Genomic DNA, 288358 nt, shown 5'->3' with positions numbered 1-288358 from the left:
GATGAGCCCACAATATGAACAATGTCTTAATGCAAGGCATAAGGATTTTCTTTATAACATTCAAGTTCATTTACAGTGCAGTTTGAATCACCAATGAGGTGTAAAGTATTCAGAATTTAGTCTTAGTATATTACTAGGGGTTTGTGAATATGTTGGGTGATAATTTATCAGCCAAAAATCACTACATCAATAATGCAGCTTGCAAAACAATGTCTGCAAATATCATTTATTTGAGAAATGGTTTGGCATTTGGATTAATACTACGCTCTGATATACAATGTGCTGATCATTTTCCTCACAAAAAATAAACAACAAAAAATGACAAGAGTGAGAAAACAGCACTTAAGAAAGCATATTGTTGTGGGTGAATTTACACAAGCTCTGCAATTTAGCATTAAAATCATGTAATGTATAGTTATAAAAGCCTTTCTACAATAGATTGTAGATTACAATAGACGCATTAATATGTTCTATTACTTAGATTGCAAAAAATTTTGTTTTACAGGGAATGCTAATGGAAAAACCTATTTTTGATTAAATAAAAAAATAAACAATCTGCCTATATGTTAAATAAACATAAAAGCGTGTTCTTTGACAACTTTTTAAAAATTACAACCTCTTCCCAAAATGTAACAATATCTTACAGTATCACAGTACATTGTAGAATCGTGAAACAAATAATATCACAAACTTCTTGTTAATGCTCAGCCTTGTAAAAGGCATCCGGGTCAATAAAGAAATCCTTGTTTTACTAAGGCCCCATTTACACTGTCAGGTCTTGATGTCCAATTCCGATTTGTTGCCTATATCTGAATTTTTTTGCCTTTCCGTTTACACATTGTTTTAACTGTGACCCATATCCAATTCATGAGTTTACACTTGCTATACAATTTATGATGTCGCACATGCATAAAGGCGGGTTCTAGCATCTGTGCCACTAGCCACGATGGAAGAAATTGTCTTGCTTTTAGCTCTGCGAAATATGCGAAGTGTAGTACAAGCAGTGAACGGTTCAGTCCAGATTTACCCCCACAGTTTGTGTAAGGGTATAGCCCTGATGTGTGTGTGTAATTGAAGATGTAGCCTTTGCCTGTGTGTGCACTGGTGTTAGAGAGAATAAAGTTGTTCTATGCGTAGCCCACAGTGCGTGTATTAATAGCGACAAAAAGCATAAGTTACAACACAAAGTTCGCCCAACTATAAAATGATTTTGAGGCGGAGGAGTAAAAGGGCCGCATCTTGCATCTATGGTTTATACATGGTGTCCTCTTCCATTCAGAGGAATTTGTGGGTACGAGAGAGATCTCAGGTCTGGTGGGAGCAAATTGTGGCGACTGACTTCTTTCTCGCACTTCTTTTGCACACAAACTTTATAACCACATTGTGTGCAACTCATAGTTGCAGAAAGGCTTGAATTAACTCCACAACAAATATTTTAAATAACAGTTGGGAAAGTTCTTACAGTAGTAAGGGAGATCTGCTTCATTCTTGTCTGTCACTGTGCAGTTTATCTATGTGAAGGCTACACACATCAGAGCAACAGATCTCTATGACATGTGGGAACAGTGGGTGGGGAGAACCAGCTCATTTGCAATAAATGCAAAGGCAACAAAAACAGCTACAATGTCTTAATAGCTCAAATTTCCCAGATTCAGAAAGGAATATTAAATAATCTGCTGGGTGTTTTAAGCTGAAACTTTACGGACACATTCTGGAGACACAAAAGGCTTATTTTAAATCTCGAAAAAGGGGTCAAATAGCTGCCCTTTAAACTCAATTATTTAACGTTCATTAAATTACACAAATGTAATTTTTTTATCATGAAATTAATTTAAAAAATTATATTTCATAAACATGATAAGCAGTATTTTTATAATAAAACCGTCCTCAAATGATCTCAGCAATGGCTGTATGATGGACTTGGGCACAGATGTCTGTGTGCAGAGATATGACTCATCATCAGTGAGGATCAGGATGAACTTTTCATCTGCTCAACTACATGTTTGACTAACAGGTGGCCTCAAATCTGTGCTATTTCACCTGCTTGATCCACCGTCAAAAAAACATGCATGCAATTATTCTACTGGGCATATTTTATAATACATAAATTAAAAGACATCTGATTTAAGAAAAAACATAATATTTATTCTTTCATTCATTCATTCATTCATTCATTTTCTTGTCGGCTTAGACCCTTTATTAATCCGGGGTCGCCACAGCGGAATGAACCGCCAACTTATCCAGCATGTTTTTACGCAGCGGATGCCCTTCCAGCCGCAACTTATCTCTGGGAAAGAAAACATAACACAAGCTTTCTAAAATTAAAGATATACTGAAATAATAGAACATCTGAAAGTACTACATATGGCTAAACATTAAGCAACGTGTGACTCATCTAAAGTGTGTTCAGAGATGCTAGATCTTGAAGATTTAATGCAAAAAACATTTATAAACAGTTTTTTTTTCTCAGCCACAGAGTACATCTTCTGTTTAGACCCATACAAACCCATTAGGAAGAAACGATTCTCAGTGGCTTGACTGTTTAACCAGCTTTTTGTGCAAGAGGCTGAGGTTGGCAGAAGGTTTAAGTGTTTCTTGCACACACTGAATCAACATCTTGCAGAGTTGTTTTGTAACACATTCACAGACTGATCTCTGCACTCTGAACAAGATGATTAATTGGCCGATGGACTCTAACAGATGTTTTTGTCTATTAGAAATATATAATGAGTGGGAAAAAAGCAAAGGTTTTGGGGGGTACTGATAACAATGGGGCACATTTTGTGGTTGAATTGAAGCTTTATTACTCCTAAAAATGTTAAACTAAACCATCATGAAAACAGCTAAAATCTCTCGAATCAGTTAAGAAATATTATTTAACTCAAGCTATTCAATTTAATGTTTATTCAATGCTATTAAAGGGAAAAAAAAGTACAGACTAGGTGTGGATTTCAATGGCAGCAGGAACATTAAGGAAAATGCTAACAATGCTAGAGATCTTTGCTTTAGAACCAGTATTTCCCAATAACACATTTGACTATGTTTACATAAATCACCTGCACCTCTAGAAGCAAAAATGTTAGCTCTAGCTATTTGAGCAGCATCGGTTATAGTTCACATGAGATTTGGCTATGACCTGACATCACTAAAAAAAACAACAAATGAAGAATAATGAAGCATACACTTGCATTATATATAATATGGCCAGCCCACCTAATTACAATATAGCTTTGAATGTTAATATTAAAATTAATTTGAATGAGATCACATAAAGATAAAAAAAAACATATTTAAAATAAAACTGAATAAATTAACTTGACAGTATTTTAATGGAACAGAGCAGACACACAATGTCACAAAGCATTTAAATTAGGTTATATTTAGGCCGCCAGCAACTAAGGAGAACCTTTTTTTTGGCAACCAGTAACGATGTTGAAATTGTTTATTTTAGGTTGTGTTGAAAAATGACCAAAATCCAAAGTCGAGCCAACATCTTAAACCAACATTGTTAAATACCGACATCAATTCTTCAGGTATGGCAACCAAAATCCAACGTCTGATAGACGTCATATAGTGATAACGTCGATAAAATGTCAAGCTGTAACATCATTTGAAGTTTTTAGATTGCGTTGGAAAGTAACTGGTGGCATGGAGGCCCAGTGGTTAGCACTCTCGCCTCACAGCAAGAAGGTCACTGGTTCATGTCTTGGCAGGCCAATTGGAATTTCTGTGTGGAGTTTGCATGTTCTCCCCATGATTGTGCGGGCTTTGGTTTTTGTCCAAATGTCCAAAGACATGAGCTATAGGTGAATTGAATAAACTAAATTGGCCGTGGTGTATCAGTGTGTGTATGAGAATGTAAGAGTGTATGGGCGTTTCCCAGTACCGGGGTGCAGCTGCAAGGGCATGCTCTGTATAAAACATATACCAGAATAAGTGGCGGTTCATTCCACTGTAGCGACCACTGGTAAATAAGGGACTAAGCTGAAAAGAAAATGAATATCTGTCCGACTTTGGACACTGACGTCGGAACCTGACATTGGGTTCTGCCATAAACCTGATTTTCATTTCCAAACAAAATGCAATGTCCAACGTCAATCTGATGTTATGCTGACATCCTGTGCCTGCTAGGAAGTTTTGTTGGAATAATAATACATGCCGAAATAAATAATGTTGCAATTTGTAAATATGAATATATTTGTTACAATAATGCAGCACAGAATATCAAATAAATTGAAAATAAATATAAAATATAAATAAAAACAATACTTAAATAATAAGTAACTAAAAAAACAAGTTATACAGAAACAAAAACAATACAAAAAAAATGTGGTCTAATTTTCATTATAAGTGATTTTTCTTTTTATACATACTTTCCTGTAATATATTTTTGCAGATCTGATTATCCCTAAAAACCAGTGTGGGAAAAGAAAAAAAAGTGATAAATATCCATCACTATTTCTTATGACTTACCAAAAGCCTGCATCTATTAGTAGTCAAATTAACCAAAGGGATACTTCTATTAAAAACCTTCATTTGAAAACCAGATTTCATAGCCACAAATAACTCATATTGCTCAAAATAAACAGAAGCACTAGGCATAACTCAGTTACAGATGATAAAGAGGTTCTTTAAGGACACTCTGATAAGTGTTGAATAAAACTAACTGTGTTAAAGGAAGCTTCAGGGCGAAGGTAAACAAACAGGGGGCTGCTGGCTATGGAGTGTCTTTCTGCGCATGACCAGGATGGTGTGTCAATACAGGTGTGAGTGAGCGAGGGAGATCACAGAGAGAAACATAAAATGAGGCTTTTTGCTGCTTTGCCAGTGCTCATCGTTTCAGCAATGCAATAGCTGTAATAATAATCCCTCCTAATTTTAGTTAACAGCTGCAAAACGGTAAATATGCACTGCAAATGTCAAACGACTGCAGAAATGGCAGGTTCCAGGCCGCTACGCTGTAAACACATTGAGGATCAAGAATACCTTGTCATTATGAGCTCCACAAAGCGTAGGATGAGAGTTCATCTCCCTCCACTCTTTCTGATTAGCTATTCCAGTCATCATAATGATGCGTTTCAAGTGCTGGAAAGTCATTTTTTATGCATCTACTGGGATACAAGAAGACACTGTGCAATGATAGATTAAAGACCAGGCTTTGACTGCCAAAGACCTCAAGCTGACAATAACCGATTATACCAATAACAATAATTAGATCATCCTACAAAAAAACAACAAAAGGTCCAAAGTAAAATAATGCTAATGATAGTGCATTAAGAGAAACAACCTAAACTATGATGCATTAGTAAATGCAGAAATAACAAACTACCAATCAACAATACTTCTTCAAAAAATGTTTTACCTATGAATTAAATGTAAAAAATGTAACATTTCAATTCAAATAGGCATGGATGCGCTGGGCATCAATACTTTACAACTATATCTATATTCTTTACAAATAATACAGATATAAACTCTCACATTTAAATAGCTTCTATTTCAAAATATAAAATAATTTCTGATTTATTAATTTCTCAGGCAGGTAAATGGACATATTAATTTAGTTTCTTATGTCAATAGCTTTAAATGTGCAACTTCTGGGGCAAACAAATGAGTGACCAGATGAAAATAAACAAATTCAAATAGATTTTCAATGCAGACATCAAACATTTTGGATAGACTTGCAAGTATTTTGCCACATTGTTTATGGCAGTAATTTTAGCGTGCTCTCTGCCTAAAAGGGGACCTATGATGCAAAAATCCTAAGTGGTTTAATAAGTGTGGCAACTTTTATAAGTGGTTTAAACACAGTTGTGTGGCAACAGTCTGTTAATTTAAGCAGCTTCTGAATTTTTAATTCAATCAATCACTTTGATTGACATTCTCCCTTATATGTCATCAATGTCCAGCCCATTAGCAACAGCCTCTCCCTCATTTGCATAGGACGCAAGTCTTGTTTTTGAATCTGCCACTATGCTGATACAAAAGCATTTGTAGCTCCGGCCTCTTTAGAATGAGGGCTAGGAGCACAATCTTATTTTAATTTAAAGCCAAATACTAAAACAAAAATGGCAACTTCTGGGGCAAACAAATGAGTGACAGGATGGATATGAACAGATTCAAATATATTTTCAATGCAGACATCAAACATTTTAGCTACACTTGTGAGCATTTTGTCACATTGTTTATGGTAGTATTAATGATAGTGTGTTCTAGGCCTTATTGGCAAATGCTGCTTTTCTCTACTAAAGAAACAAATTCAACCTTGCCATTAAAAAAAATCAGTTTTCACCAAAATAGAGAAACCGTTTCAGCACTTTTTGTGTAAGCAAGTATTTACAAAAATGTCTCTGTCACTGTTTTTAAACTATATTTTATTTACCAGTCACTCAAGTGGAAATTTTACATCAGTCACATCCATAATGGAAAAGTGTCACATCCATAACAAAGTTTTTTCCTTTTAAATGCAAAAATGTCAAATAAAATAAAATCAATCACATTTGCTCTACAGAGAGCCAACTCTTATCCTTTTGATTGGCTTTTTTTTTCTTTTGGGTTGTGCAGTTTAATTTACAGAATTTCTACAAAATATGTTGTACACAGTAAACTTGACTTTTTTTGATCACATCCATAACACATGTTTTTTTTACTCATTTAAAATATCAAAATGTTTACAGATTGATATTTTTCTGCTCCCATAACTCTGTGGTTAGTAGTTTTGGAAAATATAAACAGATGTTTCAACATAACGTTTATTGTTATCAATCACAAAACTTCTAGTCAGGATATCCTAAGCCCAGGCTCACTGCAAATACTTGCCTCAGCCAATAGATTTGTGCAAAATGTTAAATCCTTTGCTCTAGAAGCGTTTCGTTGCACATTTCAGTAAACAAGTCCATTGTCTACTTTTTTGGGAATCAGAATTATGTTACTGAAGTTACTTTTTGGTGGGAGTTTCATACAAACATCCTTCTTAAGCATGTCTATGAGAAGGTGAGGCTTGTCATACAAATCATCTAGTGAAACACTGACCTAAATACAAACAACAGTGTAAATTAAATTGTAACAAAACAAAAAAAATCAGTTTTTGAAACAAATGAAGACGGCAGAAGTCAGTAATTCATTTGGCCTGACATGTCACAAATTATTTTAAATGTTTTTCAAAATAGAATATATTGTGTTCACAGGGGGGAACTCTTAGTTTTTTACCCAAACATTTAAAAATAATATATTTTAGAGCAATAATCACAATATCGCGAAACCGTGATATTTTTATACAATGTTATCATACAGCCAGAGTCTTATGCAGGCCCATGCCTAATATACATATCTCTATTAACAGGAGTTTTCTCGGTGGTCAGTTTGCAAATACTTTTTTTAAATGATGAAAATTATCATTTTACATCACTTTTCTACATCAATGGATACAGTAAGTGACCGCATGGACATTGCCGACAAAGAGCATGTGTTTGTCTGCATGGAAATGTATTATCTTCCCTCCCTGTTAAATCTGATCTAATCCATCTCCTGAAACACACCCCCTCTTCTGCTTTCACTTCCCATTCAAACGAAGGGAGTGATTCGTTTGTGAATGAGTCTTCATTATGAATGACTCCTTCACTTATAATACAATAATACAAGTTTCTAGCACTGCAGCATCTTGTTGTCAAATTTCATGTACATTGTTTGCTGATTTTATTCAACCAAACTAGCATAAGCCTAGTATCAAGTGAGATTTGGTCCTACTTTGCCTTATGGTCAGTGCAGTAAAAGACCGTATTATCATCTATGCTTGTTTAGAACAAGATGAAGCATAGATGATTCCCAAAGTACAAAATCGTAAAACTTAAATCTTACTAAATGTTCTGCCTTTGTGCTTTGTTTTCTTTGTTTGTCCGTTACTACACCCGTACACATCGCTGAAGTCCAGCATCTTTAAATTGGCTAACCGCACTATTTGTCATGGGAGCATTGTACAAATGTGGTGGCGCTATTGATGCATAATCAGGGTCTGTATAGGATATCTAATGTATACATCTATGCATGTCAAGTACAACAACTGTACACAGTTAGCTACTGACCAACTGATCAAATCAAAGACACTGTGAAGTTTTTGTGGTATTTGTTTGGTGTTGTGGAAATAACTACCTTTATTAAAAGATAATGGGTTTCTATAAATATCAGTGAAAAGGAACAAAATTCGGTGCCATAACGCTGCCCTGTGGTGTTCATTTCTACCTGGAAACTGCAGTCAAATGAATGTTAAAGTATACTTAACAAAAATGCAGAGTAAAGTTGTTGATGAAAGTCAAATCTAAAATGTATACTCATATAATTTCTCATTACAGACATTACATTAACATGCAAAAAGAAGGACTCTTAAACCAAAAGCTATAATTTGAACAAACACTGTAAACGATTTCTTGTTAAATTAACAGTAAGTTACTGGCAACAATTATCCAGTAGCTGCTGTATTTCATAAAACAGTAGCATTACTGTAATACTAATTACATTAGTATTACATTTACTGTAAAATGTAATACATCATTTTACTGTTGTTGATTTTTACTGTAACACTAATTACAGTAGTGGTGCACATACTGCAAAACTGAAAACAGTATTTTATTGTACATTTTTACCATGAAGAACTACGGTATTTTAATGTTACTTTCATTATTACTGTATAGTATTTTACAGTTATTAAATGTTATTTTATTTTATTTAATAGTGCTACTTTATAATGGGTAAAAATGTTCAAAAATTGCACAAGTGTTATTTTAACTGTTCAAGACATACAAGAAAAATAAAGAAACTGAAACTTTAACTTCACAATAAAGGTTTATTGTGTAAACCATGCTAAAACAGTAGCAATAATTCAATATAACAGAGCAACAGAACACTAATAAACAATTGATCATTAAAACCAGTCAACAATTAATGCATCAAAAATTATTACAATTTTAAAAAAGGTGAGAATACTGCTACAGGACAGGAAATGATGAAGGCCAAATGATGTTGTGGAAAGGGACAGTGAAAAAGGGCAGCAACATGATGATGATCCTGCAAAAATGACAAGCAAAATCAATCACTGAAGTAAAAACTAATCATCCCTCAAACCATTTAATTCATTCAGAAACGAAACACTGCACTGCTGTTTAAATATATATATATATATATAGTTTGAGATATATATATATATATATATATATATATATATATATATATATATATATATATATATATCAGTTATATAAAACAGTTTTTTAATTGTTTTTGTTGATGAAATACAGTTTGTTGTCAATTCACAATTACACTAACGTTAATGGGGAAAAGATCAGCGGGCATTGTTCTTGAAGATCGCTAGTCAAGTGTCCACACAGGTGTGTAAAAAATAAAGTCTCATCTTAACTTAATGTCTGACTCTGTATAGCTTGAATATCTGATTCCATGATCACACTACTAGTGCTTCCACGGATTCAAGAGGGGTGAACACAGTTCATTCTCACTTTAAGAGGCTACATATTTAAAATTAAATAAATAAAATAATCTAAGTTAACGTGACTAATGTTAATTAAATACTTTAAGGCTTTTAACACGTATAAATCCACTTCTAACTTACAGACAAGATTGCGTTAGAGAACATGAAAGCTGTGGGTGATTTTTTTAAATATAATGCTAATGATAAGTTACTGATATATGGTTTGCATAAAACAAAGTAATCACTAAGCATTCATTTTTGGCAAAATCTGCAGAGAGGCTCAGCGACACGAGGAAATGTGTTAAAGTTGAGTAGAGAACTAAAGAGCAGTCTAGCCTACTTCATGAAATGTTTGTGGTAATATTCTGCTGTCAATTCATATTACTGTATTTCAATATGCAGCAGTGATGGCATGTCAGCGAGACAAATAAACATTTTATCGAGGCATTTCATACAATTTATTTATTTATTTATTTATATTTTATACGAACACCTCTCCAGTGACATTTCCTCAAACTAAATCATCATAACGTTACTGTGCACAGCATCAGTAAAACGTTTAGAATAATTTAAATACTTAATTTTTTAAAACAGTCACTGCTGATTACAAACTAACATTAAAGCTAAGCTTACAGAAATCCTGTATGCATGACAATATAAAGATGTATTACTCACTGATGTCGAAGCACTTCCAGATCATCAGAGATGTAGACAGGACAGAATATGTGCTATCAAATGAGCTCTTGTGCAGCCTTTGTTGGACATCCAGGTAGTATGTTCACCCACACTGTAAGAAACAAAAACAAAAACAATTTATTAAAATGTGAGGGATAGTAAACATGTTTGGTCTACAGAGAGAAGAAAATGTTTACTTTAAGCATTGATCCTAATGAATCTATTTCTCAACTACATTTAACCTTGTCACGGAAACAGCATTTTTGAGCTTTTAGACCAGGGGTGCTCAACCTTGTTTGCTTTAAATTAGAATTAAAACAATAAATCTCTATGTCAAATAAAATACTTCAGATCTAAATAAAGCAGGTGTTTTTACCTAAAGGTTCCTTCCCTCCAGTTAGTTTGGCTGCAAATCCCTCCACATCTGTGCTTTATTCGGTTCTTGTCTTAAGAGTAACTGGTGTCGCATTCCAGGTCCATCACAATCTGGGCTAGAAGGACAATATGACAAAAGACAAGACACATATAAATAAAAGTCTCAGAATAAAATATTTAAAGGAATAGTTTACTATTTTGCCACTATTTACTCCACATGTTTTAAACTAGTTTGAATTTCTGTTAAACACTAAAGCAGATATTTTTAAGAATGTTAGTAAGCAGTAACTATTGACATCCATATTTAAACCAAATTTCTTTAAAAAATATGAGTTTGTGTTCAACGGAACAAAATAAATATATAACTATTTTGAAACAAGTGGAGAATGCCAAAGATGCTATTATTTTCATTTTTGGGTGAACTGTCCCTTCAATTCAAGTGTCAAGCAATAGTCATAAAAACTGATGTGTCGCTTGAGGAAAACTTAATCAAGTACCTTCTTTGAACAAGCAGAATCATTATGCCATTGTATTCAGTGATTCTCTTTTACATTTTCCCACTATGAAACGATAGCTTCAACATGCAATCCATGTTAAGACAAAAATGAATAGCATAAAATAACATATTGAACTAAACTTACAATTTCCAGGCTATTTGAAAAAAACAAACAAACACATATGCCCAGTAAAATTGCTAATAAACACAAAGACAACAGTTATAGAAAAAAATGTTTGTCTAATATTTACTCAGCACTTGGTGGGCAAATAGCATAGCCGTGGATGTTTTAACACCAGATTTTTTTATCTTAGGAACTGCTGGAAGAAGAAAAAGAGGTTGTACATGAAACTCCTCACAACAAATCTGTGAACAACTTGACATTTAAAAATCTAATCAAAATGAGGAAGACATCAACATTACCTTGAATAATTAAGTGAGGAGTGATTGGTAGCATCAGTTTTTCAACATCAATTACTGTAGCTGAAAAACAGATAAATATAATAAGAGTAAAATAAGACTTAACATTAATTAATCTAAATCTATGGTACAACCATACCAATCTGTATGGGGTTAAAATACATTTGTACACAAATCATTCCCTGACCCCATCAATTTCTCTTAGAATAGGATGGATATTTATATATATATATATATATATATATATATATATATATATATATATGGGTCAGTGACAAAACAGGTTTGGCAAGATGGGAAATTTAAAAATCTTTTATAAAGTTGATTTAAAAGCATCCGTCAGATATTTTAAAATGTACAGATTGTATTAATGTTGATTTTATGTAATTAAAAATAACATTTACACCATTTTTTACAAACATTAAGACTGAATGCACCTGAAAATGTCAAATGGTGTAACTGCCAAAAATTGTGAAATATTAAATAATTTACTCCTCCTAGATGATATGCAAGTGTACACACTGAAATAAATACTTCATTTTAAAATACCACAATAACATTTATTTTATTCGCATTATCTCTAAATGTACATTTTAATGAGTTTTTGCAATATTCGGCCGGACACATGCTAAAAACACATCTGATTTCTAAATAATCTTTGACAAATTATGTAAAAAATGTTAAAAACTATTTTATTACACTAAACTGGTTGTTTTAATTTTAATTTCACATTATTTCCATGTACATAATTATATTTTTATGTAAAATACTGGTTACACCAATTGACACAAACCAGTTACACCACCCGACAGTGTTGCTTCTACAGCCAAAGATTTTGAAATTGACAATTAAAATCAATTCAAATTAAGAATGATAGTCAACAATTTCAGCTGAAGTGATTTTAATTTGTTTTAAATGTTAACCAAAATGTTTGGCAACCAGAAATTATCATGGCGCATGAACGGTGTATCCATGTCTCATATTGTAATGACAGTTGAGAAACTATATCTGAGGGGGTGGGATTGTCATTGAAAAATGTGTTTAGAACAATGAAACCAAGTTGCTAAAATTTAACACACCAAGTAATAACATCCTTTACATTAAATGTGTGGCCCTCATCAATAGAATATTAACAAACTAAAGAAACATGTTTAACATTTAACACCTTTACCATCACTGTTTCTTTTCAGTTGGCTAAAGTAAAATAAAAATAAGTAGATGATATTAGAAAAAAATCCACTATTTTACTTCTAAGCTATTTAGAAAGAATTTGCCAAACACTGTACGTAAATCACTAGTACGTAAGAACTGCTGCTTTCTCGTTGTTGCCTTGGTGCTGGGATTAAAGGCCAATTTTTGCAAGCATACACGACTGACTGACAACAAATCATTTCTTGAGTGTATCCACAACTTATCCACAACCTATTTATTTTATACAGTTGAAGTCAGAATTATGACCCCCCTGTTATTTTTTCCCCAATTTCGGTTTAACAGAGAGAAGATTTTTTCAACACATTTTCAACACATTTTTTCAACACATCATAGTTTTAATAACTCATTTCTAATCACTGATTTATCTTCTCTTTGCCATGATGACAGCACATAATATTAGACTAGATAATCTTCAAGACACTTCTATACAGCTTAAAGTGACATTTAAAGGCTTAACTAGGTTAATTAGGGTAACTAGGCAGGGTAGGGTAATTAGATAAGTTATTGTATAATCATTGTTTGTTCTGTAGACTATCAGGGGAAAAAGCTTAAAAGGGCCAATAATTTTTACCTTAAAATGTTTTTTAAAATATGCTTTTATTCTAGCCAAAATAAAACAAATAAGACTTTCGACAGAAGAAAAAATATTATCAGACATGCTGTAAAAAAACAAAACAAAACTGATTTCAACTGTAAATAAATTCAATGAATGTTCAATGAAAATTCATTTGTTTAGCAACTTCTGACTTGTTCTTCACAACTTTTCATCATTAAAGTTCCTCCGAGTCACCTCCAGTTGTTAATAATAATAGTACAACAGCGAGCGCATCAAGTATGAAAAGCTCCAAAACTTAAGGCTGTGTGCACTCAGTCTATAGAGGCTTGTCAACCTTGTTTCATTTCCCATGTTATTTTTTCTTTTATTTAAAAAAGAAATTCCCAAGTGCTCTTTGACAGAGAGAATATTATTGTCAACACACTTCTAAACAAAATAGTTTAAATGACTAAAATCTAATAACTGATTTCTTACGTAGTTTTTGCCATAATGACAGCACATAATATTTGACTAGATAATTTGTAAGACATTATTCAGCCTAAAGTGACATTTAAAAATTTATTAGGTTAATTAGGCAAGTAAGATTTATTGGCCAAGTCATTGGGTAACTGTGGTTTGTTCTGTATTTAAGAAGGCTAACAATATTGACCTTAAAAACTGTTTAAACATTTTAAAAACTGCTTTTATTCCATCCAAACTAAAAGAAATAAGACTTTCTCAAGAAGAAAAAAAAATACATACAACATTTCAAAGGAGGGTGATACAGTGGCTAATGTGGTTAGCACAGTTGTCTCACAGCAAGAAGGTTGCTGGTTTGAGTCCCAGATGGACCAGGATGGCTTACTGTGTGGAGTTGACATGGGTTTCCTCTGGGAGCTCCAGTTTACCCCACAGTCCAAAGACTTGCGGTATAGGTGAATTAGAAAAACTAAATTGACTGTAGTGTATGAATGTGTGTGTGAATGAGAGAGTGTGTACATTATATTGTGTGAATATAAACATGGATTAACATAAAAAAAACATTCATGTTGTGCAGTAAAATAACTTTATCCTAGGTTTACAGAGCTTTAATAGTAAGGTTGTGGATTAAGCACCTATTTCTCAAACAAAAAATAAATAAATAATCTACACTATGAACACAAATAGTTCCAAATAGTAGTTTAATTTATGTCACATTATTGATCAGCATCATGAACTAATGATATTTGACTAAATTGACCCCCAACAGAAAGACTCCTGCAATATGAGTCAAATGGTGTAACCAGTTACACCCCTTGACATTTCAACTTAAAATGAAATTTGACAGGCATTATCATTAACATCTATGTAAGCACATGGGCTTGGTGGGAATATTTCAAATTTAACTTTTAAATATAATACTTATTTTTATAATATTGAACAATTATCAGTGCATTTTTGGGGTCTTACCATTTGACATGCATATCTAAGAATAGCTGACCATACCTTAAAAAGGTCAAAGTATCTCACATTTTAAAAAAAGTTACTAACCTTTGCATGCAGCAATTAGTCTTATCAAGAGTTCTTCTATGTGATCCAATTTCCTGTCTAACTGTCTTGTGCACAATATTAACAAAATGGCTCAATAAATGGTGGTTACACCATATAGACATTTCAGAAATTTGTGGTGACAGACAAAATTCCCCAAATGAATTATAATATTTAAAACAATTGTGCTATATTTACCTTTATTTACTATTAAATATGTCTACTGTAAAATTATGCCAGACTAGCCGATACAATGTTTCATTGAGGCTTTCACATTTTTTAAACAAGGTAAACTATTTGGTACCAATTTTTTTTGGTTACACCACATTGACATTCTTGCAATAATCCCCTAAAAATAATCTTAAAATGGATTAAAACCAAAAAAATTTGACTTGGTCCTCAAAATAGAGAATGTATTCAAGTAATTTGCTTATTTATTTTGAAACTGTAACCTACTTGAATTTATTTAAAAGACATGGACACAAAAAAATGAGCGTCACGTCATTGACCCATATATATATATATATATATATATATATATATATATATATATATATAGTGATAATGACTTTGGCTTATATCTGTGTACTCAGAACGTACACTCACCTCAGGTACACCTGAACACCAAAAATTAAATGTACAATTAATGACACACTATACATCAAGCTCATTAACATTATTGAGAAATAGACAATTAATATGTATTTTGTTAATATTAACTTTAGCTTAAAATAATTCAACTGCATTTAATTTTCAGCTCCATTTAATAAAACAGTTAAGACTCATTTCATTATGAGTTTAGTTTAAATAACTAACTTACAGTTGAAAAATTTTACCATAATGATAGCTTAGTCATAATGACTATGTGAAGACCAGAGCTTACCTTAACGGTAAACGTTTAACTTTTCATGGTGACTTCGCCTTCATCTCAGTGTTGTGCTGAAATAGAGAATTCATTAATGCAGTTACAATAAGTTAAAGTTATGTTTTTTCAGGTAACTTAGCGTATGGTCAAAAACTCACTCAAGATAAACTCACTGTATCTAATACCTCGCAAACACTACAATGACCGCCTGGCGTCTGTTATTTCTTGTTTAAAATACCATTCGTAAACGGACAGCGTGACATAACATAAGAACCTAACGTTACAACTAATGTCACTTGGTTAATTCTTTTAAATTACACACTCAATACACAGAAATATATACAAAACAATCCTTCAACGGACAGAATTTGACTTTAAAACACTTACCGAGGATGAATTCGCTGGATGAAAGACGTCAGGTGAATTTCAAATTAGGAGAGCCGTTGCCTGCAGGTCGAGTCGTGTCCGTTCGGTTCTATGAATCGGCTCCTTAGTGAACAGTAAAGATTTGAATCCGCCTAAAACCGATTCCTTTTTGTATATGATTCATTACTATTTCGTAATACTGCTTGGCCACACGCATTTATACACTAATTATACACTAATTGCATATTGCTGAATGTGCTTGTGAACACGTGATCAAATAATTCCCGAGCAAACGGTTCAATACGAATCAGAGTCGCTCGAGTGCTGAACCGAATCAGTGCAAACGTGATATTGATTACAATATAGTAACATTGTTTTTTATTCACTTTACCAGCGAAATTATTGCATTTATCTGACGTTGACAATAAGAATAAAATTCGTTTGAAGTGTTTTGAGAATTAATATTTTTTTTCTCCCAGAATTCATTTCACATCAACAAGCAAATGGTAATGGCGGATGAGAAAGCCCAGCTAATATTATAAATATTGCGTTTAATATGTCACGAAATGAAATTTTAACAGTGTTTCATGCGAGAATGTAGTTCTTACAAACTCAAATCTGTGGTTTATTTATAGATATCATGTGTAAATTTTAAGCGTGCTTTGCCGATAGCGGAGATTCCTCCAGGGTGTCCATCATCACTCATGTATCCGGCGAAACGAGGTTATAATCGGCTAGACATGTAAGACTTGCCCCGGTCTTAGATGGCTCTATAATGAATGTGTTATGAAATTTAGTTTTAACCGTTTTTCATGCGGGAATGTAATTGTTTTTAACTCAAGTCTGTGGTTTATTTATAGAGATGGTGTGTATTTTAAAATATTGTTTTGAAAATGCGGAGATGTGACCTCCATGGTGACGGGTGCCCAATCCTCATGAATCCGTCTAAAGCAGGCTGGTCATTCTGACATTTAAGCTGACTTTGGTTTCATGAATCAATTACTTTTGTTCCAGTTTACGTTTTGGTTAAGCACAAAGTTATGTTGATTAAAAATGATTTAATATTTTCATGTTAACCTTATAAAATTAAGGTGTAGTACACCCAAAAATGGAAAACCAGGGGACAGTTTTATGCACTGAACAGTCTGAAGAAACTGGTTAGTTTATTTTTCTTCACAAAATACTTTGTCAAAAAATAAAATAAACATAATAATAATAATATAAAGTGTGTGTAGAGTTTTTCATGGTCATTTGCAGTACTGTATTTAGATGCACAGTAACTGATTTTTTCCCCAAATTCATTGTAAAATCTGCAGTAGCATACTGTTAACCATGTTCACAGTATGGAAATGTTGAGAATACATTATCATGCTGTGAAAACATCAATATATACAGTAACACACTGTGCACAGCTTATACAGTAAACAACTGTTGAGAAATGCAGTATAATACCGTGAAAACAACAGAAATCGTTTACAGTGAAGCTATTTAAAAAAACAGTACATCTAGTATAAAACAGCCACATGAACAGCTGCAACACAGGACTGATAAATACATCAGTGACTTCAATCACAAAACAGAGAACCATGAATCAAATCAAAATCAATAGAAGGCAAGCGTGTATGCTCCAATCATTTACAAATTCACACCCAAATTCATACAAAACCTCATCCCTAGAGCAAATGCTTTATACCCTTGCACATGCAAATTCACACAGAGTGAGCTCTGCTTGCTTAACTCTAAAGGATTATTGAAACCTATTAATCAGATGAAATGAATGAAAGGCAAAGACCAAACAATGCTTTTCAGGCTGTCATAAGAGAGAGTGTTGCCCTTAAAGAGCCCATATTATGGGTTTTTGAAAATTCCCCTCCATGTAGTGTGTAACACAGCTCTAAGTGAAGCGAAGTATCCAGCTAAGGCTTAAATCTGTAAGAATACAGTGTTTAAAACGGTTGATTCATCTATAAAAGAGTCGACTCATAGTGCTTCAAACGAGTCGCCTTGATACCGACTCATTAGGTGTTTCGCCATGACGTACGAACGAAACCAAGTTATTCACGTGCACGCGCAAACCCGGGAGATTTCAAACCTGAGGCCCCGCCCTCTGACGCAGAAACCCAGACACACACCCACAAACACACGCACACCCACAAACACACGCACACAAACATGCCGGTCGATTGAAGTCACACTGCAGATGGATATATTGAGTCTCTACCCAAAGATGAAACCTCAGCATTATAACCAAGCAGTTGGAAACTTCTGGAAGCTACATGCTACAAAGAATACTTCATCTGAGTTTGTTAAAGGAAGGATCAGTAAAGAGTAACTGATGGACGTCAGGATGGGTTTCTTCCATTTCTCAAGTGTAAGTACGTGCGGTTAAAGTTGTTGCCTCGTTTACTCTTGCTTGCAAATGTATTTAGTTGTGATTTGTTACTTGTAACCGCGTGTACTGTATCAGGTTAACTGGATATTTGATCTTATCGCGTGCAAAGTCACGTTAAAAACGCGACGCGTGCTGTTTGTTTATGGAGCTCCGTGCTAGAGTTCTGCTCCCGCGATTTATTCGGAAATTTATTCCCGCGCCGCAGAAATCTGGCGCGGGGACAGCTGCGGGAATAAATTTCCGAATAAATCGCGGGAGCGGTCGGTAACGGGTTTAATTTGGGACGGGAGCGGGCTGTCTAGCAATATCACGGATATTGCTATGCGAATTAGAAAGAGAGAGTCTGCGTGGTGCTTGTGTGTGTGTTAGTGCGCACGCGCGCGTATGAGAGAGAGAGAGAGAGAGAGAGAGAGAGAGAGAGAGAGAGAGAGAGAGAGAGAGAGAGAGAGAGAGAGAGAGAGAGAGAGAGAGAGAGAGAGAGAGAGAGAGAGCGAACGAACGAACGACAGCTTGGCTGTCTGGACTGTATACTGGGTGATTTTTGGTTGTGTTCTCCGCTCTAGCGGGACCGGGCGCGGCGGGCAGAAAACGGAGCGGGTTCTCAGGCTAAAACCTGGCGGGTGCGGGCGGAAGCGGGAGCGTTGTCATCCGGAGGTGTGTGTGTGTTTTTGTGTGTGTGTGGTATGGCGAGTACACGACTGTCTCCTTCGTTCGGTTATCCGTGGCACTATCCACTCGCCATAGTGTGGCAGCTAAAATCCACGTCTATACTATCGAGCGTGTATGAACTGTGATTACTTTTTAAATTGCTGATTAGCTATTGGCCATTTCCCTCTCTGACTGAAGGCAGTCGACCAATCGCGACAGACTGTCATCGGTCCAATCAGCGCAGATTAGCTCCGCGCTAAGGAGGGGTTTGGGAACAAATGAATCACTGGACGATTCATACAGGAGTCGCTGGGATAATTAGGTAAAAATAAATGCAGATTATAAGACCATGAAAGTGTTTTTTGACCTTGCATGCATATTAGACTGTTGTTGGAGACCCTTACAACCAGGATATGACCCTATTTCATGTATAATATGGGCTCTTTAAATCAATAGCACAAATAAAAAGATGTAGTGAGCCTAACGAACATCTTTTTTTACATATCCAAAAGAAGCAAATCTATATATTAAAAAAAAAAAAACAGCCATCGTGGCATACTGCAGACTGAACAAGTGAGATGGACAGTTTTTTTCACATTGAAAGTGTTAACTGACGTGGAAGACACATGTAGTACATCTGAACATGTCTGTATTGACTGCATCTTTTAATATAAGATGTAATAAATTAAATAAGAAAAACGTGCTAAATCTATGGCAGTAACAACATCTTTAAATGATTACCTCTATAAGACATACTATTCATTATTGTACCAACATTATTTAGCTTTGTAAGGAAATAAATACAGTGATAAACGCTGGTATTAAGCCTGACAGGTGCTTGATGGAGTAACGTTAAAAGATAAACAGATGTAACGTTAGCATATTCAGAACAGATATGTAAAAAACTAATAAATAATGTATAATATTCGTCACCATAGACTAGAATCGCCGCTTTTCTAAGCTGCCTATGATTTTACGACCACACAGCCATTTTACAAACAATTAAACACAATTTAATACGCTTTTGGTCGCTCTCTTTCGCGTATATGGTTGACTACAATGTTTGTTTAACTTACACAACAGATTTTGTAGACATCTGTGAAACATGAGTCACATTTTAAAGGGCGGTACAGCCTTATGTTCACTTGGCTTTATTTGTTTTACTCTCACTTACCTCCTTCTTCACGTTTCGCAGGAGTCTCTGACGGGTTTCGGCTTCTGGGAAAGAAATAACATACAGAAAATAAGAATTTATTAAACTGGGATAAATCAATAAGTTAAACGTGCGTATATTATGGTAAAACAAAAGCCGTGTTTTGCCTCACCTGCTGTTGTGTTTGCCATGATTGTTATTGTGCGGCTCGCTCTCTCCACTCCACAGACGACCAGCACTCGACTAGATGAAGCCTCAGCGGCTCTCTCTCTGACAGGCAGCAGGCGCCACTGAGAGATCACGTGACCCGCCGTAGTGACGAACTACAGTAGTAGTATCATGTAGTTATAATATTCCTCGAGTGAGTTTGCCGTAAGAAAATGATCTTTTATTTTATATATATATATATATATATATATATATATATATATATATATATATATATATATATATATATTTATATATTTATATATATAAATAATGTGTGTGTATACATATTTTTTCTTTCTCCTGTATTTTATTACTGTTTTAGTTTAGGTACTATCTTTGTTGTTGTATTTTAAAAAAAAAAAAAAAAAAAAGAAATGCCGTTAGGGCAGCCGCAAGTGTTTTGGTTTCTCGTAGGTAAAACCTAAGCTATAACGTTAGATATTTTCAGTTATTCTCATTTACACCTATTTATTGATTTATTTACATTCAAGCTCTCATATTATTCATTTATTCATTTTCTTGTCGGCTTAGTCCCTTTATTAATCCGGGGTCGCCACGGTGGAATGAACCACCAACTTATCCAGCACATTTTTACGCAGCGGATACCCTTCCAGCCGCAATTTCTGGGAAACATTCACACACACTACGGACAATTTAGCTTACCCAATTCACCTGTACTGCATGTCTTTGGACTGTGGGGGAAACCGGAGCACCCGAAGGAAACATGCAAACTCCACACAGAAACGCCAACTGAGCCGAGGATCGAACCAGCGACTCAGCGACCTTCTTGCTGTGAGGCGACAGCACTACCTACTGCTCCACTGCGTCGCCGCTCTCATATTAAAGAGCATAATTTATTGCTCAAGCCCAGTCCTGTATGTGGAACAAGCTGTCATTAAATGAATTCTGCTTTACGCCAGTAACATATCGACTATATTTGTCTAGGCTAGGGAAACAGACCTACCGATATACATTTTCTCTTCATTCATTAATTAATTCATTCATTTTCCTTTGGCTTAGTTCCTTAATTCATCAGGGGTTGCCACAGCAGAATGAACTTATCCAGCATAGGTTTTACACAGCGGATGCCCTTTCAGCTGCAACCCAGTACTGGGAAGCATCCATACACACTCATACAATACAGGCAATTTATTTTATTCAATTCACCTATACCGGATGTGTTTGGACTGTGGTGGGGGAAACCAGAGCACCTGGAGGAAGCCCATCCAAACGCAGGGAGAACAACATGCTAACTCCACACAGAAATGCCAACTGGCCCAAAGCCGCGATTCAAACCAGCAACCTTCTTGCTGTGAGGGGACAGTGTCACTGTGTCGCCCCACATTTTCTCTCATAATACAAAATTCTTTATAGGCTTTGTTGAAAATACATGGATAGTTTTGAATTTAACCTTTCTGCCTGCTTAACAGGATCTCATGAAGTGTTAATTTACGTTAACCAAACAAATATTGATCATGGAAAATGTTAAACAGCCTTGACGAATAGGTCACATGACTAGCTGATTGCACCCTATGGTGCACCTCCTGCTGTCAGGTTTTTGTTGTTGTTTTTTAAGCTACAGAATCTAATTTAAGCAATTAATATGGAAGGGTATTTGAGACGAAATTTGTTTTCTACAGCACAATTTAAATCAGAAAAAATAAATGAATTGTTTGCAATTTAAAGTTCACATGAAATCATTCATTCATTTTACTTAGGCTTAGTCTCTACAGAGGTCACCACAGCGAAATGAACCAACAGCTTTTCCAGCATGTTTTTTTTATGCAGCGGATGCCTTTCCAGCTGCAACCCAGTACTGGGAAACACCCATACACACTCTCATTCTCACACACACACATACACTATGCCCAATTTAATTTATTCAATTCACCTATAATGCATAACTTTGGACTGTGGGGGAAACTGGACCAGAAGAAACCCATGCCAACATAGAGAGAACACGCAAACTCCACACAGAAATGCTAACTGACCCAGCCTGGACTCAAATCAGCAACCTTCTTGCTGTGAGGCGACAGTGCTAACCACTGAGCCACCGTGTAAAATTAGCTTTTTTTTTTTTTTTGCAAGTGCAGATAGAATCTTGAGGTGAACAATTAATCCATACAAACTAATCAACTGAAAAAAACTGTATGTTTTAGGTAATCTTTAATCAAAATCTAGTTATCTGATACCACTCCGGAATGGCAGTGCTTCTCTGATGATGTCAGTCTGACGGCTTGGTCTTAATATCCTAAGCCACACCGCCACATTAGTTTGCCGTTGAAAGATTAGAAGAGGAGCACAAAAATAAACCTCATCTCTAAGATCCCATCTCAATTTTTTTTGGATCCCATCCCTACTCAAAATTCCATTTCAGATGGAAATATGTCAACATTTTCCAATAAAAGACTTCAGCAACTCATTCATTCATTCACTTTTGGCTTAGTCCCTTATATTATCAGGGATCACCACAGCAGAATGAACTGCCAACTTATCCAGCATATGTTTTACACATTGGATGCCCGACCAGCTGAACCTAGTACTGGAAAACACCCACAAACTCATTCACACACCTGCACTACAGCCAATTTATTTTATTTAATTCACCTATGCATGTCTTTGGAATGTGGGGAAAAAGGAGCACCCAGAGGAAACCCACATCAACACAGGAAGAACATGCAAACTCCACACAGAAATGCTAACTAACTCAGCTGAGACTCGAACCAGCAATGTTTTTGCTGTGAGGTGACAGTGCTAACCACTGAGCCACCGTGTAGCCCTCTGCAGCAACTCACTGATTTTAAATCCTGATTGAAAGCACATCTTGCTCCTCAGTGTTCGTTCATAAGACAGTCAATTTACCCCTTTTGCTGGACAATGTTCTCACTTTGAAATAGTCTAGCTGCAGGAACAGGTCAAAGAAAAATTTGTAACAATCTTACAGCACCAAACCCTTAGCAGCTACACATGTTGCTAAGCAACACAGTCGGGCCCCATTAACAGACCTAATTGAGTAAAGTCTGGGGAAACTCTGTGATCTTTTCACCACATCTCTTGGGAAAATGCCACCAAATTGTTGAGGTAAGAGTTACATTTCATCTAGACAACTAAGTCATGGTGCAATGTAAAAATAAGAAAGAAGGAAAAAATGATGATTTAAAATATTATGAACTGAGGTAAAAAGTTAAAGCAAAGCTTACATTAAAGATTGCGATTCTCAAATTCATTCTCTGTTAATACTACATTGGTTACCAAATGCTCCATGTTTTATTAAGTAATAAAAAACAGAACCATATTTAGAGTTGAAAATACAGAATATGGGATCATGGTGGGGCAGTGGGTAGCACGATCGCCTCACAGCAATAAGATGTGAAGTTTGCACATTCTCCCTGTGTTCGCGTGGGTGCTCTTCCTCCGGGTGCTCCGGTTTCCCCCACAGTCCAAAAATCTGCCGTATAAGTAAATTAAATAAGCTACATTGGCCGTAGTGTATGTGTGAGAATGTAAGAGTCTATTGGCGTTTCCCTTGGGTTGTGGCTGGAAGGGCATCTGCTGTGTAAAACATGTGCTTGATAATTTGGTGGTTCATTCCGCTGTGGCGACCCCTGATTACCATAAAGAGACTAAGCGGAAAAGAAAATGATTGAACGAATACAGAATATTCAATATTGTAAGTGTTTATGGTAATTTTGATCAGAGTTTTGGCAGCAAAAATCATGCTGAATGACTCTTCTTACTGAAAATGGTTAGTTAGAAGAAGGCACTGAATCAGAAATGAGCACGCAGAATCTGAATATGTATATTCTGGGCCTTGCCTTGGTAACAGCCTTGCCTGTTGTAGAAAAAAGCAGCCACTTGATACCAACAGGCTTGCTATTGGTCATCATTGAAAGACTGAGTCATACGTAATTAATTAATTCAAGGCTCTAGTGTGTGACCGCACTTATGCTGATTGTGTGGGCTGTTTGAGGGAAACCCCAACACAAACTTTGCTCCATTGCATAACATGGACTGAACTGGAAACCGTTTTAAGATGAATATGCATACATGTTTTCTGTGATGATCAGTGGTTGAAAGAGTACTGAAAAATCAAGTAAAAGTAGCATTACTTGACCAGAAATGTAGTAGTAGTAGTAGTAAAAGTATCTGTTGTAAATATTACTCAACATATGAGTAAAAAGTAGAGCTTTTAAAAGTGCTCAAGAGTATTGAGTATTACACTTTGAAAAGTACATGTGGTTACATGCAGTTTGTGCAGGGATGTGTCAACGTAACATTCTGTAGTGCATCTTCTTTTATTCCTATATTCATTTGTTCCTTCCTTCCTTTATTTGTTCCTTTCTTCATTCCTCCCTTCATTAGTTCACTCATTTATTCATTCGTTCTTTCAGATTTTTGTTATTTCCTTCATTAGGACTTTTGTTCATTCATTCGATTGTTCCTTCCTTACAGTAGTTTGTTCAGTCCTTCAACGAATCCTTCCTTCATTTATTTGGTCCTTCCTTCATTCCTCCCTTCATTCGTTTGCTCATTCATTTATTCTTTCATTCAAATTTTGTTCCTTCCTTCATTAGGTCCTTTGTTCATTCATTTATTCGTTCATTCTTTCAATCCTTCCTTAGCTAGTTCAGTCCTTCCTTGAATCCTTTTTTTTATTTGATCCTTCCTTCCATTCTTCATTTGTTCCATTTAGAAAATGTTTGAGGCTGTTTAGTGATTTCAGTCATCATACAGTCATCATCCTTCATTTTCTCATCAGTGACATGCAGTCTATTAAAAGTCTCTGGGTCATTGCGTGTAAAAATTTTGGACATCTTCTTGGACACTTTTAATGCTTCCAAAAGGTTTGCAGGGGGAATTAAATGTATGAATGTATTTAAATTACATCAAATTTGTTAATAAAATGTATACGTTTTCAGTGTTTTGAAGGTTATTAAGTGACTATTTTAAAGGTTACTATAGGTCAAACTATACAAATTTTGTGTCATTTTTTTAGGTTACAATCAGATAAAAACACCTATTTTACAAGAAACATGTTTTGTGAACACATAAGATGTCTATCGGTGCTCTAGAACTGCCAGTTTCAGACTGTTGAATGATATTTTTTCTAGCATTGACTGGCGCATTATGCATTCACAATCAGGCAAAGAATTCTGACCCAGATTTGGCATAAAGCTGGCACAGCAGGCATTCATCCGGCACTGGCATACAGTATGTGGGCCAAACATGGCCAGGGTTTGGCACACACTACTTGGTCCAGATGTTAAAATTAGTATCTGGCCCAAATGATAAAAATTGTGGGCCATGTCTGTTTGGCCTATCTTCACCCAAATTTAAAATACATTTAAATAATTTTAGAATAAAGAAAAAAATTCTACCAACCAGGTCATTACGAAAAAAAAAGCACGCCCATAGCACACATACAGCGCAATGGGTTTATCATTTACATTGCAAACTTGACACAACAACAAATCTGGCCCAGTTCTATTATCAGTTATTAATTTGGCTGATACTTGGCCCAGATATGGTCCATGTTTGGCCCTTGTCTTGAAGCCAGACTTGGTCCAGTCATGTAGCGTAATTCACTGCGACATGTGGGCCAAGCTAAAGTTGATTGTGTGGGCCAGAAAATTTTCCCTATGTGGGATGGTATAAACCATTATAGGGGGATCAAATGTATACTTATATTTTACATTTTTAATTATTAATATTTAAGATATAGATCAGAGATCCCCCCCCCCCCCCCCCCCCCCCCCATTGATCTTGTTTTGATGTCCTTCAGGTGGGATCAAGCATTAATTAGGCGGGTCAATCCCCCCCAAACCCTAGGAATTGTGTTGGTTCAACTCAAATTAAATAAGTAACTGTAACAGGCAGCAAAAGTCATTTTTTGAACGGAGAAGAACTGCTCATAAAAATATTACACTTTTTGGAAATTTGGGGAGTTTGTTTCCCTAGTTTGTTTCTCTGATATGTTTTGCAGTTTAAAATTTAGAAAAGATTTGGATAGACAGCAGGAAACAACACATCAAAGTGACTGATCAATGGCAATGCAGCTGGTAAATAAAATAATGTTAGAATTTTCTAAAGTTCTTTTTTTCCTGTTTTGTTTTGTGACAATCTTTAACTAGACATACTACACATATCAAAGAAAATCACCCCCCAAGGTTTAACATATAGAGCCAATATTCTAAATAACACTGAGCATCTGGCAATGAAAAAAATAGCAAGTCAATTAAGCTGCACAGCTGTTCACAGCAAGAGAGATGAAACCTGGAAATCACACAGAAGTACATAAACACTGCAGACTGGAGGTTTATGACTACATCAATCGTATTTATCTAAAGAACACATGTAATGCAGTATCGACTAAAATTTTTAGGGGGAGTATTTATAGATTTATTAGCACAGACAGTTAAATTTTTTGTTTCACAAATAACTTTTGCAACACATGGCAATGTCCACTAGATGGAGACCTTAAAACACCAATAGAAAAACAGGCGTAATAGAGAATGTGTATGCCTCTCTCCCTCTATCTCTCTCTCTCTGTCTAATATACATATATAAATTACAGATTTTTTTATACGGCATAGTAATTTCAAAATGTAGTTATTTTAGAATAAGGATAAAGTACAGTCCCTTATATGGTGAAAATACAGTATATCAAATAACATAAAATTCGCAGTGCTCCTCGTGAAAACACAATACTAACACTTTGCAGAAAGAGCAGGGGGGATCACGCTGCTGTCTGTCCACAGGCTGATCCGTCAGAAAGGTTGCTGGACACAGTGATGATGATCGGACAGGTGAGGGCAGACCTAAAGGAGAAAACTGTCATGCAGATTGAGCTGGTGAGAAGAGATACAGGGGATTTAGGTGGACAGGAGGCCAAACCAATCAAAACCACGCAAATCCATGGTGCGCATGACTTGTGGAGCGGAAGAGCGAAATCACCAGGCCAAAAGTTTTATCTAACATACAATAAGAAAACTCCCATTCACTCACTATATCCTTTGACTTATAATCCCTGATTAATCAGCGATCGCCACAACAAAGTGAACCGCCAATTACTATCGCATATGTCTTATGTGGCGAATGTCCTCTCCAGCAGCAAAATGACAAACTGTAAAACTCAATATATTTTTCTTAAAAGGCTGCAGCCTATGTCGAATTCAGAAATGCTTGTCATTAGTGAAACTGGCGGCCTTAAAATTAGATCCAGTCAGCAATTCTTTACAATGGCAGGCCGTTTTAACATTTAATCCATAAAATGTATTAGTATTCAGTCTATAGTATTCAGGCTAATGGCCTTGATGGGTATCAACAGGCCAAGCATTCTGCAGCAAAGGTGGTTGCAGAAGTAAAAACTCGGAGTGGGAAGAGTTCGGAGAGACCTTGGAGGAAGACTACGGGTCGCATCCAAAGAGATTCTGGCAAATCGTCCGGTGCCCTTAGGAAGGGAAAGCAGTTCCACACTGATACTGTTTACAGCGAAAGTGGGGAGCTAATGACCTCGACTGGGGATGTTGTCGGACAGTGGAAGGAATACTTTGAGGATCTCCTCAACCCCACTGACATGTCTTTCATTGAGGTAGCAGAGACTGGCGATGCAGGGGTGGACTCACCCATCACCCAAGCTGAGGTCACAGAGGTAGCTTGCAAGCTCTGCAGTGGCAAAGCTACAGGGGTAGATACACCCTGTGTATCTCAGGTCTCTGGATGTTGTGGGGCTGCCTTGGCTGACACGTCTCTACAATATTGCATGAAGGTTGATGACAGTGTCTCTAAACTGGGCAAGTGGGATGGTGGTTCCCATTTTTAAGAAAGGGGACAGAAAGGTGTGCTCCAACTATCGGGGGATCACACTCCTTAGCCTCTATGGGAAAGTCTATGACAGGAGGAGGATCCGGCTGATGGTGGAATCTAGGATCCAGAAATAACAATGAGGTTTTCGTCCATGCTGTGGTGCACTGGACCAGCTCTATACCCTCGCTAGCGTGCTCGAGGGTTCATGGGAGAACCAGTCTACATTTGTAAAGGCATTCGAACTTGTCCCTCATGGCATTCTGTGGAGGATGCTCTAGGAGTATGGGGTCAGAAGCGCTTTGTTAAGGGCTGTCTGTTTCCTGTATAAACTGAGTAAGAGTTTGGTTCACATTGCAGGCAATAAGTAAGACATGTTTCCAGTGCATGTTGGATTTTGGCAGGGCTGCCCTTTGTCACCAATTCTGTTGAATTGCTGTATGAATTTCTGTGCACAGCCCTGGGGCAGAGGGGGTCCGGGTACGGGGATGGACCAGTTATAGGCAGATGATGTTGCTCTGCTGGCTTCATCAGACATGGACCTTCAGCATGCACTGGGGTAGTTTGCTGCCAAGTGGGACGCGATTTGGATGAGAATCAGCACCTCTAAGTCCGAGGCCATGGTGCTCCACTGGAAAAAGGTGGTTTGCCATCTCCAGATTTGAGGAAATTCCTTACCCCAGGTGGAGGAGTTCAAGTATCTTGGGGTTTTGTTCACAAGTGAGGGAAGGACGGAACATGAGATTGACAGGCAGATTGGTGCAGTGGCAGCAGTAATGCAGTCGATGTGCCAGTCCGTTGTGATAAAGAAGGAGCTGAGCCGAAAGGCAAAGCTTCAATTCATTGGTCAATCTACGTTCCTAAGTTCACCTATGGTCATGAGTTTGGGTCATGACTGAACGGACAAGATCTCGGATACAAGTGGCCAGGATGAGTTTCCTTCGCAGGGTGGCAGGGCGCACCCTTATGGATAGGGTGAGGTGCTCTGATGCCTGGGAGGAGCTCGGAGTAGAGCAGCTGCTCCTCCACATCGAGAGAAGTCAGCTGAGGTGGCTTGGGCATCTGTTTTGGATGCCTCCTGGACACCTACCTTGGAAGGTGTTCCAGGCATATCCCACCAGGAGAAGGCCTCGAGGAAGACCCAGCACACGCTGGAGGGACTTTGTCTCTCGGCTGGCCTGGGAACACCTCTGGATCCCCCCCAGAGGAGCTGAAGGAAATGTCTGGGGAGAGGAAAGCTGAGACTCAAACCAGTGACTTTCTTGCTGTGAGGCAACAGTGCTAACCACTGAGCAACAGTGTCGCCGAGATCAAAATTAGAAAACAATATTTAAATCTTCATCATTTTTAAAGGAATTTAGTGTCTCTCATAAATAATATTTTGATCTACACTACTAAACTTCATTCATTTTACGGGGTTCAATGATCTAAAAAAAGTAAGCATCAAATCAAAGTTCTAATATACTGTAAGCTGTTATGTCACATTATAGAGTGCTGTTTATTTTCTGAAGATGCTGGGTCACATTATGTCAGAGTTTGAGTTTCAGACAAACTGTGATGGTAATGTTATGAATATCATGCTAATGAATTTCATTAGTTTCATTAGTAAAATATAGGACGATTCTCATCATGCCAGTAAATAATAGAGCATAAAACATGAACTAATATATAAAACAGTGCAGCATAAAGCAACAGCTGGTATTGTTTGGATTTCAGCCATGTCTTCACACAATAGAGCAAATGTCAGTCTGGCGTTCAGCAGCGCCTTGTGTGATCTGAGTGGACATTCACTGATGAGCAACAAGGCATGTTGGGGAAGACCCTGTCAGCCTGATGTTCTTTTAACCGCACACATAAAGTCTCTTTGACAGCAGCAACTCACCTCAGCTTGATCGCAGGAGGTTTACTGTGCTCCGGGACTCCACTGCCCTTTTAACCTGATACAGCATTCTTAATCATCTGAACAGTTTTTAGGTCTGCTTGCTGGAAGTTTTGAGTGTTATCCTGTTTTTTTCCTGGGATATCATGAAAAAAACTCCTGCCTCTTATTTATTTTTTTTACCTAATTGTAAAACATAAATATTCTGTATTGGCACCAACGGTTTTACACTCTCAAAAAAATGAACCAAAACCTGATTTTTTTAAAGTAACAACACAATATATAATAACAAAAGGCAGTTAGAGTTTCCACCTTTAAATTGCTGGGTATGCAAATATCCTCTGATCTATCATGGGCCCACATTAAGTACATGATTTCAAAGGTGCATCACACAATATACTTTCTTTGTGAAGCCAAAAATCCAGTCTTCCTTGTGATGTTCTAATGCATGTGTACTTGACCTTTATACGGCCAGTTCTTGAGTATGCCAGTCCAGCCTTGGGTGGACTACCCAAAAGTCTCTCTGAGAAGTTAGAGAAGATCCAATAGTGATGCTGTAAGATAATAGATATTCCGACATCAACTTTTCCAACACTGAATGAAAGGTGTGAGGAAACCGCCAAACATACTCTCACTAAAATACTCAATGACAGTTTATCACCACTGCATTGTTTCCTGCCTAAGGCTCCAGTGTCATCCTACCTTCTTTGGTGACTCAACACATTTGCTATAACCAGGAGTAAAACTAAACATCATGAACTCTCCTTTATTCCTTGTGCTCTAAAATTGTTGCATAGATAACTTTAATTTATAGTGTTTGATGCTTTAATGACTGTTTTTACTTTGTTTGTTTATCATGTTATTTAGTAGTATTTTTATTAATCAAGTATTGATTCAAGTGTGTGTTTGACGCATTTCAGGGAAGTGTGCTGCACTGTAAAACCCAACAGTCAACTTTATCAAATGAAATAAAGTGTAGTTAACTCAAAATTGACTGAAAGTTAATTACTGTATACTCATTTGAAAAGAGTTTTGAACTTAGTGTTGAAGGTAATGAGTTAATTAAATACCTCATTACTTCAACCTAATGGAGTTAGTTCACAATACTCATATAAATTAGTTTAACTCAAATGGTTAGTAGCAATCGGATTCCTCAAATTGTTTGAGTTGCCTTAACTTATTGGGTTTTACAGTACTCAGTTGGTTTGAATTCTCTTCATTTCTCGGGTTTCACTGTGCTCAAATTGCTTCGTTTACTCAAATGGATTATGTTCACAGTACTCATTAGGATTAGTTTTTGAACTTAAATGGTTTGCTGCAATCGGTTTCCTCAAATAGTTAAAGTTACCTTAACTTTTGGGTTTTAGAGTGTGCAATATCCTGTCCTGTCAATTGTTTTACATAAACTAAACTAATAAAAATTTTGATTCCCAAAGAACCTTTTATCCAACAGTTTTTAAAGAAATCATGTATTATTAGAGTGAAGAACATTTTAATTTAAAGATCCTTTTTCCACTTTCATGAATGTAATAGGTTCTTTATGGAACCATTAATGCAATAACAAACATTCTTGCTGCCTAAATTTTTAAGTTGAATCACATAAACTTTTCTAGTCATTTCAAACTACATCAAGGGCCCTTAGAATCGTCCTAACCTCCCAAAACCCTGCCAGGCCTGTCCCCAACGCCACCTGTACAGTAAAAAAGTTGAATCAACTTACATCACAGTGACTAAAAATATTAAGTTCAACAAAACCATTTAGTTGAAACCTGATTAACATATTAAATTAAAGCAACATCAAAATATTTGTTGTCTTGACTTTTTGTCATTGCATTTTTTACAGTGTGATATAACTAACAGCTGGGTGTTCAACTGTTACTCAAATCTTTTGAAAATGAGCAAAAAAAATAACAAGTCACAACTAGGAATTGTGCATTTCAATGTGTTGCAAAGTCCCTTTGCATTGTATGAAATAATTTGTATGAAAATGTGAGATATTTAAAAGGAGGCGTGGCACCCAACCCTGCCCCTAAACCCAACCATCATTGGGTGATGAGTAAATCGTGCTAAATTGTACAAATTAGATCTTATGAATTCATACTAATTAGCCACTAAATCAAAAAGTTACGAATTGCCATGAGATTGCGTTGAATATTCGCTACATCACAGCTATTCTGTAAATGTGTTTTCATCTCGCTTTATTCACATTAACCCTTTTTGCCCAAAGTCAAAACCACTTCAAGCGAGTGTAAAAACGTTAAGTGAATGAAAGTTATTTTACTTAAAATTGGGTGTATGCACTTGTTTCTCAAGCTATATTTCAAAATGTGCATTAACACAGGATGATGGAAGCACTATTATATATGTAAATATTCACATTTTTGCCAAGATGAAATTCAATATCAGGGACCATTTCAAATATTTTATATCACTGTTTAAATGTTCTACACAAAACAATCCATACATTAAACAGGAATTCATAAGTAAGTGCTTGTATATTGACTGTGAATAAATCAGAAAACCTGGCAGGCCGTTCCAAAGTTTCTGGTTTTATTTTAGGTCTCAGGGATGTAATTTGCAGTGTAAAAGCTTATATGTGCAGAGCCAAAATAACTTCTTCCTATTACATTTGCCTGGTGTAATGTAGTTAGCTGCCTTTTAGCCCACACTTTTTATCCAAAGCTTCTTCAAGTGTGTAATCCATTACTCAAGCAGAATGCAGCTTTCAGATATTGTTTCTTTTTGAACACAACCCAAAAAGGACTCAAAGGATTTATCCACTCAAGTTTACACACAACTAGGCCAAAAGACATGCGCAAACTAATTGGGTGAAAAACTTTGAAAGTATAGGTTAAGTGGTTTGTAATTAGGAGGAGTGACATCAGTACCGGTCAGTGACAGGTAGCACTTGTAAATAGGAGCGAAAGGCTAAAAATAAAGTCATTGTCGGATTTTGTTACAGGACTGCAGACAAATGGGGTCTTCTTCCAATGACAAGTTCAAGTTACAGTTAAATAACTTCTAAGGTGGGAGAAGATATTTATTTGTTAAAGAGCACAGGAAGTGGTTTTAAGCCAGCTTCTGTTAGAATTAGTCTGTAGGACTGTAAAGCTGTGAGTTTGGTTTTATTTTTGCTGTCTTCTGAAACTTTCATTATTTTAAATAATACTAACGTTCTCTCAGGCCACTTTACATTTTGACATGGTGTCAGTGAAAAAGGAAATTTAGTCTGCGGTATGGTACAAGCAAGCAATGCCAAATATTCAGTGATTATGGTTGCAGCAGTAAAGGCCATGAAACATGCTTTGTGTCAAATCAAATTGCTGTGATCCTATTTTAAAATCATTCGAATGTTATTTGAAGCAAAAGTAGAGTTCAACTTAAAGGAGTTCACCTATCACTTGTCACAAACCTGTTTTAGTTTCTTTCTTCAGTTCAACACACACAAAAAATATATATTTTCAAAGAATGTAAAATAATGTATTCATTTTCCTTCGGCTTAGTTTCTTTATTCATCAGGGGTAACCACAGCGGAATGAACCGCCAACTTATCCAGCATATGTTTTAGACAGCGGATGACCTTCTAGCTGCAACCCAGCACTGGGAAACACTTATACACTCTTACATGCACACACAAACACAACAGACAATTTATTTAGTTAGAAAGTCCAAAAATATAAAACTTAACTTTTACCATACACCACATTGCTTTTAATGCCAACCGCAGAAGTCTTTGGCTAAGGGAGCTGAATGGAGTGAGGACCTAAACTAAAAATGCTTGACTTTGCAGTTCTCATTTCATATCAGGTAAGTTCACGTTTTGCTAAATCATACACATTACTCATTTTTGATTGCAGCAATTATTTCAGCAAGAATAGTTAATAATGGTTAATTAAACTGCGGACACTGAATGCTAAGAATGAAATGTAAAAGTGTAAGTTCACATACCCTGCCGTACAGGTGCAGTTCGCTGTCAGAATGCAGTTGTTTTGCTTGTTGATGATTACCCAGGCCTTGTATAGCTCCATCTTCTTTCTTTGCCAATGTCTAGGCAGAACCTCGGTTTTTAGCACTACATAGTTTTGAATCTGGTAATCATGGAACATTATTTTTTGCATATGACCACACAGAACAAAATTGTTGACATCCAAGGACTAGTAGGCCTTTAACTTCTCTCTTATAAAATCACTTGGAGTCTCATTAAGATATACTTGTATATTTCAGGCTAAATGCTTGGCCATTTTGGCTTATCCAATATCTATTGCACTGTTAAAAAAATTAGTTAAATTTACGGAAAATCCCAAACCAGAACAATACAAAACACTCTACTGAAATATTAGCTCCCAAAAACAAAATAAAGGAAAAGAAAGAGATTGTATGAACTTTAAGCTACTTAATATATTCATACTGCAATGCATGCTGGGATTTTTGTACTTTGCTGGCACCCAGCATGCATTGCAACATGAATGAATTAAGCAGCTTTTTTTTTGCAACCGTGGTTGAGGTTCATATCCTGATTCTTGATGTATGTGTGTCATAATGTGCAGCTGGAGCTTTCAAGGTTTTGTGCATGAAACTAATGGAATTATAATTTCTTTTAATTCCTTGATAATTGTTTGTTGAACCTTCATGGGAAGCTGTAACATATCCCAAACAATATCAAATAAAACTATTTTCTATGGCCTAACTTATAAAATACTAGAAATCATTTATGTTACGATGAAGTACATACTGTATAGTTTGTCATTGCCTTTCTTGTTATAACTGGTGAGTTTCAGAAACACAGTTATAACAGCCAGAGAAACATTAAGACAGAAGAGTACAGGTTCAAGAGCCCAAATAAAGCAGCCTCTGAACTCCATGATGGTGTGGTCAAATGAAATATTTTTAATAAAATTATAAACCTCTGTTAATTATCTAATATTCTTTCAGATATGAGAGAATTGAAGTCAAACTGTAATCATTGAAGCTGCTGTTATTTAATGGAGTTGTTTAATCTTCTTTTAATTCAGTTGGTTTGGTGTGAGGCTGTGTCGGTAGTTTTATTTCTTGATTTTTCCTTTAGTGATTGTGCTTGTTAACAGCAGATGTTCATCAGTGTCTGAATTCAGCCATTTGTGGACATTCACTCTGTCTAGTGGACTAAACTAATTGACTAATTTAGGGACTAGTGAATGAGGTAGTGTGGTGAGATTTTAGACACTAATTAGTTTCTCGAAAGGTAAGATCTGTTACAGCTATTTTCCGTATTTTGTACAGGAATCAGCTGCTAATCATTTAACAGGTTTTCACTGTAGACTGTACAGGCTTTTACTGTTAAAAATCACAGACATTTATTTACAGTGTGGGAGGGTGATATCGCAAATGAACCTGTCAGATGAACGCCACTCACTTTAACACTAATTTTGCCAAATAACTGTGCTTATCACCGGATGACAAGCTGTTATAATACGCTGAAAGCATTTTGTAAATAATATATATAATATGTAATCAATATAACTTATTTCTTAGACACTACCAAACTCTGTACCGCATCGGATGTCATTCCCTCACTGTAAATGCTAGTGCTCTCGTTTTTTTTCTGCAACCTCGCTACGCACGTATCCTGGATGTTTACAAACATGGTAATCCATCTATAATATTCATATTTAAGTTTATTTAATGATTTATTTTTAAGTTATTAAAAATATAATATGCTATAAGGTTAACTTATTTGGTTTTACATATATAAGTACAGTACATAAAACAATTAAGTTTTCCACAAAAACTAAAGAATTTTGTTGATTTAGCTTATTTTAAATAAGTAGTTTGAACAAGCAGCAAAAATCCCTTTTGAGAGCACACTCCTCAGAACTCAATGCATTCTGGTTAGAAAGTTTGTCTGACTTTGATCTGCACTTCACAATCCTTTGCTACCATAACAGCAATATGAGACCAGACAGATGAGATGACAAGCAAGCTTTGCAGTAGACTTCTACCCTTCTAAGTCTGACTGTTTTGTGTACTCGTGGACTTAACAGACATGTGTACACAGACATTCAAGCGTAATACTTGGGATGCACTGTAAAAAGTGATTAGCTGACTTTACTTTAAAAAGTGAGTAAAGCTGTTACCTTAAAGCTGCTGTAAGTTATTGACTCGTCCAAAGCATAAAAATACCATAGTATATATGCAGATATTTAAGAAACATGCTAAGTGAACATTCTTGTTTATCTGAAAAACAATGCTGAAGTCAAATATTCTGCTTTGCAACCTCCGGTGGAGAGTAGCAGACTCCAAAATAAGACGCAGATTTAGGGCACTATCATACACCCGGCGCAATGTGACGCATGGCGCAGCGCAATAGTCTTTTGCTACTTTCAGCTCGGTGCAAGGGTCATTTTGAGGTGTTGCGCCATACTGTTTAAATGGCAAATGCATTTGTGCTTGTATGTGCACTTATAGGCGTTCTGGTCAAAAAAAGCAGGCGTGTTTTGGCGCGTTGCTATTTTGAGAAACTGTAAATAGTCTGTTCTTTAGACCAGAACAAAGCCGGTCTATTGTCTGGCGCAAAGTTTGCCTTGCTTACACACTACACACAAGATGTAGAGCAATACGCAAATATCTTTACACATGAAAAATATAATATATTAAGGATATATTTATATTTTTTGTTTTTTATATATATGATAAGGATATATATAGGATATAAATATAAATGATTCAAATATAACAAAACATATAAATTTCTAGCCTACATGAATTTAAAAACCACTGCCTTACTTTCTTTATCTCGGTAGGCTTTTTCAGTTCATTCAATTTGCTTTTGTATAATGTTATTATTATTAGCAGTATTATTTATTATATGCATATTTATATTTGTTTTATTAAAAACAAGCTTAGATTTGTCCATCTGTCAGGTTTTAGACCATATGGGGCATGGCAGGTGTATTTGGAAATAACTCAGTATTTTGAACACACTTCGTTATTATTGTTCATTTATTCGTTTGCTGAAAATTAGAACTGAATTTAGAAATGGTTTTGAAACAAATATTTGTGCGCTTAACAAACAAAATTAATTATTTATAGGCTAATTGATGTCTGTGTGAAAAGGTTTCCCCATCCACGAGAGCAAAAGCGAAAGTGAACTTACTTTACGTCATGTTAATAGCAAATGCGCTTATGGCGCGACGCAGCTGGCTCTTAAAGGGAATGGGAGATGAGACTCTGATTGGTTTATACTCAAAACACACCTAAAACTCATTAAGAAAATAAACTCAACCCTTTTAGAACATGCGCCACGACGTTAAGCGGATTTTCCCGTCCTTAAATTAGCAAAAATGCGTTCTGACACGCCCTGAAAGCATTCGCGCCCTGCGTTTTTTGTGGCCCGCGCCGACCGCTGTACTCTGACAGAATCAGCGGAGCGGGGAGCGAGAGATCTGCAGAGTGGATGCAGGCGTACTGAAGAGCGGTGATATCGCGCGCGTACTGATCAGCTGTGTTGTCGCGCGCGTACTCAAGAGCGGTGGTGTCGCGCGCCTACTGAAGGGCGGGACCGAAGGTGTGTCGCATCGCGGGGGCACTTTTGATCATTTTGGAAGGGCACTTCCTATCCAAGACTAAAAAGGGCATGTGCACTGCACAGGTTGAGCCCTATGTGTGCACGTGCCTGGCGCGCCTACTGAAGGGCGGGACCGAGGGTGTGTCGCGTCGCCGGGGCACTTTTGATCATTTTGGAAGGGCACTTTCTATGCAAGACTAAAAAGGGCATGTGCTCTGCACAGGTTGAGCCCTATGTGTGCACGTGCCTGCCCTGCATCTTATATATATTATCAGCCTGATCTCACGAGAAAACATAAGTATTTTACGTTTTGCCAGTTTAGTGGCTAATTCGTACGAATTCGTACGAGTTCAGTCGTACAAAATGGTACGATTTTTAAAAGGAGGCATGGCACCTGACCCCACCCCTAACCCCAACCGTCATTGGGGGATAAGCAAATCGTACTAAATTGTACGAATTAGATCGTACGAATTCATAGGAATTAGCCACTAAGTGATAAAGTTACGAATTGCCATGAGATTGTGTTGATATAATAGGTAGATACAGACTGGTACAGACTGATGTGACTGGAGTGGGGTGGGGGTGTTTTATTTATACATATATACGCCTTTTTTTTAGGTGAGGGAATGGAAGTTTTGAGTGAGTTCCCCCACTTTTTTCCCTAGGACTTCAATAAGTCAAAGTACAGGTCTAGACTTAATGATGATCATCTTCAAGCCATACTGAGGGTCTCAACTGCTTCTGCTCTAAAGCCAAATGTGGTTCAGATTTGTGAGAAGAAGCGCTGTCAAGTCTCTGGCAGCAAGAAGTAGGCAAAAGATGCCATGTTCAGAAGAACTGTTCATAATCTTCACTCAATGTTCTATTAATGTTCAGGACACTTCATGTTCAGAAGAAATAATTAAAACTGTTAATAATGACATGAGGACTTTTTTTTGTGAAATCCCTTATGCGGCCCAGCCTCACCCAGACTTTGCCTTTGAACCAGGAATAGGCAGATCAACCAATGGGAGTCAAACTTGAAAATGATCAATTAAATATACTATGTGCATTTTTAAGTTAAGTCAACTTAAAAGTTCCAAATTTCAACAAGTTCACTCACTTTAAGTAAAGTCAACTTGTCCCTTTTACTGCAGCAGATTTACTTGCTTTAAAAAAAAAGTAAAGTAACCAATCACTTTTTACAGTGTTAGGCTCCTTGTAAACCCTAAAATAGCCACTGACTAGCTTAACTGACCAATCAGAGTTGAGTGCTGCTTGTGTACATTTCATAAACCCAATAATGCATATAAAATGTAGGTTTCATTGATTTTCTGCAGTACAAATTCACTCATTCATTTTCCTTCAGCTTAGACCCTTATTTATCAGGGGTCACCACAGCGGAATGAACTGCAAAACTATTCCAGCATATGTTTTATGCAGCAGATGCCCTTCCAGCCACAACCAAGTATTGGGAAACAAGGTTGGACTAGCCATAGGGAGCACAGGAACATTTCCTGGTGGCCTGATGGTCTTCTGACCTGCCACCGTGATTCTGGCCTGCCGTCTATGCCTCCCCACCCACCCCCGCTCTTCACTTTGGCCTGACCTTCAATAACTTTTCCCAGTTGAAAATGCTGTCCCAGTCTGCATGCAAACTCCACACAGAAAACTCCACACAGAAATGCCGACTGACCCAGCCGGTACTCGAACCAGCAGCCTTCTTGCTGTGAGTTGACAGTGCTAACCACTGAGCACCATGACACCCAGTTACAATTTATTCATTCATTTTTTGAGTTCATTCATTTTTTGCTTAGTCCCTTTATACATCGGGAGTCGACACAGTGGAATGAACCACCAACTTATCTAGCATATTTTTTTCCCAGCAGATGCCCTTCCAGCTGCAACCAATAATTGGGAAACATCATACACTCTTTCACACTCATACACAATTCACCTATACCGCATGTCTTTGGACTTGTGGGGGAAACCGGAGCACCCGGAGGAAACCGCACGTGAACACAGTGAGAACATGCAAACTCCACACAGAATCGCCAACTGACCTAACCGAGGCTTGAACCAGCGACCATCTTGCTGTGAGATGACAGCGCTACCCACTGCGTCGCCCAGTTACAATTTGTGAATCTGCAATTAGCTGCAGTATGGTTATCAGAACAAATAGCAATAAATGTGCATATAGTATGCAGTCACACCTGTCTTATAGATTAAGCTGTTAATGGACTTATTTTTTCCTTCACTTGGGCTTGATCCAGACCTCACAGAGGCTTCCATTTGGTGAGTCTAACTTTATTTGCTGCACTCTCTGGCCACTGCCCTACACGATTACTGGAGTCTCTATATCTGGTTAGGACTTTTTCGATTAGCCAGTGCTAAAAGCGGTGGATTTGATTTCAAACTCTTTTTATTAGGTTTACCTAACGAGGACAGTTAGACCACAGAGCAGATACACTCCCCTGGATCTCCAGCAAATAATATTACATCTGCCTGCTCAGGAAGCCAGGGAAACTCAAAATGTTATTCACACGGCTCTGCTGTCAAAATAACATGGCTCCGAAGCCTCACAATCCATTCTTCATCCAATATGGCTTAATGCAAGGTGTAGAAGACAGGTCAAGACAACAAACAACTGGAGTAAACAAAGATATATCTCTCGCAGCTGTCTGTTTTTAACACACACACAAAAATATAAAGTATAGAGTTCAGATTTGGGCATCACGGTGGCGCAGTGGGTAAATTTAATTTACTTGATACTTAACACACCTGATTCAGATCATCAGTTTATTAACAGTGAGATCCATGAACTAATCCTTGTGGGGAAAATAAGAGAAACATACAAAATGTGCAGGGTGTGGATGGCACGAGGACCAGAATTTTGAATCCCTGATCTAAATAACAATGGCTGTCACATCTACATTTGTTCAGTTTTAATGTCTTTTATTTTTTAAGTAAAACTCATGCTTCCTGTACCGTGGTATTTTGCTATCTGATCTGATCTGATGTAATCTTGTTACTATATGTTTCCTTTGGTTCAAGTCATGTTGGAAGGATAATTGAAAAGCAAAGGAAAGATTGTTGAAAATGTTGTTAAATGCACAAACACATGGCACTGAGGTGCTTACAACGACCCGAGTTTAATTCCCTGCTCGAGGTCCTTTGCCGATCCTTTCACTCTCTCTGCTCTCAATGCTTTCCTGTCTGTAATCCCTACTTTCCTATCCTAATAAAGGTGAAAAGCCCCTAAAAATGTATTATAAAAAAGGAAACTCCGGGTTTTGTTTAAGCTTTGAGTTTTTTAGTTAAGCTTTGATTACAGACGTTAAAGTTTCTTCATGGAACCACTAAAGTTTATTTTTAAATAGAGAATGTGTAAATTATATGTAGAATAGACCTATATTTCTTTATCTTGGGCTGCACGGTGGTTCAGTGGGTAGCACAATCGCCTCACAGCAAGAAGGTCGCTGGTTTGAGCCTTAGCTTGGTTAGTTGGAGTTTCAGTGTGGAGTTTGCAAGTTCTCCCCGTGTTCGATTGGGTTTCCTCCAGGTGCTTCGGTTTACCCCACAGTCCAAAGACAGGTGAATTGCGTTGGCTAAATTGTCTGTAGTGTATGTGTGTAAATGTAAGAGTGTATGGGTGTTGCAGCTGGAAGGGCATCTGCTGCATAAAACATATGCTGGATAAGTTGCCAATTCATTTCGTAGTGGCGACCCAAGATTAACAAAGGAACTAAGCCGAAAAGAAAATGAATGAATTAATTATTTTATCTCTACACTGTAAAAAAATATATGATCAATTAGTCCTGACATCATATGTTTGTAGGTCATTGTAACTTATTAAACTAAGTTAATCATTCTAACTTAATTTTATATGTTTCGCAAGCTGTTTTAATTCAGTTTAACATAATACAAATTGGCAATGCGGTGGTGCAGTAGGTATTGCTGTCGCCTCACAGCAAGAATATCGCTGGTTCGAGCCTCGGCTGGGTCAGTTGGCGTGTCTGTGTGGAGTTTGCATGTTCTCCCCATGTTTGCGTCAGTTTCCTCCACAGTCCAAAGACATGCGGTACAGGTGAATTGGGTAGGCTAAATTGTCCATGGTAATTGAGTGTGTATGGGTGTTTCCCAGGGATGGGTTGTGACTGGAAGGGTATCCGCTGCGTAAAACATGTGCTGGATAAGTTGGTGGTTCATTATGCTCTTGCGACCCCGGATTGATATGGGGACTAAGCTGAAAAGAAAAGTAATGAATAAATGAATAAAATAAGTTCAATGGACTCATAAGGTTAATTTGATTCAGCTTAAAAAATTAAGTGTACATGTTTATCTTTTTAACAAGAATTAAAAACAGAAGTTGACTCAACAAAAAAATTAACAGATTTTTTTTAATGGACTTAACTTTTAACCCAAGTACTTAACGATTTAACTTGAGTCAACTTAAAAAGCTCTGTAGCAAGTTGTCTGATGCTTTAATATAAGAAGAAGATATTAACAAGTAAAATAACATTAACTAATCTTAAATTATCTGTTCTTAAATCTGTCGAAAAGTGGTTTTAACATTTTATCTCGCACCCGCTTTAGACACGTTTAAAACAACAATGAAAACATACATGACTGACATTTTCCAAATTCGAAAACATTGTCAAAAAATAACTTTCAAAACATAAATGGTATTTCCTAAACAACCAATATGTGTACAAAAAGTACACACTGGCCATACAATTCTTTCCTATTCTTCTTAATATTGTCATTATTACACAGACAAATCGAGATATATTCATGAAGGACTCTCTGGCGCGCGCGCTCTCCACTTGAGTGGGCTGTCAGGAGTGAGTGATGGTGTCGCGCGCATCTCATTCGGTCACAGTTCTCGCGCTCAGGTGCGGAACTCTTGCTCAATCCTGAAGCTTTTACTCCCACCAGCAGGGAAATCAACACAGCAGCATGTCGCGGTACCCCGCACTGCCTCTTTTGCCCGCACGCCGAGTGTAACCCCGCCAAAAACATTCTTACTACTTTTGACATTTCAACAAACTCACAAAAGCCATTTCTTGAGCAGTTTTTGAGCAGTTTGCCAAGTCACCGGACCACCGAAGATGCCCCACCAGGAGCAGGTGATCGCTCACGGGAACCTCTGTGCCCCGGGTCCTCCAAACAACGCTGGGTACAACAGCAACCCGGTGCCAGTCATCATTCAGACAGAGTCCCGCGATAAATGGAGCAAAAAAATGGATTTTCTTTTATCGGTCATTGGATTTGCGGTAGACCTCGGAAATGTTTGGAGATTTCCATATATCTGTTATCAAAACGGCGGCGGTAAGACTTTTACTTCATGAACCATTTTAAAAGTTCCATCTAGATTATCTTCTATGTAATTGTCATATTATGTAAATAAATGTTAACATAAATGATCATGTATTTAAATGTGAGGAGTTTAGATGCAAAAACCTCAAAGCGCCGTCTGAAATTTCAACCGAAAATAAAAAATGTTCTTAGCCTTTTGTTTATGTTGATTTATTTTACTTTAAATATCTTTGAAATCTTCAAAATGACTAAACAAGGTAAAGAATTTAAATGTGCAAAGGAAGATGTTTTGTTAGGTACACTGAAAAAAATAATTTCTTCAAAATTGTTGCAAACAATTTATATGGGTTGAACTTCAACAAATTAAATGTAGTAATGTTCAACTTAATGTGTTTGTTTAAATTCAGCCCAATAAATTGTTTACAACCACTTAACTTAAAAAAATGTATAATCCAAAGAATCACCTTTGAATTTTTTTTCAGTGTAGATAAGTTGTCCAAGGTGCTGATTATTCATTTTAAGCGTTTTTTAGAATTAATTTAGGTTCTTTTATTAACATTTTATTATTATTTCATTTTATTAACATTTAAGCATCTAAACAAGACTTTAAATTACTTATGCTACATTTTAAAACACAATTAAAGTCATGCCAATGCCACAAGCTCAACTGAAATCAATAAATAAATAAAATTAGAAAGTTGTTTAATCGAGACTAAAACATATTTAAACCAAGTTGAAATAACAGAACTTTCTTTTTTTGTGCGTATGTGAAGTTCAATTGATCAAAGATTTTGTTTCCATTTATTATGATGTTTAAGTTTATATTTACAGTGTGTAATTTAAGATTGAATAAAGTATTCAGTGTGGTATTTGTCTTTTTAAATCAGCCTCATTATATGTAACAAACCTAAAATAAAATGTTACTTTAATATAGGGGCTTTATCAACACTCTTTCGCAGGAGTTTTTTTTTTAATCCAGTCACAATCTGATTCATTGTTTAAATGATGTTTTTTTAATTGGTGCATTCATAATATATAAAATAATGCTTATTATTGGTTATTATAATATTTAAACGTATGCACCTGCAAATAAAATGTCAGCTGCAGTCATTAATCATGCTTGAGGATATTCATGCTTTAAACAGGGCAGATACTGAGATCAACAGGTGTCAGACTATACATCTATAATCTCACCCTATTCTTTTAAACATAGCTTTCCTGTTAGTTTCTGAAATTAATGATATGAAATGGAACTTATTAAAGCATAATAGCAAATATGGTTCTATAAAGATGACACATCTCCGTTTGTTAAAGGAAAACATGATGACTATCCTGCATTTTTACCAAGATTTATATTTATTAAACATATATATTATCAGGCATATTTAGAACAAGCATTATGTTAACAATTATGTTAAATATCTCAGTGCAGCCCTAAAACAAAAAATAACTATCATTTTAAATCTGTATACTTCTATATCCTTAATTCAAATGACTGTTCACTTAATTAGGTTATGTATTTTAATTGGTATAGTAGGTCAGACAATTCCAGAGCAGTATATATGTTTAGGTGAAGGAATGAAAATTAAGTTTTATGGGGGACAACTTAATTGTTTTATGTTCAATCCACTTAAATTTGTAATGTTGTCCCAAAACAAATCGATTGTGTGGAACTCAGCACTTTTTACAGTCTACAAATTAGTCACAACAACATATTTTTAAATGTTAATTTAACTTGAGCTAGCTGAGTTTGACTTTTTAGGTCAGTTTAATGTAAGTTAAAAAGACTTTAAAGTTTAAGTTGATAAAACTTAATTCAAGGGAATCACTAACTTTGACAATGTATGCAATAAATAAAGTGTTTCTGCATTACAGTCTTACAAACATTCCCTTTTCATTATGTTTAAAGTCTGGATACATGTAAAAATGAAAAGAGACCAAGACTAAAATATCATCGCTGACATCATATCTGCAGCCCTAAAACACCATAAAATTATCATTTTAATTCTGTATACTTCTATATCCTTAATTCAAATAACTGATCACGTAATTATTTTATGTATTTTAATTAGTATACAGTAGGTCAGACAATTCCAGCGGTATATCTGTTTAGCTGAATGAACATTGAACATTTTTTCACCAATAATTTAATAATTTGTAAAGTTATTTGAAACATTAGATGCTATTTCTGTAATTTGAGGTCGCAAGTATAATAATGCCTGTTGTAAACCTATTATAATTGCTTTCTGCAGGTGCATTTCTTATTCCTTATGTCCTGATGGCTGTATTTGGTGGAGTGCCACTTTTTTACATGGAGTTAGCTTTGGGACAGTTCCATAGAACGGGTGCCATATCCATATGGAAACATATCTGCCCTATTTTTAAAGGTAGGATACAGTAATTGCATCTAATACACTCAAAAAAATTATGTTTGCTACTTGTTCAACCTACTTATTTAACATGAGCTGAATCAACACAGTTTTTGAGTTTTTGATTGTTGATTGTTTTATGTTCAACCCACTTAAATTTGTAAAAACTTATAAGTTAGCCAAATTTCTTCATGTTGTCCCAACACAAATCGATTGTGTGGAACCCAGCATTTCTCACTGTATATAATTATATGATCAAATAAGTCACAACAACATATTTTTTAATGTTAATTTAACTTAAATGTTAATTTAAGTGTAAGTTTCACTTTATAGGTCAGTTTAATGTTAGTTAACATGACTTATAAGGTTAAGTTAATGAAATTGAATTAAAGGCAATAACAAATATTTATTTAATGTGTAATGTATGCAATACATAAAGTGTCTCTGCATTAAAACTCTATAAATCAATCACAATAGATAGTTTCAGCATTGATATCACAATGTGATCATTCGCAATAGCCACATCGCAGGATTTACAATGTTGAGTCTGTATTATAATTGGTCATTTGCATGTACCTTTGAGGCCTGTGATTGTATAATGAGGCACAAGAAATTGTACCGTAAGAAACTTTAAAAATGAATCATTGCATTGAATTATTTATATTTTTATTATTCAATTACTGTATCTGAACACTGTTAGACACAGACAACGATAAAAGACTTTGTTTCAATAATAACATTGACTTTATTGTATTTATTAATGCTTGTAGATTGATTTTTAGATTTTGTGCAGATGCACTTTCCTACAGAATCATCCAAATTAGTCTAAAATTGTAAATTCTTTTATCTGGTGAAATTGTATTCACTCTTCAAGGCTGCAAAACTCTATAAATAATCACTTTTCATTATGTTTAAAGTCTGGATGCATGTCAAAATCAAAGAAAAGAGAACAAGACTAACATACCATCGCTGACATCATTTCCCCGTCCCTACAGGTATTGGTTTCGCCATCTGCATCATTGCACTGTACGTGTCCTTCTACTATAACACCATCATCGCCTGGGCTCTGTTCTACTTCTACTCCTCCTTCAGCAGCACTTTGCCCTGGACCAGCTGTGATAATGACTGGAACACCGAAAACTGCACCAACTACTTTGGCAAAGACAACGTGACCTGGACCAACTATTCACGTTCACCCGCCGAGGAGTTTTACACGTAAGTGCATGTAAGTGGCTGCACTGAATGGGGGCAAATATGGCAGATAAAGAAAGATGGAGGCAGGAAAAGAAAGAAATATGAGGTAAAGATTTGGTAATAAGAAATGACAAAGGGTAGAACAAAATTATATTAATACTGTAATGTGTTACAAATACGGATCTAAGGAAAGGTGAGTCAGCTCTGTAGTTTAGTTAAAGTAAAACATAATCACTGTCCTGCATTTTATGAAGATATATAGTAGTTTATATAATAACAATATACTGTATATAATCAGGCATATTTAGAACAAGACTTATTTAATGACATAATCTTACCAGACTTTATAAGGATCTCAGTGCAGCCCTTAAACACCAACTAAATACCATTTTTAATTCTGTATACTTGTATATCCTTCATTCAAACCACTGATCACTTAATTATTTTGTGTGTTTTAATAATATACAGTAGGTCAGACAATTCCAGAGCAGTATATCTGTTTAGCTGAATTTCACCAATAATTTAATATTTTATAAAGTAGAGCTGCATAATATATCGATTCAGCATCGATATCACAATGTGATCATTCACAATAGCCAGATTGCAGGATTTGCAATGTTGAGTCTGTATTATAATTGGTCATTTGCATGTGCATTTGAGGCCTGTATAATTATTTTAAAAGCATTCAGGCACAAGAAATTGTACCATGAGTAACTTTAAAATTGAATTATTTGTATTTTTTATTATTTAATTACTGTATCTGATTACTTTTAGACAGATAATGATAAAAGACTGTTTATTTCAATTTTAACATTGTCATTATGTAAATTCTTTCAAAATAAAGATATTCAAGTCATCTGGTGAAATTGTATTCATGATATGGCAATATATATATATATATATATATATATATATATATATATATATATATATATATATATATATATATATATATATATATATATATATATATATAAATATATATATATAGCAGAATAACAAAATATCGCAATGTTAGACTTTTTCCAATATCATGCACCCCTATTATAAAGTTATTTGAAACAATAACATAGATGCTATTTCTGTGATTTAAGGTTGCAATTATAATCTTATCAGATAAATGTAAATAAATCATAAAACTAAATCACTAATTAAACATTTCTATTTAGAAAAGAAGAACTGATTTTATATATTTTGGTATTGTGTAGTGTTAAAAAGTATTTTCACACTCTTTTATCTTGCAGTAGAAGTAAACTTTTCAATTCAATACTCTGTAAAACCCAACAGTCAAGTTTATTAAATGCAACAAGATTAGTTAACTAGTTTAGTTAAAGTAGTTAAGTTCAAAGAGTTTTGAACTCAGTGTTGAAGGTAAAAATGAGTTAATTAAATACCTCAGTACTTCAAGTTCACAGTACTCCTATAGATTAGTTTAACTCAAATGGTTTTTTGCAATCGGTTTCCTCGGTTTCAGTTTGAGTTGCCTCAACTTATTGGGTTTTAAAGTACTCAGTTGGTTTGAGTTCTCTTCATTTATCTGGTTTTACTGTGCTCAGATTGCCTCGTTTACTTAACTTTTTGTGTTTTACAGTGTATGCTTTATATATTTAAAGTAACTGTAAATTATGGACACCAAAATGAAAGATCTTGCACACACAAGCATGCACACACACACACGTATTTGTGATGCCACAAGTGATGTGATATTTCATCAGATAACTGCCCAAAACTTGTGAAATGTTTCTATATGCACCTCAAAACAGGAGGAATGTCCTGGCCGTGCATGAATCCTCTGGGCTTGGTAATGTGGGCTACATTCGCTGGCAGCTCATGCTCTGTCTCTTCCTCATCTTCACCATTGTCTACTTCAGCCTGTGGAAAGGAGTCAAGACTTCAGGAAAGGTCCAAAAATACTAAAGGAAACATGTTTCATTGCATTGTGAAAAAAGTCATTTAAGTGAACATTAAATAGTGCAAACCGATTGCCTTAGTTTCAAGTTTACTTCATTCAGCTGTGTAATCTTTTGGCCTTAATTTAGAATAAATTAAGGCTTGTTTACTAATATATTAAAACAAATTCTGTAAAATGTTTTTGTAAAACTGAAAAAAACTTAATTGTGCAGTTTGTTTGTAAAAAATGTAACAATAACTCAAATCATTATGATTCAATATTGGTTAGCAATAGCTTATGCTTATGTAACTATCGAGGACACTTTTTTATCACTTAGAGGATTATAATTCTGGATCATGAAGTACTATCATCTTATTGTTTTTTCAACCCATCCTCAACTTAACCATATGCTCTATTCTTCACCACAATGGTAACCCTACAATTTTCAACATGGAAACCTTTACAAATCGCAACATAGATCAACAATTGAGACTAATAAATGGTTTCCTGTGCAAAAACATGCATAATAACATTTAATTTCAACATATATCTTCCTTATATAGTCTAATGCAATGCATGCTGGGAAGATGCCAAAACAGTTTAATGCAATGAAATGTTTAGTTCATGTGACTCATTTTTATTAAGTATAATGAACTTTTATTAATATTTTAGCGATTAACTGTCTAGTATAACATGCCCCACAGGGACCTTGATGTCAAAGCAACATTAATAAACATGTCAAAAATGTAATGTTAATTGACCACCTTGATGTCAAAATGACGTCAAATTGACATCTAAACATTGGCATCGATGACTACAGATACAAGGACTGTCCTGTGATTGATTTTTGACAGGTTTTTGATGCCAATGTTTGATGTCAATTTGATGTTGTTTTGACATCTAGGTAATTTACATGCATTGTAGGTATACAAAATACAGTGTAAATTTAGAATGGAAACTTTCAGTGCTTTCCTTTCATTGTAATATACCATTGTTATTTTGGTGGTCAAAAGAGCATCAATGTGTGGATGTCAAAATGACGTCAAGGTTTTGACATCAAATCAATTACCATTTCTGACATGTTTAATGTCGTCAGTCACTACGTTAACATGGACATCAGTAATCTAAATATTTACCTCAATCTGAATAAGACAATAATATGATTAAGGTGTCCACATTAGTTGCTTTTCGGATGTTCCTTCCATGATTCCGTTTTACCGTTTTATTTTTGGCCGTTTCATTCTTTACTTTACTTTAACTGCAGTTCAGGACTTTCACTTTCATTCAGGAACAAGTCATGCATGCTCCCTGTCATAAACGAGAAGAGTGTTGTTTCTGGACAACAAAGAGTGCTGGAAGAGTTTTGTTTTAATGGAATTTGATACCGCACACTGAATGGGAAAAAACTCAGCATTTTGTGATGCTGGTTTCTGTGGTCCTTCACTGACTCGGTAGCTGCAGAGAATAATCTCAAACAGCTGTGTTTGTATGGACTTTCCAGTCACAAATTGCGGCGAAAATCCTACAAGGCGGTAATAGTTTGACTGCGGTGTTTACATCTCTGTACTACACATCAATAATGTTAGTTTGATTATGACTTCAGTCAGATTAAGGTAATCAAAAATTGATGTTTACATGGTAGACTCTTAATCAAAGTATTGTCTTAATCGTATTAAATTATTGGTCCATTTAAACATAGCCAATTTCAATTTGATGTCATTTTGACATCAAGGTCATTTACATGAATTGTAGGGATACAAAATCCAGTGTAAATTTGGAATTGAAGCTTTCAATACATATATAATACTTTTTGTGTTGTTATTTTGCTGGTCAAAAGAGCATCAATGTGTGGATGTTAAAAGAACAATAAGGTTTGACATCAAATCGATGAGCATTTCTGACATGTTTATTGCCGATAATGCAAGTTTGATATCGTTTTGACCGCTGAGTATGTCTAATCCTCATGTCTTTAGGTAGTATGGGTTACTGCCACCCTGCCATATGTTGTGCTGCTGATTTTGATGATCAGAGGTGCCACTTTGCCCGGAGCTTGGAAAGGAGTGGTTTTCTACCTCAATCCCAAATGGGAGAAACTGAAGGAGACCAGCGTAAGTGCTTTTCTCTCAACGCCTCTTTTCCCTTTGCGTCCAGCATTGATTTAGTTAAATTAGGTTATGCTGTTTCTTCACTCATCTTAATACCCTTTTAAATGTGCCGCTATAATGTTTTGATGGCACCATGCATGTATGTCCGATGGTGTTTTATTTCATGCCGTAATAAAAAGGACCCGAGGCGTTTAGACATGAAACGCATGCATCACCTGCAGCTGAACTGACTCGTATAGACTTTATAAAGGGCATATTTTTTCATAAACGCTTAGATAACTCGATCAAACAAATGAATATTTAAGTATATAAATGGTCAGTGGAGGCAATATGAAAACCGTGCGTCCGTATCTCTAGCTGTACAAGCTCAATACAGTTTGCTAGGTGATGCAGTGTTGAAGAGAACTGTGATGAGAAGCAAAAATAAAGCACTAGGAGCTAATGAGATGCGTAATTGGCTTAGAATTTATTTCCATCATGAAAGGCTCTCATACTCATTGACACACACACACGGTTCTCTTCACACTAATCTTCAGATGTGAGCAAGCACCTACTATTGCCTGTATTCTGTCTCTGCTGTCACTATTCCTTATGCATTTAAAACTGAAATTGAAATGAATTTTCAACACGTTATGTGTAAGATAACGTCTTTGTGATTTTGTATGAATTTTGTATCACATTTGTAGAGTACAGTGCATCTGGAAAGTATTCATAGGGCTTCACTTTTTTCACATTTTTTATGTTACAGCCTTATTCCAAAATGGATTAAATTAATTTATTTCCTCAAAATTCTACACACAATACCCCATAATGACAATGTGAAAAATATTTTTTAAAATTGTTGCAAATTTATTAAAAATAAAAAACCTGAAAAATCACATTTACATAAGTATTCACAGTCTTTGCCGTGAAACTCTAAATTGAGCTCAGGTACATTCTGTTTCCACTGATCATTCTTGAGATGTTTCAGCAGCTTAATTGGAGTTCACTTGTGGTAAATTCACTTGATTGGACATGATTTGAAAAGGCATACACCTGTCTACATAAGGTCCCAGGGTTGACAGTACATGTCAACATGACAGGATTGTCTCGAGGCACAAGGCTGGGGAAGGTTACAGAAAATTTTCTGAAACCCTGCTCTGAAAGTTCCAATGAGCACAGCGGCCTCCATCATCCATAAGTGAAAGATGTTTGGAACCACCAGGACTCTTCCAGGAGCTGGCCGGCCATCTAAGTTGAGTGATCGTGGAAGAAGGGCCTTAGTCCGGGAGGTGATCAATAACTCGATGGTCACTCTGTCTGAGCTCCAGCGTTCTTCTGTGGAGAGAGGAGAACCTTACAGAAGAACAATCGTCTGTGCAGCAATCCACCAGTCAGGTTTGTATGGTAGAGTGGCCAGACGGAAGCCACTCCCCGACTGGAATTTGGCAAAAGCCACCTGAAGAACTCTCAGACCATAAGAAACAAAATTCTCTGGTCTGATGAGACTAAAATTGAACTCTTTGGAGTGAATGCCAGGCATTACGTTAGAAGAAAACCAGGCACCGCTCATCACCAGGCTAATACCATCCCTACAGAGAAGCATGGTGGTGGCAGCATCATGCTGTTGGGATGTTTTTCAGCAGCAGGAACTGGAAGACAGGTCAGGATAGAGGAAAGATGAATGCAGCAATGTATAGAGACATTCTGAATGAAAATCAGCTTCAGATTGCTTTTGACCTCTGACTGGGGCAACTGTTCATCTTTAGGCAGGACAATGACTCAAAGCACACTGCCAAAATCTCAATGGAGTGGCTTCAACTCTGTGAATGTCCTTGAGTGGCCCAGCCAGAGCCCAGAGCTAAATCCTATTGAACGTCTCTGGAGAGATCTGAAAATGGCTGTACAACGTCTCTTCCCATCCAACCTGATTGAGCTTGAGAGGTATTGCAAAGAGGAATGGGCAAAAATCCCAAAGACAGGTGTGCCAAGCTTGTGGCATCATATTCAAAAAGATTTGAGGCTGTAATTGCTGCCAAAGGTGCATCAACAAAGTATTGAGCAAATGCTGTGAATACTTACTGTGTGCACATGTGATTTTTCAGGTTTTTTTATTTTGAATACATTTGCAACAATTTCAAATAATCTTTTTTCACATTGTCATTATGGGGTATTGTGTGTAGAATTTTGAGGAAATAAATTAATTTAATCCATTTTAAAATAAGGCTGTAACATAAAAAGTGTGGAAAAAGTGAAGCGCTATGAATACTTTCCGGATGCACTGTATAAACTGTTTTGCAGGTATGGGTAGATGCAGCTGCGCAGATCTTCTTTTCTCTTGGTCCTGGTTTTGGGGTCCTGCTTGCCCTGTCCAGCTACAATCCCTTCACTAATAACTGTTACAGGTACACAATGAGCACTTTCATTATGTTGATCCATTCCACAGGTGTCAAACCCAGTTTCTGGAGGGCTGCAGCTCTGCACAGTTTAGTTCCAACCCTAATTAAACACACCTGATCAAACTAATTGACTGCTTTAGGCTTGTTTGATACCTACAGATAGATGTGTTAAAGCAGGGCTGGAACGAAACTCTGTAGAGCTGTGTTCAGGAACAAAGTTTGAAAACCTCTGATCTATTGGTATTTTCAACAACACCATTTGCAGTGACTTCTTTGAGGTTGTTTATATTAATATATTGTTAGTTAGTTAGTTCACTTTTTTTGTCCCCGTAAAAAAATTTCCTTTGCAGAATACACTCACAGAGACTTCTGACATTTCACATTTGGCATATATATAATTAAATCATTTAAAAACATGGTATCCCACTCTAAATAAATATCTAGTTCACTAGCCATCAACTGCTACTGAGGGATGAGGAATTTAAAAACTTAATTGCTTGAGGTATAAATGATCAAGATCCTGGCCTCAATTAAGCCATAGCATTACTAAATTTCAACCAAAATTCGACCAAATGAACCAGAACTGGCCCTATTCTGGGCCACAGTTTGCTTTTATTTTGGCCCAGATCCGGCCCACATATGTTTTAAGATAACTGGGCCACATTTGTCATATTTTCTCTGGGTCACTTTAGATTGACAGCCACATTAGCTAGAGCTTATTGTGCCGAATATTTGCCAAAAGTGGGACACATTTGTCGTAACATAACTGGGCCACATTTGTCGTATCACATCTGGGCCACTTTAGGCTCACAGCTAAATTAGCCAGAGCTTACTGTACCAAATATTTGCCAAAAGTGGCCTATATATGTTTTATAATAACTGGCCCACATTTGCACCTATATGTGAGCCACTTTGGGTTTAGACCTAGATTTCCTTAAATTTCCCACATTTGTCCTTTGTCATTTGAGCCAAATATACCATTTTCCAAATGGGCCACATTAGGTTCACATTCATATTATATTTTCCCATAAGTGCCAAATATTTGCCTTAAACGGCCCATATATGAATCGGAATCTTTGGCCCCCTTTTGCCATTGTACAGGTGGGCCACTACAGGCTCATGTTCATCTTGTCTGGGCTGAAAGAAGACCACCAGTGCTGCATATCTGCCTAAAATGGCCTACATTTGTATGCTATCTGAGTCCTTTCGAAATTAGTTTGTGAAACTTCACTAATCAAACTAACTAAAAAAAAAACAACAACGGTTAACTAAAGTAAAAGTTAAACTAAAAAGTTAAACATTATATAACTACAAAAAATTGTTGAAAGCTCAAGTTGAAAACTATTAAAATGAGTTCAAGTAACATAAAAACATTTGTTGTTATGACTTATTGTCACATCATTTTTAGAGTGCATCTTTAATGGCCTGAGGGTGAATAAAAATAACAGTAAATTGACATTTTTGGCTGAACTATCCTTTTAAAATTACAAATGCCTCAAATATCAATTTTGAACAATGTAATGCTTCCTTTGCTGAATGAAAGTACTACAATCTTTCTGATAAACTGAACAACAACAGTTCAAACTGAGGTGCATCACTAACAAAACAGGCCTGCCAATTCATGCCAATGTAATTCCCACTTATTCTCAATTCAGATTCTATCTATAGCACGGCCATTTATTCACATTCAGCTCTGTGTCTGCTAACCGAGAAGAAAAGGCATCAAAACGAACCGTACTCTGATGTATCATGTGATGAACCCAAAACAAATGCGCTGACCCTTGGATAAATGATATTAAAACAAGATTAGAACTGAGAATTGTGGCCAGTAGGAAGAGATGAATGAACAGGATATTTGAGTGAGGAGAAATTGAATTGCACTACTGTGAGACCGCAAGAAGGCATGGTGGTAATCTAAAGAGAAACAAACATATGTCAAATCCTCGTTGTTAAATATGGTGTTCCAGATATTACCTGCTATAATACATATGAAAAACAGTATGTAAACCAAGTAGTGCTTTTTATTGAAATTTTGAAGCAATTATTAGACTCTTTACTATCTTATGAGACCACAGGAAAGGATTTATCAATGTTAGTGAAGCGATGCAACTAATGCAGGTGGGTCATGAGATAATGACCTCATAGAACGTCCTAAATCCATTCATACTACTCGCATTCAAAGTTTATACACTGCAAAAAAAGTTGACTCAACTAAAAATTGTAAGGCAGCTTGCTGCAGAGCTTTTTTTTTTTTGACTCAACTTAAATTGACTCAACTAAAGTACTTGGGTTAAAGGTTTTGAGTCAACAAAAAAACTGCAGCAAGTTGACTTAGAATTTTAAGTTGAGTCAACTTTTTTATAACGTAGATTAAACCATAATTTTCTAATAGTAAGCTCCAACTCAAATGTAATACTCATTGAGTAATCTTTTGCTCAACAACCCAGCAGGCACAGGACGTCAACATTCAACCTAAAGTTAACCAAATATCAACGTCTAATGATGTTACAGCTTGACGTTGTGTGAACGTTACCACTATGACATCTATCAGACATTGGATTTTGGTTGATATACCTGTGAAACAAACATTAGTATTTGACGTCAATATGATGTTGGTTTAGGATGTTGGATTGGTCACTTCCCAACACAACCAAATATCCATCATTTGATGTCATTATTGGGCAAAAATAATATAGAATTTTGGTCCCTTGATGTCAGTTACTACCTAAATCTAACCTGATATTAACATCTATTGAAATTGTGTGCCTGCTGGCAAGCAATCAATCAGACAATCCACACAACTGCATAGTAACTCCCTGACTACCAATCAGGGTGATTTGTAAATTATAATCAAGTATGTTTTAAAATTCAGGTCTTACATGGCTTTTTATTTGTGCTTTGGTACAGAGATGCTATCGTGACCAGTCTGGTGAACTGCTTGACAAGTTTTGTGTCAGGATTTGTAATTTTTACCGTTCTGGGATATATGGCCGAACAGAGAAATGTCAACGTTGAAGATGTGGCCAGGGATAAAGGTGAGTTTTCCTGTTTGCTTTTAATAACAGTTAATTTACGGTGGGATATATTTTAAGTGCGCTGGATTCTCATAACTAAATATATGTATTGACTGATGCCTTTTTTGAGAAAATCTGACACCAAAAATAAAGCAACTCACCTTTTTACATTTTACTTCTTTTGACCTTCTTCACCTCGTCTAGGACCAAGTCTGCTCTTTATCACATACCCAGAAGCCATTGCAAACATGGTTGGGTCAACATTTTTTGCCATCATCTTCTTTGTGATGATGATCACTCTTGGACTGGACAGCACTGTATGTATACACCTATATTTGTAATGCACACAAACAAACATATTTCTTAATGTTATTAGTAGAAATTAAAATAAATCTAATTTGAAAAAAATTAGAAATTAATATTTAAGACCATCTTTGCCATACATAAGATTAAAAAAACAACTCAATTTTTACATTGACTTCACTGCTGACGTAAACCAAACCTAACTTTAGTGTCTGAAATTATCAGCTATACTGTATGTCCTTTTTTCTAAATAAAAGATATTGTTACAATTAGAATGTCGTTCAGTATAACAACAGTTTATATAATCTTGCCATGCAATTTTTGAGCAAATAATTTCTTATGGCAATAAAAGACTCACATCACAGTTCAGCTTCAAAAATACTCATTACTTGTCATTTTATTTTGATGTTTTAAATTTTATTTAATATAATTTATTTAATTAGGCTTTACCTATCTGTCATCAAGGCTTTTTTTTAACTGATTTTAAATATAATAAAATTTCTTACATTTATACTTTTATTTTATACACAATATATTAGACTTTTTTTAAACAGATATGCATTTAAAAAATACTGCTTTTTTTGCTTGTTTAAACTACGTATTTAAAATGAGCTGAAACAACACAATTCTTGAGATTTTATTAGGACAGCTTCATTTTTTAATGTTCAATCCACATAATTATGTTAAAAGTGTTAACTTAATCAATTTGTGTTGGGGCAACATGAATGAATTATGTGGAACCCTGCATTTTTACAGTGTGGTCAGACAAATAATTTAGTTTCATTCATTAATTCTCCTTGGGCTTAGTCCCTTATAAATCAGGGGCTGCCACAGCGGAACGAACCGCTAACTATTCCGACATACGTTTTTACGTAGCGGATGCCCTTCCAGCCACAACCCAGTACTGGCAAACACCCATACACTTTCACATTCACACATACAATACAACCTATAGTGCATGTCTTTGGACTGTGGGGGAAACTGGAGCACCCAGAGGAAACCCATGCCAACACGGGGAGAACATTTAAACTCCACACAAAAACGCCAACTGACTCAGCAGGGACTCGAACCAGGGACTCGAACCTCTGACTTCTTGCTGTGAGACAACAGTTCTAACCACTAAGCCACCGTGTTACCTGTTTAGTTTTATTTTTACTAAAATATAGGTGTTACTGAAAGATGATGGAACATTATTTCACACATACTTTGACATTTAATTTCACAAACCTTATTTAAAACAGTAATTAGACCTTTACCTGCATTTAAATGTTCTTTTTATGCATATAAAATCACTTTTGTAATTTTTTTTGATTAAATCAACTTGATGTTATTCTCTTTTTTTGTAACTGTATGTGCTTTCAGTTTGGTGGGTTGGAAGCTATAATCACAGCTGTAATGGACGAGTATCCAGATGTCCTTTCTCATCGGAGAGAGCTGTTTGTTCTGGGACTCGTAGTTGTTTGCTTTCTGGGCTCTCTTAGCACCCTTACTAAAGTGAGTCTCAGTGAATTTCTGGATCTCTGTTTGTTTACATTTGATGAGGTTTAAAATGATGGCATAAAAGAAATATTTTTAGCATATCAAAACAAAATGTAAATAAAAAAGTATACAGCATTAAAATAGTTGACCTATCTTTCAACATAATGTGCTAAAATTAATATTGATAAAACTGCTTGTGCACTTTTTCTGTAATTCTTCAGGGTGGTGCATATGTGGTAAAGTTACTTGAAGAATTTGGAGTTGGCTCTTCTATTATAGCTATAGTGTTTCTGGAAGCAACAGCAGTCTCCTGGTTTTATGGTAAGATTTTTTTCACTTAACTATATATACATATATATATATATATATATATATATATATATATATATATATATATATATATATATATATATATATACACACACACACACACACACACACACACACACACACACACACATAAACACATATATATATATATATATATATATATATATATATATATATATATATATATATATATATATATATATATATATATATATATATATATATATATATATATTCAAATGCCTTAAATTTAGATTTTGTTGTTAATTTCTTATTCAACGAGCACCAGCACATAAATTACCCCAGCACTTTTTATTTAATTTTGGATTAAAATGTTATTGGAACAACAAACTCATTCATTTTCTTTCCTGCAGGTATTAACAGATTCAGCAACGACATCAAGTCGATGTTGGGCTACACTCCAGGACTCTTCTGGAAAGTGTGTTGGGTTGCCATCAGTCCAGCTTTTCTTGCTGTGAGTTTAAACTGATGCACACTCAAGACCATGTGCAAAGTTTGTGAAATGTTAAAGTCATCTTTCATCCTCACAGCCCTATCCAAGCTCCCACAACTTCCTTTCCACCCTTATTACCTTTATAATCTCATTCCCTCACCTGTCCACACGGTCACAATTCACAATCTGCAAATGTCAAAGCGCATGCACTCCTATAGCCTCATATTCCTCTGATAACTCCACATACATTACAGCTAATCTCAACAGGCCCTCGCTGGCACACACGGCTGACATTTCCACAATCATTTTTTCATAATTTTCCTGTTTTATTATTTTTTTCATTCTTTAAACATATGATAAACGGCTGCCTGTCGCATCTCCAGAGACGGTGTTGGAGATATTATTTGAAATGCTGGAGAGAAGACATTTGTCATTGTTGCTTTAAGACACAAAGGCCATCGCTCGACAATTTCATGGTCTCCACAGAGAGCATAGGGATGTCTGAGGTCTAGAGGATAATATAAACCTTTGAATATAAATTAATCCGATCAGAGCCTTGCTCTAAGGACATCCACAAATATATCAATCCAACCAAACTCACCGAGTCGACATGAAATGGAAGTTGCGACAGTCTTTTCTTCACATTTGTGAATTGCTGCATATCTGAGTAAAATGGTTTCTTGAATGAGAACAATTGTAGAGTAGGACTTCATTTTATCCAAAGGCAATTGGTCTTGAGACAAGAAAACCTGAAATAACTGACATTAACTCACAGCAATTTGTAACTTTTCATATGAATTTGTACGATCTCATCTGTACATCTTAGTATGATTAGCTTGTCCCCAATGACGGTAAGGAAATAGAACAAATTCTTAGGAGTTAGCCACTTATCTGACAATATGTAAAATAGTTACATTTCCTCATGAGATCAGGCTGGAAATAACATTCACTATGGTTCCAACCAAAACTGTAAATTAACTTGTATTTTTTTTAAAGCATTTTATTGCCTAAATAATTAACGACTAAAGCACTATTTCCATTCCAATTTCTGAAGAATCTACAGTAACTTACAATAAATCAATTACAGAAAAAATACTATATTTACATTCACAGTTGCGGTATATGTATTTACAGAATACCTTTACTGCAAAATATTCTATAGCTTTCACAATGAAACTTTAAAATACTAAAGAAACATACTGCATAACTGTCCTAAAGTAAAATAGAGTTAGAAAAATAATAGAATAGAAAAATGATGGATGGAAACTTCAAAAGGTTAATTGAGTGATCTGATAAAGATACTACGGCAGAAACAAGAACTACACAATATATCATTTCAGCATCGATTCCGCAACATGCGCATCCGCAATAGTCACATTGCAAAGGCATGCAATGTTGAGTTATTAAATTATTATACCCAGCATGCTCACAACTTCATAAGACGTTAATATTAGGTTAGAATTAGGTTGTGATGTCGGGTGACGGTGTTGGAAAGTGACCAAAATGCAACGTCAAGCCAAAATCTTAAGCCAACATCATATTGAAGTCAAATACTGACATTTATTCAACCAAAATCCAACATCTGATAGATGTCATAGTGGTTACGTCTACACAACGTCAAGCTGTAACATTAGATGTGGATATTTTTTTTTATGTTGAGTTGGATAGTAAGCAAAATTGTCTTTTTCAAAATCGTGTTTTTTTACTTAGACTTTTTGTCTTGTTTCTAGTCCAAATATCTAGTTTTCAAAGCAATAACAAGACTATTCCACTTACCAAATAAGAGATACATTTGCTTGTTTTAAGGAAAAACTCGTTTTTTTTTCTGACAGTAAAAACAAAAGTCTTTTTTTACTTGCTCTAAGATTTGTTTTTATATTTGGACCGAGACAAAACAAAGTAAGATTTGAAAACTTTTAAACAAATCATCAGATGTCATTGTATTTACAACATACCATGAAGGAGCATTAGTCATTTCCACTAGATAACATGATCTGATTTGTAAAGTCACATGTTTTTTATTTATTTGTTGCTGCCAAACTAGGACTTTTGTAGATTTGATAAATGTTTCCAGATTATTCGCATGTCTTCTCAAAAAAATATCTGCTTCAATTGAACAAATATCTTTTTCCATAGCCATATTAAGTAATATTATAATATACACAGTATTTACCTGTAATATAAACTGTATTTTACTGTTATGTGGGTTGTTACTGTATTTTAAAGTTGCATTGTGAAAGGTACTGTATATATTATGGTACATATACTGTAAATACATATAAAGCAAGATAAATGGTGTCATAAATCCAAATGTATTTGCTGTAATTGATTTACAGTAAGTTACTGTATATTCTACAAGAGATTGTTAACAGTGTACTGTACACTGTCAAAAATAACCGTTAATTAACAGTTTACCTATTTTGTAATTCACAAGTGTTTTCCATTTATTTATGATTGCGAATTGCATTATGGATGTTGATCTATGCGCTGTCGACTTTTAATGTAGAAAATTTAACTCAACAGTTTAATAAAGAAACTTGCAGTAGTTTGAAATAATATAATGTATAGGCAATTATACAGTGAAAAAAGCCTGTAAAATAACAGAACATGTACTGGCTGGTTTTTACAAGGTTGTACCGTGATACACAACACCAATCCAGACAATATATCACTTTAAACTATTAAAGCTGATAATAAAACTTACATTTTCTAACTTTTCAAAACTAAAAGTTGTTGGAAGAAACATCAAAGTCCCATAATGCAATTCAAAACCATAAATAAATGGGAAAAAATAATAAAAAAAACATGAATCACTAAATTTGGAAACCTGCTAATTTACGAATATTTTTGACAGTGCATACAAAGTGGATGGAAACTTCACTAGTGTGTAACTCATTTTCATATTGCTACTTTTAGTCATTAAATTATTTCTCCCCTTATTATTTTCTCCAGTACATAATTATCAGCTCACTGTTGAACCCTCAAACCCTGACGCTATTCGACTACGAGTTCCCCGACTGGAGTATCACGGTCGGCTACATCATCGGAGCTTCCTCCTTCATATGGATCCCAATTTACATGGTTTACAAGCTTGTTTGGACTCCAGGCTCTCTTAAACAGGTGAGAGATGCATGTAAGGGATTAGTTTAATAAATCAACACTTACTTAACAATTCCTACTTAGAAAAACATCCGAATAGATCTCAAAGATAGCTTGCTTTCAATGTGATTTCAGCGGCTTGCTGTGTGTCTGCGACCTGAGAGAACACTGCCAGACATCCACACCGACGGCATAAGTTTAAGTCCAGTACCTTAAACTACAAACACAAAAAATAAAAGGCCATATTTTGAGTTCCACAGGAAACTAAACATTTATTATAAGGATAAACTTTTGCATAGTTTCAGGGATTTGTTCAGCTGAAATTAAAATTATCTATTTGGAATTGATATATGGTTAGATTTAATTTGAAATACAATGTTTTATGTATGTAAATGATGGTCCCTAATTTAACATACTGTGCAATTTACAAATGGTAAATATTTTTTTCATTAATTTAAATGGGGTATCTCATCTAAACATGAACATTTTAAACGCAATCTCATGGCAGTTTGTAACTATTTGATTTAGTGTCTTATTCGTATGATCTCATTCGTATGATCTCATTCGTACATTTTAATACAATTTGATCATTCTCCAATGAGGGGTAGGGTTAGGGGTGGGCTTTTAGAGCAAGCATTCTTTTAAAAATTTAACATTTTCGTATGAACAAAAATGTATGAAATAATATGAATTAGCCACTTTTTTGACAATTTGTAAAATATTTACATTTACAGATCGGGCTAAAATTTGCTGTTTATTTACTCAGGCCAACTTAGAAATCCATGATTTATTTTTCATTATAATATAATCAAAGTTTTTTTTTTTCTTTTGAGGAGAATCCGTAGTCCTTGATGATTCTTAAAAGGCAAGTCAATAGCCATGTTTCCATCCAAAAATGCAAATTAATGTAAATCGCAAAACTGGATTATCGTATAAGAGACGTGTGAATAAAGCAGCATTTCCAACAAGTCAAAGCGAACAAAATCGTCACTTGCAATATTAACAGTAAAAACTGAATTTGCTGCGGTAGGAGAAGCTGCGTGTATCTTTTCTTCATTTAATAAATGACCTGCGCCTCAGAAGGCAATCCTGACATGCAGTGTCCTACGCGCGGTGGCGTTTGAAGGCGTGAGACGCAGAGCACAGAGTTTTTGATTACAAAGGTTATTAATAATATAATAACACTAATACTGAAACGGTTGAGATGTTTAAGAATGACCAAAATAAGATTTCAGATGGTTTACAATGCTCAAACTGCTGGTTTGTCCATTCACACATTTTTCATCATCACATAATCTCTTGTAACAAAATCCAATTTAATGCAACTTTAATGCACATACTGGAATTTGTTCGGTAAAAGTGTTTCCATTAAGTTTATGCGCATCTTTTCTTACCGAATAAAAAGTTTATCCTACTGATAAAAAAACAAAAAATGATGCATCTTGGTGTTTCCATCAACCAATTTTTTTATGCACAAATCCAACATGCGCATAAAAATAAGTGATTGGTAACATAGCTATTGACACTTTGACAAAAGTGATACATTTGTCGAGGCTGTGGATTAAAAAAAAATTTTGTAAATGTTGTTTCTCCCACAGATCGATGATTTTGCTTCATAAAACCTGTATAACCTAAAGTCACAAGTTTTCATTTTAGTTTAGCTTGTTTATGTTTTTTTTACTTTAACAGTGCCAGTATCTGTTGACTTAAAAGAATTAAGACACCCTTAACTACTTTTTATAAGAATTGAACACGTTTGTGTGTTGAGTTGACACAACGTTAGCACCTGTTAGCTTTAATTGTGGGGAAAACTGGATAATTTGGAGATTTTGTTAGCTAATTTCATCTTCCAGGTTTAAAATATTTCTTGGAGGTCAAAATCATAGATGTAGCGCAAATCTGCTAGTGGAGTGATGATGCGTCAGTTTCTCATTATTATTCATAGCGGAGTGTTCTTATCCTATGAGAAGACCCTGCTTCTTAATTATTCATGAGAGCAAGTGCTTTCCAAAAGCAAGACAGACTTAAAAAGCTGTGAGACCCAATGATTGGGTAAGACCGCATTTGCATGTCACGGGTCGTATGTGTTTGTTTCCATGTTCCATGAAGTTTGTTGCATGTTTTCCCCGCAATTTTGGGGACTGAATCTGAATCGGCCAAAAAAGAGACCTGTACGAGAATTGAAGAATGGTGGACTTTGTCTTTTATCAGTTGAGTTTGTTAACATTCAGACACATCACCTATATCCGTGCTGCTGTGTTCGCCTATGTTTAAAATCCCCTGGATTACCGGCAGTGGTATTGGTTGAAGTAGACAGGGCAAGACACCTGATGCACTGCTATCCACTTTGTCAACATTCAGACCTGTGGATTGAGGAGGACAGAAGTCCTCCTCATTTATAGTGTTTATATAAACACGATTATCTTTATAATATAACAAATTGTGGTTATGTGTATATGAAAGTACAAATAACAAATGTAGCAGGGTTTTAAAATTACTTACTGCTAATTTCTTTGCATTTTAACTTTAGAAACAAAAATAAAATTATGCGTCTCTTCACGGTTTGTGTATCATTTTGTGAGCCAACTGACAAAAGTTGTTCACTCCCCTCTTTTTTTCCTGCTCTGCCGGCCACACTCAATGTCCTCCCTCTGCTCGCAGCGCTCCACGCCAATCTTTGAACAATTTTTGAAACAATTCTGAGGTAGACTTGAACTGAAAGAGTTCTAAGTTAACGTGCTCTTTAATGGTCTAATAATGAAAAATATTCAAATACATCTCAGATAGCCTGAGGGTCAATAAATAAACAGCACATTTTAATTTTGGGGTGAACCGTTACTTTAAGTTACAAGTGTTTTTTTTTTTTTGCATTGTTAGTCAAATATACCCTCCAGGTCACATTTTTTAAAATACATGCAAGTGAGAATACCTCATTGTGAGAAATTCAGTCAATGAGAAAATGAGAAGCGAGAACTTTATACACATTTCTCACTCATTTTTCAAAATATATTACTGTTGTCAAGATTAAATTATTATGGTGTTTTCTGCCTTAACTCTGCCTAAATATCGTAGCTTCTTTATGTCAAAACTTTGTAAAAAACCTGTATTGATATCGTGCCTCACCAAGAAAATAAAAAAAGACAAAAGTAAGGGGTTCTTCTGTTCCTCTTTAGGAACTAACACTACATGACTGTTTTAAAATTTTCATTCTCGAACAAAACTTGAACCCAGCACCTAGCTGTGTAATGTTTATTTTCTTCCCACATTTTTGGCCAAATTAAGAACTGAGGATGTTATTGAACTCTGGATGTGACCAAATAATACATTGCTATGAATGTCCATTTATGGATAAATGTGGTTCATATACTATGTCTGCACTGTAGGTTTGTGGCAGAGAGTTTTGCTTGTATGTATATATGTTTGAAAAATCAATAAAGCTCTTCTGAATATTCCTATTATCCGTTTATCTATACATCTACATGTTTGTCCATCCATCTGTCTCTATAGACAGATAGATAGATATATCCATCCTTCTGTCTATCTATCCATCCATCCATCTTATCTACAGATCATCCGGAAAGTATTCATGGCGCTTCACTTTTTCCACATTTTTTGTTACAGCCTTATTCCAAAATGGAATAAATTAATTTATTTCCTCAAAATTCTACACACAATACCCCATAATGACAATGTGAAAAAAGATTATTTGAAATTGTTGCAGATTTATTAATAATAAAAAACCTTAAAAATAACATGTACATACAGTAAGTATTCACAGCCTTTGCTCAATACTATGTTGATGCACCTTTCGCAGCAATTACAGCCACAAGTCTTATGGAATATGATGCCGCAAGCTTGGCACACCTGTCTTAGGGATTTTTGCTCATTCCTCTTTGCAGTACCACTCAAGCTCAATCAGGTTGGATGGGAAGCGACGGTGTATTAATCTATTCAGATTTCTCCAGAGATGTTCAATAGGATTTAGCTCTGGGCGCTGACTGGGCCACTCAAGGACATTCGCTGAGTCGTTGTGAAGCCACTCCCTTGATGTTTTGGCGGTGTGCTTTGATTCATTGTCCTGCTGAAAGATGAACCGTCGCCCCAGTCTGGATCTGGTCAAGAGCAGTCTGAAGCAGGTTTCCATTCAGGATGTCTCTGTACATCAAGTGGTGCTCGCTGCAGAGCCATTTGAGGAGAGCTGAGCTCCAGCGAGGGGGAGCTTAAGCTTGAGCTCCACCTTTTTTGCACTTCTTCTACGAGTGATGTCACTGGGGGTAGGGTTAGGGGTGGGGTTGGTGTACGCATTAAAACAGCTTACAGGAGGAGCGACAGCTCATGCTCCCCCTCGCTGGAGCTCAGCTCTCCTCAAATGACTCTGCAGCGAGCACCCTCTCCTGTACATTGCTGCATTCATCTTTCCCTCTATCCTGACCTGTCTTCCAGTTCCTGCTGCTGAAAAACATCCCCACAGCATGATGCTGCCACCACCATGCTTCACTGTAGGGATGGTATTAGCCTGGTGATGAGCGGTGCCTGGTTTTCTCCTAATGTGATGCCTGGCATTCACTCCATAGAGTTCAATTTTAGTCTCATCAGACCAGAGAATTTTGTTTCTTATGGATTGAGACTCCTTCAGATGCCTTTTGGCAAATTCCAGGCGGGCTGATATGTGCCTTCTGGCCACTCTACCATACAGGCCTGATTGTTGGATTGCTGCAGATGGTTGTCCTTCTGTAAGGTTCTCCTCTCTCCACAGAGAAATGCTGGAGCTCAGACAGAGTGACCATCGAGTTATTGATCACCTCCCGGACTAAGGCCCTTCTTCCCCGATCACTCAGCTTGGATGGCCGGCCAGCTCTAAGAAGAGACCTGGTGGGTCCAAACATCGTCCACTTACAGATGATGGAGGCCGCTGTGCTCATTGAAACTTTCACAAAAGCAGAAATTTTTCTGTAACCTTTCCCAGCCTTGTGCCTCAAGACAATCCTGTCTCGAAGGTCTACAGACACTTCCTTTGTCTTCATGCTTGGTTTGTGCTTTGACATGCACTGTCAACACTGGGACCTTATGTAGACAGGTGTATGCCTTTTCAAATCATGTCCAATCAACTAAATTTACCACAGGTGAACTCCAATTAAGCTGCTGAAACATCTCAAGAATGAACAGTGGAAACAGGAATAGAGCTTCATGGCAAAGGCTGTGAATACTTATGTACATGTGATTTTACAGGTTTTTTTAAATCTGTTTTTAATTTGCAACAGTTTTAAAAAATCTTTTGTCACATTGTCATTATGGGGTATTGTGTGTAAAATTTTGTGGAAATAAATTAATTTATTCCATTTTGGAATAAGGCTGTAACATAAAAAAAATGTGGAAAAAGTCAAGCACTACGAATACTTTCCGGATGCACTGTATTTAATCAATCAATCCCTCCATCCGTCCATTGAATATGGACTGGTGTGTGATTCGCACCGTCACTCTCTTCGTGTGAACAGCCTTGCACAGTTGCTCTTTAATTAACATGTTGATTTGCATTAAGCTGCAGTATCCAGCATCTGTAGACACACAAGGGCCAAGAGAACAGCATTGTGTCAGGCATTTAAATGAGATGTTTTATTAAAGACCAGATCTTCAATCGCCACCAATCACAGCTCTGGGAAACGGCGCTCAGTTGTGCCAGTTTCAGGTATAGGGTGAGAGAATAGAGAAAAGATAATGCTATTCCTCATTCAGCCACTTTTAGCAGAGGCCGCAGAATGGATCAAAGGCTTCAGTGCAGGCGACTGGAGGAGAGGTGGACCACAGATTCAACTACAGAGGAGCCTAACAAAAGGCCTGCAGGCTCTGTCCTCTTCTGTTAATTACCAAAATGAAAGACCAAGAGTTGCGTGGAAAAGGCTGTAGCGAGTGACAGACTGCATGTGACCTGCAACAACAGGATTTCGTATAAGGTGAAGTTGAGGCCATGAGGACATTTAAACAAAGGTTTAGCAAACTAAAGTTCACTAACAGGTGATTAAAATACTAATAATGGATTCATTCATTCATTTTCTTTTCGGCTTAGTGCCTCTATTAATTTGGGGTCGCCACAGCGGAATGAACCATCAACTTATCCAGCACATGTTTTATGCAGCGGATGCCCTTCCAGCTGCAACCCATCTCTGGGAAACATCCATACACACTCATTGATTCACACACAAACACTATGGACAATTTAGCCTACCCAAGTCACCTTGGCCGCATGTCTTTGGACAGTGGGGGAAACCGGAGCACCCGGAGGAAACCCACGTGAACGCTGGGAGAACATGCAAACTCCACACAGAAACGCCAACCCAGCAGAGGCTCAAACCAGTGACCTTCTTGCTGTGAGGCGACAGCACTAAAACCGTCACTGCGTCGCGCACAATGGATTCATTTATTAGACATAAATTTTAAAAAAATAATATAGCTCAAATTATTACTGTTATGAAATTGTGACCTGTTGTTGTAGGTTAAATATGCGGTCACCTGAAAAATATCAGGGTATATTTAATATAAATAATTGAGCATTCCCTTTGGCTTTATTAATGGTCTTTGTTGTTGTTGTTGTTATTATTATTAATAATTTAAAGCAATAGTTGACCCAAAATTAAAATTGCTGTCATCATGTACTAACTCTCCACTTGTTCCAATCCTGTTTGGGTTTCTATCTGTCAAACAAACATGTAGATATACTGAAAAATGTTGGAGGGAAAAGCAGCCACTGACTTGATGTTACAATTATGGATATCAATGACTGTTTTCCCTATAACATCAAAATATCTTGTTTTTAGTTTTGATGGAAGAAATAAATTCAAAAACATTTAAAACCACTTTAGTGTGAGTAAATAGTGAGCAACAAATTATTTGGAGCGAACTATCACTTTATCAAACATACAAATTTATAATGAATCACTATACTTTGGCTTAGTCCCTGATTTATCCAGGACTCAAACCAGCGACCTCTTTGCTTTAAGGCAACACAGTTTTATATATACACACACACACTTTTTACTTTTTAACAAACAGTTTATTTTGAAATTATGCTAGGGCCTCATATCTGAAATTGCTTAGGGCCCCCAAATTACTAAATCCGCCCTTGTGCATAATTGATAAGGATAGCAGAGGCCCTGCACAGGGATGTGATGCCGGTTAACTGACGGCGTTAGGACCTCACAGAGCCGTATATACGTGTGGACGGACTCAAGACTGATTGTATTGCATCCTACTCGCCGTTTCGCCACAATGTCAGCAGCACGCCTGATCTCCCTCACCGCTTTCTGCATAACGCTTTTCCAGTCTGGGAGTGCTCAGCTGGGAGAGTCTAAAGTGAACGCCAGACCTTATGAAATTCTGCTGAGGCAAAATCTGGGTAAGGAATTTAATGTCGCACCCGACAATAAACCTGTCAAGGCCTGTCACATCTACAAAAGGAGAACCTGCCATGATAACGCTACATGCTGTAGGCTACATGCTAATTTTAGACTCTCAGTTAAAAAAATATATCGTAATAATACTACGTTTCATTTGAAAATAGTCAGTATTTGATTTGTTTATTTTATCTCCCGCAGTTCTTCTTCTAAGTGTTCTGTCTACACTGTTGTTGTTCATGATTGGTATGGCAGTATGTGTCTACAAACCTCTCCGACGCAGGTGACTGACTGGCCCAATGTGGATTCAAGACGCCTGGAGTTGAACATTACTATGGCGAAGGCCTGATTCTGAATATTAATGAGCCAAGCTTTCGCTATTGGACACAAACAGCGCAACGTCAACACGAACTACTAAATATTATGGATGCAGGGTTACTATTGGAAGGTTACGAATCAACGTCAGCTCGACCAAATGAATATTCAAAATACAATTAGAAACGGAGTCCTCAAATCATAAAATCCAATCAAACGAGAGTAGAACTTTAACTGTAAAGTTAAACATTATAATTTAAGTTTTTAAACTGAATCACTATTTTAAACATGTTTAGGATTGTTTGATTATTTGCAGCCATAGATGTTTACATTAGATGTCGCCTACTATTTATGTTGTATTGAAGGAATGTGTTAATAGAGCTGCTATTTTAGTACAGGGTAGAGCTCCTTTGAAACGAATGTGGGACCAAGGTGCAGTAGAGGACTGGTCATGATTTATGGTGGACAGTATGCACATTGTGCAGGCACTGTTATGTTAGGCAGCCTTATAGATTACTTCAAAAACAGCCATTACTTCACTTAGCCGACAATAATACAAGTTTCTAGCACCACAGTGTCTTGTTCTCATATTTTATTTACATTGTATGCTGATTTTATTCAACAAAACTATCATACGCCTAGGATTTAGCTGGTTTTTCAGTGCAGTAAGTGTCATCAATAACACTACACAAAAGTTTTTAACATACAAAATAATAAAAAATGAAATCTTTCCAATTTAATTTTATGTTTTGTTTGCTTGTTACTACACCTGTACACAGTGCAAAAGTCCAGCATCTTCAGATTGGCTTTAGTCTTGACTGGTGCGGTTGAATGACTTTTGTCCTGGGAGCACTGTACCAATATGGCGACGGTATTGACGCATGCTCAGAGTCCCTATGAGATATCTAGTGTATATATCTGCTGCTAAGCTATTAAATTGTTTACAGTGTGATTTTTTTTATGTATGATTTGATACTATTTATATATTTTTATGTGATTATATTGTATTTATTTTATTAAGTTTATCTGAATGGTTTTGACATGTCTAAACTAATAAATGAAAATCGAAACCTCAATCTGTACGAATCGAATGTGCAGTGAAATCGGTTTTTCATTCAGTCATTCATTTTCCTTCAGCTTAGTTCCTTTATAAGGGGTCGCCTCAGTGGAATGAATCGCCAACTTATCCAGCAAATGTTTTACACAGCGGATGTCCTTCCAGCTGCAACCCAATACTGGGAAACACTCATACACTTTCATACACACACATATGGCCAGTTTAGTTTATTCATTTCACCTATACCCCATCTCTTTGCTTGAGGGAGAAATCTGGAGGGAACACAGGGGGAACATTCAAACTACACACAGAAATGCCAACTGACCCAGCTGGGACTCGAACCAGCGACCTCCTTGCTGAGGTACCGTGTTGCCAAAATGTTTTTTTATTCAATTTTAACAATCGTGTTTTGTTAGATGAACTCTTAACATCATCATATTTCTACTTGCCATTTCTGTGGCCATCCTAATGTGAATATCTTGTATAGTATCTGATTACATAAACCAAATGTAATAAATCATTTTAGCACTGTTTAGAGCAGGGGTCACCAATCTCAGTCTTGGAGGGCCGGTGTCCCTGCAGGGTTTAGTTCCAACTTGCCTCAACACACCTGCTTGGATGATTCAAGTATACCTAGTAAGACCTTGGTTAGCTTGTTCAGGTGTGTTTGATTAGGGTTGGAGCTAAAATCTGCAGGACACCAACCCTCCAGGAACAAGTTTGGTGACCACAGATTTAGACATTCACACTACATATCAGTACTATTTCACTTTCTTATTTCCCTGTCCTCTTCTCAATCTCACAAGTCCCTGTGTGCATTTATAGTTCTCATAGGTAGATATAGTTCTAATCCAGTCACAGGTAATAAGACCTGCATCTGCTCAGGTAAAAAAAAAAAAAAAGTTATTAGGTCTACCATTATTATTATTCCCCTGCTCCTGCATTTTTTTTGCAGGTGAACAAAAAAAGTACCTGCTGAGCTGAAGTCAATGAAATGGTTAACAGAAAGTTGCTTCGACTAATTGGCGGATGTAGCACAAGACACTTGAGCTGATTAAGTCAAGCAACTCAAATAAGTGAAGGAAACAATTTCCTGCACAAATAATTAAAGGCTTTTAAAACAACACTACATTCAGGATCTTTCTGTTTTTATGTCAGGTGACTCGAGATCTTTCTGATACACATTCTGTCATCATGTTAACTGACATAAAGGCATGCTATTAAAGCTGATCAGCTGCTGGGAGACATTTTTAGCTGATAATGTACAGAAAATTACATGTGGTTACAAGCCAAAACAGTCAGCCAGTTTGTATATAAAACCAATGTCACGTTTCAAATTTAGCAGTTTATCAAAAAAAAAAACTCGCTTTGAACAAACAGTACATGTAGAGATGATTATTAAATAATTAAAACTGTAGTTAGTGTTGGAAAATAGGAATCATTTTTTTATTATTTTTGTCTCTTTTTCTTTTAATCTAACGATTATTTGTATTGGTCATGTAAGGGTCATATATTAACTGAACTTCTAATGTTGTGTGTGAGTGCTGTGCATACTAATTAGCATTTTTGCAGAAGTAGATAGATGCGGGTCCAAAATTAAATTCAGCTCTGCAGAAACTTCCTGTCTGAAGAGAGGTGTTAAAACTGAACACAGAACACAGAAAGATGTATGCTTTGTTGTTGTGCACAGAATTCATAGAAAAAGAGGAAGTATGTTGAAGGTGCGGCCAATGGAGGACTGAACAATGACTGACAAATGACGTTACACCAAAACTCCACCTGTTAATATCAGTTGTGTATATATGCTGGAGTCAGGAAATGTATGTTAGTTGCGAACCTCCTGAATGTAATTCTTGTATTGCATTGGGGTAACGTAACAGAGCTCTGTCATGGAATTATTCATTTGTATCCAATAAATTGTTACGATTTTTGGCATTGAAGAAAACCCTCTCCAGACCTTTTCTTATTGAACACGCATGGAAATGGCTAGATATTCCAACATTAGAAAACACATTAATTGATGTAATGTAATCAGGCTACTTTATTTATATTATCACACTGATTTGAAAAGGATATTAAAGCAGACCCCATTCTGGACGTCTTTAAAATGAATAAAACGGAGAGAAGCAGAGTTTGTCAATATATTAAAATAAAATAAGAATTAATTTATTCTATTCCGTAAACTTTATATTATTTTTTTCAAATGGGAGTTTATAAAGAAACTTCACGAGGTTTGTAAAAATATGAAAGAATTAATTTATGTTTTGTGGTAAAAAAAAAAAAAAGTCAAATCTTATTTTTAAACAAAAACTGTTAAACTTAACATAAAAATTTTACACGTCGATGCTGCTTGGTATCTTTAATGGACTAATACCACAATTGCACATAAATGCATGGCTTTTTGAACGTAAATGCAACAAGCAAATTTTTAATCGGCCAATCACATGAGAGCAACTCAATGCATTTAGGCATGTAGACATGGTCAAGACGATGTGTTGCAGAACAAACCAAGCATCAGAATGGAGAAGAAAGGTGATTTAAGTGACTTTAAATGTGGCATGGTTGTTGGTGTCAGACAAGCTGCTCGGAGTATTGCAGAAACTGCTGATCTACTGGGATTTTCATGCACAACCATCTCTAGGGTTTACAGAGAATGGTCCAAAAAAGAGAAAATATCCAGTGAGCGGCAGTTCTGTGGGTGCAAATGCCTTGTTGATGGCAGAGATCAGAGGAGAATGGCCAGACTGGTTCCAGCTGAAAGAAAGGCAACAGTAACTCAAATAACAACTCGTTACAACTGAGGTATGCAGAAGAGCATCTCTGAACGCACAACACATCCAACCTTGAGGCAGATGGGCTACATCAGCAGAAGACCACACCAGATGCCACTCCTGTCAGCTAAAGAAAAGGAAACTGAGGCTTTAAAATTTGCACAGGCTTACCAAAATTGGACAATAGAAGATTGGAAAAACTTTGTCTGGTCTGTTGAGTCTTAATTTCTGCTGCAACATTCAGATGGTAGGGTCAGAATTTAGTGTCAACAACAAAGCATGGATCTATCCTGCCTTGTATCAACGGTTTAGGCTTGTGCTGTTGTAATGGTGTGGGGGATATTTTCTTGACACACTTTGAGTCCATTTGTACCAAATGAGCATCATGTCAACGCCACAGCCTACCTGAGAATTGTTGCTGACCATGTCCATCCCTTTATGAGCACAGTGTACCCATCTTCTGATGGCTACTTTCGGCAGCATAACATGCCATATCATAAAGCGCAAATCATCTCAGACTGGTTTCTTGAACATGACAATGAGTTCCCTGTACTCAAATGGCCTCCACAGTCAGCAGATCTCAATCCAGTAGAGCACCTTTAGCATGTGGTGGAAAGGGAGATTCGCATCATAGATGTGCAGCCGACAAATCCTGTAGTGTGACGCTATTGAGTCAATATGGACCAAAATCTCGGATGAATATTTCCAGTACGCTATTGAATCTATGCTACGAAGGATTAAGGCAGTTCTGAAGGCAAAAGTGGGTCCAACCCGGTACTAGTCATGTACCTAAATAAAGTGGCCGGTGAAGTGTAGAGAACTTTCATGCACTGTGTCTAATTTAAATAATAAAAGAGGTAAATGCAGAAATATCCAAAAAGTTCTGTTTTAATGTTTGATGCAATTTGACACTCCATGAATGTTTTCTTCAATTCCACTTGTAAGGATCTAACTTCATTCCTGAAGACTGCAATTCGCCTCAAACCACAGCTAACATTCCTCTGCCAACACACGGCTCTTCAGATGCCCAGACAACCGTTCACTAAATTTGTTCTCAATGGGGGAATAAAAGCATGTTTATAGGAATAAACAACCTTCTTTGTTACATACTGTATGTGCCTGTGAAATAAACATGCTTACATTTCCTCTAACCCGAAAGTAAGAATGATAATGCTCTCCTTTTAGAATATTATAACAATAAAGTCTATACTGTATGTGTGACTGTGGGAAAGAAAAACAAAACCACACAATACTGTAATAAATGAATAGTTTTTGGAAACCGTTATTATATAAAAAGCGCTCAGAAATAAATCGGTAAGCATCCAAACAGTGCCATCTGTCGGCTTACTTGGTAACAATAATCTCAATAGCTAGACCGTTTTGAGGGACGTAAACAATAACAACGGTCCTAAAGTATTTCCTGTTTTACATTTTTAATTTCCATAGCTTCCGAGAACCCAAGAAGGGTACATATTGATAAAAAAAAAAATTATTATCGCTGCTTTAATGTTAAGTCATGATTGAATTGCCTCTTATGAAATAGTTTGACAGCAATCTGGAAATGTTTACAGGCCGATGACAGCGCCACATTTCCAGTAAGCTATTTATTTTCATGGCATTTACAGTGTAAATCTTTCTTGATGTTGAAACAACATTACACTAATTGGAAATGCATTAATCAATGCTAACAAACTTAAGTCTGGCTTTGAATGAAGTAATAATTGCTGTAATGTAGCTTTTACTGTTAAAATCAGTGCCTTTCAGCAAATTAATTCACAATGTAGAAATATGTGTGAAAAGACTTTCTGGGTCATAGACTATGTTGTCATACATTAGTTATGATAACTTGTATAACTTGTATATGTATATCTTCATCTATAAAAGTGAAATCAGAAAAAAATGCATGTAATAAATTATTAAGTAACTATAATAACGACTGTAATTACACTTGACAATAAATAATAACTTGACCTCTAGTTGAACATTTGGAAAAGTGGCAGAAGGTAGATCTTCCGATTAATCATCTGTTGAACTGCATCCCACAAATACCAATAATATCTGGGTGCAGCCTTTATGATGCACGCTGAGATTGCATTACTCAGCAATCCAATGTCAGAGACAATGCGAGTGACGTCACTGTGACGGGTGGTGTTAGGCGAGCACATTAAAAAGCACTGGATGCAGCTCAGATTGCACTGCACCAGGTCTGCATCCAGACCTCTCTCACAAATACTGCAGAAGACCTATTGGAGCCCACATAGACCCAATATTCTGGAATAAGTCAAGTTTGATGAAGGAAACATCATGGTTTGTATTCGGTATAAAGGCATGCAAGAGATCTGCAGAGTGGATGGCAACATCAACAGACTGAGGTATCAAGACATTTGTGATGACCATTACATTACAACCCATAGGAGAGGGCAAATTCTTCAGCAGGATAGTGCTCCTTATACTTCAGCCTCCACATTAAAATTCCTGAAAGCAAAGAAGGTCAATATGCTCCAGGAATGGCCAGATCAGTCACCAGACACGAACATTATTGAGCATGTTTGAGGTAAGATGAAGGAGGCGCTGAAGATGAATCCAGAGGATCTTGATGAACTCTGGACATCCTGCATGAACGCTTTGATCCCAGATGACTTTATTAATAAGTTATTTGAGTCATTGCAGAGATGTATCTTTTTCCACTGCAGTATGACTTATTCTATATATTATTTGTGTTAAGTCACAATTTTTTTGTCTCAGCAAAGTCAGACCTTACTGTCCTAATTAAATAATTAAAAATCAAGGCATGATCACATTTTACTTTGGTAAAATAAGCGTAATCTAAAGGCCTTTGCCTTTCATATAAGCCACTCCTGATGCCAAACGATCAACTAGAAGTCAAGTTATTATCTGGTGTTCCTAAAACTTTATCAGGTAGTGTGCGTCTGAAAAACCCAAACTCAGGTTTGAAAATAGTCACTAAATGAACCATCACAAATGTTAAAACTGAAGTAACATGGAAAAGCTATTGATAAGTTTCAAAAAGTTGAAGGAGAATTTTAAACAACTGATCAGATTATGCTGTTTTTATAATTTATTTGACTTCATATTTGACTGTGTTATAGTTAACAAAGCGCCATAACGTCAATAAAGTGCTTTTATTTAAGTAAAAACCTTTTTTGTGTGTGTGTGTGTGTTTGTCAAACATACATCACAGTTTTACAAATGCCTTTAGGATTTCTTCAACATGCTCAAAAAAACAGGATACTTGATCTTACAGCATGACAATTAACCAGGAATCAAACCGACGCTAAACCCTGATCAGGTACACAAACCAATAAACATTTTGGCAATTAATTAGAGTTAAGACTTACACCCAAATACCAAAAGTTAAATCATGTTTAAATAATGAAACTGAATTCTGTATCCCGGATTAATGATGTGCGAATAACCATAACCAGAATTTATTTGTATATTTTTTTCAATTTGTTATTTAAACACAGCATAAAAAACCCTAAAATCTATGTCCTGTTAATAAATCAATGCAAGATTGTGGCTCTAACCATTCTCAGATCCTTGTTTACTACTGGAAGAGCAAAATACGTTTTCTGTCTATTAATGGCATACAATGAGGATAACGTTAAAAAACAAAATCGGTTCAAGCGCACACTGGTTCGTCATACAAAAAGTAGTGAGAGAGATACTGCAAGCTGGAAGTCAATACTCCTTTAAAAACACTTACAGAACAAAAAGCTGAACATTCAAGACATCAAGAAAAATAAAAAAAATGAATCAACATATTTTGACTAAATAAATAGCGCTGTCAGCTACAGGAGGAAGGAACAGCGAGATTCCCGAACAGAGCCGGGCAGGTTCTTCCACATTTATCACATCAGAACCTCAGTCAGCAAGCAATGCCGTCCAACCGCACACATTATCTAAAAAAAAAAACACTTTAAAGACATAGTTCACCCAAATTTACTCGCCCTCAAGTCGTAAAAAAAAAGTTTCTTAAACTTGTAGAATGCTAAAGAAGATACTTTAAAAAAAAGCTTAAACATTATTACTCTACTGTTTGTGAAAATACAAATACTATGGAATTTAATGGTTACACAGGTTTCCAACATTTTTCAACATCTCCTCTTTTGTGTTCAGACCTGTTTGAGTTTCTTTTTCCTGATGAACACAAAAGATATTTTATAAAAAAAGGTTTGAAACCGGTAACCACTGACTTCCATAGTAGAAAATACAAATACTATGAAAGTCAATGGTTACAGGTTTTTAACATTTTTAAAATGATCTTCTTTTGTGTTCAGACCTGTTTGAGTTTCTACACTGTAAGAAAATGTAGGGGTCTACTCAAAATAGAACAAAACAATCAAGTTGTTTCAACTCATTTTAAATAAATACCTTGAAAAAGCAGTAAAATCCTTTTTTTTTTTTTCTTTTTAGTTCAACTCTGTTAAACACAAAAGCAGATAATTAAAAAAATGCTGAAAACTGGTAACCACTGAATTCCATAGCATTTTTTTTATTCTATGGATTTTTTTTTTATTCTTGTAACCCAGTAACCATTTACTTCCATATTATTTGTAATTCTCACTTTGGAAGTTAATAGTTACAGGAAAATTTTGTTTTCAGACTAAATTTCTTTTTTCTGTGGAACACAAAAGAATATGTTTTGAAAAAGGTTTGATACCAGTAACCATCGACTTACATAGTAGGAAAAACAAATACTATAGAAGTCAATGGTTACAGGTTTCCAACATATTTCAAAATATCTTCTTTTATGTTCAAAACTGTTTGAGTTTCTACACTGTAAAACAAAATCCAGGGTTCTACTCAATTTATTCATGTTGTGCCAACACAAATTAATTAAGGTAACTTAAATGTAAATGGCTTAAAGATAAAACAATTAAGTTTCCCTCAAAAATACAAATTGTGTTGTTTCAGCTCATTTTAAATAGGTAGTTTGAACAAGCACATAAGAACACAAGAGCAGATTATTTTGAAAAAATGTAACTGTTTACCTCAATAATACCTGTTTTTCCTTTTCTGGAAGTCAATAGTTACAGGTTTTTAACATTTTTCAAAATATCTTCTTTTGTGTTCAAACCTGTTTGAGTTTGTAATTCTGTTGAACACAAAGGAAGATATTTTGAAAAAGGTTTGAAACCGGTAACCATTGACATCTATGGTTTTTCTTTTTTTACTATGGATTTTAATGGTTACAGGTTTTTAACATTTTTTTGAAAATATCTTCTTTTGCATTAAAACCCGTTTGAGTTCCTAATTTTGTTGAACACAAAAGGAGACTATTTTGAAAAATGTTGGAAACCGGTAACCATTTACTTGCATAGAATTAGCTTTTCTGACCATCAAAGTCAATAGTTACAAGTTTATAACATTTCTCAAAATATCTCTTTTTGTGTTCAGCATGAAAAAGAAAACTCATTAAAAGTATGAAAGCCCTCGCGAGAGAGTAAATGAGGAGGAAATTTACATTTCTGGTAGAACTATCCCTTTAACATCCACTTCTCAATCAAAAAACGGCTGGTTTTCTTGTCACACATTCCCCTCGTCCTTTAGTGTAGCATGAGGTTTGGTTGGTGCCAGAAAAGTGACCCAGTACTGCCATATTCATGCTTTGCATTACAACATACTCTTGGCGATCTAAGCAGTTTTATCGTATCGTTTTACATATCAGACAGACTAAAAGCTTGAGGCGTATTCTGTTACATCGAACAGCCCGTTTCAGGAATATTCCGGTCTGAATGAGTGCCTCTCACTCTGGTGAGGCACGGCGGTGGGATTTATTGCCAGAAAGTTGACGAAAGCACACGGGCTGAGGATGGTGCCGTCCTAACTGCTATGTGAAAAAACATTCATTTCTCTCACTTTCCTTGGCTGTGTATAAAATGGTTTCAAAGGAAGCGACAACTGGTGATCAGTTGAACCCTGAGATATAATATTAATATAAACCTAAAGCAAACGTTAATGCAAAAAATCCACCATCTTTTCAGTTATATCAAATGAAAAACTTTCTAGTCAGCAACTCGCAGGACTGTCAAGAACATCACAACCTTTCATTTACATAAAAAAAGCTGCACTGGATTTCATATCAAATGCAGAATCGCCTTAGGAAAAGCAAGATGGAAAGGATGAGTGATCTCATTTTGGATAAGAAGGTAGAACCTTTCAGTTCTGAACCGATTATTTAAATATGTGTAGTTTATGTCAGTGGCAAACAGAGAACTGCATGAATTTTAGGAAGGGTATAATTTAAAAAAAAGATTTAATGCTTATGGCAATAACAAGAACTCCCTTTGTCTTTCCTTCCCTCGTCTTACTTTGTCACTTTTCTGTTAAGGAGAGTTGTAAAATCCTCTCTAATTCCTCTTCTTCTTCTTTCCTCCTCTTTTCCTCCTCCTCTTGCGCGCGGGCCGAGAGCTCCATGGCCAATCGCAGGTCAGTGTCTGGGCTGGAGGCGGAGCCAGAGCTGGAGGGCGTGGTGTCACTGAGGTCTACCAGAACGCCCTCAGAACCAGACCTGTGGTGATGAGATCATTGAGAAAACTTGAAATTTTGAAAGATCACCCTGTATGCATCACCTAAAAGAAATAATTGGCTAAAGTGACAGTGGGCTAGTTAAATGACCAAAAAAAAGACAGCGTTCCAGCACGGAAAACACATTTTCAGAGCAGAATATCTGACTTCAGCATTGTTTTTCAGATAAACAAGAATGTTCACGTAGCATGTTTCTTAAATATCTGCAAACATATTATGGTATTTTTATGCTTTAGAAGAGTTAAAAACTTACATACAACAGCTTTGAGAATAAAAGCATTCGTTGAAAGAGTTTACTTGCATTATTATGATGCCATTATATTGTCATTCTGGCATTACAAAATAAGTGGCTTAAAAGAACAATAACAGCATTTAATCGCAATGGATTTAGGTGCAATACATTGATCAACAAAAATTAGACATCGTGACAGGCCTAGCCCTAGGATCACAGACAAGACACATTATTATGAAAATGTAAAAACCTTACCCATCACTCAAGCGGTTTGTCATGGATTGTGTCGCCTGTCCATCAGAATCACTCCAAGTGTCCTAAATCACACATTAACAAAGTGTGCCAGATTTCATATTAGAGACAAACAACAATAAATGTTTAAGACACGCTCGCAGGAAGTTTCCTTTCTGACCTGAGAGTTGAGCACACTGGAGTCCAGCAGACTCTGGTGAATGGCGTACTGGAGCAGCTCTTCATCATGATTGACTGGGTTGTACTGGCGTGGGTTTGCGTGTCGATAGCCTCCTCGATGGTGATAGTGTGCAGGAGCCAAAAACACAGATGGACTAACCTGGAATAATGGAGCAGGTCCTGCAGGAGCTGGTAAACCAATCAAAACATTTAGAGGTGAATATAGCAAACAAACAAACAAAAAAAAAAACTAATAGTAATCACCAGAATTCCATTTTTACCTAAATATTATTTTATTACACATAACTAGGCCCACACGGAATCTGCACGTGCAGAAATCCACAGATGTTAACAGATTTTTTGCCCATCGTTGAGTCTATTTATTTACTTGTGTAAATGTGTGTAAATTTATATTTATTCAGTTTTTTACATTTATTTCAATAATATTATTGACTAATATGAAAGTGTTCCTTTGATTTATTTACAATACAGTGTGTAAAGTAATATTTTCTGTCTTTTAGCATATATATTATATGAGAGACTTGCTTTGTTTACCTAATAAGTGGATCTATGGATTTGCATTGTAACCATAAAAAAATTATTATTTTTTGTTTAATTTATTAAGGTTTTAGTTATGATACTCCCAAAATAATTCTGCATAAATTCGCAGATTTTCAAAAACATTCTCAGCAAAAATAGCAAAACATGTCCGCAAATTCTGTCTGGCCCTACACGTAACTTAATTTGTAAACCAATTTGTTTGGTTTTCTTTGCACACATGGATTTACTTGGTTTTTACCAGCATCTGGTGAAAATTTCAAGTCAAAAACACCTTTAGAAGTGCTTGAGAAAAATGGTGACATGTACATATATACATGTTTATTTATTTATTTATTATGTATACATGTTTACTTTATATATATATATATATATATATATATATATATATATATATATATATATATATATATATATATATATATATATATTTTTTTTTTTTTTATATTTATTATTTTTTTTAATCATAGTCCTATAAACAGAGTGTATACGCATATTCCTTTGAAAAAAAAAATCCTAAAAAAAAAAACCCCAAAAAAACCTTTTAGGCTTGTTTGGTATATGTAAGTGTTGCTGAGGATGTATATATATATATATATATGTATATGTATGTATGTATGTATGTATGTATGTATGTATATATATTCACTTATACCACATGTCTTTGGACTGTGGGGGAAACCGAAGCACCTGTAGGAAATCCACGTGAACATGGAAAAAACATGTAAACTCCACACAGAAATGCCAACTGATGAAGCCGTGAGCCTCCGTGCTGCCTACTATAGAATGTAGTAATTTTAGGGTGCTTTCACACCTACACTTTTGTTTCGGAACGTATCTCGTTTGCCCAGTTAGCGTGGTTTGTTTGGCATATGTGAACAGGGCAATCGCGCTCTGTTCCGCGCCAAAGTAATCGCTCCGAGATCGCTTGAATGAGGTGGTCTTGGTTCGATTGAAACGAACCCTGGAGCGGTTCGATTGCAGTGAGAAAGTGATCCGATCCGAGCGCGGTTGTATCACAGTGTTTTTTGGATATGTAATAGGCTTACGGCTATATGAAGAGAGAATTATGAGTAGGGCCGGAAGTGTCGCGAGTCTCCGGATGCCCGCAAACGAGTGATGATCTCCCGGTAATCTTGTGTCTCCCTCCCAGTACTCAAATAGGCATCGCCGCGCACCCTTCTCACCCCTCCCCACCGTGTCTCTCCTCAGACACGTCGCGCGCGCACCCTGTCAATCACCACCAAACCACCACCTCTCCTGACAGCTGAGTGGGACGCTGCAAAATAAACCCTGACACTCTGACCAATGTGAGGAGAGTTTACTTGCACGTGACTTGTTTTAGCTCTTTTGGTCCGTTTAGAAACTTTGCAGTGTGAAAGCGAACCGCTCCAAGAGCAAAGAGCAACAATGTAACAATTGTAATCTCTGTTTCGGAACAACTGAATCGATTCACTGGTGTGAAAGCACCCTAAAAGAAAGATCTGTAAGGGATGATTTTTATGCTGGGCACTGTCTGTATTGTGACTGAAACCTACAAACCGTGCTACAAAACAAACACTTAAAAGTACATTTTGGATTTCTTCTTTCTATTAAATTGAAAAAAAAAATGAAAAGGAAAAGCCTAAAATCTCAAACTTACGGTTCATCCAAAACAAACTTGTATGAACTGAAAAATGTAAGAACATTTTCCTGGATCAAACCAAATGACTCAATTATAGTAATGAATGTGTGGGGAGTTTTGTGATTGGTATACACATAACAGGTCTTGTCTACATTTTTATTTTGGACATCACATGCAAACCTGCTGCCTGGTTGTCGCACGTCTCTTCAGTAGGTGTGGGTGTAGAAGCCGGTGTTTTGGTGTCCAGCGGCTCATCAGTACTGCACTTGTTGACACTTCCAAAAGTGATGCGGGCATTCAAAACATGGAACAGAGGGATTTCTGAAGGGAAAAACAACAACAAAACAAATGCAGGATTGAATGGTGAAAGCAGTCTTGGGAAACTAACAGTTTAGTTATTTAATACTAAACCCTCCACCATACACAATTAGCAGACATTTGGGTGAACTTTAATAATGGATTAAATTCCAGTTTGGTGCTGGTTAAAGTTAATATTCAAGCCAACATATAGACTTAATACAAATGCAAATTTTAATCAGACTTCCTAAAATAATTAACAGGGCTGTTTGTTACTGTTTTGCATTCTTTCCCTCACCGATCTTCACCGGGAAGCCAGGGGGAAACCTGAGGTTGATGAAGTCCTTGAGTCGGGCGAAGTGAGTGCTGGTGCGAGCCATCAGGTCAATAATAGGAGTGACCTGCTCTACCAGAGAGAGAGGATGTTCCTCACTCATCCACAGCGTGCCTTTAAACCTGACAGAAGACAAAATGCAAAACTATATCAAGCTTTGAAAGAAATGTACATTTTTACTGAGACAGGATGCATTCATTTGATAAACAGTAACAGTTTTGGTTATGTGCAAGCTGACCTTATCAAGAATGTTACTCAGTTTAAAAAAAATGAAATAAAGATACACATACGGAGTCCAAAAGCATTCATTGTGTAATGGCGACTACTGAAAGACAGATAAAATGACCCTGTAATTGAAGTTATTAAAAAAAATGCTATTTTACTAGATATGACTGCTGTTTTCAGTTTTTGCAGATCATCACCATGAGTATCATAGCAGTTTGGTAATATGGAGTGAGTGACGTTTTCAATTTGATACTTTTTTTCTTTATTTTGATTTGATTTCTTTGACTATGAAAATAGTTCCAAGCAAAATCAGAGCAGAAATTTCAACACTACATTGTCAGTTATTATTCTTGATTAAATCTGTATTTGAATACATCATCTGAGATGATGATTCATTGGTCCATTTATAAATTAAATTGTGTCCAAAATCACAGTCTTGAGTCTTGAGTCGGTATCAACTAATTTTGACCAAGTAGTTAAGTCACAACCACAGAAAAAGAACTCTCCATACTATGAATGCAACATTTTGACTATTTTTGAAATTTATGGCATAATTAGTATTTTTCACACTATATAAAGCTGAAGACAAAATTATTACCACACCTAATAAAGAAGTGAAATGTTTAATCTTTTTCTAATATTTACCAAGTGATGTTTAACAGAGCAAAGACTTTTTTCCACATTATTTTAATATAATATTTTTCTTCCACAAGTCCCATTACATTATGTTTTGCTGAAATTAAAAAAAAGTATTTAAGTTAACACAAAATTCAAACGGTTAAGGTTAAAGTTATTGAACACCTAAAGCTTTGTTTTTCAGTTGGCTACAAAATAAACCACTGTTTTTCAATGGCTTGCCTAATTGACCTAACTTGCCTGGTTAACCTAGTTAAGCCTTTAAATTGCACTTAAGGCTGAATACAATCTTAGTAACAATAACTAGTAAAGGATTATGTTTTGTCATCGAAAATAAGTTAAATATAAAAACTATTGTTTAAAGTGTGCTGAAAAAAATATCTCTCTTTTAAACAGTGCTTCGGAAATATTTGAAGCTGTTTTGACTTTTGAGTGAATCGTTTGAAAGGATGATTTGATTAATTACTCATTAAGACAACTACTTGCTGCCACCTACTGGTTGTTTTAATTTTATGTTTTATTTATTCATAATACGACTAACGCCCAATCCCAATTCTATTTTTGTACCCCTACCCCTTCAAAATTTACCCCTAAGAAATGGGACAGCACTACACCACCTGCACACATCATCATATGTCGTCGCAATCTCTTGCTTTTAACGTTAGTTGCATTATTTTTTTGTATTTATCTTGAAGATATCACTGAAGGCATATATTATGTTATCATAACGATATAATGTGGCAATAAGATCGTAACTATACTGCGCATTTACACAGTGGCCATATTCAACTATGTAAACACACCAAAAGCAACATTAACATTATAGCAGACACTGTAAAAAGCCCATTCCCAGCCACTAGACTTTTCTGACAGGGTATTCGAGTGTCAGAATGTTGTGGGACTGCAGTATAGGAGTTATTATTAGAAATTACAGATAGAAAAAAAAAAAAACACGTTTTTTTTTTTTTTTTTAAGCTTGACGGCAAAACACGAACGTGGTTATGAATGTATTAAAACATATGCTTGTTTGTTGTAAAAATCTGTAATAATGACAAAAAATACTAATTTGTGGATCTCCTGACTTCCGAGTTCAGCTATGCTGCCGTTGTGGCAGGTGTCTTCAGGAAAAAAATTTTTACCCCTTAGTTTCAAGTGTGGTTCTGAAAATTCTCCGTACGAAGGGTTATCTACCCCTTCTCCTTAGCCCTACGCCTTTAAGCTAAAGAAAATTGGGACACCCCTACCCCTTTATAGGAACACGCAAATCAAGGGGTAGGGGTAAGAGAAAGGGCTAAGGGGTAGACTTAAGCCGTCTTTCCACTGCACACGAAATTTGGACACGACTGTTGGAATACGCCCCCTTGTGGCAGCCGCACAGTATTTTCAGTGTTGTCGTGCACCACGGGGGAGAAGCTGATTCTCACGGTGTCCGAAATAAAGAACTGCAAAGGAAATAGCCTTTATTCTCTGAGCGTTTACATAATTTAATGGATGAATGAATACTAGAAACTCATAGACCGCTAAAATATTGGAGGGAATGTGGAGACAACATTAAAATATATTTTTTTATTACTTTCTTACTTACATTTATGAACAGAAATGTTTTTCTTTAATATAGACTTTTTATAATTCAAAGAATAACCAAATAAACTACTATTTCTAATCTCGCGCGCACGGACCTGCTTGGACAACACTGGAATACATAATATCCGGTCGGCAGGTCGCATGTGGTCTAGTCGCAGGAGTTCAAATATTTCAACGGATCCGCAGCTAAATTCGGATCCGAATTTTCCGCATACGGAGATGATCGGAACTCAACGCAGCTCCCGGAAATGAATGACTTCCAGTCTGTCGCTTGTCGTGTGCAGTGGAAAGGCGGCTTTAGGATTGGCCCTAAACCACCCAAGGTAGCGCCACAAAACACACTAGACCAAATACTGTATAATTATAGTTTGGGTCAACATTGCACAAGGTGATGAGACTAAGTGAATGGCTAGTCTTACTTCTGTGTTCTGATGGTGAGCTCAATGGGCCGGCCGATGTCTCTGCCCTGCAGGTCGAAGTTGGGGTTGAAATACTCCTCTGGAGTAATAGCTGTGGGGTTTGTGGCAGTGGCAAACTCCATAGTCATGTCCTACAATCAATCCAGAATACTTTAAACTTGCAAAAAACACATTGCTTCCAAAAAGCAGCAGATATAGAAGCACAAACTGTATAAAAGTGAAATGGTTTGATATTTTATTAGCAATTAATAGAAATTGTAAGTGTGCCTAAGTGTCCAAAAAACAAAAAAATAGTTTGTTTTACCCCTTGAGCACCGATCTGTTGTTCTACCGTGCCCAGTAAAGACTCCAGAACATTCCTTTCACCTGTGGAGATGAAAAGCACCAGTGATTAATATTAATCAGTTAACATAACAGGAAACTGCAGGGAACTGCCTATTGACCCTTTACCAACAACAGGGTGCCAGAGTCCAATCTGGAAACATACCATGTTTCTACTGCTGGAATAGCTGATACAGGCCAAAAAAATCTGGTTTAAAAACTGGATCCCTACAACCTAAAAACTAATAACAAAGCCGAGGGGAAAAAGTAACGTCTGTAATAAATAAAGTTATCAAAACAATAACTTAATCTGGCAAGACTGAAACAAAGCAGAGCTGAATCATATAATAATAGACTGCACCTAGACACGATTTACACTAGAAACACAGGTGCGTTGATAAACACTGAGGGTCCTATCATACACCCGGTGCAATGTGGCGCAAGGCGAGACACAATTGTTGTTTGCTAGTATCAGCTTGGCGCAAGAGTTGTTTTGATGTTTTGCGCAGCGCTGTTTAAATAGCAAATGCATTTGTGCTCATATGTGCGCCCATAGGCGTTCTGGTCTAAAAAGGGAGGCGTGTTGATATGTATTGCTGGCACGTTGCTATTTTGAGAAACTGTAATGGACGTTTCAATAGACCAGAACAAAGTCAGTCTATTGTCCAGCGCAGAGCTCGTTAGTTGTGTGCCTCGCTCACACATTGCTAAATACACACAAGATGTAGAGCAATACGCAAATATCTTTACATATGAAAAACATTTAAACTATTAGGGATATATATAGGATATAATAAGAATAGATATAGGATATAAATATAAAGGATTAAAATATTACAAAACATATTATTTTCTAGCCTACATAAATATGAAAAATCACTGCCTTCATGCCTTCTTCATCTTGGGAGGCTTTTTCAGTTCATTCATAACAATTTGCTTTTTTAAATAATGTTATTATTATTAGCAGTATTATTTATTATATCCATATTTATATTTGTTTTATTAAAAACAAGCTTAGATTTGTCCACCTGTCAGGTTTTAGACCATATGGGGCACAGCATGTGTTTTAGGATATAACTCAGTTTTTTGAGCACACTTCGTTAATATTGTACATTTATTCGTTTGCTGAAAATTAGAACTGAATTTAGAAATAGTTTTGAAACAAATATTTGCGCTTAAAAAACTAAATTAATTATTTATAGGCTAATTGATCTCTGTGTGTACAAAGTTTCCCTATCCACGAGAGCAAACGTGAAAGTTAATAATTTATCTCTCATTCTTGCGCTGCAGATGTTCTGTTTTACTGTTTTCTTGCTAGTGAAATGCTCAGTTTTTCCACTTACACTTACTTTATGTCATGTAAATAGCAAATGCACTCTTGGCACGATACAACTGACTCTTAAAGGAAATGGGAGATGAGACTCTGACTGGTTTATTCTCAAAACACACCTAAAACTCATTAATAAAATAAACTCAACCCTTTTAGATCATGCGCTGCGGTGCAAAGCGAATTTTTCCGTCCTTATTAGCAAAAGTGAATTCAGACAAGCCCTGAATGCGTTTGCGCCCTGCGCTTTGCACTTTGCGCATAGATCGTCAAAATAGAGCCCTGAGTTGGCAGATATACTCCTTGTCATTCTCCATTTTATTCTTAACGTGTGTGAAATGATTGTTATGACTTCAGCTCATCTAACACAGCTTCAAATGGCCTCAGCTTCATTTCGGTGAAAAAAAGGCATATGCGATATTTATAGAGTAAATCTTAAAGTGGGTTAATTACTTTTTATCCTGGCCTTCTCCTCGTCTGTGAGGTGCTCCGTCCTGGTGCGAATCACAACGTTCACATTGTTCACTGAAAAAACCTGCCAAAAGCAGCAGCATCATCATCATCACCCATAGGACAAAGACTGCCTTATTCTCAAACTCACAGCTATAAAAAGAAAGCCTAGTGTTTCTGAGGATTCACTTTTCCGCTTTCTGTAGCACAATCCCTCCTTTAATTGATATTTTATTCATGTTTTAAAGCCGTATCAGCAGCATTGGTTATATTCATGTCAAAACCTATACAATCTATTGCATGCAATCATATTGGCTTCTTAATAAACATTCATTATACAAAAGACATACAAATAACAACTGAAAAGAGTCATATACAATTTCTTTAGTTTTATTAATGATAAATATTCTAAAAAGTCTACTTTTTAAACATTTTCCCTAAAATGTTTTCTGAATAAAAACATTCTCTAATTTCATTTAAATATACACAGTCAATTAAAATGTTTTATCATCAAAATATTCTTACACAGTCACAGTTTTTCTTCCCCTTTCAATAAATATGAGTGTGTAAGTCTTGAGTGGCTGATTCTACATCCCATATGTACAACCTGATCATGTCTATTTTCAAAATGGTAATTATTTCTTTCATTTCCTTTAATTGATATAATTGTACAATTATATTATAGCTCATAATCAGCTGTTCGACTGCTTACCTTGGCTTCATATCCATTTACCACTTCTGTTCTGTCTGACCTCCAACCCCAGATTCCAGATTTGGCCCTGAGGATAGAACGAGTAAAGGTTTTAATAGCATTTCTGCGATAAACATCAGCAAAAAAAACAGCATTAACAGTTCATTTCTGTGAATCAATTCAATGAATCTATTCAGTATGAGAGACTGCCAGTGTTCACATGACATTTTTTGACACACTATTATTCACAGTTTTGGAGTTTGTTTGTTTTTTAATGTCATGGCAGTTTCTATGGCTATTTTCATGGAGAGAAATCTCTAATTCTAATAATAATAATAATAATAATAATAATAATAATATGAGTGTTTTATATTTATAAAAAATGTTTAAAAACACAATGGTGGGCTGTCTCCAAATATTTAAAAAATGTGTGTCATTCTGGAATAAAAGATTTTGGGGTAAGATTTTGTTAAAAATAAAAACAAAATTAATACTTTTTTACAAGCATTTATTGATCATAAGTTAAATACGTTTATACTTTATAATGTTATAGGTTGTTTTCAATCACGTGGGTCTAGTAAAGCGTGAAATTCAGATGGAGGGTAGGAAATGACAAAAAAATAAATAAATGAATGGGAGACATAGAGGAAAATCTGTATTTATGTACAGGAGATTTAAATAGAAAATAACCACATTTAGGCATACATTTCTATATCATGAAGAGGGCAGAGTTTTCTACTGAACTGAAATATATAAGCCTGTCATCAAGGCTGTAGATACTGTATAAGCTATCCGTTACATGAAAAAATACTTAAGTAAATACAACAGGGTTTGGAAGCGTACTACAGATAATAACTTGACTTAAACTGTCGTAGTAATTATATTGTTGTTGTGGTACAACACAACTGTAAACAAATTTTTCAGTAGGCTTCAGTTTTCTACACTATAATTATACACCAACACGATGCACCACAGTTTACACTAACGATACAGTATTTATTACAGTTTATCAGTTTACTATGCTACAGAATTCTGTAGCATTCATTGTAGCAAACAAGTTTATTATAAATTACTATAGTTTTTTTCCCATGCAGATATCTTACAGACGTCAAATCATAACAGATGAAAGCATACAAAAGCGTAGACGCATAGTCTACATTACTTTTTTATTTTTGTAAGGTGGAAAATGTGCCCCACAATAATAACCGTTTAGTTTTGTTGTAAGGGTTGCATTTCTTTTTTGTTTGGTCGATGATCTTACTATCAACAAGCATTCACCATTGCTGCGCATCTCAATTTGCACATTACGATTGTTTATTCTGCCGAAACGCCAGTAAAGACATGGACTAATGCAAATCAAGATGGAGATTTCATTGCAGTGATTACAGGGCAGGGTAAGTTATTTATATTCACCTGTATTTGGTATGAGTGTGGTGGTGTTTGTATCTGATTTGTATAGAACACATGAACATATTTATACACTTATCTAGGCCTGTACATAATCTTTATTGGTGCTGTTAAACAAATTTGTACGTTAAAAAAAGTTTGTACACATGCATGTACTGAATAAATGTTTATGACATGCCGTCTTTTCTTCTGTTTTTCAGCCAGTCTCTTAAACTTTCTCATCTATATAAGCAAAAACTTTTGGAAATCTATAAAAGCTATTTAATATTTCTTATTTTGGCTTATTTAAACAATTATAAACAACAAAAAACATAATTCCTTTGTAGAAGAATCACTTCCTGCACTCCATCTAAATTTCGCATGTCATCAATAACATCATGTAAAAAACAACCTATTATAAACATTTTTTTAACTAAATTCGAATAATTTACAAAATCATCATCGGATGAGCATAGACACTGCTCTGTAAACTCTGTACTCTGTCTTCCCAACCTTAAAGCTTTAGAATGGTAGTGCATTTTCCATGTCTAAAACTTACATAAAGGACCATACCTCTCAAAAGCAATGTCCTTTGTGTCCAGATATGTGTTGACAATGGATGTCGTCAGCCTCTTTGCAACTTCCTGTTCGGCAGGCTGCATAGAGTCCAGTGTGACGTCCTCCATCTCACGGGACAGATCAAAGCGCTCTGTATCCACCACCTCATCCTCGTGATTCACTTCCATTAGCTCAGTGCAGTTGTCTGTAAACAAATTTCACATGATACTGATCAATCACAAATAAACAGCAGGCATTTCACTCATGCTTGAATAAAGTGCACTAGTAAACATACAAATGTGAACTTGCTCTAGACTTCAGGAGTTAAAGTGTGTGTTTATTGGCATACCAGCTTCATTAGATATTGCATAGCAGATACACATTAAAATCTTAACTACATCATACTACAAACAGAAGGAACCAACTTTATATAACAATGTTCAAGAAGAACTTCAACATGTGGAATTTCAACAAATATAAAAGGATTTTAAAAGTAATGATAAAGCTATTAAAAAACAAAAAAAACAAAAACAAATACAATTTTATAAAATCTTCAATTGGCAATCTACTAAAAGCTTAAAGGTTTGTCCAGATGTCTCATTACATAAAAAACAGCGGTGCAAAAAGAAAGTGTTTAACACGGGTCATGGGTCAGTCTATACAACAATTTTTATTAAAACTTTTTAAGTCTCAATTTTAAAGGGTTTTTAAGAGTTCACACTTAGATACTGCCTGATGCTATTAGCAGATTTGGTATGCTGTCCCGTGGAGGGAACCCTGAGCTTGAAGAAAATTAAGCCCAAGCCTATCGTCTGGTCAATAGGCATATAAGGGGGTTTAAGATCAGGTAGGTCTCAAGAGCTCTTCTTGGTAAAAGGAGAAAAAGGAGGAGATGGGGTGGAAGGGAGGATTCTTCCTAAATAAATATAAGGCAGTAGAGTGAAATCAGTCTATTTATTGTAAGCTTGAATCAATCTGATGGGATTATTGTTGATTACGGATGAGAGACCAACTGTGATCAATCATATCATGTGCTGCTCTTGAAATTACTATGTAAAACTTCACAGTCAAAATTATTAGCCCTCCTGTGATTTTTTTTATTTTTATTTTTTTTTAATATTTCCAAAATTATTTTTAACAGAGCAGGACATTTTTCACAAAATTTCCTATATTTTTTTCCTCTGGAGAAAGTCTTATTTTTTTATTTGTTAAATTTGTTAAAAGCTTATTTGCTTATTTGTTAAAAGCAGTTTTTATATATTTTTAAACCATTTTAATGTCAATAATATTAGCCCTTTTAGGGGCCGATAACACCAAACACGCTTTTTGTGTTGAGAGGTGCCCTATGCACCCTGCGCCTTGCTTTTTTTACCGCCTACTGTGGCTTGCATTTTTGCCGTTGCGCGCTGTGCACTTGCAGTTGAAAAAAGTCAACTCTGAGCAGAAAAAGTGCGCTATGTCAGTTTCATTCTCCAATCAAATGAAAGCAGAGGTGGGGTTGAGGTGCCCTCAGTGTTTGTGTTGTCAAGACAACTACAGAGACTTTTAAAGATGGAGGAGAGACATGTGATTGCTGTTTTGAGTTATCCGGAGGTATATGATTCACAAATCTTGAATATCACAATATTATTAAATTTTAAAATTATATTAATATCAACAGCAACACTCTCGCAAAATACCCAGCTGATTCAGTCGTTGCCTAGTGACATAAAAACCATACTGTGCTTCTTTTTTTATTGTCAACAAAAAAAGCAGTGTGGTGCGCCTTACATTTTTGAAACGCAAAAGCGCATTTTGTGTAATCGGACACTTAAGCAATATTTTTTTTCAAATGTCTACAGAACAAACTATCATTATACAATCATTTGCCTAATTACTCTAACCTGCCTAGTTAACCTAATTAACCCAGTTAAGCCGTTAAATGTCACTTTAAGCTGAATAGAAGTATCTTGAAAAATATCTAGTAAAATATTATTTGCTGTCATCTAGCAAAGAAAAAATAAATCAGTTATTAGAAATGAGCTATTAAAACTATTATGTTTAGAAATGTGTTGGAAAAAAAATCTGCTCTCCGTTAAACTGAAATTGGGGAAATTTACAGGAAGGCTAATAATTCTGAATTCAACTGTAAATATTTCAATAAATATAATTAATTTAAAAATTCACATTTTTATTGTGCATTGAATACTTCAATTTTTTATAATTAAAAAATTTTATAATAACAACATAATCTTTTTTTTGCCTGCAAATGACCTCTTTATTTATTATTTCGACCCTGTTCTAGCTTTTCATTAAAACCTTACAATCAAGTGAACGTTTAAAATACAGATAAGCAGAATGGTTAAGTTAACTTGGCTAGAGAAACAGAAAGAGTAACTAACCCTCTCCTCTAAAGATATAGCTTCTTCTTCCTCTGATCCAGGTCATGTTTTCAAAGCCCAGCAGGGTAGTGTCTACCCTCAGACAGGCCCCACTCTTCCAGATTCGGCACACGTCGCTGGGACACACGCGGGACACGAGAGGAACTGAAAAAAATTTGCCAAAAAGATGAGAATTGGTCTATAAACTATGAAAACATTATGTAAAATAAAAGTAAGAAAATGTTGCACGTACTCCAGCTAGTAAACTCCCACTTCATCTCCATGTAGAAATCTGGAGACTAAGACAAGACACAAAAAAAGGTTCATCATTATCATACTTCAGGCCCTTTCACATGACTCACATCTGGGCTTCAGAGCACCTCTCGACACCAGGGTCATGCGCCATTCTGACTTCAATAAAATAAATAAGTTATAAATATTATTAAAGAAGGGAAATGTATGAGCTTGTCAGGATGTAATAAAGCATACAGAGTAAACAGTGAAAAATGAAAGCAAAAGTGAAAGGTAAAATGTTTGAGCTAAGAAAAGAAAATGCCATGTAATGTCAAACTGATTGTTAAAAAGGTCAGGCTTTTTTGAATATTAAAATATGACAAATTTATGCAAAAGATGGTGTGCAGCAATGGAGCAAACACAGTGACAGTAAAAGCACACTGTATCAAAACACTTACTGTACACCTCCATTAAAACATTAAGAATCTGTGTGTTTTTGTTTGTAGCAAAATAAACCATTTTATTGAACAAGCATAAAATAAGTATAAATTCATTGAACTTTCTATTAGACTGTGAAAGATATTGAAGATTGAAAAGCTACAGACGCCTACTAGCAATTTGCTAAGACTGGCTTTTCTTTGGGAGAAACAGCAATACTTCATTACCTGTGACTCATTTGTGTTCTGACCACATGTGCTTGGTTGCACACTATATCATTAAGATTTAGTCTTTTAAAAACACTGCTGTAATACATTGAGCCACTAAACAATGTTCTTATGCTATTTTTCTACAGGAGGAAAATGTGAATTACTTCCAAACACTTAATATATAGTTTGTGTTTGTAAATGCAGGACTATTTATGAAATCCAGGCATAACACTGCATTACAAGGCTTCAGATGTCTGTTTTAGAGCCTACAGCTAATCATTCTGTCAGATTCTGGAGTGCTTTACAGGTCTAAAGAAAAATATAAATGATCTTAAATAAAACAAATACATTTATAGATATAAGTTTATAATATTACTCACCTGGGAAATTGAGGCCACGTGAATGATTTGAGAGCACAATTAAGTACACAGCATGCCATATTATCTAATAATTTTAGGAAATAATTCCAAAAGGCTGCTGACTGCGTGAAGCCACATAAAACAAAACAAAAATACGATGTATATGCCGAGTTCAGTGGCTAATCAGCCAGAATGAGCTGAGGTGAAGTTAGGGCGACCAGTGAGACCTAGCTGTCACTCAAGTGGCCACACCCTTAATTATGCAGACTTAATATAACATAATATAAACTAAACGGATGAGTTATAAAAACAATTTGCCCCCTCAAAGTTGTCATGAAGGGTTTTATTAGCTATATAAACCAAAATTGTTCTTTGTACCAGGTTGTAAACACCTTATTTTTTTTATGGAGCCAGGACTAGCGGAATTTCGATGAATTGCAGTTTCAGTTACTTCTGTATTTACTTCACGAGAAAGAGCGGGAGGTTGCTACTTGGTTAGCACATGAGATATTTTTTGAAAAATATTAACAAATCTGCCAGACTTACCTCGCGGATCTTGCACAGTAACTCTGGAACGCCACCAAGCGCAGTGGAGGCTTTAAGATAATCTCGCCTCTGGAGCACCAACTGCACCATCTCTGGATCTCCTGTGCTGACCGCTTCCTGCAACACTGGACAGACGACAGAAGGAGACACACACAATTCTGCTTTAACTGGACTGTTATCTTCATGAAAGGAAAAGCAATATATCATTAAACATGCTACCGCTAGTATATAGTGCACTATAAATCACACAGTACTAAAAAGACATTGCTAAATAACCACTAAGTGTCTTTGAGGAGGTAATTATGAGAGTACATACAACGCTGTAATACCGGACCAGAGATATTAAACACTTTTATTGGCTTGGAAAACCACTGATGACACAGGCTGAGGAAGTGGTGGTCATGTTTCTAATGGGATGAGTCTTGTGTGGTCAAATGCGATTTATGGGTGCTACGGTGATATTGCACAACTCGTAAACTTTAATTTCTCACCAGTCCAGTTTTTGCCATTTTCTTTGGCAACATCTGCACCGTGTCTCAGCAGCACTCTGACTGACTCCAAGTGTCCTAGTGAGACGGCCAGATGCAGAGGGGTCCGGCCCCTAGGATCCACCTCTTCTATGTTACTCTGAAAGGATATATGGATCATATGTTAGTGAGGAGAAATTTAAAAGCTGAACAATTTAGCCTGGTTTGAAAATGAACCCATACAACCAGCTTAAACATGCCATAGCAAGTCCATAGCAGTCTAGGCACCGGAGGCTGAAGAATGCTAGACGTCCAATTACTCCCCCTTATGATACTCCAATCCTCTGAGACCTTCGTTTATCCTCAGAACACAAATTGAGGTATTTTAGATGAAATCCAGGAGCTCTCTAATCCCCCATAGACAAAAAATGTCACATGACATTCCACAGTCCATAAAAAAAACTAAAACAGTCAAAACATTATATGTGACTTTAATGGTTTTACTATAATCATATAACACTCCATAAAAATGGTAAGACTTTATTTTGATGGTCCCTACTGCACATTTTGTTGACAAAAACTTGCATTGCAACTACATGCCAATTAATCCTCATTTGAGTATTAGTTGACTGCCTGCCTAATATCTGCTGATACTGCTCCTTTAACTGACTATAAGAAACTTTGCAAGTACATGTCAACTTACCCTAACCCTAAACCCACCCTAACAGTCTACTTATATTCTAATGAGAATTAGTTTGCATGTAGATGCAGTGTAACTTAAATTCAACAACATGTGTTAAAGGGACCATTACAAGCGATACCAAATTTTTTATTCGCCTACATCTTCCCTCCTGCATCAGGGTGTACATTTACTACAGGCAGCACAACATATTAGCATTAGCGTCATATTGCTCATAGTAAACATGAACCCTGACCTGATAGGGAAGACATTGGAGAACAAAGGTGTTTTTACAGTTTTTGTTGATGCCCAAATGCTTTTTTGAGGACTTTTGAATGATTACAGTTGAACCATTGAAGTCGCATGGAATATTTGGACAATGTTTTTGGTTCATTTTCTGAACATCTATGGTAGGGCTGTGCAATTTGGGGAAATATTTCTAATTGCTAATTTTTTGACAGACACTGCGATTTGATTTATGGTGATTTTTAATTTAATTCAAGCATCAGCTCAATAATTTGATAATCTTCAAATTCAGTTGTTTTTCATTAATATTAATTAGTCTATTAATGCTTCTGAAGCAGTAGACGTCATAATGTCACTTGTTACTTGTTAACTAGTTGCATTTAGATTTTGATTATTCACACAGTTCTAATCTCAGGACAATTGCTATCTATGGAGGATGAGGGAGCTCTCTGATTTGATCTAAAACATTTGTGGTCTGAAGATGAACGAAGGTCTCGGGGGATTGGAAAGACATCAGAGAGGGTATTTAATTAGTAGTTAATTACATAATTTTTGTTTTTGGACTTGTTGCGCCGAACAGAGTTCTTTTTCTCCCAAACTTTTAGCTGAGATCTGAAAGTCACTTAACCTCCAGAAATATATAGATGGACACCATCTGATGAGAAGAAAATTTGAGCTGGGTGATGGCAAGATCATCTCAGTTAGATCTGCAACATTAAGACATTGGTTTTGGATCTACAGTGAACTGCCTCAAGCTGAATAGCTCTGCTGATATGAGGATGAGCTCACCAGCTCTCCAGTGCAATGCAATACTGCAGGGCTGTGGTTAACAAGTGGATGGCAAGATGATGAGACATGTGCAATAAGATCCAATAATGCAGCAAATCTAATTTCATTAGATTATTAAATTCATGATGCATAGAGCATAAATCACGTTATGACATTGACTGGACGCAGAAATCTCACAGCAGTCAAAGGGTTCTACCTCCAGCTGCACAGAGCCTACTACACACATCGGCATTTACAGACACTTCACACACAACATACCGTCTGTATCTCTGTTTCCAGCTTTCTGTAATCATTCTCCCACACCAGGACATGCAGTGGAAACCTGAGGCTGAAATCCTCGACACTGGCAGCGGAGGCGGATAACATTCTGCTGCCGCCGCGATCAAACTCTCCGTGTTTCCCCCTCCAAAATCAAGAGCCAGCCTACGAGCTAGCCACTGTCATGAACCATCAAAGCTCTTCATGCGTTTAGTCAAACACTGCTAAAGATACAGCGAGCTTGACTGTAAAACAGGTGGATTTGAGTACAGGAGACGCCGAAAACGCAACCAACTTCTTTCAAAATAAACTTTTGAAAAACAAGGAAGTGGCAGGTTGAAACTATTTCGGGTGGGGGTGTATCGAGTCATTTGACAAATCTTTTCTACAAACTTTTTTGCATTTCGTGACATTTACGAATAACGCACTAAACATAAAATCATTTGTAAGAGCCTAATTAGCTATATGTGATAAATCGGGAAAAAAATGGAAGGAATAAATATTTTTTTCGTAATGAAATGGACAAGACCAGACTGAACCATTACACATGAAGGAGGGGCGGTCGTTCTATAAATATGCCTACGTTCTGTTTAGTCTAAGAGTACTTTAATTAAAAAATTGTGTGTTTTTAACTGTGTGTAAAATAAAACATTTTGTAATCAGTAAATAATCGTAATAATTCATGCTATAGGCGTTGTCGGAAATGCGACGCCGCCTCTGTGTTTTAAACGATCTTTAGCTCATCAGTAGCCGCTCTACTGCGCATGCGCAGTTATGGACGACATATGTTATGAAGATCGCGTCCTACATGTTTTAACGCTGTCTAGCTAATTTGCGTTTATACGGATTTTCCAAACATAAAGAATAATTAAGTTTTCAGAATGAGATATCTAAGCGCCGCACACAGCCAGTGAATATATGTATAAATGGATAAAGCGTCTCACTCGTTGCAATGACGCGTCTGTCCACTGTGTGTCAGGCAGCGCCAGAAAGCTGATTTATCGCCACCATAAACTATAATGTGTGGTCTAGGAGGGCAGATGGCAGTCTACCGCTATCTGATGGGTTGCTGGCAAGTATTTCCGTAGTGTAGTTTTTAACGCATCATGACCGAGGCTCCTCTGCTTGACTCGTCTGTCCTCATTTACAGCTAGAACAGCCCGATATACATAATTTCACATATCGTTGCAGCAGCCAGTGCAGATGCGTTTCTTTCCTCCGTTCGTGCGTCCTCTTCGGGCATGAGATCCACGTTTAGTGATACAACACTTCTAAACGGATCCAGTCATTATGTCAAATCGGTGCATGCTTTAAATATATCCCTGGACGATTCTGGCTCGATAATACATGGTCATACCCACGCTAACGGAGACAAGGATGTCGAAACGGCTGCGAAATAGTGAAGTTTGTGCGGACTGCAGCACTTCAGGTGAGTAGAGATTTTTATTCAAATACAGAACTTGTACGGAAACACCAGCCGATGTTTCTGAATTTATTGACTACATTGAGCTATTAAAATGTGTGGTTGAGGTTTTACAGCAATGCTGTGGGTGCGTTTAAAGCAGACTGAGGGTATGAATGGGTCGTAAATGTATGTTTTGGAGCATGATGTGCTGTGTCCCAAAAGCTAGTGACCTGCCTACCTAGTCATCATTTTGGACATCATAATTGGGTGCTCAAACATGCTGCCTGCTGCCAAGTGTGTTTGTTTTGAGGTTATAGACAGAGTGTTGACAGTTGTGATGCTTTCATTTTATTTCCTGTTAGAGGTGAATACACTTTATTGCTCCTAGAAGTGAATTCCATGAGAAATGTTATACATCTTCTAAGTTTTCTTGATGTTGTGGACATGTTTTGTTACTAGCAAGTGACCATAATCATCATCTCATGCAGTACCCAAAATTTAATGACTATGAAGCATTACATCAGATGTTTGACCTCCACAGACTGCACAGAAGATGAAAAATATTGCTGCTGTTGTAGAAAATTGTAGCAAACAATTTCACAGGCCTTCATTTTAATTATATAAAATATACTGTTTATCTGTGTGTTCTGTGAAACACAGACAGTTACAAGATATGCAAGTTCTGTTTAACACAAAACAAGATATTTTGAAGAATGTTGAAAACTACTAACCATGGACCTCTACTATTTTCCATTTTTCTTCAAAATATCTTTGTTTTTGTTCAACAGAAGAAAGAAACACAACAGATTTTGAGTAAATGAAAGGGAACTAAACAATGACTTAAGTTTTTGTGTGAACTGTCCCTGTGCTGGGTGATTAATTAAAAAGTAATCGACATCCAGAACCTAAAATCGATCACATTTTTCCAGGTCAATTTTTTCAAATGGCTTTCCCTACCGTGTGTGGAGTCACATGAGGGCTGAATTACACTTATTACATTATGATTAGGGCTGTGCGATTAATTGTAATCAAATCGCGATTTTATTTTAATTTTTAAGGCTAATATGTGTATTAGTATATACACACAAATGTATGTATTATATAATTTCCCTGCCCCCAGAGCAAATGCGTGATTGCCGTCTTTGTGTGACAGTCTTAATAGCCAATTGAGTGAGCACACTTTCGTTCTGTCCAATCAGAATTGTGCAACCGAACTGTGCGGAACGCCCGCAATAAAAAAAACACGTAGGCTGCGTTCGAAACCACCTACTACTCAGTAGGTACTGCATTTGAATTTAAACGAACTCAGTGGCCGTTAGAAAAATAAGTTCTATACAGTTTGAATGTAAGAAGTATGAATGGAATTCAGACGTACTACATTTGCCATTTTGTCATGGTCATGTGACCTACCTGCGTCAGTTGCGTTGCTTCACTCCCATTCATGACTTCTCTTGCGGGGGCATCACGGGTTAGCGCAGCGCAGGTCTCGAACGCTGCTATAGCCTAAAACGCGGCTCTCTGTGCCGCTCACCGTTGTCACCACTACCAAACCGACCAATCACAAAGCTTGCGCTAGGCATCTTTGTGACAAATGAGTACTTTTTTTGAGCGGTGCGCAGGTATGCGATGGCTGCGCTGGACTGTACACATGCAATTGGCACAAGTATAATATCATAATAATATAATAAGTATGAATCCTAATTAGGGCTGTGTGATTTGGGGAAAATATCTAATAGCAGTTTTTTTTAACATAATTTGCGATTTTGATTTGATTTGCGATTTTAATTTTGTAGTCAAGCTTCAGCTCAATATTCTATATCGTAGCTTCTTACTGTTAAAATGCAGTAAGTGTTAGTCAAAAAAGCAACTGAAAAGATATAAATTTCAAATTTGTTTTTAAACATTCAGAAATTAAACACTACTTTTTCTCTTTCAGTTGTTCAGCGTTGATGTTCAGTATTTAATCGTAGATCGTGTGTATTTACTTCAGTTATTTTACAATCAAGTAATCCTCAAAATCTCACACTTGTGATATGTAAGCTTGTACAAAACTTGTCAGTGAGCTGTGACGGCAAAAACATAATATAAATAAATTAAATAATAGTTCATTAATCGTTATCGAGTTAAAACGCTCAATTTATCGAGATTTGGATTTTAGGCCAAACCGCGCGTCCTATCCTGTAGTTTGTTTATGTTTGCTGGTTGAGTTTTCTCCTCATTCTTAATATTGATTCTTCTTGATTTGTTGCGCATCAGTCACCAGCTGGCCTGGCCTGCCCTCAGCATGTCAGTATCATTGGCAGTTGTTGTTAGGGTGAATATTTTTAGTCATTCAGCAGTGGGTTTTATTTTAGCCACTGCAGCACTTGATGGGGAGGAGAGTAGCGCTTGGCTTGGACAGAATGGAGAAGGGGGGAGAATGAGGGTAATTGGGGAGCGATGCTTACGCCAGGTGCTTGATTCTGGCCCTTGGCCTCTTTGCAGCTGTTGTGTGACACTTCCTGTGTTTGAAGGGAAGTGACTTTTGCTTCTAGGCTGCTCTCTGCTTATCAGTGGATCGGTTTTTAATTTAGATAGCTCATGTTTCTGTCTGAGTGATGCAGTTGTGGAGCTATATATCCCTCACACGGGCTGGGAAACACAAGTTGATCGCTAACTTAATAAGTGGTGTCTGCATTGAGCTTAATGGGGAGAGAGATGCATTCAGGATGTTTCCTCATTTAACATCCGTTCACACTTGTAATCCTAAACCTCAGATTTAACTCTGCAGTTTAACAAAATAACTGTTATGAATATATTAAATATGTTGGAACAATAATTACAATATAATATTGTCTGGGCTGGTCATAAATTATAATGCAAAAACCTGGTAATCAGCTGCAGTATGTGTTACTTTATGTTATAGGTTTACTTATAGTATTCTTATATTTATTTATTAATAATTTGTCTTTTAATAGTATTTTATATTGCTGGATAAAAAGTCACCATTAATTTCAGATAATAATGCACCATTATTATCATTATTTATCATTTTCCTTTAGCTTACTCCCTGATTTATAAGTGGTAATGAGGTATTATAATTAATATTAAAAAATAAATCATTTGAAATATTTTGTGTTACTTTAATTATGGTAAACTGGTGCTATTTGTTTTCAATAAAATAAAGAAAGTCATGAAATGTCATGGTGTAACTTAGAGTCTTTTTCACTGTGGTCCACGGACCCACATGGAGCTGCACGAGAGTGCTTATTGAGGAGAAATGAGAATATAATGTAAAAATAAGTTAAACAATGAATAAATAATTTATTTAATAAATCAAAGACACAATTGGCTGCTTGAATGATGATGACCGACATCACATACACACAGCCAGATCTCAGCATGGTTATAACTCTAAAAGCGTTCTGAAAGCGTGGTCTGTCAGCAGATATTCCATATATCTGCAAGGTTGAGCTGATTGATATGGCTTTTAAACCCTCTCATGTCTATGTACGTAAGTGCTTGGTATAGATAATTTATAGTGGAATTGATGCAATGATCATTGTAGCCAGTCATAGGCATTTCTCTTGAGCATGTGAACATAATGGCCAATCACTGCTTGAAAAGAATTAGTAATGGTTATACTGGTTATTCTGGTACAGTATCTCATATTTTAAAAATTTCAGGATTGATTGAAACATGGGCGAGCTATGCCAACCTGTCCCTGAAACCCCAGCATCAGCTTTGTCAAAAGAGAAATCCACGCAGCATGTTTTATTGTTATTGTTTCGTCTGTGTCTGTTTGTTTTTATTATTAAATTTTGGCTAACTTCATTCTGGCTGAAGCAGCCTGTTTGAGGTAGAATCAACCTGTTACAGTTTGAAAGTAAAGAATATTAATATGGGCTGTGAGTTTCATGCTTTAATAAATATCTATTCTTTCACATTTCCTGAATGCTAAATACATTTTAAATGTGATCATTAATTTATCTGTTCTGTTTTAATTTATATGTAATTTTATCGTTTTTAAGGAAGAGGTTTGACAGGCCTTTTTGATTGACGCAATCATGTGAATACATATTGGATTAAAATAAATGCATGTATGCATAAAATGAGTGAATTAACATGTAAGTGGATGAATACAGTGCTATTCTCTGGTAAGGATGATCATATTTGCAGGTCTGTGGCGAATAAAATATTGAAAACCCTTGTGTAAACAATGAATATATAATGAATTACTCTAGTTTTTAAGTCTTTTTAAAAAAGCGCCACGTATGAAACCACTATTGAATTTGCATAGCCTATATATTTTTACAATCAACAACAGCTCGAAAATTAGACTTTGCTCAAATTGCTGGTCATCTAGGGTAATTAACTTTTTTCATTATTTCCTCTTTTTGTGGTCATACGGCAAGTTGCACAAAACACTGTTTTTTTTAAAGTGTATTTAATAAAAAAAATTTCCAAACAAAATCTACTATTAATAATAATAGATTTTAGGCTTTGGCGGTAATAAGGTACTATAGTATACTGCAGTATACTATAAAAATAGCTTTAAAAAGCTAAAATAGCTTTAATATCAGTTTTAATATTGCTATACCGTTATAAAAACAATGCACTTATATAGGAAACTATTGAATATTAAATAGAATTTATTTATGAGAAGGGAGAGGTGGTAAATATGGATGCAAATTGTGCAACAAAAAGGTGAAATACCTCAAACCTAAAGCCTGTTTCACACCGCAAACGTGTTTTTTCTGCGTCCATGTTAACAGATTAGAGCGTACATACTGCACACGGAAGCATCTCGTCAGTGCGAGGCGTGAGCGTTTCTGAAGCAGCAGTGCCGTGATAGTTTCGGCGCTATTTTTGCCACGCTGCTCGTGCTCAATTAAAGTGACAATGACCAAAGACACATAGAATGACAGTAAAAAGTAGTAATTTTACCCAATAAATGTATCGATATTCAATAATATCCACTGATTTTTATACATTTAATCAAATGAACTGAAACGATTAAAACGGCAACAAATATTTTTTTGGTCCTGAACTACAAAACCAAATTTAAAACAATTTTAGTATTAGTTTTGCTTAAGTTGCACACTACTTTGGTCATGTATAAATGTCATTATAAATATAACTATATTATAACTATAGGCCTACATCATCCTGACAATCAAAAACAAAATGACATGTTATCACCGGCGATTGTCTTCTGACTGAGTGCACCTGAAAAGACATGAATGGCACTCCTTTTAGAGCTTGAGAAGAATACAGTTCTTTATGATCTATATATTTTGTAAAATAAAAAGTTGCAGGCTAAGGAAACGGCATATAGGAGGAAGTTGCTGCGGGCCTGGGTGTAGATGAAAAGTTAAAAAAAAGAGTTTTTATAGATAGCTAGACAGAATAGACAGATAGATTGATTTACGCAGCAGCTACCGATGAGCAGTCGGTGTGAAAAGGCAAACGTCTGCTCGCTGCTTCTGCTGTCCATATGCGCTGTGAAGCAGCTGTAAGGTTGCGTACATGATGAAACTACCATCCACTTACTGCTGTGAGGATGGACCTGAGTTCAGTGCAACAATTTCAACGCCTCCTGATTCAGGACCAACGAACGACATCTAGGTCCTCCGCTAATACACAGCCGATGATAATGGGGGCCTTCGTGAAAATAAAGTACTAAAGGGACAGTGTCTGTTGGAAAACCTGTACTAATGCAATGACAAAATACGTGGTGAAGGAAATTGTATCCTTTGCACACAGTGGAAAAAAATCCTTTAAGGACACTGTACAATTGAATTTTATAATTTGTGTGTGTGTGTTTGTCTCTGCGCGAAAACTGTTCTGGATATTTATGTTAATTTAATTCTGTCTGACTGTTGTATTTGCACTTTTTTATAAACTGCCTTTTATTACTAATGAAGTTGTTAATATTGTTGTGCATGTTATTTTGTTATGGTTGAAGTATTAGTGTTTGGTATTTTCTGAATGGCTTAGGCACATACCAAGTTTGGTGACGCTGTCTGAGCCTTCCGTCATTTTTTTTATTATCCACTGTAATACTGTATACCGAGGTAAAATAGGGCTGAGGTTTGACCGTATCAACATTTGCCTTATAGATTTGAAACATTCCTTAATGCAGTGCTGATACATTTTATGGCCTTGTGTAAATTGTATTTACCCATATATGGCTACTAGTACAATACATTTGATGCATCATGTTTAATTCCAAATAGTGTAGTCAGTGTAGTAAATAAATTTTCAGTCAGCACTCTCTTTTCTTGGGGAATTCTAACACATTCTAGTGCTGACTCGCATCGTTGTTTCTGAAGGAAGTGACATCACAAGTTGGCCGAAATCTACTCTTGGGGAAAAGTTGAGGGGGAAGGGGTGCGATGCTGAAAATAATGAGCACGTCTCTGGCTGCTCAGACACATTAGTCATCGGTCCAGTGTGGTTGGCCATGCTTTCACTGATTTGGCATCACGACTCTATTAAAAAACTGCCTTGGTATGGGGTGGACTAGTGCCAGTAGCAAGTGTTGATGTTTGAGCAGTGACTAAGTCTGGGTCGCTGAGTTTAGTGTAGTGGGAGATCTCTGAGTGATCGAGGTCTCAGCTGCCGGGTCGTGACCTAGAAGTGGTTTGCAGGTTGTGATAGTTAATTGTATTATGATAGTGTGATCATTTAAACTATATGTTGGATAGGACGTTCAATATTTACACATTTTACCTGCAGAAAGCAAGCTTATGGAGCACCGTTCACTACACAGAGCCATAAGTCACTGAAAATCTATGCAAAAAATACAGACAATTTAATCTGCGTGACTCAAAAAATGGAAATTATCATTCTGTGATTGACAGCTGTTTGGGTCACTTCTCAGTTAACTCTGTGTTGGTTCTAGGGTTGTGCCGATAGACGATAGTATCGTGTATCAAAGATAGACAAAGATATCACCAGGAGCCGAGACCTATGATGATTTTAAAGATGATATTTAGCTCGTTTCACATTAATGTAGACATATTACATGTTTTAATTGCATTATTGAATAAAATGAACAGTATTATTATTTTTAATCATCATAATTAATAAAAAATTTACTACAAATATTATGACAGCTTCAGCTGTTTAGATTAACATCACTTGACCTACACTTTAAGATAAAATTGAATTGTTTCGATTGCTTTTGCTTTGTTGCATAAAAATAATAGACTGAATAACAAATCTGGATTTAATTAACAAACAAGTTCAATAAATCGATTTTTCCCCAAAAAAAAAAAACATTGCGGTCGTTAGTAATTTGAGACTCCTTTATAACAGCACTCTTGCAAGATTCTCTCTTACTTTCACAAAACAAGTTATTTATCTTTTATATCTGTTATTATTAGCCTATTTAAGTTTTAAGGTGGCCTATATACTTAAAAAACACGAAATATACATAGCCTACTTGTTTTATTTGTGTTTAATTCGATGGGATGATAAACACGGACATGCACATTATTCAGAAAATAACCTATTTCTTTTATTAAAAAAATGTTAGGCTTGTATTTATTTATATAGGCTATTAAAATATTTCATTTATTTATTTAAACTAGCCTACATTAAACTAAATTGCAGCCTGTATTTTACCATCCGTTTTGGCATTAAATGATTATTGAACAATTTTATTAATAACTTATCAAAAAACATTTTACTGAGCTCAGTGAAAAGTTTTAGGTCAAATAGGCTATTTAATATTAGAGCAATAGGCTATTGCCGACTCGCCGCAGCCATGTCTAAAATGAAACTCTCATCAGAAAACAATAAACACATATGCCAAGCGCAACATTGTGTTAGATTTTAGCAAATACAAATGTGACACTGTTGATGATCACTTTTGTGATGATAAGACCTGAAGCTGCGCCGCGCTCAACTGAACAAAAACATGGAAAACTTAACCTTCATGTGCGGGCGGCGAGTCCTCCATCCGCCTCTCCTCTGAAAGGACCTTAATGCATCCGTAATCCATAATGCATTTTTTTTCATGCATAGATAAATATAATTTAATTTGCTTTCATCCATGTGTATTATATCCATTTTGCGGCACTCCCGCAGGCCGAGGATAACGGCATGAACTCGAAGTCACCATTAAATCCTGTCCCGTGCCGCACTGTTGCATCGAGTATTGTTTGAAATAATTTTGGTCTCAGCGCCTATTTAGTTGTAAGAGCGCAGTGATTTGCATTAGTTTTAATTATTATCTGATATCAAACGTAATGCAAATGCAGTAGGTTAAATAAATAAGTTTTAAAAAATAAGCCAAAAGGTTATTAAATATGTTTAGATATAGTTAAATATATTAATGAAATATTATATATAAACATAACACTGCGGCGGCCCATGCGATAGTATCGTGTATCGGCGATCTCACAGCGGGACGATATGGTGATCTGAAAATTTTGGATATCGCCCAACACTAGCTACATCTGAAAGTAAATAAAAATACCACATTTAATAACAAGGTTTACTTCAATCTCACCTCATAACATCAGTCAAATGTCTTAAATAATTCGTTCTTTGAGATGATTCCATAGTCATGTTTGCATGTTTTATTAGTAGGGCTGTGCGATTAATCGAAATCGAATCGCAACCGCAATTTGAAACGTTGCGATTAGTTAATTACAAGAGGCTGCAATATAAAATATATATTTACATATAAAAATAACAAAAAACATCTGCTGTAAAGTGCTTCAAAATCAGTCTGCTACGGTTCAGAAAATTAAACATGATAGACTTTCTGCAATTGGTGTTGTGAGGCATTGCAGACATGGTATCGGTTGTCATGAACTATGCCATTACACGAGAAGAAACAATTGAATATTGTGTCACAAAATCAATTTACGACACTCTACGTCAAGAAAATCATGATGAAATCTTGTGGTCGTGCCAGGGCTTTATAACTAGCCAATTGAATGAGTACACATTCGTTTTGCCCAATCAGAATTGCGCTACTGAACTATGCCCACAATAAAATAAAAAAAAGTCTTATCGCAAATTCTGTCAAAAATATCGCAATTAGATATTTTCCCTAAATCACACAGCCCTAATTATTAGTTACATTAAAGCAATACAAGCATTTAAACCTCCTTTTTGATTTACTTTTTTGGTTTAGTGGTGTATTTGCTGTTTCAACACCAGCTCATTTGGGAAAATGTGCAAAGTCGTGATGGCTTTTCCCTAAAGTTTGATTGGCTTCTCTTATGGACATGCAGGAGAAGGACGGTTTAGAGTCACACTGCTGTAGACAACCCTCTTGAATAATCTATAATAAGGTAGTGAAACTAAAAAGCTTCGCAGTGTTTCCCAGTCACCTGCTCATACCCTGGAAGTAAAGCTCAGCTGCTCGGCATTTGTTGTGGTTTGAGGCATGTGTATGTCAGAGGAAGTCAGAGCGTTTACAGCCGTACATGAAAGGATGATATTTGACACCTGCTATGACCTTATAAGGAAAAACTAAGAGCCACAGATTGTTGTCATCATGTATTGCATCACATTTAAATGCTAAATATTAGACAATAGAGGAGCACCTGCGCTACTAGCAATGGTTTTCAAATTGATTTAACATCAAGTTAATCTTAATGCACAATACTGAACGATGTCAATTTGTGCACATTAGGGATGCTCAAAATAACCGTTAATCGAAAGGGTTTGTTTGTAACCGATTATTGGTATCAGTTAAATGATTTTAAAAAATCATTTTATATATTTGTAAAAGTTTGACTGCATAAGGGGCCGATCACAGCGAATGAGCTTTTTGTGTTGAGAGACGCATCTTTTGGATGGTTAACTAACAGCTGCATTTTACGATCTGCTTATGTTTTTGCTGTGCGCTCGCAGTTGAAATAAAAGTCTACCCTGAGCGGAACAAGCACATTACGTCAGTCACGTTTTTTTATTCTTGAATCAAATAAAAGCAGAGGCGGGGGTGACAGCAGTGTTTGTGTTGTCAAGACGACTGCAGAGAACTATAGTGGTCACTGTTTCAAGTTATACAGAGCTGTATTACTTTACCAATCTTGACTATCACAATATTATTAAATATTCTTCTTTTTTTTTTGTCAACAAAAAGGCAGTGAGGTGGGATGTAAAAGCACGTTTTGGAACGTAAAAGGGCGTTCGGTGTGATCAGCCCTTAAATGTGCAACACATATTTATTAACTCGCGGGACAGTAACACGTGCAAACACACATGCCTACGGATGTATTTTGCCAAAGAAGCAAAATGTTTGACACAGACAAGTTGATGTTCTGTTGTTAATTTGTTCTCATATTAACATAAATCAGTATTTTAAAATGCAATATTTAATGTGTTAGACACAAAATGGACACGTTAATTTTTTTTTTTTATCAAATATTAATTTATTTATCTGACCAGTTAACCATTAAAATTCGGTTAACGAGCGGCGGTTGACTGTTAGCTAAATTAACCGAAATGAGCATCCCTAGTACAAATTAAATTTATTAAAATTAGTTTAATATAACACATTTCAGAACACATTCACTGTTAAAGTTACAGTGCAATCAGGATACATTTTTTGTATCAGTATGCTAGTCGTAAGGATATCGATAAGCTAGTTTACTCTAAAACGGTGACACAGTTCACATTTAGAAGATATAAACATTGAAAGCTTGCAGTTTGTCACTTCGGCTTAAATGTTTTTTTGGACGTCACCTCATACTTCAGTTTCTCATTAAACCTTCTGACCAATCAAATGCTCTCTAGTATCTGACACGTCCCCTTTAAGACGCTTCTCATTTGCCTTTCATATGATGCGCTTGATCTCAACCACTCTCAATGGCAGAGCTGAGACAAAAACAAAAAGGTACTGGATGTTTTTTTTTTAAAGGGAGGAGCTACTCTGTCCTGCCTGCTCTGTCTTTGTTCCAGTAGAAATTATGTCACACATCGAACAAAAACATCTCAAAGCACTTCATGTCAACTTCAATTTGTACACGAAGGATTGACAGGTGTGGTTTGATTAACAAACTCTTTTGTGATTGCTGTTAGTGTGGTTCAAAAGAGTAAGTGTGAATGCTGCCATCTAAACATTGGTGTTCACCAAACAAGCCAACCGAAACTGCTAAAGAGGTCTTGTTCCTCCTCCAAACACACTCTGGTGTGGCACAACTGAAATATGAATGCAACATGGATGAAAGACATCTAAATTTAAAAACGGCACAATATGACAATATTACAGCCATTGAAAGCATTTTATACATCATTGTAGCATTTTTGCCCGTTACAGTTCTGTACAAGTGTTGGCAATGTGTCTCATTGTAGCAGATCTTTGTTTGTTTGTGACAGAGGAAGTTCTGATGCTGTTTTGACTCCCAATGTATAAGCTCTACATGAAGTCTGAACTGATAAATACAATTTTTATGTCCTGTATTATAAATGTCTGTCTTTAAAATGGCAGTGTGAGCACTTGATACTAATCAAAACCCACTTTATATTAATCCAGACCAAAAAAACAAAGAATTTCAGTTCATTTTCAGTACATATTTCATTCATTAGCCTTTAAAAAGTATTGCGTTTCTCTATCTATTCTCATGTATCAGCCAAAATACTCCATTAGTGTTATTGTGTATTGATTAGTGATCAACATTTTGCTGAGACATGCTGTTGTGTTGTTAAATTACTGACTATTGATCTTTTTTCTTTTCCTTTTTTGTGTCCTTTCTAGATCCTCGCTGGGCGTCTGTGAACAGAGGAGTGTTGATATGTGATGAGTGCTGTAGTGTTCACCGCAGTCTGGGTCGCCACAATTCACAAGTGCGCCATCTGTCAAACACATCCTGGCCGCCCACCCAACTACAGGTGAGACACCCTAAGGTTACTTTTATTAGATTTGCACAATATTAAAAAAGGACAGTGTGATATTCACTTTTTTTGCTTTATACTTCTATGTGAAAAAATAGAGTAATGTTCAGGTAACATGGAAGAATTAGGCATTCTAAATAAGTGGTATGGCGATGTTGGGTAAATTGGCAAACAAATTGACATTTTTGAGTTGAAGTTAAAATAATTTAAAGTGAATTGTAGATTATACATGATGATTATGATTATTATAATTATTATTGTTGTTATTATTATCATTATTATTATTATTGTTTAATTTTATTACTATTAAAATATTAATTACCTCTTGTTAAAAATGCTGTTGTGCTATTACATCATTCATTTTTATGACATTTTTGAGGCAAAAATCTGGATCTTAAAGGGGTGTTCCACAAGTGCTCTGAGATTAAAAATGTTTTAGGTTACGTGCAGTCATCATTCACATGCAACTCGCGCAGCGAAGGCGTGTGGTTAGAGGCGCTGTAATGTTAAAGCAGAGAGAGCTAAAATGGCGTCCAAATGCTGCTAGTTGCGGCACATTTATTAACAAAACACTGATGATCCATTTCTCCAAACAACTCTTCTTCTTTCACTTGTTTTAATTACAGTTAGCAACAGAACACTGTAACAGGTGAAAGGAGTCCTCAAAGCTATATTATGCATATTAATGAAGTTGCACCTCATTGATTCAATTATTGTCCTTCACAGTAATCCAAAGAAACTCTTATAAAGAGTGAGTGTAATCTATCATCCTCACCTGCTCCATCCAATTTAAATGATCGCCATGCTGCACTGGAAGTTGACATGCGGAAAACGTGGAAGAGATCGTGCATAGAGTCCGCTTACGCAAGGATCTCATCGCTGTGACAGCTTCCGAAGAAGGAATTTGCTCGAAATAATGCAAAAACAACCATTTTTTACTTGTCTTTTTTTATATATGTGTCCTAATAGTGTTTTTATAAGTGTGGGTTTGGGCGTTTCGTGATCCTTTAACAAAATATATGTGTGTGTATGTATGTATATATATATATATATATATATATATATATATATATATATATATATATATATATATATATATATATTTTACTGTCTATTTGTCAACTACCTATATTACAAGAACTAACAATTCGTTTACAAATCTGCTTCTCAATCAGTAACATAAATCTATTTTAGTAACCATCAAGGGAATTACAGTTTTGGAAATGGATGAAGATAAAAGCCTCTCTTTAACGGTAAAGCAATAATTCCAACCTGAACAGAATTCACATTCATCGTTTTAATCTTTATAGTTGGCCATTTCTATTTATAAAGTCAGTTCTTTTGATTTAATAAACTTATTATTAGCCAAAAAACACCCATGCAAAGAGATTCTAGATTCTATTTTAATTTGAAAATGGAAAAAAAGACAAATTTATGTGCTTTTTAAAGAGGTATTTTTCTTAATCCATCAATGGGGCCTTTTGAATGGTTATAAGACTGTGATTTATTGGAGTGTGACCTCACTGGAGGGCTTTCCAACAGAGAGTGTGAGTCACTAAGCATATTTAAAGGAGCATGTTGTCATGATGAATTTCTGTCTTGTGATGTATGCCCTCAATTTCTTTCTCATTCACAGATGGTTCAGACATTATACAACAATGGCGCTAATGCAATATGGGAGCACACTCTGCTGGACCCGTCATCCATCATGAGCAGCAAACGCAAGCCTAATCATCAGGATAAACTCCAGTGAGTATTACAACGTGACCGAATGATGCATGTCTGTTATATACTACTGTTTAAAAGTTTGCAGTCTGTAACCTACATATTTTTGAAAGAAATTACTTTATTTTTATAACATAATTTTTTTAAATTACACTAAAAATAAGTTTTCTGTTTATTCAAACTACTTCTGTAAAATGAGATGAAACAACACAATTCTTGAGGGTTTTTTGGGATAACTTAAATGTTGTATGTTTAATCCACTTTACTTTGTCAAATCTAATCAGCTAACTTAATTCCTTCATGTTGTTCCAACACCAATCAATTGTGTGGAACCCAGCATTTTTTACAGTGTAGGGGCTGGGTGATAAAATGGTAAAAATATTATTGTGATATGCTTTATAATTATTGTAAATGTTGTAATTTAGCTATAAATTAAATGTGCCGTTGTATTTATACTTGATGTATTCAGGCTAGTGTAATTTGTGTGGGTTCATCAATGATTGCTATGATCAAAATATATGAAGATATGTGTATGATATAGGTATGTAGTCTTAAAAGCTCCTTGATATAACCAATCAACCATCTAATATAAATGCCACAACATTATTACGGATGCAGGAGCGCTGTTATTTACATTAGAGTACAAATGAAAATCACTGCACATAAATTTGTGCATCATCTGCTGTTTACTCACCACTGTCATTTTTGTTGCATCTTTATTTTGTTATTGAGCGGAAAATATGCAGGACATCTATCTAACTGTGTCAGGGTTCTGCCACTTTGGTCTTGTAAATTCTTGTTTTGGTGGCAGAGCTCTGACACTACTCCATGTCTGGTCCTGTTTCTGTCTCTGTGTGCGCGCGCGCGCCGTCGTGGGTGTACGCAGAGTGTGCGCGCTGCCACTTGATGTGGCCGCGCACGCTCTGCGTCCCTCGGACGCGCGCGCGCTCTTGTACTAGTGTTTGTGTTTGTTCTGTCAGCAGCGCGCTGCTTTATTCTCAGCGCCTCAGTCTAGTCGGTTTCAGTTTTGGTTGGCGCTGAGATGAAGCATGTGCGTTGCTTATGTGTGAGCGCACGGTAAGGTATTTATCTATCGTGTGCTCGTGTCTTGCGTCTCTTGTCAAAGCACGTGGCTTGGTGTTTACATTGTGGTCACGTGCTTTTGTCGTGTGCTTCAGTGTTGTGTTTGTTGTCATGAACATGCAGTTAATGAGTTCTCTCATTGGCTGCATGTTCTTGTTGTGTTATGTGAGCGCATGGCTTGTATTGTCTCTCTGTGTCATGCGCTCTCCCGTCTATTGTCTTGTCCCACCCTCCTTGTTAACCCATTATTAGTTAATTGTGTTCACCTGTTTGTGTGTTAATTTTCTACAGTTTATATACCCCTCACTTTTGCTGTCCTGTGCCAGTTCGTCATCACATGTTGTTGTTTAAACCCTTGTCTTGTCATGATTCCAGTTATCATCGTTGCCAGCCTGCCCAGTCCTGTTTGTATGTATTTGTTTTGTTAATGTTTTCCCCCTCGGGGTAGTTTTATTTTGCATTTTATTTTATTTTTATTATTTAATAAATTCCCATTTATTCTGCACTTGAGTCCTCGCTCCTTTTTCCCCATTTCCCCTCACCAACCCTGACAGTACGAACTGGCCAATAAGAGGACTCAGCGGAAATGGGACTATTTCTGCGCCCAGCTTGCTCCCAGCACGAAGGACCCATGGACCAACCCCCAGCCAGAGGACTGTCTCACAGGCAGAACCATCGCCCCATTGGCATCTACGCCGAAGATCTTCTCGAGGCAGTCCGGGGGCTTGGGTTCAGTGAGACCACCCTCATCCACATCTTTCTGGCTGGATTGGATGAGCCATTCGATTGGGAGGAGCTGGGTAATATCGGGACATGGACATATTGGGAGGTGGTGGACTATTCCTGTCTGAGGATGGAGAGGGAGATCCTGGAGGGGAAATGGACCCCTCTCACCACCACCACCAGCACCATCTCCTGGTCCATGTCCAGCCCCCAAGGGTTAACCCGCACCCAAAAGCGGAGGCGGAAGAGAAAGGCCTCTTCTGCGAGGGTTGCTCCAGCCCCTGAGCGCCCTCCAGTGTCGGCTCCAGCCCCTGAGCGCCCTCCAGTGTCGGCTCCAGCCCCTGAGCGCCCTCCAGTGTCGGCTCCAGCCCCTGAGCGCCCTCCAGTGTCGGCTCCAGCCCCTGAGCGCCCTCCAGTGTCGGCTCCAGCCCCTGAGCGCCCTCCAGTGTCGGCTCCAGCCCCTGAGCGCCCTCCAGTGTCGGCTCCAGCCCCTGAGCGCCCTCCAGTGTCGGCTCCAGCCCCTGAGCGCCCTCCAGTGTCTGCTCCAGCCCCTGAGCGCCCTCCAGTGTCGGCTCCAGCCCCTGAGCGCCCTCCAGTGTCGGCTCCAGCCCCTGAGCGCCCTCCAGTGTCGGCTCCAGCCCCTGAGCGCCCTCCAGTGTCGGCTCCAGCCCCTGAGCGCCCTCCAGTGTGGGCTCCAGCCCCTGAGCGCCCTCCAGTGTGGGCTCCAGCCCCTGAGCGCCCTCCAGTGTCGGCTCCAGCCCCTGAGCGCCGCTTAGTGCCGGTCCCAGCCCGGCTCCTTGCCCTGCCGGCACCTACCAGACGATTAGCCCTGCCGGCTCCAGCCCGGCTCCTTGCCCTGCCGGCCCCAACCAGACGTCTTGCCCTGCCGGCCCCAGCCCGGCTCCTTGCCCTGCCGGCACCACCCAGACGTCTTTCCCTGCCGGCACCACCCAGACCTCTAGCCCTGCCGGTCCCAGCCCGGCTCCTTTCCCTGCCGGCACCACCCAGACGTCTTGCCCAGCCGGCCCCAGCCCGGCTCCTTGCCCTGCCGCCACCGCCCAGACGTCTTGCCCTGCCGGCACCACCCAGACGTCTTGCCCTGCCGGCACCACCCAGACGTCTTGCCCTGCCGGCACCACCCAGACGTCTTGCCCTGCCGGCACCACCCAGACGTCTAGCCCTGCCGGCCCCAGCCCGGCTCATTTCCCTGCCGGCACCTACCAGACGTTTAGCCCTGCCGGCCCCAGCCCGGCTCCTTGCCCTGCAGGCCCCAACCAGACGTCTTGCCCTGCCGGCCCCAGCCCGGCTCCTTGCCCTGCCGGCACCACCCAGACGTCTTTCCCAGCCAACCCCAGCCCGGCTCCCTGCCCTGCCGGCACCTACCAGACGTCTAGCCCTGCCGGTCCCAGCCCGGCTCCTTGCCCTGCTGGCCCCCCACAGACCTCTGGTCTTGTTTCCCCTCATAGACCCTCCCTGGGTCGTCCCTCCTGCTCCTCCCTGGTGTTCCTTTCCTCCACCCTGGACGGACCCTCCGGCTCCACCCTGGTTCCCTGCTAGGGCTCCCGACCCGCTGGACCCACCCTGGACAGTTCCTCCGGTCCCACCCTGGACTGATCCTCCCTTGTCTTGCCCTCCCATCCCTCCCTTGTTTGTCGTTTTGGGTCTGGCTTGGCTTCCCTCCCTCCCCCCCTTCATGTCGTCTTGCCTGTTCACCTCCCTGTCTTGTGTCTGTTGATGTTGCCTGTTTTGTTGTCTTGTAGTGTTTCTTGTCTGTCTTGTACCTTGTTGGATGTTCCCTTTAGGGACGCCAGGTGGCGTCCCTTTTGGGGGGGGCTAGTGTCAGAGTTCTGCCACTTTGGTCTTGTAAATTCTTGTTTTGGTGGCAGAGCTCTGACACTACTCCATGTCTGGTCCTGTTTCTGTCTCTGTGTGCGCGCGCGCGCCGTCGTGGGTGTACGCAGAGTGTGCGCGCTGCCACTTGATGTGGCCGCGCACGCTCTGCGTCCCTCGGACGCGCGCGCTCTTGTACTAGTGTTTGTGTTTGTTCTGTCAGCAGCGCGCTGCTTTATTCTCAGCGCCTCAGTCTAGTCGGTTTCAGTTTTGGTTGGCGCTGAGATGAAGCATGTGCGTTGCTTATGTGTGAGCGCACGGTAAGGTGTTTATCTATCGTGTGCTCGTGTCTTGCGTCTCTTGTCAAAGCACGTGGCTTGGTGTTTACATTGTGGTCACGTGCTTTTGTCGTGTGCTTCAGTGTTGTGTTTGTTGTCATGAACATGCAGTTAATGAGTTCTCTCATTGGCTGCATGTTCTTGTTGTGTTATGTGAGCGCATGGCTTGTATTGTCTCTCTGTGTCATGCGCTCTCCCGTCTATTGTCTTGTCCCACCCTCCTTGTTAACCCATTATTAGTTAATTGTGTTCACCTGTTTGTGTGTTAATTTTCTACAGTTTATATACCCCTCACTTTTGCTGTCCTGTGCCAGTTCGTCATCACATGTTGTTGTTTAAACCCTTGTCTTGTCATGATTCCAGTTATCATCGTTGCCAGCCTGCCCAGTCCTGTTTGTATGTATTTGTTTTGTTAATGTTTTCCCCCTCGGGGTAGTTTTATTTTGCATTTTATTTTATTTTTATTATTTAATAAATTCCCATTTATTCTGCACTTGAGTCCTCGCTCCTTTTTCCCCATTTCCCCTCACCGACCCTGACAAACTGCCACCACTCACTAGTATTTCCAGGATATTTCCTTATTGTTATGGTTAGGGTAGTCTATGTTTCATGCTCAGTTAAACAGCTGGCAGTCACTTAAGTCAGTTACAGTCACCAGACTGTACCTGTTAACTAAAGGCTGGGACGTATCAAGCTGACTAGCATTGACGAAACCATTTATAGACGAATTTGGATTGAGACTTCATCATCTTAAAACAAATTCAAGAATAGTCTCCGCGATAAGGAGGCTAGTTCCATTAAGGAATGGATTTTTTAAAAAGTGGTTGTGCTGTTCAATATATAACTAAATCTTCTACCTTCTCCGGGGATGATTGAAAACATGTCTTAAATTCTCAACACAAAACACCGCCCCACGCATTGACGAAATCCAACTGTGTTTTGTCCTCGTGTCAGCTCAAGCCTGGACCAAAAACCTGCACATGAACACTCCAAACAGATCAAATCTGACTCAAACGAAAGTAGTGTTTTGCGCATGCATGAGAAGTTGTGTCTTTCTGCACCCACGGAGGGCAGTATCTGTTTTCTCATTCCAAATGGCAAATCTGAACTTCCGAAATGTGTGTGCAAAGCATAAACAAAGCAGTGTTTAGTACCATTATCACAGTAATTCTCAAACGTCATGGAGGGATTTGCTTGTGCAAATAAGTCTGATAATTAAATAAAAAAAATATTGCAAATATTTGATAAATGTAGCAAAATTACAGCAAGCCTCTTTGTGTTTGACTTGAATTGTTTTAGTTTGCTGAATAACCAGTCAGACGTTTTTATCTGTCGATGGCAATTCTACATGCTGAATCAAACTTCGACATTAAGCCGACTAGAGGCGTCATGTGGAACACACCAAAACAACTTGCCGGACCATTGCTGACTGATGGACTGACGAAGCTCAATGACCGACCGTTAGCTTAGTGTGTCCCTGCCTGAATATTATAAAAGTTAAGAGCTTTGGCTTCAAACTGACCACTTCAAACACTGATTGTTAAAAAGTAGATGAAAAGCTAATAGAAAAGTTTTTAAAACCTTATCGAGCCATCCAATTTGGGAGAGGAAGCACTTAGCAGCCACACAAACAATAGAAAAATATTTAACATGTTTAGAGAAATCTGAGTTATTTTATCAATTGTTGTTCTTATAGTTTTTATTAAAGTCGTGCACAATGATATTCATGCTAAAAGAATTTTATTACTATGGTATTATTCTAACATATAATTAATAAAATATATAAGCACAACTTCAGCCTGTTTTCCATTTAATTTGATGTCATGGAATTATAGCGCTTTAGTCAATGAAATTCATTGAAAAGACAGGGAATTTGATATTGCTATTGAAGTGGGAACCCCGTATTTCAAATGTCTTTTTACCCCATAAAATTTGGCTTTGCCATAACTAGAGAAAATTCGAATTTAGAAAATAGTCAACTGGAAATCACTTATTTTAAATTGTAATGATATTTCACATTATTGCTGTTCATACTGTATTTTTGATCAAATAAATACAACCTCAGTGAGCAAAACAATAGAAATACATCAACTGTTGACTGGATCTAATAGTCCAATTATGATTTCTTTCACCCCAAAAGCCCCAACAAGGCAGACTTCATCAAAGCAAAGTATCAAATGCTGGCTTACGTCCATCGTTTACCATGTCGAGATGATGACAGTACAGCTGCCGCTGATCTAAGCAAGGTATGAAAATGACTTTCCTGTTTTATCCTTTATGGACTTCTCGATATTGCATCAACATTGTCTTTTAAATAGTTTTGAATGTCTTTTTTTAGGCTTTACCTTCATTTTTATCGTGTGTGCTGGAGGAACTCTTTTTTTTTTTTTTTTAAAGGGACAGTACACCTAATAATGAAAGTTCTGACATTTTACTCATGATTCAGTTGTTCAATTTATACGTTTCTTTACTCTTTTAAACACTAAAGAAGATATTTTGATGAATGTTGGAAGCTGGATACCATATAGTTTTAGTTTTTTTGTTCTTCTGTTGAAGTCAGTGAAGTCATGAGCTGTTTGGTTACCAGCAGTCTCCAGAATGATTTGGAACAACTTGAGTGTGTAAATGGTTAATTTTTGGGTGTACTGTCCCTTAAGAGCCACTTGAGAGTGTTTCTTTTCTTTTTCCTGCTACTGGGCAGATTGAAACATCTGTTTCTGCACTTTGTCCTATTATATATTTATTTTTTTAGCAACTTCACTCCAGTGTTCGAACAGGCAATCTTGAGACTTGTTTGCGGTTACTGTCGCTTGGAGCTCAAGCTAACTACTTTCATCCGGTAAACACCTCAGTTTTCACTTTAGTTTATTACATTCAGTTGCATTCGTAATACATACTTAACCTTTCTGCATTGATTCCAATAGGAGAAAGGGAACACTCCGCTGCACATCGCGGCTAAAGCAGGTCAAGTGTGCCAGGCTGAGCTTCTGTGCGTTTATGGGGCAGATCCTGGAGCTCCAGACTCCAGCGGCAAAACACCCATCAACTATGCAAGGTAATCAATAGCTACTGCATTGATGCTCCCAAGCCACTGGCCATTGAAATCTGCATTTATTGATTACTTCCTATGTTTTGTGTCAATGTGGATTAGATTTGTCAGAGATTTGTCTTGTGGCTTATACTGACACAAATATCTATATTAACACAATGGCTGCTTTGTTTTAGCATTAATGTATTTATTATTACTATTTTAGGTATATGTTAATATTTATTTTTGTTTGACTTTTTTTTTTTAAATGTAAGATTTTGTTGACTTTTTTTTTGTGAACTTAAATTTTTTTTAATTTAATTTTAACTTCAAATTTCAGTTACTTTTCAAAGCAAAAGTGTTTTTAATACTTTACATTAAAATCTAAAAGTAAACATACTAATAAGCAAACATTTTAGATGAAAATTTTAACTTGTTCATATGTTTGTTACTTGTTATTTAAGGGATAGTTCACCCAAAAATGAAAATTGTAATTTATTTATCCTTTATTATCTTTTGTTTGTTTGTTTGTTTATTGTATGCCCACATTCACAAAATATTAATATCAAAATTTATAGATGTATTACAGAGTGTAAAGTTTTAAAAATGTAAAATAACAAAACTATTAATAAAAAAACATAAATAAATAGACAAAAATAAAGTACAATCATACCATTTTAGAGCAGTCGTTAATTGGAGATTAAGCAAAAAATGTAAATAAAAAAACAAGGATCCTGTGTTCATTTAAGAGAGCTCTTTTTTTGTATTCCCAAAGGGGAGACCAAATTGACTGTCCTCTATTGGGACCCTCCACCAAATCTATTTTGTACTTTTTTTTTTTTTTTTTTTTTACCTTTTTCTTTTTTTTTTACCTTTCCTTTTTAATTAGTATAATTTCACCTTGTATTTGTTTTCCATTTTTTATGTATCTTTTTGTTGTATATGTTTGAGTTGCTCTGTCAAAAAGTTAAATAAAAAGATTTGTCTACTACTAAACTGTAAATAATATATTTTTAAAAAATACCGGAAGCAGGTATTTATTGAAATTTTTGCTACTATGGAAGTCCATGACTGCGTGTTTCTAAAATTCTTTTTTTTATATATATTAATCTGAAGGAAGAAACTTATAAGTTTGTAACCACTTGAGGGTGTGTAAATTTGTATTTTTGGCAAACAATTCCTTTAATTGATAATACAGATTTTATTTTTGTAACTTGGGGCTATTTTTTAGTCTTAATTTGGCCACAACATTCTCTGTATTTCAGCAGTGGAATGTTTTGGGAATGTGCTTTGAGAATGGTCAAACTCAACAATACTCTGTGGGGTGTATGACTTTTATTATAAATATATTTTTTGATTGCAAAGCCATAACAGTATATATTCATGCATTCTTGTTTGTTGGTGGTTTTACCTGTTGAGAATAGGTAAAATTAGTCATTTTTACTGTTGACCATCAGTTCATCCAAAAAAAAAGGCTTAGTTTTTGTTTCTTTATATGGAGTATAGTGTGTGCGTTTGTGTGTAAAGGCCAGCTCACTCTGTGTGAATTATTATTTATTTATTTTTAAATAATCCTCAACAATTGTAGCATGTCAGACTGCACGAACAAGGCTCCCATGTCACACTGTAAGATCTCAGACAGCCATCATAATGTCAGATTGAATGACAACAAAGACGTGCCAAACATGGAAGAAAACTCCCTGAAATTTAATGTCATCCATCTGTGACACTTTCACTATCCCTTGTTCTGAAATGATTCTTCACAGCAAATGTAAACAATCTGTACCAGCAATTTAGCACACAGTGTGCCTCAGTAATAAAACCAGCAAGGAAAAAAAACAGTTTTGACATTTTCCTGTGGTCATTTGAATTGGTGCATGGATTGCATCATCAGATTGGGTGCTCCTATTGGTTTTTGAATTGACATCGCAACTGCAGGAAAGTCTCTGAAATTTTCTAACACTGCCAGAACTTAATTGGAGGTAAAATCTGATCGCAACAGCCATTAGCTTTAGAGCAGCTGTGCCCAAACTTTCACTTTTAATTAACTTTTTTGTAGCTCTCCATCATTTTTACCCTCTTCCAAGATTGGATAGTGGGCCAAATCAAAGGTTACAACTCTGCTTTAGAGTATGAGTGTGAGAGAGAACTTTGAGAAAATCAAAATAAGCACCTCATCTCTCAGAACATAGTAAACATAGTGTATTCATGCACACACATTATTATTTGCTGTTTTAATCCATAGAACTCCAAATAAAAGCCAGAAACCTTTTTTTCACAGGCCTATCTTAAGGTTTAATGCTGCCAACTCATTATCAACAGTAAAAATTATAAATTGTATCTCTTGTACCAACAAGGACAACCACAAACAATCAAAAATGCAGGATTATATGCTGTCTAAGCTTTGCTATCCAAAACAGTTGTTATAATTGAAGTCAATGGGGCAAAAACACCCACCAGCATAACGAAAGGGTAGTCAATTTGAACAATACAAAGAGTTGAATGTTGATTCCTATTACTGTAGTACAGTTTTCAGACTATAGTGTTGAGGGCAGCATTTGGCACATGACCTTAAAGTTCATAAATAACAATAAAATCTAAGCCATAACATCTTTGTGTTGTTTGTAATCAGGCAGGCTGGCCATCAGGACCTGGCAGACAGACTGGTGGAAATACAGTACGAGCTGACAGACAGGCTGGCCTTTTACCTCTGTGGGCGGAAGCCTGGTGAGTCAGATGTTATCATGATATGAACTGATGTTTCGATATCCAGCTGTATGCATGAAACCTTTTTACAGCACGCTTTTACGTTAATCAGATCATGCCATGGGTTATGGTCTTAAAAGCTCCAGATGTCTCAGTAAAATACCACAGAGATGCTGACGCAAGCTTGATGTGTTTTAATGCATCAGTGTGCATCCTTATCAGTGGATTGTCAATAGTAACTAATTCCAGTGTGTCAATATATTCTGTTTCAGATCACAAGAGTGGACAGCATTTCATTATACCACAGATGGCAGACAGGTATTAATGATATGATATTTTAAGATATTGTTCTATTAATAAGACTGGTGGCATTTTTGTTGTTGTTGTTGCTGTTGTTGTCATTGTCGTAGTAGTCATTAGCTACACATTTTGGCGATGCGCATAAAAAAATCGGTTCATGGAAATGCCAAGATGCAAATAAATTTGAAAATCCGCTTTAAAATTTATGTGCATAATTGAGTAGGATAAACTTCCTGTTCGATAAGAAAAGATGCGCATAAACTATATAACAGTATTAGTGTTATTATATTATTAATGACCTCCAGAATCAAGAGCATCTGTCCTCCGCGTTCTCCTTCAAACGCCACTGCGTGTCAGGAATAACTTTTTTTGGCGCAAGTTGTTTATTAAATAAAGAAAAGACTCACGCAGCTTCTCCTACCACAGCAAATTCCGTTTTTACTGTTGATATTTGGTGCCAGTTAATCAGGAAGTGATGATTTTGTTTTCTTTGACTCATTGGATTTGCACATCTTTTATGCGATAATTCAGTTTTGTGCATATAGTTAATTCACGTTTTTGGATGCAAACCGCTATTGTCACCGAAGTCGTAGTAGAAGTCATTGTTGTCGTAGTAGTAGTAGTTGTCGTCGTCATTGTAGTTGTAGTAGTAGTAGTCGTTGTCATTGTCGTTGTAGTAGTAGTAGTCGTAGTATTCTTTATTGTAGTCGCAGTAGTAGCCGGCATTGTAGTAATAGTAGTAGTCATTGTCAAAGTCGTTGTAGTCATAGTAATTGTAATAGTAGTTGTAGTCGTAGAAGTAGTCATTGTAGTCGTAGTAATATTTATAGTAGTCGTTGTAGTATTAGTAGTTGTAGTCATAGAAGTCATTGTTGTATTTGTAGTAGTCGTCATTGTAGTAGTAGTCATTGTCGTCGTCGTCGTAGTAGTCATTGACGTACTCGAAGTAGTCATTGTTGTAGTTGTCGTAGTAGTCGTCGTTGTAGTAATTATCATAGTAGTCGTCGTCGTTGTTGTCGGAGTAGTCGTTGTAGCTGTAGTCATAGTAGTTGTTGTTGTAATAGAGAAATAAACTTAATTGAATCCCAGAAAACTCTACCAAAGTACTATTTTGAGCATTTATTATTGCAATTTATCTTTTAACTTTTTTTTTTTTTGCTGCCTTTGATGAAAAAGAAATGTGTAAGTATTTTTACGATGAGATTAGCAACTGAAATTGAAGATCAAATTTTCTTTCACACTTTCGTTTGTTATAATAAAATTTAAAAAGTTAAGAAAATGAATATGATTTACAATGATATTCCCTTTTACAGCAGTGTGGAGTTAACAGAGTTTGCAAAAGCTGCAAAAAGAAAACTACAGTCTGTAAGTGCTCTCTGCTTTATTATTGTTCTATTAACATTTTTAAGTAATGTATTAGCATATACTAATTCAGATTATTTTTCATGTATTTTTGATTGGTCTTTCAAATGATACAATATTCCTATTTGCAGAGAAAAATGCAGTGAAACTAGTATCTGTTCTCCCCATGTTCACATGGGTTTCCCCCGGGTGCACCAGTTTCCCCCACAGTCCAAAGGCATGTGGTATAGGTGAACTGAATAAGCTAAATTGGCCGTAGTGTATGAGTGTGAATGTGAGAGTGTATGGGGTTTTTCCAGTACTGGGTTGCAGCTGGAAGGGCATCCGCTGCAAAAACATATGCTAGATAAGTTGGCAGTTCATTCCTCTGTGCCACCCTGATAAATAAGGGGCTCAGCTGAAGGAAAGAAAGGAAAATATGTGTAAGTTTAAATATATATGTATGTACAATAAAATATGTGTATGTAAAATATATAAATTGTGACGTGCAAATTTTAGACATCAGTAGCTTATTACGTAAACCCTTTTTACACTTAGTATTAAGATGTTTTTACAGCACCCTGATGTGACTGAATGCATTAAAACAGTCAGAAAAGGCTACCTGCATTTAATCTAGTGACCTGACATGCATTCATTATGCGACATGTTGTGAGAAAGCACACCAAAAATAAAACTTTCAAATCAAAAGATTAAAATTGAGATTGCTATCCACATATTTTTTTCTTCTGTTTTTACTTGCCTTCTAAGAATAAAAGGGAAGGGTATCAAATAAATATCACAAGTCACATTTGAACACATGCTAATAGCAGATGGAAACCCATAATGAATTTTGGCTGACCACTCGTGCTCAGATCAGTGAAAACGCATGTCATTACCAGGCGGAAACAGAGCATTAGAAAGCTTAAGTGAGCTTGGTGAGCACAGAGGAAACTGTTAGGCTTATTTTTGAAGCAGATGGCCATTAAAGGCCCCAACCCCCAAAACCGTTATCCGTCAGATATTTAGACACTATCTTTAAATGCTGTTTAACCTGTCTTCAGACATGCACGTTTACAGCCATTGAAATAACTCTTTATATCATTGCAGCTCAGCGATCACTTGTTTGAGGAATTGGCAATGGATGTTTATGATGAAGTAGACCGACGAGAGACAGATGCAGGTGAGATAATTGACATTTGATGAACAGATGAAACGATTTACATGTGCAGCATGTGTCACAATGAGCATTTGCTTTGTATCTGGTGCAGTTTGGCTGGCCACTCAGAACCACAGCACCTTGGTAACAGAGACAACAGTTGTGCCTTTCCTTCCTGTCAACCCTGAGTACTCATCAACACGAAACCAGGCGAGTTTTAAAAAAACTCTTATGATTTCACCAAAGACTTTTTAACAGGAAATCAAGATTTTGCGCTTCGTCAAGCTACATTTAATAGCACCTTTCATGCAGTGTTAGCGGCTGCAACAAGTGCAACATGCAAAAACTTGGCAGACCAACAGAGATAAAAAGGGGAAATTGCATGAAAACTGTTAGCTTTGACAACCCTGACCACAAAGATGCATGTTATATACAGTACTGTGCAAATGTTTCAGGCCAACATTAAATCTGCTGCTTTTCTGATGGTGTAATGGATATATATGAACCTTTTCCACAAAACAGTGTACTTTTTTATTATTATTTTATTTATTCAGGGTGAATTTATTTCAGTTGATGTATGGCTTGTTAGAGTAGAAGTTATTTTAGGTTAGAGTTTGAATTATTTTGGTTAAATTGTTTGAGACGTGTTATAACAGGGCTCGCAAATTCCGGTAGCCCAACATCCTGGAGCTTTGCTTTTGACAGCCGGGCTATCAAAATCTATCCTACTTCAACAAAATTTCTAAGGTTTTTAAAATATGACACTTAATCAGGGACGATTAAAAATTTAACAAACATACATTAATATCTTACCTCAGAATTGTACGGAACTGTAGAGTTTAATACAGGGTTCATACGGTATTAAAACCTGGAAAAGTCATGGAATTTTGACATGGCATTTTCCAGGCTTGGAAAAATTTGGGAAAATCAGAAAAACCCACAAAGTTTTGGAAAAGACATGGAAAACAGATTTATGTATGCTTTAATATAAAGGCTAGCTGTCTGCTACTTTTTTGTCCTTGGCCACTTACATACTTTCACATTATAAGTGTGGCGTAAGCATTATCTAAATCAATTTTAAATAGATATAAATATATGCTGAAACTAATTAGATTGTTGTGTGTTTTACGATATGCTTTAATTAATTTTAAAATTTATTGGGTTTTTTTTACCACGCACATGCATTTGCATGAAACATTAGGTCATAAATATTTACTTGAAAGTCTTGGAAAAATCATGGAAAAGTCATGGAATTTTAGTAGTAAAAATGTATTGATGAAATTTTTAATGTTTAAAAGTAGTTTTAATTCATTATGCCATTTCTACTGGAATTGACTTTAGGGGTAATAGTTTTAATTTTCAGTGGTTATAGTTTTCAGCATGATGATCTGCAAATTGAACTGAAATCTTATTTGGAGAAAGAAAACACAGATCAAACACAGACTGTCATCAAATGGCTCCAGCCCTGCATATTATAGAGGCAAAGATATATGACACTCCTAAAGGAAACACTCTGGAAAGTGCTAAAAGAAGCCTGATATTACTTGGGCACATTATTTCAGAAGATGTCAGAGCAATTAGAACAAAATGGTTCAAGTGCTTAGTACCAAGGGAAGCCACATTCAACATAGACTTTTACTTAAAGAGGAAATGATGTGCTTCTGTTGTTTTTTTTTTTTTTTTGTACATATTTCCTGTATTTTCTGTTTGTTTTTAATAGACTGATTGATTATATAGTGTGCCAAAGTCTTAGGCTAACAAAGCTGGTAGAGTGCTTTGGAATTTCGCACAGTACTGTACATTGTTACAAGTTTATGATGTTTTAAAGGGATACTGCAACATTTAGGTGAGACAAATGTAATGTGTGCGACAGATCAAGGATGAGGCAGGAATCGATTCTGAATTTAAGCTTTTTACTCAATGGTTTAAACAAAAGATGTAACAATAATAATTGAAAACAGATTTACAATATTCTCTTTAAATGAAAACAATGATTGTAAGCCAAATCAAAGAAATTAACAAAACAAAACAATCCTTAAGTCTAACATCTAAACTAGGCTAAAAGTTAAACTGAACTAATAGCTATTTGCATAATTACAGTTATTAAGCTGAACAGACTCATTTGAGCTGAATAATGACCAATTTACATTCGAATTCGCCGCTTATTTTAAAAAGTTTGCATTATTTGGTTATGTGAAATTTCTATTTATTTACTTTTATAGCTTTTTTTTTACTTTGCTGGTGCTATTTTATGCAGCTGAGCATCTTTGTCTGTACATTTTTGAAAGACATGTTATGATACCCCTGCATCTTGTTTTAGGTTTGTGCAATCTGTGTAGCAGTTTTTGAATACTAAAGTGTGTGTTCAATTTACGTACATATGATCTGGTTCTTAATCTGTTAGACCAGCTTCACTTTCCGACAATATGCAAATCAAAAAATTTTGAAATCATCATTTAATATATATTTGTTATTATTTTTTAGGGAAGACAAAAGCTGGCAAGATTCAACGCTCATGAATTTGCCACACTTGTGATCGATATTCTAAGTGATGCAAAGCGACGCCAGCATGGAAATCCAGTCCCAAGTCCTAAAGGTACAGCCTGCCTCCACACCCCCAAACCTTTAGTCTCTAATTTCTTTTGAAGTCCTTGTTAATGTTTCATGAAAGCTTTATTTACTTCTTCATAGACAATGTTGATGTATTCTTCAAAAGTGGGGGCAGCCGTCATGGAAGTGAAAGTCAGGAAATTGACCAGCCAGATTATGACAGCGTGGCGTCCGATGAGGACACCGATACTGATTTACGAATGGGCAAAGCAGACAGAACTAAAGTAAGACTAACGTAATAGTATTATGGTCCCAAATTTACCTGAAGGGGTCAGGACTAAAGCTGGATTTATACTTGTGTCCTCTGTGGCTAGTTGAAAGTTGTCAAGGCTTCTATACTTAAAGGTGCAGTATGTAAGTTAGACACCCAGTCGTTGAACTCCTGGATCAAAGCAAACACAAGTGCAGGTTGTCAGATTGAGGAGTGAGTCTGACTTAAGTCGTGTTCTAAATTAAAGCATTGGCACACAATAGAGGGAATATTTTCCATGTTAAAAGGAGTTTTTGTTCCAATCAACACATCAAATTGATATATTAGAAATGACTTTTATTTCTCACAGGTGAACAACAGAAAACTATGACAATGATCACCTCAGGTAAACCTCATGTGCTTTATTCAGTGTTAAATGCTAATAATGTGAGTCTGAATGCCATTTTACATGACATCATTGCCATACTACTACAGAAAGTTCCCCTCAGATATTGAAAATAAAATAAACCGTTTGAAATTGAACTTTAGAACTAAACGCATATGAGCGATTCAGCATCTACAAATAATAATGTTAAAGAGGGTTAATGTGTATTAAAAAGATTATAAACCTTACTATTTCATGAGTGAGTGCACATTCAGTGCTTCTGAATAGCTGTGTTTAAATTTCTGACGCGTTTCGTCTGGAGCAAACAGCCAATTGCTTATCACTGCAAATCACATTAGATGGCACGAAATTACAATGTAACCTGCTCACCTAATGTTTACTTTCGGAATATTTATATCATTTGCTAATTATTAACCTCGTATGTAACTGAATCTGCACCTTATTTCGGAGTCCGCTACTGTCCAACGATCACAGAAGCATGCTTTTAGAGCCTTTCTGAATGAAGGAATTAAATACGTGGTTTTTCACCAAGGCAACCCAGAGTGCTGAAAAATAATTGGCCATCGGGCAGGTTAAATGACCAAAACAAAGACAACCGTTCTGGCATTGTTTCAGGATCGACTTCAGCATTGTTTTCCAGATAAACAAGTATGTTTACTTAGCATGTTTCCTAAATGTCTTTAAACAAATGATGGTATTTTTGTGCTTTAGAAGAGTCAAAAACTTACATACAGCACCTTAAGAGCATTCGCTGTTGTACTATTATTTGTAACATTGAGGCAACACTGAGTAGCTATTGATAAAATCATGGTAGAGTCAGTGCATGGAGTTGCTAAGTGAATGAATGTAAAGTCTTTTCAAGATGCAGCACATTTATCCAGCTCAGCCAGACGTGGCTCAAAAATGTTTTTCAATGATGTTTTTTGCCTGCTATTTTCCACATTAGTGTGTATGCTCAAGTTGGCTTCCTTTGTTTAGTCACAAATCATTAATGTTGGCAATAAGCACAAGCAAAAATCATTACTATGTGCATGGGACATGGGACTCAAAATCTTTATTTATTAATATAAAAACCATTTGTATTAAAGCCAATCTGCCAAAATGACCGTTTCTGCAACATTTTTTTTATGTAATAGTGTTGCTAAACTCCATAGAAGAAGAGCACATGCTTCTACATCGCAGCCTGTTTAGGTTAAAACAATGCCTTGTTTATCCATAAACAAAGAACAACAAAAGAGCTTAACTCAAAGTATATCAGGATCTTATACCTCAATATGTCTTTGTAACATGTTGTTTGTTGGCTAACGTTTAGCTTTTTTCCTACTCAGAGTCTGGACTCGGATCTCTCCGATGGACCGGTTTCTGTGCAGGAGTTTCTGGAGGTGAAAAACGCACTCTCAGCCTCGGAGGCCAAAATTCAGGAGCTGATGAAGGCCAACAGTAATCTGAATGAAGAGCTGAGATTAATGCAGAAAAAGGTACCAGAGATTCAGCAGTGAGCGCTGAATGTCCTGGTTGAAAGAGCAAAACCCATACTGTCTAACTCCTGCACTCCAACTTCTTCTCGACATTCCGGCTGACCTAAAATTCACGTTATGATTATTAAACGCCTCTGGAATGCTGATGTCAACGTAATCTCGTGATCCCTGCTGTAGTGTTCAAATAACCAGCATGACCTTGACCTCTAAACCACTGGGAAAGATGTTGTCATTGACATAAAGGCATAATATACTGACCATGTCTGAAACTGCAATTTAATTGGCATGCTAACTCCTCTAACCACAAACCTGATCCAGCAGTCAGCTTTTCCATTAGCATGACTCATTTTAATTGGCTGTCTCTATATTGTTGTACATTATGCAGAGGGTTCCAGAATGCAATCAGCTCTGAGATTACACACAAATTCTGTTTGGAATATAAAATGATGCCATTGAACTGAATGTGGCATTTTAGTCTTTAGTTTCGAGATATCTTTTTTTTATTATTATTTTCCATTAACCATGAGAACAAATTACTGAGTTGTTTAATGTGATAATAAATGAGTCAAACTGTATTATTATTAAAAGGTTCACCGATAATTCGTGGCTAAGACCTGAACCAAAAACATGAATCGTGGTAAACCTGTTTTTTGTGTAGACGTTGGTATTAATAATAGACTTTTTTGTATTATTATTTTGTAAAATTTATTAGTACAATCAAAGTAATTAAAATAATTTAATTTAAACTAATTCAACTATTAAAATGATTTTTTTATTGAAGTATCTCAAAAAATGGACAGTGTTTTAGAAATACGTTGTTTTAGATTCAGGTTTTGTTTGTGAAAATTGAATTTTGTGAAAATGAAAATTGTGGAGGCCAGCTATAGCCTCTTTCACACAGATATTCCAGAAAATACAAAGATCATGCGAATTGACCCCCAGGATCATTTGATTTCACACTGTCATTGACTTACTGTTGGGCCAAAACTACAGTATTTTAGGTTGTCTTAAAATCCATAAAACAGACAGTATTTCATTTATACCATTGTTTTTTTTTTTTTTGACGTTGCAGACTATCAAAACTCAAAATGCAGTTAAACAAACAAATTAAACTGGGTGCTTTCTTTCAGACTAGAACTCACAAATGCCTTTTTCAGTGACCAAAAAATGGTTTGTTACATCTCTGGAAGTTACAGCCAGTTTTCTGCTAAATTACAAATGCTGATTAGTGTACTTTAAAAGTTATGGATGGTTTTGACTCCAAACTACTTTTAACTCTCCCATGAAAAGCCAGCTTAGTGTGTTGCTAAATGTTTAATATACATCTTTTCCTCACCAAAGGTGTCGTTTTTTTCCCAGATACTAATGTCCATGATTCGAATAATTAGACCTGTGAGATTTGTATAAGACTGTGTGGCTTTGCATCAGATGAACATCTGACTGGGTAAAATAGAGAGGTTGAAGTCAAGAGGCTCTTTTGCGTTTCTCTACTGATTCTGACCAACATGTTTGGCTCGATCTGTCGGTCTCTTCTTTAAGCTTTAGAGTGAGTCTCTGTCTCTCTTTCTCCCTGTAGATTTTTAAGCCTGCCTAATTTGTGCTCGTTCTCTGAGCATGTCTAGACATTGCTTCTGCCAGTGCCTGCATGTAAATCTGGAGTCTTTGCTCTTGAGAAGTTGTAGTTTATTGCGCAACTCCATTTAATGTTTTCCTAAATGCTTTCGTATTTACTTGTACAATCTTAACTTTTAATTGACCTTTCTTATTTTAGCTGATATTTGCCATAAATTGTCAAATACTACAGTAATTAGTTTTATAGAAAAAGTAAATATCCTATATTTATGTATGGAAAGTTGTTTTAATTTGACAATTTATTTTGTTATTGTGCAAATTTGATAGTTTTTTTTTAGATTCATCTTAAACCCACAAACCCAGTACTGCAAGATTGTGAATTAGCACTTCAGAAAAATTTGATTACTGTAGTACATCTTATATCTAATAATATTGCCATTTCAGCTGGCTAATTGGTCAAAAACAGGATCTGATTAAAAGGTTAGTTCACCCAAAAATGAAAATTCGATTATTTATTACTCGCCCTCATGTCATTCTAGTCCCTTGAGATCTTTGTTCATCTTGGGAACACCAATTAAGATGTTTTTAGTTGAAATTTGGGAGCTCTTTGTCCCTCCATAGGCAGCTAGGATTATGAGATGTTTAAAGACAAGAAAAGGAACCAAAAACGTTGTCAAAACATTTAACTGTAACCATACAAATCTACAAGAACACTTTTGTGTGCCAAAAAGCTGTAAAGATTACTTGATTCATCAATGTCTTTAATGTCTGCTTCAAGGGATCATCTAAAATATCTTAATTTGTGTTTGGAAGATGAACAAGGGTCTCAGGGGACTAGAAAGACACGAGGGTAGGCAATTAATAACAGAATATTCTTTTTTAGGTGAACTAGCTCTTTAATGTCCAGATAAATGGACTGTATCCATGCAAACTTGGATTGTTTGCTGTTAAAATTGTATTCATTCAATGTATTCATTAAAATCCTCTGTTAATATATTTGCCCCAGGCCATCCAAGGTATAGATTTTTTTTAGCTGAAACTAAGTTTAAATATTTCAAGATAAATCGAAAATGATTGTTCAATTGTAAATTATTTAATCCTAAAACCAAACGTAGGCTGATTTATAGAGATAGTTCACCTGAAAATGAAGCTTTACTTAACATTTGTTCACACTTCAGCATTTTAAAGCTCTCCAAGTTTTTTTCCTTAGATATTTTAACAGTTGATGGTAGTTATTGACTACATAATACATACTCCTAAATATTAAATTCAACTGCTAGCTTTAGCTCAAACCTATGAAAGGTGAGTTAATGAAAACTGAATCTAATTTTTGGCTGAACTATCCATTTTCGTTTGGTGGGAGCACTTTTAGCTTAGCTTAGCATAGATCATTGAATCGGGTTCGACCATAGCATCTAACTTAAATTTTTTTTAAAAAGACTCTTGCCAGACCCAGAGATCTGAAATGGGAAAACTCAACTGCTTAACTATAAAATGGCTATACCCCCTCAATAAAAAAAAATGTTAGTTTAAAAGTGTCACGGAAATTGATTGTTTAGTCAAAAATGCCCATTTCCCCAAAAAAAAGAAAAAGTGGTGCTCCTTTAAGTGGTTGTTTTTGAACCGAACACTGTTATTTATTCATTAATTGACCTATTTTTCCCCCCTGTGAGCTCAGCTTTGCTCTAGTTTCTGCTTTTCTTTGCGTTTCTCTGGCTTACTGGTGTTTCTCTTCAGCTGCAGTCTCTGCAAAGCGAGAACAGCTCTCTGAGGCGGCAGGTCTCCGCTCAACAGCCCTATCAGGCCCCCGGCGGCCCTGACCATCCCAATCCCTCCAGTCCCTCCTCCTGTTCCTCCTCCTCCTCTTCCTCCTCTGCCCTGAAACGCCACCTGTCTGCGCGCGCCAGTCGCCCCATGTCTATGTATGAAACCGGCTCTGGCCTGAAGCCCTTTCTTCCCAAGGGCGAGACCCCTTACCCTGAGGAAACCTTCCCCACCCTGCAACCCTTCCCAGCCTATGTAAGTAAAGACCTGCCTCTCGCTGCCTTTTTCCTTCTTCATTTTTCCTTTTCTAACGTTGCCGCATGCATGTTCCAGTTGTTGGAGCTTCATGAATTTTCAAATTTGTGAAAGAAAGGTTTATGGTTACTCAAAATATTACTTCACTTTCCTGTTGCATCCCATAGCATCAGTTTCACAATATTTGTTACGTGTTTTAGTTTCATGTGTCAGTTGAGAGTTACATACAAAGCATGTGTTTATGGCCGACCCAATGCACAAGACACACAGTCCCATTCTCACTGCTCTATGTATCATGATGTCATTTTAAAGGCATGGTTTTATTATTTAGCATTTCAAGTTAAAGGGAAAAAGTGCACTAAGCACATTTTATTTGTTTGTTTTTCTGACCAAAAATGTTAGGCAAGTGTCCAATAATTGTGCTTTTCCTGAGATAAAGTAAATTGTATTTGGCTGCTTAATATGTTCCGTATAAAATGAGATGAAACTAGACTTAGCTCGGTGCACATCAAGTTTTTCTAAAGTATTAATGTGATTGTTCACTCAGAAACAAAAATGTTATCATCTTTGGTTCCCACTGATTTCCATAGTATTTTATTTACTACTATGTTATTATTATTATTTGTTTTGGAAATGGCCATTTTACAACTTGCCTAGAGTTAAACAGTTGAGTTTTACCATCTTTAAATACATTCAGCTGATCTACAGGTTTGTTTGGGCACTTTTAGCTTTCTTAGCCTACATGTAGATCATTGAATAAGATTAGACCATTAGCATCTCTTTCAATTTTTAAAAAAAAAAAGACTCTTGCCAGACCCAGAAATCAGTTTATTAGATAAAAAAAAAGAAGAAAAAAAAAACTTGTTTATGGCCGACCCTATGCACAAGACACACAGCCCCATTCTCACTGCTCTGTGTATCATGATGTCATTTTAAAGGCATGGTTTTATTTTGCATTTCAAGTTAGAGGTAAAAGTGCACTAAGCACATTTGTTTTTGTTTGTTTTGCTGACCAAAAATGTTGGACCATTGTCCAATAATTGGGCTTTTCCTGAGATAAAGTAAATCATGTTTGACTGCTTAATATGTTCCATATAAAGTTAGAAAAACAGGACGAGTCTTGATCTTTCCAAAGTATTAATGTGATTGTTCACTCAGAAAAAAAAATGCTATCATCATTGATCCCCATTGATTTCCATGGTATTTTATTTACTACCATTGTATTTTGTTTGTGAAAATGGCTATTTTACATCTCCCCAGAGTTAAACAGTTGAGTTTTACCAATTTTGAATCTATTCATCCGATCTACGGTTTTGGTTGGGCACTTTTAGCTCGGCTTAGCATAGATCATTGAATCTGATTAGAAAGTTAGCATCTCAGTCTAAAAGATTTTTTATAAGACTCTTGCCAGACCCCAAGATCAGTTGAATGGATAAAAAAAATTAAAAAACTAATTTATGGCTGACCCAATGCACAAGACACACAGTCCCATTCTCACTGCTCTATGTATCATGGTCATTTTAAAGGCATGGTTTTATTATTTTGCATTTCAAGTTAGAGATAAAAGTGCAATTGGCAAATGTTTTTGTTTGTTTTGCTGACCACAAATGTTGGAGTAGGATCCAATGATTAGGCTTTTCCTGAGATAAAGTAAATCCTATTTGGCTGCTCAATATGTTCCGTATAAAAAAGGAAAAAAACAGACTTAACTCTGAGCACATCATGTTTTTTTAAAGTATTCATGTGATCGTTCACTCAAAGCAAAAATGCTATCATCATTGGTTCCTATTGATTTTCTATTAGTATTTTATTTACTACTATGGTACTCAGTTGGGACCAGCCATTCACATTTTTCCAAAGTATCTGCAGTTGACGACATACCTTTCAGTTTTAGGTGGACTGTCTCTTAAATGTACTCATCCTTCACTTGTTTCAAATCTATTTGAGTTTCTTTCTTCTGTTGAAAGAAAGATATTTTGAGAAATACTGGATGCCGGGACCCATTGACTTTGATAGTACTGAACATTCTTTAAAATATCTTCTTTTGTGTTCAACAGAAGAAAGAAATCATAAAACCAACATGAAGGAGAGTAAATGATGGTCATTTTTTTATTTTTGGATGAACTATCGCCTTTAGAATTGTTAAGGATTATTTAGTCTGAAAAGTTGCTTGGTGCACTTTTGAAGTGATATTGATATTGTTTTCAACCACAGAAATATGTTTTGTACATCACGGCTACTCTAGATTGTACATTTCAGTATCAACTTTTGTGTGAAATGCCACGTTTTATTTTCAGTTGTCCTTTATGCAATGTATGTTCCGATTCCATTTCTTTTCTTCATTATTTACTATGGAATGTTGATATTAAAAACAATGTTTTAACCCTATGGCTTTTCATTGCTTTTACTACATATTAATGCTGCTGATCATTTAAAAATGCATGTAAATGTTGCGGCTGTTCAAACCTCATTTATCTGTCATTATTTAACACTTACATAAAACTACATATCTGTATGAAACTTGCTAAACCATTTTACACTGAAGATTCATCTCTTGGCATTAGCTCATTCATCAAAGTAACAATGAACACATTTACAGCGTTATTAATCTAGGTTATTGTTCATTTGTCGCTGGTTGAATTGGATAAGCTAAATTGGCCGTAGTAGATGTGTGTGAATAAGTGTGTATGGGTGTTTCCCAGTGATGGGTTGCACCTGGAAGGGCATCTGCTGCATAAAACAAATGCTGGATAAGTTGGTGGTTCATGCGGCTGTGGTAACCCCTGATTATTAAAGGGACTAAGCCGAAAAGAAAATGAATGAATTAATGTTCTTAATATACAATGATATTTGTTTATAAAAATAAATGACTATTAATTAGTTAAACTAATCACTAGAAAATGAACTACTGTTAATATAATAACTATATAAAAATAATAATATAGAAATAAATATTTTAATTGTAGGAAGTTGTAGGAATTTTTTTTTTTTACATCCTAAAATACATTTTAAAATAAATGTTATCCTTACAATAAATGTATTGATATATTAATAATGTGTTGATAAATAATGACTGTATTTTTGATCCTATAAATGCAGCATTGGTCAGCATAAATAGTAGCATTTATTATGTTGGATTGTTGTTCTATTGTGATGATTTATAATGCAAATTAATGTTAAAGAACCCAATCTTGTTGGAAAATGCAAACCAATAATTACTGTTGACTATTGCTTGTTTGTTAATTTGTTGAAAGCAACAGTTACATTAGAAATTACTCAGCTTATTGTACTAATCCTGAATGTCTGAATTTGTGTGTGTACAGTCAAAGTCTTTAATTATTAGCCCTCCTATAAATTATTATTATTTTTTTTTATATTTAACATTTAGAGAAGATTTTGTTTTTAAGAACAGTAATAATAACTTATTTCTAATGACAGTACCTGATATTTATCAAGAGACTATATTGAGCTTAAAGTGCAAATTAAAGGCTTAACTATGTTAATTAGGCAAGTACGGTTAATAAGGCAAGTCATTGGACAACATTGTTTTATTCTGCAGCCAATAGCAAAATATATTTCTTAAAGGGGCTGATAATATTGACCATGAAATCAGCTTTTAACATTTTTTACCAGTTTTTATTCCAGCAAAATTTAAACGAAACGTTTTGCTGCAGAAGAAAAAATATAGGAAATACTGTGAAATTTCCCTTGGAAATATTTGAAAAAAAATGTTTTTTAATTCACAGGAGAGCTAATAATTCTGTCTTGAACTATGCTCATGTGTACAGTAGTCAACATTTAAAGTGTATCAAAAAGATGTTAAAATGGATTAAAGCTATTGAATGACACTCTCATTATAGGACAATTAAAACATTTTTTTAATCCACGTCAAATGTTAACTACTACTGTATATAAATATATGCACATGGGGAAAAAAAGAGACCACTTGGATATTTCCGACTTCAAAAAGATGCCATGTTTCAGACGTGCTTTTATTAATTGTTAGACAATTATTGTTTTAACATCAATAATAATTGATAAATCATTATTTGGTGGAGTAGCAATGATTTTTCATTCACAGCCAATGAAAACATTTATTAGTTAGCCAATTATAATTTTTAGAGAATTTATTTACAACTTATAACGATACGATCACCTTTCTAGAAAGAACCAAATACTAACAGTTGACACGAACCAAAGCCTCATTAATCCAGAGAAAATCTTTTGATTGTGTGTGTGTGTGTGTGTGTGTGTGTGTGTGTGTGTGTGTGTGTGTGTGTCTGTGTGTGTCTGTGTGTGTGTGTGTCTGTGTGTGTCTGTGTGTGTCTGTGTGTGTCTGTGTGTGTGTCTGTGTACAGTTGAAGTCAGAATTATTAGCCCCCCCTGTATATTTCCCCAATTTCTGTTTAATGAAAAGAAGATCTGAAGAGTTCAGATGCAAAAACTTCTAAATGCCGTCTGAAATTTTCCTCTAAAATGAGCATTATTATCAGGCTCCTGTGTGTAGGTTCAGTAATATCACTTTTATGGGAAAGAATAAGTCCTTTTCCTGGACATAAAGTAGGGCTGAGAAAAAATTTATTTATTTTTTAATGGAAATTTCAGATGGTACTTAGAGATTTTTGCATCTAACCTCTTCATTTTTAACACCTTTCTAAACCTAATAGTTTTAATAGCTCATTTCTAATAGCTGATTTCTTTTATCTGTCATGTTGACAGCACAATATTTTAGTGGATATTTCTCAAAATGCTAGTATTTAGCTTAAAGTACAAATTTAAGGCTTAACTAGGTTGATTAGGCAAGTTGGGGTAATTAGGCAAATCATCGAATTACGATGGTTTGTTCTGTAGACACTTAAAAAAATGCTGCTTAAGAAGACCACTAATTTTGACCTTAAAATGTTTTTTTAGACATTAAAAAAACTGCTTTTATTTTAGCAGAAAAGAAACAAAATCTCTTCAGAAGAAGAAATATTAAATGTAAGAAGTTCCTTGCTCTGTTAAACATCATTTGGGAATTTATTGAAAAAAGAAAACAAAATTCACTAGAAGTATAATCATCTGCACACACCGGTATGGGAAAACAACACCAATTATTATTTATTTTCAGTTCTTTTTATTCATTTATTAAATGAATTGATTTATTCCCCACATTTCTGTCTGAAGTCTCATTTGCACCCCTTTTCAGATGGAAAAGAGTGTATTTGTGGCCTCTTCCTCCTCCCTCCCCTTCCTCTCCTCCTTCCCGTCCTGTTTGCGGGATCAACCTGTGCAAAAGGATAAATACGGGACCGTCCCAAAGCTCTCTCCACCCTCCTTCACAAACTCCTCCTCCACTCCCATCCACCCCTTCTCCTCCTACTGTTGTGCTCCGCCAATCAGCGTGAACCAACAGTCCCTCCATCAGCCGCCCAGAGGCTGCTGTTTTCAGCTGATACGTATTTAATTTCTGCCTTCATCATCTTCATCTTCACAGACTGCATTTATGTTTCATGGCCTGTGTGTTCATTCCCAGGATGCACTGCTCAGGGCTCGTCCACTGCTGCTTGCGCATCTGTTTAAAGATGTTTTGCAATTCTACAAGCTTTGGGCAGAAAGTTGAACAATTAGAATATGCACTTATGAAATATGCAGATGAGCTGGAGTTGCTTGCTTATTTGTGTGTGTGATAAGGTTGCAGCCATATTTTGAGCTGTGTTTCTGTCATCACTGAGTGTGTGTGTGTGCGTGTGCGTGCGTGCGTGCATTTCGTAAGTCATATTTTGCATGTAAATGTTTAATATTATTGCTTTGATCTTACATTTGAATTCAGTTGATCTCTTTTTGACCACACTCCATTATACAACTAATTAAACTTCAGGGATTTATAAGAAGAAATTTATTTTAAAAAATGGAAGCAGTTTTACTGATATGAGCAAATATACGCAGATATACATTAAATGGGACATAAAAATTGTTTCTTTTTTGTAGATTAAAATCCCGTAAATTTTTCATGAAGATGTCCGCCCCCTAAAAAAAGTTTATATAAATAAAACTGTAAAGTTTGGTGTGTTGAAGTGGAATTATGTTGCTTCTTTTGAGAAAATTAATATTTAAAGGCATGTAACTTTTATTCAATATTATGTTCCCAAATGTTTTCTTTTTTTTTTTTATAGATTTTTTCATATAAAAAACTACTTAAAAAGTGAGTAGTTTTAGTGATCTTGATGAAACTGCTTACTTTTTTCTTAATCTTATAAATCCCCAAGTTTTAAATGGTTGTATAATCGAGTGTGGGCCAAAAAGAGAGAAATTGATCAAATGTAAGGTCGATGCAAAAACAAGTTTTAAATATATATATAAGATCAATTAAACAAAAGAAAGAAAATAAATGAAAGGTAAAATGAATGAACAAAATTAAAAGAAGAACGGATGGATAAAAGAACAAATGAAAGAAAGAAAAAAATGAATGAACCAAAGAATGAATAAGTATACGAACGAAAGAAAGACTGAATGAAAGAACAAATCAATAAAAAAAGAACAAATGAAGAAAATATATAAGGAAGAAAAGAATGAATTAGAGTAAATGAACAAAAGAAAGGACGAATGAACAAAAGAAAAAATGAAAGAAAGATTAAATAAACAAAAAATGAATGAATAAACAAGAATGAATCAGCAAAAGAAAAAAATGAAAGAAATAAAGATTGAATGAACAAAAAAATGAATGAATGAACAAAAAAATGAACTGTTGATAAATTTGGACAAGTTAACCTTACAAGCTGGAAAAAAGAGAGCAAAAGAATTAGAAAGAACAGAAGAATGAACTAAAAAATTAAAGACCGAAAAAAATGAACTAAAGAAATAACAAATGAATGAACTTAGTAAAGAAAAATGAAAGAAAGAACAAAAGAGAAATACCGAAAGAATTGCAAATTGATTTTTTATTTTTTTTTGATCTGTCATGATTAATGCATGTTTATAGGAAAACGTGTTTAGTACAGACAAGCTATTGTGAACATGTTGAGCAGAACATTAGATCGATTTTTCTGACGTCATCTGGCTAATGAACCCAGCACAATGGCCGGTGCCGCCCTGACAGCAAACTGCTTCACTATTTTGTTACACCAGTAATGTGCTGCTGGCGTCTGACCCCATTACCTCTATCCTTGAGCACAGCAGATCATGCTTCACTGAGACTGTCAAATATATTTACAGTAAATGTGTGACTTCTCTGTACAGAAGTGCACTGATCAGAACTATGACCCATATTCAGCTCTAACCTCGCTTTTACCCCTGAATACACTCCATTTCACAGCTACTTTCCTTTAGCTGCCACGTCTGTTGGTGTAGGAGCTTCAAAACAAAGATGGCCAGCCTGATAAATATTCAAGATGCATTACTGTTTAAAATTCAGTCTCAGTAAGATTTTTAAGGTCCTCTGAAATTTAAATAAAGTTATTTAATTGTTAGTATTAGTATTGTTAGTTTTTAGGATATCTATAAGCTAGTGTGCTCCAAAGCAGTGACAGAATTCATGTTTAGAAGATATAAAACTGCTGTAAAGCTTGTAGTCTGTCCCCTCTTCAGTTTCTCATCAAATCATGAGCAATCAAACGCTCTCTAATATCTGACATGTCCTGGCCCCATTTAAGACGTTCACATTTCATGGGCTTGAGCTCAGCCACTCTCCGCTATTGGCTGTTTTTTAAAAGGGGAGGAGCTACACCATGTCTCATCCTTTCATGTTTCAGTTGAGATTATGTCAAACATCAACTAAAAATGGACATGTCACAGCACTTCACAGAGTCTTTACGGGTTTTAAAGGCTTTAGGAATAGAAACTACAAAATACTAGTAATGCTAATACTGAGTAATAGTAAATTACATGAAGTGGTGTTCAAGACTGTAAATAAACCTTTATAATCATGACATGACACAAATCATGAATGTGAATGAGATTTTATGCATGCATGACAACTGTTATTAAGTGTCATTTGCTCAGTAATGTCATTTTAACTGCAAAGATGGCATTGTATGTTGTGACAAATTGACATAAACACATCACAACCAGTCATCATCTTTATCCATGACAACTTGACATTACCAAAACAACTTAACTTGTCATAAATCTGCCATAAACATGATTGTCATGAGGCAAATATTTTTATGCTTATGCTTTCAGTGGTACAAGCTGCATTTTTCATTAAAATGTCAATGAATATTAATGATGCTGTTAAAAATGATTTGATAACATTTTTCCACTGAAAACATGATAAGAAAAATATTCTTGACACAATTATAATGGTAACTCATAAAACCGTTATAAAATTAAGGACCTATTTATAACGGCTTTATGACAATCATGTTTATGACGGCTTTATGACAAGTTGTCATAAATACAAAAACAGGTTGTGATGTACTTGTTTGTCAAGTTGTTATAAGCATGCATGAAATCTCATTCACATTAATGACTCGTCATGTCATGATTATAAAGGTTTAATGATAGTCTTAAAAACACATCTTCAAGTGTTACTAATTACTTTTAGTTATTTTAAATTACAATTTTAAGATAATTATTATGAATTTTTTGCCATTTACAGTTGAGTTAAAATTAAAAGCCTCTTATTTGTGCTTTGTGTTCCCTCCAAAACATGTGTGACTTGACATTGGTGCATTTTCTCAAATATAACTAACTTGAAAAGGAAGTAGCTTATCTGTAATTTTGACAACACTACATTTAGATTTTAGCCAGAAGTATATTAAAGATAAACAAAGACTGTTCACTTGACAACATTTAAAGACTCCACTAAGCAGGTTATAACTTGTGGTGCCTTTCAAAGATCTACTGATTATAGTTCTAAAAGCTGCTTCTACTCTTGACCATTTCCTGAATGTTGACTTTTGAAAAGTCTAAATTCATGTGAACTAAATCACATGTGTATGAAAGTTTGTTGCTGCCAGAGTTATCTCTAAATTATGAGGATAAAAGTATGGATTCTGAAAAAAGTATCATGGGAATTTTAAGTTTATAAATAACACTTTAGTTTAAGTCACAATTCATGCTACTATTAACTACTTGCTTATTACCCGCCTATTATTGCAATATTAATTATTTTTTTGTAGTTATAAAGTATGATTTTTTTATACTACATGTAATGAACTACACCTGTGGATACATGGCTTTTTAAGGCCAAGTAAAGTTTTAGATCATTACTAACTATTTATAAGCAGCTAATTGGCAGTTTATTTACCCAATAGCATTAGTTAATTATTGTTTATAGCATGTATTGTGACCTAAAATAAAGTGTATATCTTGTGATTCTGACATTTTTCCACCCAAAATTGAGGGGAAAGGGTTAAAATCACAATACATAAACAATTTTATTGACAAAAGCCACAAAGCAAGGGAGAACAAATGAAAGTAACAAAGTGAAGTCCTGACAATATTTGCTTTCCAGCCTATAACAGCACATTCAGCATGCAACCCTTGATGGAGCTGCTAAATATCAATTGATTTCTGGACCGTGTCCTATAGGTTCTAATTTCAGTTTTTATGTAAATTTAAGTACAGAAAGTAAATTATTATAGGAGCTTTTTTTTCTCATTACAAGTTGTGTTTCTCTTTTCATGTGTCACAGTAATGATCAATCTACAGGTTATTTAGTGCAATAACACATCCTTAAGTTTGCAATCTCTGAGATTTTCAGTTTAAAAGTAAATCAGGTTTAAATGGCAAGAGTTCCTGTGGGGAAGAACGTAACACTTTTATGTCCCACTGCTAATAGCCATGCCTAATTTTCACTTCCACATTAGAGTTTTAGTGTTTTGATTCATATGTTCAATATATGCATATTGCCAATAATAATAAAAAATGTTCAAAATTGGTAGAAAATGTAATCATTTTGCATTGTTGAATTGCTTTTCAAACATCTGATGGAGCCGAAATTTAAAATGAAAATGCTGTTTAATTTCTTTTTGCAAAAAGTATGAAATATGTTTTCAGTTAACGTTAACAAGGTCATAGTTGGATATATTTAAAATGAACAAGATTAAGCCAGTGAATCTAGCAAATATTGCTGTTACTTTTGACCCACCCGTGTGTTACTTTTGTCCCTGCTGATGAGGTCAAAAGTAACAATGTGCAATTTGTGTTCAAAGTGAAGTTATTTTAAAGTTGGTCTACATTTTTTCAAAATACCACCTGGTACTGAAAGACCACACTTGTTAGTTAGTAACCACAGCAAACATATTTGTCTAAAACTTTATCCTTTAAATATAGGTTTTTATGAAAAGTTGTACTTTCGTCCCTTACAAACACTTGTGACTTTTTGAGAAAGGGTCTGAAATATACACTTGACATTTCGAGGAACAAAATAAAAAATATAAATTTTATTTTATTAACTTTTTGCTTATTATTAGCATTTCCTTTTTTTAAATTTAAGATATTTCAATTCATTTTAATTTTTTATTTATATAGCACATTGAAAAACAACTATAGTTGACCAAAGTGCTTTACAAAAAAAAAAAACTAAACTAAATTTAAATCTCACAATTCAGATTTTTCATTAACAATAAGTTCACAATTTTAGAAAAGTCAACTAAATTTTCCATTTATAGGAAAATCTTAATTTTCTGATTTTGTAATTTGCATTTCAGATTTTGTCTTTCTATAGATAAAATAAATTCAAAACTCATTCTCAGCAAATATTGTCAGAACTGAGTTGTTTTGTTTGAGTTGTTGTTTGAGAAGTCACAGTTTTATTTATTTATTTTTATTCGGTGGCAGAAACAAGCTTCTATACATGTTGACTTTTCCAAAACCATCCCTCGTGTTTTCTATATCATTAGTGACTTCAACTTCTTTTACCTTGTATTTTTATTTTTGGTCTCTTTAGGCCTCCAAATTTGACAAGCAGAGCAGCGTGTCTGATGGCGACTACGACAACACCGTCAACGAATCTGATCTGGACGACTCTGGGTGCGTGTCCACTTTCCTTTTAATAACCTAAAACAAAAAAAAAAAAAACTCATTCTGCTGGCAAACAAAACCAGCCTTTTTTTTTCTCTCCATCTTAGCCAAATGCACTAATAATGCTGTAAAGGCACCAAGTAATCATGCGTCCAGCATTACTCATCCTGACGCCTTCTTCACTCCATTTGTACGACCTCCTGCAGTTTTGGCCGGCGATGTCGCCTTCGCAGCAGTGGCTGGATGGGAGAAAGCGGCTCTATCCCCGAGCTGGAGGACCATGAGTGTGAGCTGGACCCCAGTCTGCCCAGCACCGAAGACGTCATACGCAAAACTGAGCAGATCACCAAGAACATTCAGGAGCTGCTGAGGGCCGCGCAGGAGAACAAGCATGAGAGGTGAGCCTTAAAAACGTCTCATATTTCTTACATCATCAAAAACAAAACAAAAATCTGATGTCATTTAGTTCCCTTCTGTCTATCGTTAACTTCTGCCTCATATTTAACAAATCCACATGTAAATGTTGGCACTTTTCATGAGTTGGGTACAAATTGTTTCCTCATTGTTTAGGGTGTAGTTCTGTTCTCTTGGTTTGTTTGGTTAGCATACAGTTGAAGTCAGAATTATTTAGCCCCCCTCAATTATTAGCCTACCTGTTTATTTTCCCCCAATTTCTGTTTAACAGAGAGATCTTTTCAACACACTTCTTAACATAATAGTTTTAGTAACTCATTTCTAATAACTGATTTATTTTATTTTTACCATGATGACAGTAAATAATATTTCACTAGATATTCTTCAGGACACTTCTATACAGCTTAAAGTGACATTTAAAGGCTTAACTAGGCAAGTTAGGGTAATTAGGCAAGTTATTGTACAATGATGGTTTGTACTGTAGACTAAGGGGCTAATCATTTTGACCTTAAAATGGGCTTTAAAAAATTAAAAACTGCTTTTATTCCACCCAAAATATAAGACTTTCTCCAGAAGAAAATATATTATCAGACATACTATAAAAATTTCCTTGCTCTCTTGAACAGCATTTGAAAAATATTTTAAAAAGAAAATGCAAAGGGGGGGCTAATAATTCTTACTTCAACCATACATTGTAAAACAATTCTTGCTGCCTTAATTTTCTTGCTTTAGTTAAATCAAGTTAACTTTTCTAGTCTTCTCAACTTATCGCACTAATCAAACACACTAAAAAATTTGAAGTTAAACCTGGTATAACTTAAAAATATAGTTGAAACTTGATTCATTTATTTAAATACGTTAAAGCAGCAAACATTTTTTTTGTTGTCTTGACTTTTTGTCATTACATTTTTTACAGTGTAGAACAGATCTAAAAATAAACTTACCAACATAAGGTCGTTATGAAGTATATTTTTTCTTTTCTTTTTTTTAATGACAGTTAAATCAAAGTAGCTTTTACTCAAGTGAAATTGATTTTGTGTTCAAGAAACATTTCCATTTATTAAAGGGCACCTATTTTACCCTTTTATGCAAGATAAGCCTTTTATGTCTCCAGCAAGTGTCTGTAATGTTTCAGCTTAACACACCCATCAGATATTTTATTATAGCCTCCAGAATCTGCCCATTTTTGGTGTCTGAGTATACTGTAACTGTTTATGTCGGCTGTGGCTTTAAATGCAAATGAGCGTCCAACGTTCCCATGTGTCTGCTTCTCATCATGTGTTACGTCAGATAAACAGCAGTCAGTGATAGAGATAGACTAGGATAAATCTGAAATACAGCTCATTAGTCAAAAATACAAAGTCTATTTCATGTATTTGTATTGGCATTTATTCAAGCCTTTCTGAAATGATGAGTCACACACAAATGTGAGATGTTACTGTCTTTATTATGGTTTGTTTTAAAAAATTTTACACTTATATTATATATGTTATATGAAAAAATATTTTAATGCCAGTTTATTTGCAATAAAAAAAAAAGTTTATGATATTGTAGAGACATGGCGCCAGTCTGTCAATTCAGTGGGTCGGAAAAAACCACACTCCTACCTCACATCAATGGGATTTGGGTCCTTTTTTTTTAACATCGGGGAATTTTAAAAAAGACACTTGTGTTTCTGTCACTCCAATATGACTGTACCTCAATATACCTACACACAGTTCTGTCCAAACAGCTTACAAAAGATGATTTTCATCAAAGGTGCCCTTTAAAGAAAAAGTTCTCTACCTCATTAATGAAAAGTGTTTTAGCTTGTTAATTTTTTTTAATCACTTGTTTCCCAACCATGAAATCCATCATCAGTCCATTCATACATTTCCATTTTCTGTCTGTTCTCCAATTGTCTGTGTTCATCATTCGGGGTCTGTCCTGTCGGGGTCCGCGCTCTGTTTGGGTCCCGATCTGTCTTTTTCCCTCCACCAGTGCACCATGTGAGCAGAGGGAGAGTGTCCGCAGACTTAGACACAGTCTGGGTTGTTTCAGCACACTGGTGCCTTGGGCAGACAAACCCCCGTCTCCCATGCAGCCCCTTGGCCTCAGAGCTCCCCATCCAGCCAACCCCAACAACCCTGCCTCCTGGTACTCTGGCCTCTGTCCCTGCCTCACAGGCACAGTGTCTACCTCTACCTCTCTCTTCAGAACTCACCCACTAATCTCAACACGAATGTCACCTGCATGATCGCTAGTATGTCTCATGCTGAAGGCCTTGCGCTCTCTTCTCAACTTCGCTTTTTTTGTTTGCAGGAACTCATGTTGGTTTCCCTTTTAGGAAACGGTTTTGTACTGACATCCATCTAACATTTGAACTTTTTGATTTTGCACTGGTTTGTATTTCACTGCAAAACAAAATGGGATTTTTAAGATTTTTCAATTTATTGGTTAAAAAGAATGCCAAACCTATTTTTAAAATGAGACTTACCCTCTAAAATTGGGGTTTTGCTGAAGATGCATCATGTCTGCTGCACAACTAACGTTTCAAATAAATCTGCATGGTTTGGCGTGGATTATTGGACAGAATTTGAAGTTCTATATATCTGTAATCTTTCTGTGTACTGTTATAAGTCAGAATGGATCACTATTATTCAACAAAAGGTATTTTAAAGGACAAATTGAATGACATATTATGGACAAATGTTGTTTTACAGTAAAGTGTAAATGTTTGAAGTAGGGTTAGCTTACATTTTCACTTTCAAAACATATTTGTGATGGTTTTTGTTATAAGGTTTTAATACAGCATCTCTCATTTTGTCCTCTGATAGCTTTGTACCCTGCGCAGAAAGAATACATGTGGCTGTGAATGAGATGGCGGCTCTGTTCCCCAAGGTAAGCAGTTTCTCCCCACACTTGTGCAACTGTAAGCTGCACATTTTGATGCCACAAAAGGTACATTTAAATCACTAGTTTATTTCTGAAATGTATATCTTTGTTCTGATATTGTCAACATTTGGTCATATAATACAAAAGTCCCAAGATCAAATCTTGGGGGTCACCACATGCTAAAAAGTCAGATTTGTAGGAAAATAACTGCAATTGTCCTAACCTTTAGGTAGCTGAGAGCTGGTTAAGAAGTGGTTAAGAAGAATATCATGATAGATAGTGTCAGATGTGACTCTCAAATCATTGAAAACCATAAATGCTGTGGGTAGGCCACATTCTCTAAAATCTTGGAGGAAAAAAAGATGTTTGGAAATATTTTTTTAAGCAATGAATATGTAAATAGTGTGTTTAAGCATGTCATATGATACAAAGGTCCCATGATCGAACCTTGGGGGACACCACATGCTAAAAATTCAGATTTGTAGGAATATTCAAACCAAACGTCCTAAACCTTGTTTCCCAAACTTAATTTAAGTTGGTGTTTTTTGTACGTTGTCCACAGAGACCACGTTCTGAGACGGTCAGGAACTCTCTGCGGTTATTAACGTCCAGTGCGAATCGGCTCCAGACCGAGTGTAAGAAAGCATCTCCTCTGGAGAGCAGCCCTGCCTCAGACATGCAGTTGGTCACTCAGCAGGTCATCCAGTGTGCTTACGACATCGCCAAGGCTGCAAAGCAACTAGTTACTATAACCACCAAAGAGAACAACTGATCCTACTTCCACCTGAAATGCAATCCTGACTATTTTAGTTATTATATTATTTTTTTTATTTAATCTAAGCTGTATTTGCATGTTTTAAGTTCTGATTTAAAGTGTATGTTATCAATGTATCATCGTCTGGCTTGAAGCCATAAGATAAAGCCTCTTGAGGGTGTTGTAAGGATGTGTATATGTGTTGACCCGTGAAAGTGAGTTTGATTAGATGGCAAGTTGAGAAATTTGAGCAGAAATGTATTCGCAATGGAGCAGCCTATCATGTACTAGATGTAAAAGAAAATGCCTGACTCTTTGCACTATTCTGAAAACTTTGAACCTCTTCATAATCAAATATTTAGTTCACCATTTGTTTATGGATGTGGATGTTTTTTAATCATCATCATCATCATCAAAGCCTTTCAATTCAATGATAATCTATATTGTATCATAAATATGAACTGTAATCTGTCTGTATAAAAAAAAAACAACAACAACATTCAGGTAGTGTGGTCGAGTAGGCCAAGATTAGGCACAGTATAAATGTAAATATATGTTATTATTAGGTATTACTCCGAATTCTCACAACGTCAGGTTAAATGCTGTCTCAGATGAATCATAATTCAGATTTATAGAGTAGAATAAATGTACAAATATATATTAAGAAAGATATGAGAATGTTAATTCAACCAAGTTGTAGGGTGTTTGTTAGATTTGGATGTACTTTGGACACACAATGGGCACAAAAAGTACACTTAGATCACACCTTTGTAAAATATTATTTATAAACTATTTAAGTTTTATACATTATTAACCAGGTGGCTCAGTTTAGCACAGTCGCTTCACAGCAAGAATTTCGTTGGTTCGAGTCCCAGCTGGGTCAGTTGACATTTTTATGTGGAGTTTGCATGTTCTCCCTGTGTTCTTGTGGGTTTCCTCCGGCTGCTCCGGTTTACACCACAGTCCAATGACATGTGCTTTCGGTGAATTGATTAAGCTAAATTGGACATAGTTTATGTGTGTGAATGACTGTGTATGGATGTTCTCCCCATGTTCACGTGGGTTTCTTGTGGGTGCTCCATAAATCCAAAGAAATGCGGTACAGGTGAATTGAGTAGGCCAAATTGTCCGTAGTGTATGTTTGTGAATGTGATCGATGGGTGTTTCCCAGTGATGGGTTGCAGCTGGAAGGGCATTCGTTGTGTAAAACATAGGCGGTTCATTCCGCTGTTGCCACCCCTGATTAATAAAGGGACTAAGTCGAAAAGAAAATGAATGAATGAATGAACATTATTAAATAGCTCTGAGGTTAGCACTGTCGCTTCACAGCAAGAAGGTCGTTGGTTCGAGTCCCAGCTTGGTCAGTTGACATTTTTATGTGGAGTTTGCATGTTCTCCCCGTGTTCTTGTGGGTTTCCTCCGGCTGCTCCGGTTTACACCACAGTCCAATGACATGTGCTTTCGGTGAATTGATTAAGCTAAATTGGACGTAGTTTATGTGTTTGAATGAGTGTGTATGGATGTTTTCAAGTACTGGGTTGCAGCAGGAAGGGCATCCGCTGTGTAAAACATGCTGGAATAGTTAGTGGTTCATTCCACCGTGAAGACCCCTGATGAATAAAGAGACTAAGCTGAAGAAAAGTGAATGCATATTATTAACTAAAATAATTAGCTTATTAGTTAACATCTGCTCATTTGATACAATGGTCCCAGCATTAAACCCACACATCATGCTAAAGGGGCTTTGATCAGTGCTGTCAAAAGATTGAAATCTGTATTCACCATTGATAGCACCAATGACTTCACTACATTATTTATTCTATTTTAAACACATTCACTGAATATATCTGAGGTCGAAACCATCTTCACCAGCAGATAGATACTGTGTTTGTGATGGTTTCAATGCGTTTAGTTGTTGTCTTTTTTAGATCAACATGTATGTTTAGGCAGCTCCTAGCTATATCCTCTCTACAAAGTATTTTGGTCTGACCTAATCAGGTCAGTCATACCAGAGAGTTGTGTGGTGGACTGGTAACTCAGTATTATTAGAGCTAAATGTCAGTGACTTGCAGCTCAGTGTTTGTTGTTGTTCAGATGAACCGGTCTTCCACTTATTAATATTATTACTATGCCTGTGTCTAAGAAAACAAATGTGTTCTTTATTTTTTAAATAAACTTAATTTATCATTTTGAGCTTCAGTTGTTGCTCCGGAGGTTTGGTTGATATCAGAAATTAAGCCATACTGTATGAATAAAGTTTTTAAAAAGTGTTCATCTCATGCCAGATTATTTTTGTTAGCAAAAGCTTCTCACCTGTTTTCTTCTTCTTATATTTTACTATATTTCATAAGCATTCAGGAGCTTTTCATCCTAAAATTTGCACATAGTTTGAAGTACGCAAACACTAAAACACTAATATTTTTTTTTGTAAGAACAATGTTTGGATCTGTTTTGTTACATAGACAAATTAGTTCAGTAGACCCACACAACATGTTGAAAAATATACACCATGAATCCTGTAACTTTATCACTTTTTATTCAATTAAGACGAGAGCATAATATACTTACCATCACCGGCCACTTTATTAGGTACACCTGTTCAACTGCTCGTTAATGCAAATTTCTAATTAGCCAATCACATGGCAGCAACTCAATGCATTTAGGCATGTAGACATGGTCTAGATCAATGGTGGGCAAACTCGGTCCTAGAGGGCCGGTGTCCTGCATAGTTTAGCTCCAACTCTAATCAAAAACACCTGAACATGCCAGTCAGTGTCTTCAAGATCACTAGAAATCTATAAGCAGGTGTGTTTGACTAGAGTTAAAGCTAAACTGTGCAGGACACCGGCCCTCCAGGACCGAGTTTGCCTACCCCTGGTGTAGATGATCTGCTGCAGTTCAAACAAAGCATCAGAATGGGGAAGTAACCAGATGGGCTGCTCTGAGTATTTCAGAAACTGCTGATCTACTGGGATTTTCACGCATAACCATATCTAGGGGTTACAGAGAATGGTCCAAAAAAGAGAAAATATCCATTAAGCGGCAGTTCTGTGGACGCAAATGCCTTGTTGATGTCAGGGGAGAATGGCCTGACTGGTTCGAGCTGATAGAAAGGCAACAGTAACTCAAATAACCACTTGTTACAACTGAGGTTTGCAGAAGAGCATCTCTGAACACACAACACGTCCAACCTCCAGCAGGATTAACATGCCATGTCATTAAGTGTAAATCATCTCAGGGTGGTTTCTTGAACATGACAATGAGTTCACTGTACTCAAATGGCCTCCACAGTCAGCAGACATCATCAACCCAATAGAGCACCTTTGGGATGTGCAGTTGACAAATCTGCAGCAAATGTATGATGCTATCATGTCAATATGAACTAAGATCTCTTAGGAGTATTTCTAGTACCTTGTTGAATCTATGCCACAAAGGATTTAGGCAGTTCTGAAGGCAAAATAGGGTCCAACCCAGTACTAGTAAGGTGTACCAAAGTGGCCGGTAAGTGTAGAGCTACAATACAATAAGCCAGTTAGGCTCGTTTTTGTGGTGTGTTCCACACCTCACCGGCAATTCACCCAATTTGACATGTTGAATCGTGTTGGGATGTTAGTGAGAAAGGGGACGAAATGTTTAGTAAGTCAGTGTACGAGAATAAAAGCAAAAGAGATGAAAGCAAGCAAAGACAGCACAGACTTTCTGATGCTACATCTTGCCTGAGCATTTCAATTTACATTTAGTCATTTGGCAGACACTTCTGTCAAAGCCACTTACAGTTGAGGAGACGTTCAGCACTTCACAGGAAGTGCTTATTATAAAAAGCAACCGTCAGTGCTCAGAGAATTAGGTGCAAGAGAAAGAGGAAGTTCATTTTTTATGGAGCGAGAAGAGTGAAGTGTGTTTCTACAGGTGGTTTATCAAGCCCACTCACACTGTAAAGCACACTGTAATAATGCATTGTGGATTTTTTTTTATGGAGTGAGAAGAGTGAAGTAGAGGTCTGTGCGACAATTATTTTCCCCGCTCATGCAAGTTTTTATTTAGCACCCGACCGCTCTCCAGTCTTTGTTGACCCGCTGCCCAACCAGTTTCCAACCATTCCCGCTAAATTTAGATCTGGTTTCTCACATTTAAATCTCACATTTAAATTGGGTACTACAAAAAGAGGGAGAAAACTGATAAAACCTAAGGTTGTGCAGAGATTGTAGGCTAAATGTCAGTTTTGTTTGCCCCTTTGTGATGAGACATGAGTGCCGCCTTTAACCTGAGGTTCCAGTCCAGTGATGAATGCTATAGGGTGAAACTTTGATGTATTGTCACATGCAAAGGGAAACCTTTTCCACTTGTGTTTATGACTCCTGAAAAAGACTCCCATACATCAGACCTTCCTGATGTGGTTTTCCTTACAGTAACTGGACTGTTTTCTAATGCAAGCTGAGGGACAGCGCATCTTCACTTTGCTCTCTCATGTTGGTAATGCCTGCTCTGAGGACCGTTATGCAGATGATGTGTGAGACTCTGTGGGGGAAAAAAGCATGTGCAGAAAGCACTGGTCCATGCATTCATCATGTGTAACAGTAGCGAGCACTGGCTGTACCAGTGCTCAATGAGAATGAGGAAATCACAGATATGCTGTTCTGACATAATGTTGGGACTCGGGAGCTCTGTTTTGATTGGCTGCCCGCTCCCGTTCAAATTATACCATAGTTACAGACTGCTTCGGCATTTTATTCGGAAATTTATTCCCATGCTGCAAGAAATCTGGTCTGGTCCTGCAGCTCCTGCAATACAGCTGCAGGAATGCAGACCTCTAGTGTGAAGTGTGTTTTTTCAGGTGGTTTACAAGCCCACTCACCTGTGTGAGGCACACTTTAAATGTATGTATAAAATTTATTCTTTAAAATACATTCATATTTTCATAACACGAGTAGTCAGAAATGAAGAACCCCATCATAATATTTGAAATAAAAAGCACTACTTGGTTTTCCTTTTTAAATAAGAAATACAGACTATTAAAACCTGCTGTCTTACCCTCACATGGCCCTGTTTTAGAGCCAAAAATCAGAAACCAGGGCGCCGTTTACATGAACTTAAATCAGGAATTTGTTTTGGGGTTTGTTTATACAATATTAGCATTTTGTGAAATCATAAAATGGGCTCAACGTAGATTTTTTTCTGAAAATGCTGAATCTGAAACCTGAAAATGAGGGTCTTTGAAAACAATGACATCATGCTTGTGCATAGTACTTTTTTGGGACAGTCTGGTAGTGTTGTTGTTTAAGGGGGCTTTCACACTAGCACTTTTGATACGCAACCGGGTTCGTTTGACGTCATAGTACGGTACGTTAAGCTAGTGTGAACGCGTCCTCTGAACTCGGGTGCGCACCCGTGAACTGTACCCGAGTCCACCTGAAAAAGGTGATCTGGGGTACGGCTCACTTCTGATGTGAATGCAATCGTACCAAATAATGGAAGTGAACTGCCAACTGTACAATCTGTACAGCAAACTATCGCTTTAGCAAACTATCGTTTTCTTAACGTTCGTTCGTTCGTGTGTGTGTGTTTGTCATGTGTGTACCTTGGTGACTAGCAGGACTGAGCCACGGCACATTTTACTGGACTATCCTGCTTTTATTGATTCCAGAAGACTGTTTTAATAAATGAACTCTTTTAAAGACATTTTTAGCAAAGTGACACCAGAAAAAATTTAGAACTCTTATCATGTATTAACACAAACAATCTTATTTCATTTGTGTATTCTTTTGTTTGTTGTTCTTAATTGGTTATTTAATATTGAAATGTTCTTGCCATGAAAATAGCTTTGGTTGCTGACAGGGCAATAAACAAAAAATACATTACATTACTGAGCCACGGCAAACACAATGTTGTCTGCTTGTCTCCTCCAAAAACAGCTTGTGCAGACACTGTGTGATGTTCCGAATGTTTATCATCAAGCTGCTGTGTTGTGTACGAATGTTGCCAAGTCAAGGACACAAAAGCAGAGCGCCAAAATGGAAAGACATACGCACATTATGGTCGTTCTGCTTTTACTGAATCTTTAAGTTTTGGACATAAAGAGAGCGTCTCGCGTCCATCTGCCGTAAAAAATATTATAAACATTCAAAACATCACACAGTTCGCCTGAACCGTACCCCTGACCACCTCTTTCAGGCGGACTTAGATACGGTTCACCCGAGTTCAGAAGACATGTTCACACTAGCTAAGCGTACTGTACTCTGGCGTCAAACTAACCCGGGTGCAGATCAAAAGTGTTTGTTAATGCTCTTCCTCAGCAAAGTGTTTGAGGGTGCTTTTTTTTGGTTGTGTTGATCAAGAGCTACTTTTAGCATATCTGCTTGCATACATTGCTGCCCACTTAACATTTTTTTTATTATTATTATGCATGAAAGAACATTATAAAGATATAATATGAATAAATAGACAAAGAGGGTTACATGAATAGAATACCAGCAAGTTAAACAAGTTTAAATGATTTACACCAAGAAAGCGTTTTACATGCAGTGTAATTGTTAGAGTCTTTTAAAGAGTTCACATAAATTTCAAAGTCCTTTCTGAAAATAAAAAAAGTAAGGGTGTTTCTTTGAAAACTTACATTTATGAATGTAAAATTTTGCTAAAAAAAAGCAATAAATTAATAATAAATGTACAATGAGAGGGATCTACACTCAGAGAGTAACCAAAGAATACAATTTTTGGGGAAATACAGAAATTTGGAAATAAGAATTTTTTTAATGAAACTGGAAAAGTCAACCCAAAAAACTTTACAGTAAGTGCACTCCAAAAATAAATGGTTTAGTGTTTCATCATATTGAGTACAAAATGAGCATTTAGGGGAAATATTATTATTAAATTTAGCTAGTTTGATATTTATTGGGTAGCAATTATGAATGATTTTGATTGAGACTTCAATAGCTTTATTAGATAAGAAGAATTTTTTCCGAAGCCAAAACTGTTCCCAATCCACGTCATCAAATGTATTATTCCAAAAACCTATGCAAGCAGGTAAAGAGATCCGAGAACTATTAATAACTAAGCGAACATCTGACATTCTTTAATATATATGAATGCAGCAGACGACGGATGACATTGTGAATTTATTGAAAAAACTGTCAGCACTGACATTTTTACAAAACAATCTACATATAAAAATGGACTTGGATGCAAACTTCAGTATAAGTGCAACAAAAACATTTGAACTTCCCTAAACTTTTATTTATTTAATTGCCATGAAGTAAATCATGAACTATTTATGACATCTCTGAACAGAAAACCGGCTCTCATTTGAAGCACAAAGTGGCCAAGATCAACATGGACACAGATATCCCCCTGATTTGATTAAAAACAGTGCTAGAAAAAAAAACTCCTCTAGCATCTGAAAAGGGGGGTGTGACACAAACTGTCTTCCTGTGAATGTGCCCTTATGTCCATGCTGACCGGGGTCTGCTGTGAATCTGCCATGATGAAAAAAAAAAACACATTTTAATATAGACATGAAATGAACAAATCACAGTTTACACGCTGCCTCTTCACAGCACATTAATCTCCACTCACTCTCTCCTGAAAGCCCTGTCGAATCATTCGGTCCGTCTCAAGACGAAGTTCCTCCTCCTGGAGCCTAAGCTCCTCCCTCTCCTGTGCTTCTTCCTGTTCTAGTGTTTGTTGCTGCTCCCACTGCTCCTTTCGTCTCTGCTCCACCTGTTGGACAAACACGTGTACTGAAGACACTGGCTGTGTCTGACACATTTAGAATGTATGGCAAGAGGGAACTAAAATGAATGAGTGAATTTAAAGTGACAAAAAAATGTGCGGACAATTTCATCATGACCCTATAATCAGATAATATACAGTTGAAGTCAAAATTAATTAGCCCCCCTGTATATTTTCTCCCCAATTTCTGTTTAATTTTAAAGTTTTTTCTTTAACACATTTCTGAACATAATAGTTTTAATAATTCATTTCTTATAACTGATTTCTTTTATCTTTGCCATGATGACAGTACAAAATATTTGACTAGATATTTTTCAAGACACTTCTATACAGCTTAAAGTGACATTTAAAGGCTTCACTTTAATTTTACACACACACATATATATATATATATATATATATATATATATATATATATATATATATATATATATATATATATATATATTAGTGCTGTCGATCGATTAAAAAAATTAACTAATTAATCGCACCTTTTTTAAAAAAATTATCTCGATTGATCGCATTTAAAATACTGAAACTTGTAATTTTGGCTATTTAAATGTAAAATTAATGTAAACGCAAGACAAATTAAATTTAAAATTATTTAAATTCAAAATATAATTGTTTAATAGAATTTTTGTTTAACTTGTAACACAGATTTCTTCATGTAAACAACATACCCACAATAAACCATCAAGATCCTGGCTTGACAGACATATTTATTACAGAAATTAAAACACAGGCATGTTAATGACATTTAAATGTCAAAACAATCAATGCCAATAAAGAAAACATTGATTTCCATGTTGGATTCTAAGTCGACTGCAAAAAAATGCCCAAATACAGGCATTGCAGATATGGAAAATGAAAATTTAAAATAATAAACTGTAGAATACAAACTGTTGCACTCATTGTAAAGTTTTATTGCTGTGAGTTGAGAACATTATTTATAGAGTGGAAACAATTTTGCTTAATCCTCCTTTACATTCATCCAGTTGCTAAGACTAGGAGTATCCCGCAAGTGCACAGAGACTCCCAAATGCCCGCAAATGAATGACAATTTCTTGCAAACCAGTCGTTAAATACATTGCACACCCCTCTCGCCCCTACTCAGATACGTCGCTCACTCCACCCCTGACACCCCTCAACGGGCCTGACACAGACATACACACACAACGTGCTGCAGACGTTTTAGCCCCAACGGCCTTCCATACTGGAGCGACTCCCCTCAGATTCAACACGCATGATCACGTTCATCAAATTTGCTTAAACTAAGCGTCCTAAAGTTTTACTGTATTTCACAAGGATTCTGACACAACAACGTGAAGCACACGCTTTCGTTGCGTTTAATGAGGAAACACGCTAAACTTGGAGGGCTTATGCTGAAAGGCAGAGTAATGCCCTGTCTTTGACAGCTCGCGACTTCACCTGAGACGTTCTGAGTACATTTAGCATAAGACACCAATACTCCGATTTTAATATGATTAAGATTATACTCTTTTTAAAATTCTACCATGTAGCCTTAAAAGGAACCTTACCTTAAAGCAGGGGTCACCAATCCTGGTCCTGGAGGGCCGGTGTCCCTGCAGGATTTAGCTCCAACTTGCCTCAACACACCTGCCTGGATGTTTCAAGTATTCCAAGTAAGACCTTGATTAGCTTGTTCCGGTGTGTTTGATTAGGGTTGGAGCTAAAATCTGCAGGACACCGGCCCTCCAGGAACAAGTTTGGTGACCACTGCCTTAAAGGAACACCGAGTCACGAAATGCGGAGGATTTTCTTTCTGTTCGCCATGCGGTATCAACTTACAACAGAAGTCGAAAGTTAAAAATGAAACACCCGAAATTGCATGAAACTTTGGAGAGCCTGGTGATGCAACTAATTGTTTTATACTGAAACTTGCCTTCAAAAAGTGCTTCCTTGGTCTTATCCACATTTATTGCATGTTGAACACACGTCCACCACAACAGGAAGTAAAGAAAACTTATTTAAAATTAATCGCATGCGTTAATGCGTTAATTTTGACAGTGCTAATATATATATATATATATATATATATATATATATATATATATATATATATATATATATATATATATATATATATATATATAAAATAAAGGCTTTACTAGGTTATTAGACAAGTCCTTGTTTTATAATAGTTTGTTCTGTAGACTAGACAATCGAAAAAATAATTGCTTAAGGGGGCTAATAATATTGACCTTAAAATGTTTAAAAACAAAATTGTAGCCAAAATTAAACAAATAAGATTTCCTCCAGAAAAAAAAAAAAAATAGGAAATTCTTGGAAAAATTCCTTGCGCTATTTAACATCATTTGGGAAATATTTGAATTCAACTGTATATATTTTTGTGGGGTCACTATTCTGCCGCCTAGGTCGCATCTATGGACATGCCGGCCTTGACTGCAGATTAACTATGTTTCTATAGTTTCTTTACACAACTCCTTTTCCAATTTTAACTGTAATGTGCACCTTTTTTTAAAGATGCTTTGAAAGGATGACTATTGTGAAAAGAGCTACACAAATAAACATGAATCAAATGTTTTTCACAAATAATTTGGACTATGAAATGGCAGACACCACACTATAAAAGTGCATGAAGAGAGGTTTTGGACACCGCTGTGGATAACTGAAGTGAGTGTGCAGGTTAGTGTTATTATGCAGACCTGATTATCAATCTCCTGTATGCGAGCAGTCCGGAGTCCTTCCTGCTCCTCTTTCTCCAGGCGCAGAGTGAGTCTGTCCTGCTCCAGCTGTTGGAGGAGCTCTTCTCTCCTCTGCAGAGACTCCTCTCTCGCCAGCCTGTTTTCCTGCATTCGCTCCTGCAACTGCTGCTGACGACCTGCCAGGACCTGACAAAAAATATCACACAAACTAACGGTCACAAATTTGACTACATTTAATATTTTGTTTATATCCATATAATAATCAACATTTAAAGTGGATCATCACCTTTCATCAAAGTTGTCCTACATCTGTTGAACAATACGCTTTCTTATCTTGAGACTATTTTGAAAAATGTTTTCGATTCACTTCAGATGTTGACTACGGTATATAGTAGTATATAATACATTTCAAATGAGTATTTAAGGATCAAAGTGCAGCCCCAAAATACAAATAAATTGAATTATATTTATACTTTGCTGCTATCATTCAAACCACCAGGTTTCAACCTTTTCTTAGTAAAAAGATTTGTAATCATTATTATATATTCCAAATTATATATACATGTTTATATTATTATATATGATATATTATAAATTATTATAAATCTTTTATCATTAATATTACATATATATATATATATATATATATATATATATATATATATATATATATATAGAGAGAGAGAGAGAGAGAGAGAGAGAGAGAGAGAGATTTTTTCCCTTTATTTTATTTTATTTGTTTTTTGCATGATCACATACTTTGTTTGAAACATATAGGTCAGATTTTTTTTTTACATTTTAGTTCCATTTTTAGTCAATGCTGTTCTTTGTTCTTTTGAAATTTGTCTTTATTAAATAACAATAATAATAAAGGTAATGCAGAACAATGGACATCTTAATAAAAAAATGTTTTGAGCCATGAGTCCAGTCTTTTTTCTATATTCGATACTCCAAATTCATATGTATTCTATGCATTTATATCAGAGATGGATTCTCTCTAATAACCCATGTGCACTTAAAATAAAAATAATTTGATACAGTAGAAATATCTATCTATCTATCTATCTATCTGTCTATCTGTCTATCTATCTATCTATCTATCTATCTATCTATCTATCTATCTATCTATCTGTCTGTCTATCTATCTGTCTGTCTGTCTATCTATCTGTCTCTCTCTCTATCTATCCATCCATCCATCCATCCATCCAAATAGAAATATTCAAGCCATCTAGTGACATTGTATTTGCAATATAAATCGCAGGATAACAAAAAAAAAATCGCAAAGTTAGTTTTTCCAATATCATTCAGCCCTACTTACTAACTAACTAACTAACTAACTAACTAACTAACTAACTAACTAACTGTTTGTCTGTCTGTCTATCTATCTGTGAGCATAAGGTAAGATGTTTCTCCAGCTATAACATCTACACTTCAATCTATAACATATTTTCCATTGATTATCCATTTGAAGTGTGGAAGTAAAGTGCAGTGTTAAAAGGAATTTTGATACAAGAATTGTGTGCGTGCGACCACTGAGGAACTGGCCATTATCTTTAGCTCTCACCTCTCGCATGAGTCTCTCTCTCGCTCTCCTCTCCTTCTCCCACTCGGCCTCTCTTTTCTCCCAAACACGCTGAGCTTCCTCCCTGTAGACGGCAGACAAAAAACCAAGAGAATGGGTATTTCTATTTCCAGATACAAACACAGTTGATTAAACATTTTGCCTGTGCGCTCACCGGTATAAAATGTCAAACTCTGCCTCCCTCTCCCTCTCCAGCTGAAGCTGCTCCTCTATAACTCTCTTCATCCAGGCGGCATCAGCGACGGCTCTCTCTCTTCTGGCTTTGTGAAATCTCTGCTCGTCCAGCTCTCCCTCCAGCAGCGCCGCCAGGATCTTGCGGTCTGCCTCCTGGTGGACAGGAAAGGTATCGATCATGCATTTGCAGTTTAACAGTAAATAGTTGCAGTATTTGATATTAACAGCAACAAGAGGTCAAATTGAAGTTTTCGCTGTAACCTACCAGCTCCTCCTGCACCTGCTGTGCTCTCCTTTTTAGCTGAGCTCGATACTGACGAGTCAGGAAACGCCTGTGGAAGCAGTTATACTGCTTGGTAAGTAGTTGTATTAAGTTGTATGTATTAATATAGTTTTAAAATTTTTATTTTAAATAATTTTAATGCAATAAAAAAATTGTTGTTAATGTTTGTTAGGTGCTCTTTTCATTTGTAAAAGTTTTAATATGCATAAGCTGATTCATAAAAAGTTGAATATGCATAAAAAGTGTAAATTATGAACAAAACAATCAGTCAGATGTTACAAATTTGTTTAATTTAAAGTAGTAAATTAATCCCACAATCCCATGATGCAGTGCAAATGACATAATATATATAGGCTTCATGGTGGCCCAGCGGGTGGCATGATTGAGGTCGCTGGTTCAAGCACCGGTTGGGTCAGATCGCATTTCTCTGAGAAGATTGGATGTTCGGTGCATTGAATAAGCTAAATTGTCCGTAGTGTATGTGTGTGTGTGTGTGTGTGTGTGTGTGTGTGTGTGTGTGAGTCTTTTGGTAATACCCAATTTTAACACGAGATTTTGGAAACCAGATCTAAATTTAGCGTCTGGTCGGGTCGAGTCGGGTATGAAACAGGGTGGATCGGGCAGCTGGTGAACAAAGGCTGAATATACAGCGGGAGTGGTTGGGTGCGGTATAAAACCTGGCAGGAGCAGGATTAGATCTCTAGCAGGGGGCTTTATTGAAGCCAAGATAATTTGTTTCTGTTTTTTAAAATATTTTTGAAATTGTTGTTTTATTGACAAAAATTTTAATAAAAAGATCTGGAAAAATGAAGAAGTTTGCATAGTGTAGGAATTATTTAACTATAGAAACACTGCTGCTAAAGAAATAAATCCCTTAACACATACAATATTTAAGTCTAAATTTTTCACCCAAATTCCGTTTTCCTTCTGCTTTCCTCCATCATCTTCCTCTCATCCTCAAGCTTCTCAAGCTCCCAACGTTTGGACATCAGAGTTTCCTGTTCCTGCTTAAGACGCACAGCCTGAAACATGTAGAAGAAATGGAACAAATGAAAAACATACTTTTGATGCTGCTTCTTTAACCTTACGATCTTTGCATTTGTTTTGGTAAATAGGTTGTTGTGACAATTTTTTTATTTCTGCTTAACTAAAAGACTTTTTTCCCCAACACATTTCTAAACATAATAGTTTTAACAACTCATTTCTAATAACTGATTTATTTTATCTTTGCCATGATGACAGTAAATAATATTTGACTGGATATTTTTCAACACACTTCTATACAGCTTAAAGTGACATTTAAAGGCTTTACTAGGTTAATTAGGTTAACTAGGTAGGTTAGGGTAATTAGGCAAGTTATTGTATAATAATGGTTTGTTCTGTAGACAATCGAAAACAAATATAGCTAAAGGGGCTAATAATTTTGACCTTAAAATTTATTTATTTTTTTCAATTAAAACTGCTTTAATTCTAGCTGAAATAAAACAAATAAGTTCTCCAGAAGAAAAAACTTATCAGACATACTGTAAAATTTCCTTGATCTGTTAAACATCATTTGGAAAATATAAAAAAATAATAATAAATTCAAAGGGAGGCTAGTGTAAGTGCGTATTACACTAATTCCGTACTTCCTGTTCCCGTAGTTTGAGCTCCTCCATCTGTTTAAGGAGCTCCTCAGCTCGCTTCTTTTCCTCCCATTTTCTGTTCTCCTCTTCTTTCCTCATTCTTTCCAGAGCTTCCCGTCTGGTCCTTTCATACTCATTCTCAAATCGCTGTTTCTCCTCCTGAGTTCTCTCATCAGCCTGAGCATTACAGAACAGACTTATATTACACTGGAGATGTTGAACCTAGCAATCCTTTGTCTAGTAAGATTATTCAAACACAAGCAACTGAGTTGCATTCATGCTTGTGCCGACATTTAACATTCCTTACCTGTTTTTTCTCCTGCTGTTGAACCTGCCACTGACTCACAATGTGATCTTTGTGCAGCTCTGACTCCACCTGCACACACACACAATCATTCGAGACACTCAGATGTCTGATTGAATAATGCTCCAGAAGTGGTTGCGTGTGTTCGGAACCGAAAACCTGAGCTCAGAGTTACAGTTCAGTCACGGAAGAAACTCATCACATGCTGTATTAGCTTACAACTTACACCTAACTACATTTTTATAAAAATCATGGCTTGAGTCCTCTGTAGGAATGAATAATAAGAAACAATAATAATAATAATAAATTATATATAAAAAGTTACAAGTGAAAATAAACAAGCTATTCCTGTAGTTTGAGAGTTTAATAGCGCAAGTATAATGTTGACTTTTATGTGACACTATTATTCCAAAATTTATAGTACTCTATAATTTTTTAAGAATGGTTTTAAATAAATATATAATATATTATTATATTATTACATTTCATTTTATATTATCAACATTGAACATTATCGTGCTGTTTAATATTTTTATGGAGATTGATATGATGAGATTTTTTATAAAAAAAAAAAGAATAGCATTTTCTTGACAAAAAAACTTTTGTAACATCAATAATAATAATAATTATTAATTACTTTCATTTAAATAGAGCTTTTTGGTTTTCTGAGTACTCAAAGCACTTTGCAAATTTTGGCGGGAATCTTCTCGTCCACCACCAGGAGCCAGTGTGATGAAGCCCTGACAACAACGCTGTCTACCTTTACAGCTTAAAACGTGCTTTCTAGTGTGAAAATGTTGCACAATTTTTTTATCAAATTTATTTACCCATGGAAGCCCATGTTGTTGTGTGTGTGGCTTAGCTCCACTTATCCAATAGGTGCCCATATGTCTGAAATATTCTAATGGAGCAATACTGTTTTGTACTGTCCTTATAGTTAGAGTGAGATTCACAATGTTTTTTAGAAAAAAGAAATAAAAAATCCTCCTCGCTGCTTATAGTCGCAGTCTCTAATTGAAAATGAATGACTTCCGGCGACTTTGATGCTCTCGCCAATTTTGGTGTGAACGCAAACTGATATGGGGATGGTTAGTAAACCATGATGGACAGAAGCCATTGAGCAGATTTGGCCTGGACACACCCCTACTCATTTCAAAGGCTTTTCATTGACCACAGAGAGTACCAGGACCTTGGTTTAACGTTTCATCCAACAGATGAGAAAAATGTCCTGTTCACTATACTGTGGCGTTAAGACCCCACACAGACAGCAGATTGAGCACCCCTCGCTGGACTCACTAACACCTCTTTCGGCAGCAACCTAGAGCTCCCATTTGTCTCACATCCAGGTACTGGCCAGGCGTAGCCCTGCTTTGCTTTAGATGGTGACTATAAGAGAGCGGCAGAGCCAGCTGTACAAACTTTACTGGCGTTTTATTCAATTTAAAGCATACTTGCTTATTGACGTTATATATATTTTCCTTAATAAGAAAATGTTTCTTCACACTTTAAATACTCTTAATAACACCCATAACTAACATAGATGTCAAGTTTTGAGATATTCATTTATTTATATCTCAACGTATGACTGACCTTCCGCAGTTGTGAGTTGTTCTGCTTCCAGTGTTCCCTCAGCAGCTCCTGTGCAAGCTGAAGAAGATAAAACAAATCGACATATCAGATCAGATATGACATTCAATCAGATAACAAAACAGGGCTTTGTGACAGATCAATTAGTGTTCATACATTTTTCCTCCTCTCCTCTCTAGCAGAACGGAGGGCGTCTGTTTTTTCCACTAGCTGTCTGGCTAGCGTGTCTCTATCTGGATGAATATATCTGAGCTCTGCCTCCAGCTGATCTCTCTCCTCCTGAAGCATCGTCCTCAGACGCTCCCTGCGCTCCTCTAGTTTCCGCTGCTTCTCCTCCCTCATGCGGTCCCGCTGAAATGCTGACATACTACAAGATCAAGAAAATAAGTTTTTTTTAATTCACATAAATGTTTATTTGCAGTATGATGATGCAATTTATCCTCCTCCTTAAAGGCATTAAGTATGCAGTGTTAAACTTTTGTATAGTTTTGTCAGATTTTTTTTTTTTTTACCTCAAATCAAAGTGTGTAATGCTGTAATTCTCCTCATAGCTGTTTGGTTTAGTACTTGGTTTATAAAAATGTAACAACTACTTAAGAAAAATGTAAGGAAAGATACTTTCAGAACCAGTACTGCCAAAAAAACAGGAGTGAACTTTTACACACCATAAATTTTTTACTTTTCAGAAACACATCTCAGCCTTGATAAAAGGTAAGAATATCATATTCAATAACGTGTCATATTTAACTATTTGAATAATTATTTTATTAAAGGGCTAGTTTAACCACAAATGAACATTTCCTCACCATTTGCTCAGCCTTAAGTGATTCTAAACTAAATTTCTTACTTTTGCAGAACTGTTGAACTGCTGTTTTCCAACATTCCTCAAAATATTTTACTTGTATTCAAACAAAAAAAAAGCATAAACAGGTTTGGAACAACTGGAAAATGAAAAAATGACTTTGGGTGAACTATCCCTTTAAAGACCGCATGAACTGGAATCTGCGACCCTTTTTTCCCACTGTATTGTTACGCAGTTCCAAGAGAAAAAGAATATTAAATGAGAAAACAGTGGGTGTGGCTTGTTTTTTTGTACTGTGAGCTGATTGGATGTAGTATAGTAGGCATTTCACTCTGAAAGATTAGGAAAAGGGTTTGGGGAGAGTTATTGCAACCTAACAGATACCTCTTCCTCATCATTTCTGTTTGTTGTCAAAACTGACAGTTAGAGGGGGCATGGTTAAGTATTATAACCACACCCAATACCCAAGACGTTGTAATATGAGAATTTAACTGAAAACAAACAGGAAGTGCATTTTCAGACTTTTAAAAGGCAAACCATTTTTGCTTTTCTAAATGACATGCACAGAAAAATTGTTTACCACAAAACTGGCCATGTGATCTAAGAAAATTATAATGTTTAGTTTTGATTTCATTTTTTACTTTAAGTCCAAAAGAGTACAAAAGAGATTTTGAAGAATGTGGGACAAAACAGACTATTTTTTGGATGCCAATGGTTGCTGCTCTTCACTCTTCAATATCTTGCTTTGTGTTCAACAGAAGAAATAGATTCATAAAACTTTAGAAACACCAGAGTGTGAGTAAATGGTAATGAATTTTACATTTTGGGGTGAACTACCCCTTTAATGTATTTATTAGTAATGACAAGACATTATTTAGGCCAGATTCAAATTGAAAATACTGAGCATACATCTGCACATAGCATACAGTAATATTATTTTATTTTACATTGAATACAAAAACTAAACACAAAAATCTTCACTGAAAACTACAGCATAGGCCAGGGATGTCCAAACTTGGTCCTGGATAGGGTGTCCTATGCAGGGTGTCAACACACCTCTCTGGAAGTTTCTAGTTTACCTAGTTTGATCCGCTGGCTCAGGTGTGAATTGGGGTTGGAACTAAAATATGCAGGACACCGTCCCTCCAGGACCAAGTTTGGACACTCCTTGCATAGGCTACGCTGGTATGGTAAGTTTTGAAGCTGGTTTACGATGGTCTTGACCAGCAAAAACCAGCACCAAAACATACCTTACCAGCATATGCTGTTTTCTTTCAGCAGGATTATAACCCAAATCCTAATGAATTAATGCTTTGGAAACTCTGGTGGAAAACTGTTGTTGTTGTTGTTGGCTGAAGTGTTGGCAATAGTTTCAATAACACATTTAATGCATAAGCTACAGGAGGTAAGTTATAAGCACCTGCGATGAAAGGACTGTCGTGAGCTCCACTGCTCCTGTTTGCTGCTGCGGACATCCTGCTCCCTAAAGTACTGCGAGTGCTGCTCCCACTGTCGCCTCAGCCGCGCCTCCTGTTCCCGATGCCGCACCAGCTGCTGCTCCAGAGTCCGCACCCGACTCGGCCAGTGCGCGGAGAGCGTCGGGAGAGCCATGGGTCTGCGGAGACCGAGTTTACTTCTCACCGGAGATCTTGACTTGCGATCACTGGAGCAGTCATGGCAACATAATGCTGCAAATGAGGATTATTAACGTTATTGATCGCACTACAAAATAAGTCAAGAGATGTTAGAATCGACTTGCTAAGTGAGTTCTACATTCACGTTGATAGTTGTACGTATTTTAACGAAACTGTAGTCAGAGGAAAGCGGTTAACGACGGCGGATGTGTAAACAAAACACCAAAAAAGAAGCGGTCCACTTGGTTACGCCTCTACTTCCTGGTTACCTACGGCGAGTGACGAGGTACAAGCAGGCAGGGGTTTATAGCTGGGGTATATTTTTCTACATTTAATTTGTATCAGATAAATATATCAATATCATCACATAAAAGTTTACAGTAGCAAACGTTTAAACCAATAAAAAAACTAACAAATGAAGCAATAGATTAAATTAAGGCATGTTCAAAACATGGAGATGTCGCATAAGGGGAAAGTTCACCGAAATATTTACCTTAGTTTCTCAGATGGTTATAAACCGTTATGAGTTTCTTTCTTCTTTAAAAACAATCTTTTGTGTTAAAGCTAAAAAACTGTAACCAATCACTTCCATTGTTGGAAAAACAAATAGGTCTACTATGGATGTCAAGGTCCTGCAGGGAAAAAAAACAGCTTAAACCAGCCTAAGTTGGTTCACTGGTTTTAGCTGGTCAACCCGCCTGATTTTAGACAGGTTTTAGTTATTTCCAGCCTGGTTTTAGCTGGAAAGGCTGGGAGGTGACCAGCTAAAACCAGCTTGACCAGCCAAAACCAGCTGTCCAGCTTAAACCAGGCTGCTCAAGCTGGTTTTAGCTGGTCATTTTCTTAGCAGCCTGACCAGCTCGGATCAGGCTGGAAATAACTGGAAACCAGCCTGGAAATGGCCAAAACCCCTTTAAAACCAGGCTAGTCGACCAGCTAAAACCAGCCAACAGCCTTGCCCGGTTTAAGGTTTTTTTCCAGTAGGGTGGTTACAGGTTTCCAGCTCTTTCCAGAAGAAATAGGCATACAATCAAACTGGTTTGACACAAGAGAATTAAGTGAGTGAAAATAATGACATAATTTTATTTATGGGGTGAACTATCCTTAACTTTAAAGGAACTAAGCCAAAAAAATGAATGAATGAATGAATGAATTCTTAACTTTGCAGGGAAAAATTCATCTCTAGTTTTTTGGGGTTATTCATGGTCTGACAAAAGTAATTAATTCTGAATTTGAATTTTAATATTCAGTGGTTGAACTGTGAGGGAAATAATGGTACATCATTATACCTAGTTAAAAAAAAGAAACATGTTACTGATTCTTTACAGTTTATTGGTTGAACCCATATTCACTAATAACAGTGTAATAGGGCTATTATATATTGTATAACATTGAATGAGAAATACCACATCTACATGTTCCATGGTGTCATTATCACCTCACATATTTACTCCTGTGGCCCCATAGGATAGTAAAGTCCATTGAATTCACTTAATTCGCTTAATTATACATTTTTGTCCAATAAAAAGTATATATAGTACAAATGTGAGAATCATGAATATAATCTTTATGTACTACATTCGCCATGTTGTCATTTTATAAGCATCAGTTTTGCATATCGCACACACCTGCAAGTACAAAGTCTGATAAATATCTTTAAAATGTATGCTGTAGTAACATTCAAAATGATATACACCTTATATTATCATATTATCAGCAATGTCCAAATGGAAATGTCCAATACATGTATTGCAGATGAGAAAACACACTGATAAATATCTAAAAGATGTAAAGACAAACATCAAATAGACGTCTCCAAGATGTACGTCTGCTGTCTTTAAGTTATCACTCGATTGAATGAGCGTTATCAGTGGTTATCAGCAGATAGATATGGTATATGATAGATATGCGCCTACTAGTAGGCTCATAAGGCTGTTATCATTAATCCAAATTGTAAATCAGCTATAAATTATATACAGCTATGGCTGTAAATGAACGAGAATTATTTCGATTATTATTTTTTTTTTCCATTAATTGTAGTTTAGTAACGTTTACCCCTACCCCAACCCTAAACCCAGCCATCACAGTACTGTAAAAGCAGATCTGGATCTGGAGTCATCTTTATTAGTATAACCGATTAACCATGATAATTATATTAAATATTACATTTTCCATTAATTGTATTTTAGTAACGTCTATCCCAACCCTAATCCCAACCGCCACTAATATCAAAACAGATTTGGGTGTGGAGTCTTCTTTGTTAGTATAGCTAATTAACCATGTGGATGTATGATAACAGCCTTCTGAGACTAACAGGAAGTTGCAGAAGGCCCTTACTGACCCATATCTATCAGCCGATAACCACTCATAATGCCCATTCAATCGAGTGATAACATTTGAATCGGGTATCTCTCTGGGGTGCTTTAATACCATTCACAAATCCACTCTTGTGGCCTCGTGTGATAGTAAAGTGTCCATTGAATGCCCACTTCATAATCTCACTAAGAGAAATAGGACAGATCGTTCCTTTTTATAATACTAGCAAATGCTCTGAGAAAATTACTGAAGTAGCAACAGTGAAAGTACTTAAATTCAAACTTGCTCATCGTCACTTTAAAGAAATGACTATTAATATTTGAGAAGTTTACAACCTTGGATGCAGTCTTAGTCTTTACACGATAAGCATGTCAGAGTGATTGATTTGTGTATTTTACAGTTATTATTGCATGAATTGTGGCCAACCCCATTACATTAATGGATATTTAATCTTATAAACAACTTTTAACCCTGCTAGGATGATTAAATCTAGAAGAACTATTAAATTGCTCTAAATGATTTGAAACCTCATTCTACCACCCAAATGGCCTTTACAAATCTTTAAGTAATATTTAATAACAGCATGATTGCTACTCATTCCATAATGATCAGAAGCTTTTTTGTTGGTCTGATTTGATTTGAGAAGTCTGATTTGATTTTATTGTCAGGCATATTCATAGTTAATGAGATCTGAAGTAAAGGTGACAGCAATGTCTAACGCTCTACTTTAGAAGATTAAATATTGATTAAAAACGAGCAGTCAGCTGAGGTGTGAATTAAAGAAGGGAATCTGGTGGCAGTAATGAAAAGAGAATGACATGACTTTCTGGGTCATTGTAGGTTAAGCCTACTGGTGAATCAATTAAACATTGCATGTGAATGTTTAATGGTGACCAGATAATTGTGTCTAATCGTCATCAGAACACTCCCCGCTTAAACCTCTAATGTCAACAGGGTAAAGGACATTTTAATTATTAACAGTATGAGGCCCCTAAACTTTCAGCAAAGAATCTAATCTGAGCCGCTCCTTGGTTAGTTCGTTCCTTTTAAATAATCCACTAAGACGATACTAAGTCACTCTTGTTCAATTTGTTGATTTGTTCAAGCCTAAACTTCTTTTGAAGACAAAAACATAGATTAGGTGTTTAATAGTCAGACAAAATGAACCCTTTAATCAGCTTTTTATAAAGTGACATCTAAAAAGAGCTTGTTGTTCAACATTTACTTCACATAGAGTATATTAGCATTTTACACAATATAATTATGAACAGGAATGGGAAGATTGTTTCATCTGATGTCAAAAAAGAGCATATACCTCATTGTTAAAATGGATCAATACTGGACATATTTATTTAGATACTGCATTGACATTTGTACTGATAAGTCTGTTTGTAGATCAGTGGTGGTAGTAAAAAAGTTATATATCATAATTACATTGATTATCAGATTTAAGTGTAATGGACATTGAATATTATTTTTATTTTTATTTAACTTTTAAAAGGGTTAGTTCACCCAAAAATGATTTTTACTTGAACATCTACTCTCTATTTACTCACCCCCGTATAGTTTCAAATCGTTATATATATTGTTTCTTTTTTCTATTGAAAACAAATAAAGATATTTTGAAGAAAGCTGAAAGCCTGTAACCACTGACTTCCACAGTAGGATAAACAAACACCACGAAAGTCAATGGTTACAGGTTTCCAACTTTCTTCAAAATACTCTCTTTCGTGTTTAACACAAGAAAGAAAGTCAAATAAACAATAAAAGGGAGACTAGGCCAAAATGATGACAGAATATTAAATTTTTGAGTGAACTATAATGCTATAACAATTTAACAACACAAATGTACACTATAAATAAACTGCTGGTATGCAAAGTAGACCTTATATGCATAAACAAGCATGAATTAATTCAATTACAACAATAGGCAGACACAAATTTAGAAAAAAACAACTGGTAATGACAATTGTACTTGACGTTAAAACTAAAAAATAAGTAAATTATAATAAAATAAAGAAATAAATAATAAAAGTTTATACAATATAAATTTTCAAAGGGCAGTGAAGGGGCTATGGGGTACAAACTTCGCTGAAAAAAGTCGCTACTTTAGTAGCTTTATCATTTAACAAAGTACTAAGTAATAAATCCATTAATATAATATTATAAAGCCAAACAGTTTTGGCCCCGCCCCTGGGATGTGATAGGCTCGTCCACGCCCACCTGTAGGACTTTTCCGCGATGAGTCTTCATATATTTGCATAAAAGGGCGGAGCAGTGGGCCGTCCAGCTGTGCCGTGCAGCGCTTGTAGCAGAAGTGCAATAGTGAGCGCTCTGTCTGTCAGTCTGGCGGTAGTTCCGGGTTCTGTCTTCATTTCTGCTTTGGTGTCCTCGTCTTATGTTGTAGGCAGAAAAAAAGTCACTTTCGCCCACTTTAGGCAATCATGGCTCTTCTAATGGAGCACCAGTTCCGGCAACTTCCAGCCGACAAACAAGTGGAAACCCGGCCGTTTCTCGAGGCGGTGTCTCACCTTCCTCCTTTCTTCGGTAGGTTGAAGGTTCTTCCGTCATCTCTCGTAGTTTTAGCTCAGATTTGAGGGTGAAGTCTGAGGGCTTCAGGGCATTATTTCGAGCTTTTAAAGTGTTAACTTTTCAGTTTTCAACTTCTTCAAGACGTCAAAAAGTTATTTTAATGTATCTCTTTCAATATGATAAGCAAACATAGCTATTGTGCATCTCTAAGGGTTGTTTTCACTATTCCTCTTTGCTTTACAAAATCACGTCAGAAGGTCGGTTTCAAAATGAATTACGCAAGTGAAAACGTAACATTAAAGTGTATGTATTATTGGCAGTATTTAAGATAGTAAACCAAGTTTAAAGTGATTCTGTTACATAATTATAAACGTGTTGTTACATGCTTCGGTAGTCGGATATTCTTGCTTTTTCTGACATCCAGCTCCTTGATCAGGGGTGAGATTTTCCTCTCCTGATCAAGATCTTCAGTGTTCCTCTAAAGTTGTTGGTGAAGTCTTCACAAAGCTGTCAAGCAGAAGCTATTGTTTGTTATTGAGGACTAATCTTTTTTGGTTCAAATTTCTTTTCACAAAGGCCACAAAGCTATTGCATGCATAATTTAATTCCACTGCCCTCGATTTTGGAAGTTGAGAAAATTGATTAGCTTGGTGTTGAATTGCCCTGGTCTATTCATTGGTGGAACGGAACATCAGAACATCTTTGTTCAAAGCCTCATTTGGTATTAATATGAAAAATGCATTTGAAATCAATTTGCCACATGAAACGCCAAGCCTGAGGTTTTCACATTAGGTCTCAATATCCCTTTCTGTTTTTTTCTTCAGTCCCTGAAAACAGTATTTTTTATTCTGAAAACTACTGATGCCGTTTTTTCCTCATGTAAGATAAAAGTATTTTTTTAACAAGATAAGAAAAATGGAAGAGAGATTTTTTAGTTTATTCTGAAAACTACTGATGACAAAAAAGTTCTTCATAAAATATAAAAAGTTTCATGATTTGAAAAATATTTAAATTCATTTGTTTGACATTACGAACAACTTCAGATGAGTTAATAAATATTTTTTTTTGGTAAAATAGCCCTAATTTTCGATGAAAACAAATGAAAGCATTTGCTATTCTATTAAATGAAAAGAAAAAAAAAAGAAAATCTAAAGAAAATTCCAATTTATTTCTCTAAACTTCGTATGCAATGTTATCACAGATTTATAGAATAAACCAAATATTAACACTCACAAACATATCTATTCAATAAATGTAGAAATTTAAACTTTTATTAATAAATAATTTATTAAATTACAAAAAAATGTAAATAGGAACATTGCATTCCTTAACATGGAAACATAATTTGTTTTTAATACGACTCAGAGCGTACTCTGATTAAGAGTCTACCATGTAAACAGCTATTTTTGATTAATTTAGTCTGATTAAGGTCATAATCCAACTAAACAGAAATCGGATTAAGACATGTGGAGTATGCCGATTTTAGTCGCATTATTGAAGTTCAGTAAAGACATGTAAACACCACAATCAAACTATTACCGTCGTGTAGGATTTTCGCCACATTTTACGATAGGATAGTCTATGCACACACACAACGTTTTTATCCCATATGGCATGCGGTATCAAATTCCATTAAAACCACACTCTTCCAGCAGTTCATACTCGCATGCAATATCTCGTTTGTGATAGGGGCGTGCATGAAATATTCCTGAATGAAAGTGAAAGAGCCAAACTGCAGTTAAAGTCAACAAATTAAAAATGAAACACCCGAAATTACATGACATTAATCCAATTATGTTATCACATGTAAAACGGGATCATGTAAAGAACATTCAAAAAGCAGCTCATGTAAACATCTTAATCATATTATTGTCTTATTCAGATTTTGCCAAATAATTCGATTACTGATGTAAACCTAGTCACTGACAACTTTAGAAGAGGTAATAAATCAATATTTGTTGGAATAATAATTTTCAATGACAACAAATAAAGTATTTACTATTCTAATAAATGGTTATTTTCTGAAAGAAAAAAATCTCAAAATGCCAAATAATTCTCTAAAATTTATACGCAATGTTATCAGAGATTTTTTAGAAGAAACCAAATATAAATACTCACAAATATATCTTATAAATGCATTAAATCTAGAATCTTCAGGTGGTTTGTGATTTACATATTTATTAAATTACAAAAAACTAAATAGGAACATTTTCTCTAGTTATTTCAGACACTTTGAAACTTCAGGCGGTAAAGTCAAGGTTACATCAATCTGATATGAATTAAATCATGCAGGCAAACCTCAATAGATGAACTTTGTATTGCCGGCTAAGATTAGCAACACAGTTTATGACAGTGTGACCAGGGACACTGGTTGCTGTGGATGTCACTAACTCCCACAGAAAGACAATTAAGCTTCCCAGCCCTTATAGAGTTCACGCTTTATCACAAAAAGCCCTGTGTGAAGTATACAAACACCAGAAAGAACAGGAGGGAGGGCTGTGGGTGAAGCTGTTTTTTTTTTTCTTTCTTTCTAGAATTAAAAGGCATTCATTCAGAGTGTAAAAGCTGGGATGTAAACAGTGTTTGGGCTGTTTTGGTGTCCTCTGTAACCAGAGATGCTCCTTTTGCAAACAGTAGGCTACAAAATGCTGATGACTCAGGTCTTTCCAATGCACTACACTGGTTTGAACTCTACACTGGTGGGCATATCACTACTATGTTAGGAAATACAAATTTGATGATGCTCTTATTTGAGGAAAACATGCTGTCTATCACTGTCTGAAACGTTTGCGTGCAAGGATGTCTACTTTTGGACATTTGTCATGTTCTATTTTTTATTTGGTTCGGCAAAATAGCAATGTAGTGCAATTTTAATTGAACAAATCTAAAAATAATTTTCAGGATATCCAGTATCAGCTTGTAAACAATGTCATGTTGCATTACATTTACCTCAGGCAAGTCATTCAGAGTCCAGACAGAGCTCATTAATTCGCAAGAGGAACCATGTCTAGGGAAAAAACATTCAACTAAATATTTGCAGTGCATCAGACTAAGACTAGATATAAAATATATTCTCCTAAACCTGTTAGTGATGCGTTCGTTATTTAATGTACATTTATAAATAAATCTGTCATGTGAATAAATGATGTAAGCCACTCTGTAAATTATTATGTCAATGACGAATTAGATAGAAATATATTTTATCATTAGATTTGAATGCTAATGTAAAAAATGCATACAGTGCAATTTACTTGTTTGTATTATTAATACGAGCCTTGATTACTATTTCTAAAAATGAATAAAAAGTATCCTTTAATGTTATAGTTATATATGCAAATAAATAGTGCACCCTATTTAATTTAGAGCATTCACTTTATTTTCAATTATTTGAATACAGAGCAACAATTTGTTTAGGATTTTTGTTTAGTTATATTTAAAGTTGTGTATACTAGTGTTGTAGCCAAACAGAAATTTCCAACTTTGAAAAAGTTCCATTTTCGATACCATTTTCAATTCTGTTGGGAACAATTACAACAACATTGAAGGTAAATAAAGTACAAAGGGTAAAAAAGAACTAAACTATATAATGCTTATACCAAGTAAGTCAGCAGTCGAAAAGGCAGTAAATTACAATGAAAATATAGTGAAAAAAATAGTGCAATCTCATCTTATTTTCTGATTAAAACAAAAGTGTTAAAGTCTTAATGTTATATTAATCATTTATCTCCCTGCTGGTGAGAAAAGAGTGAGAGAGCAAAGCCAGTATCAATACTAGCCAAAAGCATGATTGTATCATTTTAAACATTTCAGTATTGATATGTATTGATATATCATATATATATAAATATATTACAATGTTTACCCATCTTAAATTTGACCATACCACCAAACCTGTCTCAAACTTTAAAGGGATAGTTCACCCAAAAATGAAACTCTGTAATCATTTACTCGTCCTAAAACCTGTTTGTAAGTGTATTGTTCATTTTCGGTGGATGAGTAAAATAATGCTTGAGAGCAAAAAAATATCTGTTTGTAGATGCCAGCTGCATTGCCTTTAACCAATTAGCCTATTGAATACAGAACAATCAGAGAGCATTTCACTGAGGTCAAACAGGAGGGCTGAAAACATTTTAAATGTGACTCAATTTCTAGACAACCATAGTGTGTGAATGTAGTGTGATGTTCTTGCCAGGGAAAAATATTGAATCAAAATATGATTTAAGGTGCAGCATGTTAGCTCAGTGGTTAGCACTGTTGCCTCACAGCGAGAAAGTTGCTGGTTCAAGTATGGGCCGGTATAAGATTGTGTTGATTCAGCTTATTTTAAATAATTAATTTAAACGAGCAAAAAAAACAACAACTTTTTTGAGTGTAACAAGTGGTGTGCAAAATATATTTATTAGTATTATTTTTAGTTATACTTACAACAATTTTTCCGGCGTCCCTCTAATCCCCTTCTGATTCAAAGATCAAGCCAAGTGTCAGGTTTAAGTCTTTTTTTGGATAGCAAGCCGTGTTTGTCGACTGTTATCTTAAATAAGCTGAATCAACACAAATCTACTTCAATTTGTAAAAGCAGTTAACTTCATTGATTTGTGTTGGGACAACAAGAAGGAATTGTGCATTTTTACAGTTTATCAAGACTGAAAAAGCTTCCGAAACAAAATTTTGCCCACAAAAACAGTTACAAACAAGATTGGAGCAGAATATTTGTGCGTCTCAGAGCAACGCTAAAATATTTTGTCATGAATGAATCTGTTTTTAAATTCTTCAAGTAAGTATGATTTAATAGGCATTTCATAAACATAATCCAATCCATTAGTTTCAAAATGAATTAATGAATCACTCAATAATACAGGAACTTCCTGGCACCTTTTGGTGGTTATAGTGCAATTTATTTATTCATGACAGGCTTAAAGACCCAGGCATGCTTCAGGTGTAATCTTAAGAGGGCATGTAATATTTGGACAATTAGTTTTAGTGTATTCATGCCAACATCTCATCATAAATCATATTTTAGATAAACCAAAAATACAAACTCTAAACTGGTCAGAGCATATACAGTATTTATTGATTGTATGAATTGAAATATCCGTGATTCAGCGTGACTCCATTTCCGCAGGTGTTTATTTCATTATCAGACTGGCAATACATTTGGTCTCAATGTGATAATGGGTGGTACTGAAACTTTAATGAACCGCATGGGTGCTTTCAGAAATCTGTCATGCTCTCTAAGCATGGTTAATTATTCAGAACTCTTTTTTTAATGCGGTAATGTCAGAGTTCACTTTGAGTTCTTGGGATCAGAAGTGGCAATGCATTTACCGTGTATCTGCCACATTCCCCGGTATGTAAAAGAGGATTACCTCACAGCTCTGTGAAAGAATGTGGCCCTCTCACATGCATATAATCTACTTTTCATATGAAAATAGACTGCGTTTCAGCCTTCTCAGAGGACATGGTTATTACATACAAATTGCATACAGTAAGTGTTAATGAGGTTTGAATGCATGCAACATTGCACATATCACTTGTTTTCCTTATCTTTTCTTAGATTGCCTCGGCTCTGCTGTATTTTCCCCTATCAAGGCCGATATTGCAGGAAACATAACTGTAAGTAATAAACACTTGATAAGCATCAAACAATCTAACTTTTACAACCTGATCTCCACCCACTTTTGTGCTTTGTTTTACAGAAAATCAAGGCAGTGTATGACAGCAACCCCACCAGGTTTAAAACCCTGCAGCAAATTTTGGAAGCAGAGAAAGAGATGCATGGAGCCGAGTGGCCAAAAGTAGGAGCAACACTTGCCCTCATGTGGCTAAAAAGGCAAGACTGGCCTTGTATGGTTTTGTTTGCTGATTTTGGAGAAGTAAATCTGGGAAACGGTTATTGATTTCAATAATGGGATTCAAAACTTCCTATATTTTGATCTTAAAAAGAAGACATTAATTCACAAGCTTTTATGCAGCATTGTTGGGAAACCAGTTTAATTCTTTTAAACTTCTGCATTTGTCCTCTACAAAATGTGAATGCTCAGATCAAGAATTTTGTGCAGTTTTTGTGTTTAGAGAAATTGCACGTATAGTATTCTGGCTACACAGAGAAACATGTTAGTCCATGACCAGGTCATGCTGCAAGAAGTGAATCTAAAAGTGAATCTCTTATACACTGTTTCGGCCAATTAAGACATTTCAAACGTTTTTTTTAACATTTGGCATTAGTTGTGTTGGTGCAGGGTCATTTTTTGCTCTCTTACTTTGACTTTGTGGGGCATAATTGTTCATTTTGGTCATTTTTTTTGCCTTACACCCCATTAAAATGATTACATGGATTGGAGTGAAAAGAAGTCTTCTGACTAAATTTTCTTCAGTCCTTAAAACAACACTATATTAAAATAGCTGAGACCAATATAATTTAAAGAAAAGATGTTTTGAAGCAGGCGAAGCAGTGGTACAGTAGGTTGTGCTGTCGCCTAACAGCAAGAAGGTTGCTGGTTCGAGCCTCGGCTGGGTCAGTTGGCGTTTCTTTGTGAAGTTTGCGTGTTCTCCCTGCGTTCGCGTGAGTTTCCTCCAGGTGCTCCAGTGTCCCCCACAGTACAAAGACATGCGGTACTGGTGAAACGGGTAGGCTAAATTGTCCGTAGTGTATGAGTGTGAATAAGTGTGTGTTTCCCAGAGGTTGGTTGCGGCTGGAAGGGCATCCGCTGCGTAAAAAACTTGCTGGATAAGTTGGCAGTTCATTCCGCTGTGGCGACCCCGGTTTAATAAAGGGACTAAGCCCAAAAGAAACTGAATGAATGAATGAATGAATGTTTTGAAGCACTTTAATATTGCCATTTTGTGTATTTAAAAGCATTTGTTAAACAAGCAGTCTATGTTAAATTAGCACATATTTAAAATAAAATGGTTTTATAATAATTTTCTTGTGGATGTCACTTTTAATGGACAGGACAGTAAAGAGTTGACAGAAAAGTGTGGGGAGCAGAGAGAGGAGAAGGATCGGCATAGAATAGTTGTTACAAAGGACAAATCAAAAAAATGATGTAATTAATAGTAGTAATTCATTACAGATTCATGAGTAATTAATAACAGAATTTCTTTTTAGGTAAATATTCAGTTCACCTAAAAGTGAAAAATCTGTTTTTTTAAATTACTCATTCTCATGTCGTTCCAAAACCCTGAGACCTTTGTTCATCTTCAGAACACAAATGAAGATATTTTAGAAGAAATCTGAGAGTTCCCTCATCCTCTGTAGACTGCAACGATCATGAGACATTCGAAGTCTAGAAAAGTAACCAAAAATATAGTCAAAACATTTTATGTGACTACAGTGGTTCTATTGTTATCACATGAAGTTTTAAAAAACACTTTTGTAAATATGACATTGCCTATATCTTCTCTTCTATTACGGTCAATACGAGGTATTTGCCATTAGAGTGTGCAGCGGCGCATGCAAGCATAGAATTGGCCATAGTAAACATGCAACATAACTTGATGTTTTTACAGTTTTTTTTGGCATACAAAAGTGTTCTTGGAGCTTTGTATGATTACAGCTGAACCACTGAAGTCTCATGGAATGTTTCAACAATGTTTTTGATTAATTTTCTTAAACCATGTAATGACTGTTTCTCTAAATGGAGAGCTCTTGAATTATATCTAAAATACCTTAATTTGCATTCAGAAGATAAACAAATGTCTCAGAGCACTGAAACTACACAAAGGTGATTATTTATTAGCAGATTTGTCATTTTTGGATGACCTATGATTCTTTAATTTTTTTTCCTGGTTCTCACATGTTTAATGTCATCAGATTAAGTCTGATGAGGAACTTTTTGAGGAACTAAAATAGACTGCTCAATAGGCCAGCTAAAAGCAGACCAGCTAAAGTCCAGCGCAGAGCGCGTCAGTTGTGCGCCTTGCTTTCACATTGTTTAATACACACTGGATGTACAACAATAAACAAATATTTTTATGAATGAAAAAGAATTAAAGTTCTAATGATTATTATTACAAAACAATAATGTTACAGTACAAAAATTATTGTTTTCTATAAATATAAAAACCAGTACCTCCATGCCTTATTCACCTTGGGGGCTTTTTTCAGTATATTCACGATAACCTGATTTAGTATAATGTAATTATTATTAGTATTATTTATTATATGCATATTTATATTTGTTTTATTAAAAACAAGCTTAGATTTGTCCACCTGTCAGGTTTTGAACCATATGGGGCATAGGGCGTGTCTTTGGATATAACTGTTGTTTTTTGACCACACTTCGTTATTACTGTTTATTTATTCATTTGCTGGAAATTAGAACTGAATTTAGAAATAGTTTTGAAACAAATCTTTGCACTTAACAAACGAAATTATTTATGTAGGCTAATGGATGTCCTCAGTGAAAAGGGTACAACACCGTTTCCTTATCCACGAAAGAGAGAAAGTGAAAGTCAAGGCCAAATTGAGGAGGCTCATCATCCTCTTGCTGCAGATGCTGTTTAACCCTTAAAGACCGAGACAGCCGCCCGCGGCTAAAAATAAGTATTGCTCTTAAATGTTTAATAACTTTTGATCCGCTGATCCGATTCATACAATTCAAAGATTGGCATAAAGAAGAGAATCTCAGCTTTCCAGTGCTGTATCACATAACATTCGCGGACTTTCAGAGGCTCCGGAATCAGTGCGGTTACGTCATCAAAATTTGACAACGCTGATTTGACAAAGAAACGCTCGTCACTGTGTCTCCGGACAAACCAGACATGATACATTAATGCATTGTCCCTCCTCCATGCCCAGATTGGTTCAAACTCGCTATATCACAACCAATAAGCATAGGTTTCGCTTTTGTTTGTGGACCAACAAGCTTTTTGAACAACACGGAATGAGAGATACATGAGGCATACATTTATGCGCGGCTAAATAAAACGCAAAAAAAATGTTTTGCATGAAATAATTCTCATACTAAGTACTTTTGCATGCACAGCAGCACAGAAACATGACAAAACAGAGACAAAGCAAAGACTAACTGCTGCTCTTGCTGTTTTCAAAAGACGCAAATGAAGGTGCAGCTGTTTGTCTGCATTGCAGACAACCATATCCAAATCCATATCCACAGACAACCATATCCATGCTGGCACATAAAACCTAAGGATGTTCCATATTGAACCTAGTTTTGTTATGTAACTATTTACTGAGGATTTGCACCATGTTTATTTGGACTTTGACACATTATTTATTATTTTCTTATTTTTTTTATTTGTTCATTGTAAGTGGTGTTGTTTATAGTAACTGAAAATATATTATTTGGAAAAAGTCAAATTTGATTCACTGTTCTATTATTTTGTAACATTTTTTTCTGTTTAGTTCATTCCCAGAACTTTTGGGGAAAATACATTGTCAGTAAATAAATGCATTTTTTTCTCCCATAGAAAAACGCCTTGGAATAACATTGAAATAAATTGCTATAACTTGCTCAGGGAATTGTGGATGTAGACAAAATTTATTTTGGAAGTATAAAACATCATAGCATGTATTTCTAAAGAAAGAAAAACAAACTTCATAAGGTTTTGTTTGAAATAACTAGAAAATGTCACTTTTTAAAAAAATCGTTTCTGGAAAATTCTGGAATATTTTCTGTCTGTTCATATGTTTTTGGACCAAAAAATATTTTAGACTGGACCTTTAAATGATACAGATTGAAACTTCAGGTTCTCCTGTTTAAAATGATATATGACACTTGAGGCTGACTGCTAAAATAAAAATAAAACTGCTTTTAAAAAAAATAATAATATAGGCCCATTAGGTGCCCACAAAATACCTCTAGGTCTTTAAGGGTTAACTGTTTTTTTTTTTTTAAACTGTTTTGAAGTGTTCAGTTTTTCCACTTACAAAGTCCGCCATGTGAAAAGAAAATGCATCATGGCGCGAATCACCTGACTCTAAAAGAGAATGGGAGATGAGACTCTGATTGGTTTATTCTTAAAACATACCTAAAACTCATTAGGAGAACAAGCTCAATCCTGTTAGACCATGTGCTGCGGCGCAGAACGTATTTTCCCGTCCTTACATTAGCAAAAGTATCTTCGGATACGTCCCTTAATACTTTTGCACCATGTGCTTCAGACTTTGCACCTAGGCTGTTAAAATAGAGCCCTTAGAATGCTTATTATTAATATTCCTTATATATAAAATTGGAGCATCTCTTGATTTTTAGGTAAACTAACCTAACCCTTTAAAAAAGCTGTTTACATTGTGTTTTTCTTTTAGGGGGCTGCGCTTTATCCAGGTTCTTCTCCAAAGTCTAGTAGATGGTGATAAAGATGATAACAACCCAAACCTCATCAAGGTCAACGTCACTAAAGCTTATGAGATGGCTTTAAAGAAGTATCATGGCTGGATTGTCCAGAAGCTATTTCAGGTAGGTTTCTAAAAAAAATTAAATGAATAGGATGTTGAAATTAAATGATATGAATGAATACATTAAAACAAACTAAAAGTTTGAAGTCAGTAAGACTTTATGCTTTTGAAAAGAAGTTTCTTATGCTCACAATTTAAAAGCAGCAAAAATGGTAATATTGTAAAATACTATTATAATTCGGGCGGGGCAGTGAGTAGTGATGCCGCCTCATTTGCAAGAAAGTCGCCGGTTCGAGCCTTGGTTGGGTCAGTTGGCGTTTCTGTGTGGAGTTTGCATGTACTCCCTGTGTTTGCGTGGGTTTCTTCCGGGTGCTCCAGTTTCACCCACAAGTTCAAAGACTTGCGCTATAGGTGAATTGGGTACTCTAAATTGTCCATAGTGTATGTGTGTGAATGAGATTGTATGGGTGTTTCCCAGTTATGGGTTGCAGCAGGAAGGGCATCCACTGCATAATACATATGCTGGATAAGTTGGCGGTTAATTCCACTGTGGCGACCCCAGATTAATAAAAGGGCTAATCCAATAAGAAAATGAATGAATGAATTAATGAATGAATGAATATTGCCTCAGAATATTGCTGTTCTGTGATTAAATTGTGAGTATATGTGATTTATTATTTGAAAATACACTGAAAAAAATCTATACTAGTATTATATATTATAAAACGATATTAAATAGTTATTTTAATTTTAATATCATTCCCCTTTTTTTAGAAGAGTGTGCTGTAGACAACAAGTCTGTCATGATATAATGTAATATTGTTAATGGCTGAAAAATCTATTGAGCTTTTCGCTGTATTCATTCCCTTCAGGCTGCGCTATATGCCGCTCCATACAGATCTGATTTTCTCAGAGCTCTTTCTAAAGGCCGAGAGGTCAAGGACGAAGAATGTTTGGACAAAGTGCGGCAGTTCCTAGTAAATTTCACAGCTACTAATGACGCCATCTATGAAATGTACACCAAGATGAACGCAGATCTAGACTATAAAGTGTGAACTCTCATTGACAAAACAAGCAAACTTCAGACCTCATCTGCTGTCCTCCCGGTGGATCTCTGTTGCCTCCCTTCAGACGTCTGCTCACTGGACCGCTCTCTTCTCCTACTGGATCTTGCTTCTATCTTTTGTTTTCTCCTGGGGGACAATTAGGGTCCAAGCTGCTGAAGACGGTTTCAGAAGGGAAGGCTGTCTGTTATTGTTTGTTCTCCTCACCATTTCAGTGCTTAAGCGTTTGTTTTTTTAAAAAGTAGTATTCTTTTTCTTTTCCTTTAGTTTTTTGAGTGTTTTATAACTTTAACTACTGATCATTTTTGCTTGATTCTTAAAACATGTGCACTTTAAGTGTGTGTATGGAACAGTGTTGGGTACAGTTAATTTTAAAAGTAATATATTACAATATTAGGCCTATACTGCTTGTTCAAATTACTGTACTTATTTAAAATGAGCTAAATCAACACAATTCTTGAGTTTTTTAGGGGGACAACTTCATTGTTTTATGTTCAATTCACTTAAATGTTTAAAAACAATGAAGTTAACGTAATCGATTTGTGTTGGGACAACATGAAGGAATTGTGTGGAACCCTGCATTTTATTACAGTGTATTTTAATGAAAGAAAATGCAAACACACACTCAATAAAATGAAGTTTGCTGTTTGTTTAAGGCAGCACGGTGGCTCAGTGGTTAGCACTGTTGCCTCACAGCAAGAAAGTCACTGATTCGAGTCCATTTGGCATTTTAATGTGGAGTTTGCATGTTCTCCCTGTGTTGGCATGGGTTTCATCTGGGTGCTCCGGTGTTCTGACAATTTTCCCACCTTGTCAGATTGTGCTATTGATTTGCTATCAGTGTAAATTTTAAGGTGGAGTAGTTTGATATGAAGCTATAATATTGCCTTAACCTACCTAACCCCTAACCTCAACCTCAGAACCATTCAAATACCGTGTTGGTAGCATAATCTGATGGGTAAGATAAAATGTCACAACACCGGTTTCCCCCCCAGTCCAAAGACATGCGCTATCAGGCCCGGCGCCAGGAAGTCAAAACTGAGGGGGCACTTTAAATCCATAGGGGGGCACTAGACCTGGTGACTGATTTTGGTCTCTTGTTTCTTTCATTTAGGCTATTTATTCGCATTTATTATTACTTTGCATTACTGCCTAAGTTACTGACCTAAGGCAGTAATATAGGCTACGTTTTAATAGTAATAACAATACGCAGTTTCGCTATTACGAATTTTATTAACGATGGTAATGCATACCGCTTATTAATGCAGACGGATGATGGCTTCAGTGCCAAACGAGTGCTTTAAATCATATGTTATTCTCCTTATTTCCGTTTTATTTCAAATAACAGCCCTATGAATGTTTAAAGTTTTAGGTAAAGACGTCAAATTATGCCCACACATGCAAGCTGACCCACGATCAGACAATTCATTTAACCGGTAAATAAATATAGTGAAATCAGCTTAACCGAGTCATCATGCTTCACAACCAACATCAGTGTTGGGGAAAAGCTAAATGTGACAATCTAATGTCATTCAAAACAATTACTTAGTTACATTTTAAGGCATTAGTGTAGCCAGAAAAATACCTAAAAAAGGTATTGTCTTAGGCTATTATAAATGTGCTTTTTTCGTGATATTGTAAACCATCATAAACCATATGTACCATAGTTTCTAGGCCTACCCGTCATTTTATTTATTAATTATTTTATTTATTAGGCCTTTTTAATAGCTTGTTTTCAGGTTATTTTCATTTTAGGGCCATGAGCTAAGTCAAAACAAACTCGATATGTTGTATTTTAGCTCTTAAAACAGATCTACAATATATTTTATGTTGTTTAATTTTGCATGAGCAAATAGCAGTATAGCCTAAGTTACATATTTTTAAAAGATTATCATTCTGCCTACCTGCAGCGCACGAGATTTCTCGGTTGATCCGCGGTAAATCCACTTAAGCATTATACCTATTCCATTTATAACACTGCAAACTTGACTTCGCAGGCCGATCATCTTTAAACGCAAAATGCATTTATTATGTGTTATACCTTGACTGCAGTTGCATAATGGGATGTTTCTCTACGCAACTGTAAAAGTGCACTTTTCAGCAAAATGAAAGCAAACATTCAAAGGGTTCTGCGTTTTGTCAATTTTAGCTTAATTGTAATAATATTAATAATAATATTAATAAATAAATTAAAATATTATTTATAGTGTAGCCTACTGTGGGACTGTGCAGTAAACTATTTATTTTTATTAAAACATTTTTATTAGGCTACATTTTCCCGAATAACTAATAAATGACTGGCAGTTGCGTCTCTGCTAAAATTAATTTAACAGCAAATTTCTTATGTGTTTTTTACTTTTAGAGCTCAAGAGAGTTGTGTTTAAATAATTAGTTAACCAAAACATTTAATGAATTAAGCTGCTCCTATCATGTCACCCATTTTCTCCCTTGTGAGTTGAGTGCGCCTCCATCGCCGTGTGCGCGTTTTAAAGGCTATTTACGGGCGCACCAGACCTGACGCGGGGACCGGATCTCTGGACTATAGGACTAGTTTTAACCTCACCATTTTCATAATTTAATTGCTATGTCATATATTTTAAAATATTTAAATGTGTGTTCTGAAGGTTGGAAGGACGGGAGTGTTAATAATTAATGACAGAAAGAATTTTCAGTTTGAGTGAACAATCCTTTATAAAAACTGGGGGGGCACAAACTCTGTCTGAGGGGGCAATGCCACCCTTTGCCCCCCCGTAGCGCCGGGCCTGTGCGCTATAAGTAAATTGGAACTGCTGTAAATTGCCCTTAGTGTATGAGAGTGTGTGCGAATGTGAGAGTGAGTATGGGTGTTTCCCAGTACTGGGTTGCAATTGGAAGGTAATCCTATGTGTAAAACATATACTGGAATAGTTGGTGGTTCATTTCGCTGTGGCGACCCCTGATAAATAATGGACTAAGCTGAAGGAAAATAAATGAATGAATGCTTGTTCAAACTACTTATTTAAAATAAGCTGAAACAGCACACTTCTTGAGTTCTTTTTAGGAGAACTTAATTGCTTTATGTTCAATCTACTTAAATTTGCAATAAAATAAGTTAAATTAACTTAATGTCTTTAAATCGATTGTGTGAAACCCAGCACTTTCACATTACTTTTGCCTAAAAGTAACTACACAAGATACACATTTAGTTCCTTTTTTAAAGTGACTCAATATTATGTTACTTGTATTACTTTTAAAATGAACTTTACCCACTGGTTTACAGAGGTATGAAAGGGATGTGTATGGGTGCTTTAAGCAAACAAGTAGAGTTTGAAAATGAGGCGTTTAATTATACTTACTTACCAAAATAAGAATCTACAGATTCTCCCACCATAACCAAATATCTGACTTTGTTCTGTTGTTTGAATGTTTTAATTTTGAATTCTGTTTTATGAGGAAAAAAATACTTGAATTTGAGAAAATATTGTGAAAACAGTGACACTGAAGCCATGTTACACTGTAAAAATATCCACATTTTCCGTGCTTTGTAATTCACAAGTGTTTATTTTTAGTTTATTTAAGTGTTCATTTATTTACTATTGTGAGTTGCATTATGGGACCTTGATCTCTGCTCTGTCGACTGTTGACTGTCGACATTTTGGTTTGAAATAATAAGAACTAATAGAGAAATGAGTCTGTAAAATAACAAAAAATGTACTGGCAGTTTATTAAAAGGTTTCTGTACCACAATATATAACACCAACCCAGACAATATATCACTTTAAAATGTTAATAAAAGTCACTTTTTCAAAATTTTCAACGTTAAACGTTGCTGGAGAAAAGATCAAGATCCCATAATGCTATTCAAAAGTATAAATAAACAGGGAAAAATACAACATTATTGACAAAATATGGAAAACTGCTCATTTACAGATGAAACTTGATCTACAATAATGTCTGAAAAAAACAAATCTACTAAACATTCTATTACAGAATGATGACAGAGATGACTAAAAATCTTCTGATTTGGTGTTTTTTGGTTTTTAATTTGTCAAATGATCAAAAGTGCAGTAATGAAATGGATTTTTAGAACATAATTAGGTGAGGTTTTTGTAAATGAATAGTTCTTTTTTCCAGTTGCCTGACTTTTTTTTAAAACTCAGTAAACACACCCCAAACAACATTTCTGTTTTATTGCTGTGCACTGGAGAGGTTATTTTTATGCGTTTTTTTGTTTTTTTTCTCTTGTCGTGAACTGACTTTATGTCAACTTAATTTATTCTGAAATGAATGATTTTGGTCATGAGTAAATATCTCACTGGCACAGAGGACAAAACAGAAGCACTCCATCATGATGTGGACTCGTGTGACTGATGCATTCTGGTGCTGTTTTGCTCCTCTACTGTAATTTATTATCTTAAAGTGTCTTAATTGATCACAGTTATACATAGTCTCTTTTAAATCTTATTAAAGTATGTCCTTGCTTAAGTTGTTTTGTTGTGTTCTTTTTTGTGGCTGTGCTAAAAAGTTTAACCGCGATCAAACTGTTGTGTAACAAGTACATAAAATAACCACTAATTATCTGTTTTTTAAATCGGTTAAGTTTGTGATCTGACCTGCTAACCATACGTTTTTTTTTGAAGACAAACATCAAGTAAGTTGAAGCAGTTCTGTGATCAGTCTAATTAAGTTTCTTGAAAATTGTGATATATCAATTAATTTTTAATCAATCAATTTTATATTATAAAGGTCATACTTTTTTTTTTTATTCATTCTTTATTTTTATAATGTCAATAGGACCCTGACAACAGAGTATGGATCCAAATGCAGGTTTATTAAACGGAGATGGTCAGGCAAGCAATGATCAACACGGGCAAACAGATGTACTCAGGAAATCCAGAGTCATAGTCAAATATCAGGCGAGTGGTCAAAAGGCAGGCAGCAGTAAACAATAAGGCAAGGCTATACAAGGCAAGGCAATGAAAGGAAAGGAAAAGACGTCATAATGTTCACAATACTGTTTAGACTCTGATGTGCGTGTTTGTGTGCTGTAAAAGTAGTCCTGGTAATCAGTTTATGTCAGTGTGTGTAATCCACTGAATGAGGAACAGGTGCATGTGAGCAGTGCATGATTGGAGCTTGTGGTCCATGTAATGGCTAATTTGTAATCAGTTAGCGATCTGCAGCCCTTAGATAGCTGATAATCATAACAATTTTTTACCAGGATAATCCTACCATATACAAGGATACTCTTCTTCCAGGTAATCTTGGCCAAAATGGCCGAAAAAACAAACAAACAACAAAAGGTTTTATTTTTATTTTATTTAAAAAATAATATACAGTATAAGTCAGAATTATTAGCCCCTTCGATTTTTTTCTTCTTTTTAAAATATGTTCCAAAAGATATTTAACAGAGCAAGGACATTTTCACAGTATGTCTGATAATATTTTTTCTTCTGGAGAAAGTCTTATTTGTTTTTTTTCCGGCTAGAATAAAAGCAGTTTTGGATTTTTTTATGTACCATTTCAGGGACAAAATTATTAGCCCCTTTAAGCTATATATTTTTTCTCGTAATCTACAGAACAAACCACTGTTATACAATAACTTGCCTAATTACCCTAACCTGCCTAGTTAACTTAATTAACCTAGTTAAGCCTTTAAATGTCACTTTAAGCTGTATAGAAGTGTCTCAAAATATCTAGTAAAATATTATATACTGTCATCATGGTAAAGAAAAAATAAATCAGTTATTAGAAATGAGTTATTAAAATTATTATGTTAAGAAATGTGTTGAAATAATCTTCTCTTAAACAGAAATTGGGGAAAAAATAAACAAGCGGTCTAATAATTAAGGGGGGCTAATATTTCTGACTTCAACTGTATATACAACAATGAAAATAATAAAAAATAAATAAATCGTGTAAGATTACCCCCCAGAATCAGCAGTTTCTAATTGTAAGTTAGCATTGTTTCTAGTGTTGTTGATGTTATATTTAGGAGGGCTTTTATTTCATATTTCATATATTGAGATTGCACATTTAAAAAAAGTCTTAGAGAGAAATAATGAAATGTACATTAATATTGCAGTTGTTATGACATATCTTTGCTTAAAATATGGGCAATTAGATATATACATTTTCCATATGTCCTAGAATAATGTTACTGTTCAGACAAATCTCTGGTATTTGAGTTTTTCCTTGTCATCATTTGTTATTTAATTATTAAATAAATATGAAAATAAAATAATAAAAAATATAATAAAATAATAGTTAAAATATTACATAAGTATTGCTATATTATTATAATACATGTATAATAATGATACCAAATGCATCTAATACATTCCATAAAAGTTTATAAAAGAGCAAACTTACACCTGTTTTATTCTTTGCAATAGTATGCAAATTTGGGCATAACTAAATTAGCAAATGTTGTTTTTTTAATTCCTACATGCAATATCATTCGAAACATGCCAAACTTAAATATTCTGCATTTCTATCGTCTTTCTTTCTCCCTATAATAACTTTAGAGTAAAATAAATATTAGGAGTGCGCCATTTTTTCAGGTGAACACCAGAGGGCGTCCTTTCCAATATTTCACTGCCCGTAGACGCGCTACAAAGCATTGAGATTTCAGGTAAATTAGCCAAACCGGTTTTACCTGTTATGATACTTGTATTATTTTTCACAATACATGTGGTTGCGTGTTTGTCTAAATATTATAAAACAATGTTATATTACCTAAGCTTTATGGCACGCACGACTACATTTCCGTTACTTTTACTCACTTTAAAAGCACAGCAAAAACATTTAACACTTTAGCGCGTTAGGAGGATAACATATTACGCTAGAAGTTTTTTGTTATAGAGCCAATTTTAAGATGTTCCCAAGCGTTAAAATGAGAAAAGTGTATATATTTAGTTATAACTTTTGTTTGTTTACACGACAGAAGCCCAAAGGTTGACTAGTTAGCCTAAGGCTTCAGAAGAATAGCAAGTCAGACGGGGGATGTGTTGTTATTTGGCTACTACAAGTCTTCAAATGTAAAACCTGAGCTCAGCCTCTGTCTAAATGAATTGGTAGTCCAGTCCACACCCATACTGCTCCTTTCTCCAGGTCTACGTTCAGTGGGCGGTGTGGAAATCTAAACTCCGCTGCTGCAGTCGCTCTGTCTGTCTGCCTGATCACACGCTCTATTTGAAAGATGAAGACTTTTACAAAGTTTCCTGAAAAAGCTGTACGGATACCACCTGAACTATGAGTGTGCTAATCCGACTTCGTAAACGGAGTAACTAATACTCATTCTACGAGAAAGAAGAAACGTCTAACAGGAATTGTGTCTGTATTGGTAAGTGATTTTTCCAATGGGGTTTCAATGTTGAACGAGTAAAAGCTTTCAAATCCAAGTAGAACAGTTTAAACAGTAGAAGAAAAAGTTTTTTTTTTTTCCACGTTAAACCATTCCTTCTGAACATTTGTTTGTGTTACAGTAGCTACTTATTTTGCAAACATTTCGCCAAGGGGTGTATTGTTGACATTTTAGCATTTCACCCTCATTACCCTTCATACTTGTAATTTACACTATGAAGGTACAAACACCACTGTGATTGAAGGGCATCTTTTTTCATTGAAACCCCTTCTTTTAATTCCTCTGTCATCATCAAGACAATCTTTGCTATTAGGCCTATATTGAGGTAAAGTTGGGTATTTTGGAACAGTGACAACTTGTGGTTTACTGTTCTTAATTCGGTTCGAAGAGCATGTAAGTTTGACTTCAAAACTGTATTAGCACTATTTAATTAATTGTCAGTGGTTGGCTGCTGATTTACCTATTTAGAATTTGCAACTAATACTTTTCTGAAATTATAGGCTATCATTTTAGGAAAGTTACGAATGTAAAACCAACTTAACTAAATGAAAGCCACTGATGTTATCAAAGTTACAAAATGAACCTGTATCTATAAAATAATAATAAATTCACTAATTGAGAACTCTTTTGTGATCATTTTATTGAATCAAAACCTTTGGTACTATTATTGGCACTGATCTTGGTAAAGCAATCCAAAGTCAATATATGACATTTTTATTATTATAAATGATTTTGGTCACATATAGTTATGGCTAATGCACAGTGGGTTAAAAAACTCCTGAATGTCCTCTTGCAACTGTACATGATTATTTCCAAATCTCAGTGTTGTCTTTATCAATTAATCCTGGTTTGGTTTTACACGCACAGATATGTCGATCAAGCTTATGTATTAGCTTCTTATCAAAGTTTCATTTATTTATTTATTTTTTATATTTTGTTTTATTTGACATTGATAAGATATTCAACAAAATAGTACATTACCAATAAAAGAAGAATAAATAGTACAGAAAAATTGACAATGATTACTACAAATAGTTATATATTTAGTCCGATTGGTTCATAGCCGTTATTCTGCCAGTAACAGCACTAGTACCGAACGGCTCTTCACCCTTCTCTCTTGTGTTTTACTCCACCTACGTAAAGCAACAAGCAGAGGACACTTTACAGTTTGACAAATATTGCCGCTGTTGGACAACATAATGTACTTTTGAGGCTTTTTAGTCAAGAATGTAGTTGTTTAGATTGCAACTATGCAGTTTATTTATAAGGATAGTGCCTATTTTAAAATATTTATAATTTCTGAGAGACACCGCATCGTGCTGTCATACTGAGCAAAGATGATAGATGTTGTTCATCCACAAGAAGACGACAGAGACCACATAACAAGCCCTTAAAGGAGAAAAAATACAGTGTAATTTTAAACTACAGCTGATCAAATTATTATTAAACAGGTAAATTATATTCTATGTTGATTTTTCTGTTTTGTACGTTGTAGTGCTGTATTTATACCATCTAACTGTAGTGAAATGAGAGTGAGATGGGACTCGCATATCAGGAATATGTGTTGGCAGAAAGAAAGAAGAAATGTCTGCATGTATTTAGCGCTTTTCCTTATCGCAAACACAACAGCAATCTGGCAGTGATTGCGCTGCTTATTTCAGGGTTAATTATTGTGACATCCTGATTGCAACAGAGAAATACTGTAGACTGTAATAAACTGTAATACTGTAGGGAGATATCTCTGTAGATTGATGGCATTTCATGTCACATTCAGCCTTATAGTCTAAAATTGTGAGCAAAATCACTTGTTTTGTCATCACTTTAGACTTTATGCTGGAGAATCGTTCAAATACTAGCTATAAAGAGAAGTTTGTGAATTAGTGCCGGCTTCTGCTATTCTGACGTCAGCTGCAGATGTGAATGAATGGTGGAAGAAAGTAGTTCCTAATAAAAAAAGGTTTTTAGACTCTCTGTGTTTAATTTTTTTTTTATATACACAATTATGCCATCGTTGTATAAACGCAATATCACACTCATCACAGTGCGATATGGCTGTATAGTATCAATGGTGGGATGCCAAGGCACGCTAACGCATGCCTCCCACCAGTGCCGATATACAGCCACATCGCACGTCTTCGAGTGTGACATAGCTTAAATACATACTGTATACACACAACATATGTTCAACTTATAAACAAGAGATGACAATACTCTCATTTTTACAAAGCCAGTGTCATGAATATATAGCTTAGAAATTAAGGATGAAGATATACAAACTTAAAATGCTAAATTCCCAAGAGTCTTAAAAAAAGTCCCCATGTGGTTTCGGCTTTTTTTTTCTGTAAAGTTTTAAGATGTAGTTGTTCCATTTGAATGATATAAAGCAACTCATTCAGCCATCTCTAATAATGGGAAGCCTTTGAAGATTTTCATTTAAGTAAAATCATCTTTTTAGCTGTAATCATGCCAAACATCAGGGCTTGCTGTTGGGTTAATGGAAAGGTGTCCATTATATTATTAGAATATGCAAAAATAGCCATGTAGTCAGGTTGGATATTGGTTCCATAAACACTGAAAAACAATAAAAAAAAAATTGGACCACAACTCATAAAGAACAGGACAAAACCAAAATAAATGTGGCAAAGTCCCTTATGCCCCACCACACATTTAGGATATAAATAGGGAAATACTTTACCCATACCTGCCAACACTCCCATTTTTCCTGGGAGTCTCCTGTATTTAAGACCTGCCACCCTCCCGTTTTGTTGTTTCTCCCGGAAAACTCCAGTAATCTCACCCCTGGATCGCCGAGTTTGGTATAGTATAGTTACCTGGCTGTGTTATTCAGACACCTCACCCTTAACATCCCAAATCCCCTTTCCCCTGTCTCCATGATTTTCAGAGACAAATGTTGGCAGGTATGATTTTGAGTAATCTGGTTTTAGAGAAGATGTAAAACTTTCTTTACAAAGTTAAAAGTCTATCAGACCTCACATGAGCTTAGAACTGTTTGGACAGTCCGCAGAACTAGCACTGGACACTCTCTGAATCATCTTCATGTTTTCCCACAACCTCATCTCTAGTGAGATCACAGCTGTTTGGCTCTTTGGAGACCCTGTGACATAAAAAAGGAAGTCCAGATCATCCTCTGGGGCTACAGAGATGGAGTCATTTCCAGCTGTCATTTAATGCTGTTTTTATGTAGATAGGCTTGATATTTTCTCCATCTGTTATATTTCAAGTTGGATCTCCAGGTTACGTGTTCTGATGCACCATCCAATTCCCAAAGCACAGTAAAGATGACCCAGGCCATCGCTCTCCCTTGTTATCGGAGCTTATCAAACCCTTTCCACTGTTCTGCTTTCACTCTCTGCAGTGATAATGGACTGTATTGGAGCCGGGTCAGAGCAGAGGTACTGCTGTAGTCAGTATTTGGACAGTGGAGGATTGTGTGAGATTTTCCACCACCCGCTTAAGCAAACATGAGGGGCAGATGAACTGAAGTGCAGAGAGAAACAGCTCTGGCTTCAGTGCTCTTCCACAAGAAGCATGGAGTTTCATTTATTATATTTTATTTTTGAAGAGGCTACATGTAGTATTCAGAAACGCTTGTTTATCGACACTGGTCATTAGCAAGGTTGTAATGGTTTTGGATTTATCATTATTTTTAGTTTTTATTTTGTTTTGTCTTTTTGTTTTCAAATTCAGTTAGTTTTAATTAGTTTTTAGAGGTAGACTTACTTGTTTTTATATTTTGAAATTGCTTAGTTTTAGTTTAGTTTTTATAAGTTTTAGTATTAGTTTTAGTTTTCATTTTTTAGTTTTGTTGTTTTTAATAAATTTGAAAGATAAAGATACATTTTTGAAATGTGTTCAGAGAAACCATACCATCTACCCATCCTCAAATTCAAATGCAACAAATAAATAATTTTAAGTGTCTGCTCGGGTCGTATTTAATATTGTCACTGTGTTGCTGTCATGTCCAGTTGTTTTTTTTCCGCAAAAGCAACAGCAAGGACTGACTGGAGGGGGACTGGCTTGATCTGGCCAATGGCTTCTGGATTACAGACTGTGAGGTGCCGTAAACACCTCGCGTATGCGTAAAACTGGCAGTGCGAAGTAAATATATTTATTCTAAATGGCTTATGTATTAAATATATTTACACAAATGAAAACGAAGGATAAATTGTTAGAAATTTTGTTAGAAAAACAGTGAACAGTTAACTAAAAACAGTTTATCTTTGCATAGGTAAAAAAGTGGTTGAAACCGAATAAATGTAAAAAATAAATAAATGAATGTAACAAAAGCATTTACATTGACACATTAATTTAAAAAACAAATAAACAAACAAAAAATATATATGTATAAATATCTTAGTGGTGTGCTGTTATTGGCGTTAACATGTGGCGTTAACGCGAGACTCTTAACGCGCAAAACAAAAAATAGCGATGTTAATCTGTTCTCAAAGTTGAGTTGGGAGCTGGGTCTTTACTATGCAAGCTATGATAACTTTCACCTTGATATTATAGCTCGGATGTATACCTAACAGGTGAGGCGTCTGACAAAATGGTGTCCTTCTGAATCAAATCAGCAGGATGCCTTTCTTTATCTTTTACTTACTTCGAAGACACTACTGACTATGCTTACATGGACATCTGTAATCTAGTTATTTGACAACAATATAATTGAGGTGTTTATGTGAAGTGCTTTCATGTAAGAGTTTCCTGTAATTTTGGGTGACTTTTACTGCAGTTTCCCTTTAACTCATGAACATTTCATGCATGTCCCCGTGACAAACTGGAATATTAGACGCAAATAAGGAGTGTTATGGAGTTAAATAACGCACGTCAAATGGAAAGAAAAAAACATACATTTCGCGTGACAGGTGTGTTTGTGTGTGTGTGCGCGCTTGCGATCCTTTACTGACAGCTGCATGTGTAGATCTTGTAGGAAAATATGGCAAAAAGTCCTACATGACAGTTATAGTTTGATTGCGGTGTTTACTTCAATAATGCCACTAATATCTGCATACTCTACATTTCTTTATTCCATTTCTGATTAGTTCAGTTTTGACTTTAGTAAGATTAGTAAGATGTAGATTAAATCCAAGATTACAGTGAGAATAATCTAGATAAAAAAGTTAATCTATGCCCACCTATATATATATATATATATATATATATATATATATATATATATATATATATATATATATATATATATATATATATATATATATAAATATATATATAAATATATATTAATATTATTATATTATTATTTTTATTTATTTATTTATTTTTTACTCTGCCTTTCAAAATCTAGTTTTGTGTGTTGTCCAGATTGCAGATCAGGCTGAAAAATTGTGCCAAATTGTTTGAGAATTTGACAGCAGTAATTGTAACACAAGCAGAAATGTGTTTGTTATTACTCTTAAACGTCCTCAGATGGACTTCTCAGAGTAATCTGGAATATCTCAAACGTGCCTGAACAGGACCAGTGGTTGCTCTTGTGGTGATGACCTCACGATCTGAAAAACTGGAACCTGCAAGCTGACATTACTCTCCCAGATTGACCAAATATGAGCTGTCTGCATGTATTTAAAGGAATGCTTTACATACAGCTGTATTCTTGCAATCAAATGCTAACCTTAAATCTCATGTAATTTTAATTTAATTTTCCATATTTTACTTATTTCAGCTTAAGCAGTTAATAAAATAAGTAATAGGTAACCAGTGATTTGTTAAAGAGTGCACAGCTGTACAGTGGGTGGCATGTTCTCCTCACATAAGAAGGTTGCTGGTTCGAGCCTCGGCTGGGTCAGATGGTGTTTCTGTGTGGAGTTTGCATGTTCTCTCCCCGTGTTGGCGTGGGTTTCCTCCAGGTGCTCCAATTTCCCCCTCAAGTAATTGTCTGCAGTGTGTGTGTGAATGAGTGTGCATGGATGTTTCCCAGTGATGGGTTGCAGTTGGAAGGAAAAAATGAATGGGATTTCTAAAGACTTTAGGCCAGTGGCATCAATCCTGGTGCATTGTGTCTTAATGTGTCAAATTTAAAACTACATCATTTAGACATCTTTAAATTATTTATGGTAGTGTAGGTCAGATTTCAGTTGGTTAGTTAGTTGGTTTAACCTCAGTGGCTATCTTTGTGTCACAGTTCGCAAACTCTCTAGAGTCTAGACTGCATTAAAAAGAACACACTGTATAGAGTTGACGACACAATGATTAGCCTTGCTTTGAAATTGTTATTGATGTTTAACAGACCAAGGGAATGTTTCACAGTATTTATTACATATTTCATCTGGAGAGGGTCTCATTTCTTTTAGTTTGATAGAAATAAAATAATAAATAAATAAAAGTTGTATTCGTCCTCTAAAAATATATATATAAGCTCGAAAAATTATTCATACCCCTGGCAAATTCTGACCTAAAGTTACTTTCATTCAATCTGCAAGTTTTGCTTTGTTTTGAGCAGGAATGACACAGGCTTCTTCCAATAATTGAATGATGTAAGAGGCATCATTCTGAAAAAAAAAAAAGTTCCTATTTTATTTACATTTGAACAAATATGTGAACTCAGAATTTGCCTGAAGGGAAATTAATAATTTCAGGCTGTATATTTTCTTTCCTGGCTACAGAACAAACTCAAAGACTTGTCTATTTAACCTAAAACATTTTTTTAAAACATTTTCTGGATCACTAGAAATACAGAAAGGAAAACTAACCTCCTAAGTAATGTGAACGCTTTTGTTACTTAGAAATCTTTTTTATTTCTTTTTTTCTCACTTTGAAAACCAGTCTGCACTTTTTCTTACTTGGAATGTTTTACTTGTTTCTAGTCCATAAATCTAAAAATTCTTTAATCAAGAAGCATTTTCTAGACAAGGAAAAAAATATTGTCTTGTTTTCAGAAATAATGCATCAAAATTCAGTGAGTTTTTCTTGAAAACAAGTATAATAATCTGCCAAGAATTAGGTACAAAATTTTTTTTACATTTTTTTATTACTTCTTTGTCAATTTTTTTTGGTTGCTTCAAGGAAGAACTCGAATTATGACATAATAATTCTTGAAATAAGACAATATTTTTTCCTTATCAAGAAAATACTTCTTGGTTTAAGAATTTTTAGATATTTGGACTAGAAACGACAACAAAAATCTTAAGTAAGAAAATCATTTTGTGCAGTGAAATAGATTGACCCTGGTGCTGTTTTTGTTGTTGTTGCCATACTAGGTGCCTGACAGTCACTTGTTACAACATTAGTTGTGTGGAAAAACAGCAGTGTGAATATTCTATTAAAATATTTTGTTACTTGACTGAGTAAATGATGACCAATCGTTCACTAGGATGAACAGTTTTTTTTAAAGCAGCTCTGGAATTAAACGCTGCATCAGCATTAGTGGCTCTTTTGTGTCATCATCGTTCACTGCCTTGGGATTTCTAACTTAAATGAATGCAACAGAGGAATTTCCCCTTGATCTAATAAGAGAACAGGACAGAGCGACTGTGAGTCATGCCCTGTTCTGGGAAATGAGAGAATCATTTTCGGCCAAAGATAAATCCCTCAATGGATTGTGACATGCAGACAAAAGGGGTGCGTTTAGGTGTGTGTTGAGGAGATTTAAGGGATGAAGGGGTGTTTTTTGCCAGATGTGACCGTTTTTTAGTGAAGTTTTTAAAAGAAAATTGATTTAAGAGTGCAAAATATGCAACATAAGGTAAACACAGAACACAAAAAACAATAGAATAGAAACTAAAATAACAGGAAGGTGTATAAACCGCAATGACCAGAATAACATTGGTACTATTTAAATAGTACTTAGCATTCATTGTCATAGTAGTAATAAAAAATAATACTACTAAAGTTGCTGTTGGTGATGGCTGGATAGGCTTTTATGTGATTTTTGAATAGGTTTTTTATGTGATTATGAATCTTTCATTTTCTTTTTTTTTTTTGTGAAAGAAAAAGTGTGAAATGGTGTCATATTAAATAACATTCAACTATGGATACAATTTAGAGAGAGCTTGAATATTCTTGAATATTTATTAGGTCTAGGTTTGAGTAAAGTGTTGTTTACTTTATAAAGGTCTTTTAACATTTCTTTCATTCCTTCATTCATTTATTTTCTTTTTGACTTAGTCCCTTTATTAATCAGAGGTCACCACAGCGGAATGAACCGCCTACTTGTCCGGCACAGCAAATGCCATTCCAGCTGCAACCCATAACTGGGAAACACAAATACACACTTGCACACAATCACATACACTATGGCCAATTTAGCTTATTCAATTGACCTGTTCCACATGTCTTTGGAAATGTGAGGGAAACTGGAGCACCCGGAGAAAACCAATTGTTTCATATGTTGTCATTGAAAATTAGGGTTATTCCTGTAAGTTTGAATCTTGTTATAATGTCTTCTAAAATCTTGTGTAGATGTACAGTATATTTAAAAAAAAACATGGCACCTTTTTGTTTTTTATGCAAATGATTAATAATTGTTTTTAAAGAAATGTCATCAGTTTACAGAATAAAACATTTTTTTACGCACATTTAAAAAACGTTTGAACTGTAAATCCAGAGTGACTGACAATTTAATTGTCTCTTCCTTTTTTACATAACTTTATGTAACCCCAAATTATTTTATTTTATTTTATTTTATTTTATTTTATTTTATTTTATTTTATTTTATTTTATTTTATTTTATTTTATTTTATTTTATTTTATTTTATTTTATTTTATTTTTATTGGAAAGAAAATTGTAAAGAGGTTGTGACCACTCATGTAAGGTCAATAAAAATGTAATCACAAAAAAGTTAACGTTTATGTAATTTTATTTTGTATCATTTAATTTTGTTTAATCTTATTTTAACCTTTTGATTTCATTTCATTTAAATTAATTTAATTTCGTTTTTTATCATTGTTTTTTATTTATTTTAATAATTCACAGTTCAGAGCACATCTAACAAATTCAAATACAAAGCTACAACAGGGTGGAGCAGAAAACAGTAAACCAGGAGAGACAAAACCACAGCCGACAAATGATCTCTAAGAACTGCTTGTGGGCTGGCAAGATATCCAAATGAGTTTATGTGCTGACAGAATAGTTATACATGAACGGGAAATATGAACCAGGTGTACAAGACTGAATGATTTCAGAAGCCTTTGGGAATATTAAGGAGGACCGGGTCAGCAGACATAGATCTTACAACATCTTTCTTGCTGAGAACCAGTTTGACATTTGTGTTCTGTAAACAACACTGACTTGCTTTTTTCCTTTCTCCCTAGCTCTCTCTGGCCTCTTGCAGACCCTCAGACAACTTCCGTTTCCCCTGAGGAGAAATTTGATATTGGGAAAGTGCACATAGCAGTTAAAGCAATGACTGACGTAAGTAGCTATAATAATTGCCAAAACAATGGTATGATTAACATGTCATGAAGTGTTTAAGAAGCGCAGAACATCTAAACAAAACAATATAACAAGTCTTTCTTAAAGCTATCTTTGGTTTTTCACTGCAAAAATGTCTTGGAATATTGTTTAAGGCTTTCAGAAAGTCAGAAATGCTTTTGGTTAGCACACCAAAATTACAGCAGATGTTTGGTTAAAGATCTCACTGGAGATGCCAACTATTACGTACATACAACGTAAGAAGGAAGAAAAAGCCACTGGATTGTATTATTCAAAGTCATGAAAGTGTCTTTGAGCTCTTTGTGCTGTTACATCCAGCTTGTTCCCAACTGCAATTTAAAGAGGACCTCATACACTAATGCCTAGTTCAGACTGCGTGATTTTAGCCCCGATTTTGGCTCGCCGACAGGTTTTAAGAAATCGCAGACAAATGCCTGAAATCACAGGCAAATCGCTGCTCGTGCACGTGAGTGACAGTCACACAGTATGAAGTTTGTGTGAGTCGCCGATGCCTGTGAGATATTTGGCATGCTAAATATCTGGAGCTGTCGGCGATTCAAATCATGCCGTGTTAATTGAGTTTTGACTGAAAATAACATCAGCGATCGCCTACAGCCAATGAGAGAGCTGCATTCACTTGCGTGTGTGTGTGTGTATATACCTCCTGGAGGCCAGCGGGAGGCTGGGGGAGAAGTTAAAAGCGCTCTTTTTCGGTTTATTTGGACCCACGAAATGGAGGAAAAACTAGTGGAGGTTTAACAGGACTCAGGAGCAACCGTGTCTGTTTGACGTTTCATACAGTAAGAAATTTGTTTATTGGCAACGTTGAGGAGAAATGGCCAATTCCCTTTAAACCCAGGTGAGCAAATATGTACATTTTCTACCCCATTAAAGGCTTCTTTCTCATTATGTAGTTAATAACAAAATATATACTACGTGTTTTTGGCTGTGAGGCGTAGTTTGGACAAAGTTGTTGGCGATTCTTCCTATACTAAAGTCATGCAATGTGAAAGTCCCTGTCGCCGATCCATCTTGCAGTGTAAACAAATCAGCGATGAAACGCTAGCCCAGATAGTCATGCAGTGTGAAAACATCTGTGACACGACTTTGAAAATCATGCAGTCTGAACTCGGCATAAATTCATTCATAAAATCTGATAAAAACTCATAAATTGTTTTGTTAATTAGTTTCTTCAGGTCTCTAGTAGTAATAGAAAGCTACAAATTGGCTGGTAGTTACAGAAAGCTACAAATATATTCAAGGATCTGCTGGACAGATTCAGCTGGAGAGATGAACATTGCTGGAAAAGATGTCTTTCAGAAACCAAACAAATACTTCCAATTGGTCCAAAATTTCAGTCTGAAGAAATAGAAAGGCCAGGGTCACAAAGATGCTAACATGGTAAAAAAAAAAAACTACTCCAGATGCCTTTTTTTCTGTTATTCATCTTCATATTGGTTGTGCGTTCAGTAATAAAGGTTATCTCTGAGTTTATAGTCAGTGCAGATTGATTGTAGGATTTTTTTCCTGGCAATTGGATCGAGAGGCTAAAACCCACATCTCCTTATGCTTAGTATTTTTTCAATGTGTTAAAATCAACATTTAAAGGGATAGTTCATCTAGAAATAAAGGTTTGTTTTTAATTCACCCATCCTCATGTCATCTAAGCTGTAAAGTATGCAGAAGAACATTTAAAGAGAATATTTAGGTAAAACAGTGGTTTTTGGTGATTTAAAAAAAATCAAGACAAATGCATGATCTCAATCAGGAAGATTGATGTTTTACTGATTCCAAAATGTTTGATATTTGCATCTTTAAGCAGAGGGAGGCTTGTGTTTCAGACTGCCGTGTATATACCCTGGACTGTTTGCTGAGGTTGTTGATTAAAGACCAACCAATATAGTCGGTTTACTGATATTTTTTCTGATCATTAAAGCATCTTAACAATAATCGAAAATCAGTTTAGAAATATCAGTTTTCTGATACACACCAAACAGATTGAGAATTGTGCACAAGATTGTTGATGCAGGAAGCATCAGAGGGGCAAAGACAACATGCTTGCTTTGCTGGATTTATTATGCTTTATTTAGCACAACAGCCGTAATGTGCAAATGATGATGCATTACATAAATGCCTAATATGTAGATTATGCAACTTGACTTTAAGAAATAAAGATGATAAATAATAAAATAAAAATAAAAAATGGTGTCATTTTTTTCTTCATAGAATGATTGTTTTCTTCATAAAAGATCAATGTATAATCAGGAATCAAAGAAATTAATTTTGGTTTGCCTACATGTTTTTTTTTTTAATGTATTTTGTAAATCACCCAAAACTATTAAAATAAAAAAGTTGTCACCTGCATCATAGATGGCCTAAGAGTGATTAAATAAATCATGTAGTTCAACTTTTTTGGCATGAACTACAGTCTGTAATTCTTGGAAGCATTAATGTATTGTGTGATGTAATAAATAGTCATTTAAATGAACACGTTCCAAGTAAACTGATTGTCCTACAGCAGTGAAATCCACTTTGAGTAGTTTTGGTATGCTAATATTATGGTAACATTTTCCAGTTAGGTTGTATAAGTTAATGTTAGTCAGTGTATTTACTAACATGAACAATAGGCTAAATAATTACTGCATTTATTCATGTTTGTTAATGTTAGTTAATGGAAATGGAATGAAGTTGTTTGTTGTTAGTTCATGTTAACTCCCAGTGCATTAACTAATGTTAACAAGTATGAATTTAGATTTTAATCATGCATTAGTAAGTTTTGAAACACAAATAATAAATGCTTTACAGGATGTGTTTATTACTAATTCATGTTAGTAACTACATTAACTAACATTACCTAATGAAACCTTATTGGAAAGTGTGACCAGTATTATGAGCCAAATTTAGAAAAGCGAGCTAGTTCCTTTTAATAAGCATCTGTTTAAATATGTAATATTACTAGAGATAGTTGCCTAGCCACCATTTTGATTATTTTCCGTTTAAATTATTAGCTTCCTTAGATCCTTTTTACAGCACATTCACCTGTATTATGCTAAGTAATAATGTGGCTGGCTTAAGGCTGATAAAGAATATAAAATATGATATAAAAGATAAGATATGAAATATATGACACTAAAACTGCCAGAAAATTGTGGCAAGTTCTTTAAATCATTCACTCAAATGGTTTGTTTAAAAAGACTTCTTTGTAAAAGTAAAGTTTCCATGACTTTCTCAATGAATTCTTAGCAAAACAGATTCATTCAGCATTTTTCAGATACAAGTATTTAAATGATCAACTTCCGGAGATTCTGATTAGAGCACGTTCACCTGGACACATTCCAGAGTAATTGTTTTGTCTTGTGTTTAAAGTCTTTTTTTTGTCTTTCCAGCAGGGTTTCTCTGCTTCCACTCTACTGAAGCGCTATCGTCTGGCCATGACAGAGTCCTTGTCTGTCTCCTCACCACCAGACAATTCAGCTCAGGACTCTTCAGAGGCAGCAGATGGAGATCCCAACTTCCCCATGTCTTCAATGGCAGCGCTACTGGAAAATGATGATGTATCACAGCCAACTCATGATTTGCCTCGACCAGGACAACAGAACGACCAGAAGCAGAACATGCGGATTAGGTTCCCAGGACCCTTTAAAAAGGGGGTTCCTAACCCTATGGATCTTCTTGAGTCGGATTATACAGAGTATCCTAAACAAGCACCTATGGATTCCATGTTTGACTACGGCACATGCAGGCAGATCAACAACAATAAGAAAGGAAGACGGAAGAAGCTTCCGCGAGGGTGAGACACAGTCGATTCTGTGCTTATTAGTCCCTAGACTAGCAAAAATAAGTTGTTTGTAGGATTGTTTAGTCAACTAGCTATGATTGTTAAACTGACTTAAAAACGCAAGTTGACATTTAAGGAAGTTGGTCAGGAAGCTTGCCCATGCGTGCTGTTCCGATTCAGGAGTTGAAAACAAACATTTTAATAGAAATCAAGGCAGTACAGCATTACTAAACCAAAACTACAGATGTGCGATTCTATTCGATAACACCTCATATGGGAATTCAAGAACATGAAATAGCAGACAAACTAGCAATATAACCTTTAAATCGTAATGAAAGAAAATAGAATTGGGTCAACTACTTGGTTTAAAAGTTAATACAACTCAAAAAAAGTTATGCAGCAAATTGGCATTTAATTTTGAGTTGAGTCAACTTTTTATTTTTTACAGTGTGTATATATGTATGTGTATATGTATTTATTTATTTATTTTATTTATTATTATTATTATTATTATTATTATTATTTATTGATACTTTACATTTTTATAGCAATAATTTAAATATATTTTGCTAATTGTTAATGTGGCTGGTTTTAAGATATAGATTAAAATATATGACACTGAAATGGACAGAAAGTAGCAGCAAGTTCATCGAACCATTCATTCAAATGATTTGTTCTAAAGGACTTATTCGGAAAAAGAAAGTTTCTATGACTCTCTCAATTAATTTTTGTCAACAACCGATTCGTTCAGGATTTTTTTTTTTTGACATTTTTCTGAAATATTGTGATATTCTGGCTTTGTTCAGAAATATTTTTGTTGGCAGTGCAGGAAAAACTGACAATATTAATTTGTTTTGGGAAAACGAAACTCTTGGCCCTCTTTCTTGTATGATATTCCTTAACTATATTATAACAACTTTACATAACTATATCATATATATAAAATAATAACCCATAGCCCTACATTTATTTGAAAATGTAATTTTAAAGCATTAAATGATATATAAAAAGCATTTAATATACAATATAATATAATATAATTTATATAATACAACACAACACAATTACACATTTTACATCAGATGCAAATTGACTACTTAAGTTGCTTTGCTTAGAAGAGCAAGTAAGCCACGACTTCCACTGCCAAATAAAAATCCTCCATGTATAAACACTTACCTTCAGGAATCTTAAAACAGAGCGACATGTTGTTTATCGTCTGACCGTGTGACAGAGTGCAGACTGGAGTTTGAGTAACTCACTCATTACAATGCTCCACAATGATTAAAGCTGTTTTTATTAATGGTAAATATTTATATATTTAACACCTTTCTTAAAATACTTTATTTTACTGTTCGTTTTGATCGATACTGAGGACATTCTGCAGTCTGTAGTCGTTTCAATGAATGTTTTTAAAGTAATGTTTATGTTGAGGTCAGTTAGGGAGTCAGTTTTTCCTCAGTACAGAGACTTGTTTATGAATTTTTTTTTACTCTACTATGACTTGAGTGTTGTTCAGTACAGGTAGGGTGGTTCCAGGCTGTAATTGCATTCAAGCTGCTACTCCCTAGCGTTTTATTAAATTTGTGTTCACAGATTCATTTTTTTTGTTGTTGTTTAAAGGTGCACCAAGTGATGTATCTTTGAAAAAAAGCAAGGAATGATCATTAATAGACCACATATCATACACAATGGTAATTGAAGGTTATTTACTTAGAAAGGAATTAAAATAATCCCATAAAAGACGGCTAGACATGATATTATACTGTGAGTACTTTGTGTCTCCAGGAAGAATTGAACGTTTTTTAACATGTCTCAAAGTGAAAAATCATATATTATATTGTAATATAAAAATTGAAGTGTTTTTTGTATTTCCTCTCATTGATCTACAGCAGTGGTTCCCAAACTTTTTGCTGTGTGCATTCCTTTCTAATATTTAACACGTGTCAAGCACCCCTTTTTATGATCAAACTCCACATTTTTAACTACAATAACGAAATCCACATATTTTTGTGTACATAATTAAAAAAAAATAAAATAAAACACATGAATTAAATGGAGGAGCTTTTATGAAGTTGACAATTTTCACAGCGTCATTAGGTACAGACAAAATTCATCTGCCATGTTTTTCATCCCTAGAGCTTCTTGGTGGATGCTGCAATGTACCCAGTGCAACTTTTCGGATTTAAGCCACAGCTCTTTTGTGCCTCCTTGTTTCTTTTACAGCAGTTCCTCCCATTTTTCTTGAAAAATACTTGCAGGCATGTCTTGTGAGTGGCTGTGTCTTGTTTGTAAGTGCCGGATGATACAGTATATGAGGGCTTAAGACTGCTATTAGCTAAAACCTCACCACAGACTACACACTGCAGATATGGATTTTCTGCATCTCCAATCCATGTAAACCCGAAACCAATGTAACTGTCACTATATTTGCATTTCTTACTTGACGTTTTCTCACTCACTAGTATAGGCCTAATTCTCTTCATCAGTACATCTCTTCTGTATTTCTCTGTTCCCGTCTGTGCCTCTTTACCTCGTTCGTTATTCTTCGAGTCCTTATATTCAAGGACACTGCACATCTCCATAGAAGAGGCTGATGTAGATGGTTCATCTCAACTGCCACTTGACTTCTTTAAAGTGCCAGTTTTTAACCATTTTGATCAATATAGTAAGCGGAAAAAAAATTAAGAATGTACTATCACTTAGCGCCTAATTTGAAAGGGCGGGGCTATTGTAACGCAGACGTTAATTCGTGAGATGAGTGAGTGTGCATAGGTTGTAAATTACAATTTGTAATGTGATTATTTTATTGTTCACTCAGTGAATTTTTTTTTCTCTCTAAAATATGACATGTGAATTTTACCCAAGGTAAATTCAATTCAATTCAATTCAGCTTTATTTGTATAGGGCTTTACAATGTAGATTGTGTCAAAGCAGCTTCACATAAATGGTCATAGTAACTGGATCAGTTACTATTAAATGCATGAAAATAATAAAAGATAAAGTTTTCCGACATTACAAACATTCTCTCGCGCACCCCTGGTGGTCAGACTGCGCACCCCAGTGTGGGAACGGCTGATCTACAGTAATTTATCGTCGTTATTATGTAATATGTTTTTTATCTGTATTATTTTACAATGAAACTCCTTGTTGATGTGGCAAAAAGTAATCAAACAAACAAAACTATGAAAACAAATAATCACAAAAATAAAAAAGAGTCAAGAAAATAAATTGAACAGTAAAAGAATTACAAAAGTAAAAGCCGTGAATATTTTAATCAAATTAATAAAAATGGTCTCCAATTTATTGAATTAGTTAAATATTTAAAAATTGATACATAGAAACTTTTTCTTGTGTGATATTTCTTAACTATATCATGACAACTAAATATAACTATATCATATATAAAAACAATGACCCATAAAATTACATTTATTTTAAAATGAATAATTGTTTGGATAATTTTAGAGCATTAAATGCTATGTAAATTAAATGCTATGTAAAATGAAAAGTAAAAGAATCACAGCTATAAAAGCAGAAAATATTTTAATCAAATTAAAAAAAGGTCTCCAGTTTATTGAATAAGTTAAATATTTAAAAATTGATACATAGAAAAACCTGAATGTGATGATTGAATTATGATTTAGGATGCAAATAAAGGATGGTGTAACATAGGACACTATATTTGCTTTTAACTGTAGTCTTAATGTTTGTTAAAGTGCATGTTTTCCGCTGCAGGAAGGCAGAGATCGGGATGTCATGTGATGAGGGATCCCCGGAGCCCCCTGTTCTCAAAGTCTTCAACCGCTGGATGTTGTTCGAAGCTGTATCTCGAGCAGATCCAAGAGCTCTGGACGGCCTTCTGCAGTATCTTCAGTCCCACGAAAAGAGGCTGACCGATGAAGAGTTCAAAGGTATATTTCCATGTACGTTTGTCTGGAAAGAAAACTGAATATAATGCTACGATGAAACCTAAAATTAAGCATTTTATGGGAATAAGAAACTATTTGTACACAGTGTCCGCGGATCCTTAAAGAGTCTTAAATTGCATATTATAAAAATAAGGCCGTAATTAGTCTTAAAATGTCTTAAAACTCCATTTTAAAGGTCTACCTAATAAATTATAAAGCATCATTCATAGACAGTGGAAATTATGTTTTCTTAGTGTTGTTAATGCAGTTTGGGGAAAGTAAAATTGGTTTTATTATTTTAACACCTGACATTTGTCAGATCTGCTTTGTCTCGGCCACAACAGTAATGTTAGGGCTTCCACAGAGTGCTGATGCATCCCAATTATTATTAGTATTAGTATTATTAGTATTAGTAGTATTAGCAGTGCTTCCCACACATAGAGATTACTTGGACAGGTATATTAACTGGCTGCCCAAGTATATTTGGTGACACTTTTTTTTTACTATTATTATCATCAAGTGTACTTTTTACAATTTTTTTGTATCGCACAAAATAACAAACATTCGCAATCGATTAATCAGTGGAAAATCTTTACTCATCTTATAGATTTTATACCACTTTTGTGTGTGCGCGATAAGCGCAAACAATCCCACAGACAGTCCACATGCTCGATGCTCTGTATCGACCCACAGAGATGCACCTTTTTTGAGACTTAACAATGCGTCTGGTTGGGGTTTGTAAATCTTCTAAAATGTCTGGGATTTGACTTTTGCTTTCGGTTTCTAATGTCTCATTCAGACTAGTAGCGACTTTGTAGCTGCCTTTCCCTCTGCCTTTCCCTTTTCCCTCTTTAAACGCAGGTATGTGTAGGTATATATATATATATATATATATATATATATATATATATATATATATATATATATAAATATATATATATATATAAATATATATATATATAAATATATATATATATATATATAAATATATATATATATATATATATATATATATATATATATATATATATAAATATAAATATATATATATATATATATATATATATATATATATATATATATATATATATATATATATATATATATATATATATATATATATATATATATATATAAATATATATATATAAATATTTACATTTACATTTACATTTAGTCATTTAGCAGACGCTTTTATCCAAAGCGACTTACAAATGAGGACAAGGAAGCAATTTACACCACTAAGAGCAACAATGAATAAGTACTAAAGGCAAGTTTCAGGTCTGTAAAGTCTAAGAAGGGAAGTGTTAGTAATTTTTTTTTTTTTTTTTTTTTTTTTTTTGTACAGTTAGTGTGATATTCAAATAGGCAATTGCAGATTAGGAAGTGAAGTGGAGACTAAATAGTTGAGTTTTTAGTCGTTTCTTGAAAATAGCGAGTGACTCTGCTGTTCTGATGCAGTTAGGGAGTTCATTCCACCAACTGGGCAGATTGAGCGAGAGCGTTCGCGAAAGTGATTTTTTTCCTCTTTGGGATGGAACCACGAGGCGACGTTCATTCACAGAACGCAAGTTTCTGGAGGGCACATAGATCTGCAGAAGTGAGTGCAGATAAGAAGGTGCTAGGCCAGAAGTCACTTTGTAGGCAAACATCAGAGTTTTGAATTTGATGCGAGCAGCAACTGGCAGCCAGTGCAAACGGACTAGCAGCGGAGTGACATGTGCTCGTTTAGGTTCATTGAAGACAACTCGTGCTGCTGCATTCTGGAGCAGTTGAAGAGGCTTGATAGAGTTAGCTGGAAGCCCAGCTAGTAGAGAGTTATATATATATAAAGGGTGTCACAATCCTCCAAATCCTCGATTCGATTACATTTTCGATTCTAAAGTCACGATTCGATTAGATTTTCGATTATGAATAGTTAATTAATTAATAACGAATTAATTATTTGTAGCTTACCGTTCAAACTACCTGACTGTCTTTGTTTTACCCATAAACAAATCATACAGTAAATGAATAAAGGTAAGTTACACACATAATTACCACCTGTCAATCACTTTTTCTGCGGGACTCGTGAATAGGCAGTGATCTGTGTCGTTATAATGGCGTCGGTAAAAAAGGTGCACAACCAACAGGAACCAGCCAACAGTATCTGATGTGTTCGCTAAAATGACTAAGTACTTGTGTGAAAGTAAAAGATGGAAGCAGTCTACTGACTCGCTGACTGCCTTGACCCGCTGTCTCGAGCCCATGACAATGTGTGTGCATCTGTGTCTGTGTGTGAATGGTTGTGTGTGGTCACGTGATGTGCGTTTTCAGCGGTAGTGAGGAAAGAGGGCTGCTCAGAAATGCTACACACCAGTGTGGATGTGGATCGTTGTCATTCTAAAATGCTACTTAAAAACAAAGACATTTTAGTGTAAACAGGGCCTGAGTGTGTATCTGTCACTCAATAAAGTCGCTCTTCCTTTGCATAAAGTTAAAGGACTCTCAAAGCAACGGCTCTCTGTTGAAATGAACGGTCGCTTGTCGATTTGCCACTGCGAGTCGCTCGTAGTGTGAATGAGGCTTAAAGCTGTCATTAATTGTAGGCGTTTTTGCATTACCTGTTTATTTAAGTCTACTTTTTTTCTTTTTTGACTTTAATGTAAATGACTCAGAAAAACTTTACAATATATTCGGAGAGGACGAAATGCCATCTAAACTGGCTGCAAAATATATGTATACCATTAGAAGTGGTTAATCAGATGTAAGCAGAGATATTGTCTGTTTTTATTTCCTTTTTCTGTCATTTATTTCTCATTTGCTGTATACTTTATTAATTTAATGATGTTAATCTATTACACATGTATGAAATGCTATTGTATGCTGTACAAAATGTCATGTTAATAAAATAACCTGAACTTCAATTTGAGAGAGAAAAAAAGAGAAGCTTTTATCAGTGGGTTAACATGGCTCCACATGGAAATAGTGGATAGTTTACTTTAACCCATTGAAAAGAAAAAGTGTATAACAGTGTCATAATAAATAAAAAATATTGTTAAAAATCACATTATTTTTTGTCACATCTAGGTAACCATTTATGTGCCATGGGTAAAAGGTGTGTTTTAATCTGACTACCACTGCAAGTGTAAGCACTGTGGGAAGCACTAATTAGTAACAGTAGCAGTATTAGTAGTGATAGTAGTAATAATAATAATAATAATCATAATCATAATCATAATAACAATAGTTGTTAGTCATTTCAAAGACTTTTGAGGTTTTTCACTCTAAAAAAGGACAAAGCCCTCATGACTGGTATATGCGAAATCAGAATTGTGTCTGTAATGACCTGATGCTATCGTAATTGTTTTCCCTAATGGTCCATGCCTTAGGCTTTTGTTATTTTGCTATTGTTATTTGTTCTAATTTGTTCAGTAAAGGAAGTTCTATTATATCAGCTTAATGCGACTTAGTGAGGTGGAGTCCAGTTTCTACTTCCTGGCTTAAAAGGTCAAGCAAACTTTTAGCACAGAGCAGTGAGAAATCACAGCAAACCGTCACAAATGAAAAGATTTTCTTTGAAGGCATCAAAAAGATAACTCTTGCTAAATATAAACACAGAGAAATGTCTCTCTTGAGGAAAGGAAATCAGTTTTTAGAAACTGGAGGAAAATGTGATGCACTGATAAACTGGAATAACTTTCATATTTTAGAGTAGTGAGCAAAACCTTAATATTAATCTTAAACTTTGGTGTTTAAATAGTCCCTCTGTTTCTTTTCAAAGTGATCAGCCCTAAAACTTGTCCAAATAATCTCATAGATATGCAATGAATGGCAAATTTAACAAGGCTAACCCATTTAGGAGCATTGGCACTGGTGGCGCTGAGATCTACAGACTGTGGCACCTGATTTGGTAGAGCTGCACATTTAATAGTTTTATTATTATACTACATATCTCTTAAAATTGCACCTTTGGCAGTTGTTTGAGATGAGAGGAGTGTGTTGACGTCCAGATGTGATTTTATTTTCACCAAGAATAATAGTAATATAAGTACAATCCATAAAAGTTGTAACAATTTTATCCTATATATTTATAGATCACCTCAAGTATAACAACTTGACTGCCACTTTAAAAAGTTGCCTACATTTGTTCTATGAGATTTCTTGTGAAAAATGAAAGACTTTTAGTACATATTACAATGGATAACTAATATGATTTATTAACATAAATACTGGGGTGGCACGGTTGCTTAGTGGTTAGAACTGTTGCCTTATAGCAAGAAGTTCGTTGGTTTGAGTCCCGGCTGGGCCAGTTGGCATTTCTGTGTGGAGTTTGTATGTTCTCCCCATGGTCGCGTCAGTTTCCTCTTGGTGCTCAGGTTTCCCCCACAGTCTAAAGACACATGCTATAGTCAATTAAGTAAAGTAAATTGGCCATAGTGTGTGTGTGAATGTGAGTGTATATAGGTGTTTCCCAGTACTCTGTTGAAACTGGAAGGGCATCTACTGTTTAAAATATATGCTGTAGGTGGTGGTTTATTCCGCTGTGATAACCCCTGATAAATAAGGGACTAAGTCAAAGGAAAATGATTGAGTAAATGAACAAACATACTTTACTGTAATATTCCACATTTGTGCCAATGGTTCCATTGTGTTAATGAAGGGTTAGGGCTAGTAAAGCTATGGAAATAGTTGGTGATTTGTGGATGGAAAAGTTCTGTGTATAGTCCCTATACAGCTGTTTTCTGCTTCAGTGTTGTAAAAAATTCCAATAGAGTTTAATTAAGAGATTTCATTAAGAGCGTTGCAGCAAACCTATTATCTGTCACTCTTATCTAAGTGGCTTTTTTAAGCGTTTATTTGTAGTTTGTGGCAACATACAGCGACGGGCACCACAGTTGCTATAATTACGCAAACAAATCGTAACAAACCACGAATGCTTGCCTTAAAACAGCCCTGCAGTACACATCATCTGTGCTGTTTTTTTTTTTTGTCGAGACATTCCCTCATCGAGTCGAGTTGTTCTTGCAACCCAACTTTTACTAAGGGTACCCTTAACCTTTAACTGTGAGATTTTTTGGTTAAGGACTTTTATGAAGTAACCTGCACTCTCCTGCGCCATCGATTGTAGATGATGTCACTCGCAGAGGAAGCATGGATGCCTGAGAGTGCAAGCCCGAGAGTGCAAGTGCAAATCTGCAGCCAGACCCTTATGTGAATGACTGATCCAGCAAAAGGCATTTACTCTAGAATGCAACAGATTGTCATTGCTCTGTTTGGCAATCTATTTGGCATCCGCACAACGCACACATTTTTTTGGAATAATAAAAAAAAAGTTGCAAAATGCAAACATTCATGCAGTCTGGATTCCAGGAGCCATAATTTTAAACAGACTTTGGGCAAACCCAATTTACTTGAAGGAATTGTTCACCCAAAAATGTAATTTTACTCATTATTTGCTCACCCTCAAGTGGTTATGAGTTTCTTTCTTCTGTTGAACACCAAAGAAGATATTTTAAAGAAAGCTGAAAACCTGCAACCATTCACTTCCATAGTAAAAAAAAATACAATCAAATTCAATGGTTTGTAATGGTTTCATTTTTGTGTGACTTATCTCTTGTATAAACATCATCATCTAATTGATAACAGATTTTCTTTTCTCTCCTTCATCTAGAACTTTCTACAGGGAAAACCTGCCTACCAAAAGCACTTCTCAACCTGCACAATGGTCAAAACGACACCATCCCAATATTGGTGGACATTGCTGAACAGACAGGAAACCTCAGAGAGTTCATCAACACACCCTTTAGAGATGTCTATTATAGGGGTGAGTTCTCTATTTAGTCATACAAAAAAAAAAAAAATCGGCCGTTATAGGACCAGTTTTCAATCACCGTTTGTCTTAAAAGTTTCCAAAATCGGAAGTGTGACATGAGCTAACATTTACTCTGAGCAGCTTCCAGTTGCACCCTGAGCAGGTTCATGCAATATGAGCAGAAGGGTGGAGTTAAATGTGCCTTTCTGACTGAGCTCAATGTTAGAGAAGTCACCCCAGAGCTAGCGTTGTGTTTCCTGCCGTCTCCACCCTGTTCAGCACAAAGAGTCCTCACAAACATTGCTGAATTTAACGCTGTTTCTCTGTGGAACTCTGGTTCATGTTTGGAGTGGTTAAATATGCCAGCGTCACACCCGATGCTGTTCATAACTTTCTCTTCCTTCTAATACATGCTGTGGTCTGGTAGCTGAAACGTAGTGATGGTCCTGTGGGTTACAAATCAGCTGTTTTTCAGTTAAAGTAGCCAAAAAGACAAACTATTTAAAAACAATTCATTATAGAATGTTACAACATTTGTGCCAAAATAATTCCATAAACCTCTGGTCAAACGTTTGCGGTCAGTACGATCATTTAATTTGTCAGGGACAGATTAAATTGATAAAGTGACATCGATTTAAATACTTTAAAATTTTTATAGGACCCTCACCCTCAAGTAGGCCTGTCACAAAAAGTGAAGTTTCACAAACTCATTTCCAGAGGAAAACATGATATCATTGATGGTGGCTGGTCTCCCATCAAATCAATAGTAAACCAATTGGATTAATCTAAACTCACTAAGGGCCCTATCATACACCCGGCGCAATGTTTCGCAAGGCGTGACGCAATTGTTATTTGCTACTTTAAGCTAGGCGCAAGAGTCGTTTTGAGGTGTTGCGCCATGCTGTTTAAATAGCAAATGCATTTGCGCTCATATGTGCGCCTATAGGCATTCTGGTCTAAAAAAGCAGGCGTGTTTTGGTGCATTGCTGGTGCGTTGCTATTTTGAGAAACTATAATAGATTTTTCAATAGACAAGAACAAAGTCAGTCTATTGTCTGTCGCAGAGTGCACCTGACTTACACACTGTTTAATACACACAAGATGTAGAGCAATATGCAAATATCTTTACATATGAAAAAGATATAAAATATTAGGGATATATATATATATATATATATATATATATATATATAGGATATAATAAGGATATATATAGGATATAAATATAACTGATTAAAATATTACAAAACATTATTTTCTAGCCTACATAAATTTAAAAATCACTGCCTTCATACTTTCTTCATCTCAGGAGGCTTTTTCAGTTCATTCAATTTGCTTTTGTGTAATGTTTTTATTATTAGCAGTATTATTTATTATATGCATATTTATATTTGTTTTATTAAAAACAAGCTTAGATTTGCCCACCTGTCAGGTTTTAAAACATATGGGGCACAGCATGTGTATTAATATATAACTCAGTTTTTTGAGCACACTTCATTATTATTGTTCATTTATTCGTTAGCTGGAAATTAGAACTGAATTTAGAAACAGTTTTGAAACAAATCTTTGCGCTTAACAAGCAAAATTAATTATTTATAGGCTAATTGATCTCTGTGCGTACAAGGTTTTCCTATCCACGAGAACGAAAGTGAAACTAGATTATGATATGCCTTATCTCTCATTCTTGCGCTGCAGATGTTCTGTTTTACTGTTTTCTTGCTAGTGAAATGCTCAGTTTTTCCACTTACACTTACTTTACGTCATGTAAATAGCAAATGCGCTTATGGCGCGACACAGCTGGCTCTTAAAGTGAATGGGAGATGAGACTCTGATTGGTTTATTCTCAAAACACACCTATAAGTCATTAAGAAAATAAACTCAACCCTTTTAGACCATGCGCCACGGCGCAAAGCGGATTTTTCCATCCTTATATTAGCAAAAACGCATTCTGACATGCTCTGAAAGCGTTTGCGCCCTGCGCTTTGCGCATGGACCGTTAAAATTGAGCCCTATAAGAGCCTGTCTAAAATTACTCCCTTATCTTAATTTTTCAAAGAATCTCCCATCCACCCCATCTCCCCACTTTCCTCCTTTACCAGAGGGAGCTCTTGAGGACTACCTTATCTCAAACCCTCTCACATGCTTATCGACCAGGTGGGAGCTCTGGCCTCAATTATCTCAGAGATCAGTGCTATTTAATGGGACAGCATGCCAAACCTGCTTTTAGTATCAAGGAATAATAAGTGTGAACTCTTGAATCTATATATAAATTTATCACACAACACATGGACATTTTTGGTGATGCAATATGCTGTATATCACCCATACTGTACATAAAAAACAATTCTAGCAACATTTTAGCTGATTGTGTACTCTCTTTCTATCTCTATTGTAGCGGCCAGTGTCAGTATGATTAAAATAACACTTTAGTATTTACTATAAATGACTTTAGTTTATTTTCATGTGGGTGCCTGACAACTGAAAATAGATCTGGAAACAGATATCGCAGCCTCTTACTTTTTAATCTTGCACTTTTTTGTTAACACTTATTATTATTTGTTTAGGATATACATTCTAATTCCAATGCCTAATTATTCAGTTTTTAAAATAATTATAATTAAAATAAATATTCTTATAAATAGAATATTGTGTGTTCTTTGGAAGCGTATACTTGCATTTTGATACTATTATATTGTCATTCTGGCATTAAATGGTCCTAAAATGACAGTGATATCATATATTTTGGTGCAATATATCGTACAACAAAAATAGATATTGTAAACAGGCCTGCCTTCAAAAACCTTCAACCTATTATGTGTTTACTTTTCTGTTGAACACAAACAAATATAAAAAAAGTCAAATAATGAAAACCATTATCTTTCATTGTGGCAAACAACAATGAAAATCAATGCCCACAGGTTTTCAAAATTTTTCAAAATTTCCTTTTTGAAGAAACAAGTTTGTAACAAGTGAAGGGGAGTAAATGATTACAGAATTTTCATTTTTAGGTAAACTATCCCTTTCAAAAAAAAAAAAAAAAAGAAAAAGAAAAAGAAAAAAAGAAAAAAACAACAACTGAAAAATGTAGCTACATTGGTTTCAACATGGATAATAATTTTAAATATTTCTTGAGCCCCAAATCAGAATATTAAAATGATAAATAGTGCTGAAAATTATAGCTTTACCATCACAAGAATTAATTACACTTTAAAAAAGAAAACTGTTTTTTTTAAATGTTTTAAATCAAACAAATGCTGTCTCATCAAAAGTAACCTTTCTTAGACATTTTTAAAAGATCTTCCTGACCCCAAATTTTTGAATGGTAGCCTATTATATATGTCCCTTGAACACAAAACCAGTCAGTGTTCATTTTTAAAAAATTAAGATTTATGTATCATATGAAAGCTGAATAAATAAGCTTTACATTCATATGTTTGTTAAGACAATATATGGCTGAGGTACAGCTATTTGAAAAGCTGGAATCTGAGGGTTAAAATAATCGAAATATTGAGAAACTTGCTATATGCATTACTAATCATAAGTTTTGATACATTTCTTTAAGTTTTTGATATATTTACAGTAGAAAATTTACGTAGTTTTATCATGGATCACAATCTTAATATCATGTTTATATATAACTCCTAATATTTTTCAAATTTCTGACATAAAGAAAAATTAATTATTTTGACCCATACAATGTATTTTTGGACACTACCTGTGCAACTTAACACTTGTTTTATCATTCAGGGTTACATATACTATCATCAGTAAATTCTAATTTTCATGATTTGGCTGTAGTATTGTACTTAACCATCAATCTAATTATTCAATTTTAATCCATGTTGTATGTGTGAGAGGTTTGCGATGGCTGAATTATTAATACAGGGAAGTTGCAGTTCTCAAAATGCATAATGCCATACTTACAGCAGACGTAGTCTAGTCTGACTCCCATTTCCCCAGGAAACAATCACTTACTCATTTGTTTAGTGTGCTTGCTTTCAGTGAAGTGTGCATGATGTCAGCAGACTTCCTTATTGAACCACAATGAACTGCTACAATCAAATCAATTAAGATGTTCAGCCAAGAATATAATAAAATACTTTATAAACCTTAACTTCAAGTAAAGCATCCTCTGGTAGTCTATTAAATCAGAGAAAAGTAAAAAAAAAAGGTAAACAAAGTTTACTTTAGTAATTTAAGGAGTTTTAGGCACAGTCAGTCACTAGGACAAATGTTATCCCTGTGATCTGGCCTGGTGATACCTTCATTGTTGGCATAAAAATGGAGATATTAAATGCAACTGTTTTATAAATATGGACACAGGGTTGAGCTCTGTTCAGTCATTCTTAAACATCAAGCCATCAATAGTTAATACCCAAGATCAACAAATTGAGTGCATTTCACTTAAAGGGACAATTTACGCAAAACTGTAAATTCTGTCAATATTTACTCATTCTGCTTGTTCCAAAATGGTCTGATTTTTTGAATACATAGCAAGATATAGTGAAGATGTAGGGGAAAACCAGCCATTGACTTCCACATAATTTTTAAAAACAATGTTCTTTAGAAATGTTATTTATTTTCAACAGAAGAACGAAATTCATAAAGGTTTAAGACCACTTACTGTAAGTGTGAGGAAATGCTGAGGAAATTGTAATTTTTGCGTAAACTGTCCCTTTAATTTATATATTTGATTATGAATTGCATTATGGGACCTTCATCCCTGCTTGGCTTTTAACAGAGTAACTTTTTTGACATTTTAGTTTTCTGAAACAATATACTGTAGAAGAAGTGATATATGCTACCTGACAAAAGTCTTGTCGTTGATCCCAGTTGTAAGAGCAAGAAAAAAATAACTTCGTTTATCATTTGGAAACGTGGCAGAAGGTAAATTTTTTTTCGATGAACCATCTGTTGAATTGCATTCCAATCATCACAAGCGCTGCAGAAAACCTATTGGAACCCGCATGGACCCAAGATTCTTATAGAAATCAGTCAAGTTTGGTAAAGGAAAAATCATGGTTCGGGGTTACTTTCAGTATGGCGGCCTACAAGAGATCTGTAGAGTAGATGGCAACATCAACAGCCTGAGGGACTGTATTAGAACATTTGTGCTGCCCATAACATTACAAACCATAGGAGCGGGCAAATTCTTCAGCAGGATAGCGCTCCTTTTCTCATACTTCAGCCTCTGCATTAAAGTTCCTGAATTATTGAGCATGTCATGGGTAAGACGATGGAGGAGGCATTGAAGATGAATGATGTATGGATGCAGTCCTCCAAGCTCATGGGAGTCAGACACAATATTCATTCTGTCTCCACTACACCATGACTTTATATTCTATACTGCACATTATTTCTGTTAAGTGACGAGACTTTTGTCTAAGCAAAGTCAGACCTTACTGTCCTAATTAAGTAATTAAAATTCAAGGCATGATTATATTTTATATTGGTAAAATAAGCATAATCTTGTGGCCTCTGCCTTTAATATAAGCCACTTCTGATACCAGATGATCAACTAGAAGTCAAGTTATTATTTTTTGTTCCTAAAAGTTTGGTAGACGACAAGACTTTTGTCAGGTAGTGTACAAAAAAGTTATAAGGAAAATATAAGAAATGTATTATATGACATAAGAAAAAATACTGCCAGTTTTTTTGCCAGGTTTTTTGCAACATAATATACAATACCAAGACAAATATATCACAACTAACTATTTAAAATGTCAATAAAAGTCTTTTTTTGAAAAAGATAATGTTTAACATCATAATTTGTTAAAAGGAAAGATTAAGCTGTCTTAATGCAATTCAAATGCATAAATACATGGAAAAACACATGATTTACAAAATACAGAAGACTGTAAATTTGCAGACATTTTTTTCCAGTGTAAATCTGTAACAAAAGTAGCAGATGGACTTAGCAGGGAGCAAAGTTATTTTAATAATGCATTTCAGAGCTCTAACACACAAACACAAAACTGTAGACTCAGAACACGAGCTGCATTACCTTATTTTCATATTGCAGTACTTCCTCTCGTATAAGACAAGTTGATGTATCTAATAATATCATGCTGCTTCCCGCTGTTCTGTCTGATAAGATGCATCACAGATATCGGCTTTCCTGTAACATTACAAAGGGCTTTAGTTTGGATGTCCATTATCATGATCAACAGCTTCCATCTGATTCTCCTCTTGCACATGTATTTGTAATAAAAATGTGTCATGTTCTCAGGTCAGATGGCTCTGCATATTGCTATAGAGCGACGATGCAAACAGTATGTGGAGCTTCTGGTGGAGAAGGGGGCTGATGTCCATGCGCAGGCCAGGGGACGCTTCTTCCAGCCCAGAGATGAGGGTGGATACTTCTACTTTGGTGAGTTTGTTGTTGAAGATCTGAACAACAGACTTTAAATCAATATTTTTCTGTCATTAATTCCACTGCTTTTATTTCAATGGTGTTTATCCTTCTTACTTGTTTGAGTTATACATATGCACAGTTGAAGTCAGAATTATTAGCCCCCCTTTGATTTCTTTCCTTCTTTTTTAAATATTTCTCAAATAGTGTTTAACAGAGCAAGGAGATTTTTACAGTATGTCTGATATCTAATCTTGATATTTTTACTTCTGGGATAGTTTTATTTGTTTTATTTTAGCTAAAATAATAACATTTTTAATAATAAAAAACATTTTAAGGTCAAAGTTATTAGCCCCTTTAAGCTATATAGTTTTTTGATAGTCTACAGTCTACACTTCTCTAACTTGCCTAATTACTCTAACCTGCCTAGTTAACCTAATTAACCTAGTTAAGCCTTTGAATGTCACTTTAAGCTGTATAGCATTGTCTTGAAAAATATCTAGTAAAATATTATTAACTGTCATCATGGCAAAAATAAAATAAATCAGTTATAAGAAATGAATTATAAAAACTATTATGTTCAGAAATGTGTTGAAAAAAAATCTTCTCTCCGTTAAACAGAAATTTGAGGAAAAAATAAACGGGGTCTAATAATTTAGGGGGGCTAATAATTCTGACTTCCATTGTATATATAATATAAAATAATATATTGTATTTTATTTTATACAAAAGTATTATTTAACATTAAGCATAACATAGTTTGTTTAGGCTTAAATAAAACACACTACAATTTATTTTCAACAGTATATATACAGTTAATTATTAGCCCTCCTAAATTATTAGCCCCCCTATATATATTTTTTCCTCCAATTTCTGTTCTGTCCAATTTCTGAGATTTTCTTCAACACTTTTCTTAATATAATCGTTTTAATAACTAATTTCTAATAACTGATTTTTTTTATCATTGCCATGATAACAGTACGTACTACGTAGCATTTTTCAAGATAAGTTAAGTTTTAAGTATTAAAATTTTAAGTATTCTGCTTAAATTGCAATTCAAAGACTTGGGTAGTTAGGCAAGTTAGGGTAATTTTTCTATAACCGTGGTTTGCTCTATAGACAATCGAAATAAAATTATGCTTAAGGGGGCCAATAATATTAACCTTAAAATGATAGTCTTAAGGAAATTTAGATAGACCCCTTAAGAAAATTTGCTATAGAATCAACCACTGTTGTCCAATGATTTTCCTGAGGAATTATACAAATTTGCCCAGCTGACCTATGTAATTAACACAGTGAAATCCTTATGTACTGTTATCATGACAAGGATAAAAGAAATTAGTTATAACAACTATTATATTTAAAATTATGTCTCATTAAACAGCACTTGGGTATTTGAAAAAAATAAAATAAAACAAATGTTTATATTTGTGGGCTCTCTTTGAGAGTGAGCGATATGAATATCGTTCATGATCCAAGCACTCAACATTGTTAAATATTTTGAGTGTACTTTCAGAGTATTGTAAGTAATGTGTTTTATATAGTGCATTTATCGTGTATGGCCATAAACCAAAGCGCCTAACAATCATGTCTCTCCACACCACCACCAGTGTGCAGCATCCACTTAGATGATGCGACCGCAGCCACAGGAAAGTGCGCTCACCTCATAACAGCTATTGGTGGAGTGGAGAGACAGTGATAGAGCCAATTCGATGGATAGGGATAATTGAAAGGCCATGATCAGTAAGGCCTGAAAGAGTGAATTTGGCCAGGACACCGGGGTTACACCCCTATTCTTTACGAGAAGTGCATGGGTTTTTTGATGACCAAAGAAAGTCAGGACCTCAATTTAACTTCTCATCCGAAAAATGGAGAGGAGATATATTGTAGAGGATATTAATCTTCTTCAGCTGCTGTGATATAAACAGCATGCTTTTAATGCCCTGTTCTTTAACATCTGGTCAAATTATACACTGATAAAATTGCAACACACTGGGCCTTCGCTCACTAAATTTTGAGTGGGAAGCTCCTATTTCCTGTTTTATCGGTCACTTCGCTGATGTTAATGTTTTTATTTAGCAAGAAACAAAGCAGTGATTCACATTCCTGAAAATAGTGTCATCGTTTCTAGCAATGTGTTTCCTGAGCAGCAGATCAGTATATTACATTAACATCTGACGCTAAAGACTGGAGTGATGATGTTGAAATTTCAGCTTTGCTAACTAATGAGTCATTTTGTCAAATATAATATCATTGTATTAAACTGTAATCATATTTAACAGTGTTATTCTGAAAATTAGTTTTTGATATATATATATATATTTTAAGTGACCCAAAGTTTGTAACAGTAGTTAAAAAATAAGTGATTTCCTGAAGGTTTTGACCTGTATTTTTTCCCTCTGGGAGACGTTTAGCATTAGCAGTCTAACCTTCATGACTTTGCAAGTAAATAATAACCTTTACATTCGGAGGTCCAGCTGTTCCCATTGTAACATCAGGTGATTTTTCTTTCCCTTTTCCTACAACCCTCCCTTTAGTGCTATGGCTTGCCATCAATGAGAGTATTACACAGCACATTCATTAACTATTTAACCATGAGTAAAAGGGGTTTTAGGACTAGGAAAACCCAAACATTATGTCACAAATCAAACATGTTGGATGTACTTGGGATGTAGGAGAGTGAAAGGGGCCTCTGTGTTTACTATGGAAAGTACAGTACAAGGGTTTTATATTTAGGAGGCCTGGTGATTTGGCTGTAGTACACAAGAACACATTGTGCCCTCTGTTGGCCATACTTGGTTACTACACTAGCTATTTGCTCGAGTTTGCCAGTATTTTACTCTATTTTAAATGTTCAGTGATTCATAGTAGTGACAATCTCAATCAAAATGAACTCATGTAAGATGCAGGTAATTAGATTTGCACAGATTTAATGCATTGTGTGTACAGATCCAAACTGAGCAGTTCGTTGTAAATGAGCTGCCAAATATGTATCAAAGATCAACAAAGCAATCTATTTGATTTAAATATTATTGTATATATTTTTTGGCAATTAAAAAAAAATGTTTATATTTTTTTTAATGCTCTTCATTCATTGATTGAAAGCTGAATTTTAGCAGCCATCACTCCAATCTTCAGTTTAACATGAACCTTTTTAGAAGTAATAATTATGATAATCAGATTTTTTTTTTCAAAAGAAAAGCACTTATTTCATAAATAATAATGATAATAATGATAATTTAGGGTATTCACCTCCATACTTACATGTGGTTGTCATGGCCCAATTTATTTTATTTCTTTTTAAATAAATGTACATATTTTACTCACAAAGTCTGTAAAGATGAAACGCCAATTACTACATTTGAATGTTAGATGCGGAGGCTTTTTCAGCCCTAATGTACTCGGTGACACAAACAGTGGGCCTATTGATGCCATTGGTTTTATTGGCATTTTGCAAATTTGTCTCAATTGCACATAGGTATGAACAGGAAATAGAATTACCACTGCAGACTAATTTTAGGCAGATCAGAATCAGTTCTTTCTTTTGATTTGATTTATTGAGCACTTAATTTTAACAAAAATCCTACTGTATATCTAATAGAATGGCATAGCAGTCATTCTGACAGTTCATAATATTTTAAGTACCGAATAAACTTTTTGTCAAGTCAAATTTACATTCAAAGCTTTTATTGAGATTTTAGAGTTAAGCTTTGAATGGCTGTTGTCATATTTATGAAGTCATTACACTAAAATCTTTTTAGTTATATAGCCTATAACTAAACCGCCCCAGAAGGAGTGTATACCTTAATTTGTTTGACATATTTTTTTCACTATAGAGTATAATGTTGCTTTTGAAATTTGAAAGTTTGAAGTCTGAAGTAAAGTTATGCTTTTTTTCATAAAAAAAATAATAGTTGCAAAAATTGGTAGACCACAAAACGGGAAACAATCAACATTGCAAGGCATGTTTACCATAAAAAAAATACATTCAATTAAAATTGTTCTCTTAAAAAAATAACAACTGCAACAAGAAGCAAGGAGCAGTACAAACATTATACATAAAAGGTAAAAAATTATAATAATAACTATTTTGAAAATGTATTATAAAGAACTTTAGTGTTTTAAAAAGTATTTTATTTTGGTTTATGAAGTATTTGAAGCTTTGCGCCACCTTCCCTACCGCTGTTTTTCATTTACAATGATAAATATGATATTTATCTATTAATAAAAAAAGTTCACAACATCAGAGAATGAAAAATGTAAATCACACTTGTAAAAGAAAATATCTTCTAGAGAACAATAAAGGGGGCTAAAATCATCTTTAAAAGGCCATGAAACCCCCCTTTTTCGCTTCACACATATCTCGGAACATTTTTGGAAAAAATTCTGAGGTATACTTGGAGCGCTGCGAGCAGAGTGCATGGCCGCCAGAGGAGGGGGAAAAGAGGGGAGTGTCAGATGGCTCAAAAAATGAGACAAAAATAGTGAGGAAACCCATGATTTTATAGTTTACAAAGTTAAAATGCAAATAAATAAACAGTAAAAAATGTAATGTCTGAATGTAGACGCAGTGGATCTCTTGCTCTGTCTAGTCCAACCATTAGCACTGCTGGTAATCTGGAGGATTTTAAACTTGTGCGAACACAGTTGCACAGATATAGGCGATGTGTCTGAATGGTGATGAACTCAACTGATAAAAAGACAAAGTCTGTCATTCTCCAATTTTCATACAGGTCTCTCGACAAAAATGCTTGCTGCAAACCAACAGCTTTGCTGTATTGGCTCTTGCCTAACACATACGACCCCATGGACGCGGTCTCACCCAGTCATTGGGTCTCACAGCTTGGCATGTCTGCCTTGCCTTCAGAAAGCACATGGTCTCATGAATAATTAAAAAGCAGGGCCTTCTCATAGGATAAGAACACTCCGCTATGAATAATAATGAGAAACCGATGCATCACTACTCCACGAGCAGATTCAAGCTACGTCACTGATTTTGATCCTGGCCCAAAAATTATTTTAAAACTGGAAGATGAAATTAGCAGACAAAAGCTTAAAATTTTCCAGTTTTCCCCACGTTTAAAGCTGAGAGGTGCTAACATTGTCTTACTCAACACACTCAAATCTTTTAATTGTAAAAAAAATTTTAATTAAAAAAAAAAAAAAACTCCAGGGTGTCTTGAATCTTTAATGAAAGCCAAGTATAGACGTCAAACCAGAACTTAGAAGTAAATTCACAAGAAAAAAAAGTGATTTCTGTAAGTAATAAGTATGAGTAATAACAAAATTCTGTAATGAGTTTCCTTAACTTTAGGTGCTACAGGATATGTAAGATAAAAGGTGAAAGCTTTATCCTCTACTAAGGGTTCAAGCTATGTTTTTATTAGCAGAAAGTTTGAATGCACAATAAGTAGTGTTTTGTGTGTTTAAATTTGTATTTAGTAACTTTAATAAAATAACAAATGTTAGAATGAAATATACACACATTTAGGTTAAGTCAGGGTACTATATTAATTTGGGTTTTATATTAACAAAAAATAATTAAATTACAAAATGTAAATATGGTCAAAACACAAGCAACTATAATATGCATTCAAATCAAGAGTTAAAACACATCTGTTTAGCTGTGCCTTTGCTGAATGAGCAATGTGCTACTGTACGACCGACAGACTGCCCTATTCTTGTTTTTCTTTCTCTTTTTTCATTCCTTTTAATCTGTTTGTAATCTTTGTTATTTTTATTTCTTAATCTTGTTGTATTTCATGTTTCTTTTATTCTTCTTTATGTAAAGCTCTTTGAATTCTCATAGTGTATGAAATGTGCTATATAAATAAATTGTCTTATATATAAGACATAATATATAAAAAGAATGGCCTTGCCTTGCATACTATTCGAAAAAACATGGACACTTTAATACGTTTTTGCATAATTCACCAGTTTTGGTTCCAAACTTTGCGACCTCATCTCGGAGAAGACTTTGCGATGTATCAAATCCACCGTCCCGCCCCTACATTTCTTTTGTCATGTTAAATATGCTAATCGAAACTATTCTAATGAGCTTATCCTCCCAGGACATCGGGGGTTACAAAACCGTGATTTCAAAATCAAGCCGAGATTTTGAATTCCCTATTCATGAGCCTCATTTACATCTCACAAATTTATACCACAAAACAAGACGTCTGCTTTGGAGCTGATTGAAAGGTGCAAAACTATTTTAAAATAATCCAAGGATGACAGAATAGGATTATCTTTTCTGGTGCCCTGCCAGGGGAGTCTCCATCTCTCTTTTATTCACCTGTAAATTATTTTCATTTGTATTAGACACGGCTGTCAGTGTTTAATCCCTCCTGATCTGAGCACGAAGGCATTCATTCGCCGCGGAGCTTCCCGGTGACGTGAGCATGAACCTGAGAGCACTGACAGCTAATGTGATTTAGCAGTCACGCTAACCGCTCTCTGAGCGCGTGCAAATCAATGAGAGGGAAGCGTTTCTATAAGAAGTGACATGAAAATAATCTGTCACCCCTGGCAGCGGCTCACTCTCCAGTCTGTCTGTTTGGTTTGCCTGTTTGAGATGGGCTCTCGTGAGACCAGCTCTAATTGAGCGCTGGATAGCAATGCTGACATTTAGATCAAAGCACATTTGTAATGTGAGGCCTGCGAAGGACTGATTGACTTTTAGTGGCTAATTGTATTTCTTCATTGTGCCGTGAAGTAAAATAGAAAGATAGATAAAAGGAACATCTGGAAATTGGAGTCTAATAGCTGGGCAGAGGTCTTAAAGGAGACGTCATAGACTTTGGGGTTTTTGGATGCTGGTCTCCATCTAGCCTCTCACATCCTGCTTGGTGGATTCTTTTATTAATTATTCACCCTCATGTCATTCCTATCTCCTGAAACCTTTGGTCATCTTTAGAACACAAATTAAGATATTTTAGAAGAAATCTCCATTGACAGCAAAGGGTCGTGACATGTTCAGAGTCTAAGAATAGGAACCAAAAACATTTTCAAAACATTTCAGTGGTTCAGCTGTAATCATACGAAGCTCCAGGAACACTATTTTTGCCAAACAACCACGGTTAAAACTACTTTTCACCAATGTCCTTTCTTCTGCCACGTCAGGTCCGGGTGCACATTTACTAGAGGCAATACAGTGTTTTTGTGTTGCACATCTATCTATCTATCTATCTATCTATCTATCTATCTATCTATCTATCTATCTATCTATCTATCTATCTATCTATCTGTCTGTCTGTCTGTCTGTCTGTCTGTCTGTCTGTCTGTCTGTCTGTCTGTCTGTCTGTCTGTCTGTCTGTCTGTCTGTCTGTCTGTCTGTCTGTCTGTCTGTCTGTCTGTCTGTCTGTCTGTCTGTCTGTCTGTCTGTCTGTCTGTCATCTCTCCATCTTTCCATCCAACTTTTGTTTTTTTGTCATTCCATCCATCCATCCATCCATCCATCCATCCATCCATCCATCCATCCATCCATCCATCCATCCATCCATCCATCTGTATACACACACACACACACACACACACACACACATATATATATATATATATATATATATATATATATATATATATATATATATATATATATATGTATGAGCAATATCACACGAGTAGCAGTGCGATATGGCTGTATATCGGCATTGCCCCCACCAGTGCCGATATACAGCCATATACCACTGCTACGAGTGTGATATTGCATTTATACAGCAGTTTGACGGCATAATTGTGTATATAAAAACAAAATCTAACATGGAGAGTCTCAAAAACCCTTTTGTATGAGGAACTACTTCTTCCGCGTTGGATTCAAATCATAAGCTGATAGTTAAACAACTGAGCAAGCATCTTTTAAACTTAAGATCTGTACTGTCTACTTTTTGCTGGCGGTATGTGGGCGGAGTAATGCACAAAGGGTAAAAAGACTGTACGAGTGTTGATATTACTAAATAAACCACGGCTATCAGCCAATCAGAGTCGAGAACCAGATAGAACTGTTGTATAAAAAAAAAAAAAAATATATATATATATATATATATATATAGAGAGAGAGAGAGAGAGAGAGAGAGAGAGAGAGAGAATCGCCTGTGATATCATGTCTTTTTGTTTTTGATTGTCAGAATGATGTAAGCCTATTGTTATAATAATTATATAATACAGTTAAAATGATGTTTCTACATTATCAAATTCATGTGCAACTTAAGCAAAACTAATACTAAAATTGTTTTAAATTTGGTTTTGTAGTTCGGGCCAAAATAAATCTGTTTACATGGATGCCGAAAAAACACGTGATGCTCACACGCTGCTCTCGGATTTGCTCTGAACAGGCTTGTGTTAAAGTATTATAATTTGTGTTCTGAAGTTCTCAAACGAAATGAGGCTTATGCTAACCAAATTGTGTATTTTGGATGAACTTTGATCTTCGAAGACTTCAAAGTTGTGATCTAGTATTGGAGGACCCCATTTTGCCCCGAATATGATGAACTGGCTGAGGCTAAGATGTGTTGCTTGCATTAAACCCCTATAAAATTAGTTTTAGAAGCTATTTTAGTAAATCGTACATGAAAAAGTTTGTTAGATGATTCCTGAGAATGAAATTTTGAACATGATGATTGACAGCTAAATCAGCATGAACCACAATTCCGGTCTAAATGATTCTTTCTGGTATTTCAGGGAAATCAGTCAGTAATAAAATCATGTATTGGATAAAGTTACATTATCTGCTAAGTGCTGCACCAATTAAAAGTTTTGGATTACAAAGAGTTTTTAATGTCTTATACTCAACAAAGCAAAGTATTTGATATAAAAAAATGCAACAAAAATGATTGATATTGTGAAGTGTTTTTACAATAAATAACTGTTTTTAAAAATGAATACTATATTTTCATGTGATATGAAAAGCTGAATTTTTGACAGCCATTACTTCAGTCTTCAGTGTCACACAATCCATTCAGAAATAATGTATCAATATGCTGTTTTGTTTAAAAGAACAACAATTATTTCAAATATAAATCTTTTGTAACAAAATCCAAAAGAAGAATAAATGTATGACTTTTATATGCTAGTATATTTAAAAAATGTTTCCAAATACAATATAGAAGAAATAACATGGAAAAGGTTTTTTCTTTTTCTTCTTATTGTTCAGGTGAACTGCCCCTCTCACTCGCAGCTTGTACCAACCAACCAGACATGGTGCATTACCTGACAGAGAATGGACACAAGAAGGCGGATCTGAGGAGGCAGGACTCAAGGGGAAACACAGTCCTGCATGCTTTGGTCCACATTGCTGACAACACTCGGGACAACACACGTTTTGTCACTAAGATGTTTGACTTGCTGCTCATTAAATGTGCCAAACTCTACCCGGATTGCAACCTGGAGAATATACTCAACAACGACGGCATGTCCCCTCTCATGATGGCCGCCAAACTGGGCAAAATTGGGGTAGGATACCACTTCATATGGGATTTAGGAACTTAAAAAGCATATCAAAATAAAACGTTTTTCCTCCACAGGTGTTTCAGCACATCATTCGGAGAGAGATAAAAGATGAGGAAGCTCGACACCTCTCACGGAAATTTAAAGACTGGGCTTATGGACCAGTGTACTCCAATCTGTATGATCTGTCCTCCCTGGACACCTGCGGAGAGGAAGTGTCTGTTCTGGAGATACTCGTCTACAACAGCAAGATTGAGGTGAGCGAGGAAAATGAAAATAAAGTCAGGAAGATGGAGTGTTTACTGTAGGCCGCTCCATATATTGTATTGATATCATATAAGTTTAGAGGCCTTACATATGTGACTAATTGTAAATAGCCATGAGCAATTTATCCATTAGATCATTTATGAAATGGTATAATGCATGGTATTAATGCTTCATGGTGATTGCTTTAGTGTACATCTTTCTGTATGCTTTATGGCAGTGGTTCTCAAACTTTTTACACCAAGTACCACCTTAGAAAAAAATCGTCTCTCCAAGTACCACCTTACAACGCTATTTTTTAACCAGTATTAAAAAATAGCGTCGTAAGCCTAATTAAGCAGCTACAGGTGTGCACAGTTTTAAAACGATGCAGATTACTTCCTATTAGTAAGAATATGTATTATTGTCAGTCACTTTAAACATTTGAAATAGTCTGAACATTATCTGTGCTTGCAGATAAAAAAAGTTTTAGTTAAAATGTGCTTTTAAAAGTTCATTAAAAAATGGCGCTGTTCTTAAAAAGTAAAAAGAAAACTGCTGTACTTAAATCTAAAGTATTCATAGTAGCCTATTCATCAAAAGCTGGAAATGCTGCTTGGACCTTATAAATATAGGCTATATGTCATATTCCTACACTTTCAGACAAACTTGAAATAAATGTTAAATGTACATGACAGGGTTCATACAGGCACAGCCTAATGAAAATCAATTCCAGCATCTATTTTTTTTTCTCAAGACTGACATGCTATGTATTGAAGACCTGAAATGTATTCTCAGAAACCCATAAAACATTGCATAGGAATAGATACAAATAAAAACCATTAATAATAATATTTATTAATCATATATTAATAATATAATAAACCTGCACTAAGTGCTTGTGAAATCTTTTTTGTACTCAAGTAAAAATACTATTACTGCTAAAATAACACAAATTTTAGTAAATAATACTAATATTAGGTAAAAGTACAAATTACTCTTTTAAAAAGTACTAGTTGGTTACTTTTGAAAAAAAATCTGATTTTCATTATGAAATCACTTTTTTTTTTAAGTGTAAACCTAATTTAATGGTTTGATTGCTTACATCCCAAAGCTACATGTATAATTTGCACTAACAAAGGAAGTATAGTCAATTTTTCCTTTCATGACAATTAATCTTTTTCAATAGCACTGGTAAAACTACCAAATAATCTTTAAGGCCATAGAGACACTTTTTGCCCATTTTTAAAAATATATATTTTTAAGCTTTGAAAGGTTAAATTAAAGTATATGGTAAAAAGATTTAAATTTAGCCTTTTATTTACATATTTTACACTATTTTCTTTACAATATGGCAAATTTGTTTCTGAAATAGCTGTACATCATGTAGATTTTATTTTACACTTGATCTAAATAATAGTAACGTAAAAACGTAATAGAAACGTAAAAAAATACAAGTACACTGTCAGTAAAAAATAAAACAAAAGACTTTATTTTACTTGAGGTATTTGAAATATAACGAGACGACACTACATTTATCAAAGCAGTGCTTTAAGAGCCTTATTGTTAATTTTGATAAGTAACAACGGATTGCTTTGACCTGTAATGCTATAGGACAGATCAGAATACAGCTAAATGTATAAATCACACAAATACCTCACCCAGAAACATTTCCAGCATAATTATTTTGTCGTAAAGAAATAAAAAATGTTCCACCTTTGCTAAAAGTAAGTTTCACTCACAGCCAAATAAGAAAACCATTAGCATTGTCATCGATCATGTATCAATCTATTTCTAAATATTTGATAACTTTGAATACTTTTGACCCCATTTAGTTAAGGAGCAAAGATAAATAATGTCTACTTTAATAGTGGAAAGATCGCGATTGTATTCTATCTGAGCACACACGCGATCATGAGAGCACTTGCGGTTCATTTGAAAAAAGCCTATTTAAGAGCTCGCATATCTGTTTTGGCGATTTGCGTACATGAATGCGCTCTCGTGTTTAAATAAAGCACTCGCCGCATTTGCAGAAATGAGTAATTGCGCAATACCTTCATTCCCGCGCCGCCATTCAGAATGTATTTAGAGGAGTGACAGGTCAGAGCCGAGTCGACTGGCTGTCGGAGAGCGAAACGTGTATGAACATCATCAAAAACGCAGGAAACGTGTCCGCGGTTTAATTACTCTGCTAGACATCTCTGTAGTGAAAAGCATCATTCCAACAAAACATTTGTTTTTAAGTTGTTTTTTCTGTCTCTGCAACACAGAGAGCCTTTGTCCCGCCCTTACGTTTCACGCAACTAGACAAGGTCGACTGTGATTGGCCACTTTTCATGTCAGTCAAATCACGCTTCAGAATCAATTCTTAAACTTCGGAAACTGATTTTCAGCAGCTTATGACACAATGCACTAAAATAAACACTCTAAGCACAGCATTGTGATCGTACGCTTCAAAAAACAGCCAATGCTGATCACATCAATGTTATATTACGCATTAAAGTGTTAATTGTTTCTTTCATTATTCAGCGATTCCTCCGCGTACCACTAGGAGGAAGCCCGCGTACCACTAGTGGTACGCGTACCACAGTTTGAGAACCACTGCTTTATGGGTTTTGCCCTCAGAATCGGCATGAGATGTTGGCGGTGGAACCAATAAATGAACTGCTGAGGGCCAAGTGGCAGAAATTTGCAGCGGTGACCTTCTACATCAGTGTGTTTTCCTATCTTGTGACTATGATTATCTTCACTCTTGTGGCCTACTATCGCCCATCAGTGGGAAAAGTGAGTACAGTTTAAATCCCTTTGAATGTCAGTTCACTCATTTAAAAAGGGACAAACTGGACTTTCTAAAAATGTTCATGATTATATTTATGTGACTTATCAGTTCACCATTCTAATATAAGAAAAGAAATATACTTTAATAAATTATATTTCCTTAGCTTACAGTAGGTTAAAAAAATATTTTTTCCCATTTTGTTTCTATGAGTATTCCATCTTTTTATTTTGCTTCTGGGACAGCTTTACAACGCCACTGAAAAGTTTGGGGTCATTCTTTTTATTTATTTCTTTAACCAATTAAAGTTCATTTTATTCATCAAGTATGCATTTATTGCCTAAAATGACAGTGAATACATATATAATATTATTTATTTATTTTTGAAATGGTTGCAAATTTATTAAAAATAAAAAAAAAACTATAAAATCACATGTACATAAGTATTCACAGCCTTTGCTCAGTACTTTGTTGATGCACCTTTGGCAGCGTTTACAGCCTCAAGTTTTTTTTGAATATGATGCCACAAGCTTGGCACACCTGTCTTTGGGAATTTTTGCTCATTCCTCTTTGCATTACCTCTCAAGCTCTATCAGGTTGGATGGGAAGCGACGGTGTACAGCCATTTTCAGATCTCTCCAGAGATATTCAATAGGATTTAGATCTGGGCGCTCTGACCTCCCTGACTAAGGCTCTTCTCCCCCGATCACTTAGCTTAGATGGTTGGCCAGCTCTAGAAAGCGTCCTGGTGGTTCCAAACATCTTCCACTTACTGATGATGGAGACCACTGTGCTCATTGTAACTTTCAGAGCAGCAGACATTTTTCTGTAACCTTCCCCAGCCTTGTGCTTCAAGACAATTCTGTCTCTGAGGTCTACAGCTATTCCTTTGTCTTCATGCTTGGGTTGTGCTTTGACATGCAGCGTCAACCCTGGGTGTATGACAGGTGTATGCCTTTTCAAATCATGTCCAATTACCTGAATTTACCACAGGTGAACTCCAATTAAGCTGCTGAAACATCTCAAGAATGATCAGTGGAAACAGAATGTACTGTACCGGAGCTCAATTTAGAGCTTCACGGCAAAGGCTGTGAATACTTATGTACATGTGATTTTTCAGTTTTTTTTTAAGGAAATAAATTAATTTAATCCATTTTTGGAATAAGGCTATAACATAAAAACTGTGGAAAAAGTGAAGCACTATGAATACTTTCCAGATGGACTGTAGGAAAAGGTTTTGTTTGAACACCAAATGAGCAAATAAAAAGTATTTCTATATGTCCATGTTACTCAGAAAATTCAGCTTTGGCATCACAAGTTTTATGCAATTTTAAAATGTATTAAAATGAACTGGAAAAAAATGTGAATAAATGCAGAAATACATTAATCTCCTCTTCCTTCCACTGTAAAAAAAAAGTGAAGCCACAATGTCCCAGGTATAGTTGCTATTAATTCTTTTGTGTCACTAAGATTATTTGAAGCAAGTCTGTGCAACAGTCATCATAAACTGGAGCTATTGAATCAAAATCTCTAAGATCCAATAGCAAACACAGAGTCTTGTCTCATTTATTAAAGGGATAGTACACCAGAAAATGTTTTTATTCCTTCTGCTAAACTCAAAAGAAGATGATTTGATGGCCATAGTATTGTTTTCCTACTGTGGAAGTCAATGGTTACAGGTTTTTAGCTTTCATTAAATCATCTTCTTTTGAGTGTAACAAAAGAAAGTGAGTAAAACCACTTGAGAGTGAGAAATAGTGAATACATTTTCATTTGTGTGTGAACAATCTCTTTAAAACAGAGAGATCTTTTAATGATTTGTACTGCAGCCAACCACTAGGGGGCGATCTTAAAGTTTTGGCTTTATTTTTCACCACCTGGGTAAAATAGAAGGGTTACTTTAAATGTTATTATGTTTTTATCAAACAAATGCAGCCTAGACAAGTATTAGAAAGCATTTTCACAATTATGCCAAACTCAAACAGTTTTAAATGATTGTGTACTGTATACAGTGGAATAGCTACTTCAACTCATGGGCACTTCTGTGTGCAGATGGTTAAGGGGAAATGGAACAGCTCTGTTGTTGATTCCAACATCTCTTATCTCCACAGCCCCCTTATGCTTATGATACCACAGAAGACAAGGTGCGTCTGGCTGGAGAGATCATCACAGTGGGTTCTGGACTCTTTTTCTTTGTAACAAATGTAAGCTTTACTCTGCACAATAATTAAACACACTTTCCTTTCTCCTTGATGAAAGAACATGGGTGTATTTGTATCAAATGTTGTGGTACCCAAATTCACTCAAGCATTCTTTCTGGTTGCTCTATCGATCCTCTTTATCGGTGAATACCTTTAGCGGCATTTCTTGGTTTTCTCCTCTGATTTAGATTAAGGACCTTTTCCTGAAGAAGTGCCCCGGGGTGAATTCTATATTTGTTGATGGATCCTTTCAGCTTCTCTAGTAAGATGCTCGCTCCCATTCTTTGTGTCTTCCTTTACAATGTCTTTGCCTGAGGCCATTTTTTAAATTGAGCTGTATAATTAATTCCAGAACCTCTTTCTTGGCATGTTTTAATAGTTACTGTAGTCTCCTTGCATTACAAACCGCAAAGATGACTGCAGCTCTCCAATATGTTTATGGTAATTGTAATTAATTGCTAAACCAGTGAGCCATCTTACATTTCAAAAGCGAATCTTGCACATTGACAACTCGCAGATATTTTATAACCATCACATTAACAAAATAAGAAAGTAGCCCGAGGCCACAGTGCGTTTAGCTATTAATTTTAAGCGTGATCTTAAATAGATGAAAATTTAATGTTAATTTACTCACCCTTGGATGCACATCATGATTTTGCCAAGTACGATGTGATCCTGGATTAGCATCTTTGCTGATCCTGGTACATCATTTTTGTTTGAAAATGTAACCCATACCCATTCCCTACCCCTAAACCCAACCATAACTAAATTATTCCCAAAATCAGACGGGAATAATAGTGTGATAACAAACATGTAGAAGTGCATAAACCTTACCGTAAGCCTAAGCTTAACATAAACACTAAACGTATCTCTTAATTCTTATTGGTTGATTGTAATGTTGTTCCAGGATCTACATTGCACTTGGACCACTCAAGATGTATTTTTTTCTTTAGGACAGCAATAAAAAAAAGAATATATGTGACCCGATTTGGCAAAACGAGTCGGAAGTCGCACCATTCTCTGCTCTCCAAATATGATGTTAAACAGTGTATGAAACCAGTCAGAAATGTCCACAAATGCTGATCAGTGTTACTGTTACATTGTTACATTTTACACTGTTAAAATGTAGCATCTCAGTAAAACCTTTCTGAATTTAGTGAATCTTTGTAATAATGCCTTTTATTATATTTATATTGAAATAAATACTTAAATTATTTGAGCGGTTTAATGGCATTTGTGTATATAAACTGCATGTAGAAATTAAACTGTAAAATAAATCGTTTATCCCTTTCAATGCGATGAATTTTGAAGGATATCTGCAAAAAAACTTTACTCAAGATATTTTCAGGTTTTCAATTGGAAAAAGAGAGCAGACAACAACAATTCAAATGGGGCATATCTTCAAAACCATTCAAGGTATGATGTTGAATAGGATATCATTTTAAAACGTAGGGTCACTGTGACTTATTTTGCTGGATCGGGTCACATTTAATGCAAGTCAGGGGCTAATAATACTACTTTAAGGCTATGTTCACATTGCAAGGCTTAGTGCTCAAATCAGATTTTTTTCTCCTATCAGATTTTTTTTGCATAGTTGTGTACACTTTTTATTATTGCGGCTAATATCACTTTATTGATATTTGTTATCAACAACATGTATCCTGTCAAAAGTGGGGTTACAGGCTAATGGTTGGTCATTTAAAAAATATTTAAAATGAACAACTTTAATTTTTGTTAAAGTATTTGCTGAGGAGTGGAGGATGTTTGCAGGACGAACAAGTACAGAAAAATATCGTATCGGCTTTAATAGCACATATGAAAGTGGCAGATATCGGAATTGAAAATATCAGATTCCATGCGGTTTTGGCTGACAAAAGACAAAAACAGATCTGAGTCACATGTGGGCAAAAGTATCAGATTCAGGCCATGTTTGCCTGCAGTGTGAACATAGCCTTAGATGAACAAACCAAAAAAAAAAAAAACAAGCACACAATAGGAATGAACATTTTTTTTGTGGCTGTTAATTAAAGGTGAAAGTGTTAAAGCAATGTTCATTTTATTTTTAAAACAGACTGGTTGTTTTACCAATAAGACCTCAATGTATCATCAGGAGCCATGTGTATTCATTTTATTTTAATACGTTTTCTTCAGTGTCTGTAACCTGCTCAATCTTCTGGTGAGCAGATTAAATACAACAGCAAAAGTTGATTTTTGGGGGGTTTGCCCCTATAACAGCTGAAGCATGTTCATGACTTGTACATACAATATATGGTTGACTGGTATTTGTGTTTTCTTGTGTAGCTTCATCTACTCTGTGTTGGTGCTGGTGAGCGCAGCGCTGTATCTGTCAGGCATTGAGGCCTACGTGTCTGTGATGGTGTTTGCTTTAACACTAGGCTGGATGAACACCCTCTATTTTACCAGAGGCCTTAAACTCACTGGAACTTACAGCATCATGATCCAAAAGGTATTAAATGAACAGGTCGATCACCACGTGCATTTAAAGGCGCAGTATGCCATTAGAGGATACATATTCACAACAAACAAATAGGTCGTTTAATGTGGAATTATGGGGGTTGTGGTCTTCATTAACTCCATGTTTTTGCTTATTTCTCTGGAACACTCTTCAAAAAATTTGGGATAATATCAATGCATAAGTCAGCTAAATATATATAAGTGGTTTTTGGATATTTTAATGAAAACAAAACGTAAATATTGTGCCTTTAATTTAATAACTGTAATTGGTGAAATGTTTTCCTTTCACCTCAACTGTATTTGTAAGAGGCCTTGAGAAGACATCAAATCTAAATTTATTTAGCTTTTCAAAACACTTTTATTAAAGTGGGCAAAAAAAAAAATCTTGGCATTAATTAGTTATTTGAGTATGCTTGAGAATGAAGTGGTATTATTTTAATACTTGTTTTATTCTATAAAGCAGTGGTTCTCAAACTTTTCATCAAGATCACCTCAGAAACAAATTGTCTCTCCAAGTACCACCATGATGACGAGGCAGATTATTTCTTATTATTAAAAATATTTATTATTGTCAGCCACTGTAAACGTTGTAAATAGATTGAACATTAACACTGTACTGTGCTTGCAGGTAAAAAATTCAACATTTAAATTGTGCTTTTAAAAGTGTAAAAAATTAGGCATAAATGAAAGTTAAAAAAAAGACTGCTGTACTTAAATTTAAAGTATTATCAAATAGTAAGCTATTCATCAAAACCTGGAAATGTTGCGTGGACCTCATGAATATAGGCTATATGTCATCATATTCATATATAAACCATTTTTGATCAATTTTTAAATATGTTGCATGCAAACTTGACATGTGTTTATCTTTAAAATCTAAACATTAACCTGTATTTTTAAATATTTGGAATGACACACATTTAAAGTCAGAATTATTAGCCCCCCTTTGATTTTTATTATTATTATTATTTTAATATTTCCCAAATGATGTTTAACAGAGCAAGGAAATTTTCACAGTATGTCTGATAATATTTTTTAATCTGGAGAAAGTCTTATTTGTTTTAGCTCGAATAAAAGCAGTTTTTATTTAAAAAAATATATATATTTTAAGGTCAAATTTGTGAGCCCCTTTAAGCTATTTTTTTTGATAATCTACAGAACAAATCCTTGTTATACAATAACTTGAATAATTACATTAACCTGCCTAGTTAAAGTAATTAACGTAGTTAAGCTTTTACATGTCACTTTAAGCTGTATAGAAGTGTCTTGAAAAATATTGAGTAACATATTATTTACTGTCATCATGAGAAAGATAAACCAGTTATTAGAGACGAGTTATTAAAACTAATATGATTAGAAATGTGTTGAAAAACTAAAAAAATTGGGGAAAAACATAAACAGGGGGGCTCATAATTCTGACTTCAACTATATTTAAATTAGAAATTAGATCTGCTTACTGCACGTCTTTTATAGTACGTTTGTCAGAAAAGTGAGTGATTATATGCATAAATACACTACTTGACCAATTCATACATGATTTATCCATTCATACGTGCAGAATTTCTGTGATTCGAGATCTCATCTTAAGTGGACAGTGGAGTTTGTATTACCCGCACACAGAGACTTTAATCATGCTATATTTTAGCTCCAAGCTTCAAGCAAAGCAAAGTTGCTTGAGTCTATGTTCTGTGTCCTGCGACATTTGAATCGCATCCAGATAAATTAGCCTAAATCTGAGGTAACAAATTAATCGAAAGCTACGGTGGTTTACAAAAGAAATAACTTTATATATATATATATATATATATATATATATATATATATATATATATATATATATATATATATGTATGTATATATATATATATGTATATATATATATATATATATATATATATATATATATATATATATGTGTGTGTATATATATATATATATATATATATATATATATATATATGTATATATATATATGTATATATATATATATATGTATATATATATATATATCAAAAACAGGCATTATTTTACACAACTACAAGCACACATTTAACACATTTGTGATATTTTGAATTGTGAATTATTTTACCAATGATGCAGCATGGACAGGTTTGCAGTAACTGAAATGCCAACACAACAGCACTAGTCTGCAAAAGTGCTTAATTCTCTAGCATGTATCTGCTCCGGAAGTGCTGCACACCTTTTTCTCATGGATCTGTGCCAAAGCGGGTTGATTTTTAGCATCTGATGACATGATGAACTAAAGTAAACACTGCAAGCACACCGATGTGATCGTATGCTCCAGGGAACAGCCTATGCTGATCACATCAGATCACAAAGAATTGATCAAATTTTATCACTATCTCAAATAAAAGTACTGTAACCTAGTCCATTTGCTTTTTTCAGAAATTGAATGAACAGCAAATATTTTCTAGGTAAACCAGGGTTATTCCATTCAATGTTTATATCTCAACTTTTCTAAGGGTAAACATTGGTATTGTGTTGTCTAAAGGTTTATACAGAAATGTCTAAAATATGGCATATTTTAGCTATTTAATGCAAAGGAAATTCTATAGGACAAAACTAATTAGAATTTTGTCATCAGTAATTTACAGAATAAAACTAAAATTACATTTTACACTTAACACTCACTATAAAACAAATCCAGAGAAATCAGCACAAAAAAAGGCTTCACACAGTTGAGTGGGCTTGATTAAACCACCTTTTGAAACACTCTTCTCACTCTATAAAAAACTAAAACAAAAAACAAAAAACAATCCCCCTTACTCAAGCACCTAATTCTCTAAGCACAAACAGTTCCTTTTTTTTTTAAATAAATAGCACTTCTTGTGCTTATTGCTTCTTTTTGTTGAATCGCTGAATACCTCCTCAGTTATAAGTTGCTTTGGACAAAAGCATTTGCTAAATGACTAAATGTAAAATGTAAACTAAGAATTTTCAAGTAGTCTCTAATTTTTTTCCAAGGCTGTATCAATACAAATGTTTAGACCAGAAAGTGTTTACGTGTAGTTATAAATTATAATATGGCCAAACACCATAACATTTTCTTTTTTCATTAGTAAGGATTTTATTTGTAAATCCTGTCCTCTTGAATTACACGTTGTTCTGCATGCTGATGTTTCTAAAAGCTGCAATTCCAGTAATGACTATTTCTCTTAAAGTGTACACTACTGCAGGCAACTACATTACATAAAACCCTCAGAATAATTAGAGCGCTCGCTGATCTTCCTTCCTCTCATTTTCTCAGTCTAATTATTCAACCCATTGTGTCATCAATTTGCTTATTATCTTCAGATTCTCATCAAAGATTTGTTCCGGTTCCTGCTGGTCTACGTGCTCTTCATGATTGGTTATGCTTCAGGTATTCCAATAAGAATCATCACTCTTGTTTAATATCTTCTAAAATGTTTATTCATAATGATTTATTTTGCATTCTGTGTTCTATGCACCAGCATTAGTGTCGCTGTTGACCATCTGCCCTGATAAGGACACGTGTAAGGAAAACTGTCCTACATATCCCGAATGTCGAGACACAAACACCTTCAGTGAATTCCTGCTGGACCTCTTCAAGCTGACCATAGGCATCGGAGACCTGGACAACATGCTGAAAGGCGCACAGTATCCCGCCGTCTTCCTCATTCTGCTGGTCACCTACATTATCCTCACCTTCGTCCTGTTGCTCAACATGTTAATCGCTCTGATGGGGGAGACGGTGGGACAGGTGTCCAAAGAAAGCAAGAAGATCTGGAAATTGCAGGTGAGAGGAGAGCCTGAGGGGTAATGTGCAATCAGTTGTATGCATAGTATTATTAAGACTGAATAATGTTAGATAGTATAAACTTGTGGTCAGATGACCCAAAATGGAAATTCTTGTTGTCAATTGGTTTCTTCTGTGAAATAAAAGAACTAACTTTTATTATTAGTGGTGTAACGGATCACAAATCACATGGTTTGGATAACATTGTTTTTTTTTGTCACAGCAAATAGGGGAAGAGACAAATCTAATTTGCTTTCTATTTAATACAAAAACAGTACTGCAAGACACTTTTGGTTTTAACAAACTGAACTTAGAACCTGTAATTTTATTAAGAATAAAATAAAGAAATAATCAGCTGAAAAAAATAAACTGTAAAATATTCAGTACTGTGAAAAATTCACAGTTACTACTACTGTTGCTGATAACGCTTACAAGACTGGGATTTAACCACAGCGGTTCGAATTGTAGTTCTGGCGAGCGACTAAAAAGTTATCAATATTGATGGTAAAAAACTGTACTTTCTAGTCAAACCATTCTTCTGCAGTCTTATACCAAAAACGGAAATAAGGGCAGTATTAATAGCTAAAAATGTGTGAGAGCGTTGATATTATGTGATTATATTGTATTGCATTATGGATTAATTAAGTGTTAAATCAAAAGTAATTCACAAATACTTGATAATGAAATGATTTAATGACAATAACTTGCTATGGTTACAACTAAATTAGTTACCAACTGTATAAAATGCTAAAATATGAACTGATGAAAACATGTGATAATAATTGTACCCAGCTTAAATTAAAATAAAGTTACCTAAGAAAGAGAGAGACGAGGGATGGAAAGAGAGAGACAAAGAGAGTAAGTAGGCCTCAAAGAGCCTGGGAGCTGTAGAGCCAGAGAAGATAACCTCCAGAGAAGGAGAGGAGCAGAGCTCAGGAAAACGTAGAGAAGAAAAAGAGACAGAGCAGAGTTTACCACCTATTTTGTCTTATTCTTGATCATGTGACCAGTTCAAATACTGAGACATTCAAACTGACCAATCAACATGCGACCACATCGTAAAACCCTCAAAGTCCAAACACCAGACCCTGATCTAATCAGTATCTGCCTTTGGAATTTGTGAGAGCCTTCTTTAAATTATGTAATTTTTGCCTACAACTTTCATCTTTGAGCATCAAATTAAATATACAATATATGACAGTGATTTTAATCTTTACCATCAACATCAGTTGTTTTATCTAAACTACAAACTGTTACCACAATACGTCTGTGTTATTTGACAGTTTGTAACTTCATAACTAACTCAAAAGACTAAAGCCTGAATCTTGATTTTTGCGTTTTTCATACACAGATTTGAATGCAGCGATTCGAGGGATTAATAAATATATGCAAATTACCATAGTTTTTTACATTTATGTTGCATGGGTGTTGAGATCACGATTTTTAATTGTGCTGCATACACTGAATGCAATAATGCAGGCTAAACAGGTAGTGACAGAAAACACCTTTAATATACTAAGAAACCCATATGCATATGCATTTAGTATCCTGTTTGACAAAATAAATATTCATACTTAATATTTATTTGTGGAAAACAAACTCCTTTTGTGTGTGCTTTCTGATATAAAAAAAATTCTGGTTGTAATAACATGAGAATCAGTAATCTTTACTACTAAGTTTTTCATAAACTTTTCTACAAGGACTTTTCCTTTTGTAAATGGCTTTAGTCTCCAACATGTAGTTTTTCTTTTCTTTGTTCTCAGTGGGCGACTACTATCCTGGACATTGAGCGTTCTTTCCCTGTGTGTCTGCGGCGGTCTTTCCGTGTGGGAGAGATGGTCACTGTGGGCAAGGGTTTGGATGGAAAGCCAGACAAACGCTGGTGCTTCAGGTACAGCAACAAAATATCTGCTACATTTATGTTTATTAATTTATTATATATTTTTTTCAATTAGAGCCTGTTTATTTCAATGAATAAGTCTAAACTTTGAAGTCTTCATTCTTATTTCTGCAGGGTGGACGAGGTGAAGTGGTCCCACTGGAATCAAAATCTGGGCATCATCAATGAGGATCCAGGCCAGAAAGACCTTTCTGAACACACACAGGGTGGACGGGGCCTTCGAAGAGGTTAGTTAATGGGCAAATTATTTTAAAAAATGTATATTTTTGGTTTGTAGTCAAAATTAAAAAGTAAAAAAAATACATTATACATTGCATTTTTTCGTGCACTTGGTCAATTGTATTGTTTAGAGGGAGAGAAAAAATACAAACAAGTTGCAATTGTGTATAGAATATATTTTATGATTTCATTCAAAAATAATGTTATTTTATAATAATATATACAGTCGGGAAAATAAGTCACCATTTTTCTCCGAAAACATATTTCAAAAGATGCTTTTGACATGGATTTTTCACCAGATGTTGATAACAACCAAAGTAATCCATGTAAGCAAAGAAAACAAATCTTATTACTTTACAATTTAAGTTATGAGTAATAAAATGAAATGACGCAGGAGAAAAGTATTGAACACATGAAGAAAGGGAGGTGCAGAAACGCAGTGAAGGTCCAGAAAGGAACTGTAATCGGTCAGTAGTTATTCAGCAACCCTCTGCTCTTCATCATTATAAAATAATATTAGCTGCTTCAGTTCAACATTTACACTAGCAGGATGATGGAGATGAAACCAGGGAAGACATTTCAGCAAGACAATGATTTAAAATACAGACAAGGAAACTCTCAAAAGCTTTCAGCAAAAGAAAGTCAAGCTGTAGAATGGCCCAGCCAATCACCTGACTCGAATCTAATAGAAAATACAAATTATACATCAGATTTAATAAACAAGACCCACAGAACCAGCAAGATTTTAACACTGTTGAGAGGCAAATTCAATATATAACTTATATTACATATTTTATATGTGACTGCACAGAAAAGAAATAATCCAAATATATCAAAAATAATCAATTGTTTCTAATCACTCACCTATTTAAGACTAAAAAATGTAATTAAACAATTAATGCTTACAAACAGACATATAGAAATGTCAATTATACGTAAGTAAAATAGATCTGCTCAATACCAACTATATGCAGTGTTCAGCATAAATGAGGACACCCCATTTTGAAAATAAATATCCATTTTATCCATTTCCTAGTGAATATTTGTAATATATTTTGGCTGCATTTAAGTAAAGCAGATTTATTAAATAAATTTATTTATTGAAATCATATTTTAGTCACTAAACATCTTTAGAAATAGACAGTTAATACATTTAAATTCATGCTAAATATTGCCAACAAAGAAAAATTACAAAGTACAAAAATTCAAAGAAATTTAGTATATATATATATTTGTTTCTTTTGATTTTTGCTCTTTTTTAAAACTTTTATGTATTATTTTTCCCTAACGTATAACTTTGAGCTACTAATTTTTGACCAGTTTTGGCTTCAGGTATGACTAATTGAACATACATACACAAATATAATGTTATAAAGCATCCTATAGAAAATAAAAGAAAATATTTGTGAGAGGTATACTTATACTAAACATTTAATTACAATTAATTAATATTAATATAAATAAAAAATATCATGATTCAAAAGGTTAAATTCTTCTAAATTAATTTAAAATTTGATATCATTAGGACTGATGCTGGTAAAGAAATTGTAAGTAAAGGTGGAAAAATGTTAATATATTATACTATTTTTAAAGTTTTTGACAGACAGTAAGGTCAAATATTTGAAATAAGACAGCAGAGATACAGTTAGGAAGATAATTTTAAGATGAAAAAAATATATAATATAAAATATAATTTAAAAAATGCATGTAGGTAAAACACACCCCTGGAAATCAAAATCATGGGCGAATATTGCCCGGTAATAGCACTGTTGCTGGATGTTTATTAGCAAAATGCTATTTGATTTGGAATACATGTCATAGCATTTTTCAGATTATTTAAAAAAATTTAACCTTTATTCCAGACATTGCATGTTTCAAGTATCAACTAACAAAGCGCTTCTCTCCACTGCACCCACAGACCGCTGGTCCACTGTAGTACCGAGAGTGGTTGAACTGAATCGCGGCTCCAGAGATCACACCGTAGAGATGGAGCCTCTCACAGGGAGACACCGACTCAAGTCTGAAAGCTAAAGACTTCAAAGGGAAACAATCCCTTGATACTTTTTTACTGGCCAGACAATTATGTGTGCTATTAAAGCTGAGTTTCTCAGCACCGTTGGGAGAACAGGTCTGTACATCATGAATTTTGAACATACCCTGATGGCTTCTTTTGGGAGGATTGTGTTTTACATGTATATTTGGACACACTCAGGAACAGTTTTAATTAGGTCAGTCCATCTTGTGTCAAGAATTTTAATATTATATGGTTTTTTAAGAATTATTATTTGTACCTAGGAAAAAACAATCCGACAGTATATTAGCTCTTGGATATGAGTGTCAGCGCCGCTAGCTCTGTTGATTCCTGCTGACATTTTGCTTTTTTTTTGTATGTGTATGGATTATATGAAAAAACATTATATATGAATCAATAATCATGTCAGATTACCTCAGTGTTATTTGTGCCTTGTGATATAAAGTACAGCTTTTTAATGAAAAACTGAACTGTTATTATTTTTGTGATAATGCCGACCCCTGATGGAAAAAAAAATGCTGCTCTGGTTTGGCCTTTGGCTTGGTTTTGTAATAAAGGTCATGTTAGAAGCAGATGTGTCTCTACACCAGACTGCAGCACTGCGCTATTTTCACCTCAGTATACTAGCAATAGTGCCACACTGCGCTTAATAGGCGTGATTCTTGTAAAGATTTAAAGCGACTAGTTCAGATTAGAGCTTTCTTGATTTGCAGAAATTCAGAAAGGAAAACCAATGCCAAGTTACACATTTTGGAAACCATTTCATCCTCTATTTTCTTTTTTGTAAGAAATTTTTATCTTGTATATATTGTGTCCCCTGCCCCCTTTTTAATTAAATACACTCAAACAATGATGTTTGTTCAAACTACTTAAAATAAAACACAATTCTTAAAGATATTTTAAGACAACTTAATTGTTTTACGTTCAATCCACTTAAATTCGTGAAAACAAATCAGCTAACTTAATTTGTTCATGTTGTCTTAACACAAATTGAGTGTGTGCAACCCAGCATTTTATACAGCACTGGGTTCCATACAATTCCTTTAAGTTGCCTTATTACAAGTTGTTTACATTACATATATATATATATATATATATATATATATATATATATATATATATATATATATATATATATATATATATATATATATATAAATAATGTATATGTTTTTTCATCTAATTTTAAATAAGTAGTTTGATCAAGCAGCAGATTTTGTTTTAAGTGAGTGTATTTTGGTGCTTTTTTTCACTCCAGGAAGAGTGATTAATTCAGGGCTGGAAGTCTTTTTTATTTTGTTTGATATTACAGTTGGCCTTTTTTAATACTCTGGTTATTTAATATATTCTTTGTTTTACTAATAGAGTAGATTTTGTATCCAAGGAATGTACAGAAATAGATAGTAATATATTTGTGGCTGTAGACGTTATTTTACCAAAATGTTCAATGCTGCTGCTGCTGACAACATTATTTTATGTTCTGAATTAGATGTGCTGACTATTCCAATAATCCAAGCAAACCATATCAACAATAAAGCGATTTTTTAAAATTCTCCCTCTGTTGAACATCTAAAGGAGCCGATTTATTATTTATTGTATAGCTTTTTAACTCATTTGTTTCAAAACCATGTTTTAAAAATTGGCTGCTCTTATATAATGGAAAGAACTGAAATGTATTACTTGACATCGTAAGCACAAGTAGATTTAATCTGAATCTGCAACTGTGCTTAATTTACATTTAGAAAACTACATGTTGATGTGCCATTTTTTTTAAACTTTGTGGTGTTATAGCTTTAAAACCTTCCAATAAAACTCGTGAAATATATTTGTTTTTTATTGTGTATTTTCATGTCCTAACTTTGCCTCATAAAATGTGATTTATAACTTATAATTTAGCATTCTGCTGAAAAATAGCAATGTTTATGTTTTGTTTGCTACGTAGTCTGTGTGCGTGTTCATAAAACAAGTCATAAACGTTTACTGTTCATGCTTTATTAGCATATCTGTTTTTCGGCTCTATACACTTCCTGCATTTCTTGCCTCGTTAACAAGTTCAAATGAAACAGTTCTAATGAGTCAGTATTGAGTTGCTAAATTGAGGAACCGTTCAGGGGAACAATTTGTTAACTAATTTCAGAACAATAAATCATGAAGACATCTTTGACCACCGAGTGAAGGAAGGTCATCCGGTTTAATGAGATTAAGCGACCGGTAATGTAAAGAGAAAAAAAATAGTTTACACGCATAAGAAAAAATGTAACAATCTATTGTTTGTACTAAAAACGCATTTTCTGCTTTTTTTTTTGTCCAAGTCTGGTGGAACGTCGACTGTTCTCTAAAGAGGTTTTGCTGTCAGACTTTTCTGATGGCCACTAGATGGCCATATAGAGCCGCACGTATGTTTACTGCTTCTGTCCTCAACTGAACACATTACCTGAAACTAATAGGATCATTCTCACAGATAATAAACATTATAGTTTGATATTTTATTTTTATTGGCACTATCACTATTATTTGGTCATGACTGGAATAAAAAGGAAAGTCTGGATTTATGTTTTCACTTGGTACTTTACAGTGTGCTTATTTGTGTTCTTTTTACACTGGTATGAGAATTAAAAAACTTCAGACCTGAATACAAAGCTACAGTACACATATTATACATGAATATATGCTGAGGGATTTTCTTTTTCATTAATGTGCTTTGTTTTTATCATATGTCTTTTTCTTAATTTGCTTGTACAACACTTTGGTCCACATGTGTAGTTGGAACAAAATGTTTTATAAATGAAGTAATATAATATATATGTTTTTGTTTTTACTAAACCAGCCTGCTACCTTTGCTGGTTTAGGTCTTTAATGGCACAGTCAAATATGCTTCAACACTTTTAGGAGTTGGAGGCATGCATGCACCTTTGATAGTATTTAATTAAATTATTCATTCAATTGATTCATTTAAAATGGCTAAATTATTTAGTAGAACCATAGACTATCTGCATCCGAAATCTCATACTAATTGTATTTCAATTTTAACTTTCCGACTGTATTAAAACAAGCTAGTGTAGTAGTTTAAATTAGAATAATGAATACAGAATGTAATTTTCACCATTTTCCCCCCCAATATGACACTTTTCCAACAGCCTCATTGGGTTTCCATATATGCCTACAGAATTCGGATTGAAGCAGAAGGTTTTCTGGGTGATTGTTGCCCATAATTTTTTAATAGTATGAACTTGAATGCACTACTTGCCTTGGGTACTATTCTTTGTGTTTTAGTTGAAAGGTATGAGGTTTAGGATGCAGTAACTGTCTTTATGTTATGGTGTTTAGCATTGATGTCTCACAGCAAGAAGATAGCTGGTTCGAGTCCTGGCTGGGCTAGGTTGCGTTTCTGTGTGGAGTTTGAATGTTCTCCTTTTGTTTGTGTGGGTTTTCTTTAAAGACATGCGATAGGTGAATTGTGGAAACAAAATTGGCCATATGTGTGAGTGTATGTGTTTCTCTGTGCTGAAAGGGCATCCACCACATAAAACATACGCCAGAGTAATTGGCAGTTCATTCTGCTGTGGCAACCTCTGATAAATCAGGAACTAAGCTGAAGGATAGTGAGAGAACTTTTAAACTTGCTTTTTGGCTTAAATTGTGATAAAGCAATGGCTCATTTTTGTAAAGGATTACACTCTTCACTTTTATAGGCTAAAACAGCACTTTTGTTTGTGTGATATTAAAGGGATAGCTCACCCAAATATGAAAATCATGTCATCCTTCATCCTTTCCTTACCAAGTGGTTCCAAACCATTATGAGTTTTATTCTGCTTAGCACAAATACAGATAATTTGAAGAATTATTATATATACAGTTGAAGTCAGAATTAATAGCCCCCTTTGAATTTTATTTTTTTTTATATTTCCCAAATGGTGTTTAACAGAGCAAGAAAATTTTCACAGTATGTCTGATAATTTTTTTTTCTTCTGGAGAAAGTTTTATTTGTTTTATTTCAGCTAGAATAAAAGCAGTTTTCAATTTTTTAAAAACCATTTTAAGGTCGAAATTATTAGCTCCCTTAAGCTATATATTTTGTAAAAGTCAATAGAACAAAGCATCGCTATACAATAGCTTGCCCAATTACCCTAACAAGTAAACCTAATTAACCTAGTTAAGCCTTTAAATGTCACTTTATGCTTTATAGAAGTGTCTTGAAAAACTAGTAAAATAATATTCATTAAAGATAAAATAAATCAGTTATTAGAAATGAGTTTATAAAACTATTATGTTTAGAAATGTCAGAAATTGGGGAAAAATAAACATAACTATGAAAAAAAAGAAACTCAGACAGGTTTGGAAAATGTGCAGGGAGAGTAAATGAAATACATTTTTATTTTTTTGGGGTGAACTATTACTGTTACTAAAGCAAACACCTATATATTTATAATATGAAAATAATAGCAAAAAAGCAATAATATCCTGAATAGCCTGGATAAAAAGCCTGGGTATATTTAGGTTTTTGCTTTGGTAACAGGGATACTAAATTCATGATGTGAATTATAGGTACATTTTATGCCTTTAAAACAGTGAATGTGCTGCATCTTCGAGCGAGTATTATTAAAGGTGCTGTTAATTTTCGACTCTTCTAAAGCATAAAATACCATAATATGTTTGCAGATATTTAAGTAACATGCCAAGTGAACACTTGTTTATCTGAAACAAAAGAAGTAGCTATTCTACTTTAAAAATGTGTTTTCCGTCCCGAACGCTGTCTTTGTCTTAGTCAATTTAACCTGCCCAATGTTAGTTTAGTAAAGCAAATTTCAGCACCCTGGGTTGCCTTGTTAGAAAATTTCATGCATTCATTCATTCATTCATTCATTCATTCATTTCATGCATGCATTCATTCATTCATTCATTCATTCAATCAGAAAGGCTCACAAAGCATGCACCTGTGACCGAAATGCGACCTCTGATGGACAGTAGCAGACTCCGAAATGAGACGCAGATTCAAAATTCCACATGAGGTTATTACTTAGCAAATAATATAAATATTACGAGCGTAAACATTTGGTGAGCAGGTTACATTTTAAACCGTGTCCTAACAACACACTGCATGAGATTTGCGTTGATAAACAATTTCAGTGGTATGGCAATAAATGTCATGTAAAATGGCATTCAAACTCACCTCATTAGCATTTAACACTGAATACAGCACAGGAGGTGTACCTAAAGAGATCAATGTCACTTTTTTTGTTGTTCAGTCGCAAGAAATAAAAGTTGTTTCTAAAATATAAATTTCAGGTGTTGGTTAGAACAAAAACTCTTTTTTATTTAGAAAATATTCCTTCTATCGGGTGCCTTTGCTTTAATATAGAAGACGATTTAAATCAGCCAGTTCAGACTTGATCGCTCCTGTTGGTCCTTAATCTGGCAACCTGAATGCAATACCTAGTTCAACCGCTGGGTGTCAAACTTACATACTGCACCTTTAAAGGGATAGTTCACCCAAAAATTAATTTACACACTACTTTCTCAAAATCATGTGGTTCCAAATCTCTATGAGTTTCTTCATTGTAGTGAACCCAAAAATATTGAAGAAAGCCTAAAAACCATTGATTTCTATAGTTGGAAAACTATGAGTTTAATGCTTACAGGTTTTGAACTTTTTTAAATTGATCTACTTTTGTGCTCAACAGGTTTGGAAAAAGTTAAAAGTGAAAAATTTATGACAGAACTTTTCAGTTTTGAGTGATCTATCCCTTTAAAACAACAACTACAAAATTAAGCAAACAAATAAGATACTATCATACACATTACATACTATACACCCCTGATTCAACATAACACTCTTCATGCACAAAACCCCACAGTCCTACTGAAGCTCTCCACTGGTAATCAAAGGACTGCTGGACACACAATTTGCAAGGACACCCGCTTTACTGTCCAGGACATTTTCCAGCACATTGTTTGACGACTGACATTTTGACCTGCAAGATGCGATTGTTTGTACATGCATTAGCAACCAATGAAACTTCTTCCCTCCGTCTCTCCCTCCTCTTCCTCCTCCTCCTCCTCCTCCCTCGCTGAAGGACATGCTGGATCTATTGCCACCTCTCCGAGGAGGCTAATCCTCTTTAGCTCCAACTTTAACTAGGCCATTAATCCCACAGGAGTTTATCTAAGCACTGAGCACCTCACACTGCTGACACTTTAGCCTACCCACCCTCCTTCTTACCCTTCCTTCTCTCTCTCTCTCTCTTTCTCTCTCTCTCTCTCTCTCTCTCTTTCTCTTTCTGTCTGTAAGTAGGGCACGGTCTGGGCCGGCGAGTGTCACCGTCAGCACCTCTGTAACCGCAGCAGAACGTAAGCGGCTCAGCGAGATGCAGACCACAGGTGAGAGCTGCAGGAAGAGAAAAAATGCTACAGAAAGATGCAGGAAGGAAATGAAGAAGAAAAGAGATGGATGAGACGCAGAAGAAAGATGAATGTTTTTGGCCTCAGAATTACGAGGCAATAGCTCGGCGTTGTTTGCCAGCGCTGGACTAACGTTGATTTAACTCTGCCCTGCAGGCCCGAGCAGATGGCTTATTTGCCAGTGCACTGATAGTATGAGTATGAGCGTGAGTTAGTGCATTGAAGCCAAAAAAAAAAATAAAAAATTGCAGGCTTTTTAAAATTGTGGTAGGATAATGAAAATAATAATAATATATAATTTTATAATATATTTATTAGTGCTGGGCAAAAATTAATCACGATTAGTCGCATCCAAACTAAGTTTGTGTTGACATAATATACGTGTGTGAATATTTATGGGGGGGTTAATAATTATTTGGGGGGACTTAATATATAATTTATAATTTTTATCATCTATAATTTATTTAATGCAAATGCAAATACATTTATTTTTTTGAAAAATAAATCATAAAATGTCAATATAAAAAAACTGTTTAACAAACAGTTTGTTAAGCAAATTCCCTGAAAATGTACAAATATGTCATGTAGTACAAACCAGATTTTTTGAATATAAAGCCAAATGCAGATTTTCTCTGGGAAATCGATCTTGTTTTAACCATCATGTTTTGCTGAGGTTGACCATCTTTAGCATCAGATACAAGGTTTTTTTTTTTTTGGAAGAAAAATTGTGCAAAACCTTTGCCTTTGGCCTCGAGCACCTTTGTGTTAACTTGCAAAAAAATAGTTTTTTTTTCCGCATATTTTTTTTAAAGTTTACACTAAGAAACTTTGCTTTCGCTCACAAAACTTTTGGGATGGAACTAATATGAGGTTAGAAGAAAACTTTTTTTTTGAAGCCTTTCAGTTCATTTATCAGGCGAATGCACTAGTTCACTGGAAAGCACATAATACTTTTAAGCAAAATAATTTAAATATAGGCGGTTCATTCCGCAGTGGCGACCCCTGATTACTAAAGGGACTAAGCCAAAAAGAAAATAAATGAATGTATGAGTTAAAATAATTTGTTTACAATTTTTTTTCATCACCATATTCCCTTACAGTCAAGGTCAGAATTACTGGCATTTTAAAATGAGATTTCCCTCTTCAAATTGAATTGTTTAACTGCAATGAATGATTAGATATTTGAGATTTTTTTTCAAATTGAAAGATAAAAAGAATAAACAATTCTCATAAATTTTTTACAACCTTCATGTTTAAAAGCAAGGATGACTTTAACTGTACAGAGATCTCAGAAAGTCTTAAAAAAATAAATATGTTTAGATATGTACGTACATCTGACCACAATATAATTTGTTAACACTTTAAAATCATAGTCTATTAGTTAATTTATTTACTAACATTCACAAACAATTAGTAACACATTTATTATGGCACTTATTCATCATTGTTTACTTTATTGTTAATGTTATTTAAGTGAAATAATGCTAGCACTTGTTAACTCTCTGCATGAACTAATGCTAACAAGCACAACTTTGGATCCTAATAATGCATTAGTTATTAAACTATGATTAATAAATGCTGCACAAAATTATTCATACTTATATTACATGCATACTAATATTAAATACATAACTATTAACATTGAGACTATTATTCTAAAGTGTTACATTTCATTTGTAAGAACTGCACTGGACAGAATATTGCACCAACGTATGTGGATAGCAGATTGGCCAACAAACAGGCTAGAAAGAGCCCATAGAATGATACATTTTTACAACTCATAGCTTTTAATCATCTTTTCATAGCTCCAAACTAATGTAACGTTTTTTTTTTTTCACAGATAAATCAAAGCTGCTAATTTAGAAAAGGGCTTTTGTGCGGGATGCACCATAAAACATTACACACTGGGATCTTTTTATCCATCAGGACGAAGCAGAGAATCATCAAGCTTATTTAAAAGTCAAATCTAACTGCCATGAGTGTATTATTGGATCCATGACTTATCCGAGCACTCGTTTGCTCCAACATATGGGCAAATGGCTCGGCCAATGGCTAACATTGGTCGGATTTGCCCTTGCTGACCTAAAGGCGGCAGATAAAGCAGGTTACAGTATTGACACTGTTTAACCCCTCTCTGTTCTTTATTGGTTCAGACATTCCTCTTCTCCAAAGTAAATGTGTCCTTTCTTTGAAGGAGGAGGACAGCACGGTATTCGGACACAGTGGCGAGATTCATCGCCAACGTGAGACATTTCTGAATGAATGAGATTTTGCAGTATGAGACCACAGAGACAGGCGAGGGGTGGGAGTTTGCTGGTTTGAAAGCAGATTTTTGGATTTTTTATATCAGCTCATTGAAAACACTACTGTTTTAAAGTCTTAATCAGCTTAATGTAAAATACATGTTGTATTAGTTCCAACACAATCTCACGGCAATTCATAACTTTTTCATTTAGTGGCTAATTCGTACATTTTAGTCCGATTTGCTCATCCCCCAATGACGGTTGGGTTTAGGGGTGGGGTTAGGTGCCACACCTCCTTTTTAAAATCGTACAATTTCATACGACTGAACTCGAATTAGCAACTAAACTGGCAAAAGGTAAAATACTTACATTTTCACGTGAGATCAGGCTGATTAGTTCATGTAAAATCTGGCTCACACTGTAATATGATTTTATATTACATTCATTATTATTACCGTTAATTTTATGGCTTCCTCATATTGGTTTTACTGTATATACAGTATATTTATACAGTATATTTGTGTTTCATATGACCTTGTGGAAACTAACTTTTCACTAAAGTTAAGATTTTTATCTTGCAGAAATTGTGAAATCAACATTAACATTTTAATAATCATTAAATTGTAAATCAACTGAGTGTCATGTGCCAGTATACTAAAAAAATTAAGATGAAAATATCAGGATTTTCTGCTGTCTTTGATGGACTATTGCATTTATGCTGCTTAATCTATTTTGACACACTGTGTGTTTTAGATTTTTTTGTCGCATCCATTTTTTTGTTCCATTGTCAAACCACAGTTTTAGATTCAGTACTACATTTTATTAGTTTTCACTCTTGAAACCTTGCAGTGTGTTCTTAGAAGCATGGTTGTTTTAAGCAAACATTCAATGATGCTCACACCATTCAGCACAAACTGACAACCAGTAATAATAATGGAAATATTCATTCATTCATTCATTTTCTTGTCGGCTCAGTTCCTTTATTAATCCGGGGTTACCACAGCAGAATGAACCGCCAACTTATCCAGCAAGTTTTTACGCAGCGGATGCCCTTGCACCTGCAACCCATCTCTGGAAAACATCCACACACACACTATACTACGGACAATTTAGCCTACCCAGTTCACCTGTACTGCATGTCTTTGGACTGTGGGGGAAACCGGAGCACCCGGAGGAAAGCCATTCAAAGCCTTCTGTATCCCAACTGTAGAAGTCAATGGATATTGGTTTCCGACATTCGTCAGAACATCTTCTTTTGCGCTCAGAAAAGGCAGATTGTATAGGTTTGAGAAAACTTGGTAAGATATTCTTTACCATTCATTAATTTTCCTTCGGCTTAGCCCCTTAATTCATCAAGGGTCACCACAGCGGAATGAACCACCAACCTATTCAGCATATGTTTTTACAAAGTTTTTTATGAAATTCGAGAATGTGTATTCAGCAGCCACCAAAAGTCTCTGATTTGAATTCCTAATTAAAAACATTTAATGGCGACACAGTGGCTCAGTGCACCGGCTGGTCCGGCTGGACCAGTTGTCATTTCTGTATGGAGTTTGCATGATCTCCCTGTGTTGGCGTGGGTTACCTCTGGGTGCTCCGGTTTTCCCCACAGTCCAAAGACATGCGCTATAAGAGATCTGGATGAACTAAATTGGCCCTAGTGTATGAGTGTTTGTGTAATTGCGAGTGTGTATGAATGTTTCCCAGTACTGGGTTGCAGCTGGAACGGATCGGCTGAGTAAAATCTCTAATAAATCAGGGACTAAGCTAAAAGAAAATTAATGAATTAATTTTTTTGTAACAAAAAACACTGATTCGTTTTATAAGCAATGCATCAACCCTGTGGCAGCATATGGGTTAATTTTATAACAGATTTATGTAGAAGCTTCAGAAAAAAGGACCACTACTCATTATACATTATGTACCATTATACAGCATGGAAGAGCCAGAATAATTTTTAAAGCTATGGCTTGAGGGTGAGTAAACTATGGAGTCATTTTCATTTTTGGGTGAACTATTCCTTTAAGTTCAAGTGGCATATCCAGTTTAAGACAGAAAATCCCAATTTATTTAGTGTACCAATCCAGCCTTCATCTTGTAAATGCAGTGCAATTATTCATTTTTGACAGCCGTCGGTTTGCTAATTTGCTGCTGGCTAAAAGGCAGGAAGGTGTGCAGGTGAATGAGTCTGGCTGATAAAAGGCTTCCTGCTCACTGAATTTGTTCTTCTGACTGATTAAGTCAGAAATCATTGCGGAGTTAATCAAACACACTCATGTGCAGCTGCACCTTCGCCGGCGAGCCTTAATGAAGTCAGACAGCGCTCGGCTTATGGGTGGAGTGCTGATGGCACAATTTTAGGTGCTTGAAGTTTGATTTGTGAGAAATTTCTGCACAGTTGAATTTTCATGCTGTTATTTTTTCCACGTTCATGGTTATTTGCATTTCTCCCTCCAAACCACACACACACACATCCTCCATTCCCTCCAAAAGCTTTCTCTCTCTCTCTCTTTTTTAATAGTCTTCTAGGATACAGACTGGTAAAACGCATTTGTACACCCACAAGCACCACCAAAGCTGTTCTTAATCTGTAGCTTGCATTTATTAAAATCTTTGTAAGTACATTACCATCACACGTATTTTTAGTACTTAAACATCAATATATATATATATATATAATTATATTCTAAATTACGTTATATCAATATTTCAGTCAATGAAATATTGTATATGGACAATATAGATTGTAATGAATTATTATTAATTATATGGACAATATAGAATTAGACAATAGACAATGTAATTATATGGGCAATATAGATTGCAAAGATGTATTGCAAGCATTACCATAACAATTATTTCATTAAACTAAACTATTTAAAATGTTATTATAATATATTATATTTTTTTAATAAAAAATTATTTAGCATTTTATATAAACAAGTTTTATGTAGGTGTATATTTTTTTATTTATTTTTTTATACATTAATACTTTTTTATAATTAATAACCTATTTTGTGTGACTGGTCATACATATGATACAAAATTAATCTTATTTTTTATTCATTTATTCATTTTCTTTTCGCCTTAGTCCCTTTATTAATCTAGGGTCGTCACAGCAAAATAAACCACCAGCTTATCCAGCATATATTTTACGCAGCAGATGCCCTTCCAGCTGCAACACATCTCTGGGAAAAATTCATACACACTCATTCAATACTGACAATTTAGCCTACCCAATTTACCTGTACCGCATGTCTTTGGACTGTGGGGGAAACTGGAGCAAACCCACGTGAACGCTGGGAGAACATGCAAACTCCACACAGAAACACCAACTGACCCAGCCGAGGCTCGAACCAGTGACCTTCTTGCTGTGAGGCGACAGCACTACCCACTGCGCAACTGCGTCGCCCTAATCTTATTTTTATTCATAATTTTTTTAACAATTACTTTTTAAGTTTTTTTTTTTTTTTACCTTTTTAATGGGTAGAATAGTGCAGAAAATTGACAGGAAATAGTTGGAAGCAAAGAGAGGGGAATGGTTGTCAAAGGACCTCGAGCCGGAAATCAAACTTGGATCGCTTTGAGTACCATGGAGCTAAATGTCGGCAAACAACCATTAGGCTATTGTCACCGACTGTTCAGCACATTTATTTGTTTGCTATATTCAACAAAGTAAATAATCAGATGCTGTGTTTTCTGCAAGACTTTAAAAAGGGACACTTGGGGACACCAAAACAACTACTGTACCACAAATCAAATGCTAACCAGTTTAGGTCTTACTGTCTATATTAAAGGGTTAGTTAGTCCAAAAATGCAAACTTTGTTATTAATTACTCACCCTCATGTCATTCCAAATCCCTGAGACCTTCATCTTCAAAACACAAATTAATATACTTTAGGTGAAATCTGAGAGCTCCCTCATCCTCCACAGACAACAAGGTTCCTGAATCAGAAAACAACCAAAAAATCCTCAAAACAGATCATATGCCTTAAGCGGTTTAAACCAATTTTATTTTAAGTATTTATTTAGTTTCTTTTTCTTAGTGTCAGTATAGGGCACATGCTTGGCCACCCCTCTGACGTATTACCTTGTGCACCTCTGTTTCAAACAGAGGAAGTTGTGTGTGGGCACCCAGGGTGTACATCACTGCACAGTGCTCATGAACTAGCACAATATACTGACATTAAGGAGAAGAGAGCATAAATAAAATGTTAGTGCTCAGTACACTATTAGCGCATATGCACCAGTTTTGTGTATTAATCTAACAAACTAATGCGTGCTTACTGCACAACTCTTGCAGTCTTCATTTATCAAAACAATTTGATATTAATATATGGGACACTGGTTTGTTGTTTGCCAAGAAACATAGTTTGAATGTCATCTGGCTATATATGTATAGTGGTGGGATGTTTTAATAATAATAATAATTCATTTTTATATAGCGCCTTTAAAACTTAATTGTCAATGTGCTTCACACAAAAAAAGATACAGATATAAAAAACAGTTTAGAATAACAGTAAAATTGAATCGTTTAAAATAAAACATTAAAAATTGATAAAACATTTAAATATCTAGAAACATAAAACAAACCAAGAATGCACACCTCATGAACAGGCGAGTGTAAAGTAGTGTTTTCAAGGATGATTTAAACAATTTAAAAGATTCAGCGTGTCTAATATCATAGGGGAAAGTTCCAGAGCCTCGGAGCCAGGGATGAGAAAACCTGGTCACCCTTAGAGCGCAGACGAGTTCTGGCCACTGAGTTTTGAACATATTGTAGTTTATTGATGCTAGCCAGTGGGGGTCAAATGTTACATTTTTGTCAAACAGTACCCCCAAGTTCTTTAGTTTGGCCTGAACATCCACGGCTGGAGGACCTCTCTATTTTAAAAGGTTTAGTTTTACGTAGTTGATTAGAGGACCCAATCACCATAACATCTTAACGTCTTTTTAGTGTTCAGGCACAGAAAACTTTGGGACATCCATTTTTTATCTCCAAATTACAGTGTTACAAGTGTGTAACAGCTGAAAGATCACTAGGTTTGGAGTGAATGTATATCTGAGTGTCATCACCTAGGGACCTAGGGATCCCAGGAGATCACCAAGTGGTGAAATTTGCATAGAAAAGAGTACAGTAGGGAGCTTAAAATCAATTATTGGGGCACGCCAAACTTGACTGGGCTGGTGTTAGAATTAAACCCTCCCATGTAGACAAACTAAGAGCGGTTAGAGAGAAATTACTCAAACCACTTAAGAGTGGTTTGTCCGTTATACCAAAGAAGACTGTTTTCATTCAAGAAAATAATATAAAGTGATCCACCGTGTCAAAGGCTGTGCTAAGATCAAGAAGTTTCATAACCCAGACAGCTTAAGATAGCGGGTCACTTTAAAGGCAGTTATGCGGCACTGGTGGTATTCCTTCGGCCCAGAAAAAATTTATGTGAATCTGAAGTGGCCCACCTGTACAATGGCAACGGGGGCCAAAGATTCCAAATCATTTATGGGCGTTTAAGGCAAATATTTCTCATGAATGGTAAAGTGTTCTCTGAATGTGAGCCTACAGTGGCCCATGTAAAAAATGGTAAATTTGGCCCAAATGACAGAGGACAAATGTGGGACACAGTTGGCAAAATATTGGCATAGTCATTTAAGGGTAATCTGGGTCTAAACCTAAAGTGGCTCACACGTGTAGATGCAAATGTGGCTTAGTTATCTAAAGACATATTTGGGCCACTTTTGGCAAATATTTGGCACTGTAAACTTTGGCTAATACAGCCATTAGCCTATAGTGGCCCAAAGAAGATATGGAAAATGTGGCCCAGTTATCTCAAAACATATGTGGGCCACATAGACCAAAATCACCATCATGGAGAAAAGTGTTTGCTTTAATTGGGCTCTTAGCCCTGAACCTCTTAATATAAATTTCCTTTTGGGCTGCAGTAACTTTTAAGAGCTTTGCTTGAAAAGTTTGTTCATTACAGCAAATAAAATTAAGTGAGGCACAACCTGTGATGAAATAATATAACTTACTGATGTTTACCAATGTTTAATCCATTAATAGAAGCAGTAGGCCAGATCTGGGCCAGAATAAAAGCAAACTGTGACCCAGATATAGGGTCAGACTCAGTTCTGGTTCATTTGGTTGAATTCTGGCTAATGTGTGGTATTGCTTTGGCTTATTTGTTGGCCAGATCTGACAAACAGGAGCGGACCTTTTGCTAGCTGGGAGGTGATAGGCAGCCAGAGTCTGCAGCAAGAAGCAGATCATTTGTGACCTTTATGAAATTTGCAAATTTTTGCTAAAATGGGAGATTTGAAATGGGACGACAATTGTTTAGATTTTGATGTACTCTTAGGTCTCTAGTTTACACAGTGCGATGTGTGAAGGCTTTGATTTTCAGAAAAAAAGCTAAACAGCTGAAGTAACAATGACCTAAACGTTTAAAAAGCCACGTGTCAGTGGTTTCTTTAACACTGTTAGCTTTAGCACTGTTAGCATTATTGCTGTTTTGGACTGACAGTTTGAATGCATTCACTTATTGGATCATCAGAACGAAAAAAGTTTCAATCTGAAATATTTCGAGTCTAATTATGATAATTACTTGACTTCCAAGATCATCTAATCGCCTGATCATGTCCTTTAGTAATTTATCTGCGTTCAATTACGTAGAATGAGTTACATTTGTTTTCTTATTTACTTGCATTACATCCCTCATTTCAAAGAAAAAAGCAATTAGAAGGTGAACCGGTTTGACCTCCAGCTGATCAGAGCTAAACTGGGTCAGATGAGGCTGGAAAGATCTTTACTGTTCCTGTGACCGCATGACTGATTCAAATAGGATCATGCCTTTTACAAGCAAACAAAACATAAAGGCCATCTCAATCTTTATTCTCCACCGTTCCATCTCAAAACCCTTGGCTAAGATGCTAAATATGATGTTGAATCAGATCTGAAGTTCATGCCCAGAGCAGCTTTCTTCTGTGCGCCTCTTTCTGTCCTCATTTAACAGAAAACCAACTCACAAAGAATGAAGCTAGTATAGTTCACAAAAACCACTCGAGACGTTCAAATAAAAACAATTAGTCTGAAATAAAACACGGGCATTTACGATTATGCATTAGCCAGATGGTGTCAAACGAGGAGAAAGTAAGCTATCAGCATTTAAGCCTGACGAACAAGGTACATCACTTTGCAAAGATCAAAACGGCGTCTTTGTCAAGCATTAAACAGCATGTAAAACACGCTCAGCCGATTCCCAGAATTTCTCCATTCATTGTCTAAAGCTTTTGATTGGTTCTCTCTGGTTCTATCCGCAACGAAAACATCCCGCTCGATCACAGATGTATTCTCAGTGTGAGCTCAACAAAACAATACAGCAATTAATGGGAAATAAAACCGCCGAACTAATCTCCAGACTGTCTAATGCTCTTTTACATTAGACAGTGAGAGGAACAGCGGCGTTTTGAAATTTTTTTCAAAGGGTGGGAAATTTGCCAAAAGTGCAGTGAAGTGTAGTTATGGTAACATTAAAAGGAAACTGCTCATCCCGTGGAGATTGTGTTGAGCGCGGCTGAATGCACTTTGTTCGGTTTCAGTATTAAAGCTCTTTGAGCAAGAGAGGCTTCTGAGCAGCGTTTAACTCTGCATACATTACTACAAATGATGCCAGCTAAATCTTTAATCCAATTTAGCGACAAATACAAAGCTCTTTCACCCTCCCTCTCGCTCTCTTTTCTGTGTCTCTTTCATCTGTGCCTCAGCTATCTTCGGTTTCACTGCAATTCCTCCGAGGAAAGGCCAGTGAAGTCCACGCCGAAATCTTCTGGCTTGCAACTTAGCAAACAATGCAATTGTTCTTTTTTGTCTTTTCGTTTTGCTGACTGTCTGACTTAAGAGAAACAGCGCCTTTCAGATGCCTCCCGCTAAAGATATCAGTACAAGAAGGAGAAAAGAGAGAGGCCTTCAGAAGTGCACTGAATTATGATGCATGTCTGTAGGTGTGAATACATTCTTGCACATACTGTATCTACCCTGTTGACATTGGCCTTTGACCCATGTGTTTAATAATTTACTTTTTAAATGTACACTTTAACCACACAGAACATACAGTATTTCTTTATACCCAAAGCACTTAAAATAACTTTCCATGTATCTGATGGTTCCTCAATCTTAAAGGCACAGTATCAATTTATTGCCACTAGAGGGCGCATATTTACAACAAACAAAGACAACACAGGCTCATTGTGATTATGTACCCTGTAAAGATTTCTAGAGGAACGTTTTAATAGTTTACTAGGATTTTTCATTAGTTTATTTAGTTTTGACTTTTTTTTTAATTTCAGTTAGTTTAAATTTGTTTTCAGAGGTTCATTTACTAGTTTTTATTAGTTTCTATATTTTGTAATTGCTTAGTTTTAGTTTTGTTTTTATTAGTTTCAGTAGTAGTTTTAGTTTTTTTTTTTTTTGTAAATTAGGATATTTGTTAGGTGTGGAATTAATCAGAATAAATATTGCATATTAAAGACCAAAAGACAGGCTACATTGTTTTGTCACCTGAACATTACCAACTACCACTACCATCTATCCATCCTCAAATTCAAATACAACAGCCCACAAGATAGCAACCTTAAATACAATATGTGTGCGAGGCTGCTTCTGAGGTTAGATACACAGTAGTGATGGGAAGTTCGAATCTTTTGTGACAATCTTCTCAAGTTTGGACTCAACATATCAAAAATATCTAGTCAGCAAAAACATCACAATGATCTGAAAAGTTTCTTACAATTACAAACTGAAGCATGATTCACTTAAATTCCATTACAACTTTCTGTTATGAAATAAACTTGCGTTTCGTCAGATCCTATCATTTAAGCTCTCGGCTACCCATGCTGCAGTTGTTCAAGTTTAGTTTAATCCAAGCATGCTGCCATGTACTGTTTTCAGTTCACTGAATCACGTAGGCACAGTATAACGGTTCACAGCTTGTCAATTCTGTTATTTGTGTTTAACTCAGTATATATTGGTTTATTTCGAGTCAGAGGGTGATATCAAGCATGTTAATAAGTAAGCAGTTTCTGGATAAGAGCTTAAAGTCACTGGAGATATGAATTATTTCAAATGATTCAGTACGATTTGGTGAATTAGTTCAATCAGTTCACTTAGAAGATCCGGTGAAAAAAAACCCCGATTCATTCGTAAATGTCTAATACAAAAAATAAAATCTATTATTTGACACAAATGTGTTAAATTAATACTTTTAAGTATATTGCTATTGAAAATACTGTTGGTTGAGTTTAGGGAAGGAGGTGGCCGGATCAATTAGTGCTTTTGAAAACACTATTGGTTTGGTTTATTGAAGGGGGTGGATGGGGGTGATCGGTCAGTCAGACGACAGCGGCCTCTGGTGGATTTATGCAAGAAGAGCAGGCACGAATGGCACTTGCAATAGAAATTTGAGATCTAAAAAAAGTGTACACCTCTGGCTGATTCGCAAAAAAAAACAAAAAAAAAAAACTGCAATCTATAATGAGCCTGGGTTGAACAAAGCTGTAATCTGATGATGCTGTGACTGAGTGTAGAATCATGGGAGTTGTCATCTTTATTGCATACTATGGCACTCCTGCAGAAATAATGTTCATGGGTAAGCTAAAGTATTCAAAACTTATTATCATGAAAGTATGAAGCAGGGTAAGACTGAATGCTGTCAAAGTGAAAAGAAAGAGTTTAGACCATTGAGGATATATGACATAATGGTATTAAATAAATTAATTTGATTCATCACCATATATTGTATTTATATTACTTTATATAAGTATACTTTCAAAGAAACCCAAAGTTAATGTTATAAATGTGTGTGCTTCTTGATATAATCACATGCTCAACTGTAGTTTCAATCAGTTAAATTGTTGGAATGTCTCGGTTGAGGGAAAATTGTTCTGACAATGATTTGATTATATGATCAATAGGATTCTACCAAACAAACTGTTTAGACCAATGATTAAAGACAATGCTTCATCATCTGTTTGTATGCCTGTTCACTAACCGACCTCGAAGAACTGCCCTTTGAGTAACCAGAATTGAACCTTTTGTGTTTCTTCTGTATTGTTTCTTTGCTGCAAAAACAATAAATCCTTGAAAATAAATCTTCCTGAGTCTTGGAATAATTTTTGATCCTGACAAATGGCGACAGAGGACAACATGTCACATGTTAAAATTGCTCTTTTTATGAAGATTCTTCCTAAAGTTTGTGATATTGTAAGTCAACAAAATATTTAAAACTGTTCTTGTGTGTTTTTTCAGTATTATAATAAAAATAAAGTAAATAATAGAAGCAATTGTTGACTGCACTCTTCACAATTACTGCATATTCATCCAAAAGACATTTTCTACTCATTTTGCATGATGTGCAACAGTGAAGAAAGCACTTTTGAATGCAACACGAGAAAACGAATGGCAACAGATATGATTCTCATTAAAATGTGCACCACACGAGACATGAGGCACTGCATCCTAGAATGTGAAATTCCCAGTCTTATCTGTGTTGAAAATACAAAGCCAAACATGCTTCATAATGGCTCTCTGCATGTGCACATTTCTGGCTAAATTTTCCTACAACATAAGCTGCTTTTTTAGTTGATATTTGACTAAGTTAAAGTTACAGATTTACTTATGTTAAATTGGACTGTTAATACAAGAAAAAGAGCATTTCCTATTGAGGCTTTTATTAAAACAACATTTCAGACGGTGAGCTTTGATTTGACTCTGTTTTAACAGTTTATTTTGTAAACATTTTTAGAATTTATAAAATTTTTTCCATCTTGCATTTTTACACTGTATCATAAAATGCATATAAAGGCCGATGGATGGAAATATAGAATAACAACATGACTACTAAAGGAGGTTGAGCCTTCTCATTTATGGCTTCTAAACTCTGGAATAGCCTTCCTGATAATGTCTGAGGCTCAGACACACTCTCTAGAGTTAAAAACTAAATTAAAAGACCTATCTTTTTAGTAAATCCTAAACACAATGCATCACACAACAATATGATGCATGAATGTGCTCCACGCAGTTAAGTTGGCTTGACAACCACCTGTAGGACACATTCCTCCTGTCTTAATGCACCAGACATTCCATTAGAAACACTCAAATGCTGAACGGGTTTGTTTAATTAACTACTATTTTCATTTATGGCACTTAATGTTTGCATCTCATTTAAATACATTATAAACAGCAGTTACTCTAATTATTTTCTATATTCGCTATTTCAACCTGGGGATGCTCAGGCCAAGGCCCCAAGAGACTATGCTGCGCAATTCTTCACAGCGCCTGTGAAGAAATGATGCCAAGGTATCCATAATCCTGGACAAGGCCGTATCCTGAGCTGATGCTGTGGTGACCATGGAGGAGGGGAGTACATTAGAGTCCTGAAAGACCACAGTGACAAACAAGTCCCGCACTGATCCTGTGAGCCAGCCTGATCACCCGCCGGTGATCTACTCACACCTGCAGTTCTCCAAGATGGATGTCCAGCGTTCTCCTGCCTCCAGAGCCTAGACTGCAACTCAGCAAGGGAAGTTTGGCCAGATAAAAAATGGTTGTGCCCTTTTCTCTCTAGGTGTTTTCCATCACTTTCATCAATTGGTGAAGTTTGTTTCTCACCACTGTTGCCACTGGCTTGCTTAGGACTTGAAGGGCTGCACATTGATGGATTTGCTCTTTGGCTCTTCATTGTTTGGACTTTCAGCAGTGATAATTAAACCACAATGAACTGAACTAAACTAAACTAAACTTCAGCTCTGAAATCTGAACTTTACTAGAACTTCTATGTTAAGCTGCTTTGACACAATCTACATTGTAAATAGCGCTATAGAAATAAACATGAATTGAATTGAATGATGCATGCAGTACATCTGAATTTCATTTGAACATCCCATACTATGTTTTCATATTACAATACATTATATAGGGAGCATGCTTTCTAAATGGATGGTTCACCCAAAAACACCCTCAAGTGGTTCTAAGCTTTAATGGATTTCTCTCTTCTGTTAAACACAAAACAAGATATTCTGAAGAATTTTGGGAAGAAACAGCTATTGACATCTATAAAATAAACAAACATTATTCATTATCAGCCTTTGTCTGAACAGAAGAAGGAAACTCAGAGTTTGAAACAAGGAGAATGATTAAATTATATGAGTTTTGATTTCCCTCTAACACGTCGTCACCTTTATTATTATTTAATAATAATAACCTTTACATATCCTTTACAATTATAAGGTTCTATCTGCGTTCTGAAAGTTTTTGTATTCCATAGCAAAACAGTATGTGTGTAACATTTTTTTTTTGTTTAAATAAAAAGTCTAAAAATGTAAACAACTTATAAAAAACATCCCGTAATGTAAATAAGTTGTCATTTAGTATGTGAATAACTTAATTTTTACAAAGAACCTTATAATTCTAGGGTGACAACTTGTGCCGTACCTTCAAATTCAGATGTAGTATTATTCATGCAGTGTGTGATTTCAGATACTGCAAATGAAATGGCCAGTTGTTTCCTCGCATAGATTTCCCATGCAATCTAATGTTTTGTTTTCAAAAATATCTCTCAACAGATAAAACAAAGCTATACAGGTCTGCGACACGAGGGAAGGTAAACGATATAATCTTTGGCAGAACATAGTTCGCCCTCTCCAATGAGGTGCATACTTTCAGTGCATACTATAAGTAGGCGTATTGGGATGCAGCCCAGTGAACTCCTGACAGAACATTAAAACATCTAAAAATGTTATACCATCAAAGCAGCGTTAGGTCGGAATGGGCCGACTTACCCAAGATGCATTGAGGCCCCCTGGCATCGATCGGTTGGTTGAACGTCGGGGCTTGTATCTCTCTTTTAAAAGCGCAGTATGTGAGCTGGAACGCAGCCAGATCAGAAGCGAAGCTCTCCACCAGAGTACATACATTCGGCACTAGAGGCAACTCTATTTTAAAAGCGATGTTTTGGTTTACATGCACCTCACTGAGTTCAAACCACAATGGGGGCAAGACCTACGGTTTGTGTGTGTTTACGTGTTTGTGTGCGTGCCACGCTCGAAACGCAGTGCCAGAGATCTGCGGTGAGAGCAGCTGCCCTTATTTTTACTTCGCTTTTCTGGGCGAGATGGATAAGGAGGAAGGGAGAGAGGGATGGCTTTTATCAGCATGCCTTGTTTTCTTGGCCTTGAATGCACATGCTCAGCGAAGGGTTCGACCCTGCCATCAAGCGCGCGGGGGAAAGAGTCTCACTTGTGGTTTGAACCAGAGGGATTATGGGCTTTAGCTCTCTATCAAACTCACTGTGTCGCCATATCTCTCCCCTGTTACTGGCTCCTGTCTCTCTCCCACAGGGTCTGTGCCCTTCAAATACTTGGCTGTGTAACAATGGCCTGCTGTGCTCAACGCCACCAGTGTTGCCCAGACGCAGACGTGAATCCAGATCCAGATAACGCTGATATAGACGGACGGGGCTGAAATGCCACTCAATTCATTTTGCTCAAAAGAATTATTTTGATGCGTAGTTACACGTAGCATTTCAGCCCAGTCACATTCACGGATAATATAAAGCAGAGGTATTCAATTCAATTAAAGTTCCAGGAGGTCCAATCTCTACATCTCCTTCCCCAGCAGAGACGACTAGCCAAACAATCATAACTCACACGTTAAAGCCAGCCAAGAATAGCGGTGAAACAAAAAAAAGCTATGTACGGCATTATAACAGCCCTCCCCCCACCCCCACACACAAACACACACACACTTTTTAACCAAATCACATCGTGTTCATTTTTACTGAAATGCAAACACAGACCATTTTTCAATAACAAAAAGGTTGTAATAACTGTTTTCTTACCTTATTCTTACCAGTATTTGCTTATATACAGCATATGCGTATTGTTTCCCTGTTTTTAAAAAAGGTATATATTTAAGAATATTTAAACTGACGTAATAAAACATAAATATTCTTATTTAAAATATTGAAAACAGAATATCAGTAGCTTATCTAATAAAATATAAACATTTTACTCAAATAAATTGCTCATTACCCAAATATAAATATTTTACTCAAAACTTGCACCTATTAATGGTAAATCAGTTGAAGCGGTCTCTCTTCAATTTGTCATATGCATATGTAACCATATACATGATCTGATTGGCTGATAGCCGTGCAATATTCTTCAATAACAGCACTCCTACAGCCTCTTCTCTCTTGTATATTAATTCACCCACATAGAGTGACAGCAGATGCATAAACTCAATACAGTTTGACAAATATTGCAGCTGTTGGACAACATAATGTACTTTTGAGGCTATTTTAGGTGATAATTTAGATTGCAACTATGCAGTTTATTTAAAAAGACAGTACCTATTTTAAATATTTAAAATTTTTGGAAATACCGCAAGTCAACATCCATCAGCCTGTCATACTGAGCAGAGCAAAGACAGTTGACGTTCCACCATAAGATGGCGACAGAGACCGCATAATAAGCCCTTTGAGCAGGGGTGTCCAAACTCAGTCCTGGAGGGCCGGTGTCCTGCATAGTTTAGCTCCAACTTGCTTCAACACACCTGCCTGGGAGTTTCTAGTATACCTAGAAAGAGCTTGATTAGCTGGTTCAGGTGCGTTTAAGGACCGAGTTTAGACACACCTGCCTTTGAGGATTAAAACTCAATGTAATTTTAAACTACAGCTGATCAAATCATTATAAAACTAGTAAGTTGATCTCTCTCTTTTGTATGTTTTAGTGTTGTATTTATACCATCTGTTAGTGTTTTTGGTAGTGTTTCTGGAAGAGTTTTTGTTTTTCGGGGTTAATTATTGTCATATCCCTATTGCAACAGAGAAATACTGGGAAATCTCTCTAGACTAATGGAAATTCATGCTGTTCAGCCTTATAATCTTACAATGTTAGCAAAATCACCTGTTTTGTCATCATTTTAGACATTACGCTCGAGAATCATTCAAATACTAGCTCTAAAGTGACGTTGGTGAATGAGCAACGGTTTCTGCTGTTCTGACATCAGCTGCAGATGTAAAGGAATGGCGTAAGAAAGAAGTTCTTAATGCTAAAGGATTTTTAGACTTTCTGTATTTGATTTTTTTATATACACGTTTATGCCGTCAAACTGTTGTATAAACGCAATGTCACACTCGTAGCAGTGAGATATGGCTGTATATTGTCACTGGTTGGACATCAATGAACGCCCGGAGGAAACCCATGCAAACGCAGGGAAAACATGCAAACTCCACACAGAAATGCCAATTGACCCAGCCAAGGCTCGAATCAGCGACCTTCTTGCTGTGAGGCAACAGCACTACCTATTGCGCCACTGCATCGCCCGAAAAAAAAAAAAATATATATATAGAGCATTGCATTATACGAATAAATGACATTCTAATATGTACAGAAATTGAAATGAGACATTTTAAAGAGCAATAATATTTTACAATATTACTGTATTTTTGTTTAAATAAATGCAGCCTTGGTGACCTTTTTTGAGACATCTTTTGTGACATGGGTATTCATCTAATTAAAAAGAACCAATTTCAATTCTCGGGGGAAATTTCACACATGGAGTAGGATTCAGTATTGTGGTAAATGTCATGGTTCATTGCAGCACTGGCTCTCATGATTGGGTGTGTGGTTTGAAGGTTACTAACCTCTAAATTAACCTAAAATTGTCTTAAATCAACTGTACTCACTGGGACATCTTGCGAAGCAGACAAGGCTGAGGAAAAGCACAATGCTGGCCAGACCAGGATATGAAGACACGTGCAGGAAATATTAAGCCAACCTACTCTTTTCTGCAACCAGAATTTTAATTTATGTAAAATATTTCACTCAGTGTGGAATTAGAAGAATGACAGGTTTGCTAATAAGGCAGAGACTATGAAAAAAAAACCTTAAACAGTTCTCTTAATTAATGTATTTGTGCACAGTCGCTTTACTCTATTAAAAAGGACTAATTAATAATATTTCCCTATGTGTTTTGGTACCCTAATTGAAGAAACTAGCCTTGAGGCAAGAAAATAATTCAAAACAATATCGATATGAAACTAAAATGCCTCAGAAATGAGATGCAGAGATGAAAATATCTGCTTTAGAGCTGTAAAAAATTTACACTGACAACATGAGAACCGTTGCATCAGCCCTTCTTAAAGAAGGACTTGAAAAAGCAATAGCTCACCACCAAAAAAACAAAGAAATTTGTTAGATTACTCACCCTCAGGCCATTGAAGATACAGTTGCTTTTTTTTTTTCATTAAAGCACTCCAGACTGACGAACACACACTGCCAGGGACTGTGGATTAAATGTAAAAGTGCAGCAAAAAAAGTTCAATATCTAATATTGTCTCAGTCTATCGTCAGGAGCAATGAATGTTAATTTTGATTTATGTATTAACCTTATTCTGCAATGTGGAAGTGTGCTTGTTTTTACTATAGGGCTGCATCCAAAATTGCTTACTACTCAGTAGGTACTGCATTTGAATTTAAATGTTCTACTCGACCGTTAGAAAAGTATGTTCTATACAGCATGAATGTGAATAGTATGAATAGAACTCAAACGTACTACATCCGTCATGATCACCTGACCTACCCATGTGAGTTGCATCGCTTCACTCCCATTCATGAATTCTCATACAGAGATTTATGGGATAGCAAAGAGTTCATCGGATGCACACTTCAGAATCTCACTGAAAGTAGCAGGTCATCTGGGTACTTCTCGCATACGGTTTTTTGAATTCTATGAATTCGGACATACTATGTGTCTCGCATACTGTTTTAAGCGTACTATATAGTATGAAAGTACGCTATTTTGGACGCAGCCTTGCTTTAGTACTTCCGATTCAGCTGACTATATGCTTATTTTATGCCGCCGCCATTTAAAAAACAAAACAAAAGCATGGCTACGGTGGGAAGAAACCCAGAATAAGAGGATCGGCACGATACTGAAATTTAAAAAATGTCTATTCCCCGCTAACATTTGAGCGTGTTCATAAACACAGCTGATTTGCCATTGTGTCACATGCTCAACAGAAATGACTGTAATTGGCCGTGGAGATCATCAGTTTACCGCTCTTCACCAAGTGTAAACACAGATACACGGACACTGGAGAGTTTTCAAGTTTTCATCGGCTGATTGCTCATCTGTGTTTGCACTTGGTAAACATTGTTGAAGTACGGTAAACTGATGACATTCAGGACCAATTACTTCTGTTGAGCATGTGAACACTGGCAAATCAGCCGTGTTTAAGAACACGCTTTAATGTTCGTGGGAAATTGACTTAAAAAAAAAAAATTCAATACCAAAATTCAGTATCGTGACAAATCTAAGATAGTGAAAGAATCAGTTCATTAACTTAAGTTTGATAAACGGCATTTAAAATGTGTGTTTGGGAAAGAAAACATTAGCTAACTGGTGCTGTTTTCTTTTATTTAGCTGAAAATGAGGTCTGAAATCCCTTTCATTTTTCATTATACATTCAGAACAGACCTTCGGGTCACTCGGAAGGTGGTGAAATTATACACTTTCTTTTCGCTGATAAGATTTACAGCCAGGTACACAACAATATGCCATCACAGACGCCGTTCCTGTGTGACTCCAGACGATACTTCCAGAATTCTTGTCATCACAGCCTCACTTTTGCTTTTATAATGGCGGCTGAGTGAAATCAGTCCGTTGACCTTATTCTGTGATGCGGAAGTACGCTATTTTTATGCTATGTTGTAGTTTTTACGATTGTTTTAGCACTTCCAATTCAGTTGCCAATTAGAAAAATGACTAGACGGCAGACAAAGGTCAAACTATTCACTGTATAAACAAGTGTTTTTCATGACTATACATAAAAAGTTAAATAATATAATAAGAAAATGTCAGTTTACAACATCAAGCAGAGTAACAAGCCATTTTTAACATAATCAATGGAAGTGTATGAGACCGGAAGTCTCGAGCTTGAACGCTTGCACATGAAAATTAAGGTCAATACAGTATATAAGTTCTTGGAAATGGTGTTTACCTTAAGGCAGAGTAAAAATAAGATCCATACGCTAAAGCCAGAGGGCTAAACCCAGAGCTTTTCCACCTGACAGCCGAACAGAAGCAAAGATGAACTAATTAATGAGTGTAGCAGTGAAGCAGCAGAGAACAGGAGTGCTGCTTTAGCCATTTAAATTACAATAAAGGCTGAGAGAGACAGAAAGAGCGCGCGACAGACAGTGAGAGAATAAAGACCCTCAGGAGAGGCCGGGTATTGAATGAAAGCTCACATATGGATCTGTTAATGGGATGCTCTGACCCCCTCTGCCATTTCAATGGTTAAGTGACAACAAAATCCGCTGAAAGTGGCTGAGCATGTCAAGGTATGTGGGCAGAAGAAGGAGGAAAGTGAAGCGCTGAGGCTGAAAGATGAACTTTCACAGTGAATTCAAATGAAGTCTGCAATGCAAAATCTGGCTCTCCTGCGAAGCCGCCTCAAAGTCAACACGACTTCGCAGCCCATTTTACTTTCATAATGTCATGCATTTCATAGTATAGTTCTGAATATTTAGTGAGATAAAAGTAGGCCAGGGCTTGATTTTATTCATCTGGCTTTTCACAACTATATCGAGAAAAATGGGCGTTCCGCATCAGAACCCACTTTTGAAGAGAAGATGTGAAGGTTAAAGGTCAAACTCACTCAGCAGAGCTACTCAACGTACCCCAATGGTGGAGCTTCATTTGCATTTACAGTGTATTCATGGATTTGGCTGACAATTTTATCCAAAGTGACTTGTGTTGCATTTAAGATATAGGTTTTACCAGTTCATTCTTTCCCTGGAAATCAAATTCATAAACTACTAAGTAACAGCAAGCATTAATTAGATGAAAATCAGAACATGCAAGATTTAAAAAATGGCTATTATAAACAACAGAAGCCTAAAATGCTAAATGTTAGCTATTTACTGTAGCATTGTTTTCACACAAACACTGCTGGTTTTATCAACTTAAATGTGTATTTGCACTAATTCTGAAATATATGACTTCTATAGATACAGATAGCAACTTAACTGCTATTTTTTTCTGCTCGATTTTTGAGTCAATTATGTAATTTACAGTGTTTATGTCATTTTTATTATTTTCCCCATCAAAGGTGCTATAGAATGTGCTAATACAATATATTATATTGTCCTCTGATATCTACATAGAAGGTCTGTTGCTTAGGCTAATGGAAAAAACGTGAACTTTTAATCCTTGGAATATGATGTGGTTGGTTTTGACCATATTTGGAAGGGTTGTGAATCATAATGGGCTCTACCCTGTAGCCTGACTCACACGCACATTAATTTAGTTTGCTCCTGAGTTGTGTTGTGGATAAAACTGGGGGGTTGAGGGCAAATAATTCTGACTTCAACTGTATATACTGACAAAAACTTTTGGTAAATGTCATAAATTAATCATTTGTTTTGGTAAAATTTTTTTTTGCTTAATGGCACTACATTAGTTAATGTAAACTCAGATCAGAGTCCCCTTTATACTGAGCATACTTAAAATATGCAAATATATGAGATGATGAATAAAAAAATGGAACCTTTACACCATTTATTTACACCATATGTGAAATCATATGTGGCATGACTTTTTTTTCCAACTAATGTCAGTTTTTTTTTCTCCCTTGATGCTCTGTGAAAAAAAGGGTAAAACTGATGCTCTGTTGCACAAAAAGCTGTTTTGAAATCTGGTGTAGTCGCCTATAATAATAATAAAAGAGGATCTTTGTCATTTTTGGTGTCTAAAAACATAAATTGGTCTCATAAAAGTCAAATTGACTACAATAACATCAGCAAAAAGTCATTGCATGAAAATGGGACGTAAGGTTAATTATTAAAGTCTTAAGCATGATAGAAAATTTGTGTTTCCGGTGTAGTATTATTTTAATTTACAGAAGCAGGTTATATTGTGCAGGTTATTGGATGAGGTTAAAGACAAAAAATAAAAATAAACAAACACATAAGAAGAAAAAAAAAAAGAAATGTTGAGAATGAATATTATACACGCTGCCTAAAAAGGCATTGTTTTGGTCAGACATGAATTTGGTAGATGATCAACATTTTGTGATTAGTGTGAAAGTACTGATCAAATTGTTTGTCTAACATTTTGCTTCAATTTACTGTGTCACGTTCAGCCAACCTGCAGTCTGTGTGAGTCCCAATGCCCCAGTATATTGATTGAGACTCAGTGAGTGCTGATTTTTGGATGAGATGTTAAACCGAGGTCCTGACACTCTGTGGTCATTAAAAATCCCAGGATGTTCTTCGAAAAAGAGTAGGGATTTAACCCTGGCATCCTGGCCAAATTTGCCCCTGGCCTCTGTCCATCATGGCCTCCTAACCATCTTCATGTCATCTCTGGAATCATTACTCTATCTTCTCTCCATCAATCAGCTGGTGTGTGGTGTGTGGTCTTGGCAACATGGCTGCCGTCTCATCATCCAGGTGGATGCTGTACACTGGAGGTGGAAGAGGAGATTCCCCCCAATGTTTAAAGTGATTTAAGTGTCCAGAAAAGCGCTTGATAAATGTAAGAAATTATTATATTATATTATATTATATTATATTATATTATATTATATTATATTATATTATATTATATTATATTATATTATATTATATTATATTATATTATATTAATCACTCGTGAAAGACACCAAAAGACATTTTTGTCTTCAGAATAATCATGCACCTAAAGTGTAAACAGGATCTAATTTTGATTTCACGTGGACTTGAGTGTGTTTTATATCATTTTCTGATCCTCATTAAATGAATCTGATAAGTATGTCTAATAAGAGCGGCCTGTGTTGGATCTGTCTCGCTCTCTCTCTGCGCAGTTGGGAATTGCAGTGGCCCGGTTCAAGGTGCCTGAGGGGCCAATCTGCACACGGGGCCACCGAGGCACACACTCTGAGACTGGAGACTAGAGCACCAGCAACGCTGCAATTATCCTGATTACCAACCAGGACGACTTCACGCTCCAGGGCTGCTCTGAACCCGCCGCCACCGCCTGTTCCAGCTCTTTCCAACTCCAAACGGCACCTTCTGAGAGCCAGTCAGCGTAAAGAATAATCCCTCTGAAAACAAATGATCAGTCAGAGAGATGTGCTTCAAAGGACAGGTGCAGCCGCTGATGGTCCATATGTCTTCTTAAAGCTAAAGAAGATGAGAGGACTCCACTCGCCGAGATTCTATATGGGCTCTAATGCTATTATTCGTATGGACGCTAAGAGGCCTATTGTTCCTGACACCAATCTGTCTCTCTGTTTGCATTAGCGCTTGGGCCAGTTCAGCAAGATGCTAAAGAAAGCTGGGGTATACTTGTTAAAATGTAGATTCTCCTCGTACGGTGCTTGATGGAATAATAATTATTACTCATTCAAAAGCAATAGTTTTATTATTAAATGCTTCTGTCAGTGACTACAAGCTATTGTGGGCTGATTTCATGGGAAGTGTAAACTCTGTCGCTCTCTCTCTCTCTCTCTGGCTCTTTCAAAACATTGTTCTGCTCGAGTGCTCTGACAGGTCAACATATGGCAGGAGTTTGAGGCGGGACAAGAGTATTTGTCCAGACAATGGAATGGTTAGAAAACCTGTTTCATTATTATTATTTTTTGCCAATTATATTTGGTGCTGCTAATTACTCTTGCATGACACATTTGTAGCTTCATTCTTTTAAATCCATCACATAAGATTACACGAGACTCTTGTCTTACATGAGCAAGTCATTAGGCACTAAACAATATGGTAAGATAAAATGATTTGTGAACAAGGTTGCTGGAATATCACTGCAAAAATAAAATAAAATAAATTAAATTAAAATAAATAAAAATGCTGTAGAACATATTTTCTACAGATTGACATGAAATTTAAAACTACAGTGTTCAGCATATATGAGTGCACCCCTCAAAAATCTCTCTTTTAAGTTCATATTTTTAATAGGAAGCTATACAATATTTAATTTGTGCATATACATTAGATTAGTCAGTACTGAAGCCAAATCTGGAGCTTATCTAACAAAATAACGTACAATAATAGTCCAAAAACTAGTACAGGCAAATGTATATGTTATAGAAAAATATTAAATTCAATTTTTAAAACAAGAAAAACCAAGAGAAGCAAAATTTTTTTTTTACAAATTTAGTTGGAATTTTGTAGGTTGTAATTTATTTTTGCTATATTCTGCTTGAATTGAATTGTATTATCTTTCGATTTCTAAATGTTTGGTGACTAAAATAATATTTGAATTAATATATATATCAGTTTAATAAATCTGTTTCATACCAAAATGCACCAAAATACATTGCCTATATTCATTGAGAAATGCATACAAATATTAATTTTTAAAATGGGGTGTTCACAATTATGCTGAGCACTGTATATGATGAACTACTAAAACAGTTAGCTTAACTTACAAGTTTCATTTTCTCATGGTGATGTGTGAACATGTATGCATGCATGTGTGTATGCATGTAAATAAGCTAATTAATTAATAAAAATAATAATTAAAATATATAAAAACATAATATTTTTATTACAAATGTATTATAAAACTTATATTTTACAAGATGAATATAAAACAGAAAGTCATACACTCTCAGAAATAATGGTATGCGAGCTGTCAATGAGGTCGTACCTTTTCAAAAGGTACACATTTGTACTTAAAGGGTCCAAAAGTATATCTCAAAAGTATATATTAGTACCGAAAAGTTTTAAAATAAATACTTTTGTACTTTTTAGGTACTAATATACACCCTTGACGTATTAATATGGACCTTTAGGTACAAATTTGTACTTTTTTAAAAGGTACCACCCCTGTGACAGCTCTCGTACCTTTATTTCTGAGAGTGTAGGCTACAGATGTAATCCACACAAAATATCCATGTAGACTATATGGGAATTTACCATAAACAAATTACAAATGAGCATTTTTACTGTGAAAACTATAATAATTATATATATTTATTATCCTAAACTATGTGTCAAGAAAAAATCCATTACAAAACAGAATATCATTGAGCCCTGGGCTTCCTCCCTTTTGAAGGGCGAGAGGAGAGTTTGAGCTCGGGTAGGTCTCAAGAACTCCCCTACTAGTAAACTGCTGAGATATATCTGAATAAGAGTTGCCTTAGGACAGGGGTGTTCAAACTCAGTCCTGGAGGGCCGGTGTCCCGGAGAGTTTATCTAAGTTTCTTAAGTTAAGGAAGTTTCTAGTATATCTAGTAAGAGCTTGATTAGCTGGTTCATTTGTGTTTGATTAGAGTTGGAGCTAAACTCTCCTGGACACCGGTACTCCTGGACCAAGTTTGGACAACCCTGCCTTAGGATGTTATTTAGAACTAGTCAATTTACTTATGGTGTATGTCTTTGGACGGTGGGAGAAAAGCGGAAAACTCAGGAAAAACCCATGCGGAACACAGGGAGAACATGCAAACTCCACACAGAAAGCTGACCAGCCCGGAGAGGGCCAAACCAGTGACGTTCTTGCTGTAAGGCAACAGTGCTACCCACTGGGCTACCATGCCGCCCTATCAGAGAAGGGGAGGTGTAGGGGCGGAAGGGGGGATTCTTCAAGACGAAGATGACTATAGTAGAAAGCCTGGTAATTTATAATGTATCAGTATTCATCTGATTGGTGCAAATATACGGAGCTAATTCGGTACCAGCTGTGTTCTGTCATAAGCATGTGATCCTCTCGAAATTAGTTTATAAATAAACCACACAACTGAAATAACTTCAGCAGTCGCGATCATCTATCTGGAGTTGTAGTGGTGTTTCATTTCTTAGGGGTAAATTTTAAAGCCATTTCCTTTACACTCTGTTTCAAGGGCCAAGAGGAAGGGAAAGGGGGACAAATTAGAAATGCGATTGGGCCTAAGTCTTGTTGTACCTGCCTATGTTGCAACCATCCCCGTTCTCCTTTATATGAAACAAAAAAAGCATGAACACAATGTACAATATGATCACATCCAACTTAAATCAATTCCATTTATAAATAAAAATATAGCGTGCTCTCTAAATCGTAGAGGGCAGAACGTGAGGAAAAAAGAAAGAGACTGAGAGAAAGAGAGTCCTTTGCAGCAGCAGCAACTCCTCAAATCCATTAACACAGCAGAGATTGAACATAAAGGATGACAGCGGCAGAGAGGCAAAGAGGAAAACCCTCAGGGATGTGATCAGACGCACATCTTTCAGCCTGACAAAAACTACACAGCGCGCACTCCGAGATGTTTATAGACTCTTACAACACTGGTTCCTCTAAACCAACACGAGCTCAGATACTTCACAGCGCATTTTATCTAGGATATCAGCCGTTATCTAGCGCAAACACGGCACTGATGATGGACTGAAGAAGTAAGGAAAAAAATCAGCACCAAGACTTGAATGTTGTGCAGGCATGACTGACTTCAGGTGCTCTGCCTCTATTCCCCGCAGGTCCCCCTTGTTTGTCTTCAAAGCGAGCGCTATGCTATTATGAGCTAATCTACAGCAGATCAATACGGCACACTCCAAGCCTGACTAACACAATCACTTTTAACATGGCTTCTCTGCGGAGACACAATGCATCTCTCAGGACATGTGCTGTTTTCTGTGGAATAACATTGGAGCACTATTTCAGCTGCTCCGTCACATCATTACCAGTCCTTCAGGGATTTTGCGATCAAATTTAATGCGAAATCAAGTACATGGCACAAAATTAAGAGGAGCTTGCCATATTTTTAGCAGATGACTCACATTTAGCCAAAGCTGACTTATTGAAATAGGCTTTGTGCATTGAATTCATCGCTAAATATCTAGTTGCTTCAACTAAGAGTGAATATATGTCTCATCGTTATACAATATCAAGCCCATTGTCAAGGGGGGTTTGGGTGGTTCGGAAGACAAAGGTGCAGAATTTGTCCCATACATGAGCTCATTTGTCTTAATTTGACTGCTGCACCATCATTCATTAATTTTCTATTTGGCTTACTCCCTTTATTAATGAGGAGTTGCCACAGCGGAATGACCCGCCAACTTGTCCAGCAGATTTTTTATGAAGCGGATGGCCTTCCAGCTGCAACCCATCATTGGGAAACACCCATACACTCTCATTCACAATTTAGCTTACCTAATTCATCTATAGCACGTCTTTGGACTGAGGGGGAAACCGGAGCAGTTGGAGGAAACCCCCACCAACACGGAGCGAACATGCCAACTGGCCCAGCCAAGGCTTGAACCAGCAACCTTTTTGCTGTGAGGCAACAGTGCTACCCACTGCGCCACTATGCCACCCTCTGCTACACTATTAAAAAACTGTACAAATAAACAGCCTGATCCCATGACGAAACGTAACTAATTTGCCATCGCTCTCTATGTATATGCACTGGCCACATGTATTTGAAATAATAAACCTGAACATGCAAAAGATGCAATATGTGACCAACGCCTAAACTAGTTCCTGGAAGGTCTTGACCACATTGCAGTTTCATATCACTATGCCGAACAATTTCAATTATTTCACAGTCTACATGTGTCAAAAAACATGTAAAAACAAAACAAAAAAGGCTTTGGATAAAAAGTGTAAGAAACTACTACACACAGGAGTTGTTTGATGACAAAAACCTGACGAATGTCTTGAAATATAGCATCCGAATAGCGTCTCTTAATGTGGTTACCATAGTGTTAGCTTTGCGTCATGGCTAGATCACCACCTCAGATGTATATTTTTTGATAGGGGGATAACCGTTTTCAAAGTATACCGCGGTTTGGAAAAGTCAAGGTTTTAAAACCGCCCAAACATTTTTGCTATACTGTCTCTAAGGTATGTTTAAGATTTTTTATTTATGTTTTTTATTTATGTTTATATTTTAGGACAACGGTATCTCCAACAGAAAATAGATCCATAGATGCCATTTTAAATTGTAAAGAAATCTGTGTTTTTGAAACAAATGAAGACAGCAGAAGTCAATGATTCATTTAAATTATAAAACCTGACATGTTTACTGCTCCAAAACACTTAAAAATGTTTCTCAAAATAAAATATATTGCGTTAAAAGGGGAAAAAGTTGTTGTTTTTTATCCAGACATTTAAAAATAAGTGAAGTTTATTTCTGAACAAATTTCGAGAGAAGCTCCTGCTTATGATTGATAGCAGCTGGTTCTCATTAGCTAACACACGATTCACCAATCAGACGGTTCCTAAATCACTATAAATAACCAGAGTATCTTACCTTAGCCATCTTTGTCTTGAAGAATCCCCTTTCCACCCCTACTCCTCCCCTTTCCTTGTCAGGGCAGCACAGAGGCCCAATGATTAGCATCATTGCCTCACAGCAAGAATGTCACTGGCTCAGATCTTACCTGGCCGAAAGTGGCATTTCTGTTTGGAGTTACCATGTTCTCCGGTTTCCTCCTACAGATCAAAAACATGTAACATAAGTTAATTGACAATTCTAAATCGACATCATAGACAAGCATACACTCTCTATAGCTATTTCATAATCTCCGTTTACTATTATTAAGCAGTGGAGTTCTCGAGACCTACCTGAGCTCAGACTCCCCTCTCGCCCAGCAACAGGAGGGAGCCCGGGGCTCGAGAATCTCACGAGCTCAGGGCTCTCTCCCAGGACAGCATGCCAAGCACGTTTTAGAATCAATCATCAGCTAAGGGCAAACTCTTAAACTTTTTTTAAAGCAGTGATCTGTAAAAGAGTGATATTTTTTTCCAAGGTTATCATACTGTCAGAATCTTATACCGGCCCATGACTAATTCCATGCCACTGTAAAAAATGATTAGTTGAGATAATTAATAAATGTACATTTATATTCATGACTTGACGGCAGACACTTTTATGCAAAGTGACTTTTATTGAAGGCATTTTATTAGTTAGTGCATTCTCTAATAACTGAACCCACCGTTTTGGCATTGCTACTGCTATTCTCTACTATTTGAACAACAAGAAAGCCATCCACAAATAAAATTCAGCAAGTGCACAAGTTTTTTCCCCTGTAAAGGTATTAGATTTAAAACCTTCGCATTTGCATTGGTAATGTATTCATGCTTGTATGTGTTCCACACAATTTGATTTAACCTAAGGGAAATGTCTAGCCAATACAAATCTGATAGCAGTTTATACAACAAAAACTTTTGTTACTGTACATAAAGCAGAAGACGACCATTTATAAATATTATGAGCAACCCTTCAGTATGTGGAATATTTAATATTACAGTGACTTTTGCCTCAATAAACTCCTAATGTACTTCTTGTTAATAACTAATAATATAGTTGATGCGGTCATGTTAAGGTAAGGGATGTTGAATATGATCATGCAGAATAAGACATTAATCGCTAATAAACATCCTACATGCAAGCTAATGAGCAAACAGCTTAAAAATAAGAGAACTACCACATTATGAGTACATTATAAAACTTATTCTATAAAGGCAGCATTGTTTTCGACATTTTCAACAGTAAAAGACTGTAGGCTGTATTACAATACGGTTTAGAAAAATGTTGATATGCGAAAGTTTTGGAACCAGAGCTATAGATTAGATATAATATCCATCATAAAATTAACTAATTATTAAATTGTTTTTTATTTTTACTGTTTATAGGGTAATATAGATGCATTATAATAGAACTAAAATACTTTTACAAATACTTTACATATTTTAAAGAGTGTGAAAGCAAGATTAAAATATAGCATGAGGGAGAGCAAATGAGCATCACACCTTCAATGTGGTTTACACAGTTTTTAACTCTGTGATACTATTATGAAGCTTTGCTCTACTTTCAGACATTTAATCCAGACTGATGTGGCAACAGATACACATCTTGAGATGATGCGGTTCTAGAATGTCACGGTATAAGGCTTTAGAAACTACTCATTTAAAAACCATGCTGCTGATCTTGTTAATTAAAACTCACATGCTGTGTTTGCCTTGTCGAGAAAATGTCGAACAGTGACTACAAACTTAAGAGTGATTGACATGCAGTTGTTACAACAGGTTGCATGCTGTACTGATAAATATGCAGATAAGAATCTTAACTCAGAGTGTGCAAGGTGAAGTCTACAAACCCTGACTACTTAAGACTAATTGCTTTAAGTATAAACTAAGGATTGAATTTCACCTCAGGCAGGGGTGTCCAATCCTGCTTCTAAAGGCCTGCAGTGTCCTATAAACATGTTCAGACCAGTGTTAGCAAATTACTTTTAAAAAGTAATTTATTAGTAATTGTATGATTCAAAACTATGTTTTTTAATTATTTGGTCTGAAAAGTAAATTATTTACTCAATAAACAATTTAATTTCCATTTACATTTAGTCATTTAGCAGACGCTTTTATCCAAAGCGACTTACAAATGAGGACAAGGAAGCAATTTACACAACTATAAGAGCAACAATGAATAAGGGAAGTTTCAGGTGTGTAAAGACAGTGTAAGAAGCAAAACATTAGTATTTTTTTTTTTTATTAATTTATTTTTTTGTAGTTAGTGGAGGAGTCAGAGAGGGAATTGCATATTAGTAAGGAAAGTGGAGACTAATTACTTGCTTTAGTGCTGACAATCCACATAAACCCACAGACAATAGATATTAAACTCTCAATTCGTTACATTTGAGTCAATCAGTAGCTTTTAGTTTTGTTAGAAGCTTACAATTTAAAATAATGATATATATTTCATAAATACCATATATTGACATCCATTTCTAAAAGATTTCATTGTTTCCTAAGCATTAGGGGTTTTCAACAAAGCATGCTTCAGATAAAAAAAAATCAAGTCATGTAAATTATCTGAGAAACAATATATGCAATTTCCATAATAATTGATATGGATGTTCTTCTTTAGTTGAAAATGATTCTACAAAAAATATACAGTGAGTACACTAAAGTACACTATAAATGGGATTAACCAACACAATCTCACGGACTACAACTACAATTCGTTACTTTTTCATTTAGTGGCTAATTCTTATGAATTTGTACGATCTAATTCGTACAATTTAGTACGATTTGCTTTTCCCCCAATGACGGTTGGGGTTAGGGGTGGGGTTAGGTGCCACGCCTCCTTTTTAAAATCGTATCATTTCGTACGACTGAAATCGTACGAATTCGTACGAATTAGCCACTAAACTGGCAAAACGTAAAATATTTACGTTTTCTCGTGAGATCAGGCTGGATTAACCCTTTCAGGCTCAAATTAAATTGTAGAAACAGGCAAAATCTATGCTTTTAACTGTTGCAAATCAGCAACGCCTGCCTTGAGAGGGTTAAATTACCTAGGAATTAAAAGTAATCATTTACCTTTTTAGCAGAAAAATTGTGCAGTGCCATTGATGTGATCTGAGACCTGTGAAGAGATGATGCCAACCACAGAGCATTTCTAGGTGTATCCATAATCTTAGACCTGGCCGTATCCTGAGCAGATGCTGTGGTGGTCATGGAAGAGTGGAGAGCCTGTGGGCCAGCCTGAACACCCACTGGTGACCTACTCACACTTGCACTTTCTCCATGATAGACATCTAGCATTCTCCAGCCTTTAGCGCCTAGACTCTGCACAAGAAGTTTGGCCAGTGGAGAAACGGTCACGCTCAACTGAGCCTGGTTTCTTTTGAGTTTTTTTCCTTCGCTTTCGTCAATTGGTGAAGTCTGTTCCTCACCACAGTCGCCACTGACTTGCTTGGTTTGGGACTTGTGGAGCTGCGCATTGATAGATTTGTTCTTCAGTGTTTGGACTTTCAGCAGTGAAAATTAAACCACACTGAACTGAACTAAACTGAACCTAAACTCTAAAAACTGGACTGACATGGTTTCAATTTACTAGAACTTTTAGGTTAAGCTGCTTTGATATAATCTACATTGTAAACACTATATAGAAATAAAGATGAATTGAATTGAAAAGTAATTTATATTACAGTAACTGGTTTATTGTAACTAATTACACCCAACTTTGGTTTAGACCAAACCAACCCAAATACACTTGAAGAGGGCCCTGTTTAAAAAAAAAATGGTATTAAGATGCATTTTAGTTCACTAGAAGATGAGAGAAACATATTCTTGTTCACACCTGGTGTTTACATCAGTCCCTTTTTTCTGTTTTTCTGATAGGGAGGTTCCTCCAGTAGACAGGTATGTATAGACTTGGCCTGATTTTTCAATCTACTGCAAATAAGCTCCAAAAATAGCTTGAAATTAAATAAATGTAAAGCAAATGTAAATAATGTACTACATTGACTGTGAACATTTACATTTAAAAGATGCTAAATCGACTAGAATTGATGTAGACCTTCCTTTACTTCTGATGAGTTCCTTGCGCAGTAATTATTTTGTTTTAATCTAATGGTTTTAATATATTTTGTCTACATTTTTACTTCCTTAAAAATCTGTAGAAGATTTCAAGTGATTAGAATGACGTTTTACAATCATGTTATTTCATCGGGTAAAAACACTGATCAAGTAGTTTTGGTGATCATATGATTTTAGTTTTGGTGACTGAACTGGCTTTGCATGAAACACAATTAACAACAGCAGAGTAATGACTTCAAACATGAAATAAAACCTTTACAAGCCATAGTAAAATTTCAAACCTGTAATGTTTATGAATCAATTCAATAAGTCTGACCCCCTAGTTTTACAACGCAAAAATAACAAAAAGTTGTATGTTTTGCACAATTTCGCAAAAAAATGTTAATAATCTCATAAAACATCCAATTTCAAACCATACAATCAATTGCTATTTATTTCCATTTGCAATTAATGGTTCATGCTAATTGGTTCAAGATTGACAGCCGCTGTCGTAACCAAATTTGCGAATACATGTATGGCTGGTATTATAGTGTGCGTAAAATCGATAAATGATTTTGTCTAACTCTTACCCTGCTGTTAACAAGAGAAAACGCTTCCCTGTGTGGTATGACTGCAGACTAACCAACACGTCTCAATACAGAAATTCTGCTTGTTCGAGTCTCCTGGTCTGGGTTCAACATCATCAATTTTTTCCAATATCTGTTATTGACAAGTTTTATGGCAATTCGTGTTTTAGGTGTATTATGGTAGAGGAAGCCCTAACGCATGTACAGTATATGTGAGGTACATGATGTTAGATGCTCTGGGGAGTAAAATCTGAGAGAAAGTAAGATTGGATTAAAATAAGAGTTACACAACCTTCCTTTGGCTGAATCCCTATCATTTTAGATCTGTTGTAGATCTGGTCTTGATAAGAGACCAAAATAAAGAAGCTTTACTTTTATGATTTGTGTCATTGTCATTGTGTCAGATTGCACACCTAACATACTTAACATGGTAAATTATATATATATATATATATATATATATATATATATATATATATATATATATATATATATATATATAAATAATTTTTGTGAGGGGTAATAATTCAACGGTACATAATTTATATACATATATAAAATTGTCCGCAAATTTCTGGGAATTACCAACACAAAATCAGTCATTTTCACCACAAAAAAATCCCCAAATAATCGTAAAAAACTAGGGGGTCTCTTTGACTACCTCTAGAAGTGGTCAAAAGCGGACAAGCTCAAAACATTTCAGGCTCTCATTACACCTGTATTTGGCATTGCCTAATTATAAAAAAGTCCCAAATTTAGCTTTTTCAGTAATGCAGATGTGGGCTTGCCAGTTTCCCAGACAAGTGTGGACTGAAAGGGTTCAGGGTATCATTTGGGATATGGTCTAGTAACTGTCTAGACAATGTCCCCCTAGATGCAGAAATTGGCACCCCTGACCTAGGGTTACAATGGCTTCAGATAAACAATTTCTAGTAGGGAAAAAAACTATAGTGCTTATTTAGGGGTATGGCAATATCTCTGCAAGAAATTCATTTTTCACTTCTCCAACTGCCTCCGTGTGTGCATGGCAATTTCATCTTTGTAATAAAAGAGAGACAAGGTCAAAGCAAAGAACTGTTTTTCTCAAATTCTTGAAATCATTTTATTTTGCACCTCAAAACAAGAAGGGAATGAGTATGTGGTACATTGGGAATGTAGACACAGCTGTAGTTTTACATTTTCTTTTTTTTTTTGGTGTAAGCTCAGAGAAAACAAAATTGTTAATACAGTCATAATAATTGCACTTCATAAATCTAGACTGTAGCCAGCTTTTTGCCTCTGCCAGAAACCCCCCGTCGCCTCTCTCGAGTTTCTAAATTCAATTTACCGGTGAAATTTGACTGACAAAAGAAATGCTAATTTAACGCCATGGACCGCTGTGCCCGTCCAATTTTTCTTTATTTCCCCCTTCTCTGTCCCACAAGGCATTAGTCTTCTCAGTAATCTAAGTGCAGTACATTCACAGGAAAGTCACAGTCGGAATAAATATTTCAGTGTTGAGACAAAGCTTACGAGTGGCCTCAACCCGGCTTGAAACCGCTAGCACAAAGCTGAGAAAAACACTCATCCCCTCCACCTCCGTTCCAGAGAGGCACCGCAATGATTGTTTTTATCGTTTCAAAAAAGAGGAATGGTCAAGCGACACCTCAGACAGTCAACTTCCCTCAGACCTTGGTTTAACGGGCTCAAAAAAACTTTGCAGCCGTGAGGGAAAAGTAATTTGATCCCTGACCAATCAAGATTACCAACAACAGACAGCTCATTTTCAGAATTCCAAATCGGATTCATTTCGGTATTCAGAATGCGTTCATAACGTTGTTTCTTTCCCAAAAGACCTGATCGGCCTAACCTTGTTAATAAGGGTGGTCTCATTTCAGAGCTTTCCAACAACCCGTTCCTTTCATATCTGCTTATTTGGAGATTTGTTTCCAGTGTAGGTAAATAAATGAGCGCTCTGTTGTTTAGCTCTCGGTGGTGATTACACCGTGAGAACAGCAGAAACGTATACTGCAGCCAAAGGAGAATAAAATCAAAACAAAAGACCATTAACGAAACATAAAAAAACTAAGCATTTTACACTCTTACTCCCTTAGCAGCCAATGCATATTATATACTACAAATATATATAAAACAACAAAAATAGGTTCAAGTCTTCAAGTTCTTTAAATACATTATATTCAAACCTCTAATTTCCAACCTCCCAAGACTCACACATTTTTACACCCCAAGCAGTGCAATTTCTATTAAAAAAACTATTAACGCTAAGGTTTTTACCCATTAATGTCAGCTAAAAGCACAGATCTAGTTGCTTTTTTGGTCTTTTGAAATGTAATGTGCGCATACAGTTACCCCTTACAGTGTTTTGTGACCAGAGGTTCAACCGTATCTCTTATAGACAACTGTGGTGCTTTAAGACCATCATCTTCATCATGTTACATCATCCGATTGGTAACTTTCGATATTGGGAGGAGAAGAGGCCATGTTTACTTCATTTAAACCATTGACTGTCACCAAAAAGAAATATTAGTCTGATAAAGCAATTCAAAAGGGAAAGAAAGAGAAACAATTGGAAAACAATCAAAAAAACTCCCTCTTGGCTAAAAGAGAGAGAAAATAGAATCACAGAATCCACATTTAGGAACATTCCAAATTTCTAGCCAGCTATTCTCTCCCAGCTCTGAGCCGAGAGGCACCGATTGGCTTTCCAGCATTCACCCAAGCTTGTTTTGATCCAGATCTCCCCCAGTCTGCTTTGAGCAGGATCACGTAACTCCACTGCAAATCTAGGCAATGGCAACAACTGCAGTTTGTGATTAAAGATTTTCCAGTCGCTTTTTGTATTGGTCAGACCAAGTCTCCTCTTATCTGTAAACAGGGAGGCGGATGTGCGCATGCTGGTGGTCCAAAAGTCTCGGCACAGACACGGTCTCATATCCCTTCCCTAGCATCTGCTCCTTGATGCAGGGGGGATGAATGTCATTGATCAGGTATTCCAGTGACTGCAGACTGCTGCTCAACACTGACGTATTACATAGACTCTTACTGGGCAAACTGCAGCACAGACCACCTGTGCTGTCTATGGGTGGGTGGTGGTGATGATGGTGTTGGTGATGGTGGTGATGATGATGATGAGGGTGTTGGTGATGATGGGGGAATCCCAGCTCCCTGTGTCCGGTTACCGGTCCAGCTGTGGTTGTAGCTCCCGGCAGCTCTTGTGGGTTGTAGCAGTCGCTGTCTGGCGTCACCAGAACACTGTTCCATGGAGGAGCAAAGTACTGGCCGACAGAAAAGTTCCCATGCATCCCAACACAGTTCAAAGGAGAGGAGCTGACTTTTTCTAGTCCGCCCCCACCACTCGTACTGGCCGTCATCGGATAACCCCTGGAAGAGGACACCTGCGCCCCTCCAAGCATAATGGACCCTACCGGGCCACAGGTTTCTGGCGACTTGCTGATTGCACCTCCGCCTCCACTTCCTCCACTGTACATCCTCAAAACTGCCTGCTGCTGCTGATGATGATGCTGTTGTTTCTGCCACAGCAGATAGTCCATACCTTCGGGATACACCCCGGCCTTCAGGACCTCCCCGTTCTGCCCTGGTATCACAGTCCCTGAATAGGGCATGTTTCCCTGTGGAGCCACACCAGTGACGTAGGTCCCCCCTGAGGAGTTAGTGGTGCCCTGTTTGGAAGGGCTGGGGTTTGGAGGTCCCGTAGACGTCCCGTTCTGACACACCTGCTGCAGAGCCTGGGCTTGGCAGTGCTGGTTGATCTGGTAAATGATGCTCTGGATGGAGGGAAGATTGGACTGAGGAGGGAGATTCAGTCCTCGGCCTCCTGCCACAGGGATCACAGAGCCAGCCACAGTGACGTTAGGTGGGACCGATAAAGTGGTGGCCTCTGGTGGTTTGGGTGGCCCTGTGTGGTACACAATCTGTCCATGGCAATGACCTAAAGTGCTGCTGTTGGGAGGTGGATAAGGAGCCACTGCTATTTGCGCAGGAGACAACTTAGTCCTCCTGCCCTCTGAGTTTTTGAGGACGCCCTTCGCGGAGGGTACAAAAGATGAGCAGGATGAGGATGATGATGATGAGACTTTGACGATTGCTAACAGACCCTGGTAGCCCCCTGTGTGGAGGTGGGGGTAGGGGCTGTAGCGCTGTCCCGTGGTGTCGTATCCATTCACAGTCCGGTTAAGGTGCTTGTGTTGGGGAACCCTGATGTTGGTGGGGAAGATCTTGATGGACAGGGGGCTGCTGGCTGTTTTTTGCGCATAGGCATCCAGCTCTGCTGCGCTGGGGTAGCGCGGGGAGGGCATGGGGACAGTCAGCTCACCTGCAAGACACACACACAAAAAAATTATAAGTTACGTTTTTAGAGATTTGTATAGTTTACAGTTGTGTTAAATTCTAGGAGCCTGACAGCTTCTGGTAACCATTTTATAATCAGAAATCAGAGGTCTAGAGAGTCTTCTAAATCAGTGGCCCTTAACCAACGGGCGATGGACTGGTA

General features: G+C 35.7%; 9 protein-coding genes and 4 long non-coding RNA genes across 34 annotated transcripts in view; 7 read left to right on the top strand and 6 right to left on the bottom strand.

The window, feature by feature from the left end:
* Positions 1-20387, bottom strand: part of sgsm1a (small G protein signaling modulator 1a) — a 766057-nt gene extending 745670 nt beyond the window's left edge. For all 3 annotated transcript variants that reach the window (XR_015491053.1, XM_087253342.1, XM_087253341.1), the window contains exons 1-2: positions 20315-20387; positions 20164-20207 (exon numbers count right to left, since the gene is read on the bottom strand). Coding sequence is in view for 2 of the 3 variants with exons in the window: in XM_087253342.1 (XP_087109468.1) it covers positions 20164-20207; positions 20315-20333 (63 nt within the window). In the remaining variant the exon portion in view is untranslated. The remainder of the gene's footprint in view (positions 1-20163; positions 20208-20314) is intronic.
* LOC147843929 (uncharacterized) lies at positions 6540-17186 on the bottom strand. 3 transcript variants are annotated; one of them, XR_015491078.1, is made up of 7 exons: positions 15971-17186; positions 15602-15657; positions 11448-11507; positions 11276-11341; positions 10530-10644; positions 10154-10265; positions 6540-9060 (listed from the first exon to the last, which is right to left on the bottom strand). It is a non-coding gene; the product is annotated as an uncharacterized LOC147843929 (long non-coding RNA). The 3 variants fall into 3 exon arrangements; XR_015491077.1 differs by lacking the exon at positions 11276-11341; XR_015491079.1 differs by lacking the exons at positions 11276-11341; positions 11448-11507.
* A 331-nt stretch (positions 20388-20718) lies between the features above and the next one.
* LOC147843928 (uncharacterized) lies at positions 20719-24926 on the bottom strand. Its single transcript, XR_015491115.1, has 2 exons — positions 23966-24926; positions 20719-22079 (listed from the first exon to the last, which is right to left on the bottom strand). It is a non-coding gene; the product is annotated as an uncharacterized LOC147843928 (long non-coding RNA).
* Positions 23328-62895, top strand: slc6a4b (solute carrier family 6 member 4b). Of its 3 annotated transcripts, XM_087252826.1 has the most exons (15): positions 23335-23433; positions 33762-33841; positions 42631-42887; positions 45128-45262; positions 46240-46459; positions 48202-48340; positions 50303-50437; positions 52715-52818; positions 55720-55847; positions 56031-56143; positions 57492-57623; positions 57830-57929; positions 58313-58413; positions 61345-61512; positions 61627-62895. In XM_087252826.1, exons 3-15 carry the CDS (start codon positions 42668-42670, stop codon positions 61705-61707), a joined length of 1776 nt encoding a protein of 591 aa, XP_087108952.1. In that variant the 5' UTR covers positions 23335-23433; positions 33762-33841; positions 42631-42667; the 3' UTR covers positions 61708-62895.
* A 5834-nt stretch (positions 62896-68729) lies between these two features.
* On the top strand, positions 68730-70267 carry si:dkey-234h16.7. Its single transcript, NR_170198.1, is given in 2 exon segments — positions 68730-68881; positions 69081-70267. It is a non-coding gene; the product is annotated as a si:dkey-234h16.7 (long non-coding RNA).
* A 5879-nt stretch (positions 70268-76146) lies between these two features.
* ankrd13a (ankyrin repeat domain 13A) lies at positions 76147-97527 on the bottom strand. 2 transcript variants are annotated; one of them, XM_087252023.1, is made up of 16 exons: positions 97213-97527; positions 95265-95400; positions 94774-94898; positions 93241-93286; positions 93009-93152; positions 90643-90832; positions 88705-88771; positions 87996-88077; positions 86199-86260; positions 85895-86025; positions 82995-83152; positions 82580-82720; positions 80219-80406; positions 80062-80123; positions 79358-79557; positions 76147-76945 (listed from the first exon to the last, which is right to left on the bottom strand). In XM_087252023.1, exons 1-15 carry the CDS (start codon positions 97318-97320, stop codon positions 79362-79364), a joined length of 1836 nt encoding a protein of 611 aa, XP_087108149.1. In that variant the 5' UTR covers positions 97321-97527; the 3' UTR covers positions 76147-76945; positions 79358-79361.
* A 710-nt stretch (positions 97528-98237) lies between these two features.
* Positions 98238-150224, top strand: git2a (G protein-coupled receptor kinase interacting ArfGAP 2a). 7 transcript variants are annotated; one of them, XR_015490605.1, is made up of 20 exons: positions 98238-98641; positions 110322-110455; positions 112095-112207; positions 118298-118403; positions 118910-118996; positions 119082-119212; positions 121818-121912; positions 122164-122209; positions 123505-123556; positions 124640-124712; positions 124801-124898; positions 127173-127284; positions 127380-127522; positions 127859-127894; positions 129223-129372; positions 132682-132963; positions 143837-143919; positions 144117-144308; positions 147141-147204; positions 147761-150224. XR_015490605.1 is itself a non-coding variant. In XM_087252899.1 (20 exons), the coding sequence occupies exons 1-20, from the start codon at positions 98560-98562 to the stop codon at positions 147968-147970; spliced, it is 2409 nt and encodes an 802-aa protein (XP_087109025.1). In that variant the 5' UTR covers positions 98238-98559; the 3' UTR covers positions 147971-150224.
* LOC147843927 (uncharacterized) lies at positions 112919-116646 on the top strand. Its single transcript, XM_087253371.1, has 2 exons — positions 112919-114526; positions 115011-116646. Exons 1-2 carry the CDS (start codon positions 113853-113855, stop codon positions 115165-115167), a joined length of 831 nt encoding a protein of 276 aa, XP_087109497.1. The 5' UTR covers positions 112919-113852; the 3' UTR covers positions 115168-116646.
* A 4825-nt stretch (positions 150225-155049) lies between the features above and the next one.
* Positions 155050-166551, bottom strand: tchp (trichoplein, keratin filament binding). Its single transcript, NM_001040343.1, is given in 12 exon segments — positions 155050-155424; positions 155525-155668; positions 158368-158553; positions 159932-160013; positions 160104-160276; positions 160389-160455; positions 161316-161428; positions 162035-162208; positions 162339-162407; positions 163926-163982; positions 164079-164289; positions 166145-166551. Coding segments are annotated over 12 exon segments (1500 nt in total). The 5' UTR covers positions 166336-166551; the 3' UTR covers positions 155050-155391.
* LOC141385794 (uncharacterized) lies at positions 165756-168009 on the top strand. Its single transcript, XR_015491113.1, has 2 exons — positions 165756-165914; positions 166006-168009. It is a non-coding gene; the product is annotated as an uncharacterized LOC141385794 (long non-coding RNA).
* Positions 168010-170995: 2986 nt separating this feature from the next.
* On the top strand, positions 170996-187094 carry gltpa (glycolipid transfer protein a). 3 transcript variants are annotated; one of them, XM_087252083.1, is made up of 6 exons: positions 170996-171221; positions 176761-176819; positions 176903-177036; positions 181477-181627; positions 182439-183646; positions 185407-187094. In XM_087252083.1, the coding sequence occupies exons 1-5, from the start codon at positions 171119-171121 to the stop codon at positions 182619-182621; spliced, it is 630 nt and encodes a 209-aa protein (XP_087108209.1). In that variant the 5' UTR covers positions 170996-171118; the 3' UTR covers positions 182622-183646; positions 185407-187094.
* Positions 187095-189739: 2645 nt separating this feature from the next.
* On the top strand, positions 189740-245134 carry trpv4 (transient receptor potential cation channel, subfamily V, member 4). Of its 3 annotated transcripts, none has more exons than XM_087252081.1 (17): positions 189740-189954; positions 199264-199363; positions 202774-203174; positions 206898-207073; positions 212724-212876; positions 219094-219234; positions 228368-228666; positions 228738-228917; positions 231529-231687; positions 233791-233883; positions 234069-234142; positions 236182-236347; positions 239671-239737; positions 239829-240133; positions 241897-242024; positions 242148-242260; positions 244171-245134. In XM_087252081.1, the coding sequence occupies exons 2-17, from the start codon at positions 199355-199357 to the stop codon at positions 244281-244283; spliced, it is 2577 nt and encodes an 858-aa protein (XP_087108207.1). In that variant the 5' UTR covers positions 189740-189954; positions 199264-199354; the 3' UTR covers positions 244284-245134.
* A 39789-nt stretch (positions 245135-284923) lies between these two features.
* The window catches only part of fam222aa (family with sequence similarity 222 member Aa), a 98824-nt gene continuing 95389 nt past the window's right edge, over positions 284924-288358 (bottom strand). For 4 of the 5 annotated variants that reach the window (XM_087252905.1, XM_087252903.1, XM_087252904.1 and 1 more), the window contains one exon: positions 284924-288181. In XM_087252905.1, the coding sequence (XP_087109031.1) occupies positions 286710-288181 (1472 nt within the window). In that variant the 3' untranslated portion in view covers positions 284924-286709. 5 annotated transcript variants of the gene reach the window in all.

The sequence above is a fragment of the Danio rerio genome, chromosome 5, assembly GCF_052040795.2.
Source record: "Danio rerio strain M-AB ecotype USA chromosome 5, GRCz13ab, whole genome shotgun sequence".
Taxonomy (NCBI): Eukaryota; Metazoa; Chordata; class Actinopteri; order Cypriniformes; family Danionidae; genus Danio; species Danio rerio.
The sequence above is the reverse complement of the archived record's forward strand: the minus strand, read 5'-3'. Positions and strand labels throughout refer to the sequence as shown.

Bases quoted from the DNA above. Each gene is read 5' to 3' on its own strand.
- git2a (XM_087252899.1), top strand. From the start codon at position 98,560: ATGGTCATACCCACGCTAACGGAGACAAGGATGTCGAAACGGCTGCGA. The intron at 121,913-122,163 runs GTGAGTCAGATG...ATTCTGTTTCAG, and splicing joins CCTCTGTGGGCGGAAGCCTG to ATCACAAGAGTGGACAGCAT. The intron at 127,285-127,379 runs GTACAGCCTGCC...ACTTCTTCATAG, and splicing joins TCCAGTCCCAAGTCCTAAAG to ACAATGTTGATGTATTCTTC.
- gltpa (XM_087252083.1), top strand. From the start codon at position 171,119: ATGGCTCTTCTAATGGAGCACCAGTTCCGGCAACTTCCAGCCGACAAA. The intron at 171,222-176,760 runs GTAGGTTGAAGG...ATCTTTTCTTAG, and splicing joins TCACCTTCCTCCTTTCTTCG to ATTGCCTCGGCTCTGCTGTA. The intron at 177,037-181,476 runs GCAAGACTGGCC...TTTTTCTTTTAG, and splicing joins GCCCTCATGTGGCTAAAAAG to GGGGCTGCGCTTTATCCAGG.
- slc6a4b (XM_087252826.1), top strand. From the start codon at position 42,668: ATGCCCCACCAGGAGCAGGTGATCGCTCACGGGAACCTCTGTGCCCCG. The intron at 42,888-45,127 runs GTAAGACTTTTA...TGCTTTCTGCAG, and splicing joins CTGTTATCAAAACGGCGGCG to GTGCATTTCTTATTCCTTAT. The intron at 50,438-52,714 runs GTAAGTGCTTTT...ACTGTTTTGCAG, and splicing joins AGAAACTGAAGGAGACCAGC to GTATGGGTAGATGCAGCTGC.
- LOC147843927 (XM_087253371.1), top strand. From the start codon at position 113,853: ATGGGACTATTTCTGCGCCCAGCTTGCTCCCAGCACGAAGGACCCATG. The intron at 114,527-115,010 runs GTCTGCTCCAGC...CGTCTTGCCCAG, and splicing joins GCCCCTGAGCGCCCTCCAGT to CCGGCCCCAGCCCGGCTCCT.
- trpv4 (XM_087252080.1), top strand. The intron at 207,074-212,723 runs GTATATTTCCAT...TCCTTCATCTAG, and splicing joins GACCGATGAAGAGTTCAAAG to AACTTTCTACAGGGAAAACC. The intron at 228,918-231,528 runs GTGAGCGAGGAA...TTTTGCCCTCAG, and splicing joins TCTACAACAGCAAGATTGAG to AATCGGCATGAGATGTTGGC.
- ankrd13a (XM_087252023.1), bottom strand. From the start codon at position 97,320: ATGTTATCCGCCTCCGCTGCCAGTGTCGAGGATTTCAGCCTCAGGTTT. The intron at 86,261-87,995 runs GTAATTAACCCA...TCATCTCCACAG, and splicing joins GGAGAAGGCCAGGATAAAAA to GTGAAAGGAATGTTCTGGAG. The intron at 79,558-80,061 runs GTAAGGTTTTTA...TCATCACCACAG, and splicing joins ACAAACCGCTTGAGTGATGG to GTCTGGTTCTGAGGGCGTTC.